The 220,074-nt window shown below is 39.8% G+C and overlaps 1 protein-coding gene across 2 annotated transcripts; it reads left to right on the top strand.

The window, feature by feature from the left end:
• The first annotated feature begins 26,229 nt into the window (after window positions 1-26,229).
• Window positions 26,230-218,139, top strand: TBL1X (transducin beta like 1 X-linked). 2 transcript variants are annotated; one of them, XM_059493472.1, is made up of 17 exons: window positions 26,231-26,778; window positions 80,390-80,462; window positions 129,736-129,843; window positions 163,921-164,028; window positions 181,040-181,185; window positions 183,962-184,211; window positions 190,744-190,876; window positions 197,725-197,866; window positions 200,594-200,657; window positions 200,759-200,856; window positions 202,338-202,398; window positions 206,803-206,924; window positions 208,370-208,444; window positions 210,320-210,447; window positions 211,622-211,787; window positions 212,545-212,646; window positions 213,701-218,139. In XM_059493472.1, the coding sequence occupies exons 4-17, from the start codon at window positions 163,971-163,973 to the stop codon at window positions 213,725-213,727; spliced, it is 1,572 nt and encodes a 523-aa protein (XP_059349455.1). In that variant the 5' UTR covers window positions 26,231-26,778; window positions 80,390-80,462; window positions 129,736-129,843; window positions 163,921-163,970; the 3' UTR covers window positions 213,728-218,139. The 2 variants fall into 2 exon arrangements, with proteins under 2 accessions (XP_059349456.1, XP_059349455.1); XM_059493473.1 differs by lacking the exon at window positions 129,736-129,843 and having other exon boundaries at window positions 26,230-26,778.
• The last annotated feature ends 1,935 nt before the right edge of the window (window positions 218,140-220,074 follow it).

Raw genomic sequence — 220,074 nt, forward strand, 5'->3', positions numbered from 1 at the left:
TAGAAAGGTGTAGTCTTCCTCTGAAGATCCAGTGGAAGAGGCAGCTGCTCCTCTGGGAAATCCAGTGGAGAAGCTGGATTTGGTTTCAGAACCTCAAGGTTATATCCAGGTAGGAATACTTGGCTCCTCCTTCTGGGCAGAGCATCTCCCAGTGGGATGCTGTAGTTCCTATCAGTCTTGCAGTGACATTCAATAGCTGTTATCAGCAGATGCCTCCCCAGAGGGAGGAGTGGTTGTAGAATAGATAAGGAAAACTGCCCACTTAACAGAAGATAACTGCCATACAGATGGCAAATAGAATACAGATAGAATTTCCTTGGTAATCCAGGACAATGTGTCAGGGAGCATCCGGGCTATTGGAAGCACCAGGCCTTTTTCAATGGCACCATCACCACAATATCTGAGGTTTGTACAAATGTACAAACATCTGTGGTTGTATTAGGATCAAGTGGTGCTCACAGGGTTGCACACAGGGGTTGATTACAGCATGGCTGGGGCCACCCCTGTGCTTTCCCAGCTGTGCCTGGGGGTGTAGATCCCAGTTCTGAGGGAGCAAAGCAGCCGCAGTCAGAGCTGCCCGCAAAGACCCCAGTGTCGCAGTTTGTCACAAGGACAAATGCACCCTCTGGAATCCCTCTGATGCTGATTAAGCATTGCTTAGTCCAAAAGAAACTATTCCTGGGTTTGAGGAAACTTTTGCCCCTTTTTCTTTGCTCTTGAAGCTTCAGATGGAGATGATTTTGTTCAACTATCTTCATCAATTATGCAGGGAGACAGAGGGAAAATAAGTCTAGAAGGGACTTGGTGAATTATTTCTTTGTCTTCTTACTGAGGAAAACCCTTTCCCACACACTACAATGGAGGATTGCTCTGCTAGTTCAGATTGTTTTGCAAGGTCATGTCTAGGCTACTATCAACAGCAGATGACAACAGCTATCCCAAAAACCCCTCATGTTTCCTTTACAGACTCCTCACTTCTGGAAGAAGATTTAAGATTTGCAATTTAACTAGAATGTTACTTATCCGATCTAAGTGACTTCTATGAAGTCAGAGGTGGTTCATTTACAATTGTAGTTTCAAAACAATTGAATTTTGCAAAGCTGAGATAAAGAAGCTGATGCTTGTCTGAAAGTTCTGGATGTTTTTTATTATTTTACTTATGAATCTAATACATTTTTATAAACTCTGGGTAACAGAAAAGACAGAGCTGGCTTTTTAATACCAGCACTGAATACACTGAAAGAATACACTGCAGGATTATGGTCTAAATTTATTTCTTGACATCCATTTTATTTAGGGAATGATATATATCTAGCCCACTCAGCACCTGCTGTCTTCAGACACACCAGCCATTTATGTCACTTATTTAGGGTTCCCCCTTAAGGTCTGGAGAGCAGTTCTTCCACTTCAGAATCGCCTTCTGCAATCATTCAGTTTTTATCAGATTCTCCCCTCAAAGTCCTCCTACAGCCGGTTGTGCTGGACAGGTCAAGAAATAAAGTGCAGGCTGTTTCCATGCTGGTGAGATTCCCCAGGGAGCTCTAGCTCTGCAATTCAGGCTCTGGAAGTGCATCATTCCTTTCATTTCATCACATTGCTGCTTGTTTGATGAAGTGTTCAAAATTCAGTGGCACCAGCACACCAACAGGCTTTACTATATTATAATCTTTGTGAAGGTCTTCATGAGCTTGCACACAAAGCCTTTGGAAGTCAAGTTCAAAGCAAAACAAGAACCATATCCTTTTTCTTTATGGAATTTCAGGGGGAAAGTCTTCAAATTTAAACAGAAAAGCACTTTACAGAAAATGTTGCAATTGACAAAGCAGTAGCCATTCCTAGGAACTACAGCAATTTAATAAGAATAGCTTTTTGCAAAGGACCTGGGTGACGCTGGTCCATTCATTAAGAGCCACAGGAACTGAGAGTGTTTCCTGCTCCTCTTGCCAGGTCCCAGCTCCCAACTCTGCCAGCTGCCTACAGCCACAGCCACAGGTTTGGGTGATAAACTCCTCCTGTGTCTTGTGCTGCAGATGTGCAGCTCCAGGGCTGAGTGTGCCCCATGGCCTCAGCTCCTGCCTCTGCTCCAGAGGGGCATTAGTAAGTGGTAAATGCCTGGGCTCAGGGGACAGCAGCAGCACACACACACGCTCTTCAGGACACAGATTGCTATCCTGAAATGCGGTAATAACACAAAGCAGTGCTGTTGTGACTACAGGTAACTTAAGAACATAATTTTGGATTTTTCACAGAGTTGCAAATAGTGGTAATTGCTTTCAAAATGATTCCTAAAATGGTATGTTAATGACTATTATTCTACTTGTAAAAAAAAAAAAAAGTGGCTGTGATCTGCATCAGAGAAGTGCTAAGGGCAGATCTGCATCAACTCCCTGTGACTGTTGTGCTCAGCAGGCATGTACAGCTGCTGATCCTCAACCAGCTCAGACTTCTAGCATATTTTTAGATGAGCAGGATGCATAACTTTAAAAATAAAACATTTGCCAGACCACACATCATTTCATTTTTGCAGCCCTTATTTTTAATAAACTATTACTTCTCCCACAACACTGTAATATTTTCCACAACACCACTTTTCCAAAGCATTGTCCAAGCCTCCTCTGGCCTCTGCAGCAGCCAGTACTGAAATTCTCACATGATTTATTTTCCCAGGCATCTTTAGTTCTCTTGTGGATATTAAAAGAGCGAGAGTTTTAAATACAACCATACATAAAAGAAAGTATTTTTTGACAATTACAGGAAAGTCCTATTTGTATTTCTCACATGTGATTCGTCATCTTTATGATGATAAGAATTACGAAGACAATGTAATATATTCTGTGTTCCCTCACACGAGAATATATCTGATTTGCCTTTGATTTCCTACTGAATCCATTTTACAGTGGGTTTTCAAACAATGATGATACAAAAATCTGATTTTGATTTGGTTTCTGTGAAGATCTTCCCATCAAAGATTGACCACAATATGTGGCTCGTTTTCTTCTACTCTGTGGGTAGAAGGATATACAAAGCAAAAATGGAAATACGGATTCTAAAAGTATTATGCTGGGTCAGTAACTGACTGTAAACTTTAATTTTATATATTTTTAATCTGTATTTATAGTCCAGAAAACCTAGTTCTTGTTTTCAACAAACCATTAAAAATAAACTTTAATATTAAAAACTTTAAAGGAGTGTCAAGCATGGCACTTTTAAGTAATTTTTAAAAATGTGATTAGTATCCAGAACTAGAGTTTTTTATTATTTTTTTCTTTAAATCCTAATTTCCAGAGTGTATAAAAACCTGTATGCACCATTCATTCCAGGTATGCACAAAATTTTTGAACACTGCGTAAGGAATCTCTACATAAGTTTGAAGGAAACTGACAATGTTTTGTCACCAAAGTCTGGATTATCTTACTTGGGAATGACATGTAAAGTCCTAATTATATAAGACTAACTTCTGCTTGTGAGGTTATGAGTAACAAAAAAGCACTCAGAGCCAGGAAGTTGCTTCCTTACCCATGACTGTGTTTGATGGAGACAATACAACACTTCCCTTTAGAAAAGACAAGAACATCTGAACTTTTGGCCAGGGTGCTTCTCCCTGTCATGGGCTGAGATCAACTTCTCTGTGTGAGCTCAACAAGGTACCACAAACCAGGAGAGGAGATGGTTCCACCAGACTGGACTGACTGCCGTGCTCAGAGTTCATACACTTGTCAGTTTTATTTCAAATAAATATTTGTCCATTTTTAAGGCCAAGAAATCATCCTGTAGAAAGATCAGACTCTCAGCATAGATTCTTACTGTAAGCTCATAGTCTGGGGCAAGTCAGATATTTTAGAGGACACTCCAGGTTCTGAAGACTCAACTGCACTTTATTAAGTAGTATCAGTGGTTAATTCACCTCATTACACAAACTGTTCTTCTGATTTTTATTCTAAATTTTTCTGGCTTTTGCTCTTCAACACTGCATTTTGCTAAAAATATTTTTGCTGGAGCAACTCACCATAAGAATTTCATGTTTATGCCCTGATAATACCAGATAGCAAGATAGCATTTTGTGTGCCTTATCTTATGGTCACAGTCCTATTTATAGTAGAGATCTGTCTGATTGTGGTTTGTTAGAAAAATGTCCCTCTATCAGAAAGGTTATCACATAGATCCCCTGCAATCACATGAGCACACGCATGTGCAAGTTCACACAGTCACAAACACAGAAGTATTTGGTTTCTTGGAATAATTTATGACTTTTGAGACCAGGTTTTTATAATATTGCAATGTGAAATTTCATATTTTAGCATTCATGAAAATACAAACTCAAATCACAATATTGGAAGAACCAGCAATCACAGAGGAGCACTTTTAAAAAAATGTATGTTACCTTTTCTGGCCCAATGCACAATTATAGATCAGTTTTCATGGTGTTGTCTCAAGTAATTTTCATCTTAGAAGCTGGGTTAATACCCAAATAATTTAAACTAGTATTTTGCTGAAGGAAGAATCAACCGACTTGTCTAGCTCTCACTAAAGGAGCTCAATGGAGATGTAAATTTCAAAACCAGGAATTTTAGTTCTATGTGTATCTTACACTTCCCATCAGGAGCTGTTATAATGTGAACACAGGGGAGCTGGGTAACAAATGGAATGTAATCCACATGCTGCATCACCAGCAAGGCCTATTCTCTATGTCATTGCTGCTAAATCTACTTCCTTCAGCAGTTTCTTGGTGGTATCAAAAGTTGTATGGCCAACAGGACAGTGATTGTCACCCTGTACTCCACACTGTGAGGCCACACCTCAAGTCTTGTGCCCAGTTCTGGGTCTCTCACTACAAGAAGGACATCGAGGTGCTGGACAGTGTCCAGAGAAGGATGGAGCTGGTGAAGGGTCTGACACAAGTCCTATGAGGAGCAGCTGAGGGAGCTGGGGTTGTTTAGCATTCAGAAAAGGAGGCTCAGGGGTGACCTTATCACCCTACAACCACCCAAAAGAGGTTAGAGCCTCTAAGATGGGGGTAAGCCTCTTCTCCCATGAAATCAGTGACAGGATGAGAGGAAATGGCCACATACTGCTCCAGGGGAGACTCAGGCTGGACATCAGGAGGAAATTCTTCACTGAAAGGCTGGTTAAACATTGGAACAGCCTGCCCAGGGGGGTTGTGGAGTCACCACCTCTGGAGATGTTTAGGAAATGACTGAATGTGGCACTGAGTGCAGTGACCTGGTGATTGATCAAAGGTTGGAATCCATGGCCTTGGAGGTCTTTCCAGCCTTAACAAAACTGTGACTGTATGATTCTGTTCAATGATGTCTCCCAGACATGAATGAAATATCACATTGGCTTCATGCCTTTTATTTAGATGCATGCAGATGCTAAGGAATAAGTTGGATAGTGTAACATACATCTTAACAGCACAGTAACAGGTATCTTCCTTATTGGCTCAATATTTTGTAATGATTGCTCTGCTAAAAGGGAAGGTGGCCTTCTAGCTGGGTCGTACTTTATAAAAAATTTGTGGATACTTCTACAAAAGTTATATTACAAAGGTCAATCCATTCTCAATATATTTCTAAGGAGGTTTTTTTTAGGAACTTTTACCTAACTTAAAGGTTTAACTCCTAGCTTTATTTTAACAGGAGGAAACAAAGACTCCCACCAGTGTGGAAAATTTCATCTTCAGTAGTGAATATAGTGTTTATGAAGCTCTCTGTATTTCCTTAAAATGTAAAAGACAAACAGCTCTTATAGGATGGTAAAAAACTAGAGGACATAATCAGCCTGGCATTCTGAAGCAAACAGTTGATGGATTGAGCTGAGGTGTGAAATATGTTCTAGCACAAAGAAAGCCAGAAGATTTCCAAACAGTTCTTGTGGTTAGATATTCCTGTAAATGAGTGTTTTAGTTTGGGTGAGTAATGGATTCATAATAAGATATTATTGTAGGCCTCATTATGTTTAGTTTTTGGCTTTTTTATGGCATAAAGAATAATGCTTGGATTTGAAATTGTGTGATCCTTTGCATTAGCTGCTTGGCATGATCATTAGCATAAATTCAACAAGTGGATAAACACCAAGGAGGTTTAAATAATGCAGAGGTAGTTCTTAGCGTGTTCTTAGCTAAGTTCTTAGCTTAGTCTTATTTGCATCTTCTTTTTTTAATCAGCACATGGAGATTTTCTTCTTCTAAATTAAAATCAAATCTGAAATTGTGGCTGGACATAAATTTCTCATAATGTCTTGAGATGCAAAACCATGATGGCAGAATGGGGCATCCAGTAGAAAGATGATACCAGGAGTTAATAATCTTAATTACATTTTATTCTGATGTTTCATTTCTCAAACTCCACTTCCCAGTGATTAGATTTTATTATACCTTTATGGAAAGGTCAAAAAGCTCACAGCCTCAAATAGCTGTTCAGTGTTTAAATCTCTATCCATGGTAATCTTCTCTTGTAAATTTGTAACTAATTCCTTATATGTAATGGAACTTGCCTTGTAGTTTTTACTCCATTTTATTGTATTTTTATCTTTTTCTCAAAATTCCAATTTCCTTCTGAAATGTAACTTTTTCACTTGGACATAATGTTTTACACTCAGCATTACATGTATAGGTGCAGCCACTTCTCTGCCATGGTTCTTATCTCCAAGACGTTTGCAAATGCCTGTGGGAGATTTGCTTTCTTGTCTTTGGAGCTCCTCTGAGCATTCACCTCGAGGCAATTACCACAGCTTACTAAATATGCCTCTGTGTGACTGCTTGCCAAGACAGTCTCCCATCCTCAAAGGAGAACTTGCAATTTTGTTCCCTGTGTACTATTTTCTATTTAGTTTTATTAAAGTACATTGTGCTCGTCATGACAACATAATTAGGCCATTCAGCTTGCACAGCACAAGCAACTTCTCTACCTTGTTCACTACCCTGCTCAATTTCTCTGTCATCTGCACACATGATTAGCACAGATGCAATGTCAGTGTCTAGAATGATCTTTCATCAGATGGAACCATTCTGTAGGGAGCAGACTAAAATAGGCCTGCCTTTTTTTGTATGTTCCTAATTATAACAACTGCATTTTGTATCTATGAGTGATCCAGGCTTCAATCCTTTCCATACAAATTCCCTATAGTGCAAGTTTTTAAATAAGTCATTATGTGGTTCTAAGTTAATATTGCAATTTCAGATAAAACCCAGCCTTCTGGGAAATGAACTTTCCTGTAACTGTTGTGTAGGTGGGAACAAGTGGGGATTGATATTGCCTTATCCAGCTTCCTCCTTCACTTCCTACTCTAAAGCTCCAAGAGGAGTATCCTGGCTCAACAGTGGGTCAGGTGTTTGCCATATTCATTTCTTCATGCTGAAGAATGTGTCCTGTCTGTAGTGACCAACCTCAGAATTGATGAGTTCCTCAATTTTTCTGTTCTCACAGTGTTCAAAAACACATATATAGTTCCAGTCATTTACTGGAATTTAGTCTTGCATCCTAATTAGATATTGCTTTAAAATGTGGCAAGAAGTGTCAGATGTGCATATGTGTTGTATTATATTATTTCAGCTGTGGAAACTGATAAATACTGCAGCTGCAGATCCAGGCCTAAGCATGCTAGGTGTTAAAAAAAAAAAAAGAAAATAGAAGTTGTAGTCTTTGCCCAAAGGGACTTACATAGCCCCAAAACACAGCTATCTGTCCTTTGTTCCACATGTGTTTTCTAGTACTCTCAGCTATTCATAATATTTCTCATTAGTCATCTTTCACTGTAACCCATCAGGGTCATTACATGTGAAACTTTCCAACAAAATGCAAGACATCAGCTTCACTGAAGACAAAGGATTTGGTATTCTGTAGTGCAAAACGTGCTCTGGCCAGTTCTAAAAGCCTCTGAGGTGCACAGTTTCCAGTGTCTACCCAGGACTTTCAGCATCTCTGAAGAAGTCCTTGAACCCTGCCAGGTGGAGCTCAATAAATAGCTAGCAGTATATTAATTAAAGCACCCTGAGAGTGAGAAAGTCTTGGCACAACATGAACAAAAAAGAGCCAAGTACTCACCTAAGGTAAATGGCTATGTTCCCATCAAGTACAATTATGCCGATTTATACTGCTTCAAGATTTATCTATAAATGCTCCTACACCCATATGGATGCAGAGCTGTATCCACCCTGAGCAGTGCAGTCACACACAGACATCCAAGGCAGTTTGGCTGCAGCAGCAGGAGCAGAGAGCAGCTGCTGTCTCCAGCTCTGGGAGGGAATCTGCAGGACACCCCACTGCGGCAGCCAGGCTCACACCTCTACTGCCTTCAGGTACATCACTGTGATTTCCAAGTTTTCAGGCAGACTCGGGAAACAGAGAAATAGAGTTTAAATGGCCACTTGTAATTTTTTTCTACATGATGTTAAGTGAGCAGAGTTATGTTGTCAATTAAAACCAGAAACCATTCAGCTGAAGTATCTGAGTGCTGCCTTCTTCTTGGCCCCAGTACAGCCATAAATACTTAATATTCATGAGAAAGATCTTAATAAAAATATTTGGCTTGAAATCTTGAATGTCAGTAGCTTCTCCAGAGGTTCTTACTTCCTTAAATGTAGTCAAACCTAAGAGGTTAATTGGGAAAAAATGCAGTGGAACAGGTAGGGTTATCTTAAAGCAACATCAGAGCAGGGAAATGAGAGATTAATGCTAGCTGTTACCTTCAACTAGGAGAACAAATTGGGTGACCTGAGCTACTAGAACATTTATCAAAGGTAACTGTCAAGTGATCTTTTAAACTACACACCTGTCCCATTAAATACAGAAATCTTTCATGTTGTGGGTAATATGGCTCAGCAAAATAGCCAACAAAGGGGCACTGACGTGTTTTAAATTGTGCTGCTCTCTGGCTCCTTTAATGTATTTTCACACTGGCTGCTCTGGCAGTGGAGGTGGTGTGGGCATGGACATCAGCAGAGACTGCTCCAAGGGCTAATGGGGCTGGGGGAGAATCCAGGCTTTGGGCTGATGGAAGCAGAGGCAGCACAATGGCACATATAAGGTAGTGTAAGGGCTTTGGTGGGTTGGGAAGCTGTGATCCATGGGTATCTGCCCCCCACTCACCTTGCTGAAGCAAGTTTCTCCTCCAGTGTGGGCTACAACAGCCCTGCTGCCTGAGGCTCTTTGCTAACCCCACACTGTGTGTGTTCAGTTAGCTGTGAAAAGGGACCAAGAGAATAATTTCTCCACTGCAAGGTGTTAATGTCAGTCTCCCACACACATCCACTTAGAGGCAGAACTAAATTTCTTTTTAAAGGTTCTTCAACTTAAAGGTGAACAACATGAATCACTGTTTCACCCAGAGTAGGTGTAATTTCTTTTCACTTGACTTACATGACAGCAACCAAACTCAGGTATCACTAGTACCTTCTTGCTCTTCTTTCTATTCAAGTTTAAAAGTTTTATGAAGGCTTTGCTATAAGTTTGAAGCAAGAAGCTGATCTACGAAAGCATTTGTTAGTTTCCCTTCAGCTGCTACAGCTAACAAAACCTGAATATAGATGGAGTTGTTCAAGCAAAACACGTGTCTTTCACTAACATGTCTTGGTCTGGGGAGATAGTTTGAATCTACTGGAAAGAGAATTATTTCTGTGGTACAAGAAAAAAAACTCCAGCAGCAAGGTTTGTGATTTTAATTTCAAAGGCATGTCCCTTCAGGTACAGACTAAGTTCTACTAGCCATTAAGGTTTAATGGCAAAATTAATACACCCTAAAAGTTTAATATATCCTATATATGAAAACATCTGTGTTCAAGGTTTATTAGAGGCTGTCAGTAGAAACATTAATTTAAGTGCTGTTAAAAAATTAATGTTATTATGTTTCAATAGGCATTTAAAAAGGGAAAATGCACTCATACAGATAGACAAGAGTAAGAGTTGAAGAGGTCAAGATTTCAACTACTGTAAGTACCATTGCTCCTACAGGGGCAATACTACAGGGGAGTGATAGCAGCGGACACTTGTTGAAAATCTGGCCTTATATTAAAATTACAGAATCCATTAAGTGGGTATATCATTAGTTTGGACATCAGGAAGAATTACTTTACTGAAAGGGTTGTTAAAAATTTCAACAGACTGCCCAGAGAGGTGGCCAGGTCACCCTCCCTTGAAAAGTTCCAGAAACAGCTGGATGTGGGAGTTAGAGCTGTGGTTTAGTTTATAAGGTGGAGATCAGTCAAAGGTTGGACTTGATGATCTTGGAGGTCCTTTCCAACCTAAATGATTCTTTGATTCTGTGATCATTAGACTCAAGAGGCAGGTGGTGTACAGGGAGAGGCAAGTGACAGACCATTTTTGTTCCCTCCACTTCCAATCTACCTTAGATCTCACCACTCTCAACAAGAATTATTTTGTCTTTCCTACAACAAAAGAGATTTTTTTTTCTTCCCTTCCCCCATTCTGGCAAAACCCTCAAATAAACAAATTTTTATTGGTTTTATCCTAAAATGCTTGGATGAAGTTACCTCTTGCTGTAAAGTTCAGGGCTAGCCTTGAAGTACAGGATGGTAAAAATTCTATTTGGTACTATATTTTAGAGCAGGACAATAATGCATCCTGGTTTCCTTGCTTTAAAACAGACATTTTTTTGGGGAGTAGAGACATAGCACAGTGTGTGTCCCCACTGAAAGCAAATCCCACAGCAAATGGACCTTTTGTTATGGCTTGTGAGAATGTATAGCACTTCCTAATTTGAGGAAAAAAGTAATAAAAACATGAATGAATGCCCATCCAAATCTATGTTTGTTTGAAAAATCTAGATAAGAGTTTTTTAGAAGATAAAGTCTTAATTGGCATGTTTCTCAATAATTTAAGAGGAAGGTTAAATGCATGATAAAAGTGTAAGAGGATGGATTTTCTTCTGTTTTTCTTTTTACCTTTAAGCTACCAGGAAAGCTAATTTTCCTATAACTTTGCTTGAGGAGCCATTGGAGACCCCACATGTTCACTTTGAACCTTTTCTGCCCTGAAGAAAGACAGAGATAAATTTTCTCCTGAGTATTTTTCAGTAATCAAGTTAAAAGTCAAAATCAAACAGTGTGAAACTCAACTTCCCTCTCATTACTGAGGATTTATTTGCATAGATTTTCCTGCTGCCATAATTTCCTCCTCTTCTTTGTCCAGAAGTCTGGAGACTCTGAGGAGTCACCTAGGAAAGAGTGGTAAGAAATGAATTGTCACTACAACACAAATGTACAGTTCCAGAGGTAAATATGTCATCTGATATTTGCACTTAAAGACAAGGAAAAAGAACATAAATGAAACTTTCACCTCCTCCTTTCATAATGCATTATTAGTAACAATATCTTTTTTCTTTAGGGTTCTCCCATGTGCCCCTCATTAATCTAAAAGAGTAGCACAAGATTAGCTTGATTTATCATTGACATTGTTCCCTGGCCTTAAAAAAATGTTCTCTTTTAATCCACCCCGCTGCAAAAAAATGCTGAATGACTTTCTAAAAGGTGGGTGAAATAGTTGCCATAGCCTGAAGGCAGCAACAATGTAAATGCTAACAAGTTATTCTGGTTTTACATGTCTGTTCACCTTTATACAGATTCTACCACCTCTGCATCTCATACTGCATGTGTTAATGCTTGGGAAGTTCTTTTGGGCCCTATAAACAATCCCATTATAGTCTTGAATGTAAACTGAAATAGTTTCCTCTAATTCTCTGATGCCTATTTAATAAGCATATTCTTGCTCTGCACATTTATGGAGTGCCTAGCTTTGCCACCCATACACATTCTCCCATTTTATGATCTTATTTTTTTTCTTAATTCAGCACAATAACTTGGATTGTGACAATTGCTTATTCAGTTTTAGAGAAAGTAAAAACACAATATCCTTCTCTAAGACCAGCCCACATCTTGAATCCATATGTTTGAGTGTGTAAGAAAATTGGATCTGATGCCCCCACCATGAACAAATTAAACAAGAAAGGGTGACAATGGTGATGGGAAGAGCAAGGAGCAGTCCAGTGTATAACTGTACCCTTTAGAGTGGCTTAATCAATGCAAAATTCAGAGAAAAGATGCTCTGTTTCATTGTGACCTGATGGATAGCGCATTTCCCTCTTGTCCAATTCAAGTCAGAATACTCTTTTTTTAGGGCTGACAAATAAATTTACAATCCAGTTCGCAACCTGTTGGAGTAAGAAACCTCCCAGATGTAAGAGAAGCTTTCTGTGAGCTCAAGTACATTTTCACCAAAGCCTCTGGATCCTGACTGGTTCTCACTGAAGTAAAAGCCACAACATCTGCTGCTGTCAGCACCCTGAGGTTTCACCCAGAAGTGAGAAGCCCAGTACCAGCTGCTTGCCACAGCCAAACCCCTTTGTGCTCAACACCAAGGCACCCTAAGGGCTTCCTCCAGAGCCACCCAGCTCCAAACAGGTTCCTGCTGTCCAGAGCAGCTGTGGCATGCTACCAAAATATTTTCAATTTTTTTTCAGAGGCTAATCAAGTAACAAGCAGACTACAAATTCTTCTGGTGTGAAGGTTGCATTGCTGTGGCAGTGCTACCAAAATATTTTCAAATTTTTTCAGAGGCTAATCAAGTAGCAAGCAGACTACAAATTCTTCTGGTGTGAAGGGTTGCAGAGAACAGCAACATCAGGGTCTTCCTGTTAGTCATGGTGGCTGCCTGCAAGCTACCAGGGGATCTGAGCTGTTGCAGCTTGCACACAGGTGAGGACAGGCTGGAAAAGGGGCACTTAGAAGTTTAATCAAATGACATGTTCCTCCAGGCAGCTGTGGCCATGCTGGACCTCAAAATCTCCACAGGAACCACTTGTAATGATCTCACACTAGATTTTAGCATGGGAAGGGACAGATTGCAAATAGAAACATTGGACTTGTTCTTGATCTCTCTCCTCAAAGCAAGGGAGAAATTCTAGGGCTGCAATGGCACTGGAAGAGGGAGGAGCTGGCACTGGAAGAGGTGGCTGCTCCCAACCAAGGCTTTATAGGCTCAGGAATGAAAAATAACAAGGGAAAGAACAGGTTTCATGTTAACACAGCAACTGGAATTTGAGCCTGAAAAAATTCAGGGAGTATTTTTCTTTCTATTTATACAAAATTTATAATGCAAATACAACTGTGTTTTTGTATGCTGGGCCTTTCAGCTCTATTTATAATTTGACCATCATTTTCAATCCTGGCCTGATTAATATTAGTCCATTAAAATCATGCTCAGATTTCTAAAGAAACATTTGGCTTTTTTATTGTTGTTGGAAGTGGTGAACTCTTGCCTTCCCCTATGGCATGTGTAGGATGGTTTTGCCTTTTGGCAGACTCTTAAGGCAATGTAAAACATTTTCCCATCACATAAGAACCTCAAATTAGGCTCTTGAGGACATTCTGTTGGAATAGAGCTGTTGGTCTTGCCCTGTCTCAGTGCTCCAGCAGATTCAGCCTGTGAACTTGGAACTATGGACTCCAGCAGTTTGTGTGGAAAGGAGACCATCTGTCCCAGCCCTTGTGCAGAATGGGGCTCAGTGCAAAGCTGGGACAATGCTTCTTCCTCCTCCTCCTCCTCTCCACCAGGTGTTTGTTTGCAGGGAGCCATAGGGTCTCCCCTTCTCCAGGCTGAACCAGCACTGTGCCCCCATCCTTTCCTCGAGCAGGGTGGGCTCCAGCCCTGGGATGCAGCCATGAACCTGTTCCCATCCCATCCACCCTCTCCTGTCCATCTGGCTTCTGCTGCAGGGGCTTCTTCCAGCCCTGGGACAGCAGCTGCTTGTGGCACATTGACCATCACTCCAGTCCTGTCCACTTCACACACAGCAGCTCAATTTCCTTGCCTGTTCCACATGCAGGGAGATCAGAAGTGCCACTAAAATCCAAATCATCTTTGCTGAGGACTAAAAGATCCCATCCACATGAGTGAGCTGAGTCTGTGCTTCTAAAAATTGTTCCCAAATGTTTGCTCATGCCATGCTCTTCCACAGTGACTGCCCACGGACTCACACCACACACACCCTGCTTTCATCTGAGTGAGTCACCAGCAGAATGTCCTGACCAAGGCCACGCTCTAACAATGGCCAGAAAAACACTGTTGTATGCATTTGCCACTTTCTGTGTAAGATAATACCCTCACCTTAGTTCAGCTGGATCAGAAGGATGAATGAATTATTAATCTGGGCAGTGTTCAGGTCTGGGGGAGGGGAGAAGCACCAACATTTATGAATTATCTTATGAATACAATATAAATTATTCAGAAGCTATACATCCTTCTCACAAAGGAAATGAAATATTTTTTGGCTGTAGTAGGCTTGCAGACTCCTAAACAGAGAAGGAAAGAAAGATAAATCTTAAAACAAAAATGCAAACAGAAAAATGTAAGTAACCCTGATTTTAAAGACCTCATTGGCAAAGTTTATGCATGTCACATTTACCTGTGACTTTGTCCACCATTTTAGGGGGAAAAAAGTACTTTTTTTCTTAAGATAAACACTTGTGAAGCTCTAGTTTTACTTGGGTAAGTTAATTTCATTAATTAGAACAAAACCCCTTTAATTGTATTCCTGCCTGTGGTAATTTTACCATGAGTTGAACAAAGCCAGAACTCAACCCTAAAATTTCAGAAACTGGGGGAATGACTATACACAGAATTTTGAACGCACTGGATGTATTGTTTTCCTTTTTGAGCTCACACTCTTTCACAGCTGTAAAGGCTTGTGGTTTAAAACAGAAAGGCAGCTTGTGTGAGTTAGGTAGGCAAGTGAGGTCTTTCTGACCAAATTGAAGACTTTTTTTTCTTTCTTTATAAACCCTAGGGGGAAAAAATCCCCAAAAATTTCTTTCTACATTATTTGCTGCTGCAGTAGCTCCCACTCATTGGTGTACTTCTGCAAAGAAATTGTTCTGCCAAATGCAAGTAAAGTGTACTGAAAGTACTTAACTGATCTGTTGATGGATGATGTAAATACTCTCTTTAAAGGGGTACTAATTGTAGAGATAATTACAAGCATTTTAAGGGCCTCTCTTTTTATTGACAGCATTGCTCAATATTAGTAACCCATTTAATGAGCAATACAATCACGCAAAGGAAATGCTTACATTCACTGCAAAATAAAAAAAATGCAAAATTCAGTTTAGAGGGTGGAAAAGCAAATTAGGTGCCCTTTTCTCTCTCATTCATTCTTTCATACTCTGGGACCATCTCCAGGCAAAACATCAAGCCTGAAATCTGTCCACAGCTTCATAATAAAGATCTGAAATTTGCTTTGCATATTCTGCAGAAAGAAAACAAGGGCAAGCCCCTTGGCTGCTGTGAATGGGAATAACTCCAATGGCTGTAGCAGTGCTCTGCTGCACTGCAATTCTTTTCTGGACATGCTTCCTATGATTTGAGGCATTTCTGATGCATGGAAAAGGGAAGGGAGAGCCTGGGATACCATTTCTCTTGGCTGTCTCTCAGAAGTCATTTCAGATTGATCCACCTTAGGAAAACCACATTGCCTTAATTACATTCATGAGGAACATGATACTTTAAACTATTTTATACCATCATAAATTCTTGTACCTTACCCAAACTCAGTTTATTTTATCCCTTGTTTAAGGGAAGGCATACTGCTGCAGCTACCTCTACATCATGGAAGTTTTATTTAAAATGACACTTAATAAGAAAACTAAACCTGCAACCATTCTAGTTCCCCATTCTAGTTAGTTCTTGGCAAGAACTTTAAGAGGGACGTTGAGTTACTTGAGCGTGTCCAGAGGAGAGCAACGAAACTAATAAGGGGCTTGGAACACAAGCCATATGAAGAGCGACTGAGGGAGCTGGGGTTGTTCAGCCTGGAGAAAAGGAGACTCAGGGGTGACCTCATCACTCTCTACAACTTCCTGAAGGGTGGCTGTAGTGAGCTGGGGGTCGGCCTCTTTCTCCGGGCGACAACGGATAGAACAAGAGGACACAGTCTCAAGTTGCGTCAAGCTAGATGTAAGTTAGAAGTAAGAAGGAAATACTTCACAGAAAGAGTGGTCAGAAACTGGAATCATTTACCCAGTGAGGTGGTAGAGGCATCATCCCTTGAAGAATTTAAAAAAAGACTGGATGTGGCACTTGCTGCCATGATCTAGCTGAACAGTTAGAACATCGGCTGGACTAGATGATCTTATAGGTCTCTTCCAGTCTTGAAAATTCTGTGATTCTGTGATTCTGTGATTCTGTGAACTTGTTCATCTTTGCTTGGACATGCCTTTGAGGGATGAGTAGGATAGCACTTCATCTAAAAGGGGCATTGTGTTGCTGCATGAGCTCAGGCCCTTGGTGGCTGGTCACCAACACCTCCATGGCTGACCTCAGGCTAACCTGCAGAGCAGGGCTTAGTTTCAGAAGCACAGAACCATTAGGATTAAAAGGTGGGAAAAGACCTTCAAGGTGACAGAATCCAACCTTTGACTAACTACCACTTTGTCAACCAGACCATGGCACTGAGTACCCATGTCCAGTCATTTCTTGAATGCTTCCACAGATGATGACTCTACCTCTTCCCTGGGTAGCCCATTCCAAAGATTAACCCTTTCTCTGAAGAAATTCTTCCTGATATCCAGCCTGAAAATCCCCTGGCACTGCTTAAGGCCATTTCCTTTTGTCCTGTTGCTAGCTGCCTTTATTTTACAAATCAGAAGGGAAATTTGCTTCTCTACAATTCTGTCACTGCAATGTCTTCCAAGAAAAAAAAACCAGAAACCTCAAGATAAAACTCATTTCCTACTCTCAAAAAAAGTAAAAACATTGAGAAATCATTGTTGCTCTGTTCCTAGGTTTGGGTAGATCAGGGACTGAGCACAGATTAATCCCAAGCTTTGAGTTCTGGTTACTACTGAGAAGTAAAGAGTACATGGCCACAACTGGATGGGTGTTAATGAGGATAATGAGGATCCTGGTACAGCACTAAACAAAGACATCGTGCAGTGCATCTGGAACAACACAGCTGTTCTCCTTGAACTGACAGGATGCAGCAAAGGACTGCTGGCACCTTGGTTCTAGTGAATTCAGTGAGGTCTTTGTGAGGGTAAAGGCTAATGTGTGAGGTCCAAGGCATGTGGCTTTAAATGAAGCATGTTTGTATATTGTGTCTGTGTGTTTCTCCTGCAAATACACAAAAATGCACTTAGGTTCTGAGCCCTCACACACTACTGGAAAATAAATAATTTCATGGGATTGTTTTGGCTGATAAATCTGATGATTGCTTGGTTGGTTTGCAGCAAATCTGCAGACTTAGTAAGAGAAGATAACACCAAAGTTAACAATGACCCCATCAGAAAGATTCAGGCAACTGGTACCTTTGCAAGCCATCAGGAATCTTCCATGGAAGCTGATCCTTATAGAACACAAGCTGGTTTGCTTCTCCTGGCACTGGGCAAATGGAAGGGGTAAAAAGTAATTATATTATTTCAGTAACCACACTCCAGTTGCAAATGCTTACATGGCTCTGGCTTGCAAATAAATCTTTCTAGCTGGACTATTCATCACTCTTACAAAAGTAAACATAAACACTGATGAGTGCAAACATAGACTGTTACGGAAATTCTGTGGTATCTGAAAATCTTGCAGCTGCTCTTACTCCCAAGCAAGTCAAAGTTCATGTGGAGGGACTAGAAAATGTAGAACTGAGAGTCCAAAAGACTTAAAAAAAACCCCAAAAACCCTAGCCAGTGTTTTCTCTGTCTGGAAAGTACAGAGCAATCAGCTTGAAAAATTACAGGCTCTCTCCCCTAATCTTGAAGCTGATTCTGTGAACACTTAGTGCCGAAATTAGACACCATTTTAGGTGGTATCTTTTTAACCTGATGGGATCCCTGTGCTGTAAAAATCCTTTGCATGTTGGCTTATTATTTTTGCCTCAGGGTAATTTCAGTATCTTGCCCCTTTATGTTCTAGTAGGGAAACAAGTGAACAAATGTACAAATATGCCATGGTAAATATGTAAAGGCACTTCTACTCTTACCACAGAGGGATTGATCTAAATTCATTAACATACAGACATGGAAAACTTGATTGAAAAATTATACTAGAAGTCTTGTAAAAATGTTGGTTTTCCACATAACCTTTATTTCAAAAGCATTTAATTTTTGATAATGTATAAATGTTTATATTCAATTCAGAGTTTTTCTTTAAAAAAAGGAAGAAACATAGTAAATTTAATAACTATAAATGCAAGTGTACTTTCAGTTCCACTTTTTTTATATATTTATTAAAATTTTGGGCTTACCTTGCATATCTCAGTTATGTTTTCTCCAGTCTTTCATGGTTGACAGAGTTAGAGATTTATTTTAGATAAGGTAGATAGCATTAGATGGTTAGTAGCCTTAATTTAAAAAAAGTCATAAAACCCACACGAATACAAAAAAAGGTTAAGCTAAACTTAAACCTTAAGCTTAGGTTTGACATGTTAATTCCACTCTAAGGGTAAGTAAAGCAATATTTTAGAATGAGGAATTTTATGTAAATTATTCAAAATATTTCAAGCTGACTCACAGTTTTTCATCCTTCATTCCAAATTTTAATTTAACAAAAATGAAACATTTAGAGTCTTGAAAATAAAAGAACAAAAGATCCTAGTAAGAAAACACTAAACAATGTAATCAGTTATGTTCTTTAAATATTTCCCCTCTTAATCAAGAAAAAAGAAAGAAAAAAAGCCAACAGCCTACGTAGAGCAAATTACACAGAAAAATCATGAGCAATTGCAGCCTGTGAAATATTGCCAGCCACAAATTTACCATGACACAATGCAGAGGAAGCTATAGTTTGAAGCCCAAGCTGTTAAATCTGAATTTGGAAGTCTCAAAATGCATAGTTAAACTTAGTGACATTGGGAAGATATTGAAGGGAGATGGCCAAGAGACACTGAGGAACTGCCTCATTCCCATGATCCCCCCCTAACTTATGTTCCTAATACAAAAATTAAAGGAACTGCTGAAATCAGGGAGGAAAAACCCAGCGCTGCAGGATTCAAGGAAAAGAAGGATCTGTGGTGGGAGGGAAAAAGGAGGGAAAGAAGGAGGGAAGGAAGGAGGGAGGGAGGGAGGAAGGAGGGATTGTTGATTTGAGAGGAAGGAGAGTTGGCCTGGTAAAGAATGAAAGAATAGTTTTTTGTTGTAATGAAGGTTTGTACTGATTTATTGAACCTGTTTCTCCCTTGCTGCTTAGTCTTTCAAATAATTTTCTGTGTTACTTAGGAACTGCAACAGGAAACAACAACAACCAACAAAAAACAAACCACACACACACACAAAAAACCACCCCAAAATACCTAACAAACAACAAAAAACTCCAAAACAAAACAAAAACACCCCACAAAACATTAATCACTAGGGGTGCATTTATCCTACTGCATACAGTTTTTTTCCAGTAGTTATAAGGTATTGAAAATTAAGGGTCTTATTATGTTCCCAAGGAAGTAGTGGCAAACCCACTTTTGGTTTTAAGAGGAACAAGAGAGAAACTGAAAATTGATTTTATACCTGAATGTCTTAGTTTGAATATCCAGTTTTTAAACATAGCTCGCCAAAGCGTGGAATTAAGAAGTATCTTTTTAAAAATTAAATATTAATTTTTATTTCATTTTCCTTATCATAATACACATATCATAATAATAATGCCTTTTGAACATCTCCTAGTTCTTTATTTTTAATTTAATTATCAAAAATGAACTGAGTCTCTTCTCCCTCTAGTGCATTTTCATTTGTGCCCATGTAGAGCACTGGCCTCATGAAGAGAGGCTCTGAACTGTACCAGATCAACTGCAGCCATATAGAAATTAGGACTGAAAGGCAGGCCTGATTCATAGCCTATATCATAGTTTGGTTTACTGCTAGGGCAAGAGGTTTGGAGATTATCCTTGGTTTCTTCTCTTACTTAAATAAGGTTCTAGGAAAAACCTTTGGAATATGAAAAAAACACTAAGCCAAACACTTTAGAGAAAGTGTTTGTTTTATACAAAAAGAAAAGTTGTTTTAAACGTTTAATGTTGTTTTAAGTGTTTGTTAAAATTAGAAACACAGTCCACTTTCCACACACCTGCAGTAACACAGGTGCAAATTGGGGTGGCAAAGTAAAACTTCTTTGTTGTTAGGGTATTAAGAGCATATTTCATGAAAATGTGTATCAAATAACCAACAGGTAAATATTTAGCCAATCACACTTTGGCTTCTCAGAGGTCTGCACTCGAAGGTTTGCTAGAAATACCATTGTGATGGTTTGCTCTAAGCATATCATGTCATAAGGGGGCCTTAGGACTTCTTGCTGCCTTTTGAGGCTCAGTAGTCGTGCTTGCTTTAAGATTACAGTCAAAGGACATCCCCACCAGCTCCTTCACTGGTTGATTTCCTTAAAAACCTGCTTCTTGCCTGTAACTTTGAGCTCTAGATCTTCCTGTGTTTGTGGGATTGACTGAGAAGTTCTCTGATAGCTCTTTTCCTTCCTGTTCATTCTTCCAGAGGGCTGAGTTACTGCATTGATAAGTTAAATGGATCACTTCTTTAAAAATAAGACAATCCTTTTGTCTTTATCAGTACTCTGTAGTTCCTCCATCACCCTTCTTGAAGAGCAGATAATTGAATGGGACTGCTTTAGCAGACATCACACCCCCAGTGCCAAGCAGAGATTGTTCAGACCCTGTTCTCCTTCCTGACACAACCATTTCTGTGTGCCCAATATTACAGGAGCTCTTGGGCCACTGCACCACACAAGGTTAATTTTCTTCCAGCATTACCATCACATAGATGAATTTCTTCAGAAGCCTTTTCCTCTCTATCCACTGCTCCCCAAAAAGGGCAGCTTGCATCTAGAAATGATACAGCATACCTTGTGTGTTTCAGTAGCCATAGGGATTGTGTAAAGAAAAACTATTTTAGAATTCTTGAACCAAAAATTTTGCATTTGGCAAGGGAAGCAATCCATATGTCTTACATTTTGCAACAGTGAATCATGCTTTAAATCCTGAGTAATCCTAGTGAATTAAGTGAAACCTTCTAAAGTGTAAAATATTATACAATGCAATGTCAATATAAACAGGGAACTGTCACAGGCTGCATCTACACCACTCTCAGTCTAAAACAGGAGTGCACTTCTGAAACTGATCTTCCAACCCTCTCCCCATGCTGAGCTTTGGGACACAGACCAGAGCAGTTTCTGAGCATGAGAACTGCCTTCCCTTTGGGTGAAACCAGCCCAACCAGTGCACTTTGAGAGCATGTCCAGGGTGCTCCTGTCAGGCAGGACCAGCCTCTGGCTGGACAGCCCCAGGAGGCACCTGGATGCTGAAGTTGGTGCAATGCAGACACTTGGTCCTTGCATCCCTGTTTCATCCTTTCCACTGTCCACAGACATGTCTGTGTCTTGTTTGCTTGCTCCTCTGCATGCACCCTCCTCATGAGAGGGATTGGGCTCTCCCTCTCCCCTGGGGCTTGTCCTGACAAAGTCCCCCCTGGGGACCAACAGGAATTCTTCAGGAAGATTAGGCCTTCCCAAGGGCAGACTCCTGGTTCCCAGCTCACTTTAGCCACTTTGAGAAGTGTGAGCAGAGCTGCTGCTGCTGCTGGCCTCAGAGGCTCAGATAATCCTCACAGGACCAGGGGAGATATCTGACAGCACTCTGACAACACTCAGGATCCATACACCCCCAGAAACCCTGAGCAGCTAGGGGTGATGATGCATAGTTAACACCTCTCACATCCACAGCACAACCTCCTGCTGAGTCTGGCTTCTCTGCACAGAACTGATCCTGTTCACTCTCGAGGTGTTTCAATCTCTTGCAGCCAGCTCCTAGGTAGAACTACTTTCTCTTCTAAAACCTTTCATGGGAGGAAAAAAAGGTTTGAAATGATAAACTGTCCCAGACATTAATTCAGCACAGCTGGGGCCATGCAACACTGCATGGACGAGGAAAGACAAGAAAAGAGATCATCACCCCTCTCTTCTTTCTATTCCAGACTGGCAGGAGGCCAAACTGGCTCTAAGAGTAAATTAGAGCAACATAAAAAATCTCTGTTCCATCTGAGGATCCTAAGGGACCCATACTGCTAGCTCAGCCCTTCGTGTCAGCCCACTAAGTAGATCAGAGGAGTGTAGATTACATACATCAAAGTTTCTGATTTATTTTACCTTAAGTAATAACAAGTACGTGTTCAACATACTAAATATCTTCCATATAGTAGATAGGAGTGTTGCTGTAACTTATGTAGATTTTTGTAAAATCTAATTCCAAATCTGTTCTTATGATCTTATAGAAAGGAGCAAAACCATATTTGGTGTGATGCCTACCTAATACACAGTGTTCCTCAGCAGCAGGTGTGCACTGTTTGTACATCTATGTACAAACTATGAATAGTGCATCCCTCTTTGCAACCTCTGCAACAGAGTAACAGCCTCAAAATTCTTATCAGAGGTTTTTAGATTAAGTCTTCACATCTCAATGGTGGAATAAAAATGATCACTACAAGGTGCAGGTATTACAGGCCACATGAATAAATCTGTAAGAGAGGAATATGATAGAAAAAGGATCAGACCATGCTTCCTTTGCAAAATCAAAAAAGTTTTGACAGTTTTATCTTCCAGAAACTTTGAAACAAGGTCTTCCACTTTACTTTTTTATTTCTGATAATATCATTTTACTCAAGAGGTCTACTTGCACAAGTGGTCATGATCTTTCAGTCTAATCCAAATATATCAATGAAGTAATAAGTAAAGAAAAAAACCCAAAAGGAGATGGTCTCAATTCCTGAAAATATCTTAGTCAATCAGAATTTCCTTCTAAAATTGAAACTCTTGGTATTAACAAGTGACTAAACGAGAAACCATTTTTTGGTGCTGTGAATCAGTTGCTCACATAAGTGACTCCATCAGAACATTCACCTGAAGAATATCAAATATTGTAAGGACGCTCACAAAATAGAAGTCAAAGCTTGCTGCTACAGAAGTGCTAAATAGTAATAATAATATGCCAAAAGTCTTTACTTTCACTCCACAAATAGTTTGGCAAGACACCTCATAATAGGAAGGATGAGGTTTAACATATTTTTAAGTGTGACAGAGCAAGGGCCTACCATGTCACATTTCCATGTATAGAATATCCACCTCCTGCAATGTGAGAATGGAATAGTGCCCCTCTGTCCCAGTAGTGTGGGGATATCTGTTCAAGTTCAGTTTTCCCTATTGTACCTGAAGTTTGCATATGAATTTGTCTTAAAAACTTAAATTAGCAGCAGATACTTTTTTCAATCCATAATAGGATTGAATTCTGCATTTCAGGAGCTTTTTTTTTTGTTTTGCAAGAATTATTTAACAGAAGTAATGTAACAGAAGAAACAACTATTTACTTTGTAATTATTCACTTTTTCAAGAGAACCTACTTTTATTTAGACAAGGGAAAACATGGGATGTGGGGAAAACATAGAAACAGTTACCAGTGCAATACAAGATGATGAAGCACTAGAAAAATAACAACAGGCTTCATCTCATAAAATACAAAATATTTTGCCTTATGATCCCATTATCTCCCCAGTAGGCCAACCCTGCTGGCCCTTGACTTTGATTGTTTCAGGTTAGGGTTTCCATTTTAATGAGGCTAAGAAAGCTCAGCTTTGGCTCCCTTCATTTGGAGCTGCAGGGCTGTGGCACTGCTGCTGATCACCATCGCAGCGACACGAGTCATGAAGCTGAAAAACAAGGCTCTTAAAAAAAACAGTGATTTCTTTATACATGGTCACTTTGGAGTCTTCTCTTACACCAAGGCCAAAATTATTGCAATGGCCAGAGTAGTGATTCACTCTTCTATCCTTTACTCTCCCGCCACTTTATAGTTGGGGATTTTTTTATTTTGTTTTACCTGGAAAAAACCCAAGTCTTTATCATGGGTCTGTGTAGCTCCTCTTAGCCAAGCACAACCTGAAAAAAGCGCCTTCCTTGATAACTTTCACTTGAAGTTCTCTGCAAGGATTACGTCAACATTAACCCCATCCCGGGGGTGCTGCCTGGCTTCCCAGGCTCAGCTGCAGGCACCAGGGCTCCGCGCTGCCCACAGCCTCGGCTGGCAGAGTGGGGGGCAGGCGTGCAGCCCCGGCTTGTCCTGCTCCCTGCAGGACTGACTGAAACTCCCCCAGACACAGGCAGCGGCGGCTGTGCCCAGTCAGTAAAGAGGAAAAGTAATTTCCTTGTATCCGTATGGCGTTGCAATTTAATTTCCTCGCCATCACAATGCTTTCAGTGGCCCACCAAGCTTTCCTTGTCCGCCTCCGTCTCCCTGCCCGCTCAGCAGAGCGTGTGGCCAGGCCTGGCCAGGCTGGGCCCGGCTGTCCGAGACCCCGGCCGGGACACGGGGCCTTTCCCGGCTGGGGGCCGGAACACTGCGGTAGGTCCAGGCCAGGCAGCGCAGGATGAGCGTGTGCTGCTCCTCAGCAGCGGAAAGCCCAGCACAGGGCTGGGAGGGCTGCCAGGACAGACCTGCAGTGCTGCGGCTCCCGGCATGGCGCTGTCCCGCTGCCCCCTCAGCCCTCCCGGCCATGCTGAGCCACCTCCCGAGTGAGGGGGACAGGGACGGGACGTGTCACAGCGGTGACAGCTCTCAGCTTCCTTGCTGGGCCACCGCGCCTTGGAAGCTCTGCAGGTCTTGACCAAGGACCATTTCTGATGAGTTTACCTCATTGTCAGCCCACGGCACTTTAAAAGCAAGCAAGCAAACAATAAAGCGCAGGAGCTTAAATTTTTGGCCCATCTCGCTCTGAATCTGGAGGGTGTTTTATGTTTGTTTACACTGCCGAGTAATAAAAACGTAATGTAGGTTTTGCATTTGGAGAAAAATAAGGCGAATGGGAGCTTACTTGGAAAGGGAGACACGTGTCTGCCTGTCTGTCTGAGCGCAGATGGCCTTGCACTGCAGTCTCGAGGCTCTGCATACGAAAATGAATCACATCAGCCCGCAACATTTCCCAGTGTTTCGAGAGTTCTGCTTTCAACACAAATATGAATGTACGTAGCAATGATCTTCATTGTCCTGACTTGGGTGATGTCATATTTTTCCATCAGGATACTGGGTGACAGCACATTTGTAGGCTTTGGGCTAAATGTATAACGAGCATGAAATTCCCTTTAATGTCAAAATAAAACTAAAGGAGAAAAAAGAGTGGAAAGGTCATAGGGAAAAAACCTCCAATAAAAATATGACTTTTGGGGCCGCCTGAGTCTGGCTGTCACCGTGATGAGCCCACCGAGGCAGACACCCCGGCAACATCCCGATAATCTTATTATTTGCATGACATTACCCATGAGGCGGGGGGATGGGGAGAGGGGTGGGGGAGGGGAAGGGGGAAGAAGGCCGCCGAAAGCATCCAGGCGGCCCCGGGCGAGCGGGCGGGCCCCTGGCGGTGGTGCGGGGGTGCGGTGGCGGCCGTGCCGTGCCGTGCCGTGCCGTGCCGTGCCGGGCGGGGGCAGGGCGGCGGATGGCGGTGCGCAGCTACTCGCGGCTGTGCGGTAGCGGCGGCGGCGCGGGGCCCTGCGGAGCGCGGTAATGATGTCAGCTTGTTATTTACCTTCCAGCGCCGGGTGACGGCGCAGCGCGAAAGGAGAATCAATCAGCCGCCGGGTGACCCGCCAGGCGCAAAAAACCGGAGCCGGGCGGGGGAGGGGAAGCACATGGAGCCGCGTTGCATCATCCGCCCGGGGTGGGGGGGACACGGGCGGGACACGGGGACACGCGTGGGACGGGCGCGCTGGAGGCTAAAGAGTCGCGGCGCTGCCGCCCGCGGGTGTCGAGCCCCAGCGAGATGCGATAGAGCCCGTTTGTGCTGATTCACAGCCCGCCCGGCCCCGCGCTCCGGGGCGCTAACTGGGCACTGCCGCCCGCCCCGCACCGGGGCAGCGGTGGCGGCGCGGGGCGCGCTCCCGCAGCGCCGCCCGGGCGGTCCGTCCGCGCCGCTGCGCGGGACGAGCGGCCGCGTCCCGGGCGCCGGAGCGCGCCCCGCGGGGCCCTGCGCGGGCCGCTCGAGTTTGACCGGGCCGGCCGCGGGGCCGAGCGTGCGGGGCACGGAGGGCGGCCGCGGGCACCGCGCGCCGGGCCGGCACCGGGGAACGCGGCGCTGCCCGTGGGCGGGGGAGGGGAGGGCCGCCCTCCGCGTGTGTGTGTGCCTGGTTTGTCACCGGGTTTCAGTTGCGGGGGGGTGTCAAAGCACAACATAACCACAGGCGGGGCGAGGGCTGGCGGCACCCCGGGGCATCCCCGGGGGCGTTGGCGGCGGCGCCTCCTCGAGCCGCGCGTCCCGGCGTGCGGGACCGACGCAGGTGGGGGAGGGCGCGGCCGGTTCGCCCCCCAGCCGCCCCGGCCCTCCCGGTGCGCCCCCTCCCCCGCCGTCCCCTCCCTCGCTCCCGCCCGGTGGCGGCGGCCCCGGGCGCGGCTGTGGCTCCCCCTCGGCGCTGCTCCCGCCGCCGCCGCGCGTCCGCACCGGCCCCGCCAGCCCCCCCTCACCGCCATTCCGCCCCAAAACTTTCCGTTTCCCCCATCCCACTCTCCGGGACTTCCTTGTGCCGCCCGTGCGCGCGGAGGGGGGGGAGGAGGCGTGTGCGGCGGCGGCGAGGGGGGATTCGCAGCCTCCTGGCAGGCTGGCCGGGACCCCGGGGGAAGAGGAGTTGCACCATGCGCGGCAAGTGAGGGAAAGTCTCCGCCAGCAGCAGCGCCGCCGCCCCCCGCAGAAGTTGGGGCTCTCCCCGCCCGCGGGAGCGGGAGCTGTGCCTTTAACGCCCGCTGCGCCGCGAGGTGAGTTCCCGAGGCGGATTATTCATCCCGGGGACCCTGTTGTGGTTTCTTTTTCCCCCGTCTTTTTTTTTATTATTATTATTATTTATTTTTTTTAATTTCCCCCTTTTCTTACGCTTGTCCTTCCCGGCGCAGCCCCCCGAGCCCAGCCCAGCCCGGGGCCCGCTGCCCCCCGGCGTCCCCTCTGCAGCCTGACCCGCCCGGGGGGGAGGGGGTCGCTCAACCGCCGCTTGTTATGACGAAGTTTTCTCGGCCCGGACGTTTTGGGCTCTGTTTGGGGGTTTTGGGGGTGTTTTCTCCGGGCCGAGGGGATGTGTATGTGTGGGGCTGCCGTACCCGTGGCGGGTGTTTTGCAGCTGCCCCCGGGCAGAGCGACCCCAGGGCGTGGGAGAGGGGAGGGGGGCAGTTTCTCCCTACTTCTGAGACAGTATTTTAATGTATGGGGGTTTATTAAAAGACTAAATAAATGCTCGGGGAGGGGGGGAGAGAAATGCGAGGTATTCACGCTCCAGTGTGGAGTTTGCAGAGCCTGGGTGGGGGAGGGGATCCCATTCATCGCCAGGGCTTGAATCAGCAGCGGGCGGAGGGGCCGGTCGCTCCCCTACACCGAAGTTTACTTCCAAGTAGGTAAACAAGTTCGCTGCTCGCCCCCCGCCCCGGGCCCAGCCCGCCGAGCCGCGCTGCCCCCGGCCCCGCTGCCAGCGCCGCTGCCGCCGGCGGGGCCGGGCTGCGGGGAGCCCCGCGGGGCCGGAGCTGCGGGGCCGCCGACCTGTTGCACGTCCCGGGCCGGCGAGCCCAGCCCCGGGCCGGCGGGCGCCCTGCCCCCGGCGCTGTCAGCGGGCCGGGCTCGGTCCCCATTTTGCGGTGCGCCTTCAGCCCCGGCGGTGGGGCTGAGAGATGGGTTCGGTGCGCGGCTCAGTGTCGATGCGGTGTAAAGCGAATGACCCTTGACCTATTTATGTTGTGTTGCTGGGCTCTGGGCAGGCATCCTGCACGGCGCAACAAGGGGCAAAAACACCAAGCCACACCCTAAAAGTTCGGCTCGCATATTAATTCCTCAAAGTCGGCGTTTAGACGGAATAAAGGCTGCCCTTTATGTGGTGCCTTAACATGCCTCTGTGCTGTTCTCCACGAGGATTCGTACGGCGTTTCTCCCTGCCTGACGCACGAGCCTGGCAGTGTGGATGTGGATGTGTGCGCTGGGGGAGGGGAGGCGGGCTGCTCGGCGGGGCTCACCCACCGCCTCCTCCAAAACCAGAAAATATTGCAGCATAATCTTGCAGAAACCGAAAATATTCCATTGAAAAGACTGATGATTTGAAATAAAATGGAGTGTAAAATTAAAATTTCCCGATTAGTGTTTTAGGCTAATAGTATGAAAATAAACATGTTGTGCCAGAGGGAGATCTGATTGTAGGTAATAAATACGAGGTCTTTACTCTTGACAAATAAAATGTCATGTCTTTCTTCCTTACCCCATTTATTTGTGGTCTTTTAACCGAGACTACTCGTGTGGATGTGTAAGGTTTAACATCATCTACCTTGTGCACCATGTGACTGCATGTACTGGGTTTAGGCCTCTCCCCGTCCTGCAGTCAGTGTTCTCTCATGTACAGGGACATTGGGCAGGTTTTAAATTAAATATATCCATTCTGTGATAGCAGATGTTGTTGGCAAAGAGAGCCAGATTTGTCCTAGTGTGTGTTTTGGCGCTGTTGTTTTTTTTGTTTGGCTTTTTTTTTAAACAATTACAGATAATAATTGCAACATCTCAACGACAGTAATAGTGAAACAAGGAAGGTTTCCCACAGAAGATTTGTAGAGGAGGTGGGAGGAAAAAGGAAAGCAAGAGGGGGAGGATGCTATCACATTAAAAATGTGTTAAAGCTCTCTTGTGCTATATGTAATAATGGTAAAAACAGGGCAGATTTGAGCCGAGCTGCTGTAGTTGTCTCAGTGTATAACACGTTCAGTGAGCTATGCAAGAACCAGGGGCAGGGCAACCCTGCATGTACAGACTGGGGAAGGAGAGGCTGGAAAGCAGTGTCAGGAGACGGACCTGGGGGTCCTGGTCGATGGCAAGTTGAACCTGGGTCAGCAGTGCCCTGGCAGCCAGGAGAGCCAACCCTCTCCTGGGGGCATCAGGCACAGCATGGCCAGCTGGGCAAGGGAGGGGATTGTCCTGCTCTGCTCTGAGCTGGGGCAGCCTCACCTCGAGTGCTGGGGGCAGTTCTGGGTGCTGCAATATAAAAAAGACATTCAGTGTCATAGAGTCTGCAAAGGAGGACCATGAAGGTGTGAATGGCCTTGAGAGGAAGCCCTATGAATGAGGAGTGGCTGAAGTCCCTTGGCTTGTTCATTTTTAAGGAGACTGAGTGGAGACCTTATTGCAGTCCACAGCTTCCTCACGAGGGGAAGCAGAAGGGCAGACACTCTTCTCTGTGGTGACCAGTGACTGGACCCGAGGAAATGGCCTGCAGCTGTGTGTGGGCATGTTTAGGTTGGGTGTTAAGAAAAGACTCTCCACTCTCCCCAGGGAAGAGATCACAGCACCAAGCCTGATAGGGCTCAAGAAGCATTTGGACAATGCTCTTGAGCACATGGTGTAATTCTTGGGATGTCCTGTGCAGGGACAGGACTTGAACTTGATGATACTTGTGGGCCCCTTCCAACTCAGTATATTCTGTGATTCTAAGGTTGTTTTTTTCACCCCCTAAGATGAAAAAGCGTGTCTCAGAAGCAAAGAGGATTAAAAATTACACATACGTGTGAAGACTGGCAACTGCACAACTGTCCAGGTTTCATAGGGCATAAAAAAGCCCTCGGGAGATAAGTTGGCATCTGAATACATCTCCCCCCACCCATCTGATTAAGATGACTCCACTGTTCTCTGCTATGTCACTGCTGTGAGTTATGTTACTGCTTTAAATGATCGTAGATATTCTCTGCAATAAGTATCTAAGGAGCAAAACTAAGTTAAGGAGGGAGGGGGCACCTGGAGTTGTCAGGTTCTGCTCCACCAGTTTGCCCAGTTTTCACCAAATCATAGAATATGCTGAGTTAGAAGGGGCCCACCAGGATTGAGTCCAGCTCCTGACCCTGTGCAGGACAGCCCCAAGAATCCCACTGTGTTTTGAGCTCTTATCACACTTGGTGCTGTGATCTCTTCCTTGGGGAACCTGTTTCAGTGCCCAGCCACTCTTGGGGTGAGAAACCTTTGCCTGGTATATAACCTAAACCTCCCCTGATTCCGTTTCATGCTGTTTTGGTGCTGTCACTGATTATCAGATGGGCTTTTCTCATGTGGTGACAGGGACCAGAAGTAGACGTGTTGTCTGCTCGGTATGTCTGATGTGCCATGGCTCCTGAAGAGCTTCCTGAACAGAGAGCCGGCCTGTGGCAGCAGCAGCTGTTGAAGGCCTGTCATCCCTTTGCTTGGAAGGAGTAGAGAAGAATGTCTCTCAGTGTGGATGGGATCTTATTTCTCAGTAGCTGAGCTAAGTCAGCAGTGGATTGAGTGGTGTGCTGGGTTGGTTCACTGTGGAGGTGAGGCTGGAAAAGCCCTCCCAGGTTTAGGTTTAGGTTGCTGGGTGGTTGCTGCAGGTAGCGGGGTCGGTGTGTGCGCCAGCCCCTTGCTCTTTGCTGCTGCTACGAGTCCAGAGTAAGAATTCATCTTGTGTTAAACTGATGCTGTTTGCGTTTTAGTAGTGCCAAGGGGCCCCCATTCAAATCAGGGCCATTTGGGGAATATTATAGACAGTGGTTCTCACCCTAAACAGGTTGTAATGTAAGTGAGGGAAACAAAAAGCCAGGAGGGAAAATGCTGGAAAAAACTGACTCAGGGGAACGGCAGCTGATTGTAGTGCTTTATCTGCAGGACCACGGTGTGATCTCAGCTGGTAGGAGAGAGCAGAGTTGTTAACACCTGGCAGCACTGCTGCTGGTAAATCTGTGTGCTCTGCCCAAAGTGGGGTGGGCGTCACAACGTGATCCATATCCTGGATTCCCTTTACTACTGCTCTTCTAATTCCTAGTATTTTAGATTATGCACACCAGCCTGCCTATAAAGTGATCCAGGTTTTGTAACTCTTGGGACAGCTTCTTTTTTTTATAATCTTCATTATGAAGCAAGATGGAAGTAATTTTGTAAACTCTTTTTTCAGCTGCTAAATTAAACTCCACTCCCTCTTCCCCTCCCTCATCTTGCCTATTTTTAGTTAGGAGGAAATAGCTGACCTCTTTACAGCAAGAACCCATACCCCCTGGGTGCCATTTATAGGTTTCTACCAAATGGCCTACTTGGACAAGTTGGTTGAAATTAAACAAAAACATTGGAACTACGGCTGTACATAGGAATAGCAGCCTTCCTGTCAGTGCAAAATCTGTCATTTTAATGATACTGAAACAAGCATACAAAGGTGAAAAGTACAATTTAGGTTATTTTTCTTCAGTATACAAGAGAATATTTTAAAGGTTTTTGTTGTTGTTCTCTGATTATTGATATAATGGAATTTCATTTAAGGATGACTGATAGTGTTTTGTCTTACGGTCACAGGAAGTCCCCCAAAGTTAGGGCCGTGTAAAAGCTAGAAGCAGTCAAAGGAGGTTGTTCATTAAGGAAACATCGTTTCTTACCAGTTGTCTTCATGTGTAGAGATTTTGTCCTAGACAGAGATTTATAAATTATAGTTACTAATGTTTAATAATTCTGTAGAAATATAAATTTGCTTCTGCTAGTTTTACCAAAAGCACGTTTAACTCCACAATGGGTATGTGACAGTTTTTGAAGGTAAAGGTGCACAGGCCTTTCACACTGCTTTTCTTGAGCTGCTTTTCCTATGTGTATTTGTATTTATTTTAAGTGATAATAAAAATACTGGCCTGTAGCAATAGTTATTGCATCTCTTCATTTGTTGTTTGAGAGGAGAAAACTATATTGCCTCTGTTATCTTCTGTTGGGGTCCCAGCCACCAGTCCCTTTCTATACTTTGGGGCAGCTTGGGGTTGGGTGCATCTGAGGATGTGGCTTCCATCTTTATAATCCTGTCCACTTTATGCAGTTAAAGTGGCATCATGATGTTTAACCTCATTTCTTGGCTGTCTCTTTTGTTAGTGTGAATAATTAATATGTGTCCTGTTTAAACTGGAGTGCTTGTAAAACGTCATAATTTTGTGTGAAGTTTCAATGGAAATTTCTGCCAAGAACCCTGCAGTACAAAATCATGATGATAGTACTGTAGTAGGAAGAAATAATTATTCTAATATTTTAGCTAAGTGCATTGCATAACTACATTTTGGCTTGGGTGTTGAACTTTAGTCATTTGCTAGGCTGAGTTACCCAGCACACTGAACATGTGGATGAACAGTGCCTTGATGCTTAGATGACACAACTTAGGGCCTGTTCCTGAGCAGATGAGTAGTACTAACAATGTCTAATAATTCTCTATATATGCGTATCAAAATACTCTCATCTAAGTAACTAGGGAGTTTGAGTGACCCTTTGCTGTTGGAAGGTGGAACAAGACCAGTGTTCTGCATTAGTGTGTAACAGTTGCTCTATACATCACTCCAGTGCTATTCAAAGTGTGATTGCTTTTACTGACCTAAGTTTCATTTAAGCTGCTAATTCTTAGTTACAGTTTAACCTCTTATCACTATGTAGACATTAGAAAGTGTTCTGTTATATAAAATCATAACTCTATTAAATGAAAAAATGTAGTAACATGATTTTATGGGTTTTTTTTGTATTGAAATACAATTTTCCCATACCTCCAATAAATTACTGATAAAACAAAAAAGCAACATTTTTCCCATAGACATTTAAATGACTTGGAAAATATGCTTTGACATTGTCTTCAATAAAACAAAGAGGATTTTACTTTGGTGGATAGATTCCTTTTGTCATTCTGCAGCCTAATGCATTTGTTGTACTCCTTTTTGAAGGCAGCAAACTGCCCTGGATGTACAGTGACAAACTTTGGCTTTTGCTGTATTTTGCTGTGTAGCACCATCAGCTCTTCATCATTCCTTTGCTATTGAATAGAGACCCTGCAGAATATTCTCTAGTTCAAGAGTTAAGCAAGTTATTTATGATTTATATTTCCAAATCAGAGTCATGCTACAGAGGCCCCGCTGAAAGGGAGCAGTTGCATTGATGTGATTAACATGTATACAGTGTTATTGTGCTTCATGCTTAGAAGTGTCCACTGCTGAGTTTGTGCTAATTTGAACACAAGCCCATAGCCTACAGCAAAATAATTGGAAAGATGTTCTTCCAAAAGAATTGACCGGCACAGTGTGCAGTTAATAAATACAGGAGATTTTTATAAAGTGAAGTAAAAATATGGATTTTTTTCTTTTGTAAACTCATGTGTTGGTAACAGAATGAGGAATTGTTATAACAACACGATAGTTTCAGTGTCATTTAGCAGCTACAAGTTGCTTGTTCATTGTATCAATGGTTTTAGTCTGGTTGCTACTGGCAGAGGAGATGTGTGTGTCCAGAGACCCATTAGTATTAGACTTGTGTTAGCACATAGTCTCAGCTGGGATTGTTGAACAGGAGTCAGTTTCACAAATATTAATTGTTTCAAATGAACTACACTAATTGTGGTGCGTGAGTGCATGCATGTGCACATATATACACGTACATGGATAGCCTTAAGGTAGGCCAAAAAGCAGTTTTGGGGGAAAAGGTGTAACCCTGACCCTGGAGAGTGGTGGCAGTGCTTGACTCCCACACCCTGAGCTAGGATGTGCTCAGGTCAGCAGCACCTGAGGTGTTGCAGAGCCAGTGAAATGACTGTAGGCTGGGCCAGGCTGGATGTCAGGTTCTGGAGAAGGCAGAGGTGCAGCACCCTTTAATTATGTGCTCGTTAAGATGTAGCAAGGTCAGGAGTGCATGCTGTGCTCCTACCTCTGACTGAGCCTGGTGAGACCAGGAGGCGACAGCTGGGGCTGGGACATGCATTCAGACATCACAATTATGTTATCTTCATTTTTTCCTCCTTTTAAAATTTATTATTATTATTTTTATTTGGTTTTTGGTTGCTCTTAGAAGTAAAATTTAAACCCTGACCTTGACAGAGATGGAGGTAAAATTGCCCTCCTCCATAGTGTTCTCCACAGATAGGGTGAGCTTTGCTGACAAGTTAGGGCTGGGAATCCAGGCACAGACAGTGCCGGTTCATATTGGGGGGATTAGTTTCCAAGGATATTTATCTGTTGCTTTTTACAGTCACAAAACAAACTTTAACCCTTTTCATGCTTATTTTACATGCACACATGAGTTAGACCTCTAAGAATTTGGATATAGAATTGGTTGAAACATATTAAATATTTTCTAAATATTTCAGAAGATATTGGTAATGCTACTAAATATGTGGACTCAGACATCTCTCCTTGTATCTTAACTTTCCTCTTTGGTTTTGTTTTGACTTTTTGGGTGGTTTTGTTGTTTGTTTGTTTTTACTTTTTGGCTTTAGTTTTGTCCTTTTTTAATGTAAGGGCTTCTGTAGTTTGTATAGTTGACTTTTTCAGTTGGTGACTTTTAAACTAAAATACTGCAATCTAGGAGGCACAGATAAAAGGCATGCCTGAGGATTATTCTGATGAGGAAAACATCTTCCTTCCTATGCCAGTTCTCAAAAAATGAAAGCAAGGAGCAGAAGCAAGTACATTTTTAGTAACATTGTAGGGTTTTCACAAGACAGATTTTATATAATTCTGTGAAAACTATTCAAGGTTCCTTTATTTTCATTTTGACTACTACTGGGTTTTTTTGGGCTGCTGGTGTTGTAACTCTGTAACAATGCTAATTTGTATTTGGAGGAATCTGGTTCAGTACTAAAATACACAAACACACTCAGCTCTGATACTTCTGCTAGTATCAGAAATGTCTTACATAATCAATTAATTTAAATGAGCCAATTAGTTTAAAATTAGTGCATGACAGTGTATCATAAAAATTCATCCAGCTTCATTCTCACAGGATTTGATGTGCTTGGAGAAAAAAAACACTGAAGCTGAAAGGGTGGCCCAAAATGCAGTATTGGAGTGGAAGGAAAGAACCTAATCATTACATAGAGCTCAAATTTACTAGAGCATTATCATAATGGTTTCCCTCACTGCTGCTGAATGAAAATTACTTTCTGGGAGACCACCAGCCTGTCTTTACTACCTAGTCTGGTGGTGCTGGGTAGAGGTTAGAAAAAAACGTGGAATGTAGCTTAAGCCCTCCTGGGCAGTTTACAAGGAAGAGGAAGATGAGTGGGAGTAGGCTGCCTCAAAACTAGGATTCACTGTTTTTAACCTGCTGACCATCAAGTAGGCAACTATTTTGATTTTTTGGGGGTTTTTTTGCTTGGCTAAGGTGGCATGTCTTCAAAACACTTATTCCTGTGCATTTCTTCAGTGTGTTGATGGTAGTATAATGGTATTATATGTGGGTGCTTTATAAAATGTTATTTTGTGGTTACAGAAATGGCTTTTTGTGCATGCCTGGTTTTTGTAATGTTTTACGTATTTGTATGCATAGGTGCCTCACTGTGAATTAAATCTTCTATTTTAAATTTTGCTTAGGCCAAGTGATAAATTCTTCATGGTATCTACTATGTTACCAGCAGCATGTATTTTAAAAAATAAGTTTAAACATTTTTAAAAAACACTTGAAACATGGAAGGGTTCTATGTTCTCTAATGACAACATGTTAAATGCAATTATAAAGTGTCAGTTTGATCATGGGCAGTGAATGATGGCTTTGTAGATAAGATTTGTTGTGCACAGCAGATGTCTGTGTACATGGAGTCCAGTGTGAAAGAAATTTAATTTCCTCTTACTAAAAATAATATAGTGACCTGCATATTCTACCTGTTTAAAATGTGCTCAGATAATTGCAGTGAATGATTTTGTAGTTGTTTGCTCCTGTATTCATTTTCCCATGAGCTTTTGAAGGACAACATTTTTCCTTTTTTTAAATGTAAATTTGAATATATATATCTGTGAAAAGAAAGAAAATCTGTTTCTTTAACAACCACACAAGGTAATTGGTAGGGCACACCTTTTCACAGCTGGGTAAATCATTTACATTCAACTTATAGTGCAATGTTGTACTACAGAATTGCTATGAAGGATTTATGAATGACAGCTTCTGAAGAATTTTAAACAGCAAAACACATTGTCAGTTTATTTTGTTGCTAGTTTATTAAAACATGTGAATGTTAAGCTGTACTTAATAAAGTATAATCCCATTTTTCCATCAGCTTATCCATTAGGATAGCAAAGTATCAAAGGAAAATTATGAAACAAAAAGGTTCTTTCTCCCTTTCAGTGTTCAGTTTAGAGTTAGAAGTAATGACTGCTTTAATTTGTTAATCTTCTATTAATCTGTAAGTTAGTTTCCTGGCTAACAGAGTTGGGTTTAGGGTATTAGTTTGCCTCAGAACAAGTCTTTGTTGATTTTTTTTCTTTTCTTCAAACTTTTTGTAATTGCTTTTAAACCTTTCTTTTAATTACCTCCCTCCACCACAGCAAAAAAATCTATTTGGGCTTGCAGTGGAATTTTAGAGGTTTCATTTTAATGGGTATTTTCTGTGCAACACAGTCTTTAACTCCAGCAAGGACAGAGTTGATGATACATTTGTGTTCTGAACATTCAGCACTGCCTGTTGTATCTATGGCCTGATGTTGCAAAAATGTGTTTGGATGTGCAGGAGCTTTCTGGGGCCAGGCCTTATATGATGGCAGCACAGATTCTTGACTGATGAAGTAAACATTTCTGAGCCTTTTTTTATAGCAGCAGATGATATGTGTGATTTTAGCTTTAGTCCCAACAGGCAGTGTTCCTGTAATGAAGTGGAGATTGCAGTGTCCCTCTCTGTTCCCCTAGCCCACGTAAATAGGTTTTTTTGTATGGCATAACTTCCATGGTCTGTTTTGGGTACTGTTCTTATCTGAATCTTCCCCATGTTCTTGGAAGTTTCTTTAGATGGCAGACATGAAGTTGAGATTTAGAGCCTGGTTTCTTCAAGATGTGCAGGAGCTGTGTTGGCTATGTCAAAATTTACTGGGCTTAATATTTTGCAGTGTGAGACTTGGTTGCAAACATATACATTCAAAAGTGGCCTGCACAGGTGGATGATTGGAACCTGCGGCCTTTTTTCAGTGAAGTGCCCTTAGTTTTTCAGGCAAGGCCATGTCACGGGGGTCAACAAACTCTAGCAGTGCCTGGCAAGCACTGGCAGGATGGACTCATGGCCTGTCTGGATCATGGGTAGTCTCAAAAGCGTTCTGCCAGATGTGACCTACCACATCCAAAGCCCAACACCTTGGGACTGGCACTGGATGCTTGTCTTGTGTAAGGGCTGCATGCACCATAGCCTCTGTGGAGAGAATATGTCAACCTTTTTTGTTCTAATTTACTGTTCTTCTCTGGGGTGATTGCTCTGTGTTTGACTGCAGTAGATCAGGAAAATTACACAGAAGGATCGTGACATTTTTTTCACCTTAAATACAAATTTTCTAACATTTTTTCATTTGATGACTCAAACATCCTACAAATTGTTGTCTTAAAGAAATATTTAGCTACTTATGCTATTAGCATTGTCTTGTTATTTTTGTCTTTGGAAGTACATATGGTATGTTCTGGTGTCTCAAGTGGAGCCAATGTCTTGCCAGCCTATTTAGAGTGCTAACGTATGTGAGAAAGTGTGCCCTGTGGCCTAAAACATCATTCATGTATTTGCCAATTGCCTCAGTCTTTTAATTTCTGTTTGTATGCATTGCATTTGCTTAGGTTGAATTTATTATTGATTTCAACTGTTTGCAAATAGTCTACTGACAGAGCATTTGCTCACGTCTCCTTTGAGCCAGGATTTTACCCTCATTAGTCTATGGATGTGTTCTTTTGAATGTTTGCCAAATGTGTTCATAAAACCGGTGAAATTAATAGAAGGAAAAGTGGGAGCACTGTGTGACCTGTTATTTGTAAACAACATCATGAGGCTGCCTTTCAGTGTTTGACCACAGACCACTACATTTATTTTTCCCCCCGTGTTTTCCCTTTTTATTCATTTGGGTTTTACGAGCTTCCCATCATATACAGCCATTTTCTCAGCAATGTTAGTTACCTTTTTTTTTTTGGCATGTTTTGGTTTGGTTGGTTTTGAAGGCGAAAGCTACTAGGTAAATAACAACAGTAATATTTACCAGTTCTGTAATTCTGTAGTTCCAGATCATGGCTTGCAAGCTGCTGAGGTACACAGGATTGTTTTTATAGAGAGCTGTGAGGTTAAAAAAAAGAAGGAAGTCTGTTGTCATTGTTCAGTTTTACTGTGCAGGGTATCTTTATTGGTTGACAAATTTAAAGGGTTTTAAAAAATGGTCTAATTATATTGTAAACTTCTTTAGGATGTGATGATATCTATTTTTATGACTTACTGCTTTGTGGGTGTATATATCATTATGCAAGTAATGATCCTTGTTTTCTCAGAAGATAATTTATACCAACATTACATTTTGGCATGAGTTTGGTTACGTTGTGTAGATATTTATGAAAATATCCCTTCTCTTATGTAGGACTGTGAACTGTATTTTCTCTGATAGAATACAGATCTGTCTGATCCTGAATTGCACAAAGAATAATCTGTAGAGAAGCATTTGGATTCCCTTAGTTTGTGTTTACCAGGTCTGTCATAATAGGAAACCTGCTCAACTGATCTTTATTTTCAGGGTCTTATGCAGTACTGGTTTTGTTTTTAGACTACAGCTATTTATATGGCAACATCTGATTTCAGTAAATCCAAATTCTTGCATCTTAAACTGTCAAGAATTTTGTTACTTGATGTTACTACATTTGTGTTCTCTCCTGTGCTTGAGAGCAGCACTCCTTGCTAATGTTAGGAGGGGTGAGGTAGAGGAGGTGTGTATGGTGAGAGTGGGGGTGGGTAGTGAAACAGGCTCTGGCTGTTTACACATTCCAGGCAACCATAGATCTGCTCTCTTTGAGGCCTGAAATATTTTCCTTTGCACTATCAGTCTTGCAGATCTGGGGTATTTGGGCACACTGCCAATAAAAGTAAATAGTGATGTGTTAATCTCTTAGATTGAAATGTAATAAACTGTTTTACCTTTTTGTGTGTGTGCATAAGAAGAAAATATTAACTGCACTTTATAGTTAATAAATGACATTTCTAGAAATACTGAAAGTTAGGACTATTTCTATAATTTCTCAAAGAGTTGCCTATAAAAGGACAAAATAAATTTGACTCCTTTTGTCTTGCTAGATTGTTCCAAAGGGAAAGTTGCCTAATCCAAATATTTTTGCTAACTAGATTTTGTGTTTTCAGCATGGTAACCATTGGGTCAAGGAGCTGAGGATGACTCCCTTTTTCTCATTTCCATGTAATGCGTGTATATACATGCATTTTTAAAATTTATTTTGTGGTAGGCTTAATCTGCTTTATAGTCTTTCATTTGATCATTCTGGTTTTCAGCACTTACTTCAGAGTCCTGATGAAATCAGATACAGAAAGCCATCCACCTGCATGACTTTTTTTTTTTTTTTCCCCAGTATTGGAAATTATTTCCTGTAGCCTGCACTGAAATAGACTGAGCAGGCAAGCAGATGAATAATGATTTCTTCCAGGTTCTGCATAATGTAATGAACAGACCTTCTGTTTATTATTATTTATTATCAATATTTGTATACATGCCATTTCCTTCCCTGAAGCTTGCTTTCTTGGGTTTCTTAAAGCTGTATGCTTTGTGTGAAATTATTGCTTTATTCCAAGTGGTGCAGTAATGCCACTTTGTCACTCCAGCAACTTGCTTTGTCACTAGGACTTGACATGGCCCAACTTCTTGTTGTAAACAGAACATGTTGCCCTACAGAAATGTTACCATATCATAGTGGCAAACACAAAAAAGACAGTCCTACTGAGGTAACAGCTGCTGCCTTCAGTCTTGGGACCATTCTAGCACATACAGTGCAAAAGGTAATTCAGACCATACAGTTGGGATTTTTTCAAAGGCAGCAAATTGCTTAAAACTCTCTTGCATAGCTGTGACTGCCATCTAAGCTGCATTTAGAGGCATTAAACTGCTTTTGGAAAAGCTGTGGGCTTCTTCAGCTACATCACCAGCAAATTGGATAAACTGGTGATGTTTCTCTTGACTATGTTTTTAGGAAAAAAGTGCTGTTCTCATCCTGTAGCAACCTGGATCTAAAGCCAGAGGTTTTTGGGGGTTTCTGTCAGGGGAGATCAGACTGTTGAGTTTAACCTAAATGGAAGTAAACAGGAACATTACCTGCACCTCATTATTTCTGTGCTTTTATGACAGACACTCGAGACTGTTTGTATAGTGGCTATGGCTCATGCTGATTATGTTGTTAATGATTGGTGTCTGTAGCATGTGTACTGGCTGCAGTGATTTAGAAGCCAACATTTTTGAATATAAATAGCTAAATAAGTGGCTTGTTTATCAGAAGCTTGGATAGGTACAGCTCCAGTTGAAGTCAGAGGAGTTGGTGCTGCTTAGTGCTTGGATAAATAATTTGTCTTAGTGCAGGGATGCATCATAACATTCTGACAGCAAAAGATCACCTCCATCTTTCTACCCAAAGTTAAATAAAGCTTTATGTTAAAAAATATTTTAAAGAAAAAGATCCTACCAAGTGCCTACTGTCAGTCTGTATGCAGATGGGTGGATTTTTTCCCATGTGCATAAGTTCATTGAAAAGGAAAAACTTGATTCTCAGCAGCAGCTTCTCACATTTACTGTATGGGTAAATGTATGTATGTATGGGTAAATGTATGCACTGTATGACTGTGCAGGTGATAGATGGTTTGTGTAGAGGTTAGAGGATCTCTCTTGTAAATTGGTACCAAGATTGCTTACCATATGTGTTTAATTTCATTTAATGTAACATTTGATGCAGTGAGAAGAAGTACTATTACTGTAGTAGTGATCCTGTTTACTGTTTGTTACAAATATTTCTGAACTAAAACACCATGAGAACTTGTTTTGTGGTTGAGATAGTAGAAACTGGAAATCTTGTTCTTCTTTAAATAAGCAATATGTGGTATAATGACCTAATAAAAAATAAAGACCCAAATGCTTCTTAAAATTAGACAGATTTACTTATTAATTATGTGTATAAATATCTAGTAATCAGCAATATCAAATGATGAACTGTATTATATAAGAATTACATGCAAATTGCACTGGCTTGGAGGTTTCTTCTTCTTTCTCTAGCTTAGAAGTGTTGTTAACCTGGTTGAGAATTTAGTGTAAGGTATTTATTGGAAGTAATTTGATGGTCTGTGATGGTCTGTTCTGGTCCACAGTGGAGTTCAGGAACTATAAGATAGTAGATTAAACTTCTCATTTTTTTCTATTTTTGTGTAGGTTGAGAATATTGGCCTGTGTGAAGCATACTGTAGGCTGTTTATATATTGACCATTAATTTCAAGCCACAGAACCTATGAAATGAAAATTTAGACATACATTTAAAGGTTTGATTTTCATGCTTTTTTGCTGGTAACAGGTCTTTAACAGCCAAAATCAATATCACAATTTTGCATTTTGACCTAGCATAACAGGTGGGTTAGTTTTTCGAATTTTACAGCCTGATAGCTTTCTCTAGAATTATTATTTAGTACTTTTTAAAAAATTCAGAATATTTCATAGAAATCTTAGTTAGGAGTCTGACTGATGCAGTGAAAAACCTGCAGTCACAGGGGCATGCAGCTTGTAATGGAAAGAGGCTGTTCTAGTACTGAATTTGTTTCTTCATCTCTAGTGATGGAAACATAACAACACTTCCAGTACATCAGCAAGCTACTGTTTCAAGAGACCTTTCATAGGGAAATGGTAAGAAGTAAACCATAATAATTCATAGACAAGGAGCACAATCTGGGCCTTGCAGGAGGAACCCTCACCTATCTGGCAGATTTCTGTTCATCTTAGGCAATTGTTGTTTCCAGAAGGTTTCTCTCACCATTGGTTTCACAGTTTTTGAACCTGATAGTTTCAAAGTCTATTCTCAGCTAGGCTGTTTCCTGTGAAAAGTGGTGTTTGGTGAGGTGTTCATGTGTGCTGCATCATGCTGCTGAGAAGTAAATTGTTTTCATCCTGCAGTTCTTGCTTCACTTATTACATTTAATGTTCCTTTTGAGAGGGAGAGGGAGCGAGACAGCGGGAGCAAACAACAGTGCTGATATGGTGTGGTTTATTGGACAGAGAGGCATGCTTGCCAGCTTTCCCCAGGTTTGCTCTCTCTGATTCTTATCCGAGGTAGGTTTGGTTGATGCTGGTAGCACAACAGTGGCTTAAAGAGACTGGTCCCGTAAAGGTAGGAATTTACACAGCACCAGTTTCAGCCTTAAATTGAGAATTGGCCTTTCTGAAAGAGAAAATTGGTTTTGCAAGCATTCATACATTACTACAAATTGTTCTGTTGATGAGTCTTTAAATAAAACCCCATGAAAATACACCAGAACAAAATAAAATTAAAAGAAAAAAACCCAAAACAACAACAACAAAAATTCCACCCACAATGCCAACCAGCCCAACAAAAAAACCCTCCAAAAACCCCAAACAAACAAAAAAACAACCCCCACATCCCCCACCAAAACAAAGTTAAGCCCATGACACACTTATCAATTGAGCACTGATAGGTTGCCTTAGGACATAGGTGCTTACATTTGAATTGATTCTCAATTGTCAACTTGATGTGTGTGGGAAGTAAAGTGAACTTTTCATGAAAAACATTCTCATAAGAACAGTTGCTATTTGTGGTTCTTCTGGTACATGTAGGTGTGTGTTTGAGGAGAAGGGAAATCACATATTAGTATTTTCACTTCTAAATTGAAGAGTTGCCTCACTTATCTTAAGCAATGAAGTCTTTGGATCATACCCAGGTGTTTGTCTGCTGGACAGCTATACTTAATTTTCCATTAAAAATAAGCTTTCTTATTTAAAAAAAAATGATTTTGTCATTATAATTTCAGTCACATTAATTAAAATGCTAGTGATAAAAAAATATTTATATAAAGGAACTGATTATGCTCAATGGTACCAGATCAGAATTAGGCAAAAATTTTTACATTATCCATCATGCTTCCTTGCATCAACATATATACCTTTATTCTACTTCTTTCTGCAGTAGTTTGCAGACTGTTTTGGCTGTTGTATGATTGTCAGTACTGTACAAGTTGACACTGATCTAAAAAGGAGCTGTGTTTATGGCTGAGAACTGATGTTTTTGCCAGTTACAAATGTCTTTTTCCTCCTTGTACATACTTCAGTGTAGAAGTTAATAAAGCCATTTCCCCCTTAATATTTAGACTTTCAGTTCTTAAACATTAAAACCAAAGTGCTGTTAGCTGTATTTTGATAGGCAGAAGTGTCCAGGGCTGTGTTGAATGGGGCTCTGAGCAACCTGGTCCAGTGGGAGGTATGTCCCTGGCCATGGCAAGGGGGGTGGAACAGATGATCTATAAGATCCCTTCCAACCCAAAGCATTCTATGATTCTGTGAATATGTTGAAGTTGAATTTTAAATAGTTCGACTTAAAAAAAAAAACAAAACCAGAAAGGAAGATCTCTTTCAAACATATTTATATACTTATTTTTGTGAAATATGTGTCTTTATTGTAGACCAAGACATTTCTTTCTTATAGGATATGGCTCTAGGTTCAATATTTATGTCTGTGCTTAACTGCATACACAATGGTTTCACAGGAATAGAATAAACAGCAGTTGTGTGCAGAAAGCTTTATGTTCATGTGTGTATATGTTTAGGACCTGACCTTCATTGCTGGTTTATACTTCCTAAGAATTTCCTGTCTGAAGTTGAAATGTTTTAGAGTCCATCTTACTTCTACTTTGTAGATTTTAAAACCAGTACCAGGTAACTAAGCGCTTTCCATAGGCAGTGAACACCTACTTGTTGAGCCTTGTGGTTTGTCTTTGTGGTTCATGTTTAATCTTTGGGTACCCCCAGCCCCCTCTCAGTGAGGGCTGGGCAGAAGAATGTTTGACTGCTGCCCACAATACTCTTAGGGAAAAACAAGTCTGTGAGACTTCTATGTAAATAACACAGCATTTAGTAATGAGAAGGTTAGCAACTCTCTTAATTGCTCATGAGACATACCTGTGTAGAATTGTGCTTTGAAATTTTCTTTCAAGTTCTCTCCGTATCTCCGGTCTGAATTTTATATCCACCAGCATTGCAGACTTATTCTACAACTAAATGGAAGGAGTGTACATTTCAAACCTTGTCTAGTCACGGTTGGTTCCTCGTGTTACAATCCTCAGAGAAGTTAATGCTCCCTTCTGAGACAAAGGAGGCCTGTCACCAAAGGAATTGAATAAATTATAGTGGTATTCAAAGGGCAGAATGAAAAGACAGGTGTTGGGATTGCAGATGTAGCTTTAGTCAGATGAAGGAAATGGTTGTAAATATGCAGTCTGGTTCATAATGTAGGAAAAAGGGCACTCATGGAGTTCCCAGACAGTGTATATGTAGAGTTTGGATAATTTATAAATGTTTGAGGTGCTTTTTCCTGCTTGTATGAAACAGGATTTTTCAAAAGCTTTCTGTCTAAGACAGGCACTAAGCTTCATTTACCCAGCCATTTTGAGAAACAACCTGAATGCCTTTTGTATTCTTAAAGGACATGGTTTGCAATATTTTCCAGAATTGCTGTGACACAGCCTCTGGGGCTGTGTCTGTCCCCAGTGCTGGGGACAAGGCTCCTGCCCTGGCAGGGTCTGTGGGGCTGTGTCTGTCCCCAGTGCTGGGGACAAGGCTCCTGCCCTGGCAGGGTCTGTGGGGCTGTGTCTGTCCCCAGTGCTGGGGACAAGGCTCCTGCCCTGGCAGGGTCTGTGGGGCTGTGTCTGTCCCCAGTGCTGGGGACAAGGCTCCTGCCCTGGCCTGCTCTGTGCCATGCCTGGCTCCTCAGGCAGGCTGCTGCTCACAGCTCTCCCCTGACCCGGGTGAGACATCTCCTGGGACAGTGTAACACGTGTGGTGAAGCCTCTGTGCCTCTCCCCTGAAAACATGAGAAAGAAGACTTTGCCAGGGATGTTTGTTGTGGCAGAAGGCATCAGCCAGCAGGCGTTCTGGGGAGCCAGGGAGGAGGTGAACAGCAGCAGTGAGAGGCAGCAAGGCTGAGCTTGCCTGGCACTGCCGTATGGCTGCTGAAATATTGCTGCCAAATCGCTTCTTGCTGGTGGGCAAGAGGGCTGGGGTTGAAGGAGACATGAGCTGGGGAAGAGGGATGGATGACAGCCTTCCCTGGGTGCTAGGGGCTGCAGGATGTGCTCTCCCCCTCTCCTGCCCACTGGCAAGGGCCGTCCATCATTTGTGGCTATTGTTTGATGCAATTAGTTTTTATTGACCAAGACGACCTTAATAGATAGGTTTCATTTATGTATCTTGGTTTTATTGCAGTTTAGCCCTCTAAATACCCATGAGGCTCTTAAAATAACAAGGATACTATTAATTAGAAGCTAAGGATTGTAAGCTTAAAACAATACACGATTTCTTCCTTTGTAACTACCGCCAGGTACTTAAAAATAGACTTTCACTAAAAATGTTTTGGTAAGTGATAGCTGATTAATATAAGAAAGAAATCTATCTAATTTCCTTTTTTTTTCCTTCCATTTTTGTCTCTTGCTTATTTGAGACACTGTTGTCTCATTCAATGTCATTGTAGTCCTCCAAGGTCACTGTTTTTCCCATCTAGTCTGTTGAGTGTTTTACCCCATGGTGAAGGTATTTTTTAAATAGGAACATGAAATAATTTTCAAATCCATAAAAGCAAACATAAGAATTACAACTGATTTAAGCTGTGAAACTACCCCGCTTATTTGAAATTGAGAAGATTTCACAGAGACGATGTCTCTTAAAATGGCGGGAAAGGGAGAGAAAACAAGTGGCATTAGCTAAATGAAAGGTCTGAGAGCTAAGAGTCTGATGTGTAATAAAGTGTTTTTATGCCATTTTGCTGTCAGCAACAAAATGAAGCAAATACATTGGACTAGAAGCTGAAGTCTTCTACTGTGAAATGGAAATTTATCTGGTATTGTACTTTTAAAAATATATTGTTTGTTTTTCTGCTAATGAGTGCATGCCAGATTATTGTTTACCAGTTACCATTATAGTCCAAATCAGAATTGAAGTTGGCAGAACATAAAGGAAATTTTGAGGCAGCTAAATATCATCATCCGGAGCTTCATTTACTGTACGTGTTTGTGACTTCAAAAGTACCATACATCGAGGAACAGGCATATTAGTCACCAGCACAGTTCAGTTCAAATGACTCTTTATTTTTATGAATTCCTATTTAAGAATTGATTAAAATATCAGTATTACTGCCTTTACAATGAAAGAGCTGGTTGTCTGTTAAGAATAGAGCTGCTTAGATTGGAATAGCAGACTGGAATACAGTATTTTGTGTAACTGGGAAGTGCACGTAAAGCAGCATGCATTTCCCTGGTGAAGTGGCCTGCCAGGCTCAGGTGCTGGGCAGTGTTTTGTTACTGAGGTGTTCTGCTCTGCTGGCAAGTAGAGCCCTTTCACTGGATCCTAGCTCACACTGCCTGAATGTAAGAGTCTGAAAAGGTTGAGAGGGAAAATAAACTGAAATAATCAGTTTCTGTACTGTGGGGGCATTAACAGCTACAGCTAGAGTGACTTCTGTCTGATTTCAGCACCTGCCAGCCAAATCCAGAGTTTATATGGTAAAAACTGAAAGGTGGGTCAGCCCACAAACCTGCCTTGTGTAGCATGAGCTGGGCGGGAGTTCAGGCATCTTGAGTAGGTGCATGTCACCTGTCTAAGCATTATCGAGGTTTTCCTAAGAAACAAAATCTGTAGTTTGGATTTGTAAAATCACAGAATATCTCAAGTGTAAAGGAGCCCAGAAGGGGTCTAACTCCGTGCTCCTCACAGGAGTGCCTAAAACCAAACTGCAGGATTAAGAGCCCCATCCAAGATGCCTCCTCCAGCAGGCCCGTGCTGTGACCATTTCCCTGGGGAGCTGTTCCAGTGCCCAGCCACCCTCCAGGTGAATAACCTTTTCCTAATGTGCAAATTGGCATTGTCTGTCACTCCATTCCTCCCAGAATAGAGCACTTGGTTCTGTTAAGCATCAGCCACATTCCACAGTGTTAATGTGCTCAAAGATAAGGAATTCCTCCAGGTGTTGGAAGGATTAGTGGCTGAGGGAGGGGGTAAAGGAGACCAAAGTGATGTCACTCCCTCACCATGGGAAGAGCTCCTGGCTCCTTTGTGGTTCATTCCACGGGCAGCACTGACTGGGCGGGTATCACATGGATCCTCTGGATAATAGCAGGAGTTTGTGAGTCCCTTCAGCAGGCCTGGGGAATGAAAGTGTCAAAACCCAGATTCTTTTAGTTCTGTTGCTTTTAGAACAACATATTTATTTGTTATGTGAGCTGCAATCTGGTATGAACTTAATTCAAAGCCCGTTGCAAATGCCTATTTGCAGAAGGGGCGTGAACTTACTCTTTTTAAAATACATTTTTAAATGTAATTGTGAAAGGCAGATAAAGTTATAAATCCATCAGCAAACTGACTATTTTAAGGCCATCTAGTCATGTTTCCAGAGATTTGATTTTTACAAATGTGATATTTTTAGCTGGATGAAAATGAGCATATACCACATGCTGGAGGTATGAAGCAGCTTTGTAAGCTGTAAATTTAAAACCTTCTGTTTTCAATATGATGTTTTAAAATCTAATGGTGTGCAGTATTTTTCAAATGCTATATTATTATAGTTTAGCACAATTCTATATGTCTGCAGAATCATCATATAAATTTATTATTTATCATGCAGCTACAGAGTTTATGCTGATAATTAGGACTTCTTACGTAGTTAATTTCTGTGACCCTTGCACAAGGACTTTTTGTTACTATGCTATGTAGAAAAGCTTGTATAAATTTCTTTTGTGATATTGGGCTGGGATGTGTAATACATAAAGGCTAATTTATTTTTAGACCACATTTTCATCTTAACTTACAATAGGAATGTGGATTTTTGTTACATTTTGATTGGTTATTTTTGATTATGGTCCAGCTGACATTTCAAAATACAGCTTATATGTAACAAAATGCCTACCTCTGTCATATATACATTTCTTGAAATCAGTTGTGGTACAGTTCTCATCCAGACTGATCCTAGGAGTGCATCAAACAGCATCACCAGCCACTCAAAAGAGGTGACTTGCCCTCTGTGTTCAGCATTGCTTCAGCTTTACCTTGAGCACTGGGCCCAAAATTTAACAAGGATGTGAAGGTCTTTGAATGTGTCTAGAGGAAGTCACCAAATGTGGTGAAAAGGGCTGGAAAGCATGTCCTGAGAGGAGCAGCTGAGGACTTTGGGCTTGTCTCCTTGCAGAGAAGGAGCCTGGGAAGCAACCTCATTGCTCTGGATGGCTTCCCAAGGAGGGAAAGCAGAGAGGGACGTGCTGATCTCTTCTCCCTTCAAGGCAGTGAAAGGGTGTGTGGGAATGTCTCAGAGCTGCACCAGGCTCAGTTTAGACTCGGCATTAGGACACATTACTTTACCAAGGGGTGGTCAAACACTGGAACAGGCTTCCTGGGTGGTGGTCAGTGCCCCGAGGGTAACAGTGCTTGGACAGTACCCTTACAATATGCTTAACTCTTGGCTAGTCCTGAACTGGCCAGGCTGGGACTAGGGAGAGTTGTAGGTGCCTTCCATCTGTTCTGTTCTATCCTTTAGCTGTGAAGCCCCTCTTATTTTTGTTACTAGACCTGTAGAGCTTAGTGTCAGATCAGGCTGAACATACATCCTGTAACCATGCTAAACAGAAGGAAAAAAAAGTACCTAGGCATTCCTTTACATTTGGACTTCATGAAAGCCTGCTCTGAGTGTGGGTTCAGCTGTTTTGAGTGTCTGCTCTGGAGAGTCAAGTAAAAGCATTTGTTGCAATCTGTTCTCAATACTGTTTTCCAGGTATAAGAAGCTTATTCTCCAGTAACTATGTTGGTGTAAAAACCAGTGCAATAGCCCAGTACCATGTGTGTAGGTGGAGCTATTCTGCTAAAAGTGCTGCCATGTTTATTTTTTTTTTGTAATTGTAACCTGTCTAAACCATAGTCCGTTTATCTATCCCCTTGCTGTAACCCAGCAAGTATCAAGTGGTTTGAACTGCATTGTATTAGATTATAAAACCCTTCTCTAATAATGAGGTGCTTATTCTCAGCAATGGTTACAGAAAATGTAATGGATATAAATATGACTTAATGGAAAACAGGGAGAAAGGACTTGTGAAATGGCAGTGGAGTGGTTGACTGAGCTGCTATGTGTTCCATTTTGGTATAATAAGCAGAGCATTCTGAAATCATGCAGATTTTCTGTCAGAAAATTTGCCAGTTCTTTATTCTGGAGGGAACAGATTATATTGGTAATTGGCAGAAAGCTTAAGAGAAATACTGGTTGTGCAGGGTTAAGCTCACCATGTCTGATGATGATTTTTCCTGGATTGACACATCCAGGGTGTGATCAGTGCTTGCTTTTGTTTCCTCATTATGCTGAGATTTAATGACCTGCATTTAGAACAAAATCCCCTGAAACTGGAAACCATTTACATTACTTTGCACTGTTTTTTAAATGCTACACCCACAATAAGTCATTTCCCTCTTGCTGTAGTTATAGCTGTAAAGAAGTGGTGCTTTAAGGGAGGGACCTCACTAGGTGGTTGGATGGCATGAGGTACATGGATGGAATGGGTAAAACTTGAAAGCCTCCCCTCACCTGCTTTTGCTCTGTACATTCTGCTGAGAAATTATTAACAGGTGCTGAAGGCATGGGTGCTGCCTGCCCTGAACTCTCAATGCACAAAGAAAAGATGAAACATACTTTTTTTTTTTTAAATAAAAGGAAACTACTGGAGTTAGAATTTGTTGTGAATGAGGACTAACCTGACAATACGTACTGAATTTTCAGTGACAGTGAAATGTAACTATTAATAACTACATCGACCGTTCTTTTTGAGTCTGTTTTTCTTGTCCTACCACAGGGAGGACATTGGCAGACTGAGGAAGGATCAAGAAACTATTTTAATCAAACATTAAAACACTCTTGAGAGAGGTATGGCTGAGGGTGCTATGCTCAGAAAGAGATAAAGACACCCTTCTAAATTAAGTAAGATTATTTTCCTCTCCTTCTTTGCTTTGCATCAATACCCATCCCATCCTCCACATCATGTTTGTTAGCCTGTAGATTTTGAAAAGATAGCATTTGCTTTCTCTCCATATCAAGATCTCAATCCCATTTGCGTTGACATTTTAGCTTTATGAGGGAGAATGCATTATGTAAAGTTTCCATTAGCCTGCAAAATATTAAATTAAGTGTTGAAAACATGAGTTGTTTGTGGTGAGTGAAGCAGAGCAAGCCATGGAGATGATTTGTACTCGTCAAAATTAGATAAAGCTGTTGGTTTGGATTTTTAGGTTAGACAGAGAATGTAGCCTACCTCTCACTTTCCTTCCCATCTTTTTACCTTTGTTTAGAAAATTAAATAGACAGAACAAAGGCCAAGTTCTTAATAACACAAGTGAAAGCCTAACTATAATTTGTAGTTGGAAATACTGTGAGTAACATTTGTGGCCATACGTTCCTTTGGCAAGATGTTACATTCTCCTTGAACATATAATTATGTATCATTGCTTAATAAGGAGAGAATTTCTTTGTTGAACATTTCTCTGTACTGTTAAGCTTTCAAACTGCATGGTGTAATGGAATGTTTTGGAAGGTATCAGAAGATTGAACTGCTGCATTTTTTTTTCCTGATAGGAGATAACACTGTTACAGCATTAACTGTAGTCTAAAATGGGTAAAAGTGTAATATGCAGTGGTGTATTTGTGCATAAGTAGTACAGGAATATAAATGAAATCAGTCTCAACATGCACTCACGATAACATTCTTCCAGTTTGTTTACAAAATGAAAGAATATCTGTCTCTGGTAGAAAATTCTGTGTTTAAAGCAGTGTCTCACTATCCTTTGAAGTGTTAAATCCTCCTGGGTTTCATTTTTTTTGGCACAAGAGTAGTGGATGTTTAAGAAGCCAACAACATTAGCTTGCACAGGAGCATTCCTGTCTTATTTTTGTTTCTAGGTCTGTTTCCTGTGTTGGGGGAAGGGCAGTGAGAGCACAGCTGCTCCCAAAGTTCAAGATGAAGCTGCTTCTTCAGTGTGTTTTAAGCCTTGGTCACCATTTCTTACTGGAAGTCTTTAAATGAGCTTTAGTCTGATCTTCAATTGAGCTTTTATAGGCATGAAATCTCCCTCCTTCCCCCTCTTCCCTGACCCTCCATCCCAGTCCCCAGCAACAAAACAACTCACTACTAAAACAAAACTCCTGATTATCTGCAACATAAATATCGAAGGGGACCCTCAAAAGCAGAGCATTTTGATGTTTCTGAGTTCAGCAGACTTTTGATAGAGCAATTGATCAATATTTGTTCTGAGAATTTTTTTCCTTCATTTTTAAAATGTTGATGCAAGCTAGCACAAAAGATTGGCTACTTCGGATACCAGAGTTGCTCCATTTGAACTTTTATTTCTCAGATAAGCTGAAACATCACAGAGAATAGGAGATAAATTTTCTGCCAGTTTTTTTATGGTACCTCCAGTAATTCACATGAAAAAGTAACAACCTCTTCCTCTCATACATTGCCTTATACATATTTTAAACAGTATTCTCTCTAAATTCTTCTGAGCATATGTTCCTTGAGCAGAAACATTTCTAACTTTTCATAGTTTTACAAACATATTAAAGCACCTCTTTCTTTCATTTGTCCAGCTGACATTTTTATTGTGTTGTGTTGCAATCATATGTATATAGAAGGAATAAACCAAGCCTGCACTGGGAACAATGTCATTGTTGCAGTTACTCTCTTTTCATGCAGTGGTAGGACTTTCTTTTGAGGTACCTTTGCTTATATGGACTGCTTAGGTGAGAAAGAAAATCACATATTGTTGATTGTATTTGAGTTTCCTGCTTGAGAGCAGATTGATGGTTGTATGGGAAGAGGGTGTTTTGTTTAAAATGCAGAATAATGTGGAAAAGAAATTTGTTGCCTTCCAGAGGCACATAGTCTGGGACAGCAGGAATTTAGGTAGAAGTCCAGTTTTCAGTGTGGCTGTTTCGAGGTCTGAAGATATTTTAATCCAAACAGAGCTGAGGAAGAAGTTAGTGTTGGGCTCTCACTATTGATTTATAAAAGTGTTGGCAGATGGGGAGGACAGGAGAAACTTGGCTCAGCACCAGCAAGGGAGAATAGATACCTGAGGTAGTTATAAACCCAGATTATGATCCAGGTAAAATGATGGAGTAACTGATATAGGGCTTGGTAAGTAAAGGGCAGAGGAGAATCACAGGATATTGGTAATGCTTGTCATGGTGAGTTTGTTAAAAATAGTCCCTGTAACACTAACTACTCTTGCTATATTTTTGAGCTGCTTATATACATTGGGCTGTTGACAGGGAAGAAGTGTAAAAATATATATTTTCCATAAATTTACTCCCTCGGTGCTCTTCGGCATTTTCCTGAAGAGTCAAGAATGATGCACAGTGAGGACACACAATAGGTGAATTAGACCTAAGGGAAGATTTTGGTGGTCCTTGAGTATCTGTGTGTACCAGTGGGCTGCCAGTCCTCCACACTTGAACATTTTATTGGTCCACGTTAAAGTAATCACTTAAGTTTATAGAGTACTCAAAGATGGAGAAAATAATTTAATAGAGCAAATGGATGAGTGATTGTGCTTGTCAAACTGGGCAAAACAAGGTCTTTGCTTTAACACAGCAAATGTACGTGAAGAGTCAAGGATGTAGAGCTTCTTTTGGAGCAGTAGACTCCATCCTGTGTAGAACATCTGCAGCTGAGGGGTGACAGGAGCCCTGGTATGTAAGCTGGGAAGTGTGGGAATGGGAAGGGAGATGGTGCTCTGGCTCTGCGAGGTGCAAGGCTGGATTGCTTACTCCAGTTCTTAGTGACTACAAATAAAGGAGAAAATAGATGAAGGTTCAAAGGGGAGTTGCAAGATTAAAGGGTGGAAAGAAGCCTTAAGTAAAAAGCTTCTTTGAGTTTAAGGTATTGAGCTTAACAAAAAGCTAAAATGTATTCTCTTTGAGCCTTCTTAATGTGTTAATCTCTTAACTTCTGTGTTTATTTCTAAGTGGGAGAATCATGGAGCCCCTCTTTTCTGATTCCAGTTCTGTCATGTCTCAACAGTTTTAAAAGCTTCACAGATTTTATATATAAAAAGGGCTTGAGAGTATTCAGTGAAGTAGTTAAATGTAATTACCTGATTTTGTAGATAGAGAAACCGGAGTAATGTCACATGTTTTAGTTCTGCCTCTGGATTTTTTATGGAGTGCATTTACAGAAATCTCATGGTAGGGCTATATTGTAATTGTATTGTCCTATGCAATGGTTCTGTGAATTTTCCAAATTCAGGATAATGACTTTTTTTAAAGAATTTACATTTGTTCCCTGAGCTCTGATCTTGAGGAATTGTGTTAGTATCTGCAATCCTAAAACTGAAATTCAGGGGAGACTAAGATTGAAAGTTAGGGGATTTGGTAGTTATCTTATAACTCCAAAAATGGAACAGTGGCATAATGAAAAATATATTAAATACTTTTTTTTAATAATCTAATGAAACACAAGCATATTCATTTATAGGCTACTCAGGAAAAATCAATTATGTCAGACTGGTATGAACTGTAGCACTTTCTGGAGAAAAACTGAAGTCAACAAATATGTGATAGAGTGAAACATACTGGAAATAAACTCAAGGAAGAGCAAGTAGTCTTGCTCTTCATTTTTAAAAATGCATGGACTTACTTATGGAATCAGTAAAATACCCTATGTATGTATATAGAAATACATATGTGTGTGTGTGTGTGTGTATATATACAAATGTTATTTTCCTGGAAATTAAAATATTTTTTTCTGTATTAAGAAGTGCCATATGCTGATGCTGGGGAAAAAAGTTTTAGTGCCATTTCTTACCATTACAATATATATTAAAGAAGAAGTACTACAACCTCTAAATTATTATTGTATATTTTGCATAAATGTTCATTATGCACTGTTTTTTCCTATATTAGTAACAGGAGGCAAATAATGAACTAAATAATGAATATGCTACACAATATAGTGTTTTCAAGCAAAGTGCTTATAGATACACAAAACAGGAGAAACATTAAAGTGATACAAAAATATGGAGGAGATAAAAAAAACCCTTAAACCAAAGGAAGAGGGCATGGAAATAGGATCTGAAAGTTCGCATGTAAGCAGTTTTCATATTAATATATAAATAAATATACATATGCATCTAAACAGAGTTTGACTAATCCTTCTCAATTTGAATTTTCTCAAGGATAGCTGCATACTTGCTCTCCTATATCAAATGAATTATTTTTCAGGTATAAACTTGTCAGCAGTTGTTCTAAGGTTCTAGTCTTCCACCCTCATGATATGTTGGGGTGTGGTGCTTCAAAACTTGGCTGCTCTATAGCTGGGAAGAGTGATTCAACTTTAATTAGGTCAGTCTTTCAATGTCAAAGCCCTCAAGCCTTTCACTGTCCCAACAGATGCATGACAAAAATTGAACCCACAAATCACAGTGCTGTGTGTGTGTACACAAACTCTTGGAGCTTCAGTGCCGTGAGAGCTGTGAAACCAGAATTGTTTATGCTACCACCAAGTCCTGCCTTCAGCCTGTTCTGAACTCTTAATAACCAAACAAAAACGTTCCAAGTGGATTATGAATGGTGGTAGTCTGGCAAATTATAAGAATATTGAGGTAGTGTGTTTATGGAAGGTGTTTGGCAGATATTGAGAGTCAGGGCTGAAGGGCTCAGCCCTGCAGCTGGACACAGAAATTGTGGCTGATTAAAGCTGAACTGACTCAGCTGCCAGGTCAGAGTTGTGCCATTGCTCAGAGCTTGTCCCAGGTGAAACAAGGCTCCACTTTTCTTGTCTGGCTGTCGTTACTTTAGAGAACAAACTCAAAATAGGAGCTGTGCTGTGTTGTTGTTTGGTGTGATCAATGGGGAAGATTTTCCTCATGTGTGTACTCATGTATAGATGGTGGATGATTGTCTGTGTGTTTTTAGGACTTGGCTGATTTTTTCTCTAAATATTGTGTATATTGTGCATTTTTCACAACAATCAGTGTTTGTTAGTGTTACAGTTAATAGGTGGAACACATAAATACGTCTGTAGCTGTGGTTGTTCAAGTCTGTTCTAAAATGCCATATTCAGTTGTGTAATACTTCTGACTTAATATGACTTCTTTTTTTCTGCTCAGAAGTATTTTTTTTACACCTGAGCAATATAAGCAAAAACCCTGTAGTTTTTTAAACTGAATATTACCAGAAAGATTCCTTAGAGTCTGTATCATTATTTGAAGGAAAGGGGAGGGAAAGAAAAAATCCAGAAAGAAATCAGTTTTTGTCTCCATCTTTTTTTTTTTTTTTGTGTGTGTGTGTTCTCAGACCACAGCAGAGTTTTGTGTGTAAATAATACATTTGGTGGTGTATTTATTTTGAAAAAAAAATTCTCATGCAGGTGTATTTTAATGTTGGCAGCTGTGCTTCTCTCCCACCTCAGTTCAGCACTAACCTGTCTCTTTCAGTCTGCATCCTCCTGGGAAATGAGTGCCTGGGTGAAGGGAGAGAGATGTTCTCAACTGTCCTGTGATTTATAGCAGTATGTGAAGAAAATGGCAAGATCCAATGATACTGCATCATATGTAATTATTGTTGTCCTTCCTCTTGGCATACTTTCCCTTCCATTTTTCCTCTTGGTGTTTTCTGGGTCACAGTTCAGGTGTTAGTCTAATTCTGCCTTTGTAAGCTGGTTGTCCTCACAGATGCAATTAATCTCATCTTTAACCATGCTGTTTTCTTAAAGACTCTATCCTAAATTTCAGTGTGCTTGCATTAAATTATTTTTACAAGAGCATGTAGTCGCAGAACAAGTGGGAACAGGTTCAAATTGGAAGTGAGTAGGTTTAGATTAGATACTAGGTAAAAATTCTTTGCTGTGAGGATGATGAGACACAGGAACAAGTGGCCCAGGGAAGTTGGGGTGGATTTCCCATCCCTGGAGGTGTAGAAGGCCAGGCTGGGTGGGGCTCTGAGCAGCCTGGTCTATTGGAATGTGTCTGTGCCAGTGGCAGGGGGCTGGAAGAAAATGAGCTTCAAGGTCCCTTTCCAACCCAGACCATCCTGTGAGCCAACTGGGGCCAAGGATTGAAATGCCTGGTCCCCAGCCTATGTTTTGAAATGCAGGTTTTTCAAGCAGACACCAGCAATGTGGAATGCTCACCTTTTGTGCTGTTTTTCTATTCTTTTATTAATATGAATTGAAGTGTAAAGATGATCTTTTAAAATTCAATACTAAAAAGGAGGCAACCAAAATGCTTCTGTTTTAGTCAAGTTAGCAGTCTCGGTTGTCATGTTGATTACTTTATTTGTCCATTTCTGCAATATTAAGCATGTATGGTACTAACTTAAAGGAAATTATTGAAAATATTATATGTTTTAAACATAAATTTCAATTTATTTGATTTCTATTGTACATTTTTGTAATTATTTCTGTATTTCTTTCATCACATTTCTGCAGGATATGTTCCATAATGTGTTTACCCTGTGTATTTATGGAAACCGTTCTTCCATCAAATTTTCTTACCAGATGTAGTTACAGTTCTTTTAAAAGCAAAATGATTTTTCATTTTATGGACATTTGAATAACTACTTTGCATTGATACCAGGAATAATAATAATAAAAAAATATTCCTGGCAGCAAAAGATACCACACACTATCCATCTTTATACCTTTTCCTGAAACCTGTCTGTTTCCATTGTGGACTGAGATGCCGTGGAACCTCTTGATGTGTTTATGAGTGGTATAAAAATATACCAAAAAATATAAAGCTGCCCTAGGATTTCCACGTGTTCAGGAGCATTACAGAGAAAAGTAGAGTTTTGTGTTACATGGTTGGCTTTCACAGAGCTGTGGATCTTATTGGTGTGGACAGCTCTCTAAAAACTGTGACTTCTGATTTGTTTGTCTCATCTTGTGCACTCTGTTCTCTGTGCCCAGTGGTTTGAACAGTGAACCATGTGAATTTTGGAAGTGGTTTTGGGCCATTCATCCTTGCTGGTTTTATAGGTGTTGTTCAGTTATCAGGAATCACTTGGAAAATTATTCCTGCTTTGTCACAGATTTGTCAGATCCTTCTGGCAGGCACTCCTGTTAAAGAATGGAGAGCTAATGTAAAAAAAACTTGCTAAAAAAATGTAGTGTGACAATGGTAAAGCATTTTAAGCTTTTGATTGCTAATTTTGTGTCTCCGAAGTCCAAAATAAAGTATCTCCCTTACTCCAGAATACTCTAGGTCTTTACAACTGATTATAAAGTCATAGCCTGTAATTTACTGACTGATTCCTCAAAAAGTCATTTGACTTAATAGCATAAAAATCTGTTTGATCATACCAATATGTAAGAATTTCATAGTTATGACATGCAAAGCTCATTTCTGAATTTGGAGGTATTAGTAAGTGTTGCATAACACAGGCCACCAGAATCTGGCTGTTACAGAAACCTAAAGCTTCCTGTACTCACGGTCCATTCATCACGAGATGGGGAATAACATGCCTTACATTCATCCTTGCATAGCAGTGATAATGAGGGCTGAACTGAAGTGCTTTCAGCACGGTGGCATCCTCTGAGTGCTGAAAACTATCACTGGCAGAACAGGTTTAAGTGCTCATGAAGAACTTGATCTTTCCAGTCTTTGGATTTACCTGCAAAAAGACTACTTACTGTATGTGGTCGTGTGCACTTATGTGGGAGATCCTTTTGCCATTTTCTTGCAGTGCTCTCACAAAAGGAATTTTGAATGAAATTGTACTACCGCACAAAAAAAAAAGAAATATGCTTATGTCAAGTTGTTTTCCATCCATGAATACAGAAATGAGTTGAGTAGAATGTTTAACTCACTAAAAGATGCATGGACATCAGCATTACCTTCTTGGTGAACAATCACGTGTTGCTTCTTTGCAGAAGCTGGCAGTATTGCAGTAATTCCAGATTCTTCAGGCTTCCTGTTAATTTTTGCCATTCCTAGAGATGGAGGAAGAACAATGGAGGTGCTTCTCTGATTCAGTTGTTTCCATTGTGGACTGAGATGCCATGAAACCTCTTGATGTGCTTATGAGTGGTATAAAAATATAGCAAAAAATAGAAAGCTGCCCTACGATTTCCACGTGTTCAGGTGCATTACAGAGTCCTTTAGTCATGTTTGTGCACTGACTAAAAGGAGAACAGCTGATATAAGCTACTTCAGAAAATGGCGCTCTTAGTTTTTCTTTCATAGAAAAACCAAATATCTTTATTTCTGCTCCCTTCTCCTGTCCCCTTCTGATCCTTGCTTCCTCAGGCCTGACTGCAGGTGTAGGACAGTAAATAAAGCCTTGGACCTGTGTTATGCCTCACCTCCATCTTTCACATCTAGAAAGGAGAAGTTGACCTTTGTCTGTCGAAGGCAGACTTTGCTACAGCACGAGGAACAGAAATGGTCTGAGGGGCAGGAGGTGCTTGTGGGTGCAGTGAGCTGGCAGTGTGAGCTGCAGGCAGCTGTGAGGCTGCCAACAGATACCCGGTGAGCAGTGTGGAGAGTTGCAGGGGCTGTGCTGCACCTCTGGGTAGCCAGAGCAGAGCTGCAGCAGGAAGCAAGGCTGCTGCATGCTGTGCATGGCAGCCCTGCAGCTGCTGCCTGGGGGGCAGAGGCACAGCAAGAGTTCAGAAGCCAGAGAGGGCTAGAAGAAAACTGAGTGCATTCCTACACAAAAAGGCTCATTTTTAAGTCAGTTATTTCTGGTCTTTGAATAGTTAGCACTTCAAGGGAAAGATTGTGCCCATGTTTAATGGTAAGTAAATGCCTCAGTGTTTTAACAAACATGATTTTTTTACCTGTTCTTGGTTTGCTCATTGCTGATGAGAATTGTGTTTATCTTTGGTTAAGGTAGAAGAAATACTAGGTTTGCTTGGGTAACATTGTGGTGATGTGATCTGCTCTTTCTACCTTTGGCATGATCACTCAGTTGTATTTTTGATTAAAATGGGAACACATCATAGTTACAGTGGGTTTTCAGTTCTGGGCAAGCCAAGATACAAAGAGGTGATGATTTAGGAAAGCCTGGGAAAAGAATTGCTAATGCTGTTCGTGTCTTGGTCTTCGAAAGTGTTTTTGGTTTTTTTTTAAAGAAAAGCCTATCAGCAGCAGGATATTCAGAACATTTATTAGAAATTTTATGCACATTTTCCAAAATAAATACTCTATAACAGTGCTACCTAAGTATTTTAGGCATTGGCATTGGTGTTGACTATTTTGGCCAAATACATTTAAATTCATATAAGCTGTTGAAATTTAGAAAATTTGTCAGTTTAATATCAGTCCTTCATTGATGAAAAATAAGAATGTTTGATAAAACAGATCTTACCTCTAGTCCAGCCTGATCTTACAGAATTTTGTGGGCTCTTCTCATTTCTCCCAGTTAGTTTTACATTGCAAAAGAAATAGTTCCATGAGAGGCCATGTATGCAAAATATTTAGGGCCTAAATGATAACAATGAAAACCTTTATAGTGAGGAAAGGATTTTTGCAGCAGCAAAAATGCAGCAGTGCTAATATCCACAAACCACTTAAAAATATTTCCATGAGAATATGTTTTACAACCGCCAGTGCTATTCTGTAATCTTAACAGTTATGCAAATATTAGTGTGCAAAATAAAGCCAAGAATAAAAGCGGAGTTGTTTTCCCCGTGCGGAAGGGGCAGGGCTGGTGTGCTCAGTGGCCTGAGCCCCAGCGCTGCCATGGCCATGTGTGGGGACACGAGCTGCAGGGACCTGTCTGCTGTGCTCTGCTAGGGAGTCAATACTGAACTTCCTATCCCACTAAAATTGGAGGCAGGAAACCTTCCTCCTCTCTAGAAAAGATAGAAATCACATCTGAAAAGAAATAGCAGGATGATTCATGGAAATTACTTTCCTCCTCTTTTGGAGGCCATTTACAGTTGCTAAGCTCTAGCTATATGCCAGATATATCAGCTGTTTAACTCCATTTTCCCTTTTTTTTGGGTGGATAATTTAGCAACAAGGTATCCCAGTGAAAATAGGACCAAAAAATATCATTGAAAATATCAGTGAAGACATTTCACAGTTATTACAATGATCTTGATTATTGCTAAGACCACAAAGGGTTTGGTTTTTCTAACACTTCCCTTCAATAGGAAGGGCTTTGTGAGCTCAGGCAGTTTTGGTAATGCAGTTTGTTTCAGAGCTCTGCTCATTCTGTAAAGTTTTTCTCATGCTGTTGATAGAACAGTTTACAGGTTTAATATATGGACATTATAATTTTATTCCCTTGCTACTCTAGAACATAATGCCTCTTATTTCCATAGTTAAAAACCTTTTATCCAGAAAAAAATGCTCTGTCAACTCCCCAGAAGATAAAACAGAAATAGGCCCAGTTGCAATTCTCCGGTTTGAAGAGAATGAAAGAAGGTTTCTCATACAAGGCACTAGTAATCACCATCTTAGAAGAATTTAGAGCAATACTTGTCTTGACCAGTTTGGGTTGCTAGCTGGAAACACTCCCTGGTGTATTTCCCCATGTTTTAATTTGGGTGAGTCATTTTAGGCTGGACAATCTTCCTCTGCTGCTCCTCAGCTTTCATCTCCATCCTGCACTGTGGGCTTCCCCTGGGAACAGCAGAGTGGTAGTGGTGGTGGCTGTGCTGCCCACAGCTCTCTGGGTGACCTCGCCAGCAGCTCCTGGGCTCCCTTGGTGGATGGTTTTCCTCTGCAAAAAGCCAGAAGAGGAAATGGTGGAAAGGGCCAGAGAGCCTTCCCGAAAATCCCAAGGCAAAAGGCTGGGCTGTGTGTCTAATGCCTCTCACTAATAATGCTTCAGATCTGTTATTTATTTTTCTAGGATCTTTCAAGTAAAGTCTAATGTGAATGTTTGCTGTACTCTTAGTCTGAATTTTGTTGAATATGGAAGTTCTGTATTTTTGCCAAATTTTCTGTGAATATTTAAAATTTATTTTTCCCTTCTGCCGTTTTGATGTGTTAGGGAGAGGGAAGACAAAAGTTTATGCTTTTCTATAATATTTTTGAGTCTCTATTTCTTGTTGTTTGAAGTATGTTTTGGAGAGAATGCAATGTACATTATTTTTGCTGCAAGCTGTTTTAAGTGATTGGTCAGAGATGTTTTCTACACACACAAACACGTGTACGCATGTGCATGCAGACACAAGTACATGCATGCACGCACATAAACATACAAGACCAAACTCTTTAAGAAACTGTTTTTCTTCTGTATTCTCTAGGAAGAGAAGATAAAATGTAAAGAGAATATAAAAATGCTCTATAAAATGTAGTAGCTTCAAAGATTTTAACTGATACTCTGCATTCTCATCAAATACAGTATTTGGCTAAGTGTTAAAGTGTCAGCTTGCCCTATTTCCTCTTCACAGAAGCTTTCTTCACACCTGCAGCTTTCTTCTGTTTTTCATACCAGAAATACTTGCGTCAGTCTTAAACCTTTGCCAAGTCACTGCTGACACATATTTCTGTAGCTCTTTATTTACAGTATGGTTCTCTTTCTTGTTATGAAATGTCAACATCTGTACTGGACAGGTTAATTTATTTGGAGAAGGTCATGACATCACTTAAAGAAAAGCTAGGCATTCAGCTGAGAAAAAGATTTAACATAATCCTTACCTGTTATGATTATGCTAAAAGTAAGCTTGTTGTAATGAAAACAGTATGTCAAACTGAATTAAAGATTATCTCTGGTATAGGGAGGAATCTGGCCACATAAAAAATTTGGCACATGATGTTTTTTTCTCTCTTCTGAGACAGAAATAAATATTGCAATAAACAGAAGGCTGTTGCTTCAAATAACAAATTAAGGTAGTTGAGTAGAGAGTGCATTAACTCTTTATGTGACACATTACATTTCAGTAGATCTGATAATGCTGTTGTAGTTTTTGGCCTTTTAAATCTATGATAAATAATACTTACATTTAGTGCTGCTTTACATCACCTGATCATACTGAAATCAGTTTTATGCAAAGAAGCTCATAAATGGGTCTTCCACTTGAAGAATAGTTGAAGAAACAATTCAGAGGTGCTTGTTTTGGACTGGTGAAACTCATGGACCACATAGTGCTGTCCTAATTAGTCCCTCTGGTGTGCTGGAATGCTGAGCTTGTAATACCTCATTGCTCATGGGAGCAAAACCGTGGTGTTTAGGAGGAGGTAGAAAATGCTGAACTTATATTCTTCATTTGTAATTACACCAGGCATATAAACATAAACATTCAGGTTTTTACTCTTTTTTGCATTCCTTGATGGTTTTCCCCTTTTGTCAAATAGTTGTTAATGAATCTTTCTTAAATTTCCTTCATCTCCTTTGATGATCAGGCTGCATTGCCAGGAACTGGTGTAGATGTTTAATCTCTTAGGCATTATAGGGTGACAAAATGAGGTAGTAAATATGGTAGCCACTGCAGTTTATTCCTTGTGATGGTTAAGCATATTGCAAGAAAAACCTCATTGAATTTTTTTAATTTGATGGTAACTAACTTGGTTTTTCTGTTTTTGTACTCTTGCTCTCTGAGTCATGGAGAAATAGTTATTTACACTTCATGTGTGAGAGGCAGTGAGAACTGAGGTGAGCTCCTGCCTGGGTAGGCTTAGTGGGAAAGGGGTGCCTGGAGGATGTTGGTTGCCGTGGTCTTCAGACAATGCAAAACCATCATTTTGGCAATCCAGCAGCAGTAGCTGTTCAAGATTCTCTGACCTTGTTGCTCTCCCAAAAAGGGGGGGAAAAAAGTGCAACAGGCTCACAAACACTTTCATTAATAAGTAATTTCTGTATTACTTCTAATTTGCATAGTAGTTCTGGGACATAAAATATTACCCTTATTTGCTAATGCAGGGGTGCCTTATTTGGAGGTGCAGGAAAACTCTATCATCATCCCTTGCCAGAAATAAGGTTTGTGTTCAGAGAAAGTTACCCATTTGCTTATTGCATGTTATGTAAGGTCTCCTTTGAACTTGCTATGTGTGATATTTCTCAGGAGCGCTGCAATAGTGTTACTTTCCAGAATGCACCATCAGACAATGCAAATACTGTCAGTTCTCAAGATCCCAGTTTATGGGAATATGATATTTTCTGAAATATGTTATTGTAAAAATTATGATCAAGTGATGACAAAAATCAGTAAAGCTAGGGGATTTTCAAAGCAGGGACAAGTCTGAAACATCTCTGCTTCGTTCTTCCTGTTGTTCACTGCTACTTGCTTCTGCTTAAACCTTAGGTTTAGTGTCAGTTCTAATTCTTCTGAATTTATCTGACAGATTTATCTCTGTCAACCACAAGATTTGTATGCCATCTCATACTGTAGTTTCTGATGCCTGTACTTAACTGATTTGTTTCCTATCTGCCTCGTTCATCTTTTCATTTTTGGCAAACTGGATTTATCTTGTTTTTATGATTAAATGGAAGGAGTTGCTAAGGAATGAGATCTGGATCCTTTATTACATTTTAGCATTGTTCCTTGGAAACCTGATTATATCTTGCAAATTAGAGTAACATTTCGAAGGTAATAAATCCTGCATAGCTTGTTAAGTATCTCATTTTTTACTTATAGATTCTTACTGAAGCAGAATAATATTATTTCAAACTTTGCCAAGTGTGAAGTGTTCTGCTGTTGCTGTGTGTTCAGTAGTAACTAAACATTTGCCATGCTAGAACAGAATTACTTTGTCTCAAAGACTTTACATTCAGAGTATGATTTTATAACTGTCAGTTAAATAATGGCTTTTTGCTAATAATATTTAAATATTTATCACTTCTCAAACCATTGTGATAAAGGGAAGTACTTTTCCAGACAAATTCAAATCCATGTGTGTTAAGCCTCTGTTTATCTTCTATTTTCAACTACATGGCTGATACCTGGCTTTTGTTATTTCATGGGCTATAAAATTTGGTTTTGTGTCTGATGCATTGAAAATGTGCAGCATATACATATATTTTGTTATTCCTGATAATTGGATTAGAGTCTTGCCAGTCATATTTGCTTTTAAGAGTTTATGGTATAGATCCATTTGCATTTATGAAATGCTTTTAATTGGTGTTTCTAACTGGAAGTGTTCACAGTATGGGGGTGTGTGTGTGTTTTCTCCTCCTCTTCTGGCATCTGAATACCTTACAGCTTTACTCATGTGAGCAGCTTTCATTCATTAAGAATTCTTTGACAGTCTGCTTTGAGATGTTTCTTGACATTTTTCGGTATTTTTCTCTGATGGAAATCTTGTTGCTGATGACAATGAGACACTGAAATGGAGACAGTGCAGAGAGCTAATTGACCTAGTATCAGATGCCCTTGGGCACAATACATTTTCAGTCATCTCTAGATGAAAACCTTAAAAACAAGTGTGTTGAGTTTTCTGTTCTAAAAAAATTCCCCCTCCTCCCCACCCTATTGCAGATTTTGGCTTCTTATCATTGGTAATGATGCAACTGATCACTTTTGGAAGGAAAATGTATTATGTGATTGCCTCTGACAGGACTTTCAGTGACTGAAAAGGACTGTTTCTTTAGCAAATCAAATTTCAGTGATGCTTACTTAAAATACGTGCTTTTGATGGAAGCTGAAAGCAATGATCAGGAATTATTGCCCCTGTGGGCAAGGAACAGGAAACCAAAGTGATGGATTAAAGAGTCCTCCAATTAGGAAGCTAGACCAAAAATAAAGATGTGTATTTGGGGAGAAAACAGGAGTGAAACTATGAGTAAATCGAGCACTTAAGCATTTCCTATAAAGGAAGCTCCTGTAGTGATGCAGTGGGCCAGGAGTACTTCCAGTCCAAGAGGTAGAAGCTGAGTTCATAAACCTCCTGACCTGTATTAGATGGGAACTTCACAGGCACCAGCTCTTTCAGCTTAAATTCCACAGAGGGGACACCCTGGTGAAAGTGCTGGAGCTTTTGTGAGAGCAGTTGGCCCCCAGCATTATGACACATGGACAGTCACATTCTGCTGCATGCTTACAGAAATGGGGGAATACTTAATGTACCCTCTCCTTGTGGAGCTGTAGGGAGGTCCTGGTTTCTGGCACTCCTGGGCACAGCACTTGCTGCTGAGCTGCTGCAGTCCCTCCTCTGGGTTACTGGTCCAAAGGGGAGCTACTTGTGAGGCTGGAACCAGAATGTCACCCCAGAATAAAACATTCCCCTGCTGGGCCAGCACTAGCAAATGGAAAATTGGCGAAGTACAAAGAAGCAAGCAAACAAACAATTGTTTTTCATCCACTGGGGGATCTAATATAGGTTGCTGTCTGTACAGAAGCAAGCTTCCATCAGTTACCAAACCCAGATCTGACAGCAGCGTTTTTATAACCACATCAGGACTTCCGAGTGTCACGTAGTGAAACGGAAAATTAAAACTGGCAGACATGCTACTTCTTCACTTGTTGGCTTTCTGAAAAGAAATGTGGTTTTATTACCTTTATTTTGTAATGTAAACTTTGGCCATTTGAATTATTTTTCAAATTTTTCAAATTAGTTCATGATAAGCATTATTCTTCCAGGTATTTTAAGATGAGTGTGATTGATGCAAGGCATTGTCCTGCCTCTGAGGTGTACCTGGCTGGAGCAGCAGATGCACCATGTGGATGGTCAGGACTCCAGGCAGCAAACACCTCCTGTGCAGTGTCTGTAGTAATTGTAAGTCATGGTGGCCTAAGGTTTGCTTTAGTTTATACACATAGGATGTGTTTCTTAGGCAGGGCCATACAGTGAAAGATTGGTGCCGTGGGGGCTCTCTGCTCTGGTTTCCACAACCTTCCGTCTCTGCTCCTGGAGAATGCCAGAGTAGGAGAAGGCTGCCTTGTCAGCTTGTTAAGGGTTAAGTGTTCCTGGGCTTTAGCCAGGGTCATCTTGCAGGTAGAATAGTTTCTAGCTGCCTATTTGCCTGAAAAATCTGTCCATTATATGTTATTTGAACTCATTATGAGGTCATATTTCATTTCAGCCCTGAAGGACTGGCCATTTCTGTATCCCTCATTCACTTCAGGGGATCGTGGGTATATTCTGTAGGCTCTCACTCTTCTCAGATTGTGTGCTGTTGGTCCATTGGTAGTTGCTAATTAGAGAAGATAGGTTGATAAACCTCATGTGTGTGTTTCAGTTTCCAAGATCCCTGAACCCTTGGCATATACTTGATTACCAAAATAATCGAGGGCCTGCACTCAGAGTGATGGGGTAGTATTATACTGGCTTTGTCAAGATTTGTACTAGGAAAAGAAAGAAAAGAATTAAGTGATGGAAAGAGGAAAACTCATTTCCTGCCCTTGTCTACTATGGCTTCTTTTGGTTTATTTTTATGCCAAGGGCAAGAAAATCATTTACAGACAATATTTACCTGCTTCTTTTAACCTCTGTTGCATAAGATGGCTAAATACAGGAATGCACATGCAATATTTATGTTGTCGTGAGACAAAGATATGCTCTTAATTTGGCCTGATCTGAAAACAAAAGCTCTTTTGGTCAGAATCGCTATGGCTTTTATGAAGTCTGTAATTATGTTACAGCCTGTAGTGTTAATGATGTTTACAAGTATCTCTTTTTTCCCTTTCCATTTGGGATTAAACTGGTTCTGTATAAAGACATACCTTGTCTTGATCAGCAATGTCACTGAAATTTGTAAAGCAGTGCTCATTTCATGTATAATGTTAACAGTAGCACTTCTTTTTCTGTGAGGTTGCCTTTCTCGGAAAAATTTTGGTTCTTAGTTCATGACCATTGTGACTGAATCTGCATTTTCTGTCTGGATATTTTCCTGGGCTGTACTTCTGTTCTGAAGAGCTGCTAGGAAATGAATGGCAGTTCATTCAGTGTTTTGCAGGGCTCAGCCACCTGCTGTCAGAGTAGGTCAGAGGATAAACTGTGACTCATTGCAAGAGAGTTCATCTCTACTGGTGGCCACAGCGAGACCTGAAGTCACTGGAGTTATGCAGCAGCCCTGGGGAGGGATTTAACAAAGACTTTATACAATACTGACAAAAATGTGTGGAAAGCATAGCATAAGAAATCATGGGAAATTCTCCATTTCTCTTTGCCCAGTAAGATCTTAACCACGATGCAAGCACCTTCTTTAAGATGAAGATCACTTTGTTATTTCAAAACTGGTTATACTTCTCTGTCTTCTGTTTGACTTTTGCAGGCATAGTTACAGTCTGGACTTTTGTGTTGCACAGAAGTCAACTCACCTCTTCTTTCCTTCAAACTGCATAGGGTCAATGTGACTGTTAAATTGCAAACATTTTGATAAGGGCTGTTTTGACAACATGCAAAAAGACTTGCTGCAAAGAATAAAATGGCTGAAGATAGAAAAAATACTTAATTTCCTTGAACTTAGTGGGATAGACTACTTAGACCCCTGATTTCAATTTCTGTCCTACCCTTTTTCTAAGCACTTTCCTTTCTTCCTTTGTCTTTCAAGGAGGGAATTTTAAAAAAATGAGCATCCAAAGCTAGAAAAAAAGTATTAAAAATAGTGATCTAAAATATTAAAAAGTTTTGAAATAAGTAATTTAAATGGAAAAAAACCATCATGTCATTGGTGATTCAATAAGTATTTTTAAAGGAATTTTCCCTTGAAAAATTCCAGTGTTCTGGGTACATTGAAATGCGTGGGTATCCTGCAGTAATTCAGAGTGGAGTCTTTCTGCTCTCTCATATTTGCCTTTCCCCATCTCAGCAGGGTGTATCCCAAAACAATACATTGACTCATTTTCTTAGTCCCTTTTGGTACTGCAGTGGACTAACCTTGACCTAATATTGGATTGGCTGGAATTGACTCAGAGCAGTGTCTGCTGCTGGTCATTGGTACAGGTCATGTTTCAGGGAAATTGGAAGGCTCTCCCTTTTTAATGCTCCCTGGGGGTATCTCCACTTATTTACCAACATTTTCAGTGAACATATTACCTGTAAGAAATGTTTTACTGTTATTGCATGGAGTCATAGCTCTTTCAGATAGCATGGGTTGTTTTATTGTTATATTGATATTTAGTATAATTGGGATGTAAACTTTATTTAGCATGCTTGATCATCAGGAAGGTGTAGAGATCTTTAAGTAAATATCAGTATCTTGCATCATTTTCCTGTTGCTCTAAGTAGATAACACAATCTTTTCTGGCCTTTTTTTTCTTTTTTAAAAGAGATATTTGACTCATGTCAGGTGGATACAAATCAAAAATCTAATCCTGCAAACAGCAAAGCATGCAAGAAATTCTCTCAGATGAGGATTTTTACTGACATGGAGATTGCTGAGGTGAACAGTGGTTCACTCCATATAGTAAGAAATCCTTGAGTGGAATCATTGGCACTTAGAAGTGTGAAGGTATCTGACAATTGTCAGCTTTAAAATATTTTTTACCTTTATATAAAGAATTACTTCAATGAAAGCACTCCCAAGTGTCTTATCAGAGAAAATACGAATTCTCCAAAGTGTTTCTTTTAAAAGCCTTTCTCAGAGGTCTTGCTATGCAGAATACTCCTCTTCTTGTATCTAGAGCAATTTTCATAGGCTTTGACGAGGCAGTTTATTCTGATATACACCATTAGAGTCTCTTAAATAAAATATAAATAGATTAATATTACCTTTTTTAAAAAATAATTTCTTCATCAGTAGGTCCTGCAGGAGTAATATAAAATTGTATCACAATAATGTTTTTTCTTCCATACTGATTCTTTTTGCTTTTAATGACTCGACACCATTTGGCTCAGCAATAGTATCAGGTATTTAGGTCCAGGCAATTTGTATTAGGAGTTACTCAGTTTCTATGTAAGGCAAATATTTCTACAGATCTTTCAACAAAGCTGTAACTTTGTATCTCAACAACCAACTTCATGTGCTAAATATGGAGTGCTCTGTTCTGTGGAGAATCCCCTGTACTTTGAGTGTATTTCCTTGTACTCAGCTGTTTTGTGTTCCTAGACTCTGAGTCTGCTTGGTGTCGAGGTTCAGCAGGGTTTGGTTTCAGACTCTGGCTGTGGGCAGCCTTGCCAAGTGTCACCTGTGACAGCCTGGAGCCACTGGTGCCTCGCTGTAAATAGCAGTGTCCCACAAGGTTCAGCATTGTTTAACTTGTTCACCAATGGCTTGGATGAGGGGCAGATGCCTCCTCAGCAGGTTCACTGGGGACACAGAGCTGTGAGGAGCGGCTGATACCCCAAAGTGCTGTGCAGCCCTTCAGAAGGACCTCAACAGGGTGCAGAGATGGGCAGGGAAGAACTGTGTGAAGTTCAGCAAAGGCAGGGTCCTGCACCTGGGGAGGAACAGCCCTCTGTGCCAGCACAGACTGGAGTGACCTGCTGGAAAGCAGCTCTGTGGAGCCGGAGCTGGGGGTGCTGGTGGACAACCATCTGTCCATGAGCCAGCAGTGGGTCCTGGGGGCCAGGGAGGCCAGTGGGATCCTGGGGGGCATCAGGGAGAGCATTGCCAGCAGGGAGGTGATCCTGCCCTCTGCTCAGCCCTGCTGAGGCCACATCTGAGTGCTGTGTCCAGCTCTGGGATCCCAAGGACAGGAGGGATATGGAGCTCCTCAAACTGGCTTGATGGAGGGCAACAAAGATAATTAAGGGACAGGAGCCTCTTATGAGAGAGGAGAGCAAGGCTGAGAGGTTCAGCCTTGAGGAGAGACAATTGACAGGGGTCCCAAACAATGTCTGTCAGTATCTGCAGGGATGTGTCAAGGACAGAGCCAGGCTGTGCTTGGTGGTGCCAGGCAGTAGGACAAGAGGCACTGGGCAGAAACTGAAGCACAGGAAGTTCCACCTGAATGTGAGGAAGAACTTATTTACTGTGTGAGTGACCACACAGTTGAACAGGTTGCCCAGAGAGGTTGTGGAGTCTCCCTCATGGGAGACATTCACGAACCATCTGGACACAATCATGTTGGATGAGATGTCCCTACCAGTGGTCCCTTCCAACCATACCCATTCTGTGATGAATTTACTTGATAACACTGAAGTCCCACTAGGATGTCATAAAAATCCTAAAAATGATGGGAGATGTAGTTGATAGTCCACTGCACCGTGTCTGAGTGGCCAGCTGTTACTTTCTGTGGAGAACTTCAGTGGGTCTTTGTGGAATGAGTAGTATTAAGAAATTTTAATTGCTGTGCTGCTGCTTTGATGCAAAATTCAAGAGAGTAAACTGAAGGAAGTAATTTTGGTCTTGTGTGTTTTGCTTTTGATCTTCTGAATAAATTAAAGTTTACTGTAAATTTATCAAAGTTAGGAAACTCAAGCCAAAATCATTACTGAAGTCATGCCCTTAGCAAACCTGGTAAAACACCACTCATAGAAGTTTTGAGTGCTCCTCTTGTAGTTTCTTTCTTCCTTTTTATGGCCATATTGTTTCTGGTTTGCAGGTTATTATCTCACCTGACATCTGCATATGCTGAGACATTATCTTGTGTTGGATCTATACTTTCACATCATACATGTATATGCACACTAAATTTAAAACTACATTAATCACAAGATACTCTTCAGTGTTAGAAAGGAGTGTGCTGTAGATAAACATATGTTTAGGAGCTTTAGGTTCCCTGGGTTTGAAGGGCATTAGGGTTGCTAATATAGGCATAGGCTCTGTGTTGGGTTTACGCTTTTTTTTTTTTTTTTTTGGTCAATTTGGATATAAAGATTAAAAAGTAAAGTTGCAAGGTTAGTCAGAAGGAGTGAGTGGGACCTAGTGACTAGAAATGGAAGTATTGATGAGAATTTGTCCAAACGTGTTGTGGTTTGAAAAACCTCTTTCTTTCATGCTAACATCAAAAACACTGCTCAGATATAGATAATTCAGTATTCTTGAGACATTAATTGAAAGATCAAGCACCATAAGGCAGCAGTGCAAACTTCCTTAATTTAGTCTCATAACTGTGTATTATCCCTGGCCAGTAAGGGTAATTTACTGTAAATCACTGTGATTCTTGTCCTTCCTGATAACACCATATCACATTGTCAGTTTGAAACACTGCCTGCTCATTTTTGCTTGCAAACTGTGCTGCTTCTTTTTTGTACAAAGATCTCAGCATCTGTTTTATACATGCAACCTGTATGCCTTATTTGCAAATGTATCTTGACAAATGTATTTTCCGATTAGGAATGTGACTGGATTTTACTGCTGGGACTTTATAAGAGGTACATACATTTGTGTTCAGATAGAAGTAAATTTTGAATTCTTCTAGATCTGCTGCTAGTTTTCTGCATGGCTATTCCATATTAGAAGTTAAAAGTAGTATCTGTTAGTATGGATAGTAGGATGTATCTATCTTGGTGTCTGTTAGTATGGATAGTTAGTATTAGTAGTATCTGTATGGATACTGAAATTTTGACATATAAATATAATGTACATAGATCCCAATTGCAAACACCAGGAAATAGTTGTCCTGGTTTGCAGATCCCTTACTTTTTGTCAGTATGAGTTAAGCATGCACTCCAGTCAAAAGTATGTGTATATTATATTCCAGGTGTCATAGACCAGGAACCTCACCAGAATTGTGCCTGATATTTATCTGCAATTTCAGGGAAGCATAACCTTTTCCATTATCAGAGACCAAAGGGCTAAACCTCAGATCCTGCTAATGAGCACAGAGGACAGAAAACCATTTTGCAAGCTGGGACAAATTACACTAATGCAGTTTAATAGAATGCTGAGTGATGCTGCAGTTTTGTATGAGAGGGTCGTGATCAGCCTTGGGAGAACTGGGTGTAGGAGGGATTTTCAGAATTTCTGCTGTAAAATGAAACCCAAGCCAGCATGGACAGGTTTCCCCCTCATTGCTGCTGGGCAGTGCGGTAGCTGTGGAGAGAATCTACCTCTTCCTGTAGCTGACTCAGCTCAGCTGGCCAGCAGGAATGTGCTGGGTCATGCCAATTCAGTGGCTTCTGGTCCATACCCTCCTTCAGCAATGCATGAAAGTGCTCTGAAAACATAAATATCTAGAAGGTACATATTTCGTTTGTGGAAGCAATGTAGAGAGTTGTCTACAATTTCTCTGAGGTAGTGTACAGCTGCAGTATTTAATTTTATAAACATTGAATTCTACACCATGGGCTATTAGCAGAAGTGATCCTGTGTGCCTTAGCTGTTTCTGAGCTGTTTCCAGTACCAGCAGTGGGTTACCCTGTGAAGCTGGATCTAAACAGGAAATGGTTAAGGTATATATGTGATAATGAGTGAAAAAGAGAAACCAAGTTTGAGTGTAGCTAAGATATTTATTTTCTGAGAAGGTAGTGTTCTGCTTGACTAGAATGCTTGCTTTATTTATAGAGAAAAGCTCCCATGTCCTTAGCTCACAGGACAGTTCTGGCTCTGCTAGTTGCTTGGTAGAAAAAAATACTTTTTGGAATGTGACTGCAAAACATTCATGGCATTTCTTGGCAAATAAGAGATCTGAGCATTAAGGGAAAGTTGTTCTTGTTTTGTCTAGTTCTAGTAATGTTCATGTTTTGGGCAAACTTTCCACAAAGATAGGATTTTTGGGAGTATTTGATTGTAATAATGAAACTAACCCTATGATGTGAGTGGCTAAAACCTACTGACTTGTGTAGACACCACAAAGCTGTTTGGTACCAACCAGTTAGTCCCTTTGTCCATCATGATTCTTGGACTGTGCATTTTTAGGTTTTCTATGCCTTTTTCTTGTGAAACCAGGAGACTGACACTTCCAGTATGATCTAAACTTTTGAACAAAAAGAACATTCAAATTATAAACTCAGAATCCTGTATAGATTTTTCAGGAGAATATATTAGTGTTGATGAGGGCTTCTGTAGAAGTGGTTATCACTGGACAGCTTTGGCTCTGGCAGCTGAGAGCAAGTATGTGTGAGAGGAGGTGGCCTAGCACCTCGTGACTTGTCTGAATTAAATTGCCACAAAAAGGCACTTTCAGTGCTGGCTGAGGACATAGAGACAAAGCAGGTGGAGGTTTGGCTTTCTAGGTGTCTTCTGTGTGGCTTCTCAGCAGGCTGGTGTGGTAGACAAGTGGCCATGTAGAACCATCCATTTAGAAATTATTTTTGAGTGCAGTATCAAGAGTGCTTGTTACTGTGCACTGTGTAGTTCCTCTGCTTGCTGCTGCAGTTCAGAGGTGTATATTTAGGGTTAAGAATCTGAAAGTCTCAGTTGCTAATTCAGCTCTGCAAGCCCTCTGTGCCTTGTCTGAGACAGGTCACACTTATCTTTATCTCAATATGCAAATATCTAAACTGAGAAGAACATCTGTTAAGATCATAGGAGGTTGTGTAGATGATTTAATGGTTGTAGCAGTCTGAATTAGGTACAGTGCTGTGATAATGCCACTAACATGGCTCAAAGCCACCAGTATGGTGCTGCTGTGAGTCTAATGTGCTTCTGCAATGCATTAGACATGATACTTTTGTAGAGGGAGAGACATGCTAACAGCATTTCCTAAAGCCTTCTTGAGACCTCATTTGTAATGTTGTGTCCAATGGTCCTTTGCAGTGAGCAGAAAGATGAACTTGGATTGGAGCAGGTGCAAGGACAGTTTCATAAGCTGCACGGGAGATTTGTTCTGGAATGACAGTAGAAAGTTAAGTTATGAGATGAGTCTTTGGATTTGAAGTATTGAGGTCTCCAAGGGGTCTGAAGGGAGACTGAAACTGCTTGTTTTGATTATATTTATTTGGCATTAACAACATGCTTCAGCCTTTCCAGTGGTTGCCAGTGGATAAGAGAAGTATGCTTTTTTTGTTCTTCTTCCAAACCTTTTAATAACAACGTATTTTACTTGTTCTCTTCTAGTCCCCACCTTCTAACATTCATCATGGAACCAATTACTAGATCTGGGGTCAGGAGTGAATGGATCCCCTCAGGAAAGGGAACATGCAATGGATTATATTAAACACAGTTCACTTACCGGGATCATTTAGGAGAAGTTGCTACTTAGCAATTACTAAAAGCAAGCGCCTATTGCAAAGACAGAGAAAATAGCAAGTTGTAAAGCTCTAGTACAATTGTAGCCTTTCCTATGGCTGTTTTGCCTTTTGTAGGGTATTGAGGAGCAGTTTGTGGGGTTTAGATACACAATGGGAACTGCAGAACTGAGCATTCATTGTGTGCTTGTCTGCAGTTGCATGTTCATCCCAAAAGGGTCATCCCATGTCTCTGAGCTGTGCTGAGGCACAGGGCAATGCTGGGTTGGTGGTCCAGTGCAGCTGTAGCATTCTTTCTGCCACTCAAACTGTACTGTGTGGTGCAGAGAAGTTTCTCAGTCATTTGTCACCTCCTGTAGCCCAGAAGAACTGTTCTCAGTGATGTCTTGCAGTTTGGTTATCACTCTGCCTTTGCATTTTTGGCCCTTCTGTGAGAAAGTAGTCTTGCAGGGAAGTCAGCATGTCATCAATGACCTCAGATTCAGGGAGGGAACCACAGAAGCAAAATGAGATGTGAAATTCTTTCAAAAGCTCTAAATTTGGTATTAGGTAACCAGAATGTGGGCAGGAAGCAAAGAAAAATAACTGCTTCCATTAGGTTGTCTTGTTTTTTTCAGAAAGCTGCAGTCTGAGAGGGGCATAGTATTTATAAAATATTCATGGCATAGCTGCTTCCTGGTAAGTGTGCAACAGGAGGAAGTGTTGTTCTTAAATTAGCAAGTGAAAAAGTGGCTGATAAAGGATGGGCTACAGATATCTAGATTTTATTCCAGACAGGATTTAAAGAGAAAGTTTCTTTTCAGTGTCTAACTGGAGGGCCAGATAAAAAAGTAAGATGTAACTTCCTGGTGTGGATAGGCTCAGTCCACCACCAAACATTCAGTTGGCTGTGAAAACACTCTATGCTTTATATGATTATGGTAATTAAAAAAAAATGTCTTAGGGAATGGTTATAATGTAAGCCTGGGTGTTTGTAAAATACCTTGTTAGGCAGTGGTGTACTCTCAAGGAAGAGAACTAGTGAAGTAGGATATTGTTCCTGCTTCTACTAGTAACTTGCCATGTGGTTTTACACATATTTCAAAAGGAGACAAATAACTTTGAGTAGATCATTAATGTTATAATTGAGGCCAGTTGAACGTCACTTTTATTTTGTACCATAAAAAAGCAGTAGCTCCCGTTCAGGATGAATTCTCTTTCAAAAATGAACTGAGTTCAGAAGACTGTACTTCTACTTGTCTGACTAAATGTAATAGCAAATCTTTCAAAAATTCTGGCCATAACATTTACATTAAACTGTTAAAATGGATTGACTTATAATTTACTTTGAGATCAAATACAAAAAATGTGCTAGAGATTGTGTTTTAATTGAAGGGACTTATACCATGGAAAAATTCTTTCCGTTCAACACGTTAAAGATCATCAGTGTGGGTGGAAGAATGCACTGAAACCTTCCGTGGACAATTGTGTGACAGCAACTGCACTGTTTACATTTAAACATCTCTGTTACTTTCTAGCAATGCCCTTCACTATGAATTCCTGTAATTAGTGGTTCCTGAAAGTATCAACACCTCCTCTCTCCCTCAGCTCTCTGAAGTGTGAAGCTCAAGGATCAAAGAAATGTTAACTATATTGGCTGTAGGCTGTTTAAAGTACAATCCCAGATGATTTGCTTGCTGGAATGTTCTAGGACTTACCTGTGTGACCAAGCTAACTAGCACCAGCCAGACTATGACAGCTGTAGTGATGGTGCTAAAATCTGCTTGCTCTATAAAGAGATGTTCTGAGGTGAGCTGGGATTCTTTTGGATGAAGATTGTTAAGCAAAAAACCTTTTTATTGCCAAACCCTCCCCACCAGACCCTTTCATGGAAGATTTAAACTAGTTCATTGTGTGATTCTGTCGCCATTGCAATGGTAAATTTTCCATGTCAGGAAACCCTTAGATGGTAAGAATCATTATTTCCCTTCTTCTTGCAGGCTTTGGGGAGGCACAGGCACTTCTGATTTTGATGAGGTGGGGAAAGGGGTCATTCTGGTCTTGGTATTTGTGGGTTTTGGGGGAAAATGTTGGACCTTCATTTGTAAATTATTGTCTTGAGCTTTCTGGCAAGGACCTCTGTGTGGGTGTGAACTTAGTGTATTTTTTGTGTCACTGGTGATGGAAACTAGAATATAAACACCATGGTATAAGGGGATGCCAGGATCTTGTGAGGAAGGGAAAAAAAGTCAGAGTAAAAAGATTTCCTAAGATAAAAGGAGACAAGTACTTGGAGTTGTTCTATGACTTTTTGATCATAGTTTACTGGTGATTTTTTTTTTTTTTTTTGTATTTTGAGGGGTTTCATGATGTGTATGTGTTGGGTGTTTTGTTCTTTATTTAATTCAGAATCAATCTACTACTAATAGATGTGTTAATAATTTCCTGTTATCCTAGCTAGCAAACCCATTTGACTATACTGATTAATAGGATACTCAGAGTGCCAGCTTTGGAGTAATGCCTCAGATCACAAGTGATAATTGGTTTCTGTGTGAGTTGTAGTCATGGCACTAGTTAGGTTTTGAAGCCCAGTTCCCAGAGCATGATTCATATTGACTGTCCTCCTTTCTCCATGGGAGGTGACAGTGGTGAATTTCCTGGGTCAGGCAGTACTGGGGATGGGAGTCAGGATAACTAAATCTCTTTCTGCCCTCAACACCAGCAGGAAATATAAGAAGTGGAAGAACAAGCAATTCTCTGAATTAAATATATTCATGTGACTGTTTGAGACCTCTTCAGAAGAAATAAGAAAAAATGCCATCTTACATTATCCTAACACATATGTTTCAATGTTGAGTGCTTATCAAGATCCAAGTATTTTGAGCATTTTTATTTCCCTGTTGCATTTGGGATCAAATAAAGATAATTAGACACCACTTTAACATGAAAGTGTACTTAACTCAGTGTGGTTGAACAGAGGAATGAGTGATTTATTTGTAAATACTATGTTCATTAATGATATTATATCTATACCTAATTTTTAATGTTGGACAAAAAAAGATTGCGGGAAGGTTATGTTGTTGTAGTGTACCTAAATATTTTTGGTAATTTGCTATTTAAATATAAAAAACTAACTATTGTGCAGTCCCATGGAAAAGGTGAAGGGTAATGATTAAAAGTTACTCTTGGTGAGATGCTGATTGAACACAAGAGGAAAAATTTTCATAATGGGAACAATCAGCTGTTGGAATAATATCCCCAGGGAAGCTGTGGATTCCTCAACATTGGGTGTTCTAAGATTTGTCTGGACAGGGTGCTGGGCCATCTTACCTAGACTGGGCTTCTGCCATGGAAGGTTGGATCGGGCAATTCAAGAAGTCACTTCCAACCTGGTATTCTGTAATATTCTAGAATCATCTTGAATTCAGCCTACGAACCCACCCACACAACAAAGGCAGGGAAGTTTGAGACGGAATAGGAAGATGTCTTTGTTTAGCTCATACTTTCTGGCAAAAATAGATGAAGGTATGCTACAGACTACTTTCTTCTGTAGAATAATAATAATAACTTATCCTTGGTAAATAGTGCCAAGAAAACCCTGTTTTTAATTAATACCCCTTTTTCCCTCCCCCATAGTACTTAATATATTTGACAGAATCAAGGGCTGTTTTTTCTTTGAAAAAAATGTTTTAAGAAAGTATATGTAACTTGCTGTTAACTTGGATGTAGATTGAGTTTAGGTCGAGACTTAGACTCCAAGTGACTTTATTGTGGTTCATTGTAGAAGCAATTTGTGTTTGAATGTAAAAGAGTGGATGGTGTTAATCTAACAGCAAGACAGAAGTAGCTACAGTCCACAAAGCCTTCATACAGCTGCCTTGACATCTAAATATATAGGTGTCTGTAGTGAGGTATTTAAATGCCTAAAATTCTATTTCTGCACTGCTGGTTGGGGTTTTCTTCTGCCCCAGTTCTTCAGGGATCCTGAAATGAAGTGTTCCTGCTCATTAGCCCTTGTACAGATCTCTTTAGCACCCGTCATTAGGAGTGAATTCTGCACGAAGCGTAGCAGCCATGGCTGTGGCATGCTAATCACAGAGACTGCCTAGGAGCCAGGAAAACACATGGAGTTAGTTGTTGAGAAGAAATTTGGAAACTGCCAGGGCAAGAGGGAGGCACAGGAAGTGAATGGGGGAGTAAAGAAGTGGGAAAAACATTGGAAGGTGAAAAGTGGTATGGAAACAGGAACAGATCTGTGAAGGGTGCAGAAAGGTGAGAGATGGAAAGGAGTGCTGGTACAGGAGAGCTGGAAGCTAATTGGACTCTGGTTACTGGGTGGGAGCAGTATGTTGTATAATGAAGGGGTTGAGAATGCTCAAATGGTCACTGAGAGGAGGCAGAGAGGCAGGACTGGGATCCCAAATAGAAACTGAGCCTAAAGACAAGAGTGGATGGGGGCAGTAGCACATGTCCTCAGGATTGGCAACAATGAAGCTAGGATGAGAAGTTTTGAGGAAGCTTGAATATCTGTATTGAGCAAGATGGAGCTCCTCCATTTCAATGGCTACTGTCTTAAAAAAGCCAAGCTCTGAAAGCTGCCATGAGTAAGGAGCTGCTGGGAAGGCACAGAATTAAGATTGTCTAAAATATGTTAACTGAGCTCCCCTGGACATTTGCATTGTGATACAGTTTTAAATTCTATGATCTCAGAATTTTATGGTCTTTCCAAGTGGAACAGATGTGTATGAAGACTGCAGCAAAGAAGGACAGGTCTCTGGAAACCTGCTTTTATTTGTTGTAGAAACCCTAAGATAGATAGTGAATGGGGCAGCTCACAAGTGAGGGGAGACGTGTGCCACCTTAATTAGGAAGCTAGGTGGATACAGCTTCTCCAGGAAATTAGTTAAGGTATTATAGAAAGCTAAATACTCTGAAAAAATGACCTTTAGGAACCTGGTTGAACAGCAAAATTTGTAACTTTGCTCCTGATTCTGCAGCTTTCTTGTCTCTGGGATCACATGGTGCCCTTGGCAGGGCTGCGTTGTTACCTGGCAGCACCAAAGGGAGCTCTGTCCCAGGACAGGCATTTCTGTCCTCAGAGTGCTGCTCTGGAGAGCACAGGGTGACCTGGAGCAGGGAGTGTGTGGAGCTGTGCTGTGGCCATGTGGAATGCAGCCACTGGGTTGAGTTCCACAACTCTGTTCTAGCTACTTATTCCCTGGGTAAGGCTGGGGTCCTGTGGAAAAAAACCTGTTTGTTATCACCTCATACAACATCAGACAAACTAGATTTGAACAAGGGTGCCCAATTAACTGCAAATCCTTGGAAAAAAACTTCTTAGTTTTTTAGAAGAGCTTATCTTAAAAATTTGTTAGTTTCCACATCATTGGATGATACCTATCTTATATTAGGGTTTTATTTGGGGTGTTGATGTGTGTATATAGCTGGTGACTTCTGTTTCTTTAAATGGTGTGCTTTCTGTACATTTCTTGTGGGAAAATATGTGCAAAAAACCTAGGAAAATCTAGGAACTATGGTTACAGTGAGTTTTTAAATTTCTGTTGACTTCTGGTAAAATCTTACTTGAAAAATTGTACCTTGATTAATTTCCCAATTATATATTTACTTGCGTGATGGAGAAGACAAAAATTATTTTCCTTTGATCTGATGTAATTGGAGCTGTGTTTTAAGGGAGCTTAATTCAATCTATCTGATTATATCCTTACCATAGCCAAAAGTAAGGCTGCAATTGCTATTTAAGGAGACTGGTTACAGAGGTTGTGTCATATCAAATACATTGCTTTTCTACTCTCTTACTGTTAAATGGGCTGCTCTAAATTAGATGGTCTAATTCTGGAAAATTTGAATACGTGCAGGTGGACTTTTGTGTCAGCAAAGCCACACTTATTTAATTGGTGCTCCATATGTCTGCAAAAATTGATTCCATATGGTTGAATGGCACATTTTGAAAATGCTTTTTTAATTCATACTAGTGCCAGGAGAAAGAATAACTTGATTTTTTGAGCTCCTTAACTAAGTGACAGTGCACCTGTACACGAACCTTTTTTCAGTTTTTAAAGCAGTAATTGCATACGTAGGATTTGCTTGTCACATGTTAACAACTTTAAGGTGGTTTAAATATATGGCTGACAAAGGCTTAACTGTGTGCTCTGTGTTTATTCTCCTAAAAACAAGTGATGAAATACCCCTAAACCATGCAATCCCACCATCTATTAGGTTGAATTTACATGAGATTTCTTACAAAATACTCTTTCATTTAGGGTCATGGTAAATCTAAATATATATATACTGGTCAAATAAATTTTTTTACATGGGGAAAACAGCTTTGAGTTTGCTTTAGGTTAACCATATTGATGGGAAATAATCCTGTGAGAAAAACTGGGGATCTGAATTATTAAATTGGGGCCATAAAAGTTGATATAATCAAGAGATGAGCTTACGAGGAGTAATGTAAATTAATTTTTTTATTTGTTTATTTTATTGTGCACAGGTACCTAAGGATAAAACTGGCCTGAAGGGAAAATCTGGGGCAAACTGGGGACCTTGACTGTTCTTGCACCTGAGTAAGTGAATACTTAGTGGAAATAAGTTTTACAAAATGTTAAGACTGTGAAATATTTTTCAGCATCTCTGTGCCTAATTGCTGTTGTAGCTTTAGACAAAAATTTGGCTTTTGAATTAACAAAGACCAGAAGTGGTTGGGTACCTGCAAGGGAGGGACTATGCTGTAGAGCCTTCAGTGCTTTGTGGTACGCTTTGTTTTTATTGCTACCCTTGAAGTCTCCACAGAATGAAACGTAGCTTATGAATAGGATTTCTTGGTATTTTGATGTTCTGCCTTTGCAGTTATTTATCTTCAGAGTTATGTCTGAGTTTCTTAAAGCTTAACTTGATCTTGCTGGTTTGTAATCATAGTAAGGAACTGAGACTCAGCAGAGCTGAAGGTCAGGCCAGGTTAAATATGAGGTCAGCAGAGGCTGAAGGCTGAGAAGATGAGCTCGTGGAAGGTTGTCTTGGAAAGGAGGAATGCTCATTTCATGAGGGGTGTTTTTTGAGACAAAAACTATTGTCTTGATTGGGTTTGCTTTCACTAAAACAGGACAGTGACAGCTTTTCTTCATCAGCTTGGATGGGGCATGTGGAAGATATTCCTTGGTATCTGGAGTCCCCCAGTCCCAAACCCAGCCTGCGCAGTTTTCTGAAAGGCAGGAAGAGTCTTTGCCATTTATCCACATAGCTTTCTTTCCTGGCAACCCAGGCATTATTCTGGTTGCAAATAATTATTTTACATGTTGAGAAGGTACGGTGATGTGTTACTTATTATTTAATGCATTTATTTAATCATACATATTCATATATGACATGTCTGTAATATTAATAAGCAGATACATTTTTCATAGCATGAAACTCCTTTCTACTCATAACATATTTTTAAAAATGGGCAAGTTAATTGAGTTTTCTGAAACAATTGCCAGAGCTGGAGCCTTTCTTTCTACTGGCATTTCTCATGCTAAAAGAATTATCTTTGGTTTTAGAGAGCTTTACTAAGCTGAATATCCTTACTGGTATCTACATTAAATTTTGAAAACAATACCTACCAGCTGAAAGTCTCTCAGTGTAATCTGGCCTAAACTTGTTACCAGTGCTGCTTATTCCAAATCTGTTCTGTGGTTTATTCGTATTCTTCTACTTAATTAATGAACTTACAAATTGATATCCATCACATCACTGCATAAAAAAGTGTATTTCATTTTGCTAGAGTATTTATTGTGTTTATCCCTGCAGTAGAGTAGTAGACAAAAATGTCTCTCATTGCTTTCAGTATTAAAGAGAATTATAAATGTAACCTAAAATTCTGCCAGGCTTTGTGAGCTATGCACACATAAGACTTTTAATTCATTAAGAAATACGTCATGGTAGCATTTAGTATTATTGTTTTTTTATTTGTAAGTTAGGTGAGTTACAAATAATGCCTGAGACTGTATTATAAGTAACTGGTTGCTTTCCTGTTTTAGCAGTTCTCATTGAAGTTCTGGTTCCTTGCCTTGCACTTGCTGTGTATAGTTTTAGGAATTAAGTCTCTGGACTAGTGAACAGGTGTAAGGTTTATTAAAGAAGAGAAGTTGAGTGTTCTTAAATGATAGTGGCATGTTTTGAAACCCCAGTAGGCTCAACAGCTCTGTTTTAAATCCAGCAGGGACCTTTGAGAGAGGTTTTTACCTTGTTTCTTTTAACTTCTATACTAACATGAAGCAAATGTTTTCATTTATTTCCTGTGTTATCAGTCCTACTCTGCATATTTTAGTCTATAGCTTTTGACAGTGATGAAAGGCAGCTATTTCCCAACCTTTTGTATTTTGGGTGCTACATAAGCTCAGCTGTTCATTTTGAGAATGTTTTCTTCTCCTGATTTTTCCTGTTTCCTCATTTGAAAGGCAGCACTAGAAATCCCAGATACAGTTGCAGTCTTCTTGGAATTGTAATTTAGATTTTGTGCCCATGTATTTGAGACAGGAGCTTGCCCATACAAAAGGAAAGCAGTCATTCTGCTGGACTGGAGGACCTGTGGGTACAGTGACAAAGATACTGTGTCAGTACTGTGTTACTTTGTACTTGAAAATGGTCCTTAATTGTGGTCTAATAAGGTAGAAATCAAGAACTAGTGAACTAAGAAATGGAGATAATCCAATTGCATTGTGTAGTGTGTTCCTTCATGAATATAGGATTGATCTCTGGCTGTTTTACCCAGTTTATTATTTGCCAGTTACTGTAGTTACTGCATCACCTACAGATTTTCTCATTCAGACTTGAAATTGAGTGCCTTGGGGCAAGATTTTCTCTGTTAAGCATGAAAATGAACTGGCCTTGGTTTGAGAGCATCCTGTGTGCAGCAGTTCTCGTGCCTGCTGCTCTGGAAAGATCAACTGGTTCTGAGCAAATCTACATCTGGGCATGAAGCAAGATAAGTGCAGCAGGGATGTAACCCTTGCTCTGCTGCCCTCTGTTCTTTCCCAGGGTGTTATCTGTGTGGGTATTATCTGTGCCCTGTTCAGAGCCTGGAGTGAAGCTGCCTGGTGCTGGTGCTGTAGCCTGTTGATACCGTAGGATGAAGCTTCTTCAACTTCTTTTAGCAGTTAATTTCACAGAGATGGCTATTTTTTTTTTTTTTGTAAATCACAGTGTATGGTTTCTGACAGCTTTTAAAGATGTCATATGCTCTGCTGTTTATAGTGTAGAAGTCTCTGGGGATTTAAAACTTTCTCTACAGTATCTCTCTCACAGAGATCAATTAAGTTTCTAATTAAAGTTTTATCAACCTAGCATCTATTGAAATCCTAAAAATGTTGGTGTCTGTTGAGACAAACATAGGAGGTTTTCTAATCTCATGAGAAAATTTTTGTTGAGGATTGTTGGGGTTTTTTTTATATTTTTGAGTGTTTCTTTGTTGTTCACAGAGTGGTGTTTGAATAATGGAAAGCTTGAGTAGCTGAAATTTTTAATGAAAAGGTGCCAAAAAAAATTATTTAAACAATTTTATTGATTAAAATAGCTTGTTCTCAGCTAGCAAAACTGTAGTTTTAATCCTTCCCCATTCTTTTTGTCTTTGAAAGACTACTTATTTTGATCAGACCTAAAATGTTGATGACAATTATATCTCTTTGTTTCACCTGAAGCCTTTCTTTCATGTTTGGAAAGTTGTATATCACTACATATGAAAGGTACCAAAGTCCTGAGGTGGGCCTCAGCATTAAAATATGTAGACACTTTTGCTTTATGAGGCTGTAAACCAGATAATTCATCACTACTGACAACCTGGAGGTAGATGTGGGCTTTTAAAGAACAATATGTTATATTACAAATTCCTTGGGAGGGAAAGTGTTTGTTTTTAGGGATTCCTGGAGGGTGGAAGCCTATTAGGATGGTATTGTATGTGTAATAATTCATGTACTTGGCCTAAATTGTTTTTTTTTTCCTTTTTTTTTTTCAGGTCTAAGACCATTTAAACATTCTGTCATAATCATAATAATAATTAGTAGCATCCTCTGTGCAAACACCGAAGAGAGGGGGAAGGTTTTTTTTTATTTTTGGAGTGTAATATTCTCAGTATCTATATAAATAAATGATAGTGTGTGGCATGATTCACATGAATAGAAATGCAGCTGTATTGCTGCTGTCTGCCCAAACAGCAAGAAATGAGAGAGAAAGAGGAGGTGACAGGGGGATATGAATCTGAGAGGAGAATTGTGGCATGAATAAATTGACACTGTGGTTTTTCTTGGGGGGGGGGGGACACTCATTACAGGAGGCTTCATCTGTTTGCTGCTTTCCCATATTTAGAAAGCATCTTTAGTGATCCTTTTTGCAAACAGCTCATGCAGTAACTGGCAAAACAGAAGCAATTAGTGGTGTAATCTCAAAGGGAATCTCAAGCTTCACTTTAAGTGCAATGATTAAATCCACTAGAATGATAACCATTGCTGCCAAGAACTCCTGTAATTGGCCACTAATGTATTTTGTTGCAGCAGTCGATAACTGCTGCATTTCATGCACATAATTAGTAATGCATACACGTTTGGTCAGTAAAATTGAAAATCCTGATAACCGAGGGTGGAGGGGGTGGAAGGAGCACAGAGCTGGAGAGCTGAAATACTGCTCTGTTGATAGTACCTAACTAGAGCTGTGTGCTTCAACAAAACAAGTGTCCTACTGTGCTGGAATACAAATGGGCTGTCTGTGGCAGGATATAGCAAAGACATTTGGCAGAGAGGGATTTGAAAGCTTCTGGCATAATGTAATTGAATTGGCCATTTCTTTAAAGATACAGCAAATTGTTTGCTGCAGCATTCATCATCGTGAGGAAGGTCAGACAGCTTGCCAAACATATGATATTCATAATAAAAAGTAAAACGGTGACGCTTATATTTAAACACAAGTCATGTTATCATATTTGTAAAAGCTGCAGAAATGAATGGGAATATTTTTGGTGGTGCTGAGCATTAGTAATCTAAGTAAGACTGTAATTCAAGAAGGGGACAGCTTCTCAGCAAAGATCCACAGGGAAATTCAGCTACTGAGCAACATATGATCTCCCTGATTGGAGAGGGTAGTAGGTGTTTTGGCAGGATTATTGCTGACTCTCTCTTCTGATCACTTAAGGGAAGATTAACTTGTATGATTCTATTTTTTGCCTTTTAAGAAAACAAAGGGAAAAATAACAAAGAAGAAGGACTTGAGTCATTAAAAAGAGACAAAATTTGAACAAAGCGTTGCTGGGGGTTTTTTGTCAGTTATGCTGTGACAATTAAGATGATGCAACAACCTGTAGCATATCTGAAATGTTCTGTGAAATGCTCTGTATTGGTGTGCTGGGAAACCCCTCTCGAGTCACATCCAGAACCCTGAACGTAAATTGCCTGGTGGCAGAGGCTTTGGGCCATGCAGTGATGCCTCTGCAAATGAGTAGCTGTTAGCTCTTAGGTTCTAACACATTCAGGAGACTGGCATTTTGATTTCTTGCACCACTGCACCACTGATAGGGTTGGAAATGGGAATCAAAATAATTAGATTGGATATATAGATCCCAGCAAACCAGCCAAGAAAGCGGCTGGGCTGGGGAGGGCTGCTCTGAATTCTAAAATGTGCCAGTGCTGTTTTTATGAGAGGGTGAGGACAGGAGGAGTAAACTAGAGTGCAGATGCTCACCATTTATATTCAAAGCATGTAATAAAATAATTGAATGTATGCTTCCTCCTATTAAAGCCTGTTAAAATCAGTAATAAAGTACATTACTGTTGTATTAAAAAGAGAGCACAAATTTTCAGGTAATATATCTTAGTTGTATACACAGCGTACAGATAAGCAGACTGGGAAGTGTTTTTTTGCATTATCCAAAGCATTTGTCTTTCTGGTACAGGACTGTTCCCATCAGTTCATTTTCTGTTACTTAGTCCAGCAGTATCTTTGCAGTATTCCCTCTGGCAGTTTTTTACAGGCCAGCAGTCATTTCCCTCCAAAAAGCCTTTCCTTCTAGTTCCTCAATATTTTTATATAAAAACCCCAACAAAAATAAACCACCAAAAAAGCCCTCATTTTCCATGTACTCCTTTTTGAGTTTCCACAGCTGTTAGAAAATGTCATCCTTTTTCTATGCACATTCTTCCTTTAGATATTTGTAAACAATTATCCCACTGTCTCTTTGCCTACTTTACCATTTTTCACCTGCAAAAAAATTATCTTTCTTTACTCAAATGTTAGTTCTTCACCTTTTTGCTTTCCAGAGACCCACCTTCATTTAATCAGGAGATTCAAGAGTCTAGGTTCTCCTAAATCTCTAGAGAATATATATTTTCTTCTATTATCATGATTTCTGGTGCTTTTCTTTTTAAATTTTTACTCTCTAGATTGACTGCCCTTATTACCTCCTACATCATGTATATCTCAGTGCACTCTCTCCCTTCCTTCTCTACCTTCCTTATTACTGATCTGAATTTTTTTCGTACCAAACATGTTAAGTCTTGCATTTTCCCAAGCCATACCTTGCTTTCTATTTGTATTTCTATTTTTGCTTTTCATTGCATTAAATCCCAAGAACTTGTGTCTGCAACTCCATATCTATCAAGTCAATGTTGAGCATCCATCCAGAGTCGCCTGTTGGTTTGTGTGCACTCTTGCATGAGGAAAGCAGTGGTTGCAGGATCTCCTGTGCTTTGAAGCCAGATGCACAGGACTGTGTCTCTGGTAATTCTGTATGATAATAACACATGGGAAGTGCTTGCCTACTTTTGCAGAAGTCTGTCCTGCATGATGTCCCTAAAGTACCAACTTAATCCGTAAGCAAATACAGCAGTTACTGGCTCCAGTTGTAGTCACTGGAAAAAGCTATGTTGAGCTGTTTCTGAGCTAAATATCAACATTTTGTTCCTGTTTGCCTGCTTTGGTCTCCAGGAGGTTTTAGGTGTTAGTTTTCTTATTATTGTGCTCTTAATCCATTCATAATTTCACATTACTCAGTTGTAAAGATAGTGATGAGAAATAGCAAGGTGATGTCTTCTTGTGTTAATCTGTACAAGCCCATAATATCTGAAGCTCCTTCAGCAGTTGTCATTTGTGTATCCTGAAGGTGTCCCAGTCAGTGATTCAATGTTTTGAAGTAAGATTGCAAGACTAACAAATAAAAAGTGAGTTTGCTGTCCATGTGGAATGGAGGACATTTCGCTGGTGTGGGAGTGCAACATGGATGAGTGGTACCCATACCAGGAGCTCAGAGAATTTGGGTTTACTGCAGAAATAGTTTGGTGGTTCTTCAGGAGCTAATTTTTATAGTAGAAAACATAAAATCCAATCCTTTTTGTTAAAAGAAGACTGAAATTATGAGTTGGCCATCATCTGGTAATTACCATGTGAAGGTTTATGATATGAGAAGGCTCTTCTTGTTTGGATGCTATGGAAATAAACTGATGCACTGGAAATAAGAACAAGAATTCAAACAGGAAACAGATTTTTATTCATTGAAGTTGAGACAAGGAATTAGCTGAAATTTTTACATCCAGCTCAGATGAATTTCTAAAATAAAATTTCTTTCAGCGTGTTTAATGCAAGAATTGAATGTTTGAGTTCAAAACTTGTGTTTTTGAGGAAACACAACAGAGGTAGGAGGTAACTTTTGTTTCTTGTTGGATTTGTACTTATTAAGGCCTTCAGTTAGGGTTTGGGCTCTCATCCAGACTGGTTATTTAGTTCAGATGATGGTCACAGGTTTCTGGAGGGCAGTTGCTGTGCAAGAAATAGTTCAGTCAAGCTCCAAAGGCTAGCTCTTAAAACACACAGCTCACTTACAAGCCCATTAAGGATTGACCTATGTTGGGAGTTTATTTAAATACTTGGCACTGTTCTTTAACCTAGGGAGTCTGGGAAAAAAAATATTGTTTTGTTTTTTAATACATTTTTCCTCGACCTTTATCTGCAGCAAAATTGGCTGGCAGTATCACAGCAGGTCTAAATGCAACATTTTATTTATGGCATTAATTTTATAGAAGAACAAATGGAGTTTGGAGACAAGAAGAAATTAAAGACTCCTTAGCTTTTTTAGATTAATAACTTGCTGAATGTGAATGAATGCAAATGTCACTGACTTGAACAAAGAGATCAAATTAAATACCTTGGGCAGGTTACACAATGTCTGTCCAAGGGGACTGCAACACTTGATCCCTGTGTTCTGTCTGCTGCCATTGAGACAACAGTATAGCAGTGTATTGCACAGGTAACTTTTTCTGCACCTTTTAGGGTGTTAACTGCTAGTAAATATTTCCTGTTCCAATGTATAAATAACCTTTTATGATATGAATTCTAGGTAATGAAAACCCTTGCATATTTCAGCACCACAGTACATCATTTATTTTATAAATAAAATAAATGCAGATATATTTAATCTTCTATTGTAGATTTATTAAAATCATACAATATAAACATCAGGACATGTCATACATCTAACTTGAATGTGCTGTAACTCAGGACAAACTGGCCTTTTTCTTCCTTGCCTGAAAGAATTTCTATGCTTATCTTATCCTTGGTTATTGGAACTGAATTTATGCCCTTCTTCTACAATAATCTTCAGAACTAAGGATGTTCAGTGAACGTCTTATCCCTTGCAACTTTTCACTGATAATGCACATTTTATGGGATGATTCCTTTTGCTGTGCAGCTAATAACTCAGCATGTTATTCTGTGTTCACTTAGCTTTTGGAGGCCATCTTAAAAATATGCAAAAGAATATTCAAATTACTTTTCTTTTTCTGATCTCTTATGCCAACACTTAGAAACATGGTGAATTGTCACATCTTGTGAGATAGTATATAATCAAGGATTTTTCTTTTTATTCTTTCTGAACTGGTAAAGCAGTTTCATTTACACACAAGCTTAGCTGTAAAGAGATTAATATATTTAGTTATTTAAAAAGAAAAGTATTGTGGCCGTGTAGGACTGAGTTATACCAAAGTATGTGGAAAATATTTTTCTATTTTTGAGAAAAGAAAAAAAACAACATTGTTTTTGTGTGTTCTTAGGGAAATATGGTTTGAATCTTGCTTTGTTACAGTAGCAAGTTTGTTAGATTTTCAAAGCATTAGTGCTTAAATGAATTATACCCTTCTGCCACCCATGCAGTGTTTGGGAAAATTTAATTTGTTTAGAAAATGATAAGTGGCAACACTGATATCTTAGCTCCTTATCTTGAGAAGTGCTCCCCTTATTTTCCTTTTCTGTGCCCCTCTCCAGGAACAAAAGCAATACAAGAATGCAGATGTTGAAAAGCACGAAAATGTGCTTAAAGTATTTTCCTTCTGTCTTGGAACAATGGCTACTGACAGCAGAAGGCTTGCTTGCTTGCTAAAATTAGATTTGAATCATCAGTGTAATAGCAGTAGGAAATTGTAGGATGGAAAGGTGCCAGGAAGCCTATCTGTATCTGCCCTTGTGCAGAGAGGGGTCCTGCAGGGGCTTGAGCTCAGCTGAGTGAGCCTGCCCTATATGACAAGTACTGCTTGAAGCATCCTTAAACACAATTGTCCTTGAGCAGAAACCATTGAGGTGGGATCCCAAGAACAGACAGAAGCACAACAGTGCAAGACAGCTGTTACAACTTAGGCTTCTGAAGAGTTTGTGTCTTGTTGGTTCTTTACATCACATTTAATTGGGCTCACTTCCATTACCTCCCACCATTTTCCAGTGCTAGGATAAAAAAAAATTAAATCTGTGATTTGTGACTTGGTTTTTTTGGTTTTTTGTTTTACGATTGTAAAAACACAGGAAGTTTTCATAAGTTAGTAGTGAGTAAATTAGAGGATGATGCTTGCTCTGAAGCTGCATCAGAGTCAGCATCATTCTGGCTTATTCTGTTTCTCTTCAGTTGTTTTAAGGCAGTCCAGTGCCCAGTTATTTCTTTTATGTAGTCATTATCTGTTGGCTTTGCAGTAACCCAATCTGTGGAACCCAGTGACCTCTCTGTGCACCTTAAAACCATTCACAGAAATGGCTGTAATTCTGCTGATGCAGAATGCAGCTGCCCGTTTAAATCTCTTTTTCTTACAGAGGGGATGGTTATGTCTCTGCTGTGTACTGGCTTCTGTTTAATTTCGAGTGCAGTTTTTACACTACTGCCATAAGCAGCTTAGTTCTTGATTACTTCAGGGAGTGCTTTGTGTGATACAGCAGTAATTGATATCAGCTGAAGTGCTAAACCTACCAGGCCCCTCATTTAAATTAGTGCCAGTTGGAGATGGGAGAGCCAAAAGCAGGACTGGGCCTGGGAGAGGGCTCCTGCTTTTGGAAATAATTTCGTTTGCTCTCATAACGGAGTAAGAATTCTCTGACCTTCTGGTTATGAGGTTGTTCTTGTCCTAGGGTGGCAAAATAAAATCAAAGTGGTTATATAGGGATGATCAAGGAGGAATTTTAGTTTAAGTGTTCAGTGATATTTAGTGCATTACTATTGTCTTCATCAGTGCTATGAGTGCCATCAGATATATTTTAAAATAAATCTACATAAATAACTGGGTTATAATAAATGCAGCATTGCTGCATTGTTTTTATCTCTTTTTATTATTTGTTTGCATTTACTCCGTTTAGCACTGTTTTGTGTACTTATGTATCTATCTATCTGTATATATCTGGCACTTTATATATAATGTTCATTTACTTTGTGGAGAAATAATTCTACAGCTGGGCTGTATTGTTTATAGGTATTATTTAATAATTGGCAAATATTTAGAAGGCACACTACCACCATAGTTTAATGAGACTGCTATAGCAAATTTGATGGAGCATAAGAAAAAAATTGAAAGCAGTGCCTGAGCATCAGGGGCCATCTTGCCTTGACCTGCTTGTGTGTCCAGCTCCTAGACCACAATTCCTGCTCCTGCATATGCACCAGCTGAGAGAACAGTGTGTAATGAGGAAGATTTTACTGGAAGTTACTGGTTTGTGATTGAAAAAGTGGGTAGGGTTTGATCTGCCTGATTCCCCAGAGTCCTCACAGGCCAGTAGAGTGTGAGGTAGTGCGAGGTGGGCCTCAGATGATGGTTTGTACTTGTTCATTTCTGTAGTGAGTCAATTATTTATTGTTATATGTGTCCTGTGGTCCTGTACCTGTAATTGTAGACAGTTATTTGCCAGCTTCTCAAGACAACATGAGCCATTCCCTTAAACAGCCCAGATACTTGTGTTATAAAGAACCTTTTTGGGAGTCTTCTTCCTGTTTGTCTTGTAGGTGTCTATAAAAGTATGTAAATCTAATCTATAATATTTAAGGGGTTTATGGCCTTAGTACTTACATTTCAGTTCCATGCAATGCTTTGTGAGATTGCATGTACTCTTAATCATATTGTTAGCCATTATCATCTTTAAGCATATTTCATGTCCCTTGGGTGTCCACCTACCATCTGTTCCTTTATCCCATTAGATTTCCACCAGATTTCTCATTTTTTCTCTAGCATACTGTCCTGAAAAAAACCCTCCTTACAGTTTCCCTCATTGATCTCCCAGTTTAGTCTTAATTACACAGCTAATCAGATTACAGTGACTCTCTTTATTTCTTACCTCCCTGTGCTTTCCAGTATGACCAAAAGCATGTACTTCATTTCTGCACATGGGTATGTATGTGCATGCAGAATATACAAGATTCTTCTAAGCAGTGCTTTCTGCTCCTCTCACTTTGCATGGAGGGTATAAACACACCTAATTCTTCACAACTCCACCAGCTGCTTGGCTTCCACTTCCTCCTGTGGACCATGGGAATCCAGCTCTTAGCAGAAGAATCCACAAGGAGCTTCCAGCCAGCTCGACAGTCTGTCCCCAACACAGGGCAGCCACAGCTTAAATAAGCTTAGGCTGGCTATGAATACACAGTGCTGAGTCACTGCTGAAATGCTTTACCTTGCTGTGCCCCTTCTGTAAAGCAAGCCATGGGCAGATCAGGTGTGCCTAGGATGGGCTATGGCTCACTGTCCTAGGCCATTAAATTATGATTTCCACACACAGAAAGTGTCTTTCTGTTTCCTTTAAAACCTGTGAGAAATGTATTATTCTGAGAAGATGCATGAGGATTTTTTACAAACCCAGTGACAATTCCAAGCAACTGAGAGAGCATGTTTGCTGTTAACCAGCATTAACTGGCATTCCTGCATGGGGAACCATTGTTTTATAGGGCAGGAAGGGTTCATCCATTCACTGCTCATTTTTTATTGCTGGACAAAAGCTTGCCTGATAAAACAGCATGTTTTCATGGCTAATGAGCTCAGTCAGTCCTTGGTTTCTATCCATGTACTACAGGAAATAAACCGTATGGAATATTACTGTGGAATATTTAGGTTCATTTATAAATACAAAGATTCATGTGTACAAATTGGCTTCACTCTTAATTGATTTAGAATACTTGATTAGACAACACAGCTGAGCCAGTGTAACTCTTGCTGCCACTGAGAGGGGTGGTTCAGCCCTCACTTTTGTCTTCCCATCCCTTCTAGCCATATGGTGCTTGTCTGACTCCTCAACCCAGTGCTGAACTCCTTCCTTCCTGGATGAGATCAAGCCATTTTATCTGGTTTGATGGTATGAAACAGGTGTGGGGAGCTTCATTTCTGGAAATGATGTTTCAGCATGAGGGTTGCAGGTCTAGCGAGAAGCCTCTAGTGCCGAGAGGTGTATGAGCTAGATCAGTATGGGTTCATTTCTACTTACTGTTTGGATCAAGAAAATGAGTAGTCTGATTTTACATATGTCTTCTATATGTACATTTTTAGATGTTACCACCTGCACATGATATCATAGTCTTGTGGCAAAAAAAAAAAAAAAAAAAGAAAAGAAAGGCATTTTTAGCGCAGATGACATGATTGATAGAGCTGTGGTTTTACATACTTTGAATTTTAGTGGAGTGAGGAGACTTTCTACTCTAAAACTTGAAGCTATCTTGCATTTCAAAATAAAAGATATTTAAAAAATGACTTAGTGCATCAATACTTGGCAGAAAAACAAGACTTATTACTTTACCCAGTAAAAATCAATGGCCACAGAAAAAAACGTTCTTCACCAGCTAATCATGTAGAACAGGGCTTTGTTTCAGTAGTTTTGATGACTGATGAGGGTATCACATGTTTTAAGTACTGGTGCTCTACTTGTGTTTATTCTGATTTTTTGTCTTAAAAAGCTGGCCAGAATCATCTCTGGTGTGCAGCCATCCTTTACATTAGGCTTGTTGCAAAGCCATGTAGTAACTCTGGGAAACAGTTACAGAAGTTTGCAGCATTAGGAATGGTGTTTGGGAACCATTTTTATTTAACATCCTTAATGAGCATGTGTGAAATTGCAAATGCAAAATTTTCAGGGACAAACTTAATGCTTGTGCTCAAGAGCTGGAGCAGGTACTGGGGCACAAAATGTCATGTTAGTGTTGCTGAGTTCAGCTGCTGCTGTTTGCTGTTTGGGGGGAGCTGCAGGCAATAGGAAGGGAGAGGTCAGAGCCAGACTCTGCTTCTGTCTGTGAAAAGCAAAGCAGGGGCAGTGTCTTAGGTTTTGGCAGCTCAGGTCTGCTTTTCTCACATTTAGGTTTTCTACAGTCTTAACACCATTATCATTTGTGTGTCATCTCCTTGGCTGTTCTCCTGTTTTCTGTAGAGAAAGGAAAATTCCTAGGTGTAGTGCTATAAAACAGGGAGATTTACAAAAATGACAAGAAACTGGGTTATAGTAGAAGACAAGAAGTAAACCTAAGTATAGGCGTCATGAATTGTTGCTTTACATCTAGAGACAGACCTTTCTATTCTCAAGCTATTATACTGAATATCCCAATCTGTACACTGTGCAGAGTTGGGGTCCTCACTGTTTGTGACAGTCTGGTTCCCAGAAAAGTTATTTGAATGAGGTTACATGTGAGAAAAGTTACTTACAGCCAGATTGTTTATTAAAATTGTGTCACATATGTGTGTGCATACAGGTGCACGTATACTTGTGCTGAATGCAATTAAAATCACTCTTTCATAAGGACCACAACGTTAGGAGGCTTTTTCCGCACAGGGCAGTGTCTCGTAGACACAGGTTCTATAAAATCCAAGTATTTTCTCACACTGGCAGTATATTTTTGGAAACACAAAACCGTGAGCAAGCCGCACCATATCGCACATCTGTAAGGTTTTGCACAGAGGTAGGGTAGCACTGGCCAGGAATATGGATGTGTTTCCATCCATCCATCCATCCATCCATCCATCCATCCATCCATCCATCCATCCATCCATCCATCCATCCATCCATCCATCCTTCCCTCCCTGCCCTCTCTGTGCCTGCTCTGGCTCACAGCAGGAGCACAGAGATGGCTGTGCCTGTACCTGTGTGTAGGTGATGGGTTGTTTTTGGGTGCAGAGATGGCTGTGCCTGTACCTGTGTGTGGGTGATGGGTTGTTTTGGGGTGCAGAGATGGCTGTGCCTGTACCTGTGTGTGGGTGATGGGTTGTTTTGGGGTGCAGAGATGGCTGTGCCTGTACCTGTGTGTGGGTGATGGGTTGTTTTTGCCCTCGATCTCTGGCAGGAAGAGAGCAGCAGCTTATCAAGCCCTTCAATCTGGTTTGCTGAGTGGAAACAGCTTATGAGAAAATGGCTGCCTTGTTTTCCAGCGTGTCCCAGGGATGGCCACGCAGGAGAAAATGAGGATCTGAGCTTGAGGAATCTCTCAGCAGCTTTCCCTGCCATTTAACATTTATAAATATGCTATGAAGGCTCCTTCTTCTCTCCAGGTAGCTGCCTTGCATTATACCTTGCAGCACAGTGGGAGGAGGGGAGGCAAGGAGCCTTTCCAGACCCTCACCAGCACTCCTAGGGAACCCTTCCCTGGCAGGGGTGCATGCACACACATCTCTCCATATATATGCATATAAATCCATGTGTATACAAGGTGCAACTTTGGGCATGGAATTTGTCTTCTGGGATAATCTAATCACTTGCTTTTTAGTGATTATATTAATGAAGTGTTGTTTCCTTAAGTATTTAGTGCTTCTAAAAATTACTTTCTTCGTTTTCTCATGGTTTGAGTGACACAGCATTGCATTATGAGCAGACATTATGTGCTGTGAAATAGGAATGCATACAGCCCTTACATTGAAGTAACTCGAGAAAGGTTCTAATACTAACACAGAAATGAGCTGCACAAAACAATTCCTCCTGAATAACCCACTAGAAAATTCTCTGCTGTTCAAGTGCATTATTCCATTATTAAGTGGGATAATGAAAACAATTTTTAGCAAATTGTTCTAGCTTTTTGCAGCAGTTTGTTTCCTTCAATTCTTCAAATGATCTTGATGTTTTAATGAATTAATTCCCTCAGTATCCTGTTGGAAAAGGCAGAAGTGGCATGAGGAATTATAAAATCTTACGAGAGTAAGAAAGCCACTTACTTAGAATACAATGACAAGTCTTTTAAAAGGAGTGATTAGCTTCTTTGGGGTTTGGACCTTTAACATAAACTACTGTCTCATAAACACTGGTAGATTTAGCTGTGCTGGTTTAAGATGTGACAATTACCCTTTGTAGTCATCTGCTGGGCTTAATCCTTCATCAGCTGCTCAAGAAAATGCAATCCAGCCTGTGAGCCCTGTGGAAGCAGTGGCTGGAGATCATGTAACCCCTTCTGCCTGGCCCTGCAGAGCTCTTCACTGCTAGGCTCTTAATCATCTGCATCTGTTTATGGTAATAAGGGAGAGGAAATAGGAGTAGGGAAGCAACCCTACAAAACAACCAAACCAAAATTCCAATCAGAGCCAGGCTCATTGCCTTTAGCTGTGGACTTTCCTACCAGCTTCCAAGCAGTGTTTCCAAAGTGTTGTTTTCAGGTAGATATTAGCTACCAGTTTTGTGGCATTGATGTACATAGGTTTCTTGTATTCCCTTGAGTAAGCTTTTCTCCTTCCCTGCCTCCCTTTTAAAACAATAATCAGTGAGCTTTTTCTGTGGAACCAGTGTTGCTTTTGAGCATTATCTCAATTTACTCAGTTCACGTTAGTGCTAAAGGCAAAAGGTTCTGTTACTCTGTTCATTTTCCAGTAGAAGCACAGAATGTTAAAGGGTTGGAATAGACCTTACAGGTGAGCTAGTGAGCAGGCCCCACTGTCATGGGCAGGGACTCTTCTTACCCACCAGGTTGCTGAGGGCCTTGTCCAGCCTGGCCTTGAACACTGCCAGGGTTGGGGCTCCCTTTCTCTGGGTTAAACAAAGCACTGTCAGACCTGTGCTGGAGCAGCTTTCTTCTCTTTCTGTGCCTGCTACAAGGGCTGGAAACACGAGAGAGCCCATGGAGCTGTTTCCCTCTTCCAGAGGTCAGCTGTGCTGCTTCAGTGTCACTGCAAGCCCAGGGAAAACACTTCACACTGCAGCTGTACCAATATCAAACAAAGGATGTGTTCTTGTGAATCAAACTCTCACTTCTTCTCTTTGTATTTTCTAGAGCTGTCCAGATAGCCTTTTTTTTGTACTGGTGAAAAAAAGGCTTTTTCAAAGAGCTGTGCATTCAAAATGTGAGGGTGCCAAAGGAATAGGAGGAATGCTATTTGTAGGAGATTCTGCTGTCTGATTCACATTTATCCTTCTGCCACTGTCATTTCTCTTTTAACAGCTGGAGCAGAACAGTCTGAAAAGGGAACTGGAAAGACAGCCACAGGTTTTGTTTTGAAAAGCCCTTTGGAAAGAATACCTGTTTCATACTGCTGTTGCAGCATGGAGCAAAGCTCCACTGCAGTGCTTCTTGGAGCAGGCTTGTTAACCTGACTGATTGCTTTCCTTCTGTCCCTTATTTTGGACAACCCCACAAGGTCTGTGATAACATGAATGTGGGCAGAGTGCGACAGGCTGATCAGGTGACTCTAGGAGGTATCTGCTTTAAAAAAAAGGACAAATTATTGCATTGAAAATGCTGAACAGTGTTTGTTTATTGGCTGTAACAGCACTGCACAGTGGTGGGGAGGGGGGGAGTGGGCAGAAGCCCAAATTAGCATGGTAAACAAAATAACTTTTTTAGGGCAATTCTTTACCTGGCTCAGTCATAATTTACTAAAGGAAAAATTGTGAAGTGTAGCATGTCCTGCAGAACTCAAGCTACTGTGGGTATGTCTTCTGCAATGTGGCCTGGCAACACATTCATTGTTTTGTTATGCTTTTCATTGAACACAATCCATCCTGTATCTCTGATTTTATTCTTAAATTATAACTTCTGGGGACAAGAACTATTTTTTTCTCTTTTCATGGGGTTTTTTCTAGATTTTAACATAATCTTCCATATAAGATTCACAATTAGCATTTCTAAGCAGCAATTTAGTACAAATAATGATATTTTGTTATTGATCAAGGTTTTCTGTCTCCTGCTGTATCTTGAAAACTGCTGGCTGGATTCAATGTTTCTGAGCTTCTTTATACTGTTATTCACTGGCTTGTAATTCTGAAGAGAAGAATAAATAATTCACATGAGGCTAGGAGGTTTTGTTTATCATTTTAAAAAATGTTGCAACAAAGTGGTTTGAGTGTTGGGCCATTTAATGCAATTCCAAATATTTTTAAAATAGAAAACTTATGAGATAATGTTATTGATGTTCTGTCTTGCTAAATAAATATTTCAGTGCACTGATAATGTAGAGCTGCTTTGGGGGGATTTCTGCTGACATTATTGTTACACAGTGTGATTGCTATGCTACTGATGTTAGGTACCAAACCTGACTCACTGTAAAATGTTTACAGTTTTGCATTTTCTGTGTTCTAAAAATGGAGCAGCTTTCACAGTCTTTTATTCTCATATAACTTCTCCCTTTCCATGCAATCATACCTAGAAATCAGCAGCTTGCTTTGCTGGGCTGACATGCACGCTGCTTTATTTTTCAATTTCATCAGTAATAGGCTTTTCCTAGCTTGTAATGCTGCTCCACTGACACAATGATGGTTATTCCTTATTCACACAAAAAAAATCTAATGAAGTCTCTCTAAAGATTTCATTCTTTATGGTGGAGTTATTAAAATGTATAAAATTATTCCGATTAATAGCTTTCATTTTTCACCACTTTATTCTATTTGTTCTTGAAATAGAGTACACATTTGTAATATTGCTCTGGGATGTGTGGAGTCTGATACTTATCTCCTCTGGCCTCTGTGTTAGCTGGGCTTTGAAGTGATAGTGTGTGTTCAGGCTTCCATAGATGGGGGAAGAGGAAAATAAAACTCTCTTCAGGACTTGTAAACCCTCTTCAAAAGCATCAGGGCCAGAAATAATGTCAGCAAGAGGCCATGTCTGCCAAACTGTGGCTGCTCCTGCTTCTGTACCTGGTGGTGTTTGGGTCCGTGATGGCGAAGCAGCGCTTGCTGCTTGTGTTCACAGCATCTCTGCTGGGCTAGAAGCAGCTCTTGGATGGACACAGCTCCTCAGATCTGGAGGCCAGGCCTGCTGAAACTCAGGCCACCTGACTTTAAGCTGAAGCGGGTGTGTTATTTGTCCTTGCCTGTTTTACCAGTGAAGTACTGTCTATCTCCATCATTTGCTTTGGTGGCAACTACTTTGCACAGCTGATACCTCTCCAAGGCTAAAGGTTCCTAAATCCTTTTGGCCCTGGTGGCACACTCCAGTGCCTTGTGCTGGTTAGCAGCAGATGGCTGAAGGCTTTTTGATTTGTATGGTTGTACTTTCAGGTAGGACTAGGCTTTATGATGTTGTTTGTGTACAAGTTCAAAAAGCTTCATTTCAAAAGTGTAAATCTGAGTAACAATAGGCCACTTTTCTTAAAATGTAGCCACTCAGGGTGCTTCATTAATGCATGCACTTGGGAGAAGTTTTGTTGGTTGGTAATTTTATTAGTTCTGAATCCATGAGGAAATAAAACTGACCCAGAAAAAAGCCCCAGTTCATAGAGTGTTAAACTAAGGACTGTGGTGTCCCACCCTTAGGAAGGAACACCAAAGAAGGGAGCACCAAGTAGATGCTTGGTGATGGAATGACAGAAGTCAGAGGCTCGGCAAAAGCTGACAAAGTTGTGTTAGTGCATTACACACCTGGCATGGGAATTGGTGTTCATTAGTCCCTTATCTCCAGGTATAAACCTGTGGCAGTGAATGTGGATAAAGGGTCAGGGCACAAGGGAAGAGAGAGTGACAGAGATTAATTAAAGAGGAGGAGAGAGAAACATGGGATGTAAAGAAGGAATAGAGAGATCACCAGTCCTGGTTCCAGCATTGGTCCAGCTGATGGTGTGGCCAGGATCCTGGGCTGCCTATGTCCCTAGGCTTTGTTGGGTGCCTTTTTAATGATAGGATTCTCCACTCTGAAGATAAATTTCTCATTTTCTATGCAAACTAGCTATCATGTGCAATTTGTTCTTCTAGACCTGTTTGGAAATGAGTCAGAGGGCTTCAGGCATCTTTGGTAGCCTTGATCCCCCACCACTGTCCATACCTTCTTCCCAGCCTCATCCCTGTGCTTGAGCTGTTCTGTGTTGTGTTTCTGTCCTCAAGCCAGAACAAGGAGGTTTCTCCCAGGAAAGGACTGCCCTGCCTCTGTGTGGCCCCCTTCTCCAGCCACATCCCGTTCCTTCTGGCAGTGTTAATGCCAACAATCCTTGGTTGTTATCATCAATCCTTGGCTTGCTCCACAGCTATCAGTGCCTGAGACATACAATAAACATCAGCCAACCCCTTGCTTTCTACAGGAGCACATGAACACATTACTTGGGGCTAAAAAGTTATTTCATGTTGAAGAAAGAGTGCTGAGTTAATTTGTGTTGCTTTTTATGTGCTATGAGCTTAGAATATCTACATAAATACTACCTCTTTTTACAGGTAGTAAGTTACAGAACCTCACTTACTAAACCTTAAAATGCAGTTCTGTCTTTGGAACCAACATAGGGAGCCATATTACTGCCAGTGGTAATAGCAGTCGTACCCATGCACTAAAGATAAAACCCTTATGATTTCCCAGTTGTGATAGGAGCAGGATGAAATATATTGTCGTGGATGTTCTGAAGAAAGGTATTGGCCTGGCTTTCTGATAAAGTTGGCAGGTAAAAAATTGGTTTTGTTGTTAAATTGGACAAATTTGATCTGGAAGTAGCAGAACACAGAAAGCAACAGACACAATAATGTCACTAGAATCAGTTTTCACATTTTAAGACTCACAGACCTTGCTTTGGACCTCAGATTTGCCAGTGGAAATCTGGAATAGCTTAATCTGTAATTCATTTGAGTCTCTCCAGGCATACTTTGCTGGAATTGAGTGCAGCCTCAGCCAACCCACTCCAGGCTAAATTGTTCACCTGTTTATTCACCTATGAACACATGCATCAACTCACCCAGTGACACAGTTTCCTATGAAGCCAAAAGACAGGGGCACATTTTATAAAAGCAAGGAAATCTTGAAATTCATAACATTTGACAGCCATGACAAATAAGCAACCGTATCCATTACCAGTCCCCAGAGTTATCTAGTATCCTTTCTTTATGTAATTTCTTACACTACTTTTTTTTTACATCGATCTTCTTATCACTTGTTATTTATTATTCATAGCATTAATAAGAGTTCACTACTTTCCTTTTATTTTCATTGGTGTCTTGAATATTTTAACACAGTAACTGTGCTTGCTTTGTTTCCGTGCTGTGGATTTTTTTCTGCTTTTTTTCATCTTGTGTTTTCTAGTTTTATCATCTGGAAATATTATTAAAGACATTATATACCTTTTCTTCATCCAAAGACGTGGTGCATCTGTTGGCCTTCAGGGCATATTGCTGGGGCCATCTGGTTTTCAAGGGAAGTGGGGGTTGGCAAGGAATGGGGAAGGATTTAAGGCAGAAGGAGATATTAGGTTACTTCTTTATTATTTGATTAAGGTTTTCCTTTGTTGAATGGTAAGACTGATTGGTACTTTGTTACAGTGTTTGTCTTTTTATAGTCTTTGATTCTTCTTGTGTTTTTTTTTTTTTTTTGTCATTGTTGTTTTGAAGTGGTGCTGGGCTGGGGAAGCTCTTGTGTACTTGTGCTTGTCTTTATCAAAATAAACAAAACAATATGGCCCCAAAGTGCTGTGAGGTGTTGACCAGTGCTGCTGTATCTGTTGGTACCAGGATTAAATGACACCATTTCAGACGTTGCTCATCTCTCAGTTGAAGCAAGTGTTGGTGAGGAATTAACAGGACAAAGTACCAACCCCATTTCAACCTGAGAAAAGTTGTATTTAGAAGAAGTTTGGGCTCTGGAATTTTCCCCCCAGTTTTTCAGAGGGAGCCTGATAACTTTTTTCTAGTGAATTCACAGCATATAGATAAGAGATACCATTTAATTTCTACTGTTATCCTTTCAGAATAAAGGAGTCTGACATGTGTGTAAAGGTTTTATGGGGCTGGAGCAGGAAAATAGGGAATTTTATCAACTCTGGATGCTCCCCGTTTCAATATGGCCACAGGAATTGCTGTTCAGTGGATTTGATACACCTTTGCTTTATTATCTTTTTCTCTCAGTACCACTAAGAAACCACTAGTTGGCCATATAGGATATAAATTGGTAAATTTTCTTACATTTTGAAAATGTTTGTCATATATCATATTGTGAAATACACTGCAGTGCATAAAAAGCTTTGATTTTCTTGTGCTAAAAGCTGTTACAATTCAGTTACCCAAAGTCTTGTACATGAACTGAAAATACGGTGCACACTTTCTTAGAAGAGGAAAGAAAAATTCTTATAAGTAAAGCTAAAGAATGAAGTATTTGTTTTAACTGAAAATAGGAAACAGCCTGGTTCTAAGAAAAAAGTTTAAGCTCACATGTTAGAAATCATCTTCTCTAAATTAAGAAGTGTCTAATTTAAATTAAAACAGAATGTGCCTTCATGTAAGTTCTGAGTGATCTGTTTAAAACCCAGAACAAGCATCCCAGGAGGAAGGGGTGTGTGTTTGTGTGTGTGTGTGTCCCGGGGCTTCTCCTCATTGTGTAATCTCCATAATTGACCCCCAGTAAAACAAAATCAACAAAATCTCCCCCCAGTCCAACAGCTCCTGCCCATGCACAAGCCTCCTCATAACCTGGAGCAAACCAAGTGTCTGAGTTACAGTTGTAACAACATGATGAACTTGTCAAATGCTTTTGTATTTAATAATGTCCAGGACACTTATTAATTATTCAATTTATTGTCAGTCTTCTCAATGGATTTATTTCTCCATCTTGATCAGGAAGACAAAAAGCCAGTTGAGTTATACACTTACCTTGCCAATAAAGCAGTATGTATGATGAGGAAAAAGTAGAAGAAACAATGTACCTTTGTGGTATTTAATCCTGAAATTAATAACCTGCCTGAATTTGGATAAGGGGACACATAGAGGGGAAAATCTCCTAACTCCTGTGAGGAAAGAGAAAACTAAGTAACTCCATTAGGAAAGTCTTCTTAATCCATTGTGGTTTTGGGGATATTTCATGTTTAAGTGTATCATTTGAGGTGTCATTCCTCTTGCTCTTAGCTTTTTCTCCAGTTTCTTTTAAATAAGAGGTGAAGTTGAGGGTAAGGTAAAAGAGCTTAGGGAAGCATAGTTAAAAGCTTGCTTTGATGTTTGCCTTGTGACTTAATAACAGCATTGCAGAAACTTACCTAAATAAAACTGATAGGGACCTGGTTCCCTGTCCTTATTTGGTTTGTTTGGGGTTTTTTATTTTGTTTTTTGGAGGAGGATTGGTTTGCTGTCCTTAATTTTGAGGAACAGCAGAGGACAAAAAGACAGGCTATTGTTTTTTCCAGTGGCCATGATCAAAAGCTTTCTCACAAAGTCACACACGGGTTTGTAGGAATTCCATCCAAGGCTCGTAGCTGCCTGCATTGGCTTTCAGGACTGTGTAGCTTCTCTTAGGAAAACACATAATAACATAAAACATCTGTCAGAAGAACTTTTTTTCATGAACTACACCTTAGAATTCCTTCCTTGCTGGTAGTGAGCTTGTTTAAATGTGAAATGACCAAGAGCAGTGTAATCTGATTTCAGCAGCTCAGGGGGTTGTGAAGGTGTTGGAGAGACCAGGCTTTTAAAGAGATTCCTGGTGCCATAAAACTTGGATATAATTACAGGTTTTGCTTTTTTAACAACACACAGTGAAATCAGGCACAGTAAGAACATGAGCAAGCAAGGAATCATGTTGTTTTCAGGTGAGCATGCAGTACAAAAAGTCAAAGACTGAATATTTTATTTTACAAAACTGAAAGCCTGTACTCTAGATTAATTTTTTCAAATCTTATTCTGCGGATCATTTCCCCTCTTCCTTTATATTTTAATTCAGAGTTCCTGTCTGCTGCTTTTTTATTCATGCAGAAGTGCTTATGGAATTGTAAATGAAATTGTTTTCTGAATCAGACATCAACTAGGTCATTAATTAAATTCCAAGTATAGAGCCAAACCATATCCTGGCTGCCTCTGTAATGTTGATGGAATTAAAACAGGTGTGATGACAAAAAGTTTTATGTGGAAAATCATGATTACTTTGGTTAGACATAACAGGGTAAGTCTGTTTGACTTTCAAATCCTGAATTAATTTGCAAGATGTGAATCTGGAATGACACTGGTGGAATGAACACATTCAGTGACAAGTGACTGGAGTGCCTTAACTACAGCCATTCTTCCCATGCATTTTTGAAGGCATACCTGAAGGAATAAAACATCTGTAAATTCTGTTTGAATTTAAGAAGTGATTTTTTCTCATTAAAATATCATATTTTGGTTTTTTTACCAAAGCAATGTTTTTAATAGAAAATGTTCATCTGTTCTAATGATCTGAAGAATGTGAAGTAGCTTGATGGATGTTTATAGGAAACATTTTCCCAGTAGAAAAGAAAGCATGAAAAGAATGTGCAGATTACCATTTGGAAATGTAGTAAGTGAGCAAGGGCCCTGGCATGGATGTCAGATAAAGAAGGTTGAAAAGGGCTATAAAGGACATTAAAAAAAAATAGACACTGGAACAGGTTGTCCATAGAAGCTGTGGATGCCCCATGCCTGAAGGTGTGGAAGGCCAGATTGGATAAGGCCTTGAGCAACCTGGTCTAGTGGAAAGTGTCCCTGTCCGTGGCAGGGGGTTTGGAACAAGGTGATCTTGAAGGTCCCCTTCAAGCCAAGCTATTCTATGGTTTTATACAAAAATAAAATTGGCTACATAAATCTGGAGATTTTTCCAAATGTTAAGGTTAAATAGGTTAAGTAATATTATCAAAGGTTGCAAGTCAGTGTGCAAATAAGACTCTGAGGTTGACAGTACTTAAGAATAGAAGCAGTGCAGCAAGAAGGGCTGCAGAGCAAAGGGAGAAAGAGTGTTCAGAATAATTCTGGAGAATAATCACATTAGAAATGGATAAGGATTCTAGTCTTCAGTATAGAGAGGTAAGTCTGGAGCACAGAGTATCTTTTCATAAGTGATAATCAAAATCATTTGCATGGAGAATAAGAGAGTTAAGGACAGAGCTCCATGGATTCCCCAAATGACATGTAAAATGCAATTAATAGTGAATAGAAACATCCATAAAAAGTAATTCCATGTGCTGTAAGAAGAACTGTAAAAAATGAGCAGTTTCTTTTTCAGTTGAAGCCATGGTTATATGCACCAGTCACGTTTCAGTCAGTGGTTTCTTTACTGAAGAATTGAATTCACAAGTGGAAAAACCAGTATACTAGAGTACTTGAGGATGTGCTAGGTGTTGAGTGAAAAGCCCTTCTGTCGTTTTACATCTGCAGTTTCTGTGGATTGTAAAAGAAAAACCTGTCATTTTGCCATTTATTAAGTGATACACTGGGTGGAATGAAATCTATTGAACAGGAAGAAAGTTTGAACAAATCAGTGTATTTATATGAAAAGCTAGATCAAACCTGGTAGGTAAATAAACGGTGTAAACATGGAAGATGAATTTGGATTTTCAGGGTGATGCTGCCAAACTCCTTTTCTTTGAAAACAAACCCCAACAAAACAACATACACACACACACACATGAGAGAAGAACATAGAAGAGTGTATTTCTAGTCTAGAACATCCGTTCTTTTGGGTGGGATCATCTCACCTACCTTTTTACATAGAGTCAGGTATGACAGAGGTGTCTGTCTGCTTTGCAGCCATCCCTGATGCAGGTTTAGCTGCTCCCAGCACGTGGCCTCTCTCCTTGTGGGGAAGTCTCAACCATCAGGTGTATCATGCCCCACAAGTGCCTGTCTCCTGAGGTGAAGAGGAGCTGCCCTTGGCACATGTCTATATTATACCTGTCAAAAAGACATCAACCCAATTATTAGCTTCTGCTGCATTTCACTGACCTAAATAATTACTCCTTACTGTCCCTCAAATACTTAGTTTAAAATATAGCTGAGCTTGCATTCATTTTATATGTTTTTTTAATCAGCTGTGCCCTTCTGGCCAAGGTTTTTATGCGTCATAATTGATATCTGATGTTATCCTCTTTCTGAAATTAAAATGACCTGCTATAAGGTACTTGCTAAGAGAAGAAAGCTAAGGTAAAATTTTTAAAGCAGAGAGAAGACACATAATTAAGAGCATGGTTTCACTGTTAAAGATGTGCCAAAGCAAACAATGCTCAAAGGGTATTGAGTGAGGTCAGTAGGGAGGAGCTGAGTAGCTCCAGGCATGTGTATAACTAATTTTTGAAATACTACAAGTGTAACTCACATTATAAATAACCATATGTTCATTAAGTAACAGAAGAAGGAAAATCTGGGAAAAGTTTGTCCAGACATTTATAACTTTTTTAAGGGCAGTTGATTTTTTCCATATGATTTTCTGATTAAGAAATGATTTTCATCTCTTGAGACTGTTCATTGTTGAGAGCGGCAGTAAAGGAAAAGAGCAAAGTTACCATACAAGCTTAAATGCAAAACATGAAAACCTTTGGGATTTAAGCTGGCTGTTGGTTTCTTGATACAGCTTTTACTTTATAGCAGAGATGTATAGCTAATCTTCACCAAAAACTTAGTTTAGCTTTTTTTCCTAAAGTCCAAAGTGGTAATTGAATGCCTGAGCAGCAAGGCAAGAATATGCCTTCTGTGAATCAAAATGAAGATGTTCAGTACATATTATGCAATTCATCCTCATCATAAAAATGTACTGTTTCTCTATTTCTAATTTCATATTCAGCCGTAATATAACTGTAAAGAAAAAGCGATAACCTTTATATGATGAGTATACAAAAAAAGTGAATTTATAAACTAAGAAAGGGCAGTTCATAGTGGGGAAAAAATGGAATAAAGACAGGTTACTCTGTAGACACTATTGTAAATGTCAAGTAGATTTTGACAGCTGGTAAGTTGGAGACTTAATTAAAAAAAACTTCCGTACATGTACAGACTGCCTTTTAGTGCAAAGAATTGGCACACAGTGAAATGAGAGGATGAGTAGCATATGGGGGATTAAGGCAGCTGAGTTCTAGTGGAATCTGGAGGCAAACAAATAGACCTTCAAGACAAAGACAACCGTAGTGGTCACACTGGTGTTATGTATTTGTCGATTTGTGGTTTAGCAATCTACCCTAATTAAAGGAACGTTCATCTCATGCAGTTTTCCATCTCAGAGAGAACCCCTGTAATATAGAAAAGAGGAAGATGTCAGAGGAAAACTTGTTTATAGAGATGAAGATTTCTCTTTAACAGACTGGTCTCTGTGGCAGTCTTGATGGAAGCTTGCACTCATCGAAATTGTTAGACATTGTGGTCAGTTGGATTAAATAAAGGCATTTAGGGGAGATCCAAATTTAAGTAAGCGTTGGTATTTCTATTAAATACAGTTTCCAAAAATTACTTTGGACTTAGACATCTCTTAAAATCTTCATAGAAAATCAATTACATATGTACTTGTGCACTTTAAATATTACTTTGGTGTATATTTGGTTTTGGCTTCAGTTTAAATTACAAATAGAAAGACACTTGGCTGTGACCCTACAGAGGGAGAGATTAGGTCGGTGATGCAAACTATTTCAGGAACTGAGCTATACATTTATTTCTGTATCTTTGTCTTTAGTCTTTTGCTTGGATTTCTCTGGATGCTTTCTTTATAGCTGTGCTTACAACTCCATTTTTAAGACATGCTTTTAAATCAAGGTTCTGCAAGTCTAGCAGTACTGCTTGACACAGGATTTCCACTCCCTGCAATTGCTGCATCAGGAGGACATTCTGCTGAATCACAACTCAGTGTAACCAGCTTAAAAAGAAAATATTTGAATGTTTGATAGAAACCAAACAGATATTTAATGTTAAATTTAAAAAAAATACAAAACCATGACCTACAAATTGAGACCTACTAACTGATGAATTGTTATTTGCATCGATCTAGTGAAAGTAGTACTCAGTATTAGCTGCTGGAGTTTTAGAGAAAGTATCAGCTCAATTGTGAGGAGACTTAACTGTGTACCTGGATCTAGCCAAGGTAGTAAACCCCCATCTGGCAAAAGTAACATTTCCAGCAGGTTTTCTTCATTTCTGCTTATCAGTTTAGCGAAAAGCTCAAAGCTGAGAAACTGCTTGGGAGATTACTAGTCAGGAAAGCCCCTATTTTCTCCCAGTTAGTAATTTCATTAGAAAACCAAGAAAGAAGGGCTGAAATCGGTTGGTTTTGAAATCTTGGAGGGCATAGGGTCCAGAAATACTCAGTTTCTCTAATTATAGATAATTTCTTTTGTATATATTGAATTGGTTCAAAATGCAGAACAGTTTACAGGATCATGCATGTTTTACATAAACCTTTATTAACTGGTAAAACACTGTTTGAAAAGATCCTATTGTGTTTAAAACATGGATTTTTCTCTTTTTTCCCATTTTAATTGAAGTTAAATTTCCATTAAAAAAAATTATGGCTGTGTATGTAAGAAAGGCTCATTCATTATTTTCCAGCTAAATGGTGTGTAAGAATAGTAAATGTAGGTTAGCACACATTCTTCCTTAGGCATGTATGTGACACAGCTTCATGGTAAGCAAGCTGCAGTATTGACTTGGTGTAAAGATTGTATTTCATTATGGGGTAATCAGTGTGTAGTAAGAAACACTGAAACACTGAAAAGAATAACGAGAATATCAGTGTTATAAATGGCTGTGCAGCTCCAGGATATTTTGGCCAGGATCCACAAAATGTGTAGGGTGTTGGCTGAATGGAAGTGGGTGAGCTCTGGGAGGGCAAGATAAGAGCAGCAAGGCCCTGGGCACCCTCCTGAAGGGCTGGGTGGCTCTGGGCACTGGGCTGCAGCCGTGGCCATCCCTCCTGAAGGGCTGGGTGGCTCTGGGCTCTGGGCACTGGGCTGCAGCCATGGCCATCCCTCCTGAAGGGCTGGGTGGCTCTGGGCTCTGGGCACTGAGCTGGAGCTGTGGCCATCCCTCCTGAAGGGCTGGGTGGCTCTGGGCACTGGGCTGCAGCCGTGGCCATCCCTCCTGAAGGGCTGGGTGGCTCTGGGCACTGGGCTGGAGCTGTGGCCATCCCTCCTGAAGGGCTGGGTGGCTCTGGGCACTGGGCTGGACCTGTGGCCATCCCTCCTGAAGGGCTGGGTGGCTCTGGGCACTGGGCTGCAGCCTTGGCCATCCCTCCTGAAGGGCTGGGTGGCTCTGGGCACTGGGCTGGAGCCGTGGCCATCCTTCCTGAAGGGCTGGGTGGCTCTGGGCACTGGGCACTGGGCTGCAGCCGTGGCCATCCCTCCTGAAGGGCTGGGTGGCTCTGGGCACTGGGCTGGAGCTGTGGCCATCCCTCCTGAAGGGCTGGGTGGCTCTGGGCACTGGGCTGGAGCCGTGGCCATCCCTCCTGAAGGGCTGGGTGGCTCTGGGCACTGAGCTGGAGCCTTGGCCATCCCTCCTGAAGGGCTGGGTGGCTCTGGGCACTGGGCTGGAGCTGTGGCCATCCCTCCTGAAGGGCTGGGTGGCTCTGGGCACTGGGCTGCAGCCGTGGCCATCCCTCCTGCCCTGGGGTGCCCTGTCCCTGCTGCCTCCCAGGGCACCGCTTCCACAGGCTGGCCCTTTCCTGGGGCTCAGCACTGCCAGGAGGCACTGCAGGAGCTGGAAAAGCCCAGGTGGGTTGGAAGATGTTTGGCTGTTGTTTCTGGAATAGGTTTCCTGGATCGTTTTGAGGGAGGTGCTAACTGAAGCACGCTTTCTAAAGCTTGAAGCAAATCTTGATGAGACAGGAAAAAATTGAAATAAGTAATAAATTAAATTTAAAACATGCATGTTCTTTTCATGTTACCAGTAGGGTTGGAGGGAAAATGCCGTTCTTGCTTTTTGCAAAATTGAATTTCAGTGAAACGCTTCAGAAAGTATAGTATCAAGAATAATCAGTTACTTTGTAAGGTTTTTCCATTTGAATTGCTGGCTGTTCCTCATTACTCAGTTTTTTACAATGTGCGTGGGTTAAAGTTGAATTAGTGTGTTTTATAAATACCAGGTCTTTAAACACAAAATATCAGAGGCCACCCATATTAGAGGAGTGTAAAGGGTACATGATGTCTTCCACTTCTGTGTCAATAGCTTGATGGTGTCATCATCATTATTAATTAATTACCACCTGAAATTAACCTGTTTGACTTTTGAGTTCATTTCCTGACCTAGTAGGAGGCTTGAGGTGTTTCTAAATTCCATACTGGCATATTTCATCAGAAAGGAAGAGTTGTTGAAGAGACTTGGGGGCTGTGCCACCTTTTCTCTGGGAAGAGGTGAGCACCACGCAGGGCAGCGTGGGGAAGATTTGCATCCCTTCATGTGAATCTTTTGTGGGTTACTCTCAGCCTCAGGCTGATCCTAATAATGTATTGGTTCATTGCAGAGCAAGAACATAATGAAAAAATACATAACTTATGGACAGTTTTTAGATTCTAGAAAAAATTATTCCTCAGACTGTTGGAAACATAAATATTTTGCACTGAGCAGAATTGAGATAGTGTTTATGAAATGTCTGTTTATTTTTTCTGTCTGCAAGCGTATGGTAGAATTCTCTGAACTGGTTCCATGCAGTTAAATTCTCCCTATAAACTGAGTACTTTAAATATGTTGGTGCTGAGGTTTTTGGTTTTTTTTCAATCCCAAAAACATGTGGAGAAGGGAATTTAGGAAAGAATGGAAGTGACTGTTGATTGCCATTATGGTGTAACAAATCTCTGAGATTAATTTGGATTTCACCATATCTGTATGTATATTGTCTGTACTCAAGACTTAAAAATACAGAAAATTAGTCTTCTGTGTGAAAGAGATCTCTCTCCATCCTGTCTTATCCATCCTGCCTTGTGCAACAGTTGCCTGAGCCTAATTCCCTTTTATGTGATATTGATTAACAGCCATGCTGAGTCTAGGACTGTCACAAGGACTACAGGGTGTTTAATTATTCAGCTGCAATAAAGTGGAAGACAGCACAGCAGCAGCAGCAGCTGTAACATAAGTCATTGGTACTTCATCTCCAAAACATAAGAATTGTTCAGTAATAACACAGCAATTCTCTCCGCCTGCCTTGAAGGAAATTTGTAGAAATCTAAAGACTGAATATTTGGAGAATGTGTGAGTGATGGGCTTGTCCTCAAGATAGCTCCATTCTTTGGGTATGTTCTTAGGCACAATGCCAAGTGATTGTACGCACATGAAAAGAACACCATTTTACCAGAGGCACAATATTCCTAAGATTTTCAAAAAGGACAACATGGAAGAGTATTTTTCTGGTTATTTGTTTATAATAATAATATAGATGTAAATGAATATATCTAATTTGTCTAGATGTACATGAATATTTCACATTTGTTGTGAAAATCCCCAGTTCTCATTAATAGCTTCAATGTGCAAATTGATTGTGGAAATATTTACATGTTTGTATGGTTTTGAATTTGGGCTGGGTTCAAAAGAAGGAGTTGATGGAATATTTTTCAAGCTTGGAACAAGACATACAAAAATTAAGGACACTGTTGTATTTATCAAATAGAGCTGAGATCCCTAAAATCACTTTATCATAACATGCCAATGAAGCCTTCCACAAATTTGCAGCATTATTCTGTGTTAGTGTTGGTGCATCTCAGTGCTGGGACCATGAGGAGGTCCCAGAGCTGCTGGGGCTGGGAGAACCCCACTGTGTCTGCTCCATTCATACATTCTTCATTAGACAGCTACTTTTGTCACAGTTAAAGAGGAGATACTGGCCAAAGTGGATGTTTGACTTCATGTAGTAAGTCTGATTAATTTTTAATTTGTATTTAAAATAATTTTAAATATTGTGTATATTATGCAGAATTGTGTTTTGTGAGAAATACATGATCTTTAAAATGCTTCATAAGATGCGTAAATTAATATAATATAAATAACACATCTTCTGATATGAGATTTTGAGTTACATTTTGTCTGGACTGAACTGTAAGAAACATCTTAATAGAATGTTATTTCTTAAATCAGAAAGTAACCATAGCCTTGTTTGTAGTTCAACATTGGAAGCAATGGCAACCTGTTCCAGAGCAGTATGCTTCTGTCTTTACCACACAAGAGCTTGGATGTTTTATTATTCATTGCTAACGAACACAAAAACCACCAGTGTGCTGATGTTTAAAGGGTTTTGGTTTTATTTATGTTCATATTCAGTTTTCAATTATGGATAGATTTTTTTCCCTTGTTTGGGGCAAGTAGGGTAGAAAAGACAGGAAAAGAGGATCCAATAGCTTGTTTTCAGGTATAGTAGTAGTAGTAGTAGTAGTAGTAATAGTAATAATAATAGTAATAATAATAATAATTGTTATTATTGTTATTATTGTTCTTTAAAAATAATTCCTCTATACAGATTAAGATTCATGGGAGCAGAATGAAGATGTCAGAATGGAACAAGTGCTGTGCTTTCTTGTAAAACAGTTTATTGCCCAGTCTTTCCACCTCATTAGTAGATCTTCACATCTTTTATTCTCAGTTGTGTCAATTCTTTGGTGGTTTTAAGAGTGTGGATGGCAGGCAGCTCTCTGCAGCAGGGTTCAGTGGGATCAGACTGTGTAGTCACAAGGCAGAGCGAAACGAGAGCGAGTTTATGGGGAAAATCAATTGTTGGTATGTGAGTACAAATTAAAGCCAGCTTGCCTCACTGTTTATTTAAGAGATGAACTTTACTGTGACTGGCAAATGGATCAGGGACCTAAATAATGTCATTGTTTTACTCATTAAAGCTGGAACAGTGAAATAAACTAGCACAGCCCATGTCTGTGCACGGTCTCTTCAGAATGAGATGAGGTAGTGCTGTTAGAAAAAATAAATTATTTTAAATTAATTCTTTGTTGCTTCCACAGCTAGACCTTAATTAATTGGTACATGATCAGGGTAGCAGAGACTGCTACATCTCTAGAGTGGCTGATTTTCTGCTCTGCCCTGTGCTGTCGGATCCTTTAATATTTATAGATGGATAAATGGATGTATATGGTCTGCATGGATATTTTAAAACTGCTACTGGCCCCCCAGTCCAGGGTGTCATTTCACAAGCATTGTCTGGTTGTAGAATAAGGTATATAATCCTCTACATTTCATTTGTATTGGATAGTATTTTCAGAACAACAGTTAGAAAGTTTCTCAGTGGAATAGTTTCTTTAATAACAGTCACAGTTAAGTGCACAGACACACTTGGTTCTATGTATGAATTCCATATTGTACTAGAAATAGGTCCCCCAGTGCTGTGCATTCAGTTTGATTATTATTGCATTTATTGAATGGCTGGGGTTGCTCAGCCTTTGGCCTTGAGCTGTTGGCATGCCTCAGGTGGTGAGCAAATTGCATACAAATGCTCTGCTTGTCATGTCTTGCTGCTTAATTTGTTCTTTGGAATAAGTTAGTCTCATAATGGGCAGGTACATCACAAAGTAAAAAAACATATTAGAGAGAAGAGATATTGGCCTTGTAAAACCCTTCCCAATATCGAGTCACTTATCTTTCATGGAAAGTAATAAATATTGAAATTAATGGCATGCTTCTGCTTTACAGAATTTGTCAGAATGTTTGCATCTGTCAGCAGCCTCCTAATGAAGTGCCCCTTCAGTTGCCCTGTGGTGGGTCTGCATTGTCATCTGATGATAATATTTAAGCACCCTTTTCACAGAAAAGCAGGGAAATGCACTGATAGAGGAATTTCTGTACCCAAAAAACTGATCACCCATTAATTAGAGCAGATTCATTGCCTTTAATGGTAGTGACAGTCTAGAGTACATTTTTGGGGTCACAGAGTCAATATGGTGCTATATTTATGATTGTTTGTTTTTAATGTGATTCTGAAAAGTCACACCACTCCCTCCTTTGGAACAAAGAGTTACATAGTTCTGAGTAGCTCAGCAGCTTGCAGAAATAATAAAGGACAAACAACAGATCATTTAACTTTTGGGTAAATGTAGAACTTTGATCTTCCAGAGTATTCATTGCAATGCAGAGTATACATTGCAGTGCACACAACAGAAAATTACTAAGATATTGACCATGGTGTATTTTGCTAGAACCTCATAATAGTTTTATTTAATGATAGATGCTGGGATATGTTGCTCTGCTTGTATCAGTTTTTATTATGTTACAGTGTATCTCACAATTATTTGGTGCATGATGTCAGGTTTCAGAAAGAATTGTCATTTTGGATGGCTCAGTATTTATCTACTGGCTTTTAATCAGACTATGTGCTATTATATCTTGCTACATTCAATAAACCCAAAATGTATTTGTAGGTCTGTGTGTCTGGCAATTTCTATGGATGATGGATTCAATCTTATTAGACAGTCACTTTGATTTCTTTGATAAATTTTTAATACTTTATGCCCAGAGTGGCAAAGGGTAGTTCTCACTGTTTTTTGATGACCAAGCCTGGACTAGTAGAACATAAGGTCTAAATAAATAAGGCAGCATCAAGATTCTTCAAGCCTGGTATGTAATCTTTTCAATTTAGTGATGAACTGGAACATTTTCCCAAGTTCATCATGCTTTTGGGTATTCTTTATATCACAGCATGAAAGCTTGGATGAGTTTTTATCTTGTAAAATGTGAGTCAGTAAGATCTGAACCCAGCTGAGTTTATGGACTAATTTCCAGCCTTAAAATATGACAAATATAATGGAGTATTTTATTTGTTCCATTTGCAGTATTACATCACAAATCCATCCTGTCTGCCTTTTGCACAAACAGTGTATAGCCTGTGAGAATAAAGAGAAAGGATTTGTGGCTTGCAATCCTCTTTGTTTGGGATTCACAGCATGTTTTAAGGACACCCATTGGGTATTTGTGGAATGGTGACTTTCATATTTCATATTGTGGCCATTAGCAACCACAGATAAATTTAATCATACCACTCAAAGAATACAGAAAGCTGTACAGAATACTAATAATGTGAATCATGAATTTTTAAGCTCTCATAGGATGCTCTAAAAAGAAATAGATTAATCATTGTGCTAAGATAATGTAACACCTCAAAATACTTGGGTGAACATCATAAGATAGTGGTTTGGTGTCAATATTGGATGGCAGTAGTCTCCATAAAGCTGGTCTGGCTCAGTAATGAGCTTGCAGGTATGTTAATTACTTTAGAATTACTTAGGGATTTCTCTAATGTTCATCTTCTGCTTAACTTGGTGCACCTACACCTGTGTACGCACTCAGTACGTGAAACCCATTCGTGAATTTGATGGAGTTTGGGCTCATTCGCTCATCTGTGTTAGGAAAACAAAACCAACCTGCTCAGTGAGCAAGGCTGGTGTTGAGACATTTCTGGAGATCACACCACAGTTTTCTTTCTGCCTAGGGGGCAAAGAGTAGCATTTCACATGTTGGTACAAACGGGTTGTGTGGAGTTTTAGAAGGTTACAGCACCAGGAACTGTGGCACATCCTCCACAGCCAGCGGGCCCAGGAACACAAGCGTGGTTTTGCAGCACAGCCTTTGTCATGAAAGCTACTCCATCACTCAAGTAAATCCTGAGCCATCTTGCTGTGGAAAACTGTCAATTTATTGATTTTTCTAGTTCTCCCTTTTTTTTCACACTTTCACCCTGCAAAAAATCTGCAGTAGGGAAAATGGTGGCAAAGCAATTGGTAATTCTTTATGACAAATTGCATAAAACAGCAGGATGCACGGGATGCTTACTAGAACTACAGTTTAAAAATAAACATCATATATGAGCATAATATTTAAGGCTTCAAAACAGGTTAACATAATAAGTGGCACTAAGCATATTTAAAGAAGTAAAGGATAAAAGTAAAATAAATATTGTAGCATCTTAATCAAAATTAGATTTCACAGCCTACAGGGGGGTAGAACTGTGAAGTCTGAGAGATTGGTTCCATTTGCTGTTAATGTTCAGCTCTCATGCACTGGCTTTTCTACCCTGAAAGAAAAAATATGAGTTCTCTAGAATAATCCAGCTTTTCATTCTATTTTGCAGCCTTGTCTAAGTAGATGAATCTGATAATTCCTTAAATGGGAAATTTGCCAGCTGAGAGAAACCTAGAGAGCAACAAATGGGCAGTGATGACAGAATGTCTTGAATGCTGAGAATGTTGTTTTGATTCCACACAGTTTAAAAATATATTTGTCTAGTGGAAGGTAAAATTTTGCACAGACAGATAACACAGGAGATTTCTGAGGCATTACACACATACATACACACATGCACACACAGTATTTGTTTGGATTATTTTTTTTTCTGTAGGCTTAACCCAGATAAATTAAATTACCAAAGCCCTCAAAAAAAAAAAAAAAAAAAAAGAAAGAAAAAAGGAGGGGGTGGGGAGGAGGCAGGGCACAAAGCAGTGAAATCAAAGCAGCTCTGCCTTAAGGCTGCAGAGATTTCCTTATCTTATCCTGCTGTTTCTAGGTATTGCAAAACATATGGCTCACCTTTAGGGGCAGTCCCCAAACAGTGGGAGATGTTGCATCCCATCTGTGCTGCAGCAACTGGAGGTGCAATAACAAGGTGAACTGAGGACGCCAAGATGACTGTGTTTGAACTCAGTGCTGGTTTACTGAGGTGGTGTTGGGGGGAGGGTGGTGGGGCACACTTAGTTTGGGAGGGTTTTTTACCTGCCATGTGGATGTGCCTTACAAGTCTGAACACAGGTTCTGCTGGAGAAAAATTGTTTTGAGGAAACTTGGTAGCCTGAATCAGGAGTAAAAATTTCAGGATGCTAGATATTGGGAAAAGCAAAGAAAGGAGGAAAATATAAGCATGAAAGCATTTCTCTGTCTTCCACATTTTATTCTGGCAGCAGCTGAACTGGCTGAATAGGCTCCCGTCCCCCACTGCTCAAAACTGTTCAGCGTTGCTCCCACGAGATTTGGTGGATCATGTAGTCACTCTCCAACCTGACTGGTTCACTATAATCTACCTTAGTTTGGACACTTTATAACATTAACTCTCTGAAGTCTTTAGTAAGAATCTTCTGGACATGAGCAGTTGTTCCACACACGCTGAGGGGCAGCCATGTTCAGCAAGAATGTAAGGGAAGAGGGATTACGAGGAACAAGGGAATAATGCTACACCAGTGAAGCTTCACTCAGAACAAGAAACTTAATGACACACTGAAATTGCACACTGTGGTGGATAGAATGGAGAATGTAGTTGGACTTACCCTGATGAAAATTAACTTTTGCATACCTGTTCCCCAAAATTTCTAAGCCAAGCTTCTAAGCCTCTAAGCTTATGCCACAGAGTTTTCCTAAATAATTTCAAAGGCCAGGGCAAAAAGTGGCTTAACACCTTTGCATCTCAGTAAAACACTCTAATGTAAACAAAATCTGTAAACTGAGATGCAAAAGGTCTCTTAATCATTTTTTGCTATAATTATTCTTTTACTTCAATAAGTCTTTGTATTAGGTCCTTCTTTTCCTGCAAGACAACCACTTATAATAATGAAGACTGAATATTCATACCCAGCTTTAGGCATTAGCATCCATATACATAAATTGGAATCAAAGTTAAGTGGCATGAGCATCCCTGACGTGTTCTGTCATGATATAAAAAGGATCTTTTTCATTTGTTACAGCAAATAGAACTAGCTATCTTCCTGTGCAAATACTTGTTCTCATTTTTCATAGTTTTCTCAGTTTGCAGAAGGAGAGTTTAGCTTGCAAGATGAAAAGACTGACAGGTTTCCAGAACTGCAGGCTACTTCCCTTTGGTTTTGAAGCCAGTGGCAATTGCACTTCTGAGACCCTGGGAAAAATCACCTTTTAATGCTGACTAAAAGTAACATCACATACTGTCTGCATAAAGTTCAGTGATATAAATGTACAGGAAGGTGTAGTACTGTATTAGGGCATGCATGTATATATACAAATATGAATAGTCTGCATTGCAATTTGAATTATTACCCTGATCTGTATGACTTTCAGGTGTTCCTTATTTATTAGTTAGCATTTCAAAAACCAGACCTACTATTGAACAGACCTAAATGTATTTATTTAATAACATTAGTGCACAAGTAAGCATGAAATGCTGTGGAATACTTCACGTTGATGGAGGTAATAAAAGCCTTTTCCCCTTTCCACTTTTGAGCTCCTTGCAAGTTTTCAAGAAATAACATTTGAAGCAACAGGATCAGGGCCTTTGGACCCTAATGCTGGAGTAGCAAGGCTGAGGAAGCTTTGGGGAGAAGGAAAGCAACTTAGCTTTGCAGTTTTCTGCATTTTAAAAGTCCTTCTCCCTCTTCAACAAGTTTAACTAATTAGTTGAGTTTTCAGAATTTGGTGTGGTTTTGCATTTGTTTTGTTCTGTTGTGTGATTTGATTTTATTAGAGTTTTGAACCTTGATGCAGGTTTTTTTTCATCATGGCTTTAGAAAATACTTGAGGAACTTTACTGTATGTGAACATACCATGAAGTAGAATGATGTATTGACCAAATGGCTTGGGTATACACTTGCTAATACTGAGATATTGAGTATGCTCTCTCTGTGTCCCTTCAATGAATTTGTCTGAACAATAATTGTAAATCTGTGAGCTTCATTAGCTGAATACCTCTTGAAGCAGATAAAAAATTGAAATGAGAGAAAGCAAAGATGAATAGATCATACCATTTATGGTGTCAGAATTGCATTAAAGCACAGAACATAGGTATATTGAGAGATAATCTTTTACTGAATTCATTAAAGGAATTTATGCTCATCTTTTTACATAAACAAACTTTTCTAACATGTATATTGGTCAAAATTATCACATATGCTATCAAAAGAGGTCAATTTTGTTTCAGTGTAGAGATGTGGATACCCATTTACTCCTGTATGGCATATAATGATGAGACAGCTACTATCAACCATCAGATTAATTAATCAGCTACTATCAACCATCAGAGTAACAAATCAACAGGACGAAAATTTATCAAAGTTATATTCTCTAACGTGCAGGTGGTAATTTTGAAGGGTGTTCTCCCTGAAATTTCACTTCTGCTGCTGACTCTTAAAATATTTTATTAAAAAGTTCCAGTGTGTTGAAATTACCTGTGTTACTGACCAAGTCCAAGGACTGGCTTCCTCAGATGAGTGCTCTTTACCACCAAGTCTGTGTGATGTCCATTGACCTGTTACTTCACCCACATCTTTTGAAATGCTCAGTTTTTTCACAGCCATGTTTACTGCAGATGATTTCATATTCCTTCTCTTTTCTTAATTTAGTGTATTTCTCTAGCCAGTATTCTCAGCTGCATTTTTTTATATCCAGACAGTATAACCTATTAATCTGTCCTGCATTTTAATTGGGTGTAGATTAAAATTCACATACATACCACTAAACTGTAATTTAATATAAATAGTTTTTACTCCTATATCTCTACAGTGATTTAGGTAAAAGGAAAAGGTAATGTTGAAAGAGAATCTGCAGTGTAACCAAAGCATTCTGTATCTTTAATCATCAGTCTTAGCTTTGTTATAGTTGCTTAACCAGCATAAGCTTTATATCATCAGAAGGAATGCCTCATATTTGGTATCTTTAAGACCTTGGATCTGTCTGGATTCAATATGCAAGTTGGTGCCCTGGTGTTTTTTTATTAAACTCCATATTTTCTATGTAAATAGCACAACAATCATCTGTAATTTTAGTATGCAGAGATTCTCACTGTAGGATCCTATGATAATTCGGGACTTTTGAAGGCCCAACACCCAGGTTAAAGCAGAGCAGCTTTGGGGTTAGTTATGGCTGTTCTAGGTCTGATCTAGTCAGGAATCCAAAAATAGAGACTACACAGAAATTGTCTTTCAATAAAATTCATTATCTTTCCGATGCTAAAGACAATAATTACTGAATATAAAAATAATTTTTCAAATGTATATTACAAAGGCTGCTCCTTTTTTAGATCAGTGTGTTAGGTCACTTCTGCCATGCTTTTTAGAACAGGCAGTTATTTGCACTCCTGAAATGCTCTGCATTTTTGTGTTTGCTTAACATGGCATGTCCTTCCAAGTGTACACTTCCTACCATACAAAGTATGGATGTTAGTGGACTGTGGGTCCAGTCATTTTTAGATGTTTCATTCCTAGATGATTCCTCTTTTCCCCAAACTCTTCTTTGCTGCCTCTATTAAAAGACCTTGAGAATTCAGTGCAGCTATTTAAATACAAAGCTGCTGTACATTTGCCCCTGATTTACAGGGAAGAATCTGTATATGTAATAATTCTGACAGTGCTTTAAAGAGATACTATTTACCTCAAGAATTTAAAAATTTTCTCAGAGCTAGTACCCAGGAAATTCAGTTTCACTGACAGTATAGCAAGTTTCTTCATAAAGTACACAAATGAAGGCAATGTTCATTATTACCTGGCAATGACAGTTTCCTAGTTAGGAAATTTAGGATCATGATCTGTTTTATTAAAGATGACTAAAAACAGGAGAAGATTTTTTTTTTTTTTACATTTTTTACTGCAGAATGTTCTTTTGATTAGATCAGATGTTTGCTCTGCTCAGTACCACTGCATTTCAAAGGAGTATTTGTTAACAGGAGTGTGAAATTCTGCATTTCATGTGGAAGTGTGACTGACAAGTGTTGAGGTTCATATGGTTTGGGGCAACCCTTGCTCAGGATACTGTCTGCCCTTTGTGGGAGTAGAAAATGCACAAATACACTGAACAGAGAGGATGGGGCTGGGAAGGAAGAGGCTGTCCTTGTGTGACAGGCAGGCTGACTGCTGATGTGCGAGTGTCAGCGTCTCTGGGATGAGTTTTCCAGTTTCAGGCCGGAGGGAAGGAGTGGGTGGAGAGTTCATGTGAAACTGAGATTTCTGCTCTGGGGTTCACATGAAGAAATCTCAAGCAGCTCAGTATTTAATAACCTCCTTAGTACTTTAGCAGGTGGTGTAAAGACCTGTGATTGCATTTTTGAAAATCAAGTAGTGTCCAAGTAGCTGCTGTCCTTTTTGGCCTTGCTCTGAGCTTGGTGCTGCTCCCAAGGACTGCTGGCTGTACCTCACCCTGCTGCTGCTGCTTGATTCACCAGCTAAGTCAGGCACATCACTGAATATATTTTTACTTATCTATTTCTTGTTAAAAGTTCAAGTATAGCTTTTTTATTCACTCTTTGAATTCAGACTGGTGTCCACAGTTAATTCTAACTTGTGGTACTACTTTTAAGCTAATTTTTGTATGTTGGCTGTTGGCTTTACTACAAGCACATTGTTTAGGCTTATGTGGAGTACAAGAAGTACCAGTTTTTTGTTTTATTGTTTTTCAACATCAGTATTTTCTGTGTCCGTGAACAATCCAGAGGAAATAAACAATGAAACAGTGCTGCTACTCTAGCTGGATCCTGTGATTCCAAGCCAGAATGTGGATTATTGACCACAATATAATGGATCTAGAAGAAGGACACCTTTTAAAACCTTCTATCTTACTGGTCATTACCAGCTTTGTGGCTTTTTGTTTCTGCTCCCACAACTTCTTAGAAAGGGACTACAAGCATATAACATCCTAGAGGAATTTTTAAAATAATTTAAAAGAATTTGATGAGAATTTAGCATTTTTACAATTACTCCATTTCCAAAGTGTGGCACAGTTTGGAAGACCTTGGCTCCCTATAATTTCAACCTCTGCAGAGTTCCACTTATTGAAATCTGTCTGGAATTAAGTCACGGGGATAAAACGGGTTTCATTGCAATACTAGAAAATTCTGCCCAAGAAATTAAATAAATAATTGTTGTACTTTTATGAGAATTCTCTCACAGCTTGCAAAGTGGATAGATTTGTAGCAGCATGATGTTCAGTTCATGTGTATTCAGTATAACTCTAGACAGCTTTAAAATGTCTTTTGTCACCTCTTGTTCAGAAAGATGTACACAAAGTAAGTAGTATGAAGAAATTGTAGCTCAACAGCTGTAGTCAGGCCATCCTCAGGGGGATATGCTGAAAATTATCCTCTTATGCAAACTTCTCTTGAAACTTCAGAATGGCTGGAAAATTTCCAAAAGTCTTTTCAATATTTTTGTGTTTCCCTATTATTTTTGGCATCATATAGTTCCATAATGCATACATTTAATTTTCATTTTCTGCCTGATAGCTCCAGCATTTTATACTTAATGGACTGATCAAACAAATAACATTGGTCAGTACTGGGAAGAGATGAGTGGAAGATATGTCTGCTTCTCTCTCCACTCTTAATACTGGATTTTCCTTTGCAAAAATGTACAAGATAAAGCACAAACCAGAATGTGGGCTTGAGAAATATTATTAGTGGAATGGGTCCATAGCCAGTGATTCAGTCATCTGTCAGCCTGATAAATGGATTAGTGTAAGAGGTGTTCCAGTGGGGAAATGAAGCCCATAGGGCTTCCAGCTAATTATATTTAAGTTGTTTAGTACTGCTGGGAAGCAGCATCCAGGCAATTACTGAAAGCTTTGATGCAGTGTGCACTATTAGAGTGTGGGTTCAGAAACTCATTACCCTTTTGTGCTTGTGTTGGATGGATTCTAGGAAACTGACATGAAACAGAGAGCAGGAATCAATAACCTAGAAAGGCATTTTAGTTTGCTTCTGATCCATTTCCTGATTCAGCAACTTCTAGCCTAGAGCATTTCATACAATTGCTATAATGTAAGGAGGAAAATGTGACTAAAATATATTAATTATCACATATATATATACATCTTGTTACAGTGATGTGTAGCTGAGGCTCCACCCAAGATGAAGTTTCAGAAGGTCTTTTAGGAACAAGCTGCTCCTCTAATGCTGTGCCACATGTCCAAAGCCTGACCTTGCAGTGTTTATTGATGCCTCTGCAGCATCAAGATTGTATTACCCTGGTGCCCATGGTGTATCCCACCTTCCAAATCTCTTGGCAGCTACAGCTAACCCAAAACAAAAGTGATTATATTGGCTACACATATTAAACCTTGTTTAGGAGAGTTGTACTGGCTCTGTCTTTGCCGTGGGCTGCAGTTCACATTACTGATGCACTTTGGGAAAACTCTGCAGGCTTTGGGTCATTCAGACATGGGAAACAGCAAATCCTTTCTGCAAATCCAACTGCTCTGCAGTTGGGCACCTCCAAGGTGTGCATGCTGAAAGCAGTGCAGCATTTGTGCAGCTGGGGGCCAAAGACTTCCAAGTTCATCCCTTACATTGGGCTGACAGATCTACTCAGGGTAAAAGTTACATGAATTAATCAAAATTGTGTGGTTTTCTTTTTAAACTTGCACTCACTTTTAAATCTGGTAATGGTGACTGCTAGGGCAGTGCAGAGGGGGCTGCATTTCTCCTCTCCTGTTTCTTCCTCTGTGCTTTTGCCTGATGTAGAGCTAAGTAGGCAAATGAGAGCATTACAGTTCAATGCTTCTGAAAGGGATAATTCTTCTCCACCTACCTGCACTATCACAAAATTAATAATTAAACTCCTTTCTTTATGTTTCATCACAACAGTCCTAGACTGTGGGGTTTGTTTCACGTTTAAAAAGTTCTGCAGAAATCTCATGAATTACTGTCAAGAGAGATGTTTGGGGGTTTGGGTTTTTGAAATCTGCACTTGTTAATTAGAAGAATGACATTTGTTTTGCCTGAGGGTTGGTAAAATAAATCTTGTGGTATTTGATACTCACATATCTTTCTGATAAAGAGTATCAGAATTGCTGTGTTGTTGGCCACAGCACCCATTAATCTGTCCACATACTGCAAAAAGTCCTCTTACAGTAGTAAGCATTTCCAATGTTGGTACTAGGTTTGGTTGCTGACAGCTAAGCTTTTCATAAATCCATTGCTGTCGCTGAAAGTTCTGGCCTATTAAATAATGGTAGATAATTCATGTATCTCCTGTGAAACTATTACACATGGGAGAGAAAATATCTTCTACACTCAAATACACAGCTGAAGCAGAAAAAAGGTGAAGCTGTCCAAGTGTCTGTGCAGGCAAAGTGCTGACAGTGGTAAATGATTTTGAGAGTTGTTGCTGTCAGTTCCAGTCTGGCTCCAAGACTGGTTGGATTGAGTCATTGCTTGGGCTGCTAAGAGTTAATTTTTCTTGGGAGGGACCTGTGTAAAAGGCATAATACAGCCAAGGTAACGAGACAGTGCTTCTGAAATTCTTAATTTCATGATGTCCACTAGCTTTGACAGAGTTAGTTACGATGAAACATGAGAGGGGTTTCCACCTGCTGTTTTGTTTTCCCTTGGGAGACTTGCTTCAAAGGGGCAGCCCAGGCTCTGTGAGTTGCACCTGAGGAAAGACTTTCAAGGCTTAAGTATTTTAAGTTTTTGTGGGAAGATGTGGGTTATTTCTGAGGGTATTTTTGTTGTTTTGGCTTAGGTATTACCATGGGGAAGCTTTTTGCACTAGTACTATAATGAATATTTATTTCAACATTGATTTTCAGATTTTTAACAGATTCTAGACTTTACTCCATCAAATCTGGGCATTCATCTATGGTATGTTTAAAATAAAAAATCTCTCATAGTTTCCTTTAGAGGAAGCAGCTGTGGGGCAATAATAGATACATAAGTGTCTACAGCGGGAATTTTTTATCATAGCAAGACATAAACTGGTGTTTATTTACTCTATAAGACCTTAGGGCAAATTCATTAATATTCAGCGATTGTGTGGGTTTTTCTGAACAGAGATTGCAGTTCCAGTGCATAGGTACTCGTTGGAAACGTGATAGAGCAGCCCAGCACATTGTGTTGAAAATGATGGTCCTGCTTTCTGCTCTGTGTCTGCAGTGTTATCCACAGTCCTTGTACACACTGATCGCTGGTCATGCCCCATGGGAGCCACTGTGGTTATTCTGCTGTGATTATATTGATACATTATCTTAATCCATAAAGGAACTAAAACCCCAGCACATCACCAGGAGTTTGAATGTTGAAATGTTCTCTTCACTGACTTGTACACTTTTAAGAAATTGTTTTAGAAAATGCATTTTAGGTTATTTTTTGCAGAAGGGTTGCATAATTATTGATGTCCTGTTATAATCTTCTGTATAGTCATGATATACTTCCATATAGTGTAGTATACTCCACCAGGGGTAGTTTGAAAATATTGAAGCTGTTTATCAATTTGAAAGAAAGCAAAATATTGTGCACTAGGTATCCTGCATTTCCTTCCTAGAGATATAATGCAATCCCTGTTTTTTTAATTCAGTGTCTTTTGAAGATGGCCTGTTTAGCATTTAAACTTTCCTGTGCCTTTAAAGGCCAAAAGGGAGTGGCATAATAAATTAGTTACCCAGTTAATGTTTTTTTCATTATGAAAGAGTTAAGAGAAATATGCTGAAACAGGATAGTAATGGCAGTGGTTTGGTTTCTCCTCCTGTGTATTGTTTAGTAAAAAGAAATGAAATTATTTATCTGAAACTATGCAGAAATAGTACTTAAACAGAAATCAGATTGGAAAAATATTAAGCAGCTAAATGTATTTAGAGGAATTGAGTAGAATTCACTAGAACATCTTCCAAATGATGTGACTGATTATTCCAAGTTTAAATCAAGAATAAAACTGCTGTACTGTTTATGTGCCCTTACCCCAGCCACCCGCCCAGCCAGTAATTTCAAGTGCCTCCTATAAATCTGGCCCCCAGTTTCAGTTTCCTGAAGTCCCTCAGGTGCCTGCAAAAGGAAATCTCCCTGTGAAGCAGAGGATAAATGGACTCTGGTCTGTGGCCCAGCAATTCAGCCCTCCTCTAGGGAGCATCCCTTCCCTGGCTCCCCAGTGCCAATGGTGCTGTGCAGTTTGTCCCTGGCACGGGGCTTGTGCTCTGCCCTGGCCAGGGCAGGAGAGGCCTCAGGGCTTCCCTTGAAGCTAAGCTGGCACTGGGGACAGTCACAGGGGGTTGGTGGCTTACTGCATTCATCAGCTGCCCACGTGGGAGGTGGTGCCAGGGTTTTCCATGGATTTGCTCCACAGAGGTTGTGTCCAGGGGAGGAGCTGAGATGAGGAGATCAATGAAAGTGTTTGCATAGGTTGACTAATGTGTTTTCAGACATAGTGCAAATCCAAAGTCAAACCTTGTGTACCAGATGTACAATTAGTAAAAAGGAAAAAAAATTTCAAACTTTGATTCCTGGTTGACATTTAAACATGGTTACATTTCTTGACATTTAGCAGCCCAAGGCATAGGTTAGCGACAGCACCAATGCTAGCTAAATTAAGACATCCAATAACTTTCCCATCTTTTGCTAAAGGGGTGAAATTTTTAAGCTTGCTCACTGTGACACCAGTGTAGCCTTTAGGCCATAACTTGGTTTTATTTCCTTTTCTTTTTCCTTTGTCCCTTTACAAGAAGCCCATGTCACCTGTGTGCCCAGAGTGAGCTGCTGTTGCAGGGACAGAGCTGTGAGCAAACTGCTCTGAGGCCCCAGCAGCTCCTGGGTGTTGGCTGAGGTGGGGAACTGCTTGGCTAACCCAATGAAATACCCCACTAAGAAGGTTTTTCTGCCCAGAAAGCTTACTGTCCACAGGGACAGGACTGGCAGGTAGTTAATAATGTGAAGCACTGTGTTTATTGCTCCCTGCACAGATTCAGAGAGCATCATTTGTATTGCCTGCCTTCACTCATCTGACTGATGCCCCAAGTGACCCTTGTGAAGAGAGCTCCTGCTGCCACTCTGCTGTGACTGAGTCCTTTCAGCTCATGGGGGACACAGTAAGCTTCCTAAATTAGCAGTCAGAGTATTGTCCCAGCAGAATTTAGTCCACCTGTCTGGAAGGATGGCGGTAGCTCTGTGACTCCACATGGCTTGAACACACTCCCTCTGTCACTTTGCATGTGTGTTTGTATGCACATGTATGCACCAAGTATTTGCTGGCACCAGCAGCTCAGCATGCACAGTGCTCAACACCACCCAGTGCTTTAGTTACAAAACCAGACAATTGGTTTTCATCATAATATATTTAATTTATGAGCAGGAAAGGATGGCTGCAGCACCTAATCTCCCTTTCTCTGTATTGCAGACTTGGTCTATCTGTATGAAACACAGTAACTTCTGTATGGCTGTGGGATGTCTTGTGTTTTCACAAAAATTCATCTTCTAGGAAAGTTCCACTAAAGCTTGGTATCAACCAGTGGAGAATCTCTGCATTCTCCTTTGGATAGTTGCACTAATGGTTAGTCACAGGTGATGGAAAGCATGTGCTTTATTTCTCATTTGAATTTCTTGTCAACTTCCAGATGCTGATTTGTTTTCTGCAAACCATTTGCTAGATTAACAAGCCAGTTGGTGCTTAGTGTATTCTCCCAATGAAAATATTAGGTGCTGTAATTAGGTCATCTGTCTTTTTTTCTTTTTTTTGTTATAAACTATACCAGTAGAACTCTCCAGATATTTCATATTAAAGTACTTTGTACCCTGTTCTAATCACTTTTGCAGCTGTATTCTGTCATCTCTGGTGATGGATTATTTTTCAATTCTTTGTAAATTGTGAAGACCTTATTCTACTGTAAGTAATTATAGTTTGTAATGCTAATATTACAAATGAATGTTTAAAGGAACATTTTTGTCTTTGTCTAGTATTTATTTCACATCTCATATTAGTATTTACTTCTGTATGAAATTGGATTTGAAGAAACTCTTGTTATTGAGTAAACCATTGTGGGTAGGGCCATATGATACTATATGATTATTGCAATCATCAATATATGTATGTTCTCACCCAATCATAAGGGAAATATATGTACCTTTTAAGCTTCACTGACACTTACAGGTAATAAAATGATAATAATCACATCTTTTTGCCCCTAATATGTCTCTTTCACTTTACTTTTCACTTTTTCAGTAGAGAGCTGGTATTTGCCAAAAAGTTGTCTTGCAAGGTAGCCAAAGCTGGCCTTAGCAAAGGATGTGATTAGCTCCTCCAGCCTGTGTACCAGTGCTGCCTGCACTGCTGCCTCCCGCCTCTCCAGCATTGTAGCCTTGACTGATTCTGTCACTGGCAGAAACCACCCGTGATCCAGTTTATAAGATTTGTTAACAGAACAAATGAAAACATGACCCAACCAGTTTATGAGTGGAATTATGACAGAAAGCATTAATAGAATTTCTTCAATAACCCTGATTCATCCACAGTGCTACAGTAGGACTATCTGGTATTCTGCAGTGTCCTTTAAACTCCAGGAATCTTGCAGAAGCCTTCATTCCAGATGAGCCAGTTATTTCCTTGGTATTTGACATGAGAGCAGGCTCAGTACATCTTAGTTACTGTTGCATAGCATAATGTAGGGGTATTGAATAGAGATAATTTTAGTATAATAATACTCTTAAATTTTTTCCCGTAAGACATGGGAAATCCTCTAATTGTTGCTTGGATTTTCAGATTTTATATTTACACACAGTTATGCTTCTTGAGTATATTGTATTTTGCATAAATGTAACATGCTTCACAGGAAAAATGAGATGGGAGACAATAGTTGATGCTGCAACCCTGGTAGTGCTCAAGGCCAGGTTGGATGGGGCTCTGAGCAACCTGGTCTAGTGGGAGGTGTCCCTGCCCATGGCAGGAGGGCTGGAACGAGATAATCTTTAAGTCTCTTCAAACCCCAGCCAGTCAATGATTCTAAAATTGAAAAAAAAAATAATTATGGAGAGTTGAGAACAGTCAACTCAGAATGCCACCTGAGCATTAGGTGGTTAGGTACGTAGCCACATAGATGAAGATTTATATGCATTCAGTAGACTAACTCAGAAAAACTGTGGATGTCCAGCTGATGTACTGCAAATAGTTTGGGATGCTTCAGTAGGCAGGTGTTGTCCCTTGTGTAGTCATTCACCTCTGATTAGGGTAGATGTAACTCTTTCTGAAGTGAGTAGTTGTATTTGGTTAGATGGTGTATTTATGTCACAACGAAGTAAATGAGAACATGTTGTAGTGCTGCAGACTGAGAATTAGAACTGGATTTATGAAAGGTTTTCCTGATGGTGTGTTCAAATATGTTATATATTAAATTGATTACATCATGAAATGATACTTAATGAATAGTTTTTGTGGTTTAACTGTAGCTGGTAACTAAGTTCCACACAGCCACTGGCTTCATCCTCCTATTCACCCCAGTGGGATGGGGAGGAAAAAATTAAAGCCCATGTGTTGAGATAAGATGGGTTTAATAATGGAAATAAGTAATTAATAAGTAAAATCTAATACTAATTATAATATTAATAAAGATAATAATGATTAAAAGGGAGAGAACAAACCAAGAGAGAGCATTGAAGCCCAAAAAGGACAAGTGGTGCACAGTACAATTGCTCACTGCCTGCTGATGGCAGCTCAGCCCAGCCCCAGCAGTGAGCAGCCCCTCACAGCCAGCTCCCCCCAGCTCATACACTGGCTGTGACATTGCATGGCATGGATTGTCACCACTGTCACAGCTGTCCCAGCTGTGCTCCCACCAGCTTCTTGTGTACCTGCTCACTGGCAGAGCTTGGGAAACTGAAAATCCCTGATTCAGTGTGAGCACTGCTCACCTACAGCTACAACTTCACTGTGTTGCTAACATTACTGTCATACTGAGTCTGAAACACAGCACTGTGCCAGCTGCTGGGAAGAAAATGAGCTCTGTCCCAGACAAAAGCAGGACAATAGTTTTTTGAAAGCTGTCAGACATTTGTGTGGAAGAGGATAATTAATTTTAAAAGTCTGCAATGGCTATCTCATTTCACTTTACACCATTTAATTACTAAATTATGTAGGCAAAAATTGAGCATAAGACTTAAGGCTTGAAAATGAAGAATAAGAAACTAGTCAATATACATGGTGCTGGAATGGCAAGGCAATAAGAAATCAGGTTTTATTCATCATGCTTGTTGGCAGGCTTGGAAAAGTCTCCAGATAGGTTTATTATTGCAGATGAATGCCAGGCTGTCTTTCATGTTTGATTTTCATAAATGTTTGCCTTCAGCCTTGCCCCAAAAACATTCAAGAAGGTGACTCCTTTTGCCTACTTATTTCTTGCCCAGAGGTGATGCTCCATCAGTTTCCCACTGGAGGCTCTCTGAGGGAGCACTTCTGTGTGTCCCACTGTTCTGAGGCAGTGCACTGCTGTTCCAGTCCTGTGCTCAGCAGTGGCTCTGGGTGGATTGCTTGCTCTTGTTATACTTGACCAGAGAGGCTGAACATTGTTGAGTCAAGCTCATGGTCTATTTGGATCCTTCCAAGCTCCTGAAAAAGTACCTGGCTTTGCAAAGAGCTCAAATACTGTGTGTCACTGGGGACTGCCCTCACCTTTCTAATTCTTTTGGTGATGGGTGTTGGGTTTTTTCCCCTTACAGTTTAGCTAAATCTCCTAATCTGAGAGCTTAGACCTTGATGAATGCCAAAAGCAAACGGAGTCAAGTGCTTGTGCTTTGCGGAAGTGATGGGCACTGGTTTGATGGGCACTGGTTTGATGGGTGCCTCTCTCTCGTTGCAGCCCCCTCACGTGTCAGATGTGGTGATCTCCATGGTAACTCAAACCCCCAGACTCTGGACAGCAGCCTGCGAGGAGCAGCATTCAGCAGCTCAAGGGTCTCACGACCAGGTAAGCCAAAAGGAGTCACCAAATAAGAGCTCACCTCTGGGGTGCCACTCCTGTCCTGTCAGGCTTTTCCTTGGGGAACTCACCCGGGCAGTCAGGCTCTGTGCACATAGGTGTTGGTGGACTCCTACCAGTGTTGTCACTTAAGGCTGTGACAGTCCCGCTCACTTGAGCAGATGCATTTGACAAAAATCTGCATTTGTTCGGGTTTGGTTTTTAAGATACAGATGGAAGAAGCAAAACAAAGAGGAACTGTACAATTCTTTAAGTGGCTTTGGTCTTAAGTAATTGCTATGGTAGGAAACAACCCCAAAAGATATCAACAGTAAGACCTGTCTTGCCACTGTACCTACTCCACCGTCACTACTGCCCAAGCTGTAACTTGTGGCCTCAGCAATCTTGTTCTCCTACAGTGGACCAGAGACAGCTTCTTGTTCATGTGACATTCATTGGTTTTCTGCAGCATTTTCAGATTGCTGCTGTGCTCTTTCCACATGAGTTTCTGTGCTAATGGCAGCATGTAGGGCATTCTGATTAACATCTTAAAAGATGCAGAATTCATCCTCTTTTTTTGTGAATAATGGAGAAAGAACAAGATGTTTGTCATTTTGGGAAAACAGTGCAGGGATTACATAACTTTATTCACTTCTCCAGTACTGCTAATGCTGTGGACTAGGGTAGTATTGGTGGTCTTATGCACTTAGATGTGTGGGAAGTTGGTTGCTCCCTTTTGTTGTCAGGCTTCACTGTCATTTGTATTGAGTTGTTTCTGTCCCATTAAGATTGTGTGTATTTTGTAAGTCTGTGGCTTCTGTGCACTGTTTTCTGGGTATTACCTGAATTATTTCTTGCTTCCTGCGTAAGTCCACTTGGCTGTAATACACTGTGCCCATCATACAAAGAAATCCGTTATTATTCTGGATAACAATTTGTACCTTTACTGACCAGTTTGACAGTTTCTGTGCCATTATTGCCATCAACAGTATTTACTTCTGAATAATTGATGATACTCTTAAATAGTGTTGAGTAAGTTCTGGATGATTTTGTTGGAGGAATGCAGAGCACTTTTTCAGTTATTATTTCCTGGTAACAGCTACTTTTTCATATGTATATCTTAATCACATCTGATGAGACTGATAATAATTTCTTACTCTGAGTTGTGTGCGGCTGTAAGATAAATGCCATTCAAAGGTCTGTGTGTTTCATTTATGGAATAACATCTGCTGACCAGAGTTTGTAACTTTATCAGATGATTAGATAAAAAATTCTCTATTTTATTTAGCAAATTTCTGTTAAATGGTGTTGACTGGTGTCAGTTTTGTTCATATAATTTCCCAGTGAATTTATCCTTTGGAAGTTCAGTGGTTATTTTCCCTGAGATTAGTAATGGCATAGAGCTCTGTAATTACTGAGAACATACTGCTTACCATCCTCAACCATTAGCAGAAAATGCTAGCAGCCTTACTGAATTTCTGTGATGCTCCAAAATGTATTGAAAATCAGCATCATTGAAATGATCCTGTCACAAACATTCTGAAGACTCTTAAGGCACAAACTATTACAGTGTACTAATTTAAAGTTGACTTTTAACATTTGTTTTGGTTACTAACAGCCTCTTTATCCCTAAAAATGCTTTCCTTCTACTTAGAAGAAAGTATATGTTGCTTGTTTGGGGTTTTTCGTGTAGCATATTTGTATTCCTTTAAAACATGAATCCCAAGTTGGAGGTCTTCTGCTGTTTCAGTTAGTGAGATTTTCCCATTAGAATTAATTTCATTGGGTTTTCAAGTATAATCTGTATTTCAAGCTAATTACACCCTTAACCCAGAATAGGAATATGATTTTTTTTTGCCACAGGTTGCCTTTTTTGAGCTATTTAATCATTACCTTTGGTCCCTGGTGGCAGTAGGGAAGTGAGAGCTGTGCACATTTTTACCCTTGTACTTTCTCCCAAGTGCAATTTTTTCCCTAGTTTACTAGGCTAATGAACTTCCATGCTTGCTATTAACTAAACTGTTTCAGATACCAAATTGTAATTACACTCTGGGCCTGTACATTTAATATGTATTCTAGCAATTAAATTTGGGAGTGCCTGATGAGTTACTACTGACTGCATGGCATTTCTACTTCTCTCAGATGAATGAGATTCACAGTTCTTTCTGTGTTTCACAAACACAAGCAGATCATCCAGTTCTCTGATACAGTTTGGTGGTTTGCTTTACCTCAAATTGCAAGAGTACATCCTTCTGGGGTCTGCTAGAAGTTCAAGACCTTGACATCCTGAATTATCAGTAACTTTGAGGAATAATGTGCTAATAATGTAGAGTACCATCTTCTATACCTTTGTCTGGCTCTTAGTGGTGATGTCCCCAGCACTTAGAATGATAGCTATTGTTAACTGTTGTTGGTATGATAGGTGTGACAGTGATAAGAGGTCAACTCTATCAGGAATATCTGGGATATGTTATGTGAATGACAGTATTTTGACTGGAAAACCTTTTAAAATGCAAAATAAAGCAAACAGATGAGGTGAAATTACATGTCAAAAAATGAAAGGTTGGGGAAGCTCAGTTTGAAAAAGTAGGAAAAGTAGATGTGTGCACATGATGCCTAGGAAGAAACAGGTCATCTTTTCCTAGTTTTATGTTTCTTGTATGAATTAGTTACTTTGAATTTAAGAATAAAATAGGATGTAGTGCAAGGTACTTAAAATGTATCAGCATATCAACAGATTTCTGTTGTTCAAAGAGCTTGGAATAAGTGCAGTTTAGGAATATCACAAATGAAACGAGGTAGTGCAAGTTGTGACTGTTGGTAGAAGTGCAGAGGCACAAATTAATTAAAAAAAAAAGTTCATTGTTTTTTGAAAGCTTCCAGTATTTTTTCAGAAACATTTATTTGGTGTGATTGAAAAGAATGGTCCATTATCCCTAAGTTAGCATTGAGATACTTTATTTTGAGGAAATATGTGTCTTCTTTTTGCATGAGAAGAACACTGCATTTTATACAAAGAAATTAAGAGAAACTATAAACAAAAAGTTTGCTTGCAAATGCATGATTTGGAAAAGTACCATAATACCCCCATGCATACTGTTCTGTACACAGCTTTTATAATTTTTTTACAGTTACTAATTTTTAATGATTTTTTTCCAATTTATTTAGAACTTCATAAGTTATATTGCACAGGTATAGGGTACAGAGACTTTCTGTATGTTAACTGAAGTTACTGTTGGCACCCGTTCGCACCAAATAATTTTACTGGTCAGTTAGATTTATGGACTAGAAAATCAAGCTGCTTTTAAACAATATCCTTTATAATTCTGAGGTTTAATTAATAAACTCTGTATTGATTTTGTTTTCTAACATCATTCCTCAAGTGCTGCCATCAAATAATATTGCACCTGAGGGTGTACACATGAACTATTCATAGAGTGGTTATTCTTAAAAGTCTAATGGCATCATAACTGTTCACTGAAAAATAGTTAACTGTTGGAATAATATTTTTTAAATAAGCATATTTTAAAAGAACATGAACATTCATTAAATTTGCAGCTGTTTCATGGCTGAAGTTGAGTTTTATTTGTGTATTCCCTGGTATTTCTCTTGCTACTTGGTGAGTCATGGTTAACTGAACTCTGATTTTATTAATGAAATATTAATTAGTACTTTTTGGGCTGTCAGCTAAGTCAGAAAAAAAGTATATGTAGCTAGAACATGGCCCCGTGTATTTTACATTGTGGTAGGGAGATGAAATTACTATTCCAGTCATGGCTAACTTCTGAAATATTTCCTTTGAGCCTTTCTCTTACAAAGTACAGTTTTAAACTACTGCTGGTGGAATAAAATTATTGTGCTGCCTTTTTGTTTTTTTTAATCCTATGTCTTTAAAACAGCTAAGGTTTCAAGGAAGGTTTTCAATGATAGTAAAGAGGATGCTAGCATTGCAAATAGAGGTGGCAAAATGCCTTATCCTTTGATTTTTAAACTAAGCTGCTGATTATTTAAGACCTAACTGAGACCTTGTAGGACTGAACTGTGATAATGCCATACTCTGCTATTTGATTTGTAGAGCACATCATGCTACCACATTCACTGTGCCAGTCACTTGAAAGTGCTAATAAGAGATATGCAAAGTGGGAAAAGGCAGACTTTGTTGTAGTCATTAATAAGTATATATTTAGTTCATATAGTATAAATTTAGTATATGTTTAGGAATGCCAGCTGCAGTGAAAGGTTCCTGCCTTCATGAGCAACCACTGTGCCACAAGGAGGGGGAATGGAGCTGTGCCTTGCCCAAAACTGCTCCTCTGAGTTTGCCCAGCAAAGATTTCACACAGGTCAGCAATGCATTTTCATCCACCCAAAGTCTGCTTAACTTGTCTGGGCAGAGCTGCAGAAGCACACCCAGGCCAGTGAATTCAGCTCAGGCTGAAGCACTCCTGGGAAGCTCAGGGGTTTGTTTCTTTGGACACTGGGCACACACTTGTAGGGGGATACAGTATGGGAAAATGAAGGTGGTATAGAAAGTATATTATATTATATATATATATTATATATATATTATATATATTAGAAAGTAATCTTATCCCCTAAAGAGTTGCAGCTGAACCAATTATTAAGGATTAGCAGCAGGCCTGATGTTAACAGGCCACAGCTGTAGCCAGTCAGAAGAGTATTATAAAAGAGTGGATTGGTTGGCTGAGGGGAACTGGAGTCAGTTGGTTACTGAGGACAAGGAAGAGTCAGTGTCTGGAGGAGCTGCCTGTGAGAAACATCAAGGAGGTGTGAAACTCTAGCACTATGGAACCCTTGAAACGTAATGACAGCACTCTGAGTGTGCAGGCATTGGGCACACACTGAGTCCGTAGCACGTTCTGGGCACACGATGCCTTCTGCAACCTGCCTCTGATGAGGGACTGTGTGAGTGCAGTAAATCAGCTGCTTCCCAAACACAGCTAGGACAGTTTTCCTCTGAGCACAAATAGGATTTTCTGCGTTTTAAAGGTTGATTCAAATAAATCTTTTATTTTAAACTGAATTATTTTACCGCATTATGGTGGAGAAATGGAATTACTACAGGCCGTCCAGTCAGACATGCTCCTGAATAATTTGAATGTCTCATGCAGCCATCCCACGTGGAAAGAGGACAGGTAATATAATTATTTTGTTGTTAATTAAGCCTTGGAGATGTACAGGATCTATATTTCCATGTACATTTTTGTATGACCTTGTTCCTATCTGGACTGCTTTGATTTAATGGAAGATGAATATAATTGATGGATAAACATATTGTTATATGCATAGTGCATGCTAAAAATTTGTGCCAAATACACAGATTAACATCACTTAATTGCAGAAGAAATTCCATCTTCAAGCAGCTTGTGAACATTTTCACCTGGTATTTTCCTGTCTAGTCATCACACTAAATGCTGTAAATAAAGAGAAATTTTTTTCTTTTTTTTCTCAAAAGTTTAAGTAATGTAGTGGTGAAAGTTAAGTGTAGTTCTTTGGTGTAAACTGGAGATATTTCTGGTGTAATTAATCAAAATGGATTTGCTAACATGGTCATCACTGATACTGTGTTTTTACTTATTCACTGAGGTTACAGGTTCACATTTGACTTTGTAATCAAGGACCTTGGTCCAAGCTTGATTTTTTTCAGAAATGTGAATACAGGGATTAGGAAAGTTGTTGTAATGGCGTATTTGGAGAGTGAGTGATCACCACAGAAAAAGCTGAGGTGATTTAAGGTACCACAGAGCCCACACCTGAGCTGCAAAAGCAGAGCACTCAAAGTCCATTCCCAGCCAGCTCTTACTGAAATATCTGTAAATGACCAGGAAGTTCCAACTTTAAGGAATGCAGTGAAAGATCAGTCAGTAGCTCTGGTTCAGCTGTCAGGGACAGTGAGCTCAGGTCAGGAGCAGAGGCAAACAGGTGCAGCACACCTGGTTTTACACCAGTACTGCCATTTGTGTGGTAGGTCTCAAAACAGTCTTTCATTGACTCGCCCATAGCCTTTGAATAATCTCTGCTGTGTTCAGACCTTCACATGTGAGATGGCTGGCCAGGGTTCTGTAGTGCTGGATCTTCTAATAAATGGTTCTGGAGATTGGGCACCTACTCAGAGAATATTGGGGAACAGGGAAGTCACTCTCCCAAACATCTCTGTTGTAACAGAACAAGGTGGATTTTTGATTTTTGTTATCTCTGAAATGGTTAACATTTGTATTGGTTGCTCTGTGAGCTCCAATGTGATTCAGCAAGCATCCCAAATGTCTGCAACATGAATTGTGTTTATCTTCAACCTAAATCAGTTTAAATAAGATTAGTTCAACTGATGCATGCACAAATTAATTTTCCCTTTTATCTAACCAGCTTGCAGTCCTAATAAACAGAATAATCAATCATAGCTGCCTTCATCTGTAGCATGATTGTATATCTCTGATCAAGGAAATGTAGAATAATTTCTCTCTAGTCCCTACTTTTTCCCCCCTGTAATCAAGGTTTCTGGATATAATGCTTAAACTTAATCATTTTTACATTTCTTGATAGAAAAAAAAAAAATCCTTTTTTTTCCTTTAGTTTGTATGTTTAAAGGAAGATTACATTCAACATTGTAAAACTGAATTTAGAAATATATATACTCTTATAAATATATATAAATAATATACACTTTTTTATTACTAAATATCTTATACTTTTAAAAGTATAAGATATTTTTGTTTCTCTGCTGCACAAAAGAATGCCAGTCTGACTCAGAGAACTCTTTGTAAACACAATGGCAATGGTACCATGCTTTGAACAGTTTGTACTGTGTGCTCATCCTTTTCAGTAATAGCTGGTTTGAGGCCACTGGCATCTTTCTTACTGATTGAAGTGAGTCCAGGACTCTGGCTAGACATTTTCTCTCTTCATTGAATTATAAAATGCCAAACAAAACCTGAGGTTAGCTTTGTGTGAGATGCTAGAAAAAGCCAAAACAATTAAAACTTTCCTTTAGGTCACTGTCCTTCAAATAGTGCTTTAACTTTTATGCTGAATATTATCCCTATATATCAAATGTCTTTAATATTTAAATTTTATACATATATAGTATATCACACATTTAGTAGTACTTCTGTCTAGATAGGCAATTACAAAAAATATACAGTGTGCAAAACATGACATTTATTTGCAGTCATATTTTACAGCTTCATAGTGCAATTTTGCCTTTGGTAACCAATTCTGCCTCTTGAAACTGCAAAATACATCAAGGAAACCTTTATGTTTTCAGAGGTTCATCTCAAAATGCAAGTTCAATATGTCCCATTAAGTGCAGTTGATAATATTAGGAAAACAGCAGTCTGTATGAAGAAATATTCCTACTGTAGTAGTCATTGGCCATTTCTGGACTGCTAGTTAAGAAATACTGTTCCAAGTCAAGGCATAGCAAGGAGTTGACATGGAGATGAATCTTTTCCTCTATATTAAAATTAGTGCATCATTATAAAAAAATAATAATTTTTTTACTGGCAGAAAAGAAGGGTGAAGTACACTTTTTTGAATAAATATTGTAGTGTGGCCTTAAACAACAGTGTGTCATCTTGTTCCTTATGTGATTCCATTCCACAAATAGATATTAAATATCCTTGGTCATTTAAGGCTCAATAATTTGCTTCAAAATTTGACCTCAAATGTAAATTAATCTCATGTTTAAAAATAAATTACATCAGGTTTTAGAACAATAACCTCATTTTGCACTTCTAGTTTCATGCTTTTTTTTTTTTTGCAAATTCTTTATTTTTTAAGTCAGAAGTTCAGCTGTGTTAATATATGGTGAAGTCTAAACTTAGTATCTGAAATGACATGAGGTCTTTCTAGCCATGTTTTCACAAAGCATTGCCTCAAACATTTCCAGATAAATTATTTCATTCCAATATTTTGTTTATTTCCTTCTTTTAAAGAACTCCACGTTTATGTCAAGCTGTTAATCATAGCTGGATGACTGTTTTAAACAATTTGAGTTGATAAATTATTGTTTAGTAGTAAACTGGAGAAGCTGCTTTTCCTTGTAATGTATGCATGCATTTGATTTCTCTCTAGAAACTGATAGATCTTTATAAATTATCTGCTTAAGAGCAAGCCCAAATCTTTGAATTTAACCAAAGTAGATAATGTTTTGGAAGTCTCTTAATATATACAGTCTTTGCAAGCTCAAAGAGTGAAAATTCTCCCCATTAAGTGTGTGTTTAAAATTATGCAAAGATCATTAAAAGCAGAAAAGTAACAAATACTTAATCAGTTTGTAAAACAGTAACCCTAGGACAGAGCAGCAAAAGTTAAGGAAGCAAAGCTATTTGTGGTGCCATCAATGTTAAAATTGTGCTCTGAGGAATGAAATCAGTGGATGCACTTGGGCCAGGGAAGTGAAGTGAAAGAGGAGGAGGGAATGGTCTGACAACCCTGGCTGGGAGGTCTAAACCCAGGGATCCTCTGAATTTCTCTCCTCCACAGATGTTTGATTAGCCAGTGTGGCCAAAATCAAAGAATAAGGGAAAAAAGTCTTGGTATTAAGCCTGCTGTTACTGCCTATTACCAGTTTTATATAAGCATAAATTTGTCAGCTGTTCTTCCTATTTTTTTCCTATAAATTAACCATCTTTCTTTATATAATATAAACTTTTTTCATCAAAATTATGTTTTGAGAAGTTGCAAAATCTCCTTACACAGAATTTCCATTTATCTTGTGGATATTATTTCAGTCCTTCCCCAAAGCTTTTGTGGTCCCTTGTCTCTCAGAGCTCTCCTTTTGCTTTGATCATCTGTCCTGTAATCTCTTGCCTTGCATACAGCAGCATGGATAAAGGCTATGTCAGCTTTGTTGGAGTCCAGCCGCTTGGCACATGTTTTTTCTGGACTCCTAAGTCTGGTTTGGGTTAGGATTTCACAGGAGAGGGAGCATTAAGAACTCATTGGTAGGTAGAGGTCTGCATCATTAAGTTTTGTGTTCCTAATGTTTTGACACAAGAATATTGGAGACAAATGAGATTGTGTTTGTATTGATTTAAACCATTGCTGCTATGCAGCTGAAAAATTGTATGTTCCTTTGAAAGAGAAGGCAAAATAGGAGTGGCCTTTTTTACAGTGATGGAGCAAATAAAATTTCTGGTACTGTGGCAAGTCTGTTGCTCCTGGAGTGGATTTGTTGATGAAATCTTTCAGATGTATGGTTTCTGCTGTGGCTTTGTCCCAGTTGCTCGAGTCAACTACTAAAGTGAGCCCCAGGGCTTGTTCAGATAATTGTAATAAAGCTTTTCAGTGGCTCTGGAGAGAGTTTACACAGCAGCTTTTATTCACTGTGGGATTTCTTAGTATTTTGGAAACTTGCATCATTCTCTTTATTGAACTTTTATTTTGTCTTGAGAAGACACCAGAAGCTTAGAATGGGTGGTTTTCCTGAAGCCCTTGCAGACCCAGCAGCTCTGTCTCCTGTGAAGGTGTCACCTGGGAGGGCAGGTGCAGAGCTGTTTACCACAGTCAGACGTGATCTCTCTGTTCCAAATTAAATCTGCCTGAGATGGTTAGCAGGGAGCTAATCAAATCACCAGCACCACTGGATCTGCTCCCAGTGCCTTATCAAAGCTCATTTAAACTGCTTTAAACTAGATCTGAACTGATAAAACAGATAAATTCATACATCTCTGAGCACGTTTTCCTGCTCTTGTTTTTTGTATTGTCTGAGCCTAAAAACAAGGAATAAAACGGCCTCATACACGGTGCCTTGCCATCTGAACAGTTCTATTGATTTAGCCACTCTTAGTTTGGTTTTGAACAATGCAGAATAGCTTTTCATTTTAATTATGAATGAAAATAATTCCTATTTTCATATTCAGTGAAAATATTAATTATTTTCATTCATATTAAGTAATATAGAAGATAAAAGTTAATGTTCTGCCCTTAGAATTGCCTCACTTCCTTATGGGTAATAGACAATATATAAGAAGTTGTTGGGGCATTGCTTTAAAAGCACTGTTACTTTTTCCCCATAGTAATTAAATACTTGAAAACAACAGTATTCCTGTGGATGGTGTGTAATCTCTACATAATTAACAGGCTTTTCAGCCCAGTGTTGTAATAAAACCAGTCAATACTGTGTTCCCCCATCCATCCCCAGTTGTATTACACCAGACCAGTACAGTGAATACTAACTGAACAGGCCTGGAAGCAGAAAAGAACTGGGCTGTTAGGAGAATTCTTATGAACCTCTTTCTTCCCCTGCACATTTGAAAAGCTTCCATTTTTAGTTTTGGTTTACTCATCAGTGATATTCAATTGTCAATCATCCATCCTCAGGTTTGAATTGTGCTGTTGGGTCTGTGCCATCTGCAATACCTTTGATGTGGCAGCTACAGAAATTAGACATTTGAAAGTGGTCACTGGGACTTGATTCCTGATTTTTTTTTTTTGCAGGCATTTTTAATGCTTTTTCATTTAATTAGTAAATCACTACTTGAATTAGGCCCTCCAAGCTGAAACAGAGGTATAAGGATGAGGTCAAGACTTAAAGCAAGATGTGGTTGCTTACTGTACATGGTACAGGATAGATAGAAGTGGATGTTTCAGAAGCCTGGCTCTTGGGAAGGGATTGACAGGGTGCCTCTTTTTTCCAAGTGATATTATTTAACTCTTGGAGCTGGCAGGACAGTTGAAGTATTTCTGAATACATAAAGAATTGGGAGGAGGGGGAGCAATTGCAAGATGGTTTTCTGTATGCTGTGCTCAATGGTGAACTATCTTTGGAGAGATTCAAATTGAATGTTGAGCCTATTGACACAAACTTACTCCCCTCATGTTTCAAGGGTATTTGATTACATTAAAGGCTAAATTATGGCTTTGAATTTGCATACAGATTTTGGAAAAGAGCAGCATAGCTTCCAGCTGAGATATCTTTCATATATGAGTGTCTCCCCCAAATACTGGTGCTAGTGCACATGGTAACAAGGGAGTGTTTGCTGCATTTTTGACTATTAATCATAGTCCATGCTGATAAAAGAGAGTCAGATCTAACTCACCTTCCCTGTGAAACAGACAAATGACTGAGTAAGTTTTGGTTAGATACAGCTGTCTGTATCTATGGCAACAGCACTGCAAAAAGGGATATTGAAGCACTGTCCCTGCAAATTAGAGTTAATCTCAGTTTGACACACCTTCTTACTAGCAGTAATATGCAAGAAAAAAAACCTAGCAGGTTGACCTTTGGTTTCCTGAAGTCAGTTTTATTCCCACTGGCTATGGCAGTAATACAATGAAGAGCAACATAAAATCCCAGGTCTCTAATACCATTTGTTCAAAGGCTTTGCAGGCCATACAGCAAGAAGTGCCAAACCTGGCCAGTGAGGCCACAGTGCTGTATTAAACCTGCCCAGCCATGGCTGAGCTCCCCACAGTGGAGTTCTGCCCCTCCCTAAGTGTCCTGCAGCCCCCTGGGGTCACCTGCACTCTGGTGGCAGCTGGGACACTCCGGGCTCCCAGCTTCTGGCTGTCAGGCGCCACAGGGCTTTCAGCCAGGAACAACTTACAGGGCACATGAATACCATTATGGTGCACTTGGACTTCATGATCCTAAAGGTCTTTTCCATCCTAAATGATTCTTTGATTTCACATCCTGCTTGTAGCTCCAAATCTTCTATTGCCTGCATTACGTGTAAAAATTGAGTATGAATTTTTGTGTATTTTTTATGCTACAGATATTTCCAGATTTTACCATTCACTCTTTCAGTGGTAGTAGTAAAAAGTGACTGCTATCAAAAGTATGATGACAGTGATCATATCTTTTCCTTTTTTTCCTTTTTTTTTTTTTTTTTTTTTTTAATTTTAGTGTCAGTTATCGAATTAATGCTATTTGGGTAGAGCAAATCAGGTCAATATTTAAGCAGATACTGTAAATGTTGCCAAGTTTTGTCAGCTGTGTCTTGGAAATAGAAAACTGCAAATTTTCAGCCACCCCAGTGTTAAAATAACCTTCATTCTGAATACCCCAAACACTAAGGAGAAATAATGAAGTTTTGAAGGATGACAAAGAAATGAGAAAAGGCAAAAATAATTGTGGGATGTGACATAAGAAAGAGTGAACTTAGAAAGGGGATAAACCCATTTTTTTTGTGTAGCCCCCTGCATCCCTCCTCTTTGTCCTTGTAAACTGTGCCTTCCTTAGAGGTGAAAGCAGTGAGGTTCTCTGGGTTCCCTGGGATCACTGACATGCCCCTGCATCACTTGAGAGCCATAAAGTCTCATCCTTTACTTTAATAGCTCCCCTGGGCTTAGTCAAGCGCTTTAATGGAAGTTCTTTGGGAAAGAGGCTTTGGATTTCCATCTCCTGTCAGAGGGACTTGCCATATTGTGCAGCAGTTCAAAAATAACCTGCAGTGAAAACAAGGAGAGTAAAAAAGGCAAGAATGTGTGTTGCTGCAGTTGTTGGGAAATGCGTTATACTTCTGGCACTTCATTCTCCTCTGCTAAGGCAGTGCTTCTGCTCATATTTTGTTGCTTTTCTGGAAGATGAACTGAGGGCATACGGAGATAAGCAATTGTAAAGGGAATTTTTGGTTGTCTAAGTACATGCACAAATTAGCTGCTTCTTCTGGCTATCTGCCAATTAATAATATGAATTAGCAGGATCTGGAAGGTTGTGTGTGTGACTAAATTCAATCAACCTTGAATTCAAAGTCAAGGCTATTTTTTTAAATTTAGAAGATGAAGTGTCTTGAAGAGAATTTTGAAAATTAAGATATGTGTAGTTTGATAAAGCTTGTTCTATCATTTTGGGATTGTTTCATTTTTTCTCTAGGTCTTGTCCAGCTAATTACCACAAAACACTGGTAAGGCCAATGAATCTTAAGTGAACTATTCTAAAGCAGTTTACAGTGAGATCTAAGTAAAAAGATAGAGTTGTATTTCCCAAGGTTGCAGAGTTGGAGTTGAGAATCAAATGTAATCTTTGGGAATCAGTCTTCAGCCTAAACTGTGTAGTTTTTATCATTATTTTGAATTAAAAAACACTCTTCATTAAGACAAGTTTGAAATATTTTCTCTTTGTTTCAGTGCTCAAAAAACAGTCTATTTACAATTTCGAGTGCTGCAGGTGTTTTTCTTTCTCTTAGCACAAAAATGGCTTAGAGAGTGAACAAGACCAAACATAGGACTTGGTAACAAAGACTATCTCTGGATAAGACTGGTTTTTTCTATAGATACTGGTGGCTTCTTATGAAATTTTGTTATATTCCAGGCTTTTAAGGCAAGATGAATTGTGTAGGACATGAAAACAAATATGTTTCTGTTCGACACATTTTTAAAAGGTAATTACAATACAGACTTTAACAAGTAATTGCTCTCTGAATTTACTGTGAATTTCATTTACTGCCTGACTCAGTTGTGTGGTCAAACTACATTATTTAATGTAAGAGTGATTGTAAAACCCTTGCACTTTTTTTTTTCCTAAAAAAAGGAATTCTCTTTACCGAAGGACAGAAAAATAATTTAGTACATGTTGATCTCTTAATATATTATTCAGTTTTTTTTTTTTAGTTATTAGATACAGCTTACACCTGCATTGCTGCCTGTGCACCAGATTCACCCTTGAGCAGAGACATTTGCAGTGGCTGGAGCAGTGCTGTGGTGGGCAGAGCCTTGGCAGGAGTCCTCAGGGCTGCCCAGCTTACCTAGGGCTGACTGAAGCTGATCAAATGCACCTGTCCAGATGAAATCAAGGTTACAAAACAAATCTGCAGTTGAACCAGACTTGAGAATCAGGCATCCAGATTTTATGCCTTTGGTTCTGTCCATTGGTGCTGTTTACAGTAAGGTAGCAAGCGCCTCATGTGGTGCTCAGACTTGGCAGCTGAGGAGTGGCACCAGGGGCCCCTGGGGACACCAAATCCCAGCCAGAACACACTTGTCACAGCTCCTTGTCCTGGCACACCTTCACCCACACACTAATGTCCATCCCTGCCCAGAGCAGGGAGAGCTGAGGAGAAGGAGCAAAGTTCTGCAGTGAGGCTCCCAGAGCGAGCACATACCTGGGGACTTCATTCTGCCTTCAGCCCTGGTCCCTGCAGCTAAGCCAACCAAAACAAACGGGTCTGTGCTTCCAGTAATAGTTTGCAGGCACACTTAGCTATCCAAGAGTGGCATTTTCTCTTTAAGTATGTTATGGGGCATTTATTTTCCTTGGTTGTGAGGTCAGAGATTAATGTGTGACTGTATCAAATACCAGATGTACTTTTAAAACCGTGGAGAGTTTAGAACACAGTGAAGGGCAATGTCAATACTCTGTCAAAGTATAGACCAAGGAGTTTAATACTGGAAGATGTAATTTGGACTTCAGACAGAGCAGTTTTCCCATGAGGCCCTAACAGAGACAGAAAACAGTGTTCTTCAGTAAATTTTGCTACAGCACTGTAATGAAATTATAAAGTTGTTCCAAGTGACAGAAGAAAGGTATGTTGCATCTTTTTTGTGTATGTCCCATGGCTTTTTGTGTCACTTTTTTGCTGTATTTGCAGCTCCATAAAATGTTTCTCATCTTCCATATATAAAAGTATTTAAAACCAGCATGCCATTCATCATCCACATCAAAAACCTCTCTTTAAGTTGTTGTAAGTTTATGTAATGTCCAGAGCAGGAGAAAATGAAAACCAGTTTAGCAAGTTCCTGGAATAGCTGTTGTACAGAAGTTGTATTTGCTGCTTTAGTTACAGGTCCAAGTCCTCAGGCATTTTCTGCCATGTGCCAGTGCCCCTGTTGATGTGTGGTTTGGTTTCAGTTATGGCCTGGAGCTACACAGTAATGAGCCAAACAGGGCAGTTGGAGTACCAAGGGCACCTCAGGTTCTTTCCCAGTCTGATATTCGTGGGTGGATAAGCTCTTTCCTTCTGTACCATGGGCTTCACCTTCTCTGTGGTCTCCCAAACTACAGTTGTGCTTTGCTGTACTTTACTGTGGAAGGCTACCAGCATCTTTGCAGTGTCAAAATTGTTTTTATTGCATCTTCTAACACCATGTACATCCACTTACATTAATTGCTGTACAGGTGGTAGGTTACCCATTTTGCTAAGCAGCAATCTCTGTGAATAACTGGTTATCCTCAAAAAGAAATGTAATTTGTGGTTTCTGTTGGCTTTCCTAGACGTATTTGATTCTTATGTTTCAGTCAGGTAGTTTTAATAATGCTGAGGTGCAATACTTGAGTGGGGACCTTTCTCTGACTACTTCCAAGACTACGTGAAGGCAACCTCAAGGGAATTTTTGGGAAGACTTTATTCAGATGCTGACTGTCAATAGTATCTCCAATATAATTTCAGAAGAGGGTGATGATGGCTGAGTGTTTGCTGTTGGGGTCAAAAGTACTATTCAACTCCTGAATGCAAATGCCTTGTCACATTTCCCTTTGGAAGCAGCAGATAACTAGACCGAACTGAAACTGAAGACAGTGTGTTTTTTATGACACAAATTGAACTCCTGCCAATGACAAATTTCAAGGTACATTGTGAAAATGAAGCGCTGCAGTGCTAGCTGAAGTGCATGCCATAACTATGAATAGATGTACCCATGTGTGGGACACAGCTCCTACCTCTCTGTACTTGGGGAAAACAGTTTCACATGCACCAAGGTCGACAGAGTGGTTGTATCCTGCAAAGCTCATGTCATGCATGAAAGTACATAAAGACCATCTGGGAACGATAAAAATAGCCTGTCCTGGCTGGATGATTTGTGTGGTGGCCAAGGACTGATACGCTCATTCAGGAAACGGCAAAACAATGTCAGACTTGTTGGGAAATAACCAGGCTTATTTTCATCCTTGGGAATGGCCTGGTATCTCATGGAACCAAATACACAAGGAGACTTTCAGCCACATGGTTTCTGAATGCCCTGAAGGAGTCCCTGTGAACTGAAGTGGTTCACTGCAAGCAGTGGGAAATGTTAGGATTATTCTTAATGTTTTAAGATTTCAGGTTTGGTATAGCTGAGGAAGACTTAGAGCAATAAAAGAGTTTAACTCATATCTATTTTTTAAAGTTCTTATATGAGTTTATATCAATTTATCATACAAAAAAAAACCTGACCACAAGCTGGTAGTCAGCTTGTGGTCAGCTTTTCAGTTATTTCAGTTATCTCCAAATGGTTTATATAATGATCTTGTGTGAAGATGGTTTATAAAGCAGGACTGAAATTTTTTAATTGACCTATAGGAATGCAAGACATACATCTTAAATCTGGGTAACATTGGCCAGATTTTTTTGTTTAAGCTCAGTCTTGGCAGGATGATTCTAAACTAACAGACATATCTATAAACAGTGAAACTCAATTTCAGCCTTTCTGTGAAGTAGAAGAAAGAGATATTGGTGATGACTGTTTTTCTGATGAGTATTTAATGTGTCACAGGTGTCACAATAGCAGCTTCTGAGCACAGTTTTAATGAGAAAATTACTTCTGTAGAAGCCCTGAACCTGAACACTGTAACTTGTGACAAGTCTATCTCCTGGTTTTTATTGTTAATGGATATCCTGGATAAAGCTGTGTTCTGCAGCCACATCAGGCCATCCAGGCACTATTTTAAATGCTGTTAGGAACTTTAGGAGATGCTTTTAAGAGAATAGCTGTAAACCTGGCCTGGTTTAACATTGAGCATCTAATCATTGCTATACATTTCAAAACTGCCATTTTATATTGAAGACAATATAATGGTCTGAAGGACCTGGATGTGTTTCTGTTAAATGGATTTTGAGTCCTCAAATGGCTTGTTCTGTCACTTATTTATATTACCTACCAGCAGAGTGGTGTGTACAGACAGGGAATTCTGCTGTGCCCCATTAATTGAGCAAAAACTAACTACAGTTGTGTTTTCTTTCACACTTCTGGCTAAACTTGGATTGAGATTGGTGATTTGAAAGGGCCAGGCCTTTGTGTCCCCCAGTGCCTGCGCTAGCAAATTTTGTTTGTTAACCTATGCCAGACTCAGCCAAAATTTAATCTGATCTGTGGGAAACAGAACCAGCTGTAGACTTCAGAGGGAATTTGATTTCTGAATTAACACAAGATTTTAGATGTACTCACAGCTCTTTGGTCTCCTGGTTTGTTTTTTTTTTTTTTTTCATTGTTATAATTGTATAAAGAGGAATGATGCACTTCTTTTGAATGTGAAAGAACATACAGGATATAGTTGTAACCATGAGAAACTTGGGGTTTTTTTCTGTTTTTCCAGAGGTATAAGAGGATTTAGTGTTGAAGAATCTGTTCTTTCTTTGTACAGGGATAGTTTGATCTTCTGTCTGAATGAAGGCAAAATCTTCAGAATAGTTTTTTCACATTTAATATTCCTTATATTTCAGACCTTGTCTTGGGAATACTTACTTACCCTGTAGTTTTTCATCCCTTACTTCTGAAAGTGATGTGAGTGAGTATTCTGCTAAAGAAAATGGATGATTTCTTGAATGACAAAAAGGTCATTTTACGTAAGAGGAATAAGAGATACAGTTACAGGCACCCATTTCCTGGTGAAAAAAATGTAACACATTTATGCCACTTGCTGAATACAAGTCTTCATTCAGGTGTGATCTTGCAGGGAAGGAGAAATTGAAGCTGGGTTTTTTCCCAGGTTTCTTGAGTGGTTTCAAGTGAGGGAATGTAGTGTGGGTGTTCCAGGAGTTGTGAAATCTTTGGAATACCAACCTAAAGAAGAAGCAGTTGTGCAACTTTCCTGTTTTATAGCCTCACCTGTAATCAAAGTAAATGATGTTTCCTAAATGCCATTAGAGGGTGCAATTAAACAGCAGGAATTAAATAGGAAAGCATTTCTTTGCTCTTGGAATGGAGCCTCTCTCTTCAGCTGGCATTCTCATCCACCCCAGCTCTCACTGGGCCACATCCCTCACCTGGCAGCCTCTTCCCTCTTCACTGTGTCTGTGTCCTTGCCTTGTCATTGCAGCTTTTCTTCCATGTCCCCAGGATGCACACCCCTGTGCTCAGTCCTGCCCATCAGCTCTCTCTCAATCCGTGCCATTTGCCACCAGTCTCCTGAATTTCAGCCCTGCAGTTCAGGCTTGGCTCAGACCCTGCCCCATGTGCAGAGTTCAGTGTCTCTGTCAGCCTCAGCTGGTTGGCTCCAGGGAGAAGCTCAGGGAACGGGGTTTGCCTTGCCAGGAGAGAAAGTGACTCCAGCAACAGGTGGCAGGAGAGGATGAACCAGTTGGTGGCCTTTGCAGCTTTAATTTTAACATTCTCATTGTGAGATCCTTGATGATGTGTCATGTCTCTGTTGTAATTTGTGTGTTACATGGTTCTGTTTCCTATGGATTAGTGAATGTAGGCACTAAGTGTAAATGGCTTACCCCTCCAGCTTCACTTCATAGGCATTCTGGCAACTGGCTTTTAAATGGCTTCATATAAACACAAAAATTAAATAGAAGTGTCTTTATAAGCAAAAAGGATCCTTACAAAAAATTGGGTAAAAGTTGTAATTTCACTTTTTATAAGCTAATTGCCTCAGTTTACACCTGCTGCAACAGAGTATTTGCTTAGAAAAGTGATTATAAGAGTTGAGACGTGATATTATTCTCTCACTGGTTAGCTCACATGAAGTAAAATAGCTTTAAGGGTCTCATTTGATATCCATTGCATCTTAGTGACATCATATGTCTTGCAGAATTGTTTGCAAATTTAATAATATAAAGAGCTGGACCATACTTGTGATGAAGTTACAGCAACACTGTGCATGCGTTTATGGTGCTATGGGATTCATTATAACTCATCTTAAGTCAGTGATTTGTTTATTTACTTCTACCTCCACACTCATAGAAATATATTTGACTTCTTGTCTCCAGGCTTTTGTTTCCTCTACTTCTACTTTATTTTTATAGCAAAAAATATGCAGCTCAGTCAAGAGGTCAGTCATTGGAACATGATTGAGCACTTAGACCATCCCCATGAGCATGTCAGCCACTCTCTGCACAGAGTTAGAGCTTTGTGGAAGTTCAGTGGAGAGGATGGGTGCAGCTCTGCTGGTTGCTGCTGCTGTAACCAGGACAGAACCAGGAGGAAATGGAAGTGCAGTTAAAGCAGGACTGGGGATACAGGTGAGCAGCTGACATATGGGTGAATGTTTCTGATCTTTTTTTAATACATCAGAAGCATTAAGAGCTGTTCTTACACACTGGCATTATTATTAGGCAGGTGGCCTAACTTGAGCTTAAACTAGAAAGGCTGTTGTTAGTTTTGCTTTTTGAGGAGCAGTAGAAATGATTTTGTTCTTGTTTCTAACAGTTGAAATCATCAGAGGGGCTGGAGATATGAATTTATGAAACATGCTTTACATTTGTGTTCACATTGTGTCACAAATGCAGTGTTGTCCTTCCCTTTGGAAGGGAATGGATGTGGTGCCTTAGAACCATAATAGTTAATGACACATCCTGAGAGCCTCTGTGTAACACCAAAACCTACAAAGACACATTTAAGATGTATTTGTTAATGTTTTAAGACTTCTTTCAAAATACTGAACAGTAAAAAGTCATTAACGGTGACACTGTGATCTTCAGAGGTGGGAGATTCATCTTTTAATGTGAAAATTGCCATTTGCATGTGCATAAAACTATACTTTTCTTAGACTATCATTATCATTGTTGATTTTATACAAAAACCCTGTATTGTTTTATTTTGCTACATTTTATATAGCATTCCTTCCAAAAGGAATGCAAAGTTTATTACTAGCTATAAGCAGTTGTTTTTCTCAGTGAAATGTGCCTGAACTCCTGCCCTCTCCCAAAAAAGTCTTAATTGCTTGATCTGGGTGTGTGATAAATGCTGTATTAGAATGTCCATGAATTGAAAAGCTGAGAATTTAAAAAGAGACACGCTACAATCCTATTACTAGTTAGATCACACAAAATAAAACCATTTAAGGTTGTTTGTTTAACAGGTCTCCATTAAGTTTCAGTGACTGCATGTCTTAGAGAGTATTTTGCAGTTTTAATAGTCTTGGAAGACTGGTGCATAGGGTAGGGCTTAAAGTGTCAGTGGCTAAAAAGGAACATTTCTTAAAGAAATACCTGTGGTAGTATTTTCCTTTTTTCCAGTCTTATTTTCCATTTTCTAAAGAGAACAAAAAGCTATTACCCAGTCAGGTGACAGTGATGTATTAGTATGAAATGTAGAAAAAGTGAAACTTTCTCTGTTTTTAAGATTTTTTTCACAAGGTTTTTGACTGGAAGGAGGATCATTTTCATCAGTGTATTTGATGTGGCAAACCTGTCTTTGGGACCTAAGGGATTGTAAGCATTCATAAACATCAGGTTAAATCATGAGGCATTTATGTAAAAAGGAGAGAAAATAATCAATTCTCGCATCACTGTGAGTCATTTGGTTTCCTTTGCAGGCATTAGGGTTTAGAATATCCCTTGCCTCGAGAGCTCCAGGCCAGCACTGTACAAGTTGGTAGCCAATAAAAAACTTCAGTGATGGCCCTTCACTGATGGATTTTGTTTGATGGCCTTTTTCTAGTTTATAGTACCAAAATATTCCTCACTGACAGCAGAGCCATGTTATAAGTGACATTGGCAAAAACAAGTTTTGTTTCTTTTCTGTCTTTGAATGCAATCCCTGAGAATAAGTATACCTTGAACAATGTTTGTGTGCATTTCTTATGGTCAAAGGAGTTTAATATTAGCAGTTAAGAGTTAAAAATTTCAGCAATTTTCAAATTAAATTTGATTGAATTAAAATATAGGTCCTTGTAAGAAAACAGCTATGCTATTAAAGTCTGTGCTTAACTGAGAAAGAAACAAATGAGAGAAGGGGGGAAAAGTCTTCCTCTATGTTTGTTAAATTATACTTTTCAATTTTTTAAAAATAGTTCCATAAACTAGCTAAGTCTTATAATTGAGTGCTTAGGAGAAGAATCCTTGACTCATAAAAATAATAAAAGATGTAAATAGAGCTGCAGGGCATTAAAGATCATCCAGTCTAGAACTGCAGGAATAAGTGACTGATAAAAATCAGTATGAAGGACAGCAGAGAAATTTAAAAATCATGTTTTGATTATAATAGTTTTTCTTCTGAAATACTTGTTGGGAAGAAGGTGTTCTCTGCTATCTGGTGGGATGAGACACCTGAGACTGCCATCTCAGCTGTGGCCATGATGCCCTTTGCCCTTCCCAGGGCTTGTCACCCTTCCCTGGCCATCAGCCTGTGGCTGCTTTCCCCTGTGTAAAAAGGCTCTGATCTGACAGGAGCCTTTGTCAGAGATAGCACTGCCTTCCTGAGCAGGAAGCAAAGTTAATGCAAGGAAAATACTTTGATAATTGAATTACAGCCTCTAACAAACATGTGCAACGTGTATACAAGTAGTGTTTTCAGAAGGCTTTATTTTAGTCAAATTTGCACGGATTTTCAGTGTGACAACAAAGGCTCTGCCAGGAGAGCAGCCTCTCTGCCAAATCCCTGCTCCAAAATATAGAGGCACTGGAAGTTCTCATTGAAACACTGAAACTGTATAAATATTGGCAAAATTGGGTTTTCTCCACCTTCACACTGAAACGACTGAAATATTTTTGCTTATGCCTTCCAGAAAAAAAAAAATTTGCCTGAGGAAAAGACTCACTGTGGAGCTTTACAGTCCAAATAGTTGAAATGGAGTCAAATTATAAATGACAATATAAGCTTATAATATGTCATGTTTAAATATAGGTGTTGATGTCTGCTCCTTGCATAATACTACAAAGGCCCTTGTAGAAATAAGGAGACCAATTTTATCTTCTCTTAATAACGAAATGTAAAACATATGTAAAAAAGAGTGGAAAAGATGAAAGAAAATTTATCTTTGGACAAATGCTCAGATTTAGATCAATTTTTCATTGATGCTGAAAAATGTTAAAATGTATATGATTGTGTAGCCAGATACTTGCAATAAACAGGTGATTTGTGAATTAAGAGTGGTTACAGATCCTTGCTGCTCTTCCTTTCAAGTCTCTCAGTTCTTTGCTCCATAGTGGTTTTGTTTCAGCAACCTGTAACCAGGTGTGAAGTGTGCTCTCCTGGGAGCTGGAAAATGCAACTTTGAACCCGCTAATTCTTCAGTGAATACTTTAATCTTCAGCCTCTTAAATCTGTTATACCACTTCCACTGCCACCTTTCTCCTTTCTTTTTTTTCCCCTTTTCAAATAAAAGTTCTGAGTCAGTTCTCCACAGCCAAAAATACAGATTGGAGCCTGGATTTGGAGCGGAAATTTGAAGCCATGAATCCCAGTCTCAGACAAGTGTCTAATCCACGTCTACAGGAAAACACATAAATCTTTGGAACAGGCACATAACTCTCCCTATGCCTTGTAGAGGGAATTTCATAGCTAACTAGGCTTTGAGAATGATGTTCCAGGAGCTGGATGACTGAAATACCCACTTGGTTTCAGTATCCTTAGAAGATCTAATAGGCATGACCGTGTGGAGTGTTACCCTATCTATCTTCCTGCATGGCTTTTCCAAATAAAATTTCTTTTTTTCCAAATAAAATTAGTAATGAGGACGATGAGTAAGATTTGTTCCAGTTTGGAAAAATTGCTTCCCTTGAATTTTTGCTGTTACTGATGTTCATTTTAAAGTCATATGGAGGTTTTGCCTCTTTATAGCCCTGGTGTAATTTTTTTTGTGTGAACTGGAAGACACAAATCCGGGCAGTGGGAGAGGGAGCACAGCCAGTTAATCAAGGAAGGGATTGTCCCTGTCTGTGTAACTCCTGTCAGACCCCATCCAGACACTGCATCTGCTCTTGTCACCTGGCACAGGAAAGATGTGACGAGCTGGAGGATGCTTGGGAGGACACCGGGCTGGACACTGGCACTGTGAGAGGGATGGGGGGACAAGGGGCAGCCTGGTTGGCTCTGGAGCACCTGAAGCCCCCAGGCACCTACAGGGAGTCCTTGGGATGGGACAGGAGGAGCAAATTACAACAGGTTTGGGCTTAAGGAGAAGCTTTTCTTAAAGTGTTCCCGTGGGGTGAGGCAGAGGAGCAGGTCACCCCAGGAGCCTGGGCCATCCCTGTCTGAGGAGGGTTTTGAGCTCTGTTGAGCAGCCTGGTCTGACCTCAGAGCTGGCCCTGCTTTGGGCTGGGACCTGAGATCCCCTCCAGCCTGTAGGTATCCAAAATCCTACTGGTGTTGAGCAGCTTTTATAATATTTCTATAATATCAAGCCTATGATTGACACATACTTCAGCCTTCCTCATCACCTCTAGCTTCCCTGGAGTCCTCCTTAGAGAGAAGGCCAAAAATGTAGAATAATTTTATTCTCTGATAAAGTGATTCTTGTCCAGGGATTAAAACCTTTAAAAGCTTCTCAAACTCTGTATGTATGGATTTAAGCCTTCAGTTCTCTGTATCTTGATTTTTTTAAAGCAGGGGAGTGCTTTTTTTTATTTAATCTGAGCTAACTAATAGCTGTGTCATAATATATTAAAATCCATCTTGAGAAGTATTTAACTGAATTTTTTTGTGAAAACCTTAGATTATGTCATGTCTGTCTCTAACTCCCAAAGGATTTTTTAGTTCATCTTACTTTCTAGGCTGTATGGCTTTTTCTAAAAGGAGGTTAGAAAGCTTTCCTATTAGCATTGCCTTTTAATCCATGGACTTTGCTATTTATATTAGGCCTGTGTAGGACCTCATGATACTGCCACCAGAAATGTGAATCTCTGTGATTTTGTGGTGTTCATTCTTCACCCAAAAAGCCAGGAAAGTCTGGAATGACTGAAGAGACTGCCTCACCCCTCTTGGACTATTACAGCATTAAAGGGGGGAGGATGGATGAAAAGGCAGATAATATATAGCAAAGTGTTGTACAACTTGGATTATATTACTGGATACACTGTGTATTAATTTTTCTTAGCTATTTAAATCCTGGTTATAGAACATTGAGAGGAAAAGTTGAAGACAAATCAGTGTCTGAAATTGGTGATTGAGGTAGTTTTTATTAGACAGAAATTTCTCACCCTTAATTCTTTGAATTGATTTTTAATGGGAAGTTTCTCTATAACATATTTTGCAATGTGAATGCAGAAGAATAACCTAGAAACAAACTTTGTACTTTAGTGATTGCTTAGAAGTTTCTACTGGCGTTCTTTAAATGCAAATTATTTCCCTCCATCCATCTTCCTCCCCTCTCCACCTTCCAACAAGGAAAATAGTCCTATACCTTCCATAAAATGTAGACATTTAATAACCCTTCACCAGAGTTCAACCAATATAAGCTGTATGGTTATGTGTAAAAAAAATGAACACACACCAAAAAAATGCTGCAACAGATTTCCACTAAGAACTAAATACACAGCAGTGATATATACTGAATTTATGTATATATTTTTCTTTTCCACTGTCCCACCCTATGTAATCTTTGTCCTTACAGCTTTTAGCATTGACATTCTCTTAAGATTATTCAAGGGAAAACATGAAGTATTTATAGCCATAGTTAAAATCTTTATAAATAGTTTATAATAGGAACTGCCATAATAAAAGTTTGAAATAGTTTCCATTATAGTTCTTTGTTTTTATACATTTTAAAATTTGAAAAATACTTCTTGGGGGGGGTTAAATTTTCCATGCTATGAGTCTGAAAAGTATTTTTCCTCATTAATTTGGAGTATAATCCTTTTAGCTATTTTGGAATTATAGACAAATGGGGAAAATGCTTTTTCCCTTTGTACAGTAATAATAATAAAAAAAATAAAGAAAATATTCAGATACATTTTTTGACAATACTACAGGGGGAACAAGGGAAGGTTGAAATATGTGGCAAGATCTACTCCCTTTGCTTTCTGAGGGGGAAAAAACCGTTGAAAATGATGGAAAAATAACATCAAACTCTTTCCAGTAACATCTGCTGAGCTTATTAGCAGAAACTAATAAAAACACACCCCCTTAATGACATCCCTGCACATTCCCTTTGCCTGAGGCCATCCAGACATGAGCTGGCTGGGCTGCTGCAGCTCCCTGCTGCTCTCTAGACCTTGGTGGCTCTCTCCTATGGGCAGATCCCAGACTGTGAGGTCAGGGATGTGCCCATCTCCACCTCCCACATGCCATGGACAACACTGCTCCTTCTCCTGTCCTTTACTTCTAGGAACCCCCAGCTGTGTGGGGCCAGCCTGCATGGCTAGAAAGCTGTAGGCTGGTTAGTCTAGCACAGATTGTGATGGTTCCTCTCAAGCAGAGCTTTGCTAAGTCCAAGAGAAGACTTTATCATGCAAGTTAGCAGTGTTGTCATGAGAGAGTAGTACCAGAATGGTTTTCACTCTTAGCTTCTCTCCAACTGTACTTGTGTCAAGCTGTCATGAGGGATACTAAGCCAGGATGAAATTCATATAGGCATGGAATTGAAACAGGATTTACTGGGTATCTGGGTCCTGTGGAGGATGTAGCACACAAACCTGCAGGTATGTGGATGAACAGGCCCTCCTGCCTGGTGACAGTGCTGTGTCTGTGCTGCCACTTGCCTGGAGAGCTGTGGGGTTGCCTCACAACTGTGGGACAAAGGGACAAGGTGCAGGAGCAAGTCTCAAAGCCCTTTGCACTCACTCCCCTGCATGCCACATCCGTGGTCTGGCAGTGCTCAGGGCACCTGTCTGTAGCATGTTGGGTTCTGGAAGCACCTACCACTGTACTGGGCACTGACACCACTGCAGCCATGAGGTGGTGGTGGTCTGGGTTTTGTAACGAGAATTTACCCTCGTGGTAAAGGGTGGTGTAGGAAACAGTTTGTGTAAGGAACGTGGTAAAAAAACCACACATGGATGTTTTATCCTTACCTCACTCTTCAAAAATAAGGTGCAGAATCAATGCACAGCCCAGTTCTGCAGTGGGGCACTCAGATGCGTTTCGAGAAATCAAGATTTTGACCCCAGCTACCAGGTGAACCATTTTTAGCAGCAAAGATAAAAATCAGAAATAATCAAAAAAGCCTTATTCAGATATTCTGTCTTTTGGGCAAATCCTTCAGACTGTCTCTCATTTCTCCTTCCAGGCATATCACTCTTATGTTCCTTGCCCTGCAATTGTCTCATTTAAAATGGGTGCCATGGCTGCTAATCCCCACTGCCCATATAGCAGGTGGCTGAGCCTTTTGGAGGTTTCTGGAAGCTCCTTTTGTGTCCCAGCAACACAGTGTCACCTCAAAGCCAGTCCTCTTCTAGACCATGGCCTGCCTCATCACAGTTGATGCCTGCTAGTGCCCATTCTTACAGACCAGCTCGGAAATCAAAATACTTCACATTTCTTTTAGTGTACATTTACTATTTAACATCAACTGAAAAAAACCCTACACTTTATTCTGGATTTTTGTGGGGATTGTTCTTTCTAAAAGTTCAGCTATGTTATCTTACATCTGGATCAGGTACAGTCATTTCTGGTAGGAACTCATGCCATCACATTCATTTCACCTCAAAACTCTGAATATGAAGTAAAGATGAAAACTTTAATTGCTAATGTTTTGTTGAGGTTTTACTGAAAATCCTGGTATATTAAGTGAAAAGTTAAATTTGAGATAATATTAATATATTTTACCTCTCTCGAAAATTAAAGAAAAGAGGTTATCTTTGGAGAAATTGTGCCATCTCTTTAAAGTTGCAATCTTCCTTAACATTATTGAACATGTAGCAGTACTTGTAAGATTTAAAGCACATTTTTGTTGTATGACGTGCGTGGAAACGCACACAGACCATTGGTTACTGCACCATCAGACAATCATGCATTTTGGCCTAATTGATTTGAAATGAGTGGACACATACCATTGTCCCTGGGTTGGTCCTAATTGCAATTTTGTGCTCATGTAAGGAAGAAAATCCTTGGTTCTGTTTAGTGGCAGCATTCCCAATTGACTTCAGTTGTTCCAAGACTGATGAGGTATCTTGGTTCTCAAACTAAATCCAATCATGTGTTTTGATTTCTCAAGCCTCTGTAATTCCTTCTTTTCTTATTTTAAAACAGTTATTTTCATTTCATTTGCAAGCTCTAGTCTACTGTCAACCCTTGCTTTCCCATTTGTCTTTCTGTGGCTTTCCAGAGCTTTCCATATAATATATTCGTGTAAATGACATTTCTGTTTTTTTAAAAAATTGAAGGTGCCTCATCTTAGAACAAAGTTATGAAAGAGGTGAAACACAATTGCACTAATTAGGAAGAGCTAATGTGGGTTTTTTTTCCTTTTTCCCCTTAGCAAAGAGACAAAGAGGAAAAATCAATACTGGAAAACCCATTTCATTTTGCAGCAAAGGCAGTTGGAAAAGATCCACTTGAACTCTTAGAACTGAAATGCTGGAAGCTGATGTAATTAAGTAAACCAGCTGAGAACTGAAAAACAACCTGATCAAACGAAGGGATTATAACTATGAAAGATCTGATGCACTGTTCAGAACCTTTTGATGGAGGAAGTAAAATTTGCTGGGAATTTGGTGATTAAAGGCTTATCTTCTGTTGATGATTAGTTATTTTGCTCTGGGAATTGTTGATTAATTGAAAAATGTTTGAATAGCACTTACAAATTGTTGGAATATCTCTCGTTGCCCTTTCTTTAAATAAATAGATGTGGGTTTGGTTCCAAATGGCTCTTCAGTTTGAAAGTAATTTATAATTTATTGAAAAGTAGTATTCATGCAGAAATAAAGTTTCTGCAATTATGTCCACCAAAGTGTTTAACTGGCCAAATGATTTTTATAAATATCTTTGTGATACTTTTTTCCTTGATTTTATTTTTTGATAGTTTACTGGATGATGTGTTATTTTGTTAACCTTTTTTCCTGGACAGGACAACCATTTTGATAATTCATTGCAGATTTTTAAAATAAGAAATACAGTAGGAACAGTTACTATTCAAAAAAAGAATAATCTGTTCAAAGACAACTCTTTTTAGATGCTGCATAGTAATTCAACCTTCCCTGAACAACATTTTGATTTTATTGAAATGCAAACCTCATTTTTGCTAGGTTTGTCCATGCAGCATTTGATTCATCAAGAGTGACCTCTTGAAGACAGAATTGCAGGTTAATTGATCACTAGCACATGTCTGTAGATGGTATTCATCCTTTTTCTCTGATTGGCACCAGATTTGGAACACTGATATGGTTGAGCTCACTGGCTAGTAGAATGAGCTACCCTAATGTGTCAGGACCCAAGGCAGGCTTTTATTATATCCTGGCCAACTTTTTCTGAAGCTCTCAGGTACAGATTTAGTGGTTACAACTTTTCATGTGAGTGTGATCTTAACAGGCAGCAGTGAGGACAGGAATGAGCTGTGGCTCCCTGGGTTTGCTTTGGTTTAGTGTCTTGGTCTTTTAAAAATCAACAGAAGGTCACTGTAAATAAATAGACTTAAAACCAAAATAAGAGCCAGGCTTAACATTTGGCAGTGCAGGATTTTTGACAAGCCTATTGCCTTCTGCCATTGAGGTCCCTGTCCTTACTGATGTGTTGTTAACATGGGTGAGAGACATCTAAGTGAGACAGTGCATACTGCACAACTCAATAACCATTCCCAAAGGAAATCACTCTGTTCTGGGGAATCTCAGCTTTTGTTTTCCCCAAAACAACAAATATGCTACTGCTCTTGTAAAGAAAGCTTCAAAATATTAACAGTGTAAGTGATGCTCACATATTTGAGCATCTGTAACAAGTGTGGTACATTAGATCTGAGATATGTGAATTGCCTCATTTTTGTCACTGAATGGTTTGGGTGACATGTGGTTGTCATTTAGAGTGAAGATAGTTAACATGTTTGTGTCCTCATTAAGAAGGGCCAGGGAGATACTGTGCAGCTCTTGTTGGGAGCACATCTTGATTTGCTTTCTTAAGTGCAAGGTCTCTAGAATGGGCAGCTGTTTATGTTTACATTTGATGGTTTTGAAGCAAGGTGTCTTGATCAAGCCTTGCAAGGAGGAATCAGGAAGTCATGCTTGCTCAAGCTGCATTTTGAAAAGGGTTCACTGTTAATTTGGTCACTAATAGTGAAGTTAGGAAGAATCATTCTTCTGTTCTTTATACCTTGTAACCAGAAGGAGGAGTGTGATGGTCTCAGTTCCATTGTCAGGATACTTGTGAAGAAAAGATGTTTTGCTCCTTAGGCTCATGAAATGGCAGGAGAGACTGTGAGGGGAGAAGAGGCAGAGTTTGCTCTTTTCCTCTCCCAGAAGTTTGGTTTGGCATTTTGAGAAAGCAGCATGCTGGAGTTTCTCCAGAGAAGAGGCAGCTGTGATAAAAGCCAAGACTGAGGAATGCATTGGTGAGGGCCAAGCAGAGCTCGTTGGCCTTTGGGGAAGAGCTGCTGGCTGCTGCCTCTGTTCTGGCTCCACAGTAACACACATCCCAGAAATACAGAAGCGTAGGGCTCATTGAAACTTTCTGATGAAAGTATTTTTCAACAGAAAACACAGAGATTGCCTAAATGACTCACTTTGTGAGAAGTGGCTTCTGGCTTTGAGAAGTGTTTTTCATTAAGCTATGGAGCATATACAAAACAGTAACACATTGATTTGGCTGTGCTGCCACGGTGCCTTCCTAGAGTCTGCTTCAGTAATTACATTCACATTCTCTTCTCTGAGATGGGGAGACTGTCTCAGGTCCTGAGAGATGCACTTTGGTGCACAGATCTGTCTTGGGTGGGAAAATGGGAGCATAAGTGTGTGGACTCTGGTTCCCATGCAGCGGGGCATCAAGTGGACAATGTTAAATGTTTGAATTCTCTGGAAAATTTTCATTTTCATGGAACCTCTGCTTTTTGGCTTTTTTCCCCCCAAAGCAAATACACAATTTCTCTTTACACCTCCCTGTCATTTTAATGACAATGTTGTCATCATTAACGTTTCAGTTGTGAGAAGACATTTCATTTATCTCTGCAGGAGATAAATGAAAATTTGAGTGTTTCAGCTGGGATTTGGAGGAAAGGAGGGCATGGGGGAAGAAGGGTATAGTGTTTATTTTACCACAATGACCCCAAAAAAAATCTCTCCCAAGAAGTTGACAATTGCTCAGCATTCAGTTAAAGCAGACTGGAGCTTGCAGAATTTTTGAAGGTGTAAGATGAGAGCCAGACCAGCCATCTGATAAATTTCTGTTAGCAGGGCTGTATGCACAAATGGGAAGTGCCCAAGTTCCTATTTGAGTTTCAGGTTTAGGATTTAGTTTAGGTGTTTTCCCTAAATGTCTGACCTGTTTCTGCCTTCCTGAGGGGGAGATTGACTGGTAATTCCCAGTCTCTATGGATGGCATGCTGGTTCAAGTAGCAAATGTAAATTCATTTCCCAGAATAACCTTGGCTGTCCCCTGCCCCAGGGTTGGCCTGGAGGGCAGGACATGGCCCTGGGGGACCCAGTGACCATCACTTGGAAAAGAGACAGAGGAGTTGAGTCTTCAGAGACTATTTCAAAATTGAAAAGATCATTTTCCCTTGATTCTTCAGCCAGATCTCCCTTATTTATGGCAGCAGTGCTAAAATATGCCTGGCAAAGGAAGAGCAATCCTTTTGAGCAAGGGGATGATGGGATGTGAATAAACAATTCTAAGCTGCCCTGGCTGTCACTGTGTTGAGCCATGTGTGTACATGAGGCTGCCTTCTCCAGAGCCTTGCATGGCCCATTAGCAGGATTCCCAGTGCTCCAGGCAGGTTTGATTTGGGAGCAGTGGTATGGAGTGCGCAGCAGAGCCAGGCCAGGTGCTGTGGTTACTCTGGAGGAGGCTGGCCTGGCTGCCAAGCACAGGGAGGCGTGCTGCCGTTCCAGCTCCACTGGAGCCAGCTCAGCACCAGGTGAAACATTTGGCTCAGCAAAAGACAAGCAGCCCTAGAAGCACAATGCTGGTATTTGAGGTACTATCCCAGATTTTAAACCCTATATGGGAAGCACTTCTGCAAACCTGTTTGATAGAACTAAGAGTTGTTTGTTTAAAATAAGTGTTTGATTTAATTTTGAATAATCTTGACAACCCATTCATCCACTGATAGGGTTTGTATGTTTTACGTCCGTTATACTTTGGGAAGTGTTAATTGGCTCAGGTCACATTTTGGGGCATTCTTAAATATCTACAGGATCACAAGCCAAATTTTTAGAGGTTGAAGTAAATAGAACTTCCCATTATGTGTAATTGGCTGCAGGAGAAAGTGTTTCACATAAAGAAAGTTCAAACACATTTGAATGCTTTTTGTTAATCCTCTTGACATTTGGAAGAATTAAGATGTTATTGCTGGTTTCAATGTGAAATGTCTCCAAAGGCACATCAGTATTGTTTATAAACTGCACTTCATTTCTTTTAAAAAACTATTAATCTAGGTAATACCAGTTGTCAGTAACAAAAGGAGGCCATCAATTAGCAGAAATAAATCAATCACAGTGGTGACTGAAAGTTTCTGTGATTTGCTACAGAAGTTTACATTTCTGCATTTAAAAGATATATTGAGGGAGAGGCTAGTTGTTCGTTCCTTATGTTCCTCTCCTCCCCACCATGTCTTTTTTAGCTGGTTTTATTTGTACTGTTTCTTTGCAGAGAAGAAGGGAATCAAAAGAGCATTAATGCAGTGGAGTGTGGTCAGCCAGATTTCTAATTAATAGATTTCTCTGGGTAAAAGGCAAAATCTGTCTTGCTTTGGACGGGTAAAAGATTTATAGTTGTGTATCTGATTGCTACCCTGACATCTGTGGGAGAGAAGAAACCTTAAATATATGAGTGGAGATCATCTGGTTATTTGTGGCATGGTATCAATATGTGTATAAAGATATGATCTGACACATGTGTCAAAGTAATTCCTGTTGACTGACTTCAGAAAAAATGCATTGTAAATTCAACTATTACTGGGTGTACTTGGGATTCTGATACAAGGGTAGCTGCTGTAGAGGGTTTTTTTTCTGGAGCTGGGAGACTATTTTGCAATCACACTGATTTTCTCCGATTTTAATTAATTTAAGAAAAGTCATCTTTAGAAAAACAAATAAAACCCAGCATTCTTCCTTTCCCTTGCCTCCCCTTTCCCAAAGCAACCCTCTGAATGTGGGAAATACCATGTTAATATCTAAAATTGTCAGGATGCACCCAGAAATGGCATTTGAAGGTTTTGATTTTTTTTTTTTTTAATAAAGTTCATCTTACCACAGCGTACGTCATTGCTGAAACTGAATTTTTGTAAGCGGTTTCATCTTTACCAACTTTCCTACCACCAAACTCTGAAACAGCTATTTTTAAAATGCTTTTAAAAGTGGGGTGTTTTTTTTTCAACCCACAGCGATCAAATTATCTTTTGATTTATTACTATCATGGCCATAGCAATGATACAGATGTATTTTTAGCACTCAGAGATGAAAATGGCCTTAACTGTTGCTGTAAATGTCTGTCCTATTCTTCATTGTACAGCAATGGTTATGCAAAAAGGGTACAGGAGGTTATTAATTATTCAGGTCCAAGTCTGTTTATCTGGAAGAAGTGTGAATAAAGTTATACTGAAAGTGGTGCTTTCCCTGCACGAAGTTGCCAGCTTTGGTAACTTCAGTCCTAACCACTAGCCGTGCTTCCAGTCTCCTAATCGTGTGGCAGAGCAGTTTGAGCCCATTTTACAGATGAGGGATTGAGGAGAGCAGAGACTGAGTGGCTTCCCAGGGCAATACGTGGCATGTGTGACAGGAATGGATGTTGGATACAGCTGATGCTCTCCTCAGCCAGAATCTTAGCAGAAAGCATTCATCCTTTCCAAAGGAGATGAAATTTTCCTTACGGAGACTGAATGATTTTCAGTACTGTGTTTCTTCTTGTTCTCCATGAAATGTAAACTGTAACAATTAAGACTCAAGTATTTGAGGAAGATGTCTGCCAAATTAGCAAGCTGTGGTTTCGTAAGAAAAACCAGCATCCAAGCTATTGATGAAATACAGCCTGGGATAATAAGAGGCTTACCAGGGTTCCAAAGACCTCCATTTACATAAATATGCAGAGACATCTGTTACAGTCATGAGTGACCTGCTGGTTTAAGCCATCAGCGGGGGAAGCGTCGTCGATCACCATCGCCTGCAGTAGCAGGTGCTGCTTTAGGCAGCAGGAATTACTGAGGAGGTTTTCCATGAACAAAGGCGACCTTTCCACTTGCCAGGAAGAGACAAACGGGAAACCGAAACGCCTGGCACACGCCCACGGTCTTGCACTTGTGAGAGCCCCGCGTGCCAAAGCTGTGTGTGATCACTCACTCACAGGTATGGTGTGGCTCACACAGCTGCACAGCTTATGTCTGAGGAGTGCTTGGGTCTTCTAAAACCAAACTACTTGAGTCAGATTCCCAAACAGGAGTGAATCATCAAGATTTAATGGAAAACATTCAAAACAGATTTATCATCTAAACCCAGTGTTTTTATTAGCAGAGTATATGCCCAAAATAGTAATGTAAAACCGTCATCCTCAAGGTTGCAATTACTTAAATGAAAAATTGGAGTTTAATTCTTGCTCAACATAAATGAACAGAGACATTATAATATTACAGCTTTATATAATGCAAGGATATTTGTCTTCCTTGTTGGCTCAAGGTATATGGTATTCTCTCTCTTTCTCTTCCCCTCTGGCCCCATTCATTGCATAACACAGTTTTGTAAGGAAAGAATCTGTCTTCAGTGGATGAACAACTGGACAAAAAACCGGATTACAAATTCAGAGCTGCAGAAATATTATCATTTGGTGTGTTATACATGACTGTAATTGCCAGCAATTCTGAAAACGCTCACACAGTAAAGAGGAGTCTCCAAAGAACCTGTAGGAAAGCCACACAAGTAAAGGAGTTGACATTAGAAAAGTCTTCCAGTATTTAAAATGCTCCCTCTGACTCTCTCATGTATGTTAAGTACTTATTGTGAATTGTACTAGGAGGTGCAGTACAGCCTGAGTACTTGATTTCCAATACGTAATGGATGCCTCACATGGGGACGTTACAGCTCTAATAACTGTATGACATCTTTAAATACCTTAACAATTCCCACCTCTGTTTTGATAACACATTTCATAGTAAATGAAAATAAAACAAAACCTGTTCTTTTCTCTCCCTCTGAACAGAGCGTGGATCACACTTCTCGTAAACCTCATCGTAGTGAGGTTGGGCTAAGATGAGCATAACCAGTGACGAAGTGAATTTCTTGGTGTATCGCTATCTCCAGGAATCGGGTAAATTCTTGGTCTTTCTTCATAACTTCTGGTCATAAATGAAATGGGGAAATTGCCTTTTTGCATGATGTTGCTTTTGGGATGTGTCCTTGAGTGTTTCAGACTGATAGACTAAATATTTTTGCACAAACCCCTGTTTCTTTGAAATCTAGAACACAATAAAAGTGCATACATGCAGAGGTACAAGATACTGCAGTTTGGCAAAACAAGAAGTAAATAATATTATGTTAACAAATGCTTTGGTAGTGATATGTCAGACAAAGTAATTTTTGGCAGCACAGGCAAAAAGCACATGTGTCTTGTATCTTTTTTTTCTTAGATACCTGAAATTATTTACATTGGGTCTATGTTGGCTCTAAAGAGAAATTTGGGTGCAAGTTTCTGATGTTTTACACCATTCTTAGGATAATTATGTATGCAAACTGAGCTGCACAAGTGTCAACATGGCTCTGTCTCCATACCTCTTCCACCTCTAGCTGTTTTCATATTGGAAAATACCACAGGACTTCAAAATCTTAAAAAAAAAATTGAATCTTATATTTTGGATTTATTTTATATATGTAGAGTCTTCTTTCCACTCTTTGACTGCAAGAAGTAGAAAGTCTCTTAGCTAATGGAAAACATTCTGTTACTGTAGAGATGATAGGGGAGCTGAGAAACATTGACAAAGGATTTGTAACCAGCATCACCAACATTTTACTCGGTAATGACCCTCTGCTTTGTGTTGGTAAAAGTAGAATTGACTAAAAATATTTCATGCTTCATATGCTGAAGCAAACAAACAAAGCTGTGCAAAATAAATGTCATCCTGTCAGAAGATTTGAAGCCAGTTTTAGAATAAGCCCTCAAGACCCAAGAGATGTCTTGTACAGAGAATCCCAGCAGGTAGAAGGTACTGCCTTAGCCTGCTTCCCTTGGTCACTATAACTGGTACTCATTAGATGCATTATTTTAAGTTGTTTCTTCCATTTGCAAGACTCTGTTTCAATCCCAAGAAACTGAATCCCCATGCAAAGAATCTCCACTTGAATGAAGAAGGTTTATTGTACTTCTGCATGGTTTGGTTTTTTAAAACAGTTCTTTGGGAGTCCATAGTTGGCCTGTGTTAGCTGTTGTCTCACACTCTCTAATAATGGAGCTTATAAAAAGTTGTCTAGATCTGGTGTGCAAACAGATGAAAGAAAAAGAGGAAGTATCAAAACTAAAATTTTGTCCAGACAAAGTTTACTTTTAAAGACAAGCCCTTGTGTACAGCACTAAGAGCTCTTAGACATTATAGCAATGCACCAATGGATGTAATCAAAGATAAAGAATCCTGGAGTTACTTTACATTGTTATGTTTGGGTTATAGGAAATTCTGCATAACGGTGTATTAATGCAGTAGCTTTTCCTGATGTGGAAAAAACCCAATGTTTTTGTCCCTCTTGATACATCAGGAGGTGAGTTAGTGTTGTGTAGTGATTCAGGAAGCTTTGCAAAGTCAGTCAAGAATGGTGGGATCAGCCAAATGTGAGGGGAAAGTTACTCTAGGTAACATCTCCCACAAGCAAGCAATCACTTTTGCCATTTTACAGGGAACTTAACATGCAAATTTATATGTTAATGGCAAGTTGTACTGCTCTTACATTCTTATCTAGAGGGTCAAAAATTTTTATTATTTGATCCACACATACTGAAGACATACACAAAAACATCATATTTCCACTGTTCTGTGTGTTTTATATACATAAGAGAGTGGAAATTGAGGTTAAATATTTGAAGAAATATTCCATTGTGCTTCAATCTGAGCATATTTAAGTCTAGATGTTAGATATGGATGTAGTAGATATACCTGACAGTTTGTTAGGAATTCCATTCAGCAAACTAGAACTGTAACCAGTGATGAATCTGTTAAAAAGCTTCTTGCATTAGGTTTGAACCTTTTTTTACTGCTGTCATCGTTTTTTCCAAAAGGTTTTTATATCTGTATTTTCAGATGAAGTAAGGCAATAAGACAGAAACTGTTATTCAGCATTTTGGCTTTCCACTGGTGACTATAAAAGACACAACAGCAAAGGAAAGATATTTACTCCACAGCTTCAGAAATAATGCAGGCCAGATTTAAAGGGCTAGTGTTAAAATACAGTCTGAGTTCAAACCCCTACAGTTTAAGGAGTTTGCCAAAAGCAGGGTTATTGCACTGATGATTTGTTAACATTAGCTGAAACCAAAGCTTCTAAAAATTTTATCAGACACAACCATGAATGTTGCTTACAAGGCCACACAAAAGTTCAATTCTTTTTTTCAAGTATCTGAAAAAAATCTGATCATGTAAAACTTCCAGGCTTTTCCATAACATCTAGGCAAATGATAGGAGGAAGAGAGAAATAACAAAAGAAAAAAAAAAAAAAGGCAAAATGTCCCCATACTATTTCACGTATTTTGCATCTGCGAGGTACAGGAGCACTTGAGATCCCTTGAAGCATTATAGCAAAGATGCTGAAGGGGGCTCTACAGTTCATTATGAAAATGCTGGCAGGTGATTCTAGTAGGAGTTCAGCTCTTGTAAACTTGAAGCTAGAAGTGAATTTCAGTAACTATATATTTCCTCCTTAATTTTTTGTCAGATCAGAAGCCTTGCACAGGAGAGAATTAATAGCGTTGAACTGTCTAAACCATTATTGTTGCTTTTTAACAAATCTTGGCATACTGAGGAGAGTTTCAGTGAACTGGAAAAAGCAAATGTTGTGCCAGAATTTTTAAAGGTTAAATAAGATGGTACAGGTAACTATAGGTCAAGGACAATCATTGGAATGCTGAGACTAAATATCTTCAACAAATCTGAAGAGATGACATCATGGCAAATGCCAGCCAGCAAGTTTTTATGGATAATAGATCTTGTCAAACATACTTGATACTGCTTTTTTCCAAGATCAGAAATGAAATTGACAGAGATAGCTGTGCTGACATTAATACACTTGGACTATTTTATGACATTTATTTAGTCTTGTTGACACAGTGGTTAAAACCAAAATGAAATAACAGTGAGTAAAATCAGTGTAATCCAGAGTTACCAAATGGATTAAAAATGGGGTAATAGAAACATCTTGAAAAGTGATTATAGCTGGGGAGTATTCGTCTCAAGGGTTACTTCTAGTGGGAACTCACAGGAATCTCTTCTTGGCATAAGGCTGTTCATCAGCTTTATTGGTTACCTGGAAGGAAATATAAAATGATTACCAAGTACATCTGCAGATGGAATGAAATAGTAAGTTGTGGCATTTGGTGAGTTACACGGACTGATAATGGGGTTTAACAGAAAAAAATACAGCCAGGGAGACTGCTTTGAGCTGCCTGCTGCTGGAGGAGCAGGCTGGAGAGGATGCTCCAGGGGCTGCCTGCTCCAGGAGCAGTGCAGCCAAATTCCTCCCTTACAGGACAGAATGGGGACAAGTTAAGGCTCTAAATGTTTAGCTGTATTAAAATAATTTAAATAACTAAGTAAATAGTTGTCTCTTCTCACAGGTGACTGTCTCAGTGCTTATCTCTGCCCAGAAAATCAAAGCAGTCTATCATAATTTCCATTTATGCTCCGTGGCTTAATGCCATAGGAAATTCACCATGAAGGTGACTTAGGTGTTAACCACTTCCCCAGTAAGAGCATCAATGCCCCTTTCTTGAGATACAAAGAGAAAAAGTGTTTATTTTCAGTTCAAGGTTATCTCTTCCTATCCAAAGTCAAGTATTGCAGTGTCTAGTTTTCTCCTTTTTTATTATGAATATTTGTGGTGCACAATTTAAAGTCCATTCTTAAAAGTGCTGAGGCCTTTCAACCATTGTTTATCTCAGGAGTCAAACTTCTTAAAGTCAGGTTACATTTATTTGGAGGTGTCTTGATACAAAGTGCACCTTTAAATGAAATCTTGGCCCCAGTTGGGTGCATCTATCTTAGAGTGTACAGCCAGTGTGGAGGTAGGAGCACACAAAATCACTCCTGTGCTGGATGCAGTTAGATCAGCAAAGCAGGTCCATTGATGAAAGTGAAACAAGCTATACCTAAGTATAGCCACAGTTCTGGCATCCAAATTATGTTAATTACAATTAAGAGTAGATAATATTAAGACTAACATAATAATAATAATAATATAAGAATAATATTAGTTGTATTAACTTTGCACCTCTTTAAACACCTGAGAAGCGTGCTGTTGCTAGCAGCCATCTTCATTACTGACGTAGACTTTCTATTGTGTTTCTTTTTGAAAAAAAAAAGGTTTTGAAAAAAAAAGTTTTAAAAAAAAAAGTACACAATTCATAATGTAGAGTTTTTCTGTTCTGTTTTTTTCAAAAGAGAAACAGGTAATTATTTGTCTTTTGGAATGAAAGTCAGAGCAGTACAATGCAACGAGGAGTGATGAGGATCCCAAGGAAATTTCTAAGAGTTGAGGGAGGATGGCAAAACCAAAGGGAAATCAAATGTCTCACATACTTCTTCATCTAAAATGTGTTGCCATCTGTTGTAAGTGCAAATCCTGTCTGTCCAAATGCTACAATAAATTACCTTCCCTACCCAGCCCAACATGTCAATTCAGTTATTACAGCTTTTCAAATGGAGTATTTTTGATGCATTGGTCATTTAACAGTGTTCCTTTTCTAGCATTTATATGCATGCTGCAGTCTGGAATTCTTGTCTGAAAATCAGGTCCCCAGGTGCCTGTGGCTTACACTGTTCTCTAGTAGAACACTTGCTGTGAAAAATGACTTGCAATGACTGCTTAGAGTTAAGATTGTGTAAGCTTCCGTTTTCACTCAAATTTTTACTTTTGATTTGAATTTTTCCATGTTTTATGACACATCCTTGATAACTGTTCCCCAGTGTATAATCTGCACCATGTACAGTCTGTACCACATCTAAGACAATAAAAACAGTAGCTAGATGCTTTTGTAAAAAAACATAACAATGACATTTTTAGATGCTGGCTTGGGACAATTTACCATTTTACTTTGGAATTTTCATTTGTTTTCTTCCCAGCCATGAAAATGAATACAGCTAATAAAAAAAGTTTTTCCCCCTCTGTAAATTCAGGATTTTAGCAGCACATTGGTCTGTCTGGTTCATAGTTGACAGATTTTCTTGTTTTCCTAGAGAAAAAGATTTTCTCTCAGGTTTTAAGCATCGATTCAAGGGCACAGAGCAAAGGGTTTCTGTGAATCACAAAACTCTTTGTAGTTAGGCATGTACAAATATGTGCCTTTGCTATTAACCACATCCAAGGCATTTTGCTGTCATTTTGCCTTTGGAAATTATGAGAGAAATTATCCAAAATTTGGATATTATGATGTTTCTGGGATTTCATCCTTGAGATGAAACTAAATACTAATAGTTGGAGTAGTACTAAATTACTTTTTCCCCAATGGCATTTGCAATTTTTTGAAAAGGAAGCAACAAAATTTGAAGGAAAACTACCTTTTCTTATTGAATAGTTTTCTTTTTCGACCTAGAAATTGTACAGAAAATGTAAATATCACAGTTTGCTTGTGTAAGTTCTCAGGCAGTAGGGAATGATTGAAGATTATATTCTCTGTTCTTTTGAATTGGTGCCTGATGCAACAGTCTTTACTTACATAAGCCTGTGTAATTTTTCTCTGAAGTCCATACTTTGCCTGCATGAGGTATGTTTAGAGTGTGTTTTGAACAACTGTGTATGGCACAGAGTCCCTGAGTCACAGACGAAAGACGTGCATGTTGAAAATAATTCAGATTAAGCAAAGCATGAAAGATTGGCATATATAGGTCAGCTAAATTTGCTTCAAAGCTAACTGCTTCCTTTGTGTAGGAAGACTGCTGCGAGGTAGAAGAGGAATACACAGTGAATGTTTTTTTCTGAAATTATTAAAATTTAAACCTTGAAGAATAACTCATTAGAAGGATGAATCACTTGGTCAATAAAAGCAATTGTCCAGTGTGGCAGTAAAAGCAATAGTGTGCACTGATGGCAGAGTCACTGGATAATGATTTTTCTTTTGCCTTTTTTTATGTTTTGTTGCAATTTGGCTCATTAGGATCGTAGGAGGGTTCAATCTGGATAGTATCTCAGGAGATGGCAGAATCAGTGAATAGTTCAGGTTGGCAGGGGCCATTGGAGATCATCTAATCCATCTCCTCTGCTCAGAACAGGGTTGGTTGCACCAGGTTTCCCAGGGCTGTGTCCAGTTGGGTTTTGAATATCTCCTAAGGATTGAGAGTCCACCACTTCACTGGACAGCCAGTTCCAATGCTTCTATCACCCTCACAGTAAAAAATGATTTGCTGTGTTTCAGGGAAATGTCACATGTTTCATTTTGTGCTGAATGCCTTCTATCACAGTGGAAAAAGTGTCCATCCCCTTTGCACCTCTCTCAGGTATTTTTGCACAGAGGATAAGCCATCTGTGAGCCATCTCTTCTCCAGGCTGAGCAGCCCCAGCTCTCTCATCCACTCCTTGTATGGCAGATGCAGCAGTCCATTGATTATCTTTATGGCTATGGATTGTATTTCACTGGGTTCTCCCCAGTGCATCCCTGTCTCTCTCATGCTGGGGAGCCCAGATGTGGATATGGCACTGCTGTGTCTCAGCAGCACTGAGCAGAGGGTGAGCATCCCCCCCAGTGACCCTCTGGCAGTGCTTTTTGTGGTACAGCTCAGCGTGCTCTTGGCTTTCTGTGCTGCAAGGGCACATGGCTGGCTCATGTTCAAGTAGTCCAACCTCCTGCTCAGCACTGGAGAGCCTCAAAGATCCTTTAAACAACCTGTAGAGGAGGGTTTGCAGGGCAGCCACTGCTGTGTTCCCAAGGCTCTGCACGCAGCTGTGCTCTAAAGGCTGCAGTGATGGGAGACCTTGTGTTTGCTGAGGGAAAAATGCATCCTTGAAATGACAGCCTGCCAGGCAAAGATAAAACACACATTTTAGTGTAGATCCAGTAGCAATCTGTGGCTGCATTATTCGTGTTGATATGTGTGTTAGCACAGTCTCTTGGGCCTGCAGCACAGGGTGACTGTGGCTCACAGAGTAAGGACACTTCTGGCCTTCCCTTTGCACAGCTCCTCCTGTGCTGGCCAGGCATTACTGACAAATAAAGTGATGGTACATTTTTCAAGGGCATACATGAAGACTGAGTGTTTATACCTCACCCTAAAGTTTCTGTCCCTCAAATTTCCTGTTTGAAAGCAAAATTAATACTATGGACAGTACCTCAGCAGATGTTGAATGTTTCTAGGCCTAAAAGGTACTGAAATCTGCTGAGTAAAATGTATTACATGGGTGCTGGGACAATATTTAACATTATTTTTCAATTATTTCAGAGTGCTGTTTATGAATTTATGGGTGAATATATATCCCTAAAAGCAGGATGAATGAGATACTAACAGTATTTTTCAGGAACTGGTTAATTAAAATTTACACCTTTATACTTTTATACTGGTGTTAAAACTCAAGGCAGGGATTCTTTCAGCTTTTCAGCTGTACAATACTTCAGAGCAAAACCAACACTGCTTTTAATTCTCATGGTTTAGCACAGACCTGATTTGTGGGCATGCAGTCCTATTTATATGATACATTTTCCTTTTTAGGGCCAGCCTACTCAATTAAAATAAAATAACTTCAGGTTTGGTCCAGATCTCTGATTTATTGAAAGTTGGCTGTAGAGCCAGCCAAGAACCATAGAACCAAAAGTCACTAGAGTTTTCATGAATTATTTTAGATAAATAAGGCCACAGTGTTGTTCTAGGAATACAATACATGTTAAAGTGACTCTTGGATAAGAACAATTAAGAAATTTGACCCAAAAAATGGTTTGCTTTAAATTTCATAAAAGTCACCTCAAAATGAATGTTCCTATATGACATGAAACCATCTGTAACAACACATATTTCATATAACATTATATATATATCTATACATATAATGCCTCCAGCATAATATTTTTGTAGTAAAATAGTATATTATCAAAAGGGTATTTAAGGTATTTTAATAAACCACAACTCCTTTTTTTTAATATCTGTTCTACTTTTCTGTTTTCCTTTTAAACTGGGAAGGCAGTGACTGTATGGTTCCAGAAACAGTGGGCCTTACTCTGAATTTGAAATTATACTTCATTATTTGAAAATGCATTATGCTGAAAAGACAAATCCATTTCTAAAATAAGAGCTGTATTATTATGCAGTTTCTTCTCTGCTAGTAAAGATTTATTCTCTTTGTAAACAATAAATGCATTTTAAGAAAATCAGGGTCAACATTAGAAGGCAACAAGCTTTATTGAGCTACAGTTCCCAAAACATTTTTGTTTAAACTTAACAAAGCTACAGATCTTGGAAAGAATGAAGCTGAGCACCTGTGCAAGTCAAAAGCAAATTGGACATTTTTTCATAGAGCAATAAATATATACTAGCAATGTTTGATGGTTGGCTTGACAAAATCCAAATCTGTGATGGTGAGGACAAAATATTTTTACATGTAAAGAAAGTTTTGGGTTTATCCTACTTTGTTCTGGTACATTTCAAAATAATTTAATAGTCTGTATGAGACCCATTTTTATTGTTTTATATGCACAGACTTGTGACTTTTGTGACCAGATATCTCTTTATATACAAATGCATAAACAATATTTTCAAATGCTTTGTGGTGCAGTTCAAGAGGTCTTTTTGAAAATTTATTCTATTTACCCTGTTTCATAAGTGGTGCAGAATTTTTAACTTCATGTGAAGGAAAGAAATACACTGTATTTTGGGGTTTTGCCATTTGCAAAAAAGCCTGCTTACCTCATATTTCCTTCTAGGTCTCTTCACAGTTTTCTAAACGTGGCTATTTCAATTTTTCTTTGGCCTGAAAGTTGCCATACAGGGTTGGATATTGGACACTGAGCAAACACAGTGATTTTGAAGTTACACAAACATAAACAATTACACCTTTACAAATTTATTCCATGGCACGAATTTTGGTTCTGATCACTTCATGTCCTGTTTTTTAAAGCTTGCAAAAACACAGTATTTTTAGGGTATTAAGAAAATAGCATGTGGGGTAGAAGACAGATGTCTAAAGGTCAAGATGACTTGGCTGGTAAAACCAGTGCAGTCCTACACATTTCTCACTTTATTGCTTTTCAATTTGAGTCTCCAGGCCCAGGGGAGCTTTGCAAGTTTTGCTAATAACCTCTGAGCTGAGAATGTTCAGCCGTGGTGCTTACAGACACCCCTCGTCACAGCCATCCTGTGTTAGGGCTCTGTTTGTAGTCGCCATCCACAAAGCCCTTCCTGGTGTCAGGTTCCTGAATGTCCCCTGAGTGTCACCTGAGGTGTCCCAGGTGCCACCACTCAGGGTGTATGTTAAAACAGAGAGAGCATAGCTTAAGGAGAGTATATAGACTCTGGGAGTCTGTTCTATAAACATTATCCCTAATTTTATGTGTATCTCTTTCTTTAGATGTTTGTTTGCACAGACAGGGCTAAAAGATAACAACGTCCCATGAATTCAGAAATTAAAGATTATTTTCATCCTTGTGGCCTTTGTTAGCTGTTTCAAACTTTGCCCATAGTTGCAGTAAATTGCTAGATCTGTACTGATACTTACTTGCAGCTTTCATTCTCATTTACACAGAGTGAGTGAAACAGGATTACTTCAGACCTTGTTTTCAAGAGCTTTTTATAAGTTCCTCTTTCCATTGCTTGTGCTCTGTTTTCTGTCTGTATCATATTTCTCTCTGTTAATTTGCAGCCCTCAGAAAGGCTTAAACAGCGAGTGCCAAGTACCACTCATCAAAAGATCATTTCCAAGTTGTATTAATCTTTTCCAACATACTTTCCCACATGAAAAAGAAAAAAAGTACCTGCCAAAAGCATTCTTTGGCACATAATAAAATAATTTTGGGTAGCAGACATTTACTCTGAATTCTTGGCAGAAGGTGAACAGGTCCAATATCCAAGAAAAAAGGGTGTAACGTTTAATATTAGTGAATAATCACGACTGTAAAACTTTGGGTAGCTAGACATACTGTAATTTTACCTACAGCTAGGAATCCTTTCTTTATATTTCCCAGTGACTGTGAAAGAGTTTGTAATACTGAACACATTTCCCAGGGCTCTGGAAATAATTTTAATCATTTAGCAATCCTAATCTTGAAACAAATGTGCAAGCCCTATTGTTCAGCTGGTTCTTCTAAAAATATATTTCAATTGCAGTTCTCTATTTTAAATTGCTAATGTGTGTCCTTGTTAAACCCTTTATGTAATTGCAAAGGTAAGTCTTCAAAATAAGCAGACACTGCCAAAGACAGATACTATGGGATGTATTACTGAGAAACAGAAACCTCAACTAAGAGAAGAATCTCAGTCTGCTGTGAATGACAAACAAGAACTGGCAGAGGATTCTTGTCCACTGTTATTTTTTGTAATTGTTAATAGAATCTTACCAGTGGCTTAAGGCACCAGACACTTAGTGTGACCAAACATATTTCCAAGAAACCAGTTGCCCGTTTTGTAAAGTCTTCACATATATGTACACGGGGAGTTTATGACCATATTTTTATGGATACATAATTCAGTTTAGACAAAAAAATCTCAGGAAAAGCAGGGATAGGGATCCATGTTGCATTCTCAGTTCTCAGTGCATCATATAAATGGCAACTACAGTCAAGTACAGTGAAGAGCAGCACTATATTCTCTCAGGCAATGGAAAGAAATTACATCACTTGCCTCAGGAACTAGCATGTGCTAGGCCCTGAATTAAGAAAATACAGTTGCTCTAACTTAAGTTGTTTGCCCTTGGTTTTGCATACAGAAATTGCATTCAAATCTGCTCTTAGTGATACATGTGCCTTGCTTCTGTACACTGATAAATCTAGACCTACAAAAGTCTTCATTTAACACTGTCTGTGTTGTTTGTCCGTCATTAGTTTTTGGAGGAAATTGTTCTGTTCGTGGTCATATTTCACTGGGTTTTTTTGTATTTTTTGGACCTTTTTTTAGCTGCTGTGCTGGGGCTCTAATTTATTTCAGAATACCACATTGCACCACTCTGCCCTTCTTGCCTTCCTGCTCCCATGGCACTCCCAGGACCAGACGTCAAACTTGGGATGAAATGTTTTTCTCCTGCTTGCATCTGGTTTCTTTGGCAGGCAGTTGTGCAGGCAGCTTTGGAGCTCCTCGGGTTTGGTAACGCGGCGGAGCAGCTGATGGGATTGCGGGTGGACGTCTGCTCCTCCTGCGCGTGATTTTCTTTTGACTCATGATGCAGTGGAATATTTCTACTTGATGTGTCTGAATCTCCTGGGAATTTTGCCCATATACCCATTTATGGTCATAAAGATGACTTTCCTTTGCCCCTCACAAACATTTTTTTTTGCCCTGCAGCCTATATAGCTGTACAGGCCTTCTGTTCTTGTCTGAATTGTCCTGTGGTCAAAGTCTCAGCAGTAGTGCCAGCTGCAAGACTTACTTTAAAGAAGACATGATCTACTGCAGCCAGAAAACTTGAGATTGCGGGTGGATCCCATTATAGCAGCTTCATGTTGATTCTGCTGAGCCAGACATTTTAACAATGTCTAAAGCCTTGTTCATTTTTGTCTCCTCTACCTGCCAAATACTTTAAAAGGGAACACTGTGTTACTTCAGAGGTGAGGACTGGAGGAGCTTGTGTTGGAAATTTCAAAAAAGAAAGGCAACACAATGGCAGAGAAATCAATTAAGCAAGAAGTGCTGGTTATTTCCATGTGGAGATGTTTAATTGTTGGAGAAAAAGAAGGGACTGTCAGGTAGTTTATTCCTTTTCTTTTGTTTTTCTTCTCTCTTTCTTTTAAAGTAATAGCATCACTAATTTAGTGATCTTCAGAAATTGAAGTTAAGATCTCTATATATGCAAACCTCAGTCTGGACTGCTTCAGTTAAAGAAATAGGAAAATTTATTGAAGGAAATGACACAGATCTCCATATGAAATGTCACTATTTTTCAGAAAAGAGGGCCACACTCAGCATTAGTTATACAAAGATTTGTAGGAGTGGCTTGTTACTTGTATTCAGTGTTGGGGTAGAGGGTGTTCATCATCAAGATGCCCAAAGTGTATGAAAAAGGCAATTTGATTTTCATAATTCTCTATTCTCTGTTTTATTGTACTGTAGCAAATGTTTCAGTGAAGGATCTTACAGTGTGAGTAATTGAACCAAATAAGTCACAAATAACTGAAAAACACCTGGGTTTTAAAAATTATCTGTACAGCAAACTATTTAGGTTAACCCGAGAAACCTAAGTCCACTTAGCTCACAAACAGAAAACCTTGTTCAAGAGATCGCTTGTCTATTGTTCATCAGGGCATCCCCAAAGTAACTCCCCAGTAACCAGTAAGGACTGAAACAGTTCAAGGTTCTTTGCTTTTACAGACCCCTCTTTGTCATTCCCCTCACCTGTACAAATACAGCAGCAGGTACTGTAACTGCTACAATTCAAGGCTGCAGTTTTACAAAGACAAGCTTTTTGTGGTGCTAAAGAGATTGGAAAATTAAAGGAACACTTGGTAGATGTCAGTTTTACCTGGAGCTGTGAGTGCCAAATGAGCCAGCATGGGGAATACTCAGCATCACCCCAGTGTGAGTCTAAAAGGAGGCATAATGCCTTGCTCCCAGAAGAGATGAGACACATCACTGGAGAAGAAAAGTCATTCCCTGGGCTGTGTGGCTCCCCAGTTGCCTTTCCTACACCTACATTGACAGGCATTTCTGATGTGAGCCTGGCATATTGCAAACAATTAAAACTATGTAGCCTTCAGATCAAACAAGCATGCAACTAACATCATTATGTTCATTAAATAAAACCTTGTCATTTTATGATCAATGACAAATCTAGCTTCAAAGGGAAGCCATTTCTAACTGAAAAAGGAACAGCCAAAGGAAAAACCCTCCATCATCTCCGTTTTTGCAGTTATAGCAAAACCTATCAGTGAAATTTTGCAAAACACAGTCCTACATATGCATTTTTTGGCACTGCCTAGGGCAAGAATTCCCAAACGGCTGTGTATGTACCACTGAGAGTATATACAGACACCTCAGTGTGGGAAAAGATATAGCACAGAACCAGGACCTGTTACCACTGTCAGTACAAAAAAACTGTGGGAATCTCTCAATTAGGAATTGCAGTCAGTTTCCTAGTCTGTTTCTGACTTGTGTAATAATTTTTGAGATTGGGGGGTCAAATTTAATTAATTGTTTTCTACATTCATTATTTCTTCTCTGCTTTTATGCTCTGTGAAATACTTCAAGTCCAACTATAAGTCACCTCCATTCGTACCAAGATCATCCCAAGATGAACTTTTTCTGCACAAGAATTTTTTCTGCATTATTCCTATGGGTATATTTTTCATTTATGATAAGGTCGTTACAAATTATGCATAGCTTGATGATTTCTGTTTTCCCATCTTTTTTGGGGCTGAAAAAACCTGAAAGCCATTCTCTCAAGTCTGCTGAAAGATGCCATTTAGGGCACTGGTCATGTCACAGCAATAGCAGCTGGCTCACTGCTATGAAACCTGTTTCTTGTCTTCAGCCTTTTGTGTTCATGCTTTTAACCTCAAAAGCTCATGGTCTCACTGCATGTGTCTTCAAAGGGTATATTGCGCTAAAATTTTGTTTACTGGTGCTATTTGAACAGAAGTTTTTGTTTTGTGGAATGATTTTTGCAGTCACCAATGACAGAATTTATGAGAAGGAATGCACGCAGACACGGATTTGCAATTTTCATTCATTTCACTGCTGCCACGGCATTTTCAGTTTGTCTGCTGTAATTTCATGTCTCCCCCACCACATCCTTCCTTCAGATCCCCACTTGCAGAGGTCCTTCTGTCTCTGCTCACGCTCCCAACTGCCTTGGCAGACTGGGGCTGGGGGTGGTGCTTGTGTCTTGACTTTGTGTCCCCAGTGTATTTCACAATCTTAGAAGGAGGGCCAGGTTAACAAGATAACATTTTTTTAAAATTGCCTTTGTTTGATCGAAATCACCTTCTCATAAGACTGAACTATGGAGCTGCAGCTTTGCTGTGTAATTTAGTGTAGTTCAGTGCCGAGCCCTGAAGAGAACTGATGACGTCTGGTAACTATAAAAGTAAAGCTCAGGTGATTCTTCAGTGTTATCAGAAACCTGATGTAGGTACAGCTTCATTGAGGATTTTTTTTTGACTGTGTGAGGTGGTTATAAAACTGTTTATTTTCAAATGAGCCTTATATAACTGCTGTGGTAATACAAGAAATCAGGAGGGAATTAGCTATCTATTGGAGGACTGGTTGGCATATTTCTGTTGGTTTTTTGGCTTTTTTTTTAATTACAATTGTATTGGTTGCTTTTTTTTAAAGAGGTGTGAGGAGTGCTGTGTCCAGCAGCACCTACTTAAACAGTTTTGTGCCATTGATTTTTGTTAATCGAATCTTGTCTGATAAAATCTTAGGAAAATTGCTCACAGCTGCTGGAAGTGTGTGAGTGAGATTGGTCCTCAGTGACAGCGTACCGGGAGTTTTGTGTTCCCTCATCTAACAGGTGCTTTGGTGATAGTTTCTCAGCATCCAGAGAAACAGTAAAATAACAAGTTTCATTGCAAAAACACAACTGAGTTTTGTACTGAAAAGTTTCTTCTCTCTCATGCTGTGAGGTGAGTTGTGTTGCTCTCTGGGGATCAGCACTGAACAAAGAGGTTTAGCTGTGTGCACAATCATCTGTCTCCTGGCAAAGATGATATGCCAGGGGCTTGAGATATGCCAGCAGCCAGCTAAAAAATCTGTAAGACACAAAATACAATAATGAGATGTAAAATGTCATACTTAAGATTTATGTCTGCCATAGATCCACAGTCGTGGTTTTCCACTTTTTTACTTTTTCCTTCCATGTTTGTTGGTTGCCATTTTTATGCCATCCTCCTGTTGTTTCAATCAGAGACCGTGTTACAATTTTCTGAGCTGTTGACTTGGAAACTAGCTGCTGGGCATTTTAGCAGTCACCTTTAGTGCTCTTGGACGGCATCTCAATTTTCCTAGATTTACGATTTATCTGTTGTGTATTTTTATGTTCATTCTGTTTTAAGAAAGTTGTGTTACCATTGTTGATTAACTCAAATACACATAAATATAAATTAAGAGGAGTCTGATTCTCTAATTCTGGCTAGTTTTATGCCATATATTTATAGATACACATAGAGGTTTCAGTGTTCAGTGATTAGGCCCTGGACCTCTCAGGTGAAGGCTATGTACACTCAGTGCTTGATTTCTCTTCCTCATTGTGGTTCCCAGTAATGTGCTTAGATGTCCTATAAAACTAATAACCAGGGAAAAACACTGCCCTGCAGATCTTACAGTCTGTTTCACAGCTGGAGGTCCAGTAGCTCATAAACTAGACCAGGACATAAAGAGCAATGCAGAATAAGAAATTGGCCTAGGGATTACATAAATGACACTGCAGTTTTTCAGTGGGGGTTTTTATCTGTCCTCTTTTAATGCCTTGTGGTCCTATGGAATTCTGTTCATAGGTGGACCTGCCATTTCCTAAAAAGTGTCCAAAGCATCCCCCAAAACTGGGAGAGTGCCAGGAAGGGAAATTAGGGTGGGAGAGAAGAGAGAGGAAGCTGTTAGCAGGAAAAAGAGAAAAGCAGCAGCAAAATAAATTGCATAGGGGGAGGGGGAGAATCAGAGAAATACATACCTTGGTTTCAAATGTGGGAAGCATTCTGTTTCTCAGCTTGTTTTTGCTAGCTATCTGTGTTAATAATTGAGCTAGCTGGGAAAAGCATCTTGAAAAGACAGAGAGAAAGCACTACTGTCAAGCGAGCCCAAAATCACATCCCCAGCCTGCGCACAATTGGACATTGCAGTGATATAGGGGAAATCCCTTAACGGACAGAACTATAAATGAAACTGGTGTTGACAAGGGGAAGAGGCACAGCTATATTTAACGGAAGTATTTTCATTTGAAAGCTGCTTTCTTTTTCTTTTTGGGGGGGGTTTGTTGTTTTTTCTTGTCTAGCTGGTGGAGACGATGAGAGCTCTTCCTGTTTGAGGCAGTGCATGGGTGGTTTCCCCAAGGCTTTTAATGTTAGATTAATGCTCTGGAGACAGTGTGATGATAAATGGGTTCCTACAGTTATATCTACATCCTGTTCCCCCTCCCCCTCCCACAGCTGCCCCTCTGTACAGTCTCTCTGCAGCGCTCGCCTCCATACCCAGCAACAGTTCTGAGCAGCTTCAGACAGAATTTAAGGCAGCACTCTTTAAAATTTGTCTGCCAAAATTCTTTAATTTTCAGTGCTGTCGCTTTCATTGCCACTTACTTATGCAGACAATGACAAAAATGAAACAGGGAAGAGAAAGACTTCTGGCTGAAGTACAGGCCACCTCAGCTTGTCATCTGCTGTGTGGCAGATCCCAGTTAATTACTTTTGCTATTGCTGTTCACATACAGAAAATAGGTTTACAGGGGTGGCCTTTCTGTGGTTTCACGTTTTAACAGCAGTGCTCTGCCCATCATATTGTACTAAGCAATAAATGAGCTGAGGATTGGAAATCTTTTCCGTGGTATAAGGGAATGTCTCCTCTGTGTCAGCTGCATCTATGCCTTGATTTTATGCAACTTGCATGCTAGTAGGGATTTAAGTGTGCAGCTTCACAAACACCCAGCACTGAAATTCAGCAAGGGAAACGGAGATTTGAGGCGCTTTTTTTAGCTGGACCTGCCCTTGTGGTGATTGCCGGTGTTTACGTGTTCTGGGGGGCTGTGTTTTGGTTAGTGCAGTTATTTTTCTGTGCATGCATTTCCATTTCTATCTATATGGCTTGCCCTGTATGTGGGGGAGGGAGGGGGGTGGGCAGGCCGGGTGGCTGAGGTTGATCTCCCCAGCTCTGAGCAGCCAGCCCACACCCTCCTGCTTACACGGCAGCATCTCTTAGATCTCAAGACAGAATTATTTTTAGACAGTGAAGGTGCATCTGGCGGGTGCATTTAGATTTCATATCATGGCTTCCTTTTCCTGCTCTCAGGTTTCTCCCACTCGGCCTTTACCTTCGGTATCGAGAGCCACATCAGCCAGTCCAACATCAACGGAACACTAGTGCCACCTGCTGCACTCATCTCCATCCTCCAGAAGGGGCTCCAGTATGTGGAGGCCGAGATCAGCATCAACGAAGTAAGTGCCACTGCTGCCAGCTGCCACTGCTGCCACCGCTGCCACCGCTGGGACGTGCCGAGCAGCACACCCCAGCAGCCCCAGCACGAGCCGCTGCCCATCTTCTCCTCATCTGGTTTAATTTTATTCCTCATACTTTGCCCCATCCCAGCAGAAAGCCCGAAAGCTCTGAGATGGAAACATGTTTCTGGTTTTTCAGCTGTGGCAGGGAGGTGTTCTCTGCACTGCTTACCTGGTGTTTCATGGTATTTCTGCTACCCCAGCCAACAAATCCAGGGTGTATAGGTTCTTGCAGCAAACAAGAAAAAGTACCTGTGCTTACAGCCTTGTGTTTTCAAGGTCATAGCAGAATTTGGCAGGAAAAACCTGCAGCATGGGTTAAAACTTCACTCCCTGACACCTCCTAGCAGGCAGCACTGTTCACAAGCCATGAGAAGCCTGATCAGAAATCCACGGAAGTCACTGGAGAGTGACTTTGGCCTAGATCATATGAGATGAGGCATCATGTTCATGGTTAAACACTTGCATGTAAATTCTCAGTGTGGCTGAGGTGCAGGTTTTCTGTAGATATTGTATGAACAGCCACAGACTGTCTCTGTTGTCCTTGAGCTGCCAGTGGAAACAAAGAGGGGATGTGGGAAAAGCCAGTGGTTTTGCCCTTCCAACCTTAAAGACGAGGTGCTTTGAGAGGGAATGAAGCCTGACACGTAAGCAAGTGCTGCATTACAAGATTTTTATGATAGATACTTCTGATTGACAAGCATCTGTAATAAAAATTAATACAGAGAAGCTACTGCTTTTTCCTCTACACCTGAATGTAGCATGTGAACAGCATGGGTGAGAACAAAGGAATATAAAATAGAGAAAGGGCTCTGTTGTTTGCGATGTGTAGTTTGGAAACTCTTTTTGTTTTATTCAAACATTCTGTGTGTTTTTGCTTCTTGTGACTCAATAACACGTTTAAGATTTGTATATGTGTTATTTTGTAATTGGGGCAATAACATTTGACATTCACGCCAAGCTGCACTTTGATGCAGTTGTAATAACAAACCAGTGTTAGGAAGCTGTCTCAATTTGCTGCTACTTAACATTTTGCCCCATGCCTGAAACTGGAGCTACACAGTTAAAAAGTTCCAGCTCTGAAGCGCTTAGATCAGGTTGTAGGGTCCTGCATTGCCCAGCTTCAAGACTTTCCCTAAAATGAGAGAATAATCTGAAAATATGCCTGTTGTCACCTATAAGATTTATGTTTCTCTCTCATGGTTTGAGTCAGGTTGAACAAGGCTGTGAGCATGATCTAGTGGAAGGTGTCCTTGTCACAGCAGGGATGTTGGAAGTGGATGGCCTTTAAGGTCCTTTCCAACTCAACCCAAGCCATTCTCTGATCCTGTTCAAACACATACTGTTAAGTATGTTGCAGCAAAGCAAAGGCCACTCATGCTACATCTGAATCCCAGTAAGGGCTACCATAGATGCTTCCCTATGTAATCAGTGAGTCGATGAACTAGTGTGCATAAAATTATTGTTTGTGATCTATGAAATGGCAGTCATGTAAATAGTCCAGTGAGCACATTTACAGATGAAAGTGTAAGATGTCAGGATCTGTTGGCAAATATTTTGTTTATTGTGTAGCAAGAATTTGAGTCAAGATTCAAATAAATTTTGGCAGACACATAAAAAATGTTGAGGAGAAAGAGATTATGGTTTCTTCTCTAATGACTGTCTCTCCTTTTTCTTCCTTATGAGGAAACAAATATGTATTATCTTAATATTGTAATTATAAGGGGTAATGCAACAACTAGGTCAGCAGAAACATACCAGTCAGGCAAGCAGCTATTTTTCTATATTAATTGTTCTCACCTATGGAAGATTATATTGTTTATCAGCTACATTATCTATCTGTATCGTATTCTTACTTGCTCTTTCTCAAGAGCAAATCTTTCACCACCAGATCATTATTATTTCAAAGAATTGAAGGGAGTCTGTAGAAGATTGGCAAAATTGCACTTTACGAAGACTACTGCAATCTTTCCCCTATATTTAAGATAATAGGAGAGTGAAAGTCAAGAAAAGCTAAGTCAATATAGTCTGTATTAAGTCTTCAACAGCCCCCAAAAGTTTACTCAATTGGTTGTTGAAGCTGAAGTCTAATTTACAGAAATCAAAATGAAATTCATAACTATTATTAATAATACAGTGGAATAAAATAAAAATAATGGTAAGGCTGTCTTGTATGATCAGCTACAACCGGTGGTGCTGGGTTGAAAAACTGCATAAGAAACCACTGAATTTATGTATACATCATGTTTTGGCTGAGGTTCATTATACATCATCTGCTTCCATTCCATTCCTATGCTCCTGTAAGTGTGGGAAAACAAGCAGTTTAACCAAAGTCTTTTTGCCTTTATCATGGCTTTAGCCATGACTCTGTTTTTTCAAACAGAAAACAAAGTGAAACTTTTTGTCATTGGTCAGATGTATTTTTTAACATGGCTTAACTCCTTTTGCATCTATAAAGCATTATATATGTTAGAACTTTCTATAAAATTCCAACAAATTACTTTTTGATCAATCAGATTTCTGAGTGGACCATGAGTGCCACCATCACAGATCTGAGAGAGAGGCAGTCCTTAGTCCTGTGGCCCTGTTGGTTCAGTCAAAGTGCAGTATTTTCACACGGACTTATTTTGTGATTCTTTGCTGCCTGAGTGGTGAAGATCCTAACCCTGGGCTCGTTCTCCCTGTGCTCGTTCCCTTGTGCTCGTTCTCCCTGCAGGATGGTACAGTGTTTGATGGCAGGCCGATAGAGTCCCTGTCTCTGATAGACGCGGTGATGCCTGATGTCGTCCAGACGCGGCAGCAAGCGTTCCGAGAGAAGCTCGCGCAGCAGCAGGCCAGCGCCGCAGCAGCCGCGGCGGCCACGGCGGCCACAGCGGGAGCCACGACGACTGCTGTTTCCCAGCAGAACACACCAAAGAACGGAGAAGCCACTGTGAATGGAGAGGAGAATGGGGCACATGCAATAAGTAAGCCAACATGCAGCTGCCTGCCATCACTGGGCTGTTTGTGTTTCAATAATGTTCTTGTACTTAGTTACGGCATGGGGTGCAAGGTGTACTTTCTGCATGGTGGTAGAATTAAGGGCAATCATTCCAGGGCATGTTGATTAAAAATGATGTTTCATATCACAGGGCTGTGTTTTATCTGTCTCTAACAACCTGAAAACTTAAGATATGTTCAGAATTGCAAGTTGAAGACAGAGTCAAGAAGTGGAGCTGTATGCTCTCTCCTTGGAGCAGGCTACCCAGACGTTATTATGAGCCTTCTAGATGCTTTTAGATATTGGATAAAAACTGGGCTGTAGCCAAAGCTTGTCATTTTGGCCAGGCTAGGAGAGAGATGGGTTGAGAGGCTGGGACCTTGTCTTGGTTTTAAAGACAGGTGTCTGCCAAGGAAGTCAGGAACCTCTCTTGGAATGGAGAATATGACCCCCTTGCCTCCAAATTATTATGACTTGGAAATTAAGGGGCTTTCAGGCAAAGATATGGGAAAAGGAGTAACAGTTCTTTCCTGGTATGTATAACATACAGGCAAAACAACCAACCACTCTGGCAGCAGCAGCAGACAGACCCACAAACCTGGTGACAGATTTCTCTTGGCTGTCAAGTGCTTTCCCCGTGGGTGCAGTTCCGGGCACAGCCAGCAGAGGCGCTGCTGGCTCCTGGCTGGGCAGGGCGGGTGCGATGGCTCCCCCGCGCCTGCAGGGGGCGCTGTGGCCGAGCTCAGCCGCCTTGCCGCACTGATGGCAGCTGACAGAAGGGATGGGAAAAGCGGCCTGCTTTACGAACCCACAGGAGCAGTAGGTCCCTGTGCCTCTTTGGAGGGCAAAATGAGCTATAGCAGGAACCTTGGAAGCAGCAAGGGTGGGAGAAGACAGTAGGAGATGGAGCCTCACAGTGGTGGTGAACTCTTCCCACAGCGATCTCAGCCTGTTTCCCTTCTTATGCAGAAAAATGAGAGAGAGCGAGGAACTGCACTCAGCCCCTTCCCCCAGCCCAAATCTCCTGCTATTTCTGCTGGTCCAAGAAAAACCACCCAGCTAATAGAGTAGCCAGCCACACCCTTCCCCTGTATTGTGGCAACTTCTTTTGTCTCTCTTGAGTGCCTGTTATTGTTGTCCCTTAGGACATGTGGGAGAAAATTCCCTGAGAGAAAGAAAACAAAAGGAGTAATCCTAACCTCCAACAGCCCTACAAGCCCTATCTGTGTAATTGTTGTGTGAGCAGTGCGTAGCTGTCCTTGTGCAGTAGCTGTTCTGTGATTATCCATAGCCTTGGCATGGTCCATGGCCCAGTTTGGCATGTTCCAGCTTCCATTTGTGTAGGGTGTGGCCAAGCACAGGAGCATCCCTATCCTTAGTGTCATGGTCATTAGCCCAATTGGACTGCACCAGCTGTCCATTCCCAAACAGCATTGCCAAGCACATGTGCCAAGGACCGTTCCCAGCAAACTGCTTGGAAGCAGCCAACCTGTCTTGAAAACATAGAGCAAAATTGTTCCTTGGCCTTTTATTTAATAGCATGTGCTTATTCATAAATTCACTGCAAGTATCAATTTCAAGGTCCCACCTTCCTGAGATTTCCTTAGTCTTTGGGAACAGTCTGTTCTCAAGAGCGCTGAATTCACCTTCGTTCATGGGTGACTAAGGAACACTGCACTTATATATTAATCATCCAAAGTCAGACATTTCCAAATAGAGTGGGTCCTACCTGCTTGTGTAACTAGATCCTGATGCCTGTGCTAACACTGTGGGGCAGATGGGATTACTGGTTCTGGTTGCTGTGTGCAAGGCCCATTGCATACTGGCTGACTTCTGAAACCAGCCCTTACGGCCCTGGTGTCTTACAAGAAAACTCCAGAGGAACATGCATGGCAGGTTTTGTAGGAAGTCCTAACAGCTGTTAGACAAGGTCAGGACTGTAGTCATGTAATAGATTTTATTAGTTCTGCAATGTAGATAAAGTTATCAGTCTGCACCTTCTCTTTGATCTGAATAGATTCCTGTGCGGGTCAGTGAGAAAACTTTCAAAACAGGTTTTCCTTCAGAGAATTCCAGTTAGACAGGGTTTTTCCCCCAGTAAAACTGCAGTTATTTAAATAACATTTTTATTTGAGAAAGCAAATGTAAGAAAGATCTGAACATTTTAAAAATATTAATCTGTTCTCAAACTATGGATTGCGTATGTTTTACTTTCAACTAACCTTCTGCTTTGAAACCTTAATAATTTTATATGTGAAGAGGTACACACTGAAATTAAAGTACTGTTAAATGTATCAAATGCTGACATTTTGTTTGTTGACACATCTTCAGCTGATCTGTGAAAATTTTAGGGGAATGTCTTGCTGTCTCAGGGCCTGAAAAAAACAAATTCTTAAGGTAGAAAACTGATCCATCGGTTCATCACTAAAAGAGAACCACTCAGATATATTTCCTTCTGATCAAAAAAAATATACCTACTTTTGTATTAACAAAAAGAAAGCCTTAAAGATCAGTTCATGTTTACAGCCACACTGTAAGCCTTGATGTCTCAAATCTGACATTTTCTAATTAAAAAAAAAATTAATTCTCACAGCTATATTTAATAGGGGGATTTTCACAAACAGTTGCAGATCTTTTCTTGGAGTATTGAGAAGGACTTTTCCTGGAAGAAAGAAATAATAATGAGTAGAAAAGACTGCTGATATGAAAGCTGTGAGAAACTTCCCAAACGTTAATTTTTACTGTTGCTGTATTCCACAGACCTGGCATATATTGGCAGAGGTTTAAACAATGTGCTAGTCCTTAGTCATAACCTGGAAGTCACCCAAATACCAGGCTCTCAAAAAAAGTGGAATGGGTGGAGCAGGAGGAAGAGATGTCTTTGAGAAATTACCTAGTTTGCATTTATTCTGGCATGGAGTTCTCCCTGACACTCTTAAGTCTTTCCAGAAAGGTTTTAAAATATTATATGATAAGTTTTTCTATGTGGCATTACCAATACAATATGATAGCTTTCAGAAAGAGAGGAGACAGAAAACAATAACAATAGTTTGAGGTGCAGATTCAAATACTGAATTTAAAAAGTTGCTGCCTTTTCTTGTTGCTTCCCAAGTAATGTTCTCAGTTTTAAGTCACTTCAAATGTTACAGGAAAAAATAAAAGTCAGCATGTAGAAATGGAGCCAAACTTTGGATTGTTTTCCAACACAAATATTTTTAGTGTAATTTGTTTCATTTTATTTGCAAGGATTGACTTAGGTTTATGAAAAATAAAGCTCTGGAAAGAGGACTAAGCCCTGTTCTTTTATTAAAACTACAGCCATAAAGAGCAACTTTAGTGAAAGACCTCTTGAATATTTAAGTAAAAAAAAAAAAAAATGTATTTCCTGAGAAAAGGCAGGGTTAGCACTCACAAGATCTTAAAATCTTAAAAATATCTATTTTTTTCCTTGGAGGAAATAGTTAGTATTACTTACCAGTGTGTTAGAATTTTTCCTTTTAGACTAAAAAAAAACCCCTCAATCTTAATACTTTGGGGTAATATTCTAATTTCCAGTTGTTTGGGATTTTCTATACATTTGAGGAAAAGAATTATAATGCAGGCTATTACCAAAGATCCCCTGGCCTTTAGAGAATGTTTTGTGTTAACATTTGGACAGAGTCCTTCCCTATGTGACCTGCAGACTTAGTTTTTCACCTGAGGCTCTGCTGCAGTTAGCAGAAATGCCTTCTCTTTCAGAGAACCCCCCCAGGGCAATTTTGTGCAAATAAGATCCTAACTGAAAGCTTTCTGCTTGGAAGGTACTTTAGAACAAAAGAAGCCTGTTCTTGATCTCACTTATTTATTACTTATCTCTTATCTGCATCTCTCTTATCTATTCATTGTCATTCCCCATGCACACATTGTAGCTGCATCCATAGGAAAGCCAAATTTCCAGGTGAGACCAGGGCTCCTAAGAGCTGGTGCTGGCTAAGGAACTTGTCACTCTTGAGAGGGTGCCCGTTTGTGCTCAGGGGTTTCTGCAGCTTTTTGTTGTTACCATTATCATATCAGTCATATCCTGCAAGTGTCTGTGTGAATCTGGTAAGAGCCTGAGGCAGTATCACAGAGGCATGAACTGTCCTGTTTGTTCAATGGGGCATTTTAAGTTTACTACTGAACAGTTACACTCTGAATATGGATGTTCCTGACTACTGATGCAAGTAGGAAAAAACCACATAGAATGTGAACAGTGGCAAATTATTTTTAAAGGCTTCTCATCCTTCCCTCTGTTTTCTCATAAACCACCAAAACTGTTCTGTAAAAATCATTATTGGAAGATACAATACAAAATAATTCTGCAGGTATTTCATTCTCCCAGAGGCCAGTTGGTCTTGCATGTACTAATCCAGGTATCAGCTGGAGCAAGGTTTCTTCTTCTCAGCATGACTCTTTGTGGGGTTTTTTTCCACAGCAGTTAATAGCATTCAAAGTGTGTGTCTAGGTTTTTCCATTTGGCCACATACAAACAAAAACTATTCCTGAGTTTCAGATGGCTTTGCTCTGACAGCTCCTCTTGACTCAGACCTTGGAGTAACGCTGCTCCCCAGCTGTCATTTGGTTTTAATGGAGAGCGAAAAGCAGCCCTGCCCATAGAGCCAGGCAGGTGACAGTAGGGTCCTGTGTTGCAAGCATAGCATCTCATTTAAATTTTTCAAATGAAAGTGCTTGAAACATCGTCGTGATTTACCCTCAGCTTCCAGCTCACACTGTGAAGAGGACACAGATGAATGCATAGCCATTGTCATGCTGCTGTTTTTCTCTTGAAAATATGCTTTAAGCGTGGTGAATCTGTGCTGTGCTGAGCAATAGAGAATTGTGAGTTCTAGGCTTGTGTCTTCTGGTGGGTTTTAATAGTGCTTCACTCTTCAGTGCCTGACTGCTTGGAATCAAAGATCCCAGCTGCTGGTGTCAGGCTAAATCTTGAGTATTGGTGTATCTCAATTTACTACATTTACTACTCAAATGACTACTCAGTTTAGTAGTCATACACATAGAGAATTGCCAAGGACAATGCTTAACATAGGGACTCAGTACAGGTATGGATTTTACAAATAGGCATTTCCAGTGTTTATGCAGCAAGTCTGTAGATAATGAGTGTAACCAAAATGCAGATCTTTTTCATTAGAAATAAGCTGTCAAACTACTGTTAGTTGTTTCCTGATTTTAATACTTGATTCTGTATAACTCATCTAGATTCAATTCCATCTGTGGTGTAGATGTGACACAGACATAGTTTTAGGGGGCTAACCAAATCTGCAGTGAGAAGTGCTATTTGTGTGACTCAGCATAAGTTAGGCAGAGCCAAACCAGGTATGTGAGAGCCCAGGTAAGGGTGGAAATCTGGAGATCTTCCTCCTGATGGCACTTGTGCAGTGTCACAGTCTGCTTCACCAGCTGATGGGCAATAGCTTAGCAGAGCTGAAGTATCAGGACAGATGGCTGATTTTAAATGCCATAAACATGCCGCAATAATGGAGCATAATTATTCTACTTGCAAACCTATGGATCTTCATATGTGATTGAAGAATGACTAACTGAAAGACTTAACCCAGAGAGAGAACTTGCATTTTGATCAGTCAGAGCTGATCAGCTGGCCAAAGCATTGGTTAGGTAACAGGAGGCTGCCAGCTACCTGCTCTTGGATGTGCTTTCTGCAAAATGGGCCACACGTGTGTGCAGAGTAGCATCTGGTGTCTGCTGTTTCAGTGTGTCACCTGTCCTTGGATGGTGTCATGTTTGCAGAGAATAATAATCTTGTAATGCTGCCAGGAAGTGTGTCCAGAGCTTAATGAGGAAGATTTATACAGAAGCAGAGGAAGCCTGGAGTAAAAACATGGTTCATGATGCAATTTGAAATGAATTGTTGTTACTGAGATAAATCCATCATTTCAAATTCACTTTTTCTTGCTTAAGACAATAAAAGAACTTTGTAAAAGCGATGAGTCCAAAGAACTGCAGAGTTACAGCACACAGGTTAAGTATATCTATGACTCATACCTTTGTATGTATTATGATATCCTTGAGAAGGTGATCATTCACCAGTGCCCTGATGTGCTCGAGGAATGAAGCCCCTCCTCAGTATATTTTTTGTCTGTGAGTAGCAGAGATTTTACTTATAGGAGACTGTGTAAGAAAATATAAATGCTTTCTGTTATTTTTAAAAATTATTTTAATAAATCTGTAAGTCACTTTTAATGAGGCCAGCTTCAAAAGAAAAGCTACACTGAACTAAATCCTGAGTATTTGGGGGATGAAAAGCTATACAGAATGTTTTGGAAAGCTCTGCATTTTGGGGAAATGTCATAAATTTGACTGGCTGAAGAGAAGCAAATAGAGTAATATTGTCAGTGACACAGCACAGTATTAATTTTGGTGTATATGCTGCTGTAAGCTTCAGGCCTTGGGAATCTAGCATGATTTTAAAACAGACCTAACTGCATCTTCTAAACTATTTATTCTGATATATCTCCTTCCAGATAATCATTCAAAGCCAATGGAAATTGACGGGGATGTTGAAATTCCTCCTAACAAAGCAACAGTCCTTCGGGGCCATGAATCAGAAGTGTTCATCTGTGCCTGGAACCCTGTCAGTGACCTGCTAGCATCTGGGTAAGACAGACAGTGACTCAAACCAGCTCCTGCAATTAGAGAATATTTAGAGATGCAAGAACTTGCAAATGTATTTGGGATGTGAATGAGTATTCTCTGGGCTGTTGTATCAGCCTGCAGCGGTGTTTCTTTCAGCAGTACCATACCTTTATAACTGCTAAATAGTTAAAAGGTGATGACAAATATGAAGAATTTGTACATTTAAGATGTAAATTCTGTGGCCCTAAATACACACAAATTTTTAGAAATATTTTTTAATCATTCTGGATAATTTCTCAGAATATTTGGAGATCGTGTAATCTACTGCTCTTAGTTATTGGTTCACACTGGGGTCTCAGAAAGTCGTTGGCATCCACCAGGTTTTTTCAGAAGTATGGAGATAGAGGTGCTTCAGACTGGACCTGAGTTTGTCCAGTGAGCTGAGCAGTAAGCAGTGGTTTAAGGGAATGTTGTGCTTTAGTGTCATTGGAAGAGAGTCCAGTTTATCCTTTGCAGGGACTGCTCTGCAATGACCACCAGAGCATCCTAAGTAGGATGATCAGGAGATTGACTTACAAAAGCACTTCTGATCCAAACAAAATCACAGTTGTAAACATACCCCAGGAGCTGTATGCAGGCACTGGGGGAACCATGTTCATGCTTAAAGTTAAGGTTTAACATGAAGACTAGATTTAAGAAATCTAACTGGAAACATGGAGTAAAGCTGATCATAGTTTGAGGAGATAAATCAGAGTTACTTAGCAGTATTAGGATACTTTCCTCACAAGGAAGAGGACAGTATTTTATTTCCTTATTTTATTTCTAGCTTTGTTGCAAGATTATCAGAATAGTCTTCTTACTTACTTCACTTAGTATATGAAAACAAGGAATTACGGTATAAATAGAAAAGAAAAATAAAATAAATTCCTTGTTGGATGAATAGCAGAGATCTCGAAGACAGTGAAGATAGAAATTTCAAAAAAAATTATTTCAGACAACAAACTGGGATTTTGGGAACCAGAATCCTGCTGAGTATGCTTTTTTTTTTTTTAATATCTAGGTCTGATACTACTTTTATTATCTGTAGTACTTACATCTTCATTTATCAATTTTAAGCAAGTGAGTGCTTGCCGCAGTGGACTGCTTCCCTAGGATCCATGATGCACAGTCCTAGTGTGCTAATTTAAATGGTGGAGCATTTCATAAACCACAGTATGTGTTGCAGTGTGCGTTTAACTTTGCCTCAGGGTGCTGAGCATTGGTGGATGGATGCCTGGATTGTGATAGCTTACAGGTAAACCTGGAGGATGATAATCAGAACTATTAGTCAGGTACCTGAGCCAGAGGAATACCCTCTCACTAGCCATTCCATTAAGCTTTACCCTTCAGTGTAATAGGCCTTTGGTAATGAGCTTTGCTAGTGACCGTAGAGGCACATAAATACACATGTGGTTACAAAGTACAATCATGTGCTTTAGCAGACTAATAGCAGTGCAATGACAATGCAAGTAATTTAAATCCATGTGCATCTCGGTCAGATTTTAGCCTGCTTGTAAGAAGCAAGGTAGATATGCAGCTGGAATTGGGTGAAACAGCAGCCAGTGCCTGGTGAAGCTGAGTGACTGAAATGGCAAAGAATGCCCAGAAGAAAGTGAAACTGAAGGAAGAGAGCTGAGTGAGTGGTTATGCCACTGCACAAAGAAGCCTTTGTCTGGTATAATAATAGTGCAAGGTTTTATCTACAGGTGAACTCCATGTTACAGCACCAGTTAAACAAGGGAGAGAAATTCCCTGAGATCCACAGTATTCTGCAGCTCTGTTTGCCCTTTACAAAGTTATGATTAAAAAAAGAACACTGCAGTTAGTCTGATGTGTGAGTGTCAGACTGTTAGATTCTGTAACAGCCATGTTGTGCTGCCCAGTCAATACTTTTCTTTTGTTTCCCATCTGCTTGATTGTACCCATCTGAAAAAATACACTTCAAAACCTAGCTATTAAACACAGGAAAAGATAGCATATTTGTTTTGTTTATAAAGTGACTAATTGAATCTCAGTTAATGACAAAGTATTTTCCTGAAGCCTTGTAACACAGGCAATAGCTTTTTCTAACAACTCGCAGCAACAGTTTAGACAGCAACCTGATGCAATCCTCAACTAAAAGAATAATGCAGGTTCAGAACCTAATCTCAAGCAAGCTGTTTGAAAGAAATGCAGAATGAGTTACCCAAAACTAGAGCACTGGTTTCCAGATTTAGTCACTATCCCACTGAGAGAAAGGGATTTTTATGTTTAATGTCATATCTACTCAGTTGCTGTTTTCCTAGAGTGTGAAAACTAGCACAGTAATATATACTCTCCAGGCTTTGCAAACAGCCATTTCAAAATAAAACAGAGAGACAGGAATTTCTCTGATCAAATAGCTAGAAAAATATATTCTGCAGCTGCTCTTCCCCCTCCACCACACACATAACCCTTAAAGATGAGGATGGGGGAGGCTAGAAATACCAGTAAAAGCTATCAAAGGCATGACTGTCACCAGATGCCTATGAAAAGAATGCTTAGATGTTATGAACAGAAGCATTATAATAATAGAGTGAAGTGTGTGCATACAGCCATGGGAGATGATTAACTGCACTTTATAAACGAAGTCAACATTCCAAAGCAAATAATTGCATAGAGTGTTTTGGACCGGTGAAAAAATAGCCAAAAAAATAGGTGCTTGGTTAAATCTCAATATTTGGTCATTCCCATCCATAAACCCAAAGGCTGATATCTTCCACTAGTTATCTTTTACTATCTTAAGTTTTAATTTCATGACACATTTAAATTGTTGCAGATGGTTATATTCCCTGTGTAGTGCAAAAATCCATTAGGGCTGCCTCCACATTAGTAAAGTAACTGTGCCTGGGAATATTGCTGGGCACTGAGGCCAGCTGGCACAGCATGGCTGCTGTCTGTGCTAGCAAACTGCCCTGGCTGCCAAACAAACTGCACATTGGGAACCATCTCTGGACATTGTAACCACCAAGCCATGCCCAGGAGTTATTCAGAGAGAACATCAGAGACCCAAGCAAGAGTGCTAATTAAAACAAGCCAAACTCTGGCCAGGGAATAACCTGTCAGTTTGCTGGCACAGGTCACCATGGTCCAGTGAGACAGAGTTCTGAACGTGCTTGAATTTCCCAGTGTGGAAGTGGATGGACTGTGAATGTCAAGGCTGCTAGAGCCTTGAACTCCAAAACCTTTTTCAGTTCAACTTAGGATGTTTTTGTGCTTGTGTTCCACTGCTGCTTCCAAAAGTGTTCTGTTCTGTGACATCCAGCCATGCCCTTCAAGTAATTCGCACAGCCATGAAGCAGAGGGACCTGGCCTCAGTCCCAAAACCAACAGTAGGTTTTTTTGCTTATCAGCTGATCTATGGCAGCCTCTCTCACACAGAGAGGTTGTGACTTGTCTCTTCCAAACCACTCTGTGCACCTTTGCTCTCCCTGGTCAGCAAAGTAATTATCCATAAAAGCTGCTGTCTGAGATATTTCAGCTCTTGCCTGTGTCTCTCAGAAGCAAGAGAAGATGTTTCCAGGCTATCTGCTGTCATCATTTCTGGGTTTTATATATTCAGTACTTCAGGTTACTGCTCTCCTCATATCAGTGGTTTAGGATGCACTGTAAATTACCTTTCAGAATAATCCTTTTGACTTACCAGGTTGAGGGTGTTAATTTCAGACACCACCCCTCAGTGTCAGTGCCAGATACTAATTATGCTAACTCTAAGTGCTTATTTGTTAGCAGGGGACTATTTGGACTGGTTTCCTCAGTGCATCAAATCCATGAATGCAAAATGATCAGCTCTTGGGGGAGGTCGACTTGAATAACGTCTAGCAGAGAATAATGTTGTAGAATCAGTAGGGCAGAGATCTTATTCAGGACACCTGTGAGGCACTTCCCTCTACTAACTGCCTAGGAAGAGTAAGCACTTAGTTTAAGAAACCTTCTTTATTAAGGAAATGTTAGATGTCAAAATAAAAATGAGGAATTTCCTTCCCATAATTCTTTCAATAATAATTTTAAAATAAAAAAATAAAACCTCTAACCTGTTGGAGCCAGAAGTATTAAATACACATTAGCAATATTGCATCTTCTAATAACAGTGATTTAAAGTCTTCTTGTAGCTGAAGGTTAGAAATACCAAGGTTCAACAACCATCTTGCAAAATTCTTTACCCAGCTGCAGCACTTAAAACCTCTGTGCTTACAGAATGGTAATTTTATATGTCACAAATTACATTCCACAAACATTTGTCCACCTTGATTCATGAACATACTGGGGCAGGAGAGCATGAAATAAAATCCTTTCAGAGCTAGCCTTCCTAAAATTTGGCAGTACTCTTCCACAGGGCAGAGAAGTATACCTATTACTCAAGTGTTCGTGACTTGCATGTTGGAATGAGCTGCTTTATCATGTAGATAGAAATGCTTCTATGGGCAAAGGAGATTAAATATCTTTCTGAATTGTGCTTGAACTGTGCTCCTCTAATAAGGCGGGGTTCACTGAATCATTCACCAGAAATCAGAATACTTTCCAGAGCATTCTCTCAACTCTTTTTTTTTTTTTTATCCCCAGCAACAAAAGGGAAGACACACAAATACCCTTGCTGCACACTGGTAGACTTATAAAGCCTCTCTGCAGGGACACATAATAGTTTATGTAGCTTTGGGAGAAGAAAAGGGAAAAAACAAAATTAAAATACTGGAAAATAAGATTGCCTAGGCCTTGCCAGAAAACTGACTAAATAAAAGTGTTGAAAAACAAAACATAACCCTTTTAGAACTAGCAAATAGGATTGCTTTTGATGGCCAAGTGACTGAATACTTTATTCACAGGGTGCAATAACAAACTGAATTATTACAATGAATGCAGGATGGTCCTGCAATCATATATAGGAGAGAAGCCAGCCGTGAAGGAATTTCCTACTTAGCATGTTAACCAATGGAGCAGTCCTTTAAAGATGTATGTTCCCATCATTGTTAATTATCACAGTTTAAAATGTTTCTTAACTTCTGAGCCTTATTATTAACCTGGTTAATTTTCTAGCCAACATATGCAAAAATGTCAATTTTCCAGACCTCTGAAGAAATAAGGATGCATATTACAGTCACAGCTGTGTGGTGGCAAAAATTACCCTGATCTGAATTATTTCTTAATTGCTAATGTGAAAGATATGTCTCAGAAATAAAGAGTGGCTTTACAGGAGTAGCTGAGTTCAAAACCCTGGCCAGCCATCACATCTCAGCTTGGCAGAAAAGGTTCACAGGAGATGGGGCACATTCCCCAGGCATGCCATAACCCAGAGGAGCTCAGAGCTCCTGATACAGGCAGAGAGGTGTTTGCTTTTGCAGTTGAAATGTTTGTATAAAATTAGGCTAAATTATTAGTAAAATAATACCCAGAGATCAATGGAGTTCGATAATTGCTTGGTCAATATTTGCATTTGAAGGCATGTCAAGTGTTGAAAGTTTGCCTGGTATTCTTAGTATCAATAATTAAAATGCTTTACTATTAGACCAAAAGAAAATTTAGTATTCTCTTGTGATGGATTTCTTTTTCAGTAAAACATGGCTTATCAAAGCAAAAATGGGTCACAGGTAGATCCATTCCTTCAAAACTGGATCTTTGAAGAAAGACTTTTTCTCCTTGATAGTGCACAGGAAAGAAAATTTTTTTGTCATTACTTTAAAGAAAAGGAAAATCTAACACATCAGATGTATCAACAATGAAATTTCATCTACACTGTATGAATTCTTGCAAGTATTATTGTTAACTCTGCTCCAAGTTTTTACTTAACTACATGTAAATGAAAATTGCTTTCTGGACAAAGCAAGCAATCCAGGAAAGTTGGTTTTGGTTGTTGTTGTTGTTTCAAAAACGTAAGGAAAGGGAATGTGAAAAAAAATCCCAGTAAACTTTTAAAGTGGAATATCTTCCACTCCATGGCAAATTTATCTCAGAACCTCAGAGACATTTTTCAGTAGAATAAAGATTTATGCAAATTCAAAATACTTCTATTATTTACAAGTAGATAATGCTGAACTCTTTCTCCTCAAAACCTTTCCTAAGCAAAATCAGGGTTTCAGCCTGCATTAAAAACACCTCTGTAGAGAATAGTTGTTCTAAAAAATAGATCAAAATCCTGATGCTGCCTCTATCTTGTTCTATCATGGCAGTGCTTATTTTGCCATTTTTTTCAGACAGTATTATGTAAGCAACAAGCTACAGACAGTTACTGTATGTTGCCCCAGACTAACTCAGTTATGGTGATGCCAGCTTTAGGTATGTAGTGCAAAATGTAGACAGGAGTTTACAGGTTTTTAGATAGAACTTACCTGAATAAACAAAATTATTATGACAGGTATAATTTAAATATGTGTTAGCATTTTTAGAAAAGTACACAAAGTTGGAAATAAAATTTACTTTTTAAAGGCTTGTAATGCCCTGATCTGTTCAGCAGGTTTAGGGAAGGCTGGTTGGATCTATTCTGGGCAGTGCACAGGAGAAACATCAAAATTCTCAGGAGGTTCAAAACAACTTCTCCATGCAAAATCTGGAACATTTCAATAGAATAGGGCCCTCCCCTAAGTGAACTTCTGCTAATTCCAGCACCAAAGCCTTAGACCTGTGTTTTGCACAGAGCCAGGATGTTCCCAGCAGCCCCGTGCAGACGGTCCCGTCACAGTCCAGGCCAGCAGCTCTTGTTCCTCCCATCTCCTGCAAGGCTGTCATGTTGTCTCAATGAAAACAGAAATACAGGCTTCTACACTGTTTGCTGGGTCAACATGAGGAGTTTTCCACTAATTTGCATAATTGCTTTATAGATCTGGAGACTCCACGGCCAGGATATGGAATCTCAACGAGAACAGCAACAGCGGCTCCACTCAGCTGGTTTTGAGGCACTGCATAAGAGAAGGAGGACATGATGTCCCCAGCAATAAGGATGTGACTTCATTGGACTGGAATGTGAGCTAACTTCTAAGACTCTGCATGGTTTTTAACTGTCTAAATTTAATTCCAAGGCAATTACAGTTGCTGTTCCATATCTTTCATATCTGAGGTGACCAGAAGCTCTGTCCTAACCTATTGACCTCTTGTTTCAAATACTCATAGTAGGCTGAACTTTCTCCTACATGCTGTAATTTTCCAGGACTGTTGCCATCTTCGAGCTTAACAATGATATATCTCTATTTTAGGAGCATGGGTAAAAATAAACTTAGTTAGCTTTAAGAACCAAGATTAAACAAACAATCTATGTAATACTGAAGCCTCATTAATAATGTATTTGCATCTCATAGATACTTTATTTTGGCATGTAAGGAGATAAAAGCACCAGTGAAGCTTTTTCTGAGGTTGGACTCCAGATTCTCTCATTTGAATTATGCTGTGCACAGCAAAATCTGTTCACATTATTTTCTTTGTCTTGGTAGGAGCATGTGTAGTTATTCTGTCCTTACCTTCTGGATGAAACTGTCTGTCTGATCCCTTTTTTACTTTCATCCTGCAAAACCTCCTATCTTAGATAATGTGCTCATGCACAAAGAATACTGAAGTGAGCAGAGAGGACAGGTATTGTTGAGAATCCCCAGTCTCTGGGCAGTGCCTTTGGACAGCTCTAATTGTTACCAAAAAAACTTACAGGATCCTGCAGAAAACTTAATAACTTCAAGCTAATTTTCATTCTGCCTGTTTTGCTGATACTAGTACAGACAGAGTGATCACATTAGTCTTGTTTTCATAGGAAAACAGATTAATTAAGTACCAGAAGGGATTTTCAGCAGTTATGTAGAGTCTCAGTTGCTGGCCAGAGATCAAGTTTCGATTAATCTTTACTGCAGTGTTGTCCTTCAGGTGAGCTAGGTGCTTCACAGAGTAAAAGATAAGGCCACTGCACAAGTCACCTTTCCCCTGTGTATTTTATATTTGCACAGTGGAAGAAGTTGGTGAATAGTACAGAAAGCAGAGGTGGGTCAAGGAAGCAAATGAAATTCAAGCTTATGTTCATTACTTGTTTCCTGTGGATATTAAAGTGAAGAAATATATTTGTGAAAAAAATTGCTTCTAGGAGTAAGAAAAGAGAAATTGTAAGAGGAAAATATGCAATGACTGCAGAACAGTTAGGAGAAAATTTGTCCAAAACCCTCTAATGTTTCCTGTAGCAGTTCCTTACCTTCCAGACTTCGTTGGTACTTCCCTTGCATTGTACTAGTACTTGAGGTAGGGAAATGTTCCTAATTCAAATACTTCAAGTGCTTCCAAGTTACTTTGAATTTCCCAAAGAATGTGAATTACCAGCAAAAAATTTATATAAACTGTATATCTAATTTCCTGAGCTTTTCTTTTTTCTCTTTTTGCCCTTTATCACCTTTCTTTTTATCACTGGTCCAGAGAAGTGTACACAGTGAGCTTCACTTAGCTTATGATATTTTCCCCCCTACATTATTATATATTTGAGTTAAATTTACAAGTGCTCTGAGTCAGTGTTTTTGGAGGATTGGAGTGGACATATGTTTTAAAGGATTATTTAATGCTTTTTTCTAATTTTCTATTCATCAAGCTAGAAATGCCATCTGCCTTTATAGTTTATTTAGAACCACAATATTAATCATATTTCCCTGTGAAATCTTCACACTGGTGGTATTGAATTAGTTCTTCTCTGGTTTGTGTGACTTACATGACATAAAGGTTATAGGAAAGGTTATTTCTGGAGGTCATATTCAGATCATGCCCTTTGATACCATGGGTAGGATTCATCTCCTGTAGGTTTAACCTTCTAAACTCACCCTAAGTCAGCAGAAACAGAGACACATGACTTCATATTGAACTTGGCATAATCTAAAGCAAACAAGTTCATGAGTTACACTTCAGAGTTGTGGTGACACGATGCTGTTAGTAATGGAGGGCACTCCTGACCTAACTCCCAACTTCTGCATGTCTGGAGATAAATGGGATGAATCTCACTCTTAATCCAGGTTCTGAAATGTTGAAAAACTAAATACCCTGCTTCAACAGTGTCACCAGATGGCAAAGTTCTGTTTTAATTATTCTGGCCCAATCACACCAGCTTCACTGGCATATCCTGTGAAGGGTTCCTTCCAGAATACATGTGATCTCCTGATCAGATTCATGGGCTTTTTTCCTCCTGATTGGGACCCATGAATCTGTTTCTTCATCATGGTACTGTGCCCATGAGCACATGTGGGTCTGTGTTTAGACAAGAAGAGAGCAATTCCTTGGTGGTGAATAACATTTGAGGTGTTCACCCTGAGTGTATGTGGCTTAGGGCCTTCTTTCAAGTAGAAGTGCCTGAATTTCACTGAACTGGGATTTAGTCTGGGTTTAGGTCATCTGTTGATGTTTGGTAGGTCCTTTATGTCTAAGAAGTAGTAGCTGTTTGTTAAGTGGAAGAAGCCCACAGAACTTGTTCTATCTTGTATTGTTTTCTAATCTTTTTGATTAAATGTCTCATATCTGATGGTATAGGCTAGTATTTCACTGTATGTTAGAGGATTTTATTTCCTCTGTGCTGTCTGAAGTAATAACATTTAGTTCAAATCATAGCATCATCTGTCCCAGTGAGTGGACTCAAAATCATAAATCACAATTAGCAAACCTTTAAAAAGAAAGAAGAAGGTTGGTTTAAACAGACTTTATCTCATAGCCAACTTTGCCATTTTTTATATATTCCAACAGAGTGATGGAACACTATTGGCTACAGGCTCATATGATGGTTTTGCAAGAATATGGACAGAAGATGGTAAGTCAAACATTTATTGTTCTTTAAGCATCAAACAGCAGTGAGCTGTAATTTGACCAATTTGTAAAGAAATTGTAATAATAACCTGTTCTTTATTCCAGGTAACCTTGCAAGCACCTTAGGTCAACATAAAGGTCCAATATTTGCCCTGAAATGGAACAAAAAGGGGAATTATATTTTAAGTGCTGGTGTTGATAAAGTGAGTTTTAAAAATACATTATTGTAACATATAAGTATGTTGATGAGTGAGCTTGTGCTGCTGAATTCCTTAAGATTAGTTTCTTCTTCTCCAGGCACCCTGGAGAGTTTACATTTCTTTAATATATTTTAGTGCATGTTGATTACATTTTTGAGGCTGCATGAATGTATACTATTTTCATAGAAAATGTTTAACTTTTTAAAATGTGTAAAATTGCATCTGGAGTGTGTCTCTGTTACAGAAGGAACAGCTTCCAGTACTTATAGTTTTATCAGCTATTTACAGGAAGAAAGGGATCTTAAACATACCCCACCTTTTTGCTCATCTAATTGTTGAAACACTTATTTGAATAAAATATATATGGCTTCCTCTAGAAATATGCAAAAAAATATGGTTCTGAACTGAAAATCACGCAAAACACAGTAGGTACAGCTAAGTGCACATTAGAGATTAAAATGAACAGCTGACTGATGATCCATTAAAACTGAAACTGGAAAGTACACAGCATTCATCTTGCATAAGTTTCAGTGTCTAAAAATTAGATGCATATGTCATCCTTGGCTTCCTGTACAAAATTCTTAGAGAAAAATGGCACTTCCAAGGGAGAGGCTGCATGGTCTGTGTTCCAGTGAGATGCACTGACAGTGCTTCTCTCCAGCAGCTGGCAGAGGGGAGTCCAGCTGAGATTTGTACTTTGTAAGCTCAGTGAATCCCTATATTTCCATAACCTTGTGAAAATGGAAGCTTTAATATTGGCTTATATTCAGCTAATCTCCCAACTGTAATTCCATTACTCTGGCAAACTTACATTCTCAATAAAAGCAGCATTTCTTTAGGTGATCCATTATCAGCAAGATGATGCATCCCTAATTTATTTTCTGGAAGAATATACTCCAAATAAATTAATAATTCTCTCAGGAGGTGGTATTGAGCTCTACAGGGGACACACTCACGTGTGCTGTGGGTATGGATTAAACCTGTAGTAAGCCAATTACACCTGACTCTGTCCCACCTCAGTGGCAAGAAGTGCTGTGTACTCTGCTGATAGAAAAACATTTCACTTATTGCCTTGTTACAAATGGGGTTCAGCATCATTTTGAAGTAGAATTCAGCTGGCATCTTTTGAAAAGGGAAAAAGTGTTCTTTAAAGATCATAACTGGAACTTTTTTCCAATATGCTTATTGAAAATGGATAGTGTTGTCTTCTAGATTATTCAGAGAGAGTATGCCTGTTCTTCATAGTTATATTGCTTCTTTTGTAGGCATGATACTTCTTTATCTACACTTAGATTATTATTCTGTAATACCTAGAATTAATTTCTGGTTTTCCCACTGTTAAGCACGCAAGGCTCTCTGTAGTCAATAATTTTATCAGTTCATCATTTAGAATTGCTACTTAGTGAGGGTGCTATTTGGGTTTTTTTTCTCTGAGCTGAACAACCACTAATCTTTTTTTTTTTCTACCCTTTCTTTGGATGCAGACAACAATAATTTGGGATGCTCACACAGGAGAAGCTAAACAGCAATTTCCTTTCCATTCAGGTACTTTTCATGTAACTCTTGTTTAGGAAAATGAAATGCAGTTTTCAATTCTGTCAATGTACTTTATCCATATCTGCCACAGGAAAGTTTCAATCAAGTTTTTTTATGCTTTAACTATCGTGAATATCATGGCTTGTTGGTTTATTCTCATTTCACAAAGACACAGTTCTGTGAGAATCAGCTTTGAAAGCTGATTTTAGGAGAGGATTTGTACACCAGCCATGTCTACCTACCTGAGCAATCCTGTTGTTATCTATGTGCTTGAATAATACCAGGTGGGGATTCATGAAGAGAATTTTCAGTGGAGGTGTCTGGGATCTTTTCAATTCTCTCTGCTCCTGTTTCAGTGAAGCTGATTTGAGGCAGAAGCAGGCAGATCTCTCATGCACCTTGCATTCACCACTGCACTCACAAAAGTCCTCAGAATTTATTAGCTCTTAATTTTAACTTGAATTTCTTCAATATTTGCTTTCTCTGATTATTGGAAATCAGTTGCCAGCCTTGAGTTTCAAAACCTTGTTGCACAAAAATGCTATTAGGATGGTTACTTATAGAACTGTTTTAAGAAGACAGGAGATGTCACAGATACTAAATAATCTTGAATAACAGACAGTCATTGACAAAATCTGAAATTCATCTGAGACCAGACATGTAAGATGATGGCTGAATTCATGATCCAAAGTGGCTACATTTGCATAGTGAAGAATTTTAAGGGGTATAGTAAAACTGAGTTTAAAACCATGAGAACATTCTGGATTCTGATGTTAGGGGTGTTCACCTTCCTAGTTCACTGTAACTAATCCATTTTTAAATACAACAAGCTTTCACAATGGTGTTTAAAAACACATTTCAATACTAATTTTAAAACATTATATTGAACATGCTTTTCGACTCAAACTGTTCTTATTCTCACATTTACACTGATGTGAATAATATGCAGTAGCAATCTAAATGGTTATTCAGCAGTAGACAAAAAGTATGTCCATGGGCACAGCAAATCCATACTCTGCATTTTTGTCACTCATCTCTCATTTATTAATGCAGCTGTTGGTTTAGAGGAGTTGGTGTCTGCTGACAGATTTTCTCACTGTGGCATTTATTTATCTACCATAACAGCAAACTGTGCACATAGAGTGATTTAGTTAATGAGATATTAATCCTCTGATCCCTAACTAGTAATCTAAGTAGTTGTGGATTCAGAGCTTGGTTGCCCCTTCAGAATCATGTTCACTGACACATAAGCTGTTTTAGCAGTGATGTGCATCAAGGACAAATCACCCCATCCCCTTCTTAGCAAGTTGATAACTCAGCTGTATCTACCAATGCAATATGTCCTTGTGCATGAAAAGATTTTTTAAAAAATTCTTACTGCACATGCTGTATATCTTTGGAACATGAGACACAACTGAAATGTAGACATGGAGAAGCTAATATTTTTAAATTTTTTTCACTCTTTCTTATATGTTTTCATAAGGATGTAAAGCAATTATTGAGAAAATGCTGTTGAGGAAATTTTTGATTGGAGAAAGCATGTATCCTACAAAACCTTCTTAAAATCAGCCAGACTCTCTATTCACTTTGTTCTCACAAGTCTAAAGCCACAAACCTCACCTTGTCCTCTTTGCATCACCAGGACAAACTAACAGCAAATTCCTTTCCATATCTGGAATCTGAAAACCTTGTCTACACTAGGATTAAAGGTGGATTTTAACAATTAAAAGTCTAGTCTAGGCAGGATACACCTCCTTTAACATATACTTCTTTGAAGTCTGGAGGTAGTTGACCTGAAAAAACATAAGGTTTTTTATACTGTCTGCTTCTTTGTACCAACTGGTTTAGTTTACACCACATGGACAAAACTGTCATCCTAAAATATGTAAGGAAAAGTTCCTTTGTCTGGGTGTTGAAGGCCTCCATGTTATTGTTGTTCCCATGTAATTTTTGAGGCTTTTGTTCAAAATACGTAACTATGCAGATAAGTAGCTTCTAGGGTTTCATTATTTTTTGCAAAACTATGAATCATCATAGGGCATTTGATCAAAATATGTATTCACAAAACTTATTTCTTTAAAAAGGAGCTAAATAATCCAATTTTGACATTTCCTGATAGATACAGACTGATGTCTGTGCTTGCAGGAGCAAGCTGTTAAATTGACACCAAAAGAGGTATTTGTGTGGCCCAGTTTTAATCATCTGTGTGAGGTGACAGGACAAGGGGTGAAAGGATTCAAACTGAAAGACAGAAGGTTTAGATTAGATATCAGGAAGAAATTCTGTACTGTGAGGGTGGTGAGGCACTGGATCAGGCTGCCCAGAGAAGCCCAGGTTGGATGGAGCTCTGATGATCTGGTCTAATAAAAGGTGTCCCTGTCCTCAGCAGGGGGCTGGAATTGGGTGTTCTTTAGGGTCCCTTCCAACCTAACCCATTCTATAATTCTGTGATATCAGTGCTCTGAATCACACTTAAATTTGTTCTGAAAAAGGCTAAAATGCCAGATAATTATTGTAACACTTCCATTTTTGGTTTGTATTTTAGCTGCATTTTTTAAGGATTTTTTTGCTGCTTTTAGTATGATATATTATGATATTCTAATTGTTTCTATGCAATTGGCTGGTATCCTGCGGTTTTGGAAATACTTTGGCAATTTGATTATTTGCGTCAGGAACCATGTTTGTTTGATTTTTTCAAACTTTTTAATGTAGTTACATATCCAGTAAAGATATGACTGAGTACACCAATAAATGAATCAGTATTAATTATCAGCACTTTATGATTCAATTATGCTGCAATGCAAATCCATAGCTTTAGGTACCAATAGCTCTCTGAAAATTAGTTTTTGACTCATACATCTCCTACTAGATATTAGCCCTGAAGGCATATTGCTATTAATGATGATTTTTTTTTTTTTGCTTTGAAATAGTAATACAAAGCTTGTAGCATAAAAAGAAAGGCAAACAGGCAGTTAAAGAAAGATCTTTGATTGTTTCCTAATCCTCATTCATGTTCATTGGAAAACTCAAAAGTAGTCTGCTTTCCTCACACATTTTTCCTTTATATTTCTGCAAGGTAGTAATTCCTTATCTGTCATAGAGAATTATTGAGCTTTTTCATTAATACTGAAAAAAGCTCTTTCTATGAAACAGCGTCAGCCCTTCATTCTCATTTAGGGAGCTACCTGATGACTCAGATGGTGATAGGGATCTATTTTGTTTTGTAGTTCATAAAAATTATAATAGGAAAAACATATTTAAATGTAACATAGGAAAAACATATTTAAATGTAACAGGCTTGTCAGAACAGATATCTTTTCACCTCTATATTACCAAAGTATCTTTCTAAACATGTTTGAGTAGGGAATTTCTTGGTTTCGTTTTAAGGATGAATTTGCATTGTATCTTTGCCAGGAAGAGATCCAACTTTGTTTCCTATATGCTGGTTTCATTCTAGCACACTTGCTTCTCATAAGAGTGTGCTGAGAATGAAGATTTCTCTATTTTAGCAAGTCTTATGTCATCCTCTGGAGGGCAGCTAAACTCTATCCTGAGGGAAAAAGCCTGAGCAGCAATCATAGAAACACAAGCAAGCTGTTTGTCAGGAGCTTCCTCCTGCTCCTGCTTGCACTCTGCACTGACATGCTGGGAGAGTTGTTTGGGGATTTGTTCCCATTCTTTTTGCAAAGTGTGTGTGTGTGTGTGTGTATGTGTTGCACACATGCACATGCTCACGTGTTCTCTGTGCACAGAGTTTTCTTAGTTCAGTACTCGTTAATGCCAAACCCTCTACAGAAACCCTTCCTCTCATTTCAGATGAGGCTGATTAATGTACCTGCCTAAAACCAGTCCCCAAGCAAATCAAACTGAATTTTAGTATTATTAATCCATGTGCCTGCACAGAATGATAGGTTTGTATCAAAGGGTGCACAAAGCTCTAGTGCAAAGGGACACAGCCACCTGCTCCTCCACCTTCCCATGTGTTGTGTCTGGCATTCACAGGAACATGCTTGTCTAACCCAGATGGAATTCTCCACACTTTTTCTGGGTTAGTTTTCTTTCAGTTTCTTCACTGAACTGGGTTACAGAGGGATGAATGCTAGACATAAGCCATGATATGCATAGCTGGGAGCAGAGAGGGTGGAGGGTGTGTTTTGCCCCCTCTCATGTAACTTGACACAAAAGATTCTCATAAGTAGTTGCTGTGCAAAGTATCCAGATTATCCATGGGAATAGAAAAGATACTCTGTGTCCTTCAGACAGTCCCTGTCAGCCCTGTAACTGGCTGCAGGTGACAGACCAAGAACTAGCCTGTAGTCCGTTTCATTCAGACAGGTGATGGGAGGAAAATGATTTGGGATAGCTGCTTCTTTATGTGATCCCTGATATTCCTTCTGTTGTTTGTATTCACAGCTCCTGCTCTGGATGTAGACTGGCAGAACAACACTACTTTTGCCTCCTGCAGTACTGACATGTGCATCCATGTGTGCAGACTTGGCTGTGATCGTCCCGTTAAAACCTTTCAAGGACACACAGTAAGTTTAAGGAGTCCAAAATGTTGGTGGTAAAGTCACAGCAAATGTTACAATGATGGCAGATGATGGGTGTGCACACTATGTTCTAGCAGCAAAGGTGTTAAACCCCATTGTTTCCCTAGAAGTATATTTATTCCTTGGGAATGAGGGATTCACTGCCTGTGAGAAGGGATAAAATGTTCTAAATCACTACAGGAGGCAACACCTCTGGCTTAAACAGTGAGAGTGTTTCTGGGTAGCATGAGCTGCAGACTAAAGGCACATTGATAAATAAGATTCTGTTTTCCACTGGCTTAATGTCCTTTACTAAATGACAGCTTATGAACAAGGAGAGAACAGTTTACCTCCAGCCATTGTTCAGTTTTAGAATCAATTTAATCTAATAAGATATATTAAAGATTTCCCCACTCTTTCCTTGGTGGAATTTAATGGATGTCAAAGGTTACTTTTTCTAGGTTCCATTTGTGAGAAAAACTGTGATCATTCACTGACCCATAATTCAGATGTTAGCTTCCAGAACTATGCATTTGGAGACATTTATCTTAGTCTGTGGTTAAACTGATATTTTGTGACAGGTTGTACATTCCTAACAATAGACTGGTGCTTTTTATTATTATATGAACTGCCCTGCTTTGTACGTGATCCAGATTTTCACTTCAAATATATCTATATTTGTTTTTAATTATTACTGAAACTTGTAAAATGTATAAAGAAAAATTTAAATATATTCCAGGATTGTTTTCACTGAGACCCTGGGCCAATTTATATTTTTAAGAAATAGTCTTTCCCTTTTTATAAAACACTTTTTTTCTTTTTACTTGTAGCTGTGAAAGAGCATGGGAAACTTACTCATTACCAAGGGGATACACTAGGCTTAGTTAATTACAAAGTGCTAGAAAGACTGAGAGAAAGCATCCTAAACTGTTTAATATTCCAGCATGGAATTAATTTACACATAAACCTCTCTTTAGAGAGATCAGCACTGTTGTAGAGCTACAATATGAAGAATTGTCAAGTCCATAAAACAAAACACCCCACCAGTATCATTATTTTCTTTTGAAAATTTGTATCACCAAGTCTACAAAACATTAATGAAAGAAATGTCCCAGTTTTAAAAAGAAGGTAATGCTGCATCATCAATCTGTCTGGGTTTATTTAAATCCTAGGAAATAATAAAAGGGTAGGAGTAACTTTGAGCCAGAACACACATCAGAAGATTGCTTGTGTGTATTGTTCACAAGCACAGGATGGTTCCACTCCAAAATGCCACCTAAATACATAGCATGTTGGGCACGCAGCAGTGCTTTTGTTCACCCCTAAAAGCACCAGCACTGTAATTTGTGGGTGAACTTGTTCCATGCATAAACCTTGAGTGCCCTCTGCTGAGTGCCCAGTACAATGCAGTAACTGGAATATTTGCTTAATAATCTCACTCTTGATTTCAGAACGAGGTGAATGCAATCAAATGGGACCCATCTGGCATGCTACTAGCATCTTGCTCTGATGACATGACATTAAAGGTAAAACAATTTCCATTCCTGTTTTTCAAGAAGTGAGGACAAAAAACTATGTCTCTTTTTCAGTCTTCTCCAGAATGATGATAGTGTATCACTTCAAACTCTGCATGAACAGTAGTTTTCAATGTTGTCCCATATTTCTTGAAGCAAATCTGAGAGATTGAAGACAGAGAAGCAAACACTGGGGAAATTGAGGCATCCTATCCAAATAAGTGTTACATGACTGATATGCCATTGTCACAAAAAAGCCATAGTTTAAGTATAGATAATGTAAAGCTTGAGCAGCTCAAAACCCTTTCTCATTTTTCTTTTCCAGCCACATCAAATGAAGGCTGTCTGTGTAGGAGTAGCTATATGATGTTATAGCAAAGTCCTCCTGCTGGACTGATGATTTATGCTGGTTCCTTGAAGAAAGCAAATACCCCAGGAAGGATTTGGTTTTGTGGCTAGAATTGTACCAGCAATAGTTTCCTTGCAGTATGGTTGAGTTAATTAAGACTCAGATCTCTTTGCACTGCTGATTGACACAGGTGAAGCTTAGGACCTGAAACTGAGACAGCAGCAGAATTTGCAGATGAGAGCTAAGAGAATCTCAGCATTGTGAATATTTCCTGTTCATAGGTGGACTGACTTCTGCTCTGTCTTTGCCACATACCCAGTGAGGTTTTCATCACTTTGGATTCCAGATGTGTTATTGCAGGCTAGTGACAGAGCTGGAGATTTGCAGAAAACAGGGGTAAAAGGCAGCAGCTTGCCTGTCATGCTGCCACAAAGCACTATTGCATAACTGTTCTTGCTCTGCTTAAACATCCTGACCCAGTGGTGGCACATCTTTTTGGTGCCCAGTTGCATGCTGTGTTTTAAAAACCACTATGGTTCAGTGTTGTTGTTACCAGTTCAAGTTCCTGACCACTGAATTTGGCACAAGAGCCAGTGCTTTGCTATCTCTGGCCTCACCTGGGTATAAAAACCTTCATTGATGGAGACAGAGACAGCAAATGCTCCAAATGAAGGCATTATTCTTCTTCCTTTTCCTTTGTAAATCACTCCTCTCCAACTTTTTTCTTCTCTGTTTTTGGAATTCACAAGCTTTTCCTATAACTTCTTGGAACATGCTGCCTGTCAGCCGTAGAACATGTCTGAGTTTGTGTAGCATTTCCAAAAGCAGTCTCAGGTACACTGATGGGAATTCAGCATAAGAACACATCATTCTCTTGGTCAGACTACAACAACTGAGCTAAGTCATTACTACATTTTCAGTATCTCTCTGAAACTGACTGACTAAATTTGAGCTATTTTCCCTGCTGTGAATTCCTTCATCTTACTTTCTCAGCTGACAAAAAGAGGTACTAAATTACCTGTCATCTCTACACTGAAGTATTTGACCATGTAACACTACAGAAACAGCTGATTGTCTTCCATCTTCTATACTGTTAAAAACAGGGGAGAGACAAATAGAGTTCAGGAGGAAAAGGAAAATTTTACTAGCATAAGAGAAAATTGCTGTGTTCTAAGCAGTTGCTGCAATTTTCTTCTTGTCCTTTAAAATGACTGCTGTTGCAATGTATGAATAAAATTCTGGTTAAACTTCTTCAAATAGATAAACTTCTGTGTGAAAATAGTTACAGCCTTTTGGAACTACAGCAACTCTTTAGTTCTTATCTATTGAATAAATACTATTAAATGTGTAACTCTTCTCCCTACTGGAATTATTTTAATGTATGTGCCAAATTGCTGCATTAATAAATTATATTAATGTGTATTCAGGTGAATTGAGATCTCAAATAAACAAATGTAAGAATAACATAGAACTGAAATAATTCAGCTGAGAAGAGATTAATAATGTTGCCATTTTCCTCCCTTATTCCTCTGATTTAGATATGGAGTATGAAGCAAGATACTTGTGTACACGATCTTCAGGCTCACAGCAAAGAGATTTACACTATCAAATGGAGCCCTACAGGACCAGGCACCAGCAACCCAAACTCCAACATCATGTTAGCAAGGTAAAAAATACCTCTCTTTCTAGCCTGCCAAGAAGGATCATCTTTCTGACATGTAACCCCACTGTCACTTTGCCATCAGTCTTCCTGCAGACAATTCCACTAAAAAGTATCTGTGTATGTAAGTCAGGAGGATGGATACAAAGGGAAAGGATTCGTATTTGAAAAAAGAAAGGGAACAAAGAAAGAAAATTGAGTCATGTGGTATTTAACGTTTCAGCTGCCTTGATAAAATGGTTGTAAATTTGGCATTGCACTTTCACATCCAGCATTGCGTTGCTGGGAGTGAAAATCTTGCGGCAGGTGCTCTCAGGATTCAGGCAGCTGGAATGGTTTGTAACTGGAGTCATGCAACTCACCTGGGCAGTTGGAGAAAATTTTTGTAGCTTTAGCTAATAGAGAAAAGCTTGGATAGTCTTTGAAGTTCCACTTGAAAATCTGTGCAAAATTCTTCTTTGAGCTTAGAAGATACATTTACTGTATGTATCTTCTGTATGTAGAAGATACATTTACAATGCCAGTTGATGGTAGTACAGTGGGTTTATCAGATCAGCTCATGGCGTGTGCAGTGTGGGGAGAAGCTGTATCAAAACTAGTTTATTTTACTCCTTAGTCTGGGAATGGACATGGAAGAACCTCACTTTTCTGGAGTTATTCTTTTAATATTATTTTTAATGCAAATTATTTCCTTTGCCTTTCTCCAAGCCCACAGTTTGGGATTGAAATGGAATGTAGCAAAAATATCACTGAAACAAAGTGAAAAGAGCCACAGTTCTAGAGAAGTATAAAATGCTAATTCATTAAACAGGTTGAATCTATTAGGAGTAAGATCTCTCTGGGCCATTTAGCCCATTAATGACAAGATATATTTGACCTTCCTGAATAACAGGAGGTAGAATCTCAAAAGTGGGGAGCTTGGCCTTGTTAGGGCTATATAGAGCACACCCACATATGCCCTAAGGGTCCTCATACAAGAATTCAGTTCTACAGCTGTAGTTCTTAAGATAAAAATCATACAGGCTGTGGTACATTTCAGCTTTTCTGTTTGAAACATTATGTCTTGCTTAGCCAAAGGAAAAAAAACCCTGTGGTATTTTCTTTTAACACCTACAGTCTCACAGTACAAGTTGATTAGCACCCAGATGATTACATTCTCATGTTTGAATGCTTCTTGCAGTGCTTCGTTTGATTCCACGGTTCGGCTGTGGGACGTTGACCGAGGCGTCTGCATCCACACGTTAACAAAGCATCAAGAGCCTGTCTACAGTGTAGCTTTTAGTCCTGATGGAAAATATCTAGCCAGTGGATCCTTTGACAAATGTGTCCATATATGGAATACTCAGGTACTGTTTTGCCTCGTGTGAAGCACATCTGGTTTAGGTGACACGTTAATAGCAAAAGCTTAAATGGAAAATGTGTGTACCTAGGTCATGCATGACCTGCCTGCCAGGGTGAACCTGCTGGTATTGGCTGGCACAAATCCATGGCAGCTGAGTCACTCAGGTGCAGTGAGGTGACTGCCCAGAGCAGTTGTGCTTTGTATGCTAAAACAGGTAGCATGCATGAAAATAGGTATGTTGCTTTGAGTCATCAGCTTTGTGAAGCAAAGGTGTTGATTAGAAATAAGGGATACTTTTATTTAGCTACAAACTGAGCTCTGCTGTGAATCTAATGCTCCTTGCTTAGATGTTGTGAAGAGGGGCTATGGATACAAAAATGTACAGGCAGGGGACTGGATACAAAAATGTACAGGCAGGGGACTGGTGATATTCCGGAGAAAAGTGGGATGTCATAGTTCCACAGATGTAATTCTGGATACTGGTACCTCACAACCTGAATTATCAGCAAACTTCCCAGGCCTTTACTATTACAGAGTTGACAAAAACAGATGTCTTGAGTCCTACTGTTTCTGGAGGAGCCTGTTGCTCTTCATTGCAAGGACCACTTTCCTGACTGTTTCCTAACAAGTTTCCATCACAATATGGAGGTGGCCGTAGCTGAGTGATCTGAATAGCTCCCCCTTTTAACACAGTGTCACATGACAGAGAAAAAGCAGGGGAACTTCTGTATCCAATGTCTGCATGATGTTTTGCTTTGTAGAGTGGAACTCTAGTCCATAGCTACAGAGGCACCGGGGGCATCTTTGAAGTCTGCTGGAATGCTAGAGGAGACAAAGTGGGAGCAAGCGCATCAGACGGATCGGTAAGGATCATCAACAGCGCAAAAACTGGGGGGAGATTTCTTTTCTGGAAGCATGAACAAAAAGCAGGGTGCTGTATTTGCCTCCTGGGGACAGAGCTGAAGATAGAGGCAGCTCAAGACACAATAAGTTGCTCTGTGTGGTGTATTAAAAATGCTCCTGCTTTGAAAGGTTTTGAATGCTAGGAGGTGGTGTTCCTGTTGGAAATGAAGAATGCTTGTGGAATAGGTGAATACTCCTGAAGATGCCAATGACTTCTAAATATGTATTTGACAAAAACAACAGTAGTGTTGCTTCTATCATTATCTGTCAGCTTTAATGAAGAGCAGATCACAGCAGTCAACTCTGTAACAAACAGTTACCCTGGAGCTTTCAGAGTTTGATTCCACAGAAGAATATTCCTATTCCTTTGAATAGGAATAGATAAAGGAGGAAATTTTCAGCATGATACCCAAAGATTTTGTCACGTGGTAAAAGAGAAATATTGCCGTGGGTACTGATTATTCCTTACTATTTTTTTGCTGTTAATGTTACTTCTAAAAAAATTCAATTGCAGCATGATCAGCTTGTGCAGGACACACCTGGCTGGCTGGCATAACTACTTCAGAGAGTATTTTTCATCTGATTTTAACAAAGGGAACAGCTATGACATGATTCAGTTCTTTAAGCTTAGTTGTGCCATCTCAGACAGTGCCATGCCTGGCTCCCAACAGCTGCTCCAAATGGGCACCTGTCCACTGTCATGCTTGCCAAGCCTGCATCTGTTCTGGATATATTTCAGAAGTGGAAGTGGACATGATATTTAGGGAACTGAACAGATCCCATAATCTTACACCAAAATGTTTGTTTGTAAACCAGCGAAAGCCTAGCTAAGTGTTAAATGTGTGGGTTTCACTTGGGCTCTCTGCTATGTCAGTTTGTCCCTTTACTTGTGTGCTGATTTGAGGCTGGGGAGTGTAACATCCAGCTGGCTGGTCCACCTGTGTACAGGGCGCATGACTGGGATTTCCACATCACCTTCACAAATGCTCTTAACACAGGCTCTTCTCTCCACAGGTTTGTGTTCTAGACCTGCGGAAGTAAAAGTGAAATGTTTTAGAAGAAATTTCAAATGGACCAGCAGTGAATGTGTGGGGAGAAGCACTCTTCAAAACTATTCTTAACAGCTCCAGAACTGTACAAACTTGAACAAAGTTAGAGTGTACCGTGAAACCGATTCTCCCTGGCCACAGGTGACTTGTATTTTGTCCGTAACCTTCATCAAGGAGTAAAATCGCAGTCACTTCAGAGGGGGAGGGAATGGTTTCCACCTGGAACATTCAGCCTTGGAAGCATGAAGCCACCAGCTAGGCATTGCACTGTTTGGTTTGCATCTGAGAACTTGCTCTGATGGCTGGGGAAAAAAAAAAAAAAAAAAAGCTGTGCCAAAAAAATTAATAAAAAGGAAAAAAAAGAAAAAGAAAAGAAAAATGCTGTGATAAACCAAAAGGGAAAAAAATCCTCCTCCATGCGGTGTTGTATTTTTTCCTTCCAATTTGGACACTACAGTTGCTCTCCCAAAGGACGTTCAAAGACCAGTTTGTACTGATGAAATGCTCAACTTTGTAATCACAACACTTTCTATTTTCTAGACTACTTTTTTTGTTCAGTGGTTTTTCTATCAGCTGGAATATTGCAGCCTGGAGGATTCCAGGCTTAGGATGAAACTTTTGTTTTCCTTTTATTTCTCCCTTCCACTCCCAGCTTTTCCTTCCTTTTTTTCTCCTCTTTCTTTTTGCCCCCTTTTTTTTTTTTTCTTCTCCCTGTATGCCCATAGTAGATGCAGCCAGGTGGACATGACAATGAAAATTTTTGACAGACTGCTTCTCCTCTCCTCTATAACTTCCTTTTCCTTTCTTTCTCTCCATTTAAAAGAAAAAAAAATCCTCCATGCTTCAGATCTTAGCGTCTCAAGGGCACTTTCAGCAAATTGTGTAATAAGTGCTTTATATAAGAATGCAGTGCTGGGGAAGATTTTTACAGGAGAAAGATGACTTTTAACAGAAAGAACCCAGTGTATTTTTGGAAAAAAAATATTTTTTATGTTAAACAGTTTTAAAAGCCTAAATGGCCACAAAATGTAGACCAGTTGTGTAATTCAAGCAAAAAGAATGACACAGAGTCCAGGGAACATGAAAGGCGCAGTATCCTTTTTCTCTCCTCTCTCAGAAAGTGCTGTAAGAAAAAATGGTGTTTGATACAAGAAATACCAGTCCTTGACTAAAGTCCTTTTCCAGCAGCCAGCCATTTGCATAGTCTCATTCCATTTTTTATGGCTGTTTGATGATGTAAACTTACTCAAAGAGATTCAGAAGCCTGAGACTATAACATTCATTTTCTCTAGTCTGTATTTCTGATTGTTTTCAGTAACCAGGAGAAAATGCTTGTGTATCTTCTTTCCTCTAGAGATAGTTCAGATTTTGACAGAATATGGGTTTTGCTGCCTGTGGCCTTGCTGAGCAGTGCTGTCTTCCACTGTTCATTATTCCAGTCAGTCAGTGGGGTTTTGCCACTGACTTAATGAGACCAGGTGGACTGAAATACATTGACTGCATCTGTCACTGCTGAAGAATGGACTCTCACCAAGCTCCTGTCCATCCATGGACCACACACACCCAAAGGCTCTGTCATTGCAATGGGTGATGTTGCTGTCACCACATGTGTGCTGCATCCTGCAGGGAAAGCTCTGGGTCTGCACTTGCAGGGTTGCTGTCTGCCCAGACTGGTCTGGCCTCAAGGGTGTCCTCAGTGTGGTGCACTGGAGCAATGAATTCATTAGCTTATGACATCCTATGTAAGTTCCATCTCAGCATGTAAACCTCAATGTGGTGCTCTGGAGCAATGAATTCATTAGCTTATGACATCCTATGTAAGTTCCATCTCAACGTGTAAACCACTGGAAAGTTGTGGGGTGAAATGATCAGAACAACAATGGAGAGTTCCAAAGCACCACGAATCCAATCGACTGTGGACAAGATTTCCTTACTGCAGCCGTGACACCTGCACAGATGCCAGCTGAAGACTGCACTGCTCTAATTGAGGAAATGACAAATGCAAAGAAGGACACATAGGCAGAGTTTACTGAAAGGGCTGTAAACTATAAGGCATCCTTGGGTGGTGTCAGGCATGGCTTAGATCCTCAGAACTGGCTGAGTCATGCAGGTGTCTTCTCTACAGCCTAGGCTAGGATCTGTAGGAGAGAGTAGACAGGCCACAAACAAATGTAGAACTTTGTGGCCCAGAGTCTCTGTAACACAGCATCATCCCCTTGGTTTGACCACAGCTGCTGGAGGTGTGATTTGATCTGAGCAAACCCAGAGCCCTCGGGCTGAACTGGTGGTGTGAGACCTGCTGAGATCCATCAGCCTGGAATCTGAACACCATCTGTTCTATGGAGTTTTCTTCTCTGTATGCTTGCATCTGTAGGGGATCTTAGTCCTTCTAGTGGAACTAGATGCTGCCAGCTTCAGCTGCATTTCCTAAAGATACACCTTGGGAAAGGAGAAAAGAATAGAAAGAAGTAACTGCTGAAAAGAATGGAAAGAAGTAACTGCTGAAAGTATTAGTTGAAAACAGTTATGTGGAATTATGGTTACTAGTGATAGTTAAGGTTGTTTGTAATTTATCTCAAATAATTGGATGCCAGGCAGTATCAAGGATTATTTTTGGTGTTAAATGCTTTTATATGCTGGTTTTAGTTTTTTGCACCAAGAGCATGGCTGTAGATCACCATGTGGCAGTTTTGCACTCTTTCCTAATAACCACATGTACCTGCTAATTTAAAGTCACTCCTTTTTTTGAAAAAAAGAGGATTGCTCAAAGAGTCTTGAACTTGAATACAAGGGCACAGTGTGGTTTTGTGACGCGTTGTTGGGACAATGATCTGACTGCAGTCATTGCGTGTAAACGGTTAAATTCCTGCGCTGCTTTTGGGGCAGTTCTGAGAATAACAAGCAGAAGTTGCTGGTCTGTGGGAGGGCAGCACTGATGGGGCTCTGACCTTGCCTCTGTCCCTTGAGTGACACCTGAATAGGCCAGACCTCAGGGTTTGAAGAGGTTCATTTGCTCAGTGCTCCATGGCTGGCTGGCTCCACAGCCCATGCTTCACAGTTGTTCCCAGGATAGCTACTGTAGAAAACAGGGCAGTGTCTGTGACACCTGTTCCTTTCTTAACATTTTTTTAATTTGTCAGAACACCACTTTGCTTGCCTACATGGAGGTAAGGAGCCAAGAGAAACAAAATTTGAGTATCAATTGTTTTGCAAAGCTCATGTGTGAGAAAGGCTGCTGCTCCAGAAAGTTTTCTAGATGGACCATCAGAGTTAAAAGCAGTGTATGTGAAGAGCTAAGAAAATTCACTTTTCTAACCTTCCACAAAATCCTGAAGACTGGAAAGATGCTGTAGTAGCATCTTTAGTAGCTAGTTTTCAACTGAAATGAGAGCTGTTAAGGAAGGCAGGAGGTGGAGTTGCAAAGGTTAATCTTAACCTAAGGACATGGTTCCTTCAGGACACCAACAGTGGGGGCAGAGAGCTTTTCCAGGCAGCAGTTCCAGGTGGGAGTCTCAGCCCAGCCTGCAGCACTGAGCTCCTGGGAGCTCTCCCTCCCTCCCCTCCAGCAGCAGCACATTCCCAAGCTGGCAGAGCCTCTCTGAGACTCCCCTGCAGCAGAGCTGCACAAAGCAACAGCCCAGGGCACTTGCTAAGATTTCTTCCTAGAATTTTGTTTAGAGTTCTTTGTAACAGAAGAGAAATGGAAAACCTAAGTGACCAAACAGGATTGTGAAACCATCCAGAGACTTGCTGGATTTTTATTATTGCTGGCTGTCTGGAACTGGCCCGGGAGTGAAAAAAAACCCTGTTTCTGAAAAACCACTATATTCTGTGGGTTAGAAGGATACTGAATCTTTTATGTAGGAAACACTGGGTCCCTTATGGGGCAATAAAGGGCCTGACTTACAGGGTTATACACACATTAACCCCATGCTACATCTTAGAAATTTCCTTTTAATTTGTTAAAAAAAAAAAAAAGAAAAAAATAGCTAATTTTAGAGCCAAGTGAAGTGCACTTTGTCAAATGTAAGGGTCTGCTTTGTTTTTGGGTTTCTTTTTCTTTTTCCCTTTTTAATTTTTCCTCCTTTTTTTTTCCTCTTAACTGCCTTTTTAAAAGATGTGGTTCTTTGTCAATTGCAGAAATGTTCTTTCAGCCACTCACTGAAATTCTGAATTCTGGCTTCTGCAGTTTTTATTGTCTGTGTCAGACTTGCAGCCAGACTTGGTTCTCATTTAAGCATTTCCCAGGTTCTGTTGAAACAACATCAACCCTTATTTTGTTTCTCCCCCACCCACACTTTCTTCAAATTCACCTTGTGTATTGTAGCTCATTTGTTTTAAGGAGAGAATCAACAGATCATATTCAGTGTCTTGAATAAATTGCTATATTTTGATATTAGAGAATTCTGTGCGTGTTGTTCCTTATTCTTTTCTGGCTGTTTTGCATCCTGCACATAAGAGCTGGGGTTAAGTGACTGAAATTGTGATGTGGTGTCCCTGGCCTGTGGATGTTTAAAAACCTTGACCATGGGTTCATAGGATTTTGTAGTACACAGGGCATGGACACTTTAGCCTCTATTTTTCTTTACTTTAATACAGATTACCACAAACACCACAACTCACCATTAGCAAGTACACCTATAATAAAGAAAGCAAATATATATATATATATATATATATATATATATATATTACTATTACAGAGTAGTATCTGCGGCATTGATATAGCAACAATCAGTGATACAGCAGCAATAAATTTATAGCAACAATCAAATATAGCAGCACCCAAGCACCCAATAGTAGTAGCAATTAAGTGTGCATATATATATATGTATATGTATATATATATATATATATATATAAATTACAGGTTACAACTAAGTTGTTACTGCTGAAACTTGGCATTAATACAACAGCAGATAAACTTAGGATAAGTTAATCACATGTACAGATTGGACACCAAGCTGTAGATCTCAGAAGGGGCATCCCAGAGGTGGGAGGATGAAAGAGGCCAGCCCCAGCCTTGGGCTGAGTGAGGGAGCAGTAGAACAGGCAGGGTCTCCCTTCAGGCACAATCCATGTCACAGAGTTTGGAGTCAGCAAGGCTTCCCCAATGATGGTCCAAGGTCTTGCAGACCTGTGTAGGAAAGGGACAAGAATGTGCAGTGCAGGAAGAGAAAGAGAAGCTGATTTGGATAGAAAATCATCTCTGTCATGGACACATAAGAGGGTTCAGGACACCACCACTTTGAGCAGTCAATGGATGTAGTTAATTTCTGTTTTTCACCTGGGACACCTGACAGATTATGATTTCAGTTCTATTTTGGAACTTCTCCTGCTCTTGCAGTTGAAACAGTGGAAGTTACCAATACATTCTTTCTCAGGATGTTATCCCCTTTTTCCAGACTATTTTTCAGCTTTTCAGGTGATGTTACTTGGACTTGCACTTTCCGAGGGTATCTCAGGATGTCTCTGGTACCCAGCTGCATTTCAGAGATGCTGGCTGCACTTCTCAAGAACTTCTGGTGCCCAGGCTCACATCTCCCAGGCTGGCTGGTCATTTCTCTCCCAGAATTTTGGCAGACTTCTCCTGTTGAGTACTTTTTCCTTCTGAATCAGGTCACCTTTGTAGCTGTTCCCATCACATGTTTACTGTTTGATTTTATTTCCTCCAATGCTGTATTTATTGGAAATTTATACAGCTGGTAAGGAACCAATTTGAGTAAAATTGGGTTGTTGAAGTACTTTTTAAAGTTTCCTTCAAATAAGTTTCCTGAAAAGGACATTTCTCCATATAAAATAAATTGAACTTGAGTTCTGATCAAGGTAAATCGTTAATTTTTCTTTACCCAGGCTAAAATTCAACCTTGCTTAAGCAGTTGGAAGTTTTTGAAGAACTTCACATGAATGGAATATTCTGAAGTTGTCACAGTCATCCTCTGTGTCAGGAGCTCCCATGGGCTCCTTTCTCTGCTTAGGGTTTAAGGCACTGACCTGAAAGGATGCAAGGGGAGGGAATTGCTCAGCATTAACAGGCTGAGTGTTGTGTAGATTTTGGTTGGGTTTTATTCCACCAAATGGTTTCCATGGTACCTGGGGGGATTCAGCATGAAATGGGGTTCTGGCTTTGTGACCATGTAAGAGGCTGAACCATTGACCTGAGCTAAGGCTGATTGTCCAAAGCCTTCAAAAGGAATTAGTGCTCAGAGCAAAACCAGTCTTGTGTGTCACATCATCCACTTCTGAGGTGTTTAAGGACCCAGAGCATTAAGTTAGGATTGATATATAACATTTGGAAAGACAAAGGGGCTAGAAAAGCTGGTGTGCTGGTGATGAGCA

This window comes from Ammospiza nelsoni, chromosome 2 (assembly GCF_027579445.1).
Source record: "Ammospiza nelsoni isolate bAmmNel1 chromosome 2, bAmmNel1.pri, whole genome shotgun sequence".
Classification (NCBI taxonomy): Eukaryota; Metazoa; Chordata; class Aves; order Passeriformes; family Passerellidae; genus Ammospiza; species Ammospiza nelsoni.

Coding starts and splice junctions, on each gene's coding strand:
- TBL1X (XM_059493473.1), top strand. CDS start 163,971: ATGAGCATAACCAGTGACGAAGTGAATTTCTTGGTGTATCGCTATCTC. Junction 181,186..183,961: donor CCGAGATCAGCATCAACGAA/GTAAGTGCCACT, acceptor TTCTCCCTGCAG/GATGGTACAGTGTTTGATGG. Junction 200,857..202,337: donor TAAGTGCTGGTGTTGATAAA/GTGAGTTTTAAA, acceptor CTTTGGATGCAG/ACAACAATAATTTGGGATGC.